The 243793-nt window shown below is 42.2% G+C and overlaps 1 protein-coding gene across 1 annotated transcript; it reads left to right on the plus strand.

Moving 5' to 3' along the window:
* The first annotated feature begins 56786 nt into the window (after positions 1-56786).
* TRIM44 (tripartite motif containing 44) lies at positions 56787-235093 on the plus strand. The gene is made up of 6 exons (XM_020963958.2): positions 56787-57706; positions 83081-83158; positions 120399-120638; positions 139222-139241; positions 222516-222648; positions 233177-235093. Exons 1-5 carry the CDS (start codon positions 57341-57343, stop codon positions 222601-222603), a joined length of 792 nt encoding a protein of 263 aa, XP_020819617.1. The 5' UTR covers positions 56787-57340; the 3' UTR covers positions 222604-222648; positions 233177-235093.
* Positions 235094-243793: the final 8700 nt, after the last annotated feature.

Genomic DNA, 243793 nt, shown 5'->3' on the forward strand with positions numbered 1-243793 from the left:
TTCTATTTTCTAACAAAGAAAACTTCAATAAAAAGGATTTGAGTGGAATATATTTCTCTATTAATCATGTGACAAATGTGACTGAACCAGACATTCAGGTTTAAAATATGATAAACTCCCTTAAAAAAAGCAACAACAAAAAACTGATGGTCATGTGTTCAAATATTGCATTCTGTTTTGGTATTCTCTCCCCACTGATACTGTAAATGTGAGGAGGGAAGAAAGTAATAGGAACTATAAATTAATCCTCTGTAATCTGGTGGCATGAATTCTGATTCATCAAGCCAGATCACAATTTCCCCATCATCTGGCCAAATCCACTTATGTTGATGGGACAGAGAGTGCTGTTATTAAACGTAGTAATCTTGTCTTCTCAGAAAAGCAGTGCTGACTTTTGAGCTTGAGAAGCTAGAAATCAGCAACAGAAAGCAATATAGCAATATTTTCCTCAGATCTTCAAGCTTGCAAAGCCATTTTTAGGGTTTGGGATTTAGATTTTTTTTTAATCAAAGACAGGCAGTTATAATCATTTTATTCATTATATTTTAGGCTGGAGAGGCACCTAGGAGTAGTGATAGAGGTCTTTCATCTAAGACCTCTGACTCAAACTGGCTGGGTGATGCTGGACAAGTCACTTAACCCCTCAGTGCTCTAGACTACTCTCTGAGACTTCAAGATGCAGAGAAGGTACCCATCTGCCACACTCTCTCCATGGGGATTTCTTTGTATCAGTGAAACTATGGCTCTAGTCTATCTCCAATTTTGAGTATGCAGCCAACTACTTTTTATAGAAGAACCTTTTGCTCAAGAGATAATTTTCAGTAGATGAATTGTTAAAAGTCTTATATTTGGCTCCTATTTCGAACCCAGAGACTTTATCAGAGTCTTGGTGGGATTGAATCCCCTCGTGGTTGTCTCACCCTGGGACTCATGTACAGGGGGTATACATCCTGGGTTGCACTGTTTTTTGTGGGGCTTCTTAAAACTGTAGGTTGTGACCACCATGAGGAGGGGCGGGGCTGAGACAATTTAAGAAGTGCTAACAGGTTTTGAGTGGAAAAAGATGATTAGTGGAACTGAGGGTATTTAACTCGGAAAAGAGGAGATTCAGGATGGACAAGTATCGTATGGCTCATTGTGGGTAGGACCATTTCATTTTGGGCTGTCCTATCCCTATTGCCCAAGATAGAGTCAAGTTGATAACCACTGGCCACTAGAAAATTAAGAGTCATGTTCAATTAACAATAAGCACTTAATAAGTGTTTGTTGATTGACTGATTTATTAGTTTTGCTTGACTGTGAAGTTTATCTGGGTAAAAGTTACAGGGAAGCAGATTTGGAGGATGCAATTCAGATTTGGCCAGCTATTGTGCCTGAATCAGGGTCAAATCCCAGCTCTGCTACTGAAAGAAAACATGAGTGACCTCGGACAAATCACTTCCTCTCCCTAAGTTTCTGTTTTTCTCTGTAAAATGTGGAGGATGGATTGGTTAATTTCTAAGCCACCCCCTCCAGATCTAAGATAGGTAGCTAAGTGGTACGGGGGGAAAGCACTGGACTTAGAATCAGGGAGACCTGAGTTCAAATTTGACTCCAGATCCTGGGCAAGTCACTTAATCTCTGCTTTAGCTTCTTCATCTGTAAAATGGTGTTGATAATAGTTCTTACCTCCCAAGGTTGTTTTGAGAATAAAATGAGATGTTTGTAAAGCTTAAAGCACTATATGAGTGCTAGCTATTAGTCCGTGAACTATTTCTGATGTTACCTAATGAAATGCAGCTAACCATCAAGCCCACTGGCACAAGTGTTAAATCCACTCATGTTGAAAGAATGAGTCACCACAAATAACTGGGGTTTTCCTCTTCAGTAAATACCTCCACATCAACCCAACCACAGCAGCCTCTGCAAATGGCCAATATGTCTTCTTCAAGACCTATTTAGAGTTAAACCTCAGATAATGTGTGTGTGTGTGTGTGTATGTGTGTGTATACATGTATTTTTAAATTTACCCACCACCAGACATTTTTAAAAACTTCTCCCTAGACCTCCTCTTCAGAGAGGCAGTACCAGGGAGAGATGTCTTCTCTAAGAGGATGAAGTCCACCCAACCCTACTAGATTTACTTGTGTAATTGGTGTTGTATATTGTACTGGATGCCTTTCACAAGACAAACACTGTAAAATCTCCACATGGATTCTTCTCCCTCTACCTAGGAAACCCTCAATCCAGGACAGAGTGGAGCCTGGTGAATTCTTGGCCGGCAACATTCTTGGCATTCCTTCCAAACTTCCGACCCAAGCTCAGACTTGAGTCTCTCAAAAGATTCTGTTCAGTTTTTAGCTCTGAGATCTCTTGCTTCGACTTTTTAAATTCAGCAAACGTGTTGAGCTACAGTTATTATGTGTCCTTACACATAGATCTTGGGAATACAAAGAAAAAAAAACAATTTTTGCCTTAGATCCATCCATCAAAGACCATTTATTAATTACCTATTATGGACATAGTACTGGGTGGGGAGGGAATACAGCATGTACAACAGAGCTAGAAAGGACCTTAGAAATCATTTAGTCCAACCCCTTTATTTTGCAGATTGAAGAAACAGACTTAGGGAGGAAAGTGACTTGCCCAAGGTCTCAAAAGGTAAAGTAGCAAAAGTGAGATAGCAAACCAAGTCTTCTAAGTACAAATCCAGTACTCTTTCCCCTGAAGCACACTGTGGTTAAGCTAAATTTGGACCCACTGACCTGAACAAGATTAATAGGCATGGTTAATCAATTGATTGATCAGAAACTCCTGAACCACATCCCAGGGAGATGATCAGGCTGATTCTTCTCACAATTAAAACCCTTTTTCCACATAGAAAACATGTTATTCAATATTTGGCAGTCAAACCCTGGCTCTGCCACTTACTTCTTATGTGACCTTGGATGAGCCTCAGTTTCCTCATCTTTAAATGGAAGAGTTTGGACTACATTGCTTTGGAGGTCCCTTCCTGCTCTAAAGCCTTGATTCTGTAATCCTCAAAAGCAGAGTTCCCCAAGTAAATGCTCTACCTCTTGACCTTGTTAGAATGAATTAATCAAGAGGTAAATCCGACCTTCGCAGCTCACAGGTGAAACTAAATGCTGTGAAATAATAATAACCAAGCCTGGCTGAGGGATCTGAAAATGCACCATCTCCCAGTAGCAGAAATGGGAGACTTTGGGTTTGGAACACTACAAGTGAGGTCTGACTTGGCTGATACCTAAATTACTTTTGCTAAATTATCTTCCCCGTATTTTTTTTTTTATTCCTTATCAGAGGAGATGATTCTTTGGAGAAAAAAAAAAGGAAGTGTGTTAGGAAATGAAGGTGATGTAAAAACAACATACCGAATAAGAAGAAAAAAAGCCTCAAGTTAAAGGAGAAAATGGTATACTTTAAAGAGAACTCTAATTTGGAGTTTAAAAAAGTCTAGATTTGAACACCCAGTCTGCTAAGTGATGTTTAAAAGTTGGAGAGACATAGTTTCTGGGCAATTAATCATTTTATTAATAATGCTAGCATATTATTAATAAAAGGATGGTCATTGACACTCTTGAATGCCAAAGACAATCATGGTGGTGGGCTCACAGTTTATATGCCCTTGGAAGAGTGGGTATTCCTGAGGGTGGCAATCAACTCTGATTGGTTAACAATTAATGAGAGAATGAATATTACAATGATAGGTGAGTTCATTCTAATGAGGGTCTTGGGGGCAGGTGACTTAGATCACCCAAGTCTTGGTCAAAGAGACTTATCAATATGCATATCAAAGAGGTAATCCACTTCTACCCCAGACCTAACACAATGAACAGGAATTCAATTCTCTCAACCTAGTTGGGTTTCTCCCAAGATTTCCTACAATGGTTAATTTCTGGATAAGGAAGTGGAAAAAAGCCTTTAATCCTAATTCAGTAATTGCCTATTAATACAAGAAAAGTTTAATCATTTCTCTCACTACCTCTGTGAACTTGAGTGGGTCAAATTCTCTTTGTATCCACTTCCTTAGAAACTTCTCTGGGCTGAGGTTTCCTCTCTTTAAACAAGGAAGTTGGAAGGGCTGCAACCCAGGTGGCTTCTAGGGCTTCTCCCAGCCCTAATTCTATGACTCTATCATCACTAAGTAAACCCAAAGGCATTTATTAAGTACCATGTGTGAGACACTGTGTTAAGCAATGAAGATACAAAGGCAAAAGTAAAATAAATAGTCCCTTCCCTCAAGTTGCTTACATGAGGGGTTGTAAAATGAGGGGTTTGGACAAGACAATCTCTAAAGTCCCTTCCAGATTGAAATTCTGTGACTTTATGATCAGAGCCGAATCAGTTAGCTTTGCTCTGTTTCATCTCCCGGGCCCTAGATAGCTGTCTCTGTCTCACAAATGTATACTGCCATAAGGGGGTACCAAGCAAGACTCACTGACCTCACCCTTATCAAGGTTCGATATATCTCTGGTCGGCATAAGAAATAAAATGGGAATTTTTCTGGAGTTTTCTGGAAGCTGCAGCCAACACACAAAGACCAGCAGAGGACACAGAAAAAGTTTGGAAACTCGGAAATGCATAAATATATGCATAGTATTATATAATATCAACATATTTTATCTTTTAATACCATAATAATTCAGCCTTCTCCTCTGGAACAAAGGGAGGGCCAAAAGTTTTTACACAGATTTTCTAGTCACGGGACACCATCCATAACCCACGAGATGTGGAAGGAATAACTGGAATCATGACGAGTGGATTGTGAATCATCAGAATCTTAGCACTCAAGTACAATGTCCCTTCTTCTAACCCTTACTATTCAGGAAATTGTAATTGTAGTAGCTGACACACATAGAGTTCTTTAATGTTTGCAAAGCACTTTGCAATGATCCCTAGTACACATTACATGACAGCCCTTTAAATACTCTAAGACAATCACTTAGTATCTCACTCCTGTTCTCTATTTTGAGGTACAAAAATACTATGAAACTGGGTTATTTCTCTTGCATTAGGAGCAAATATGATACAACACCCAGGTGAAGTCAGTGTTATTACTATACCCATTTTATAGGTGAGGAAATTGAGACTTCAAAAACTGAAATGACTTACCCAGGGTCCCACAGCTAATGTCTGCTATGAGGTTGACTCTAAAGCCAGCACTCTTTCCCAGTCTATCTAGATTTAAGCATTTATCAAATTCAGTTCATCTCCCTCACATCACCCCCTGACTGTTTTTCATTTAGTGATCTCAAACTAGGAAGGAAAACAAAATGACTTTAGCGCTGGGTGGGCACCCAGGTCTTCCTGACCCAGTACAGGGGTTCACCTTCTTTTGTGTGTCATGGACCCCTACAGCAGTCTGGTAAAGGCTATGAACTTCTTTTCAGAAAAAAAAAAATTTACACATACACACACACACACACACGTGTGTGTGTGTGTGTGTGTATGTTTATGAAGGAAATGCTCACTTTCAATTAGAGGTTAGTGATAATAAAGATGTATTTTTCCCGTCAAAGATCACAGTCCCCCTATGGACCCCAAGTTAAGAACCCCTTAGTGAATGGAAAGAGCTTTGGATTCAGAGCCAGGCACCTTTACCTCCAGGCAGTTGGGGTCACAACCAGTAAAAATAGAGCCTAACTTAAAAGCTGATCATCATGAGGATGACATTCCTTCTTGACAGCTATCTCACAGCTTTATTGTGAAGATCAAAAGAGATCTTGAAGTGAAAGAGCTTGGAATATGCATCTAAGGGGCTTCATGACAGCAGCTATATATACATATGCAGGAAAATACTCTTACACTTTTTTTTTCTCCTCGTCAAGATTCTGTGTAGGTGCCTCTTTTCCTCGGAGAGCTCTGGGATGGAAACGACCCAATGCTTCACAAAACCGAAGAGGAAGAGTATCTCAAGCAGAGCCTTGGTCCAGTCTCGTTTTAGGCTGCTTTTCTTCATTGCATGCACTGGCACCTCCTGCCTCGGGTTCTTAAATGCCTGCTGTGAAGACCAAAAAACAGCAGCAGAGACTATGCATGAGGCAGTCCCTGCCCAGGCTCAGCAGGAGCTTGCTGTCTCCATCGGTTTAATTGCTTTTGAATGAGCAGATAAGAATCACAGAATCTCAGAGTCCAAAGAGACCTCAAACCAACCCGTACCTGAACAAGATTTTCCCCAACAAGTGGCCATCTGAACTTTGTAAGAAGACCTCAGGCAGGACGTGCCCTCTTTATTTCTATCCACCAAAATCTGCCTTCCTAGAGTTCCATAACGACTGTTGCTAGGAGTGATACTACTGGAGTCAAACATAATAAAACTCTTTCCTACATGACAGGCTTCCCAATGCCCACCATCTTGGATCTTTGGTAGGTTAAACATCCCCAGTTCCTTCCCTCCAAATATTCTCCATCCTGTATCTTCCAGCTCCTTCACCTGACCTGAGGGTCACAGCACACTTGGTTTCTTGCCTGTGCCTACCCTGTTTTTGTTCATCCTTCATTCTCAAAGAGGACCAATAGCATCACAGGGTGATGTCTTGACTTGCAAGTGGATTGGATTTAAGTGAGGCAGAGCTGTGCAGTCATCAGCCTCACTGTCTCCAGTCATTGGAGTTCAGTAGTGAGACATAGGACAGGACACTTACTATGCCTTCACTTCCTGGTTAAAGAATCACCTGAGCTGAGGGACTCCAAGAGGCAGGCGGGGATGAGGAAGGGGCTTACTCTAGAATACTCTAGAATAAAGGACAACTGTGAAAAGACAAGGAGATTGGACATGGAATGGCACATTCAATAAGCAAGTGGATCGGCTTGGCTCCAGTGTAGACCATGTTAGGGAAGTCATGCGAAACCAAGCTGGAAAGATAGGCTGGATGCAGATGGCAAAGGGCTTTAAGTACCAAATAGAAGTGTTTGGAATGGTATCTTAGTGGCAATAGGGAGCCTCTGAAGCTTATTGAGTGATGAAGTTACTTGCCTCTTGGTCTACCAATTTGGCTTGTAACCTGGTGCCTGACCGGCAGCTGGGTGGCACCATAGTGCATAGAGCACCAGGCCTGGAGTCAAGAAGACTCATCTTCCTAAGTTCAAATCCAGTCTCAGACATTTACTAGCTCTGTGACCCTGGACAAGTCATTTCACCCTGCTTGCCTCAGTTTCCTCACCTGTAAAAATGAACTGGAGGAAGGAAATGGCAAACCACTCCAGCATCTTTGCTAAGAAAACTCCAAATGGAGTCATCAAGAGTCAAGCACAATTGAAATGATGAAACAACAATGGTGTCTAGTACACAGTAGGTGTTTAATAAATGCTTGTTGATTGATTGGTAACTTTGTATAACAGTGATATCAAACTCAAATGGAAGTAGGGGCCACTAAACCCTACAGAAGGATCCCTGAATGCTACAAAATAACTTTTAAAACCACATATTAACATTATGTTCTCTTCTATTGTATTGGTACTTATTTTGTGAAATATTTCCCAATTACATTTTAATCTGGTTCAGCCAAACTCTTGAGTGTTGTGGGCCACAGGATACCTCTTTTGCATGAGATGTTGGAAGTAATTTAGTTCAGCCTCTAATAAAAGGGTACTTCGCTGCTTTTTCTGTGATGGGCCCTTTGGCAGCAGTCTGGAGAAGCTTATGGACCTCTTCTCAGAGGCATGTTTTTAAATGCCTAAAATAAGATACATAGGATTGCAAAGGAAACCAATTCTAGTGAAATAGAGTTACCAGATAGCATATTAAAAATTTGAATTCAACAATATGTTGCTTTCAGGAAACACTATAAAAAACGAGAGATACACACAAAGATAAAGGGCAGAAGTAAAAAAAAAAGCAGGGGTAATAATCATGATCTCAAAGTCAAAGTTAAAATAGATTTAATCAAAAGAGAAAAATAGGGAAACTACACTATATGTCAGCAATATTATTCAATATTGCTTTAGACCATTTAAAATAACTAGATAGTATAAAATACCTGAGTGTTTCCTGCCAAAATAGACACAGAAACTATATGAACATAAACATAAAACACTTTTTATACAAATAAAGCCAGACCTAAATAATTGAAGTAATATTTATTGTTCATGGGTAGGTAAAGCCAATATAATAAAAAAGGAGAATTTTGTCTAACCAATCTATTTATTCAGTGTCATCCCAATTAAATTACTAAAAAAAATTATCTTTCTGGGTTAGAAAAATAATAGCAAAGTTCATTAGGATGACCAAAAGGTCATGAACTTCAAAGAAATGGGGGTGGGGGGGTGAAGATGTAAAGGAAGCAGATTCAGTGGTATCAGACCTTAAACTGTATTATAAGATGAGAACAGGTGGAAATAAGCATAGTATGACCTTACATATATGTATATGAGTGTATATGTGTATGTTTATAGATATCTATGTATATCTCTCTGTCTCTCTATCTGTATCTAGATAGAGATAGATAGATAGATAGATAGATAGATAGATAGATAGATAGATAGATAGATAGATAGATAGATGTGAACTTAATTGTAGCCTCCTTTAGGGCAGAGGAGGGAGGAGACGGAAAAAAAAGTAAAATGTGCACAGAAGAGAACAAAAGAAAACCTACAAGGAGGTAAAGAAAAGCTGGGTAACTTTGAAAACAATGTGTAGTATTTATTATATAGGTTTTCTTGAAATGGAAATTTAGTGTATTATATTGAATCCTCTCTTATGTTCTGCTGTGTATATAACAATGATTTTTTCTTCTCGTTTTCTATTTCAGTTTAAAATTTAAAAATTTACAAAAAAGAGAGTTATCAAAATATTTTCAAAGCAAGTTTGTTGACCCTACGTTAAGAACTCTGAGGTTAGAAGTCTATCTAGAGCATGAATCCCCTCCTTAACAACCCCCCTAAAATGGCATAAACCTCTATGCATGCACATATGTCAGAGCAAGCTCACATGCACACGTACGCACATGCATGCACACACACGCACACACCTTCTACTCACAACTGAGGCATTCCTTTCTTTGCAAATAGTTATGCAGGCTCTGCTTGAATACCTCCAATGAGATAAAACTCACTTCCTGGTAATTAATTGCCCACTCTATTGCTCCTAATTCTTCTCTCAGAGACTCAGAGAACAAACTCCTTCACTTCCTCCAAGGCTCAGCCCAGTCTCTATCTTCTACTTATGTCCTCCAAACCCCCGCCCCACCCCCACACACATACACACTTGCTGGTCACCTCCTGCCACCTGAAAAAATCCTTTTTCTTTACTTCGTCTATTTATTTTAATATTGACTTATCTGTTTCTTTCCAACCCCACCCCCACATCCCATAATTGAACCCCAGTTCCTTAAGGACAGGGATTGCTTTCTTTTTGTTGCCAAAGTAGCATGATGTCTAGCACGAAGTAATTGCCGTTTACTACTGCTGTTTACACTAGAAGAAGGAGAATTTAAGAATAACCTCGGACGACTAAATTGTGTCAATTCACACAAGACATTTTTTTTAACCCACAAGGCAAAGAAAATAAAGATATGATGAAAATTTTTATTTCAAAGTAAAATTGTAATTAAATTTTTATACCAATTGAAGGGACTGATCCTTCAAGTTTAATTAAAAATGCTTGGATTCAGCATCAGAATTCAAATCCCTAATGAATAAATGAATGAATGGCTAATCCTTATCCCAAATAGCAGCCTTTTAAATACTTCAGGAGATGTCATTATCTCACTCTTGCTCTTGCTTGAACAAAAACTTTTGGAAATTGGTCTTTTTCTCTTGCATCATGTTCAAGGTTTCCAGAGGGAATCTTACCAAAGTGCTTTATTTTGAAATGAAGGTAGTGGGGTTAGTGGGGAAATAGGGGGAGAGGCCATTTAATATCCCCAAGTCAGATCCTACAGAATCACCACAAAAATCCCGTGGTCTTTTTCAGGCATTTAGCACCATTAACATGATTCCCGATTTAGTTAATACAAGGAAAGCTTTCAGAGGATACAACTAAAAATGACTTTATGTTCCTACTGCAGACCGAGGACCACTTTTAGGAAGGCCATTTATCTTCAGGTGAACTCAGGAAGATCAGAGAGAACAGTCATAATTTTTTAATGAGGCTGTTTTTACTGGTTTCTCTTCTTTCTGTCCTGCTGTGGGGAGAAGTGCACTAATAAACTGTCTCCACGGTGCCTAGGTGGAATTTTCTTCTCTGTGTGACTCCTACCAAGACAAGCTGAATGCCTACTCATTTTATTTATCTCTTAAGATTTCCCTCCAAATTTTTTTCTCTGTCTTCTTGACATTTCTCAAAATTATTATTAGCACCTTAATTTTTTGCAAAAGAATGGGGAACTAATTGCCCCTTGGAGTAAAAATGCCTTCCCTCCTTCTTCAATGCGACGCGGACTTTTTTTTTATTGTATTAGAAGTTATCTTACTTCCCAATCCAATTGTCTGTGCATCTGGCATCTATCCAACGGAAACTCAGACATTTGCTGAACTGTGGAGATCAATGAAGGTTGAGAATGGGGAAATATTTGGGAAAGAATTGGGCTCTACATTAGGTCTCAACCCTCTTGAATACAGTGCACCGCGAGGACTACTTTCTGTTGTTGTTAGTTTAAGCTGCCCTGGCCGTGCTCAAAACTTCCTGCCTGGAGGCTGGGAAAAAGTGAAGAAAAAGGTCACTTAAGGGACTACTTATGGAAAGGACTTCAGAGGTGGAATGCCATGTACAAATAAAAATTACAAGCCAAGAGAAGTGGCATTTGTAGGCAAGTAATCAGAATTTGAACCCAGTTCCTGGGACTTTAGATCCAGTGTTCTCTCCACTATACCTGCTGATAAAGCATTGTGCAGTAGAAAGAACCTGGGAACAGCAGGAAGTCTTTGACCTGGCCAAGGCATCTAATCTCTGTTAGCCTCAATTTCCTCTACTGTAAAATAGGGATAATAATAGCACCTACCACATACTTAGCACAGTGCCTGACACAAGTAGGTACTATATAAATGCTTATTCTCTCTCTGTCTCTGTCTCTCTCTCTCTGTCTTTCTCTCTGTCTCTGTCTCTGTCTCTCTCTCCCTCTCCCTCTGTCTCTCTCCACATACGCATGTGTATATGTATATATTGTATGTATATGGATATATTGTATGTATATGGATATATTGAATCCAACTTCCAATTGTCTGGCTTCCTTAAATACTCTGTTGGGAATGTTGTTGCCATCTCAGAGAATCTGGATCCAAACCTTTATGTTATTACTGATTCCCTGAGTGATCTTGCACTTAGCCTTTCTGAGTTTCAGCTTCTGGCTCTGAAACATGAGGGGAAGGGGTTGGCCTAGGTGATTCCTAAGGCCACTTCTAGTTCAAAAGCCTATGGTGCTATTTCTTGTAGCCCCGGGTCTCTGGGGAGCATCTCCTGTCCCCGGCACAGTTTGAGACTCCCCTTTGCCATCTCCTGGCCCCAACCTTCTGTGCCACAGTACTGTCTAGTCTCCCTTAATGCTACCTACAAGCCAGAGTACTTGGACAGAGTCCAGATGTTACTTCAGAATCCATGTTTTGTATTCTCTGCAAAGAAAACAAAACCTCAACCTTCACACCTCAACCTCACTTTGCAAATTCCCTGGGACTTCATCAGTCAGAGATTATGTCCCTGGTGACTTATTACCCAAATCAAAAAATGATACTGGAAAGGGAAGATTGAGCATCTAGAACTTCTCCAGAAATCAAACAAATAAATGATGTCACTCTAAGCCCTAAATTATAGCTCAAAGATGTAGAGCTATGACCTTCCTTTGAACCTGATGGTATCAGCAACCTGTCCAAAGTTACCTATGTTATAGCATCCAAGTACCAGGACTTCACAGGAAATCTGCATCCTCTTCTGTGGTTTAAATCTCAGATAGCATTAGTTGGTTGGGTCTGAGGATTTCATTAATGTGGGGAAAATCCTGGTGTGGAAGTTTTCTCCACCAATGCCCATAGAGCACACTGGTCCTAGAATCAGGAAGACCTGAGTTCAAAGCCTTCCTTAGACACTTACTAGCTTCGTGACCCTGGGCAAGTCACTTAACTTTTGTCTGCCTCAGTTTCCTCATCTGTAAGACAGGAATAATAAAAGCACATGCCTTCTAGGGTTATTATGAGGATCAAATGAGATAATATTTGTAAAAAGCTTTGTAAACTTTAAAGTAATTTATGACTGCTCACTCTTATCATTAGCTATTATATTAAAAAATATTGGAGAGTTTCCTGGGACACTAAGAGGTTAAGCAACTTGCAAAGATATATGTGTTAGAAGAGGATTGGACACCAGGTCTTCCTGACTCCATTGCTTTGGATTCAGACTCAACTATACAATGCTTCCCTTCACAGTTTGCCCTCACACATCCTTCTATCCTCATTATGCCTTGCTCTCCTTCCCATACCCTATAGTCTATCTAAAACAGCCTTGTCTTTTCCTTCTGTATACGTGGCATTCTACCTGGTGCCTTTGAATTTGGATATGCCCCTGCCTGGAATGTTCTCTCACCTTTGCTCTATAGATACTCTCTTTTCCTTCAATGCTCAGGTAAGTCCCAGCTTCTACAAACACCTTTCCTGATCCTCTTAACTGCCCTCTCTCCTGAAGTATTTTGTATTTATTTTGTATATTTTTAGGATTCACTGGAGCCATCAGAGAGATAGCCCTCTGGCACCTGGATCCAGCTGCAGATGGCAGTGTTTGAAGAAGGGGCTAAGAGACACACCAAAAGAAAGGCAGCTTCAGGATTCTAAAAGGGCACTGACCCTCAGAGCCGGGAAGTAAGCTATATTCCCTAAAGGGAATTTCCCAAGATCTCTACAAAGGGAGAAAAGAACTTCCAATAAATAGGAGCTATGCATTTACCCTTTGACCACAAATGTTCTATAAATTTAAGCCCACTTTCCCAGGGATGTTGCATGTATGAAAAACAAAGTATATCCTTAGTTTGGAGAGATTTTTTTTTCCTGTAACAATTGTCCTTGCTATATCAGCTTAATAAATGCCCTTTGTAAAAGCTAATTAACTCTGGCTGATAATCAATGGGGAGTATGCTAGATGGGGGCTCATGAGCTATAAACAGCCCTTTGAAGTTAGTCCTAGAACCCTGAGGGGAGAAGTAATTTTTCTGTGAACCCAGCACATAGATGCAAGTTGGACTTGAAGACCTCCAGAGTGGGTGTTACATTTATATGGGTATACATATTTTCTCACCCAATTGAAAGCTTGAGGGCAGAGATTATTTCATTTTTATTTTTGTATTCTCAACATAGAGCACAGTTCCTATAACATGGTCTGGATTTAATGTGCATTGACTGAGTATTCCAAGGAATTTCTATCTATGAGCCTAAATTTTTTGCACTGTTTCTGACAATACTACAGTCAAATCCCAACAGCCGATTAGCTATAATGCTGTGAAAGTGCTTGCTGCCCGGGGTGGGGGGGGTCTCCTCTAAGCCATACCTGTATTTGATCTTACATTAGCCACTTATGCTATCTTCCATTTATACTTCCGTTAATGACCTTGTTTCCACCTAATTTGTAAAAAAAAAAAGTCTTATTGATGTCTTTTGTATATCACTTTCATTGTTGCATATAGTTCCTCTCCCCTTCCCCCCAACTAGACAATGGCCAAGCAGTCAACGAGCATTCATCAAGCACTTACTGTGCCAGGCATCGAACTGTGTGGTGGGAATACAAGACCAGACAAAAAAATACAGTCCTTGCCTTCAAGGAGTTCCCGTACGAACCCTCCCTCGTTACCAAAACAAGAACAGCAATGAAGCAAAGCAACCAATATAATAATCATGTCTGATGTTCAGTAACCTCTTCCTAGTCGCCCTCCTCTCTACCGAAAGGAGGCAGGTGTTTCCTAATCTCTTTTCCTAACTGAGATTGGTCATGATATTTATTTAGCATTCAGCATTGCTTTAGGGTCCTCCTTTCTGAAAGGTATTAGAGCCAAGTCATTCAAGAATCAGATAAAAACAGGTTCAGTCATGTCTGCCCTTAGCACCACAAGTGACAAAAAGATCACTATCAGACCATTATGGAATCTCCTGTCAGGAGCCAGAACTATTGTCCTGTAGTACCATCCCCCTTCTAAACTTCATGTTGGAAACTTCCCTCCTCTTTGCAGTGACAAGTATCTGTTCTCCCCCTCCCGCCCCAAAGAAAAGTCATTAAGAGCTCCTGTATTCAGGGAGATGGTCCCGATGACGCCAGGGAAATGAGGTAATCACGCACAGGACTGTGAAAAAAAAATCACCTTGGCTGAAATCTATCAAAACTAGAGGCAGAGGGAGGAAAATGCCTGTTCTTGTCTCATTTTCTAAAGCCCCCACAATATTTTTGGCAGGTTCATAAAAGACTTTACTGAGTGCTTAGCTGATGTCCTTTAGAAAGTGCAAGGCCTAAGAGGAAGAGTGGATGAGTCTCTAGACTGATACAAATCAACTTATGATGCTGTCCCAAGATTATAGAGCCCTGGGGATATGCTAGATCTGTCATTCCATTAATCAGCCTGCCCAGGAGCCACAGAAATTTGAGATGAAAAGGGCCTATTAAGTTATTAAAATCCTTCCCCAGAGATCACCCAAGTACAGATAACTCCCTGCAGTCAATCCTTATGGATTCGATACACTTTGAATCAGTCAAGCCAAGAGATACAGAGCACTTCCCTTGAGGAAATTCTTCACTGAGGGTGGTGGGCTGGGTAACCTCCTCAGATATAGAGGTCAAGTCCCCTCCCCCAATCTTGAAAAATACCAGGGACAGCTCTCCAATATATGAAGGACCTAGGTCCCGAGTGCATGAGGTACTTAGCTAATCAACCACACTTATTAAGTATTTACTATGTCCCAGGCACTCTGCTAGGTACTGGGGACGCAAGTGCAAAAAATGAAACAATTTCTACTTGGAATGAGTTTACATTCTAATGGGACAGGCAACGAGTATTTACAAAAATATAGATAGCATGAATGTGAAGTTAAATACATACATGGAGATATATATATATATACATATATGTATATGTATATATATATATACTCACATATGTACAAAGTAATTGTTAAGGTAAGTAGTTTAGGTAATTTAGTGAGGTCATTTAGGAAGAACACTTGGAGGGATCAGGAAAGGCTTCCTGCAGAAGATAATGTTTAAGCTGCCTCTTGAAGGAACAGAGAGCTTCAATGAGGAGTAAGGAGGGAGCACATTCCAGGTATAGGGGGTTGCCAGAGCAAAGGCACAGACAAGGGGGGTTGGAGTATAGGGAGTGGGAAAGAGAGATAAGGCCAGTTTGGCTGAATCAGAGTGAGGGAGAAGTAATATCCAATGAGGCTGGAAAGATAGGGTGGGGTCAGACAGTGTAGGGCTTTAAAAGCTAAACAGAGGAGTTTATTTATTTTTTTTTCAAGAGGCCATAGGAAGCTACTGGATTTTGTCGAGTTGGAGAATCACATGTACTTAAGAAAAATTACTTTGGCCAAACTGTGTAGGATGGACTGGAATGGGGGGGAGACTGGAGGCAGGGAACCCATCGAGGAAGCTGTTATTATAATCAAAGCAAGAGGTGATCATGATCACCTAAACTAAGTGGGTACCTCAAAGAGTAGAAAGAAAGGTCGAGGCAGCTAGGTGGCACAGTGGATAGAGCACTGGTCTTGGAGTCAGGAGGACCTGAGTTCAAATTCAGCCTTAGACACTTACTAGCTGTGTGATCCTGGGCAAGTCACTTAACCTCCATTTGCCTAAGTTTCCTCAACTGTAAAATGGGGATAATAATAGCACCTACCTCCCAGGGTAGTTATGAGGATCAAGAAGTGCCTGGCACATAGTAAGTAATTAATGCTTGCTTTCTACCTATCCTTCCTTATGTTGATCATATAATTAAAATGTGAGTTTCTTGAAGATAGAGACTTAAAAATAAAACCCTTTCTTCACAACCTCAATGCTTAGCATAATGTCCAGCACAAAGTGCTTAATAAAAGCTTGTTGACTGATTTGACTATGCAAAACTTAAAATGCAATATAAATTTTATCTAGTATTATTCCTTTTGAAACCATTTTGCATTGTGGTGCAAATATTTACTATTTCCACCTTCTCCTGGAGCCTTTCTTGGCCTCCCTCATTGAACCAGCTTTACCTTGTGTTCCTTTGTATTTGACACATAGTGACTTATGCACTTCTTGTACACCCAATAGCATTTAAACGCCCCAAGGGCAGGATTCCTTTTGGGTTTTTTTTTTCACCTTTAGATCCACAAGGCTTCATGAAGTTCAGAGCACATGGTAGGATTAATAAGTGTTTGTTGTTTGACTGATTGATTTACATATTTGTGGGCCTTCTTTATGACTCCAGATAAATATAAAATGCCTTGGAGGCAGGGCCTTGTCTTTTTGTAGCTTTGTATACATAGCCCAGTTTTGTGCCTAACAGGTTAAAAGCTTATCCAATATTTGTTGAATGGAATTAAATAAAATGGAATGTTAACAGAATGGATTGAACAGGATAGGCTGGTCTGGGCTGGGCTGGGATAGGATAGGATGAGATAAAATAGGCAAGATAGGATGGGAGGGGAGGGGAGGGGAGAGGAGGGGATGGGATGGGATGGGATAGGGTAGGATGGGATGGGATGGGATGGGATGGGATGGGATGGGGATGGGATGGGATGGGATGGGAAGGGATAGGATAGGATGGAATTGTATGGGATGGGATGGGATGGGATAGGATAGGATAGGATAGGATAGGATGGGATGGGATGGGAAGGGAAGGTATGGGATGGGATGGGATGGGATGGAATAGCACAGACCTTCCCCCTATTTTAAATAGCATTCATAAAGCATGAAGATTTTGGATGACGTCTGGGGAGGATTACCCTGGGGCAAGAGGTGACCCCTCTAGATTCATTATCTGGGGGTGATAAGTACCTTGAGGCAGGAGTCCTGCCTTATGCAAACAGTGAACAGAGCAATATGCTTGGTGGTAGTGAACACAAAGGAGGTACTTAATAAATGTTCCTTGACTTGTCAAATTAGATGAGGCAGAGACCATGCTGTCCTGGTGGGTTAACAGTATGGTAAGAGTGTCTTTCCCCATCTGCCCTAGTAAGGGTGTGCCATGTTCAACATCGCACTGGATCCACACTTGAACTTGGCCTTGGAGCTGTGAAGCCAGGGGGAACAGCACCTGAAGCTGTTCTCTAACTGGAATATCTGTTTCTCCTGCAGCCCTGGCGGTAACTGCTTTTCTACAACCCTTTTGAAGTATCCCTTCCAAGGGATATATCTCATTGTCACGACTTCTACAACCCCTAGCCAAGTGAACCAATCAGACCATAACGGCTCGTTGCTTTTGCCCTCCAGTGTGTCAAGAGGGAAATAGAAACCCATCAGAGGCGAGATTTCCTGAGAAGTTATCATTGTTTCTGTCTCTAACATCAACTTTATCTGGACAGAGCAGTATATATCCTGAGACCAGTTTTAGCCCCTTTGCCTGCTCCTTGCAAAAGATAAATCCTAATCTTTCTGCTCATTCTGTAGGCCCTGTGGTGTAATGGAAAATGGACTGGGCTAGGAATCAGGAGGCTTGAGTAGGCATCCCATCTTTGCCATAAGAGTAATAGTGACAATTACTCCAAGTAAAATGCTATGCATGTGTTGTATTCATAATAACCCTGTGAAGTTAGATGGGTAGCCTGGTATAGAGGTAACAGTGCTGGCTTAGAAATCAGAAGTCCCGGGTACAAATTCTGACTCTGCCATTTGCTAGTTGTATGACCTTGAGGAGTTTATTACACTGAATTGAAGGTAACCTCACAGGCTTCCCAATTCCACCTGGACATGAGTAAAGATACGTCTGCAACCCACCTGACCGGTACTCGTCCAGCCTTTGTTTGAAAACCTCAAGGAAGGGGGGAGCCGCTAGCTCCCAAAGCAGCCCATTCCAGTTTGGGGTACCTCTCATTATCAGAACATTCCTCAAGCCTAAATCTGCCTTTTTGCATCTTTTACCAGGTGGCCTTAGTTCTGCCCCCTGAGGCCAAGCAAGATAAGTGTCTTTCTTCTGCTGGACCTCTCTTCAAATACCTAGGACACTAAGAGGTTAAATGACTTGCAAAGATCTGTGTCACGAGCACTGTGACTATTCTAAGTCTTCTTTTTGTATGAGTCTTCAATTCCCACCTGGCTATGCTTCTCTCCTTTATGCCCCACGAGCCTCTTCATCCTTCCCTTCAGCTCTGGAACTCACACGTCATCACTGTCATCATAGTTATTGTCATTGTTGTCATCAGGCCCTATGGCCCCTGGGGATAGAAGGATGGAGATCAGAGAGCTTCCAGAACCTCCATTTAAGGAAGGAACACAGGTAATCAATCTCTTAACTTCCCATCCTGATGCACTCCTATGGACTTTTCCATCCTGTTGCTCACCAGACATCTTTCCTCCCATACCCCCTCCCTCTTTTCTGTTTCCTGTTGTTCTTTGTCTTTCCCAATTAGACTGTAAGCTCCTTGAGGGCAAGGACTATCTTTTTCCTTTCTTTGTATCCCCAAGGCTTAGTACAAGGCACATAGTAGGTGCATTATAAATGTTGACTGACTGACTGACTCTTCTCCAGGATAAACATCCCAAATTCCTTTCAGTTAATTCGTTTATGGAATGAACTTAAGGACCGTCACCATTCTGGTCACCCTTCTCTGGGCACTTTTCAGCTTGTCAATGCTATTTCCTAAGAGTTGTTGCCCAGAAATGGGCACAATTCTCCAGTTGTGGTCTAACTAAGGAAGTGCACAGTGGCACTATCACCCCCATAGCATTAGACACTGTGCTCATCTTTATGCAGAGAAAGATTAGATTTCATTAGATTTCTTGGCTACCATGTCAAGCTGAAATTATAGTGCACTAAATCTTCCATATCTTTCCATTTGAACTACTCCCTAACCTTAGCTTCCTTATCATGTATTTGTTAAATTGAATTTTTTCAACCCAAGTATAGGAATTTACATTTATCTAATTTACATTTATCTAATTTACTTTCCTCTGTATTAAGTTTCATCTTACATTTAGCCCGGTGTTTTAACATGTCAATCAATGGATAAACATTTATTAGGTGCCTACTATGCACAGGGCACTGTCCTATGCTAAGTGCTGGAGACACAAAAAGAGGCAAAAGACAGTCAAGCAAGTTTTTTGGGGGAAGTAATCATAGCTTTCTCATCCATTATCTTAGCTATCCCTTCAAACTTTGTGTGAAGTGCACATCTGATAAGTATATCTCATTATCCAAGTCATTGATGAAAGTGTTCAATGGCACAGAACGAAGTACAGACTCCTGAAGCACTCCACTGGAGACCTCTTGCCAAACTAACATAAAATCATTAATGACTGATTACTCTTGGAGTCCAGCCATTCAACCAGCTCTAAATCTCCCTGATTTGTATTATTGTCTAGTGCACACCTCTCTTGTCTTTTTCCCAGGGACAGAGTTAGAGACTTCGTCAAATGTTCTGCTAGAATCTAGGTCAACTATGGCAAGTAGCGGAAAGATCCCTGCATCTGGAGTCAGAGGACCTGGGTTCAAATCCCAAGTCTCTTGTTTACTAGCTACATGAACTTGGGCCAGTGCCTTCACCTCTCTGTGCCTCAAGTCTCCTTGTCTGTAAAGTCAGGGTGGGAGAGGTGGGGTTGGACTGGATGATCGCTGAGGTCCCTTTGGAGTCTAAATCCTATAACGATCCTATCCAGTGATTCTGCCCATCAATATCAACTAAGGGAATTAACCTCTGCTTTTCAGGAATGCTCTCCCTCTCTCTTCTAAGGACTCCAATCCATTAGCAGCACCAGCACTCGCTGTCATGTGCACTCTGAAGTTTGTCCCTCATCCCTGACCTCCTGCCTTGAGGAATAGGTTACCCAGACGCACAGATAACAGTATAGCTGGTTTCTGGATTGGGCTCCGCCTCTGTCCTTTCTCCTGATGCAGCTCTGGGGGCATGAGACTGCCCAGGCAAGCTCCATTATGGCCCTGGAGGTTTCTTGTTGTGTCTGATGCCTGCTCATCACAGAGTTGCTTTACAACCAATAAACCCAGATTGCTTGACAGGCAAGATATGGAAAAGGCATCCTTGTCACTGGTGATAATAAGGCTCATCACTGTCTGTCAGCTTCAGAACAATTGATGTCAAAGGATGACTGGCAGCTTTCACGCTAGCTCAGAACTCAGAGCAGGCTGCTGAGATAGCGAACCCTCCTTGGGAAAGCAATTTCTGGTTGATTCACTAAGGGTTAACACTCAAAATCCACACTCCTTAGCGATCTCTGGGCTTCATATGGAGAGGAGGGGGGTGGGCTGGGGGTGGAAGATGTGTCACATTCAGACACATATCTATAGCAAGATGGTAGAGAAACAATTTTAAACCTTATTGTTCTCCTTTCTGGTTTGCATACTAATATTCTCGGGGATTACTTATCCTGACTCTGGCACCTATCAAATGTAACAGAGGATGGGAGAGAGAAATCTGAGAGGCTGGTAGCAAATACATGCTGGCTGGCATGGGACTGTTTTTCTCAGCCTCAGCTTCCTCATCTATAAAATGGGGATAATAATAGCACCTACCTTTTAGGGTTGTTGTGATGTAACTTATAAAGTTCTTTGCAAACCATAAAACATTATGTAGATGTTAGCTATTATTAGCCTTCCTAGAAAACAGGAGAGAGAATGGGATTGCTGATTTCTCAACATTGTTCCTACCCTAACAATGACATCATTTTCCCACCATTGATAGGCATTTGTTACTCACTCTTCAAACTGGGGAATGACTGGATAAATTGTGATCTGTGATGGTAATGATCTCATAGCATCATAAGAAATAATGAATTTAAGGAATACGGAGAAACTAAGAAAGATATGTAAGACAATCCAACCCAACAAACAATTAAAGCCTATTGTTGGAGATACACAAATAAAAATGAAAGCATCCTCTGTCCTCAAGGGACATAGATTCTAACTGGGAGCAGGGGTGGTAGCGTACAGAAACAGAGATGCATACATATGATAATTTGAGAAAGAGTAGGGGGAGAGAACATTCCCAACTAAGAATGTCAAGAAAGATTCCTATAAGAGACAGCACTGAGCTGAGCCTTGAAGGAAGCTGGGGGTTAGAAGAGGTAAAGAGAAGAAGGGGAGGACATGCCAGGTGGAATTCAGAAATGTTATGCTGTGCACTGGAAATAGCCAAGTGGGACCAGTATGGCTGGAACCTAGAGTGTGTGAAGGAAAGAACATGCAATATGCCAAGGAGATGGTGAAGCAAAAGGGAACCCAGTGAAGAATCTTAAACCAGAAGATGACATTGCTAGACTTGTGCTTTGGGAGGATGAGTTGGACAGCTGTTGGAGAAGGGAGGCTAGAGGAGAAGGGGAAGTGGAGGCCAGGAAGCTGTTGGAATAGTCCAGGGGAAAGATGATGAGGACCTCAACCACTGTGGTAGTTTTGTGAGTATGAAGAAGGGGATGGATGTGAAATATGGTTTGGCATGAAAATCAAGCAGGTTTGACCACTAAGAGGATGGGGAGAGATGGAATATACAGGGTAACTACAAAAATGTAAATGAGACATACCTAAAAAGCAATAAAATGGAGGGTCAGTGCAGGTTCCCATTGACTGATCATGGGCTCATAGATCTAGAAGTCAGAGCCATTTAGTCCAACACCCTCATTTTACAGATGAGAAAACTGAGGTTCAGTGAGTTAAATGATTTTGCCTCAAGTACTACAGGGAGATTTGAACCCTAGTGATCTGACTCCAAATCCATTATTCCTTCCCCAATACCACTCTTTCTCCCCCCCCTTTTCTTTTCCAGAGAAAGAACTGATAAGTAGAAGTATGTTTAGAATGATTTTACATATGGATGGATGTGTGTGTGTGTGTGTGTGTACATATACATTTGTGTCTAGTGGTAGCCATCTTTGGTGGGGGGGGAGGGAAGAAAAAAGGGAAAAAAAGAAAGTTACGTGATAACTCTCATATATTTAAGAATAGCAAGTTGTACATAATAGATTTGCAGTTTCATGTGCAATCATCTTTTTTCTATTCTACTATGTTATGGAAATGTTTGTTTTATTTCTTACATTCAGAATAAAATAAATATGTGTATGTAAAAATGGAAGTGGTAAACTATAAGAGTAGAAAGTTACACGTGTGGTCAGCAGTGATTGCTACATTAGACTGGTTTTTAATGCAAAGGTTACAAGGGAAAGGTTGTTTAGTAGAAAGTGACTGACAAATCAAATCAACTGGAAAACAAAACAGTACCCCAAAAAATTCTTTTAAAGGTTAGTAAAAGGTAGTCCAGATTTAGGTTCATAACAAGTTGCCCTTTAAGTATAAGGAGGCATGTGGCCAGTCATTGAAAGAAAGCTGATTATGGATGATAGACAGCACTCTGTCATTTCTTGTGTTATCCCGACCTTTGGCATGTGAATTATTCCTCTGACAGTTTTTACCTCAGCTCAATTTTGGTTTGTTATATCCTATGAATTCCTCTTCTCACTACCTACTCCATTATCCATGCTTTTAGACAGCTCTAATGGTGAGAAAGTCTTTCCTTAAATCGAGATGAACCCTTCTTCTCTGCAAGTTCTGGGACCATACCATGCTTCTGGGACCACACCAAGGCAAATCTTCTATCTTTTCCACATGACAGCCCTTCAAATACTCTGAGACCTCCCTCTTCCCCCCCCCCCCAAAGAGTACAAATCACCACTTTGTTGCCGTTCAGTCATGTCTGACTCTCCATGACGCCATCTGGTGTTTTCTTGGCAAAGATACTGGTGTGGTTTGCCATTTCCTCTCCAGCTCATTTTGCAAATAAGGAAACAGGGTGAAGTGACTTGCCCAAGGTCAGACAGTTAATAGATTTGAGCTCAAGTCTTCCAGATTCCAGGTCCAGTGCTCTATCCACAGCTCAACCTTGCTGCCTAAAATCACCTCTTTATTAGTATGCTTTTGCCTCAGGCTGATGAGTCTCAACCTATTTAGAGTTATAGAGCTAGAAGGGACCTCAGAGATTGCTAGGTCTAATACCTCATTTTGCAGAGGACATACTGAGGCTCAGAGAAGTTAAAGTACCGGAGAACCTTAGTGAGCACTGAGGAGACAGTTGGTGCCTCAAAATCCTCATTTGATAGACTCTGGAGCCAGTACTGTTTTTACTACTCCATGCACAAATGCTACATCCTTTCCAATATGCCCTTCCGAACATGAGAGAACCAAACTTTACAATGCTAGTGAGATCTTTCAATGGGAGAAGTTAAATTCCTACAGGGAGCTAGAATGTTCAGATCTCTCTGATCGTGGTCAAGTGGAGTCAACATTAAATACATCTCCTAGTTGAAATGTTGTTATTCGTTTCATTTCTCCCTCCTCTTGCTTCTCCATAGCCCTTTGGACAGATTTCTTTGGACTTAATGACACAAGAAATTAGAAAATACTTTGCCCTCTCTTACTTCTCCTACTAGATCAAGCCTAATTTCATCTTTAAATCCTACTCTTGCTGCCAGTATCTGGGATATAAAATTGATACCTTTTAAATGCTTGTTCAGTTGAATCAAATGTAACATTTGGTTTATGGGATTTGAATAATAGAATCTGAATCATTCTGTCATGATAAAGGGCTCCTGTGAGGCATGAATTGTTCAGGTAATCCCACAAACCATAGGTTATTTTTCCCACTGTCATTGAAATCACATGTTGTTGATATCGGTTTTCTCTCTCTATATATATATGTTTATATATTTACATATGTTTGTATGTTCGTATATATATATATATACACACATATGTATATATACACATATATATATATATATGTTTATATATTTACATATGTTTGTATGTTCGTATATATATATATAATATATATATATATATATATATATATATATATATACACATAAATGTTGGTCAGCTGTTTTTCAGTCACATCTGACTCTTCATGATCCCATTTGGGGTTTTCTTGACAGAGATACTGGAGAGGTTTGCCATTTTTTTCTCCAGCTCATTTGACAGATGAGGAAACTGAGACAGAGTTAAGTGACTTGCCCAGGGTCACACAGCTAGTAAGTGTCTGAGGCCAGATTTGAACTCAAGGAGAGGAGGTTTCCTGACTCCAGACCTGGCATTCTATTCACTGTGCCACCTAGCTGCCCCACATACACACATATGTATATATGTTATTTATAAATTATAATACATATTATATAATATATACTTTGGCAAAGTGGAAATCCAGAGTCATGTATATGTGTGTATATAATATTATATAAACACAGGTAATGTTAGACACACACACACACACACACACACACACACATTTCTGGACTTCCCCTTTGCAAAAGTAACATCTTATGGACCCCACTATGTTTTCCTTCATAGGTCTGACAAGCTAAGACTTGGACATGTTCCAGTCCGTGCACTAGCTCTATAAGTGTGATGTCAGCATGTAGATGGGACAGAAAGCACCACATACCTTTAAGATATACATCATGGCATCTGATTTTCCAAACTCATTGAGATGTGGAACAATGCCCAGGTTGCACCTCCCTCTGTGCAGACCTGTTCTCCTTGAGGAGAGAGGAGGGCTGGAGGGAAGGCGGGAAGTGGGAGGTGAACAAAGGTGGCTTGGCTCCGCGTGTAAGCATCAAGCGTCCTCCTCTGGTACCAATTACTGTGATAAATTGAAGGTGACAAGTTATTTTATGACATAAATGCAAATCAGTGTTCACTTCACTGTTATTTTCCAATGCACTGGCATTTTAATGGTCCCCATAAGTTTGCTTCACTTGCAGCAAGTGTGGGTCTGGTTGGAGTCAGCCAGCGAATTTATTTTTAGGTGGGGAGTGCAATGAACTGAGCCCACAGGCTGACTTAGAAAAATGGTCACATCCCCCTCCGCTAATTATTCACGAGGCTAGTTAGCATTTTAACCTTTGTTGGTGAAATAACACAATAAATATAGATTTGTCAGAAAGAAGCATTTCTGCTCCTAAACCTGGGACCTCTAAATATTTAGCATTTATACAGTATTCTTGGTACTCCATAAGAAGACAAACACCTGTCGAACAATATAATGTGCAAATGATAAAGGGTGGAGCCCTTGACCAACATCCCATAGGGTGGTGTGGAGAGAGCCTCGCCTCCTCTATCTTGAGCTGTGAACACTTCCCAGCAGGCTGAAATTTAGTCTCTGTGAGACCAGAGATTGCAACATGACAAGACTTAAAAGGAGAGGAGTGAACTTCAATCCTTACTTGTTATTCGCTTAAAATTCAGTCAACTTCTTTCGAGCACCCGCCATGTACGAGGCACTGTACAGGCCAATGCTCTGTTACTCTGATAGGTCTGTTGTTTCACTGGCACAGATCTTATCAAACAGTGTATTTATTCCATTCGGCAGCCAACAAGCGCTTGCTGAATACCAACAAAGTGCCAGGCACTGGGCTAGGTGATAGAAATACAAAAACGAAATAACCCCTGCCTTCAAGGAGTTTACATTCGATTTGGGAAACAACACGTGTGTACAGACATATTACATATATAAATGTGAAATATATTAAAAATAAATCTAAGGTAATTCACGGGAGGGTAGAAGGACAGGTAGCTGTTGATGGGGGGGATTAGGAAAGGTCGCATGTAAAAGGGTGTGCTTGAACTGAGCTTTGAAGGGGGCTAGGGATTCTAAGGGGTAAGGAGGGAGTAAATTCTAGGTGTGGAGGACAGCCTGTTTAAAGACATGGAGATGGGGGTGCAATGTATGAGGATTAATAAATATGTCAGTTTGGCTGGAACTCAGCATGAAGCTGAGTAATGTCTAATAAACCTAGAAAGATAGGCTGGCACCAGGTAATGAAGGGCTGTGAATGACATCACACAAGATAAGCAAGTCAAATATGATGCTAAGATTTCTAATTTGGAAGAATGGTAACAGCACTAGTCAGAGCTAGGGAATTTGTGAAGGGGTACCATTTCTGTGATAACTAATTTTAGGATTATTCCTACCCTTCCTCAGCTCTGTGTCGCTTTTGAAGAACATAAGCCCCTTGAGAACAGGGACTGTCTGGTTTCATTTTGTTTTTAATTAGTGTAACAACAGACTGTCACTGACATATGGGAGCTGAGGACACCCTCTCCTACTAAGATGCTCTGGCTCTGGGCTCATGCAGACCTGCTTCAAACCCAGGGGACCCTGGCTTCTGAAAAGAGGAATCAGTCTCCTCATTGTCTTTGGCTCTTTAAGACCTGATCATGAAGTTCTGGGGTGCAATCACTTAAAGCTTAGATTTGTCTCATATCTAATCAAAGAGGATCAGAATAGTACTCATTGTGTGATGTAGGCTAGGCACAGTAGTCATTTATTTTGTCCACTACAAAATAAATTCTCAACATACACACATACGCACACTCATAAGAGTATATTGACGGATACTCCAAAAGTGAAACAGTAACTTCTAAGTCCTGTAACCTTCTCCCAGAAGATTAATAAATAGAACATAACAGCAGGAGTCATTTTGTGGTGTTTTCAAACAGCCATTTAATTTTTACCTTGACTCTGGACTTTGCAACAACTCTTTCAATGTGTACATCTTCTAGGAAGTCAGGGCTTGCCTTGAGACACTTCCTGGAAGTGGTTATCTTTTCCAAGAAAGGTCTAGTTACAGAAAGTTCTTGCTGCCAAGCAGGTCTGACTGAAGAAGCCAAGAACTCCTCAACTCCAGAACTCATGGTGTTGTCTCCAAAGCCAGAAATGTTCATCTCAAAATCATTGTTCAGTCACCTATGCTCAGGCAAAGAAACAAAATAGATGAGGCAGCCAGGGTCCTGAAGTTCAGGCTTGAGCATTCCTAGGGGGTACATGTACCCTCTGCCACGTGTGAGCTGTCGACATAACAATTCCTCACTCTCCCCACGGGAAGTCCAAGACAGAGTCCTCATACCCTTTGCAGATGGGAAGAGAGAAACAGAAGGCAGAGTCATTAGTTTCAAGGTCATCTGAGTGGGTGGCTCTTCCTGGTTAAGGATCCAAACCTCTCTGAATAGTGTTTTGTCAAGGATGGGTCAGTGATGCACCTGAGCTTGTGTTTTAACAAGGAGCTGAAAGCCCTTTCTCATTCCTCACAAGACTAAAGCACATGATCCAATGGGATTGCCTCTCTCATCTGTAAAATGGAATGATAACAGCATTTAACTCAAGTCAAATAAGCATTTCCTAAGCACCTACTATATTCCAGGCACCGTGATAAGTTCAGGTTGTTGTTACATGTGTATTCCTAGGGCTTAGAACAGCACATAGTCAGCGCTTGATGGATTACCTTTGACTTATGTAGGTACAGAAAAATTAACTTTTAAAAAAACAAGGCATGAATGAAGAAAAAGAAGGAAGGGAAAAGAAGAAGGAAAGAAGGGAGGGAGGGAGGGAAGGAAGAAGGATCATAAAAATGAAAATAGTTACTCAGGATAACAATTCCACACCAAGATGCCAACTTGACCTCAGAGAATCAAAAGTGGATTTAACAATCATCTGGTCTAATTCTCTCATTTTACAGAGGCAAAAAGTGAGGGTGAGGGGGCTGAAGTGGCTTCTCCAACTTCATATAGGTATCAAGTGGCAAAGTCAAGATTTGGACCTAGGTTTCCCATTTGCAGATCTCACACTGTTTCCACTGCAGCATGGTACCTCCCAGACCTGGAAGCAGCCTTAAAGATCATCTGCTCTAACCACCTCATTTTGGGGGGGGGGGAGGAACCGGAGGCAAAGAAGGGCAGAGCCTTGTCCAGATTTACACCACTAGTCAGCAGTAGAGCTGGTACTGGAACCCAGTTCTCCTGACTTCCACTTCAGGGCTCCCAAAGTCATCACATAGTTCTACTCCCTCCATCAGCTGAGTGAGCATCTTCTGCTCTGCTCGGGCTGCTCCAATCAAAAAGGGGTCAGCCTAGAGTACCACTGCAGAGGGCACCTCCCCCCACCCACCCCACATAAATGTTAACATTAATAGGCAGCTGATGCTATTAAATACATGACCGAATTAATTGAAAATACAGCTTCAGAGAGACAACTCCTAATTGTTTAAAAGGGCTTTTATTAGGGCATAAAGATAATCACAAAATTAAGTCATTACAAGTAATAATGAAGCAGGTGAGGCTGGGAAGGGGAAGGGGGGGAGTGGGGGAGATCTCCAGACTAACAAATGGAGTTCATTCTTAAGTGTCGCCTTTCCAAGATGGATCGTTTCATCTCCCAAATAAAGCCACATTAAATGCCTTCCCTTTTTGAGGACAAGTAACATTTGTTTTTCCAATTTTGCTTTGTTTTCCTGTCTCTTCCCTGGGATTGCTTCCTGGGAACACTTGAGGTTTTGTTATTGTTGCTGTGTGCTTGTTTGTTTGTGTTATATTTGGGATGCAGGCAGGAATCAAGGGTGGGAAAGGTGGCCTGGGCAGCAGCTGACCAAGCCCTACCCCGACTCCCCAGAGTTCTCTGTCCTTTGGCCAGAACAAGACGTTCTCTTTTACAGGCTTCAACTTGAAGGCAAATTCTTTCCCCAGCTCCCAGCTAGGAACCTGACATCTCTTCACATCAAGTATTTAATTTTCTTTGTTGGAAATAAATTGGTATGTAAAATATGTGTTACCATGGATGCAAAACCCATGGAGCATATGGGGGGCTCATGCAGTGATACATTTGAAAGAGCCCAGCTGACATGTTAGAGGTTCAGGTGGAGGAGGGGCTGGAAGCCTCCTGAATAGCATCTTCTCCCAAGGGAAATGTTTTCTTCCAGTGGAGAAGAGGAAGTCTGGCATCATGGATAGAGATCCTGCCTTTGAATGAGGAAGACCTCCCTTTGATATATCCAGGCTGTGTGACCCTGGTCAAGCCAGTCACCCAGGAATCACTCTAAAACTATCTGTTGTAGAATAGTTCCCAGTCTACATGGGGAGATGGAATTCCCTCACTGAAAGTGCCCTAAGCATGGTTCAATGAGTGGTGAGTTTGGAGTTAAGGGCCCTGAGCTGCAATCCCAGCTGTGGTACTTATGAAATATGTGACTGTGAGTAAGTCACTTAACTCATGGTTTTTCACCTATAAAATAAGAGAGTTGGACCAGAAGCCTCTTCTATCCAGAATGCTGCTTGTATATGTTTAACAACTGGCTCTTGGGGGGCGGGGAGAAAAGGGTGGCAGGCACACTTATAAGATTAATATGTACTATTAACACTTTCTTAACTCTAGACAATTGAGAAAACAATAAATCAAGCCCTGATTGGTAGCATTTGCCAATTTCTGAGATACAAATCATTGCATTGGAAATTTAACAATCAACTCTCACCAAATTCAAGCTGGCTCCAGCACACCCCTATTTATATATCTGTCCTTGTGATCCTCAATCCACAGTCAGGTCAAATATATAAATAAAGGGAACAGGCACCATTAATATGGCATTGCCAGAATTCAACCCAAACTAGGCATCTTTGGGCTCTAAGTAAGGTCCAACTAAGCTCTCTGTGCTTTGACTCACCCATTTGTGAAATGCGGGATTGGAGTAAATGAGGTTGAAAATCTTTTCCAAAAGAAACAGGATGGTATAGTAGACAAAGGGTCAATCTTGATGTCAGCAAGATTTGAGTTTAAATCTTACCTCTGTGAGTACCTTACTTAATCTTTCAGCAGCTTACTTAACCTCTATCTAAAACTGTTATATAGCAAGTTACTATACCTCTCTGGCCCTCAATTTCCTTATCTGTAAAATGGAGCTGGGCTTGATGTTTTCACAGTTCTCCTCCACCTCTAGATCTGGGAGCATCAGATTTTTAGGGAGTAGGCCCCAATAAATATTTGTAGATTCACAGACTGAATCTGAAAAGATGGAACAGCCTGGCTATCTAAAACTAGCAGTTAAAGAGGAGTTGCCATTCTGCCTTGCTGGAGAGAATTTCTGTATCAAGAGTTCCCTGCACTGACAAAACGGTAGGTCGAGACCAAAGACCTCCTTCAGTACCAATATTTCTAGAATTATTCCTCGGGAGTGGGTTGGGCCACATGATGTCTGAAGCCCCTCCCAGCTCTGAGATTCTATGGTTCTATCCTGCCAGGGGCCAATTTGCCCTGTGGACTATGGCATAATCTACTTGCTTTTGACTTTTCTGCAGAGAAGGTTGGAAGCAACAATAAGTCAACCAACAAGGATTTATTAAACACCTGTTATGTGTTAGGTGCTGGGAATGCAAGCGCGAAGAATGAAAAAAGCCCTCCTCATACTGAGTTTATAGTTTAACATAATGAGCTACTAGAAACCAGGGCTAAGGCATCAGGACAAGCCTGCTATGGTGAACTAGTCTGAACCTGCCAACGAGACAGCTGGGGCATGGGTCCAGGTGTCTTCTTTGCAAAAACTGGGGTAGAAAGTCAACAGAGATAACAGCAAAGAGCCAATCAGGGAAGAGCTGGTATTAACTGAGTGTCTACACTAACCGTTCCTATTGTCATTGCCTTTGGGGAAAGATTTCTGTAGGGTAAAACTACAGCAAAGGTGACCCAGAAGAAGCCAGAGTAACTTAGCAACCTTCTTAGCCTCGGGAGGCCTTCTCATTATTCCTAGAATACAGCATTTGATATCCACAAGGTGAAAAAAAGGCCCATTTTCCCCACTGAGACCCTGCCTGGTGTTGAGGAAATGCCTTGACCTTCTTTGAAAAGTTAATTTTCTCCGGTTAATCAGTCATTTGTGTCTTGCCATGAGTGGTCAGAAAAGGGGCACATGAGTTTCATTGTGAGTGAGGGTATTATGATGCAGTGAGGGGGGAATAACCCAATGCCTACTCCTGAGAGGATGCTTGGCCAGGCTATTCCATCTTTCCAGGTTCAGTCTATAAATCCATAAATATTTATTGGGACCTAAAGATCTGAGAGTCACAGATTTAGAGGTGGAGGAGAACTCTGAAAACATCAAGCCCAGCTCCATTTTACAGGTGAGAAAATTGAGGGCCAGAGAGGTGTAGTAACTTGCCCAAAGTCACACAGCTAAGAAATAATAGAGTCATAGGCATAGTGTAAGAGTGCTGCCCAAAACTCCAACAAGTTGCTTCCTCTGACTCATGCTCAAGCTTCCTGGGAATCCTTTGTGGCTACAGAGGATATGAGTGGAATTTCATGACCCAGCCCATTGTGTGGCAGTAACCTTGAGTCAGGCAGCAACGGCCATTGGCTCTCCACCAGACTTAGCCAACTCCACACCGAGCCTTTCATTTATTTTCTCAAGTTCTTTGGGGATCTGAGATGTTCAACACACACACACATACACATAGCATTTTGACTGTTGTGGCTATTCTACCTACCATCCAAATATTTTTTTAAAAGAAGAACCTCCAAATATAAGTCAATTACAGTCCTGCCTCAGACATTTACTAGCTGTGTGATCCTGGGCAATTCACTTAACCTCTTTCAGCCTCAGTTTCTTCATCTGTAAAATGGAAATAAATAATAGCAACTTTTATTGTTGTTGAGTCATGACCAAACCCTTAGTGACCTCATTTGGGCCTTTCTTGGCAAAGACACTGGAGTAGTTTGTCATTTCCTTTTCTTCTCCAGCTCATTTTCCAGATGAGGAAGCAAACAAGGCTAAGTGACTTGCCTAGGGTCACACAGCTAGTAAGAGTCTAAGGCTGGATTTGACCTCAGGAAGATGAGTCTTTCTGACTTGAGGCCCAGCAATCTATCTACTGTACCACCTCGATGCCCATAAATAATAAATAATTATTGTGAAGTTCAAATGTGCTAACATATATAAAGATGTTTGCAACCCTTAAAGCCTTATATAAACAGGAGCTATTATTAATTCAGTTCAAAGAGCATTTATTAAACACCTACTAGATGCCAAGCACTTTGCTGAATATAAAATGAAACCATCTATACTTTCAAGGAGCTTATACTCCAATGGTTAAGTCAATATGTTCATATATAAGTAGATTGAAAGTAATTTTTTAAAATTAAAAAAGTAGTTAGGAAGGATGAGCATGAACCATTGGAAGAATAAGGAAAGTTTTAGTGTAGAAGGTGGTACTTAAGGCTCAAATTCTTAAAATCTAGCCACTGCTCAGATTCTTGCAATCTGGCCAATAGCTCACTAATGTTCGGACTCCTTAAGAGTCTGCCCAATATGGTGGGTCTTTAAAAAACCTTGGAAAAAAAAGGGGGTACTTAAGCTGTCTTGAAGGAATCGAAGGATTCAATGAAGAAGGCACATTCACTCCAGGCTTGGTGGGATGGCTAGTGTAGGGCAAAGGTAGAAGGATAGGAAAATGGGTACTGTGTATTATTAGTTATCCTTCCCTAGAACTTTGAAGATGGCCACACGTCTTAAAGAGAGAGAAAAGGAGTATGACGCACTGGAAAGCTCCCTGGACCTCCATTCTGGTGTGCCTTGACAACTAACCATGATCTTGGGAAGGATCCTTCCTCTCCCCGAGTCACGGGATTCACTAAATATCCCATGATTCATTCGTTCTCCTTAGTTACCCATCATCCTCCCAGCCACCCAAGTTAAAATCTAGGTGCCTTCCTACATCCCTCCCTCTCAGCCCTCCATATCTAGTCAGTTGTCAAGCCCTGATGACATCTCTTGTATACACTTCCTTTCTCTCCTCTGACACTGCCATCCCTCCAGTGTAGACTCCTCACTCCTGGACTATCACAATAGCTACTGGGGGTCTACCTGCCTCAAGTCTTTCCCCACTCCAGTCCATCTGCCATTACACTGTCAAAATACGCTGCCTAAAGCAAAGACCTGACCACATCTTCCCCCTGTTGCATACACACCCCATTTAATAAATGCCAATGGCTTTCTATTTACCTCCAGGATCAAATATAAAATCCTCTATTTGACCTCTAAAGTCCTTCTTAAGCCAATCCCTACCTACCTCTTTAGTCTTCTTATACCTGGCCTCCTTTCAGTTCCTTAAACTAGACAGTTCACCTCTCAGCTCCAAGTTCTTTCTACGGCCAACCTCCATGCCTGGAAAGCTCTTCTCCTCATCTCTGCCTCCTAGCTTTTCTGGCTTCCTTCAAGATTCAGATAGAGTCCAACCTTCTGCAAGAAGCCTTTCCCAGTCTTCCTTAATCTTAGTACCTTTCCTCTGGGACTATCCCAATTTATCCTGTCTATATCATCTCTGTACCTAGTTTGTCCATGTTCTCCCCAATCAGACAATGAGCTCCTCAAGAGCTCATTGTTACATTTCTTTGTATTCCTAGCACTAGCACAATGCTTGGCACATAGTAGGGGCTTAAAAAATGCTAGTTAACTGACTGATTGACGGTGTAAGGAACAGAGAGAAGGCCAGTTTCTCTGGACCACAGAATGCACAAAGTAGTCTAACACATAATAATCCGAAAAGATCAGTTTCGACTAGGTAGTGAAGCCTTTAATGGCCAAACAGAAGAATTTGATCCGAGAGGTAATTGGGACCCACTGGAGGAATGATATAGTCACATCTATACCAGAAATGAAAATTCAAGCAATAATGAAGTTCTGCCTTACACCTATCAGATTGGCAAATATGACAAAAGAGGAAAATGACAAATGTTGGAAGGGATTTGGGAAAATAGTCACATTAGTGCACTGTTGGTGCAGCTGTGAATTAGTCCAGCCATTCTGGAAAGCAATTTGGAATGATGCCCCAAAAGCTATTAAACTGCGAATACTCTTTGACCTTGCTATACCATTACTAGACATATACATGCACACACACATCCTCACAGAAATCAAAGAAAGAGGAAAAGGATTTACACATACTAAAATGTTTATAGTTTTTTTTTTTCATAGCCAGAAAATAGAAACAAAGGGATTGTCTTATTGGGGAATGGCTAAATAAATTATGACATACAAATAGAATGTAGATGTTATTGCAGCATAAGAAATGATGGAATTGAACAGTTTCAGAAGAAAACTGAGAAGACCGCTATGAATTGCTGAAAAGCAGAATGAGCAGGATAAGGAAATACAGTTTATATAATGACAATTATAGAGAAAAGACAACTTTGAAAGACTTTAGAACTCTGATCAATACTATGATAAATTATGAGTTTAGAGGACTGATGATCAAACACACCATCCATCTCCTACCAGAAAAGTGAAAGGCTTGAAATACAGAATGAAATATCTGGTTTTGGACATGGCTAATGAGAAGTTTTAGACTGTGCATGTTTTTAATGAGGATTTGTTAAGTGTTCAGTTGAGCAGAGAATAGTGGGAAGGAGAGAGAATAAATGCTTGTATAAATAAAATGTTACTTAATTTTTATAAAAGAATGGTAATACTCTTGAGGCAAAGAGGGAAATTCAGTAGAAGGGTGAGTTTGGGAGGAAAGATCATGAATTCTGTTTTGGATATGCTGAGTATGAATTCTCCATGACATAGGGCTGAATATATACGACTGGTTGTCATCCTCTCCAGACAGCCAGCTGTCCACATAGGCCATCTCACTGTCTATCTGCTCTACCCTGCACACTCCCACCACCTGTTCTGCTCCATCTGCACCAGCACCTTCCACATCTGACCCAAGAACTGGACCTGAATTCATGTCCCAGTCCTGTGGAAGCCAACCCATTAATTTTTGAAACTGCCACCCTAGGGTCTAACTCAGTCAATTGAGTGTTTGACAACTAAGGCACTTATGCTTCCTTTATCTACTGGCTGTCTCCACACACAAAATCGTGCTTCAGTTTCCAATCCATCTAGCATCCCATTCATAACTGGGGGTAGAGGGCAGTGTTCTGCCCTCCCAAGAACAAAATTCTGGTCCCTGGTCACCCCTTACCTATATCTATTGTCTTGCTTTTTTAGAAGCTAAATTCCTGGAGAGTAAGGAGTGTCTTTAAAAAAAATTCATTCTAGTGCTTAGCATTCTGCCTGATACATTACCATGCCCACTCAAATTCTTTTCGTTTATTTATCTGCATAGAGATAATTAAACACCCTTGAGAGCCGATTTAAACACTAAGAGTGTGGAAGACCAGTTGTTGTTTGTCCTTCGTTCTGGAAGAATACCATGACATCAGAAAGGGGACATCATGACTTGCAAGTGAAATGGATTTAAGTGAGGGAGGGCTGTGCAAAGTCATCAGCCTCACATTCTCCTCTGGAGCCATCTGGGTCCAGTGGCCAGATATGGATCAGGAAGTCTGGAGATGACCCCAGGAAGACCAGCAGAAGTCATCCAACCCCATCCTTCTTCATTTCACAAAGGAGGGAACTGAGGCACAGGAGAGGAATTATCCTTCCCAAGATTATGGTTAGTTGTCAAGGCAAAACTAGAATCCAGGTCTCCTGACACCCAGTCTGAGGCACTTTCCAGTGCATCATACTTCTCTTCTCTCTCTTTAAGAGGTGTGGCAGCCATCAAAATTCTAGAGAAGGGTGACTAAGTTTATCAAGGGAATGGAGAGATGTCATCATAAGCATAGGACTATTTTTAAAAATCTGCCTCCCTGGGCTGAATAGACCCAAGAAAGACATCTGTTTGGAATGTGTAATACACCAAATGCCAATTACTGTGTGACCCAGTGTGGGGCCCATGATGAAACATAAATACCTTCTGATTTGAATCAGGAAGAGTTAGGCCTGTATGCAATATACTTGCCTCCCAACTAGATGAATCCTCACCCTTGAATACCCTCTGTAACAGCACTTGTACAGTTTGAGGCCCAGAGATTGAAAAAAAAAAAACAGGAAAATAGTTCCTGCCCTCAAGGGGCTTATATTCTATTGGAGAGGGGGAAAAAAACATTTATACAGATAAATAAATGTGCAAGATAGTTTGAGAAGGGAAAGACCATAGTAACCAGAGTAGGAATTCTTGGGGTTAATCAAGGAATCTGTGGATAGATTTTAGGGGGTCTATGAAATTGGGGAGGAAAAAAATATATTTCTTTATTTTCACTAGCCTTTAACTGAAATTTAGCAGGTCCTTCCATTTTGAATGTAAGCAACCAATATTATTCTGAGAAGGGGTCCCTTTGTTTCCCCAGTTTGCCAAAGGGGTCCATGACTAAAAAAAAAATTAAGAAGCCCCAAGCTAGAGGGATCAGCAAAGACTTTCCTTTAGAAAAAAGTTGGACCTTAAGTGAAGCTTAGGTTTCTAAGAGGTGGTGGAGGAGGGAGTGTCTTCTAGTCATAGGAAACAGCCTGTGTCCAGGCATAGCAACAGAAGACAGAATGAAGAATTTGGGGAATGGCAAGCAGTTTGGCTAGAGCCCAGAGCCCATGAAAGAGAGAAATGTGCAATAAGGGTGGAAAGGGAGGCTAGAGCTAGACCAGGAAGGGCTTTAGGGGGGAATCTGTATTTTATCACAGAGGCACTAGGGAGCCACCAAAGATTATTGAGCAGGCAAATGAAGCAGTCAGATTTGTGTTTTAGTAAGATGGTTTTGGCAGCTGTGTGAAAGATGATTGAAGAGGGGAGAAACCTTCCAGTCCTTTACTTCTTCTCAAAGCCCCAGAGTGACCTTCACCTGGCAGGCACTCAATAAATATCCCGTGATTAGTTCATGCTCCTTTCAGAAAAATACAGCATAGAAGAGGATGTGAACCGCATGGTGCTTCTTAACATCCAAGGTGCTTGGTTAGTGGAACTTCTTGTATAGTGCAGGGTGTGGGAAGCCTCCTGGCCATGAAGTCAGGAAGCCTGGGTTCAAGTCCCAGTTTTGATATTTCATACTAGTAACTGGTCAAGTCACCCGAACTTTTAGAGCCTCAGTTCTCTTACCTTTAAAACAGGTATAATACATATACAAATTTGTTACATGAAGTTGTACACATACACACATACATATATCAACATACACAGATCTCTCTCTCTCTTTCTCTCTCTCTCTCTCTCTCTCCCTCTCCTCTCTCTTTCTCCCTCTCTCTTTCTCTGTCTTTCCACATGCACACACATACACACACACACACTCACACACAATCACACATGCATGCAAACACAGTATCCCAAAAGTTTTAGTGTGGTTTTAAACTATTAATGCTTCAAACTACACTAAGACTTTTGGGACATCCTGTATATATGTGAGCTATTAGTAAGAAAGAATAATGCAGTGGAAATAGCATTGGGTTTACAGTGGAGGACCTAGTTTCCAATTCCAGTGTTACCACACACTGCCTGTGTGACCCTGCACTTCAGTTTCCTCTTCTGTGAATTGAGAGACCTGTATTAAACTATGTCTAAGGTGCCCTCTACCTCTAAATCTATGGTCCTGCCATTATAAAAATTATATCTTGAGTTTTTAACTATACCAAGTCTGAAGATATCTTAGCATAGAGAAAACACTCCTGACAGTCAGGAGGCCTGAGTAACAGTTTTGCCTCAGCTACTAATTGACTCTGTCACCTTCAGCAAAGTCACATGTCTCTGGACCTCAGTTTCCTCATTTATTAAAAAGGGACCTCAGTGGTCTCTTCAAGCCCTAAATGTACTCTCCTGTGCAGAGCTTTAACTAGTAAGTTTTGTATATAGGGTGAGCAGAATGAAACACACTAGGGGGAAGCCAATGGTATAGGAGAACTATGGGCCAGGCTAGGGAGAATCTCACCCAGAGTGGGATAGGAGAATGGGGAAGAGAGAGGAGAAGGAAACATGAGCCATCTTCCATTGTTAATTTATTCTTATTAACAAGGTGCTGAGAAGAAGCTCTGGAGCCATGGAGGGTCAGTAGGACTTGTGTTCAAGTCACGTACTAGATAGACACATTCCTTAGGCAAATCACTTAATCACTTATTCTCTCAGTGCTCCTAGGTAACTCTTTAAGACTGTAAATTATGACCTAAGTGTGATGGCACAGACCTCTAATCCTAGCCATTGGAAGAGGATGAAAATGGCAGATCTCAAGTTCTGGAGCTCAATTGGCTTTACTAATTGGGTGACGCCACCAAGTTTGTCACTCAGGTGAACACAAGAAGGTGGGATGGGTCACCGAAGAAGGGCTAACCTAGCTCAGGTTGGACACAGAGCAATCAAATGTCCCAGCAGATCAGTAGAGGGATTGGGTCCATGGGAAACCTCTGCATTTCCAGTCTGGGCAAGATGGGGAGACACAGTCTAGACAGATAGATCAGAGACAGAGAGAGAGAGAGAGAAGGTAAATAGATAACCAGACAGATAAGATAGGTAGGTAGTAGATAGATAGATAGATAGATAGATAGATAGATAGATAGATAGATAGATAGATGATAGAAAACTAGAGCTAGTAAGTAAATAGATAATTAGACAGATAAGATAGGTAGAAGATAAATAAGATAGGTAGTAGACAGACAGATAGATAATAAATGGATGGATAGATGGATGGATGGATGGATGGGTGGGTGGATGGATACAGACTAAAAGTTGCAGAATGGTCATGAATCTGCATTGGTAGAGTAAGATACCTCATAAGGAACTCCTTCTACCAATGAATTGCAGATCTTTAACCCTCCTCTAAAACAATAACCCCAAAACAAAAAATTAGGACCTAAGTTCTGTTGTTTCGATCATACTTGAAGACTACAGCCTGTATCCTCTGGGACAAAGTCCAGATTCCCCACCTTTCTTATGGCTTTGATCCTGGCATCTTTATAGTTCGTTCCTACTCTAGAGTATGGAGATGCTCAGGGACTCTTTTACTCAGTAGTAGCTACTCTTCCTATTTAATGCTGCTCATATGATGAATAAAAGCTAATTTCCCTGTGAGTCATGTGGAGGCCCCTTGTAAGGGTATAATGTTCTGCGTTGGCCTCTTGGCAAGGCCAGGCCTGTCTGTTGGCCTCAATGAGCCATGGTGACAGCCCTGATCTCCATCCTCCACTGATCCCCCCCTTGAACGTGTATCCTTTCCCTCCCCCTGAAGAAAGGAGGCTATGGCTCTCTCAGACCCACATGAAAGCCATTTCAGTCCCCTGCAAATTATCTCTTCCACCAAAACGGTGTGATTGTTGTGAGCCCTGTGTTCTTTCTCACAAAATCCTCCCCGCCCCTTCCTCCACCCAGCAAGCTTTAATTCAGTGTCTATCTCCTTGTGAATGGATTGGGGGGATTTCGGATCAGTGCCTCCCTAAAAGACTTGTGAGGAGCAGGAAGGGTGGGGGACACATCAAGGGCTTTGTCCATGATTCTTTTGGATGAACAGAGAGGAGGGTCATTATCTGTTTCCAATGACTGGGGAACTAAGTAGCTCCTGGGATTGAATTAGCAGAGTATTGAAGCAGACTTGATTCCTGGGGTGAGCTGACAACAGTCCAGGGGTGGGGTGGGGGTACAAGGGAAACCTGTCACCCTCTTTTCTTTGTGAAGGAGTCTTTCTTTCCAGTGGGGCCCCTTAGCCTCTCATCTCCCCCTCCCCCCTTCCCCTCCCAGCTCTGGTGGCAGCTGAATTCATCTTTCCCTCTAAGTGAATCACAGTTTCTAATAAAGCTATTGTATTTGACCACAGGCTTAGCAAATGGTAATAGACCATCATAAAGGAAGATCATTAAGGTTCTCCAAAGCCAGCATTCAGCTCCTTCATCTCCAGGGTTCCCAGGTCTTTGATAAGAAGTAAACTCTCTCTTTTTTTAAATTAAAATCTAAATAACAGTAAAGCTCACTTTTCATTTGGTTTCCATGTTCCCTGAGAAGCAGGCAGGCCGGGCTTTCTAATTTCCTGTCTCCAGTAGAGGGGACTAGGGCAAATGGATTTTTATGCTTGTAGGGAGCTATCCCAGCTGCAGTCCCAGGATGGGTTTGCAGGGTTTGTTGGTTAGAAGGAGGGGGCTGGGTGAGGGTGGGGGTCAGAGAAGAGTAACAGAAATGATTACAGCTCTGGAGATGGATTCATAAAAGACCAGAACAAAATGAGTTCCGAGAAGGGAAAAGCACTGACCAGAGAAAATGACCTTAAATATACAGTACAGTGGAGGGAGGATAGATTTTGGAGTAATGACTCATGGGTTGAAAGCCCATGACTAATACTTTCTACCTGCATGACTTTGGACAAGTCACTATATCTCCATGGCCTCAGTTTCCCTAGATGTAAATTGAAAAGGTTGAAGTGGATGCCTTCTGAAATCCCTCCAAGTTCTGGGTCTATGATGCTATGTCTTACTTTGTACAACTCAGAAGCAAATCACTTCCCCTCGTTGGGTGGGTCTCAGTGTCTTCATTTGTAAGGTATGGGGACTGAACAAGAGATAGCATCGTAGGTCCCATAGACCTAAATCTATGATCGGATGACTTGTTATTTGCGTGATCCAGAAGCAAACCACCTCCTCTCTGTGCTCTCATATGTAAGATGAAGCCATGGAATTAGATGGCCTCTGAAGAACTTCCAGCTTTAGACCTCTGCTAGTATTACTTACTAGTTGTATGACTCAGAGGCAAGTGACTTCCCTTTTCTGGAACTCAGCTTCCTCCTCTGTAAAATGAGGGAGTTGGACCAATTGTCCTCTGAGGTCCCTCCCTGCTCTAGACCTATGATTGTATGTGTTATTAGTTGTATGACCAGAGAGAAAACATTTCTTTTTCCAGCCTCAGTTTCTTTGCTTGTAAGATGAGAATGTTGGGCAAGATGGCCTCTGAGGTGCCTTCCATTCTGGATCTGTTAAGTCTCCAATCTCGAACACAGAGGAAAAACAGAAAGGAAATAATTAGTATGAGGCACTGGACTAGGAAATCCTCTTTGGAGGACATGGATAGAAGAGACATCTCCAAAGCTGATGTCAAGGCAAAACAAAACAAAAAACCCTGTCTCTTCACCACCAACATTTTCCCATTAATGCCAGATGGGTGGAAATCATGGAACACCAAGACCCCCAGGGACTATCAGAACAGTAGCATTTACATAGCTTTAAAGTTGGCAATGACCTTTTTTACATTACCTAAGGAGAGCCATCATGATGCCATGGAAAGAGCCTTGGCTCTGGGGTCAAAGGAGCTGGGTTCAAATCCTGCCTGCATCACTTGCTATCTGCATGATCCTGGATGAAGGACTTCATCTCACCGGGTTTCCTCATCTGTTAGATGATCCCTGAGGACCTCTTTGGCTCTCAGTCTGTGATCTCATGTGATCCTCACTACAACTCAGTAAAGTGTCATATACACCTCATGCATAAGGAAATAGAAGTCAGATAGGTCAAGTTTCTTGTCCTGGTTCACGTCATATTGAAAGCAAATTCTAACCAAGGTCTTCAAAATGACAACTAACCTGGAGCATGCAGGGTTGGGTGGGAGTGATAAGAAGGTGATGAAGCAGATCTTGGTTGATTTAAACAAATAAAATATTTAGAAAAAAAGGGAAAAAAGCATGACAAGCAGCCCAAAGGAAAATAGAAAGATTAATGGCGGGTGAATCATGCTATCAAAAGATGGCTTGTATAAATGGCTTGGTTATGGGTCTGCAAAGGAAGGGGGCCAGGAAGGTAGTGAGGATAAGATACGACAGATTCCCATCCTGAATGACACTTCCAAAATATTACAAGAACTAGTGGGTGGCAACCGTCATACCCTTCATGCTTCTATTTTTAGATGGATCATCAATCTCATCAATGTGGGTGTTCCCATCAACAATGCAGCCACAATATTGTTTCTATTGAAGAAATGATGAACTTTGATAACATACGTGTACTGAAAAATAGAATTAAAATTACAGAACATCTCATATGATATACTACAACATGACCTACGTATATACTACAACAATGCCAAATGTCATGAAAAGTTAAGAAAATCTATTCAGGAGATGAAGATAAACATGTTTTATGAGCAAGAAGCTCATTTGGTTCAAACACCATTGAAAACCAATGGACTACAATCAAGGCAATTCTTGGGGAAATCTACTATTCCTCAAAGATACTTAATATCTTTAATATCCAATGTGATAAAAGTACGGTTTCACAGTGAAGAATTAAAGAATACGTGTAATATGTAATTAAAGTATTAATGTTATTACAGAAGGCCAACATTTCAACTGAATCAATCAATCAACAGACTACTAGGTCTTAAGGAATTTTTCTTAAAATGTGGGAACAAATCTTCAATCAATTGGAAAGGATTATGGTGTTTTATCCATATGATTAAGAAAGATGACACAACACAGGAAACATCTTGCAATTGACTAAAAGAATTGGATGCATTTCTGGGTCCATGTATAAAAATAGCAGTCAGTTCAATGATGAGCCAAGCCATTGAAGACCAAATTTGGGAGCTGAGGATTCCAGCTTGAGAATTGGAGCCAAGACCTCAAGAGGAAGTCATTCTTGAGAGAAGAAAAGAGTTTCTCTCTCATTTTTCTCCCCTCTTCTCCTTCTATTGATCATAGAGACTATACTAACAGAAAACAACACATCCAGCCAGGAGCAGAGTGATATATGAGGATAAAAGATGCAGAAACACAGTTATTCAAGGAGGGAGATCTTTTCAAGAAAAGGCTTACACACCATAAAATATGAGGAGTTGTTAAGTTATCACTTTGCTACATGTGTATCATATACATATGCTTCATACCACTGTACTCGAAATTTGAGGCCATTCTTATCACAGACCTGTGTTCTGGGGAGAGTGTGCCTCAGGCTTTTGTGGCAATCCGCTGTTCTATCCATTCTTATTACATGACCTTAATGTAAAGCCTTTGCTAAAAAATCAAAAACCCAACGGAGGCTACTGGGTTATTGTCAAGGGGAAGCACACTAGTGGGGGCTCATGAATGATAGTACTAAAACTATAGACCCCCAGGGTTGTCCCTAGAATCCTGAGAGTAGTAGTCATTGCCCCTTGGGAGCACTGAATCTTGAGTACCAGTACATGCTGGGGGAGAGGCTTTTTAGAAGGTGCTACATGAGTCAAAATCTTGTGAATTCCATGTTAAATTATGGGATATAAATGACTATAGCAAAAAGAGGACATATTGCATATTCGAAGTTTTTAAATTACATAACTTTGTTCCAAGTAATTTGCATACCAACGTGTTCTCTGTATACCTACACACATAAATGTTTGTCTTCCTTGACAGAATGTAAGCTCCTTAAGAGGAGAAACTATTTAATTTAACTGTTTTTGTCTTTGTATCCCCAGTACCTAACAATATCTGGCACTCAGTAAACATTTAGTAAATGCAGGTTGATTGATAAATTTGTGTCTATAAAATACATTATACATATGACCTGATTTAATCCCCACAATAATCCTGGGAGGAAGATAGTACAAGTATTATTATACTCATTTTATATTTGCCAGTTGTGTGATCTTTGGTAAAAAGCTTTGTCTATCTGGGGCTCAATTTCCACATTCTGATGATTCCGTGATATATAAAGAACATAATTACTGAAACTGTAGTTTGGAAGACTTGAATTCGAATTTGGCCTCAGACCCTTAGGAAATCACTTAACTTCTGTTTTCCTCAGTTTCCTCATCTGGAAAATAGAGATAATAGCACCATTTCCCAGGGTAAGATGAGATAGGATTTATAAATCATTTTGCAAACCTTAAGCTGCTATATAAATCCCAGCTATCATTATCTTTGCTATTATTATGTTGTTGTTACCACTGTTACTACTACTGCTGCTGCTGCTGCTCCTGCTGCTAATACTACTACTATGACTACTATCACACCCCTAATATGAGCTCAGAAGAAATACTTAAAATAGAACATTCGCTCTATATATGTGGTATAAAAGTATTGATTCTCTGCTTTATCCTCCATTCACTTTCAATGACATCACCCAAGATAAAAATCTATCCTGCCCTACAGGAAAATAGAAGGTGAATGGGGATAAGAAAAGAGGGGGTGATAGAAGGGAGAGCAGATTAGGGGAAGGGATATTCAGAATGCACACTGTCTCAGGGTAGGGGTTGGGGTGAGATGGGGAGAAAATTTGGAACTCAAAATCTTGTGGAAGTGAATGTTGAAAACTAAACATAAATCAACGAATGATATCACCCAAGGGATGAAAAGAGTTTTCCTATCTTTTTAGAGCTGAACTATAGATTTACTGCCCTATGTCTCCCTCCTGGCCAGTATCATTTCTCATCATCCAAATCATCACACATCTCCTCAGCAGCCTGGCAGAAACTACTTCACTCTAGGGTGAGGAATCTCAGGGCATAATAGGCAGGGAAGCAGATTAAAGATTTCCAGCACAAACACCAATACCACGTTCAGCTTTGCACACAGTTTCACATCATAGTCTGACTTTTTCCTTGAGAGCCACCCTGCCTCGTACCTAGGTTCTATCCTGCAGTTTTCAGTCCCTGAGGAAGCAAAGTCTTTCCTGGTTCTCCATGGACAACCTCCAGTTCCAAGCTGGTTTTCCTGTCCTTGCAGCCCCTCTAGACTCTGGTTTGGTTGTCCTTTCCTCTCTAGTCTCTAGGCTTGACACTGATGACCAAAGAGAAAGAAAGACTTACTTGAGTTTACAGTTCTTGCTCTTGTGACTTGATTTCTCCTTTCTTACAAAGACTTCACAACAATCATCAAATGACAGAACCCTGTGTACAGAATTCCCAAAACGTGGACATCCAGCCCCATGCTTGGAGACCTCCAAAAAGGGGAACCAACTCCCATCTAAAGTAGCCCACTCTACTTGGGGACAGGTCTCAAGGTTAGCAAGTTTCTCCACAAATCAGGCCTAAATCTGCCTCTCTGAAATGTTCACTCATTGGTTCTAATTCTGCTCTCTGTGTAGAAATTGAGGGAAATTATATCTAGAGCAGTCCTGTGATCTGTGAGGCTAGTAACCTTGTAAACCTCCCTGGTCCTGCTGATTGCAAAGTCCCTAGGCCTAACCACCATTATTTTAATTATTTTTTTCAGTTATTAAATATTTCTTTTTCTACCTCTTGTATTTCCCACCACTCTCCATAATAACAATAAGCATAGTTAAATTGTCAATTTATGAAATTGTGAAATGGGGGAAGGTGAACCCAGTTCTTTGGGTACTCTCCAGGAAAGACCACCACTGGCATCAGGAAACAAGGTGGCAATCACGTTTTAATTAAGCACAGAGGGCATAAAGGCAAAAAGAATATGAAAGCAGAGACAAGCAGTGAAAAGGATACGGAGGCAGATAGGGGATGGGAATAGGGGGTGGGATGGTAAAGGGAGGCAAGCAGTGTGAAGTAAAAGGAGAGATACAGAAAATATCACTCATATAACCACGGATTCCAGTTGGGAGCAGTAGGCAGCATGGACCCAACAGAGAAAAAAGAGTACTGGGGGGAGGGGCAGGAGTTTGAGGTCTCGTTTTTATAATGTTTTGGAGGGAATGGAATAACTGTGATCTGTCCCATGTTGGGGTTAGTTCAATAACATATTGAAATTGAGAAGCAGAGCCAAGATGTCAGAGAAAAGGCAGTGGCTCACCTAAAGTGTCCCTAAAACCCTTCTGAACACTTTTGAATACTACCATAAAACAATTCCTAGAGTGCAAACCCCAAGAACGGATGGGATGAAATAATCTTCCAGCCAAAGACAACTTAGAAGGTTGGCAGGAAAGGTCTGTCACATTAGGGTGAGTATGGAGTACAATCCACCACAGGCCTAGCCCCAAGCAAGCCAGGAGCAGGCTTTGGGAGCCACTGAATCTGCAGTGACTATGGCTGTTTCCAGAGCTCTCAGCCCCCAGATGTTAAGGGGGTTGAACAAGGGATCAGAAGGAGGTTACGTGGTCTCTTAGCTGGCGTTGGGGGCAGGACTCTGTTACTTTGCCCATGCTTGGATTCGGGTCACAGTTCTAAGTGTCAATCCCAGGTCGAGGAGAAGTGCTAGCACACCAGTGCTTGTGGCCACAGTAAAGCAGATATCTTTGTCACAATTCCAGGGCGAATAAAGAGTGCTTATGGTTACTCACAGAACAGAGCACAGGCCAGGAAAGTAGTAAACACCTCTCATTAGATCATACCACCTTGAAAGAACTGAAAACTTACAAGTTCTTAGAAGTATCTCTGGGGAAAAAATGCTGCACAAAACTCTGAAGCTCAGGACAGTGCACCCTCCACCCTGGAAGCAAAGCCCCACTTTAACAAAGAAGTAAAAGTCAAGAAATGAACTGGGAAAATGAGCAAACAACAGAAAAAATTCTGACCATGGAAAATTACTATGATGACAAGGAAGATAAAAACATATACTCAGAAGAAGTTAACAAAGTCAAAGCTCTTAATCCAAAACTTTCAAGAAAAATTTGAATTTGTCTCAGGTCATGGAAGGACTCAAAAAGAATTTTGAAAATCAAGGAAGAGAGGTAGAGTGAAAATTGGGAAGAGAAATGAAAGTGATGCAAGAAAATCATGAAAAATGAGTCAATAGCTTGGTAAAGGACGCGCGCACACACACACACACACACACACACACACAAAATGGTTAGGTCTTGCTATTTGGACCTATGTAATAGCTTTTCCTTCTTTCCATTCTTCACTGTAGCCACCCTAAAGGAGGTCATTATCTCCTTAAAAAATTAGAATTGAGCAAATGGAAGCTAATGACTTTATGAGAAATCAAAAAACATTAAAACAAAACCAAAAGAATGAAAAAAAGAAGATAATGTGAAATATCTCATTGGAAAAATAACTGACCTGTAAAATAGATTCAAGAGAGATAAAATGGAATTATTGGACTACCTGAAAGCCATGATCAAAAAAAGAGCCTAGACTTCATCTTTCAAGAAATTATCAATGGAAACTGTCCTGATATTCTAAAATCAGAGAAACTGAAAGAATCCACTGATCACTTCCCAACAGAGATTCCAAAATGAAAACTCCCAGGAATACTATAGCCAAATCCAAAGTTCCAGTCAAGGAGAAAATATTGCAAACATCCAGAAAAAAAAAAATTCAAGTATCATGGAGCTACAGTAAGGATAACACAAGATTTAGCAGCTTCTACATTAAAAGATCAGAGGGCTTGGAATATGATACTCCAGAGCGCAAAGGAGCTAGGATTACAACCAAGAGTCATCTATCGAGCAAAACTGAATATAATCCTCCAGGGAGAAAATGGGTATTCAATGAAATAGAGGAGTTTCAAGCATTCTTGAGGAAAAGACCAGAACTAAACAGAAAATTTGACTTTCAAATACAAGACTCAAGAGAAGCATAAAAAGGTAAACAGGAAAGGGAAATCATGAGGATCTTAAGATTAAATTGCTTGCATTCCTATATGGGAAGATGATACTTGTAACTCATAAGAACTTTATTAGGGCAGTTAGGAATATATATATATATATATATATATATATATATATATATATATATATATAGACACAGGGCATAGGTGAGAGTTGAATATGATATCTAAAAAAATAAAATTAAGGGGTGAGAGAGGAATGCAGTAGGAGAAAGGGAAAAGGAAAGGTAGAATGGGGTAAATCATATCAGATAAAAGAGGTAAGGAAAAGCTTTCACAGTGGAGGGGGAAAGTGGAGAGATGAGGGGGAGTGAATGAATCTTACTCTCATCAGAATTGGCTCAAAGAGGGAATAACACACACATGCAGTTAGGTATAGAAATCTATCTTATCCTACAGGAGAGAAGAAGGGGAAGGAGATAAGAGAATGGTGCAGGGGACACTGATAAAAGGGAGGGAAGATTGGGTGAGGGAGTAGTCAGAAGCAAAATACTTTTCAGGAGGGACAGTAGGGATGGAGAGAACATAGAATAAACAGAGGGGGAAATAGGAATCAAGGAAATAAAGTTATCAATCATAACCGAAAAAAATTTTGAAGCAAATTTCTCTGATAAAGGCCTCATTTCTCAAACATATACAGAACTGAGTCAATTTTATAAAAATAAAAGTAATTCCCAAATTGATGAATGATCAAAAGATATGAATAGTTTTCAGATGAAGTAATCAAAGCTATCTATAGCCATACGAAAAAATGGTCTAAATCACTATTGGTTAGAGAAATTCAAATTAAAACAGTTCTGAGGTACTACCTCATACCCGTTAGATCGACTAATAGGATAGAAAGGGAAAATGAGAGATGTTGGAGGGGATGTGTGAAAATTGAGACATCAATGCATTGTTGGTGGAGTTGTGGACCTGATTCAATCATTGTGTAGCAATTTGGAACTATGCCCCAAAGGCATACCTTTTGACCTAGCAATAGCACTACTAGGTCTGTATCCAAAAAGAGATTTGAAAAAGCACGAAAAGGAAAATGATTTATATGTACAAAAATATAGGATCTATATGTACAAAAAAAGGAGTTCTTTTCTGGTGGCAAAGAATTGGAAATTGAGGGGATAGCCATCAGTTGGGGAATGGTTGAACAAATTATGGTATGTGATTATGATGAAATATTATTGTGCTGTAAGAAATGGTGAGCAGGATGCTCTCAGAAAAACCTGGAAAAACTTACAGAAGCTGATGTAAAGTGACATGTACTGTGTACAAAGTAACAGCAATATTGTAAGATGATCAGTTATGAATGACCTGGCTATTCTCAACAATCTATAGATCCAAGACAACTCTGAAGGACTTATGATGAAGAATGCTATCCATCCTCAGAGAAAGAACTGATGGTGTCTGAATACAGAATGAAGAATACTTTTTTGCTTTATTTTTCTTGAGCTTTTTTGTCCAAGTTTTCTTTCACAACATGACTGATGTGGAAATATTTGCATGACCACACACGTATAACCTACACTGCATTGCTTATTTTCTGAATGATGGGGGTGGGGAGGAAGGAAGGGAGAGGATTTAGAGCTCAAAGTTTTAAAAACAAGTGCTAAAAATTGTTTTTACATGTAATTGGGGAAAAATAAAATACTAAATAAAAAATAAAATCATGCAGCCAAAAAAAAATATCAAAATCATTTCAGAGTTGTCAGTGAAACTTTAAAGTTTACATAACCATTCATCTCAAAATTATCCCACACCATTTGCTGTTCTACTGGTCTTACTGCAAATGTCTGGAACATGCCAGAGATTTACATATCATAGGACCAAAGGCCCTGACAGCACATATTACCAGGATGTGAATTTCGGTTAATATATGATAGAATTTGTAAATTATGCTTCTTTGCTCTTTGGGACTGTTTATACATGACTTCTAGGTTTCCCTTCACCATCTTATTTCCTGCTATTACCCCCTTTATATTGGCTACTTGTAGACTTACTTATTACACTAACTTGAAGGGGAATGGGGTAGTCAGAACAAGATATAATTTTCACACAATAGTCAAGCAAAACAAATTTCCATCTAGGCCATGTCCAGAAATGCATCTCACAGTCCATCACTTCTCTGTCAAGAGATGGGTAACATTCTTCATAACGGGTCTTCTGAAATCATAAGCGTGTGTAGCATTGGTCCAAGTTCTTACTTTTTCAGACTCATTTCTTTTTACGATGTTGGCATCACAGTATAAACTGTTTTGGTTCTGCTCACTCTGCTTTGCCTTAGTCTATATATGTCTGCACAAGTTTCTCAAAAGCCTTATTTTCTATAATTTCTTACAGCATGATAGGACTCCATTTTATTAATAAACCATATGTTCCTTCTTTCCCAAATTGATGGGCATCCCATTAATAATAATAGCTAACATTTTGTAGCTACTGCTATGGGCCAGGCACTGAACAAAGTATTTTATAAATATGAGCTCATTGGGTCTTCACAGCAACCCTGGGAAGTAGGTGCTGCTATGTCGTCCCCCTTTTAGAGATAAGGAAAGTGAAACAAACAAAGATTAAGGCACTTGTTCCAGGATCACATAGCTAGTAAGTCTCTGAGTCTGGATTTGAACACAGTTCTCCCTGACTCTAGGTCCGGCGCACTTATCCTTAGCTGTTCCATTAGCTTAGCGCTCTTTGAGACAACAAAAAGAGTTGTGAGATATATGTGTGTGTGTATGTATGTATATGTGTGTGCATGTGTGTGTGTGTGTGCATGCGTGTGTGTGTGTGTGTGTGTGTGTGGTGTGTTTAAGTCTGTCAAAGTTAGTCGTTGCACAATGTGGCTTGTACTGTCATTCTTGAAAACAGTTCAGAACTATGTCGCAAAAGTTACTAGACTGTGAATGCATATTGACCCAGCAACAGGCCTATGCCTCAAAAAGAAAGGAAAAGGTCTTATGTGTTTTTTTTTCCTCTGAGCTTCAGTTTTCTCATCTTAAAGGGAGGTTTGGACTTGATGGCCTCCACAATCCCCCTGGCTCTAAATCTAGATCCTTTTGTGAAAACCAGGATGATGTCTGCTCTTTTCCAGGCCTGTGACATCCCTTTCTTCCATTCTCCATGATCTTTCAAAGCTCAGTAAATAAATTGAACAATTCTTTCAGGCACCTAGGTCACCATCTGAGCCAGCTGGTCTGAGCTCATAAGATCCTAGCTTTAGCTCTAAAAGGAACCTCAAAGTTCATCAAGGTCAATCTCCTCCTTGTACAGCTGAGGCAATTGAGGTCAAGGGGGAGTGGGTGATTGGCCACCTCATTAGCAAGTGATTAAGATAGGATTTGAATCCAGGTCTTCCTGAATTTCAGTCCAGAGCTCTATCCAACATACCACAGACTGCCAGGTCCTCTTTCATTATCTCCTCACTTCTCATGGGTTTCCACTCCTCTACTGGTCTTTCTCGTTCTATTTTCTCCAGTCCCCCTTTGCGGGGAGAGAATACAAATCAAGAACCGAATTGTTCAACCTTCTATCATTACTCCTAGCAGTTCTTTATTCTTTGGCTGTACCTCCTGTATATCCGCATCGATCTCTTTGGACAAATCCTCCTTGTTCTGCTCATCAGAATTCCCTGGCTCTTTAATACACCCCAGCCCAGCATTTACCAAGTGCCACTAAATCTTAGGGGCCCTCTGGTTGAATTCATACATGAACAAAAGTTCTCCTTTGAGAGCAGGGACTGCTTGGGTTTTGCTGGTGGTAGTGGTTTGTTTTGACTTTCTTTGTATCCTGAGCACTTAGTATAGTGCTTGTAACATTTCAGTTACTTTTCAGGTATGTTTGACTTTTTGTCACTCCATTTGGGGTTTTCTTGGCAAAGACACTGGAGTGGTTTGCTATTTCCTTCTCCAGTTTTGGTTTGGGTTTTTTTGGAAATGTAGGCAAACAGGGTTAAGTGACTTGCCCAGGGTCACACAGCTAGTAAGTGTTTGAGGCCAGATTTGAATTCAGGAAGACAAGTCTTCCAGACTCCAGGGCCACCTGGCTACCTAACTTGTCAGGTAGTAAGCACCTAATTAGTGTTTGTTGATGAACTTGTTGAGGGGCAAGCATCCCCTCTACAGCAAAGACAGCCAACTAGTCACCCCTCCTTTCCTGGAAGATAGCTATCAAAGGGGAACCATCTACTTTCTTAGACAGCCCATGCCATTTTCCAATAGCTCTGATTGTTAGAAAGTTGTTTTGGGTTCACCCCCACCCCACCCCCACCCCATCCACAAAGTTGACTCTGTGACTTCCACTCATAGATCCTATTTCTTCCTCCTGGAGCCAAGTCAAGTAGAACAAGTCCATTCAACCTCAACCCTGTCCCACTGCCACTTCCACATGATGGCCCTTTAAATTCTTGGAGACAATTCCTACGCCCCACCTCCGAGCCTTCTTTTTGTCTATTCCTGACATATAAGCTTTATATTTTATCCCAATTAAATTCCTAGCTCATTAGGTTACCTTATATAAATATGTTGTGATATAACTGTGGTGTTTTTGTGGAATCCATTTCTTATCAAGATCATAAGGGAGTGATAAAAAAAATTATTTTATTATTCAAAATGATAAGCATTTCCAGTGCTTTATCAGTTAAAAGAATCATATGTTTTAGAAAGGGATCATTGATTTGTAGTAAAAGATCTAGGGGTCTTAGTGGACCCCAAGTTCAGTATAGACCTCAAACTCAGCAGTGTAAGATGGCAGCCTTACAAGCTAATTGTATCTACACCAAGAAAGGCAGAATATCCATAATATTAAAAATGACAATCAGTCCATATCTGGAGTCTTGCACTTTCTTCTGGGTGCCACATTTTGGGAGGAATATTGACAAACCTGGGAGTGTCCAGAGGAAGGTAACCAGGCTGATGAAGGGCCTTGAGACTATAACCTATGAGGATGGATTGAATGAACTGGACATATTTAGCCTGAGGGGAAAAAAGGATTGGGGGAACATGACGGCTGCCTAAACATTTGAAGGACTATCACCTGGATGAGGGATTAGGATTGTGGACTCAGCTCCTTGAGCACACGTGCTATGTTTTACCTTTGTCTTTCTATCTCCAGTACATATAGCACAGTTTCTTGTACATAGTAATTGTCTTGCATAAGGTAAATAATTTCCACTGTAATATAGACTCCTTGACTATAGGGTTGTTTCATTCTGTGTAACTCCAGTCCAGCTTAGTGCCTGGCACGTAGTAGGTGCTTAATAAATGCTTGTTGACTGATGAATCATTTGTGAATTGACTTGATTGAATTCTGCTTGGTCCAATAGAGCAGAACCAGGGACAAGGGATGGAAGCTGTAATGAGATAGATTTAGATCTGATGTCAGGGAAAGCACTGAGACAGGTCCAAGAATGGAATGGAATAGGTTAGGAGGTAATGAGTTTCCACCCCCTAAAAGTCTTTGAGGATGATTTTTCTTCGGGGATGTTTTAGAGAAGATTTTTGCATGTGTAAGAGTTAAACCAGATGGCCTCTGATGTCCCTTCCTACTTGGAAATTCTGTGGTTTTATGAAATACCACATCCTCTCTGAAGCCTTCTTTGACACTCCAGCTGAAAGTGATCTCTACCTCATCTGAAAACTTTTTTTTAAAGAAACTACCTTATAGTGTTTATCATATTCTAACTTGTGCTACAGTTATTTGTGTTTATCTCCTCTTCCCTAGAAGATTAAATACTCCTTGAAAGCAAAGGGCTTTCAATCTCCCCCCAGTGCTGAACACAAGACTTAGCAAATATTGTGTTTGAATGAATGTCAGAGCAATGGATGGATGGATGGATGGATGGATGATGATATTGCTAGCTTCTTCTGGGGAGCTCAGGCAAAGGAAGGGTAAAAAGATGAGGAGATAGCCATCAATTGGGTAATGGTTGAATAAATTGTGGTATATGGATATAATGAAATTGTGCTGTGAGAAATGAGGAAAAAAGATGGCTTTAAAGAGACATGGAAAGATGTCTTTGAACCGATGAAGATTAAAGTGGGCAGAACCAGGAGAACAATTTATACTATGACAGTAATATTATAAAAATGAGCAATTTACAAACCGGCAAGGGTGACTTTGTCAGAATTATGTTTTTGGAAGGGAGATGAATTTGGCCATGTAGAAGGAATTGGAAGAATGAGAAAGGAAATTAAGAAGAAGACAGATGATATAACCTAGGCTAGAGGTAATAAGGGATTATACTAGGGCAGTGACAGAAATTGAAAGGGAAGGGACAGGAGGGACATTTTGAAGGTAAAATCAGTAGTATCTGGTGACTGATTAATCATATGGATATGGAGAAAGGGAAGATATAAACATGGCTCTAGGGTTTTGAACTTGAATGACTGGGACATGGTGGTACCATTGAAAGGAACTGAAAAGTCTGGAGCTGGCTTGGAGGAAGAAGCTGCTGTGTTTTTGGTTATGGACGATTTTGAGTTGGGTATAGAGTCAGGGGACAAGGGCTCAAATTTTGACTCTTCCACTTTGTGGTCTCAAGTCAAATTCAATTGAGTCAACAAACATTTGTTATGCTCTTACTATATGCCAGGCACTGTGCTAAGCGCTCAGGATACAAATAAAAACCAACATATATTTATTTGTTTATTTATTTGTTTGTTTGTATATTATTATCTTTCATTATCTACTCCTTAAAACAGGAACCAGACTTGTTATTTTATTGATATAGGGAACCAACTCCTTTTGCCTTCTCTGCTGCTTAGCGGGTTGGCTAGAGTACTAAGAGATCAAATGACTGGCCCAGGGTTATACAACCAATATGGAACTTAAACCCAGGTCTTGCTGGCTCTGAAGCCAGCTATCTTGCCACTACATCATGACTAAATATCTCCCAGCTGGGGGACCAAGAAGTATTCAATCAATTTAATTTAAGAATCATTTATTCACGAATCATTTGGCTTCTCCTAGCCTTAATCTCTTTATCTATAAAAATAGGTGTTCCACCAGAGGACCTCAGGGGTCCCCCTCGGTCTCTAAATCCCTTTCTTTGTTCCTGTGCGTAGGAGGCTGAATATCTGAAATGTGGAGGAATGAGAATCATGTTCTCTACTCCAGCTTTACTCTTCCCTCAGGAATGCTGATCCCAGGATGGATCGTAAATAACTTGTCTTTCATTCCCTGCATCCCTTCCCCACTGACTGTCCGAGCCTTGCCTAATAAAAGCATTTCCAAATATAGAAACTTCAGAAATATGGCTTTGCCAAGAGGCGGCATTCTTCAGCTCATCCAAAGATATGGGATCGCTAGCCTCGTTTAGGTGGCCTGTTCATTTTACTCTGCTCTCTGACTCTAATGACCTCCCCTCTCCCCAGCTATGCATGATATAGGCCAGGGCTCCCAGGGACTTAGCAGGAATTTTATGAAGACAAATTGAACAAAACCGTGGATGGCACTTGGGGGTGAGGGAAGTGGTAGATACGTGAACACAAGGTACAGTGATTGCAGCTATAAGTCAACATCCATGACAAATTCAGAAATCTTTTAGGGAGAGGAGAATGAAATGAATGTAATTCACAAAATCCTGAGAGATGGCTTATTTGGAGCTGTTGTATAAATTCCGGCTTGGAGACTGTTAGTTTCTTTTTGTTTTTGTTTTTAAGGAACATTAAAAATTTACCAACAATCAAAGCTCTGAGTTGATATGAATAAACAGCTACCCTCTAAACGTTGTTTATTATTAAGGGCCTTAGGAAAAGTCACTGGAGAGTCGAGAAGGGTCCGATAACAGGGAGCACAGCTGAGTACCAACCCTCCCTTTTTTCTGGGGGCCTTTGAGAGCTACTGAGAGACTGGAGGGTACCAGAGAGGTCATATTTCACTATATTGATTCTAATTGGATAAGATGTTGGCTAATAAAGGAACATCTCATGGGCCTGTGGAAGGGAGAATGAAATCAGTCACAAAAGAGAAAGTGTGATTATTGGGGAATGCATCCCTCTGGCAATTGAGTTCAATTCCAGAGGCATTTATAATGCCTTGTAATTAGCTGAGTTTGCATCCTATCTTCACGACTTGCTACTTTGTGCAGGCTGCGTAAACATTCTCCGGGCCTCAGTTTCCTTATCTGTAAAATGAGCAGGTTGGAGTAGATGACCTCTAAGATCTCTTCAAGCTTTATATTCATGATCTCAAGACCTCGAAAGGCTGATGTCAGCAGCAAAGGTCTTGAGCGGAGTGAGGAGGAGGAGAGAGAAGGGGGTGTTCAGAAGTAAGAAGGAAAGCGGCTGAAATCAACTTCCCAGGTAGAAGGAAGGTACAGGTCAAACATAGAGGCAAGTGGGTCAGGTGGACAGCTGGCTTCTCACCTCAGCACCGAGAACAAAATTAATTCCCCTGGAAATCCTATTTGTATTCCTGAGCAGTCTGTTGCTAGAGAAGGAAAATGATTTGCATGCTGGTGCTACTGGGAATCCCTGGGGCTAAGAGGTCTCTCTCTTCTTAATTCCTCCGGTTTCCTTCTCGCTGGCCCAACCACTGTCATGGTGCCTGAGGGCAGGTGAGGACACAGGTAAAGTCAGGGGCCTCTGGGAGCAAAAGATGCAAATAGGATGTATATATTTTTTATTAAGTAGTTGTTGAAAAGTCTCAGTATGGGGCTTCAGGAGCAAATACCAGTGTTATTTTGGAGGCCTCAATCAATTCTGGGCTTGAGGGGTTTTTTTCTTTTTTTTCTCTTGTCTGGTAAACAGCCCACTTGTCCCGGCTCCCACGTAGAGCCCCAAATAGCAGACAATGCAACTAGGGAGATTAAGACACACAAAGACAACAGGCTTAGGGGCTTTCAGGAAAAGAGTGTCCTCAAAACCTCCTGCAAAAAACAAACAATCAGCCCCCAGAAATCCCTTGGTGTGAATTGTAGAGTGTTGATCCACTTTCCTCCTTCCCAGGAACAAAAATCTGGGGCTGGGTGGTGGGGGGGGAAGGTGTTGACCTGGAGCCACTCAGTCTCAGCCTTCTTGAGTTCTTGGGTGGAGAGGGGAGAGAGGGGGAGAGCAGCAACAGAGGGAGGGAAAGGGAGAGAGGAAGGCCATTGCCTCTTTGAACAACTCAGGAAGTGAAAGGAGTCCAGTCTGTCTTGAAGAGTGAAAGTAGGCCCTTTCCCTAGCTCTGGGGATCTTGGGGCAGCCTGACCCAACACCCCAGACCTGACAGCTGGGGGTATTTGGGGCTTGCAAAGAAAAATAGGTAGAGGGACTTAGAGAGAACGGTGGAGAGAGAGGTAGACAGAGACAGACACACAGAGAGACACACAGAGAAAGAGAGGGAGGAGAGAGAGAGAAAAGAGAGGGAGAGGAGAGAGGAGGGAGAGAGTCGGGGAAGCGACAGAAAGAGAAGGAAAGAGAGAAAGAGAGAGGAAGAGAGAGAAGGGGAGGGGGAAAGACAGAAAGGGGGGAGAGGAGAGAGGGAGAGAGAGAGAGAGAGAGAGAGAGAGAGAGAGAGAGAGAGAGAGAGAGAGAGAGAGAGAGGGAGGGAGGGAGGGAGGGAGGGAGGGAGGGAGGGAGGGAGAGAGAGAGAGAGAGAGGGAGGGAGAGAGATCCGGGCTCGAAATAAAGCCGGACCAGCAGAGTCAGGGACAAAGGCAGGAGCTGCAACGCAGGAAAGAGGAGAGGAGGGAGGGAGACACCCCGATAGAGGGAGGGGTGCAGGGCCTGCGGCAGACCCAGGAGGCTACGGCTACGGGCCCCGGCGAGGGGGGGGGCGGCACGGAGGGCAGGAGCGAGGCGCTGCTGGGCTGCGGGCGCTGCGGGTCAGGGGCGGCCGCTCAGCTAGGAGCGGGAGCAGCAGCAGCAGCAATTGCAGCAGCTGCAGCAGCGCCTGCTGGAGACCGTGCTGCATGGGAGCCCAAGGGGAAGGCTTCCCCCCGCAGGAAGTCGCCCAGAGGAGAAGGAGGGAGTGCCAGGAGGAAGTGAAGCCTCAGTAGACGCTCTCATCCCTGGGCAAGGAAAGGAGACGCTCCGTGGGGCCTGCAGGCTTCCCTGCCCAGCCCCAGTGCCCCCGCGGCTGGGGATGGCCGTGGACAAAGCCCCCGCGGCCTGGCCCTAGTGCCGCGGCCAGGTGCCCTTCTAGGGTCAGCCCAGGCCACTGACCCTCCGCCCCGCCTGAGGTCAAGAGCAGCATGGCCTCGGGAGCGGGCCCGGCCTTCGAAGAGCTCCCCCATGACGGCACGTGCGACGCCTGCGAGCCGGACGAGGCCGAGCGGGCGGTGCAGCTCTGTGACAGCTGCGGCTTCTGCTACTGCCAGCCCCATGCCCGCGAGCACCGCCAGAGGTACCGCAGCCACCGGCTCTGGGACTACGGGGGCCCCGGCGGGGACCCCGGGGAGCCGGAGAAGCTGGAGAGGAAAAAGTGCTCCGAGCACGACCAGGAGCTGAGCCTCTACTGCAAGCAGGACGAGCAGCTCATCTGCACGCTGTGCGCCGTGGCGGGCTCCCACCAGCACCACCCCCTCAGCACCTTAGACGAAGCCTACGAGACCATGAGGGTGAGGACGGGGTGCTGGGGAAGCAGCCGGGGCGGGCAGGACTGGGGGCCCAACCTCACCCTTTGCATCCCCCAATCTGAAGAGGCTAGGCCTGATGGGGACCCCTCCCAAAGCTTAGGAGACCATGAGGGTGAAGATAAGACCCTGGGGGAGGCGGAGTAGCTCTGGGGCCAACCTCATCTTTTTCATCTCTCAACCCCCCAATCTGAAGAGGTTAGCATCGGTGACAAAAGCTTACTGAGGTCTGTCATCCTCTTTGAAGACTATTGAGATCATGAGGGTGAAGACAGGGCCCTGGGCAGGGGGTGTCAGGGCACCCAGGGGCCTGTGTTCAGTTCTGGTGCCAATCAGGGGTTTGGGTACCAACCTCATCCCTTCCCCCTCACCCTATTTTTCATATCCAAAAAAGTTATGGCCTTCTAGGGGGTCTAGGGACTCCCTCCCCAAGTTTAGAGAGATCCTCAGGGGCCCATTTACCTCAAGAGTAGTAGGAGCATGGATTCTACATAGAGGCAGAGGAGAACTCAGAAATTACCTAATCAACCTTATTTTAAGGATAAACCCAAGCCAAGAGAGACCTAAGTGCCCCAGGATCTTAGATTCAGAGCTGTTGAGGACCTTAGAGGCTTTCTAGCCCAGACCCCTCATTTTCCCCCTGAAGTCAGAATAAATGGTTCTTGGGTCACATTCCACAGATGCCTACCCCACAATCGATACACCTGAGGCAGAAAAGGGTGGAATTATTCCTCACCTCTAGGACCTCTCCCCTAAAGCCCTACACGGATGATTTATCATGACGGAAGCTCTTTTAGAAAAGAGACCATCGAAGTTACGACTTTGAGTCCCCATCACCTAGTACAGTGCCTGGCACATAGTAGGGGCCTGATCAACACTTGCTGAATGCTGATTGATTCCTTCATTACGGAGATGAATCCTCCCTCTGTGAGTACAGGGAGAAGACCTTCCGTGCTTTTAGTGGGTGCTTTATTGAGCCAGACCTTTAAAAGTTTATGGGCAGTACCTTAGAGATCAACCAGTCCATCCTCACTTTTGCACATGAAGAAATTGAGGCTCAGAGAGGGATGGTGAATTGCCCAAAGTCATGCTATGGCAAACAATGATAATAATAATTAATAATAGTAATAGTAATAATAGCAATAATCCCTCAAGGTCTAATTTTGATGATGAACATTTGTCACTGAAGGGGGAATTTGTGACTCTACCCATATTTGAGGCCTTTTCTGCTTATTAGGGACTTTTAGGGTTTTTGTTCCCATGGTATTGGCCTGTGAGAACCCAGCATCACCTCCTAGGTATGATAAATCACTGGTGTAGGGCTGTAGGGGGAGGGTGACTAGAATCCGGGAAGTTAAACACAAGAACAATTCAACCCCTTTTTGCATCAGGTATATTGTGGGCACAGCTTATTTGTGATTTGACTCAAGAATCAAATAATTCTAGCTGTGTGGCTTAACTTCTGCCTGCCTCAGGTTTTTGATCTGTAAAATGGGGATAATAATAGCACTTAATTCACAGGGCTGTTGTGGTGATCATATTTGTAAAGCTCTTTGTAAACCTTAAAGCTCCATTTAGATCCTAGCTATTATTATTATTATTATTATTATTATTATTTATTATTATTAATCCTAAGGAAATATAAATTAGTAAGGAAACAGGTTTTACCTTCATGTCACTTATATTCTCCTGAGGGGGGAATAATACATATACACAGGCAAATTTAATTTGAAGTGTAATGTGATGTAGATAAAGGCACAGATATGGCAAGAAGTTTGAGAAGGGAGAGGTCATCTAGTTGAAATTTCACTTTTTATAGAGTCAGAAACTGAGGCTCACAGTGATTGGTAAAAGCAAAGACCAGGTAGCCAGAGAGGTCCAATGAATGCCAAAGGCAATTGATAAAGTAGAAGTGAAGCCCAAAGGGCAAAAAAAGATTCCCAGGGTCCCAGGGGTCTAGAAGTCTGCCACTGAGCAAATAGGGAGGGGAAGAAGTCACATGGATCCTTCATCACCCAAAACAAGTGGTCATGAGTCCAAAGGTTGGGAGGAACTCAGGGTCGTGGGCCAACGTCCAAGACACATACTCTCTGAAGGAGGTTCCTAACCCTGTTTCTGGGCTTTTCTGTGTTTCCTGGATGGCAGAAGCTGATCCCAATGGCACTGATTTGGGCCCCTTGGAATCCAAAGTCATGGCATCTCATCCCCTTTTCCATGTCTTCTAATAAATGGACCACGGCTATCTCAAGCCCCTGAAACATAGAATCGGTCAAAGCTTCTAAGATGGAAGGGACCATCTAATCCAACCCCCTCATTTTACAGAGGAGGAAACTGAGGCCCAAGAATAGCATGCAACACACTCAAGGTCACAGACATAATGACCATCAGAGGTAGGATTTGAACCCAGCTTCTCAGACTCAAGGGCCAGTATTTCCAACATGTCTCACTACTGCTGCTGCTGCTGCCACCCATTTGTTCATGCCATATTTCTGATTGGTATTGGGTATGGAAGCTGTATGTTTTTCTTGAAATCAAGATCGTGTCTCCTACTTTAACCCAGTGCCTCCCCTCCCTCTCTGTCTCTACTCCCCCACCCCCAAAATGAAAAGTAATACACTGAAAAAAATAAGAACTAGAGGGAAAACCTAGGTAATTGGGAAAATCATTAACTTAGTCAACAAATATTTAATGAACACATCTACCAAATACCCAGCACTGTGCTGGGCATGGGGAGAAGAAGGAGGAAGAAACAAAGATGCATCAGACAAAACACCATAGACTTGTTTTCATTTTCTTCTCAAGGGCAACTTTAAAGCAGGAGCTAAGAGTGGGAGGGAAGAGCTGCCTGGTGGAGACAGGTTGGAGGTGGAGGACATCTCGAAAGTGGGTGGCAAATATGCTGAGAACATCTGTAATTTGGGAGGGAGTGGAGGAATTTTAAATTTTCCAGAAGAAATCCCTACTTCAGGTCCCACTTTGATGCCTCCTGGAGGTGCAGGAAGGGTACTCTGGGTTCTCAAAGGTCTTGCCAACAGAGACCATGAGCTCTGGTGATGGTCTGATGGTCCTACCAAACTGGAAAGACTTCCAGAAGGGGCCTGGTGATATCTGATGTCTGTTCTCCAAATTCCAATAAAACCTAAGCTTCGTGAGGGCAGGACTTCCTCCACTTTTTCTTTGTATCTTCAGTGCCTAGCATAGTGCCTTTCATATAGAGGGCTCTTAATAAATGCTTGTGGATTAATTGATTGACCAGCCTGACTTAAAGTAGACAATGGACCTTTCCAGATTAGCTTTAGGACAATGAATTTTTTGGTTGGGCAATTGCTAAAGATCTAAATCACTCAGGAGTTGTACTTTTACAACTGTGGCCTACTCCTCCGAAATCACCTTGACCAATGATCATTGATTAAGAGCCACCCTCCAATATTCTTCCAGAAAAGGAGTCAGTTTCTCAGCGTCCCTCTTTACTACCATGAACCATCTTTGCTCATCGGCCATCAAACATTGACCAAGCACCTACTATGAGCCAGCAGTTTTCTGGACACTGGGAATGCAAAGATGAAGAATTAAGCTATCCCTCCCCTCATGGAGCTTGCATTCTAATTCAGGAGGACTCTTAATGTACAGTTTAGGAAACTGAACTGGCCTTTGTGGACGTGCCCCAAAACTTGGCTCATTGTGGAAGGTCAAGGTTGGCTCAAAGTAGTTGGGACTTTTGTATTTTTTTTTTCTGCTGGGAAGCCTGCAGGCCAGTTCTGTAATAACACTAAAACCTCAGTGTTATTTTCTTGATGTTTCTAAATTTTCTTCTTTTTCTCTTGAAGCCTGAGTCTCAACCTGATAATTTGTGGAATGTTGTGGCCCTTTAAAAAATGCTGCACGATTCGTTCGTTCATTTGTTCAGCACCTAAGAGGGTTGAACATGGAGCCATGAGAGATTTGGGTTCAAATCCCAACTCAATATGTACTAGCTGTGTGATGCTTGGCTTAACCTTGCTGTGCCTCAGTTTCCCCATCTGCAAAATGCGGATACTGAAATAAAGTGCTTGCAGATCTTAAAATAATATAGAAATGGAATTCACAACTGCTGAGTACTTGGAGGGATGCAAGAGATGTCCTGGGGCCTGGGGTTAGGAGTCAGGTGCCCCTCCCCTGGGGCTGGATGGCCTCTGAGGTCCAAGCCAACTGTGGACCTGTCTTTCTACCTCTGGACCAGCTCTCTGTCTGTTCTCCTTGATGGGCAAACAGTATGAACATCTGAGAAGCTTTGGAGAGGAAGGCTTGGGTACCAGAGCCCCCAGACACATCCTGTCATCAGGACAGTATCACCTGCCTCTTGGGGCCCCAGGTACTCTGCTAAAACTCATCCTGGAATAGTCATCAAGTTTCATATACACCGATGAAATTACAGCTCAACACCAAAAAGCACTCAACCTCCTTACATAACACTGAAGATTTACAACTCTCTCTCTCTCTCTCTCTCTCTCTCTCTCTCTCTCTCTCTCTCTCTCTCTCTCTCTCTCTCTCTCTCTCTCTGTCTCTCTCTCCCCCCCTCTTTTTGTCTCTCTCCCATCCTATTCCAGTACAATTACTCCTAAGATCAGAATGTCCAGGGGTATGCATTAACCCCTCCCTCCCAATTTTTTTTTTGCCCCAAGTGAATACAAATTCTCAGTCATGCCTCTGCATTTGCCTCAAATTATTTTGGATTTCCTAGGAAGCTGTGTGATACAGTGGATAGAGTAGTAAACCTGACCTCAGAAAGACCTGAATTAAAATCTGACCTCAGACACTTACTAGCTGTGTGACCTTAGACTTAACCTCTGCCTGCCTTAGTTTCCTTATCTGTAAAAATGGGCATAATAACAGCACCTACCTCCCAGAGTTGTTGTGAGGATAAGATAAGATCAAATAAGATATTAGTAAAGCACTTTGTAGACTTCAGTGTTATAGAGTTGCTATCATCGTTATTATTATTAATATTAATAATCTGTGTATATGCTATCTCTTCCAAAAAAAATATAAAATGCTCCTTTATGGCAGGGACCATTTGGTGTCTGTCCTTGTATCCCCAGTGCCTAATATTTTGCCTGGAACATCATAGTTGTTTAATAAATGTTGAATTAAAGGTCAGAGAGTCCAAGATACAGAATTGGGACTCAATGGCTTCTTAGGCCCTTTCTAGCTCTGGATGGATGATCCTGTAACCTGGATGACCTTAGGCAAGTCCTTTCCCCTTCCTGGGCCTCACTTTCCCCATCTGTGAAATGAAGGAGTTGGCCTCTAAGGCTGTGGTCTTAGGAGCCAAGGCTTCCAAAGGGAGTAAGTAACAGAAGCCTTGAGGGCCCCTAGAACACCGTGTGCCTGGGAGCAGTCCAAGTGTGGATTCGACCACTTTCCGCCCAACTTGTGTGTTTGGGGGTGGCCTCTGCTGGCAGCAGAGGAGGCCAGGCTGGAGTCCCAGCTCCTGCATTTCGGTGAGTAGGAGTGTTGGGATCAGAGTGCCTGTGTGGGTGTCTCCTCCCTCCTTACCCCCCAACATTCTCCCAAAAATGGAGGTAGTGTCTCAGCATCTCTCTTTACTACTATAAACCATCTTTGCTCACAGTGTCAAAGGTATGATATCAATTGGAAACCACTTCAATTTTCAGAAAAGATAGGCTTTTTGAAACAAATTTAGCTTCTGTCTGTGGGTACGTCTCCTTGGGGGTTGGGGGATTTCATTGCCATTATGGCAATTCAGAAACTATCCTGACCAGGTAGTGACAGCTGGGAGAAAATAGCTCTCCCTGGAGAGTGATGGAAGCTTGACTCTTCCCACCAGGGGTCTCCATCAGAACTAATAAGTATGCATGGTGTAGTGAATAAGGCATTGGACATGGAGTCCAAAAGACTTGGGTTCAAATGGCTTTGTGACCCTGGACAAGTCACTTACCTTCTGTCTGCCTCAGTTTCCTAACTGTAAAATAGGGTTAGTAATAACATCTACTTGCTATTATTTGTTACGATATACTGAGATACTTGTAAAGTGCCTGGCACATAGTAGGGCTCTCTAAATGCTTATTCTTTTATTCCCCCTTATCTAGACCTTTATCTCTATGCTACCACTTCCTCATCTTCTCCCCTCTTTCACCTTTTTAGAATTTTTAAATTGAATTTGGAGGAGTCCTGGAGATTATCTCATCAAACCCCTTCATTTTGCATAGAAGGAAACCATTTTGATAATTCTGAAGAAACCAGTAAGTCCCTTTCCTACCCCAAACCTGTGATCCTTTGAGGCCAAGAGGATTGAAGGAGTGAAGGAGTGAAGCCCTGACACAAACTTGCAGTGTGTTCTTGGGCAAATTGCCTCATTTACAAAAGGAGGGTACTTCACCTGCCCATTTAGGAGGCTTCAATCTCTCCATCGAGTCACACCTACCAAACCTCCAAGAGACTGATTTATAAACAAGAATGACAACTTGAAATTCACTATATTCCCGAGAAAGGTAATGGATAAATGGACCACAGTCCCCATCAGCTAGTCAATACAAATTTGATCCTCAGTGAGAGAGAGTAGGGACTGGATATGGGATTTCAGTGATGTGGGGAATTCTCAAATGAGGAAATTCCCTCTGCAGGTAGAGTTTGGCACCTTCTTTACATCTTGGATTTTTAGAGTTGCCTAGAGTACTATGGGGTTAATTGATTTCTGCAGGCCACTCAGCCAGGATGTGTCCCAGCTCTCCCTGGCTCCTAGGCCAGCTCTTTATCCACTATGTTAACCCAGATACTCCAATGGATATGTGATCTCATCTATTTGAGAGTTTCCTGCCGACAGGCAAGGTTTGATTCATCCCTGCCTACCATCCTGTGATATTCTTGTCCATACCATCCCGTTAGTTCGCCATAATGGATCTACCAACATATTGGAGGCCTTTCTTGCTTTCTTTCTAAAATCTTTTAAAATTTTTTATTGTTTAAAATTCTGAACTTAACAAATACTGAATAAAATGAGGATTTTGTATATAGAATAGAAGAGAAAAAGGGATGTTATATTAAACTATGAATCTCTAATGTACAATTTATTTTTATTTTTAAGGGTATAATAAATGCAACATGTATCTTCAAAGCTGTCCTGTTTGTCTGTGATTACTTCTGTTCTCTTTTGTGCATTTAAAAAATTGTTTTAATGATCATGTCTTTTTTTAGGAAGGGTTACCTAATTCTACTTCTCATCTCTCCCCCATAAACCCCAATGGAGAAAAAAAATGAAAAACAAAACTTTATGGCAAATATACATAGTGAAGCAAAACAGATTTCTATATTGGCTCTATCTAAAAAGGTATGCCTTGTTCTGCATCTTGAGTCCATCCCCTCTGTCAGGAAGTGGGTAGCATGCTTTATCACTGATCATCTGGAATAGTGGTTGATTATTGCCTTGATCAGAGATCTTCAATCTTTCAGAGTTTGTTTTTTCAAATGGTGTCATTATTGTATAAATCCATCTTCTGGTTCTGCTCGCTTCTGTATGCATCAGTTCATACAAGTCTTCTCAGATTTCTCTGAAAGATTCTCTTTGTGCCACCGACTTCCTGTGTGACCTTGGGTACACTTTCATAAAATGAAGGTGCTCCAATATCTCTTCCCTCACTGAAGTGGGATTTGTTCATCAGTCCACTTAGTGGGGCTTCAGTCCCATTTCTTGTGGTGCCATAATATTCCATTACATTCGTATACCATAATTTGTTCAGCCATTCCCCAGGCGAGGGACACTCCCTTTGTTTCCACATATTTGCCCCCACAAAAAGAGATGCTTGTAAATGATTTTGTATACATGGGGGGTGTCCTTTTCCTCTTTCTTTGATTTCTGTGGAATACTGGCCTAATAGTAGTATTAGTTTAGTGACTTTCAGGGCATCATTCCAAATTGCTTTCCAGAATGACTGGGCCGATTCATAGCTCCATCAGCAGTGCGTTAGTGTGTGTGTTTTCCCTCAGCCCCTCTAGCAACTATCGTTATCCTTTTTGTCATCTTTGCTAATCTGATGACTGTGAGGTAGAGCCTCAGAATTGCTCGTTCCACTTTCTCTAATTTAATTATTAGTGACTTGGATGAAAGTTTCCATATGATCATTGGTAGCTTGGATTTCTTTCTTTGACAGCTTCTTGTTCATAGCCTCCAACCATTTTATCTTTTGGGGAATGACCCTGGTTCTTACAAATTTGAACTAGTTCCTTGTTTATCTTGGATATGAAACCTTGACCAAAGAAACTTGAGCTTCAATGATTTTTTCTTCCTAGTTTCTTATTGACCTTCCTGGATTTCTCCCCACATTTCCTGAGGGTACCGCTGGACTCCAGCTGTCTCTCTGTTGTCTTTCAATTTGGACCCGTGACTAGATTCCCTTCCCATGTGACCATTCCTTGATGACTTCCTTTACTCTTTTCCTTCTTTGAAGGTGTTCTTTGTTTTTATCTCATGGTCTGCTCATACACACCATGTGTCTTTCCATTGCCTTTGAGATATTTTTATTTCTTTCGAGACGGTTGTATGGCATGTCTAGATACTGTAGAGCAAAATTCTTCTTGGACACCAAATTAAGATGGGAAGGTGCCAGGAGAACTGGGTGTGGAATTGGGGAATTTGGACCTGGATCCTGTCCATGGCCTTTGCTGGCTAGCTACGCAGCTGTAACTGAGCAAATTAACCGTTCTAGTTCTTTTTGGAGTTTCTTCATCTGTAAAATGCAGATGATGATAAAACCCCTTTGGGGTCTACCAATCCCAAAGTCTTGGTAGGGAAGGTGCATGAGAAATCTTAAAGCTATGTATTATTGCAAGCCCTTATTAACCTGAGAGGCAGCTCATCTTGGCAGAATGAGAAGAATGTTAGGCTTAGGGTCAAGAAGGTTTAGGCTTCAGTATTCCCTCTGATACTAGCCATTTTGAGGAATCATGGGACAATGATTTGAAATGGTTTGATGCTGGTGTGGAAGTCTTAGAAATACAGATCTGGACCTGGAAGGGACCTCAGAGACCATCTAATCCAAACATCTCATTTTCACAGATAGAGAAACTGAGGCCCAAGGCTTTGAAATGATTTGCCCAAAGTCAGACAGATAGTAAGCAACAGAGTGGAAATTGAATACAGGTTCCCTGACTCCATAGTCATGTAAAATATATTTCCATATTAACCATTACATTCTATTTGGAGGGGAAAATATATACAAAAAATCAAATATAAAATGTGTACAAAGTAATTTATAGGGAAGGCCACAATCATCTGCAGAGATCAAGGCAGGCTTCCTATAGGAGGAGGCACTGCAGCTGAGTCTTGCAGGAAGCTAAGGATTCTACAAGCTAGAAGGAAGAAGGGATGGCATTCCCTGAAAGAGGGACAGCCCATGAAAAGGCCTGGCAGCAGGAAATGGAATGTTTCTTTTTTTTTTTTTTGCCTAGGCAATGGGGTTAAGTGACTTACCCAGGGTCAAACAGCTAGGGCATGAAATGTTCTGTGTGAGGGATATCAAACAGGCCAAATAATTAGAGGTTCCCTTGCAGAGTCATTGTACAGAAAGCTTTAGTCTTAAAACCCTCTAGAAAGGACATAGTTGTCTTTGGGTGTTTATTAATAGAGAATTGTATCAGAAATCAGGGCTGAAAGGGACCTCAGAGACTAGGTCATTTAACCCCTTCCTTTTACATTGTGAGGAAACGGAGGGGTAGTGACTTGTCCAAGGTCACACAGGTGGCAAGCATCCAAGACAGGATCTGAACTCAGGTCTCCTGACTCCAAAGCCGGTGCTCTTTCCACTGGACCATGTGACTGTCTGATTGATTTCAGTTAGGTCCAGCATCAGAAGAAAGAGAGTGACAGATATCTGCCTCACTAGGATTTTCTGATCTACCCTTCTCCAAGGAACTCAAAAAAAAGCGGGCCTGGAATTGTCTATCAGCCTCCTGTCACTGGCCTCATAATTTATGACAAGTAACAATTTCCAAGATTACAGTTTATGCTACATTTAGTTAAATGTGATAGCGGATGCTTCCTGGCCCCCTTAATCTCCCACAGAAGCCAAGTCCAAATCATAGTGTAGGACGGGTAAGAGCTAGTGTTCCTGCCAGGCTGAGTGTTCTTAGCCACAGGGGACAAAAATACCTCTGCCCACCGCTGGTATTTGTTCTTAAACAGCGACAAGTAAACAGACAAGTAAACTGGGCACGACTGTAAAGTAGTAGGTGAAATTTGTCTTGGCTCCCTTCTCTTCCTGTCTCTGCACCTTCTCCTTCCCTTGGGTACTGGGTGGAGTGAGCTATCTTGGAGGCCAAGAACACCCTGACACAGACTCTAGGGAACCTTTGGCTTGTCTTTGTAGCCCTAGAATTTGTCACAGTGCCTGGCACACAGTAAGTGCTTAATAAATGTTTTACCTCCTGATCTCTAAGACTATGAGATGCAGAGGTGTTGATCTGCGTGGATAGTTAGCCAGTCAACAAACATTTATTAAGTGCTTGCTGTGTGCTAAGCCCTGGAGATACAAGGTCCCTTCCCTCGAGGAACTCTCTAATGGGGGGGACAATACGTGAAAATCATTCATAAGAGGCATCCAGTGTAAATAGCAGAGGGACTTTCCTCACCTGGGAGCTATACAACAATGAAACCAAAGGTCTGGTCCCTTCCCCTTCCTCTCCTGATTCCCCCATATCAACTTTTGTTGTGGCCCAATTTAAGGGTTTTCTTGGCAAAGACACTGGAGTGATTTGCCATTTCCTTCTCCAGCTCATTTTTACAGATGAGGAAACTGAGGCAAACAGGGTTAAGTGACTGTGACACCATTTTGGGGTTTCCTTGGCAAAGAGGCTGGAGTGGTTTGTCATTTCCTTTTCCAGTTCACTTTATAGATGGGGAAACTGAGGCAAATGGGGTAAAGTGACTTGCCCAGGGTTACACAGCTAGGAAATATCCAAGGCTGGATTTGAACTCATGAAGACGAGTCTTCCAGATTCCAAGCCCAGTGCTCTATCTACTCTGCCACCTAGCTGCCCCTTATATCAATTCTCTCTAGCTCAATTCACTTCCAAAGTTTGTCTTCATATTTCCTGCATGTACGTGCACAGTGCCTGGCACATAGTAAGTGTCTGATAAATTCTCTTCCAATTCCAGTGAGTCCCAGCCACCTCCTCCCCACTCTCTCTCTCTCTCCATCCTCCCCACCCAGACGTGTCCTCCAGAAGGTAGAATTTGATCTGCCTATAGAGCCCATCCGTTCCAGACTTGGGACAAGCCTGAAGAAGGTCGGTCTCTGGAGTACCATCAGCCCCATCTGCTTCTGAGGTCGGTCTGCCTCCTCAGCCCCAGGGAAAGCCAGAGACTAGCCCAAATGGGAGAATTGGGGCATTCGTATTCCTTCGGCAGGGGGATCACCTGAGTCAGCACCTAGTTAGCAAGAATAATTAGTTAAAATAAGAAGCTACCGGAGGGACCACTTCTTCCTCTCCCACTCCCACATGAGGTGATTCTCCATCTTCCACTTTTGAGCATCTTCCCCAGCTGTCCCCTCTGCCTGCAACCTTTTGCCTCCTCACCTTCACCTCCTGGCTTCCTTCAAGACTCAGATAAAGTCCCACCTTATTCAAGATACCATTCCCAGGCCTTCTTAATCTTGGGGCCTTCCCTCTGCTGGTTTCTCGCATCAGGAGTTCTTAAGGTTTTTTTGTTTTGGGTTTTTTGTCTCACAGGCACAGTACAAAAGCAGGCAGATTATACTATAACCCACCAAGCACATTTTCCTCTGCAGGTACCAAATGGTAGATTCTCTGAATTGAGAGGGGGCCTCAGTCTTCCTGTGGTCCAAACCACACTCCAGCAGTAATCAGAAATTATTAATACTCAGTAAAACCTTTGGTCCAGATTTGTGATTTCATCAGTGCTGAGAACTTCTGGTGTGTGAAGTCCCTCCACTGAAGCAAACTGGCAACTTGTCTTTTTTTTTCATTTAATGGTATTTTATTTTTTTCAATTACATGCAAAGATAATTTTCAATATTCACTTTTACAAGATTTTGAGCTCCAATTTCTTTTCTCCCTCCCTCCTTCCCCTCCCCTCTCCCCAAGACGGCATGCAATCTGATATAGGCTATACATGTACAATCATATTAAACATATTTCCTCATTAGTCATGTTGTGAAAGAAGAATCAGAACAAAAGGGAAAAACCACAAGAAAGAAAAAACAAAAAACAAAAAGGAAAGAGAAAATAGTATGCTTCGGTATGCATTTAGACTCCCTAGCTCTTTCTCTGGATGTGGACAGTATTTTCCATCGTGAGTGGCAACTTCTACTTAACTCAGTTTTGAATCAGAAGCTCTTAATTTTTTGTTTCTTAACAAAAAAATTTCTTGTCATGGATGCCCTTTGGCAGTCTGATGAAGCCTGTGGACCCCACCTCAGAATAATATTTTTAAGTAATTGAAGAAAATACTAAATGTCTTCTATTATTGTAGATTAGTTGTTAGTTGGAGATTAGTAATAATAAATGATGCAGTGCCCCCCCCAAATTCATGGACCTCCAGAATCTATTTATCTATCCTTGGGAGTCTGTAGACCCTAGGTTAAGGACCTCTGCTTTCCAGGCCTTCTCCTGGGTTCAATTTCAGAAAAGTCTGTGGATACTGGCTTTCTTGGGGGTAAGATTTTATCAGCCCACTCCCCCCCTGCTCCTTCTCCTGGCTGACTTCTGGTGAGTAGGCAGACAAGTGAAATATTAAGCACACCCAAGAACTGACTCTCCCAAGGATGTGACTGCTTCACATTTCAGTGTCCTGCTGGTGCAATATAGGCTAGCTAACCAAAACACAGCTGGTGGGGCTAATTTTAGGCCCACCAGCTTTGCTGGTTGTCCTCCCGATGCTATTCTGTTTCTCAGCAGCAGGGAGAGGAGGAGGGGGCTAAGGGAGAAGGGGAGCGGAGGCTCCTGCCCTTCCTTTTTCAGTTAGGATTTTATTGGCATGCTTTTAAAGCAGGTACTCCCAGGTAAGGTTAGACACCCTCAGCCCATGTCTCTCTTGCTCCTCCTGCCTGAAGCACGTAGTAGGGTTCACACTTTTGGAAGAAGTCAGGTAGCCCAGTGGTGATGGATTAGGAGGGAGCCTGCAAATGTAGGAGTTAGTCTAGCTCTTCTAAAAACTATAGAGTATGACCTTGGGTAAAATGGCTTCTTCTTCCCAGGCCCCAGTTTCCTAATCTGTAAAATGAGGATTTATGAGAAAATTTGGGCTACTATGTGCCACTGGGAAAGTCACTTCCTTCTCTGGGCCTCAGTTTCCCCAACTGTAAATTAAGATAAACTTCAAGAGCTTTTATAGCTCCAAACCTATGCTTCCATGACCAGGTGGGCCTTTTTTCAGTTCTTTGAATACCACATGTCATCTTCCATTTCTGTCCTTTCATATATCCCATATTTGGGATGCTCTACCCCCTCATTTCTGCCTCTTGTTTCCCTTGGCTTCCTTAAAAACAGTTCAGATCCCATCTCCTCAAAGAGGCTTTTCCCCATCTTCCTTGTAGCCTGAGGCCTCCCACTATGAGACTGCTGCCCCACTACCTAGTCTGTACCTAGTACTTTACATGTGGTCTCCCCCATTAGAATTTGAGCTCCTTGGGAGTAGGGACTGTTCTTCCTTTTCTGGGTAACATCATCTCCTAGCACTGTGCCTCATGCATAGTAGGTGCTTAATTGTTGATTTAATTTGAATCTACTGATTTAATGTTATTATATGAAAGGCAAGGTCACGTCTCTTGATAAAGATACCAGAGATCCTAGGGGCCTTTACCACCAACTCCAATTGAATAGCCAATTATTTTTTGGAAGGCAGGGTGGTGTGTTGGAAAGAACCTGGAGTCAAGGGAGCTGAGTTTTTAATCCCAGGTCTGCTACTTATTCCCTGTGTGACTCTGGACAAGTCATTTCCACCTCTCTGGGCCTCAGTCTCCTCTTTCATAAAATGAAGAGATCTGACTTCTAAAGGTCTCTTCCACCTCTATGTCTATGATCCTTATGACCAGGCTGGGAGAATCTGTGAGAAAAGCAGATTTTCTGACCCTTGGCTACTTTCTGTGAGTGTGGAATAAAGGGAGTTGGTTTTTGCTGTTTGGGATGCTGCCTGCTTTCTAGCACTCGGCTGAGATGGGAGAAAACATCTTTCTTATTCCAGTTTCACTACTAGGTCTTTCTGACTTTTAAGCATGTACCTGCAGGTATTTAATAAATGCTGTTTCAGGCAGAAACATAGCATAAGACTGGTTTCACCCTACTCAGTACAGTCTTCCCCCTCATAAAAAAGTATGCAAAATATTTTGATTACTGTTTCTTAGGATATATAGATCAACACCGGCAGATTGGCCACTTGGCAATGGATTTATTTTCCAGATACAGCAACTCAACAAGCCTTCTATTTAGGGCAGGAATTTTTAACCTAGAGACCCCCAGTGGGTCCATGGATGGATTTCAGAGGGGGCTGTGAACTTGGATGGGGGAAAAAACCCTCACTTTTTTTCACTGACCTTTGGTTTCCTTCGTAATCTTTTATGTTATGGGGAGAGCAGGAAAGGAGGAGAGGAGAGAGCTATTCCAACTATAAGATATACTGATAAATATGAATTGACATGGTGGATAAAGGATGCTGGTAATCAGTACATGCCCTGGCCGTCTCCCTGCTTCTCTGTCCCAGTTCCTTGGTTCAAGCTGTGCATTGGGAAGGTGGGAGGTGGGGAGAGAGGGGACAGAGAAGCCCTGCCCAGAGGTAGGGGCTGTCAATGTGACCTAGTACAGTGAAAATGTACTACTATTTTTTTTTTGTCCAGATCTTTAATGTCAGTTTTATCTAAGGTTTCCTCCAGGGGAAAGGGCCCAGTTTCACCAGAGAGTATCATTTGGCCACTGGCCAGTTGTATTATCATACACAAGTGTATTTTTCCAAGACTTGAGTTTCCTCTTCTATAAAATGGGAATAGTAGAATTTGCCTTGCCTAGCTCATTATATTGTTTAATGAAGATTCAATTCAGTATAGATTTCTTGAGCACAGACTCTATCCCTAGGGAAAGAGCAGAAGAGCCCTTTACAGCCTCTGTCTTTAGTGGGGCTTTTGATCTAATTGTTAATCCAGTGAGACAGATCCGAAAGCCCTTTGAAGATCATGGACTACCCTCCCAATGAATCATAGGCAAGAGTGCTGTTTAGGGGAGCACCCACAGCCTTAGGGCTGAGTCACACACAGAGGGATGTCTGTCAATTCAACAGGAGCCCCTCTTTACACCACATTCCATGGGGGAGGACAAGGAGAATAAACAAAATCTGTCCCGAGTTCTTGGAATGCTCCCCACATCTACGTTTCTCAACTAATTTGTTGTATTTGTCCCAAGCACCAGCAGAGTCTCTGTTAGGCCACCTTCAGGAACCAAGTTATGGGGACCATGTCTTTTCTCTGTGTGTATGTATTCTCCATGGAACTCAACTATGGGACTCAGTTACCTCCTATGTAAAATGAGGGGTTGGATTACATGACATCTGAGGTCCCTACTCAGCTCTAGGCTAATGATTCTCTGATCCAATGAACACTAACATCTTCACAGGATCAAAATGGCAGATGGCCTAAGGGGCATTGAGGAAGTCCATGGTTGGTGTGGTGACTTGAACGCAAAAGGGGGCATTGAAGAATTCCTCCAGCATATGATAGGGTCAGAAATGGAGGTGGGTCCAGAGAGAGATCGGATGAAATCTGGTTGCATATTGAAGCATATTCGTTCATGTTCTTTATGTTTCTTGCTTTTTATTTTTATTATTTTGTAACACGCCTAATACGGAGATGTGTTTTGCATGATTTCACATGTATAATCAGCATCTTGCTTGCCTTCTCAAGTGGTGGGGAAGGAGCAGGGGGAAGAGAATTTAAAATAGAATTAAAAATGAATGTTCAAAATAAACACATTTTTAAAAAGAAAAGACATAAGACAGAGGTGGGCTGGTCTACTGGCAAGAATGAGAGGCGATATTAACATATTTCTATAGCTTTTAAGGTTTGAAAAGCGTCTTCATCTCAAAAATCCTGTGAGATGAGGAGCTGAAATAGTGTTATCCCTATTTTAAAGGTGAAGGAACTGAGACCCCAAAGTCATACATCAGGGCCAGGGCCTGAACCCACCATGTCCTCTGACCCGGAGGCCAACGCTCATTCTACTACAGCATGAATTCTATATGGGATGGACCTGTGACACACTGTCTTAACCAGTACAGGTCAGCACCTTCTCTGCAATCTGTATTCTTAGAGGGTTGCCTAAAGCATACTTGTCTATGATCATGCAACCAATATGTGTCAGAGGGAGGACTTGAACCCAGACCTTCTTGGCTTCAGGTACAGTATTTTATGCCATTCCCTCCCACTTCCCTGCAGGACTGAGTTTTGATCTGTAGGAAGAGTCTAGATCCCTAGCACTTTGCTTTTCTCTTGTGAGACTTATAGTCTTTCTTAAACTCTGTATACTAGAGTAATTTGGTCTTTTCTTCCTCAGATAAATCCCCTGATCAGGCCAGGAGAACTTTTTGTTAAAGGGATTTGTTCTGTGAAGTTTGGATTTGGTCAAAGGGCCACACTTGAGGACCTAGAGGGCCACATGTGGCCTCGAGGCCTCAGCTCCCCCACCTCTGCCTAAGTGTACTCCCGTAATTAGTTGGGCTTCTGATTGTAAACCCCAATACTACACTTGAATGCATGATTGTTTGAGAAAAAAAAATACCACCTACTGCTGTCCTTTAAAAAGCATCTCATTTCTGGAAGGAGAAAAGAGGAATTAAAAAAAAACCCTCCCCTTTTAGATTTAATCCTCTCTTAAATAAAAAAATTAAGCTTTTATTTCATCTGACCAGGTCTACAGCACTCTGTCCTGGTGCAATTCTGTCATGAACAAAAAGGTCTGTTTCATTTTTAGCTGAGTTCCTAAAGCTTTAGACTTAACTTATATTTTCATTTTGTTCTGCATCAGTTCCTGTGAATCTTCCCAGGTTTCTCTGAATCCCTCATTTCTTACTGTGTAACAATAATACTACTTTGTGAAGTTTTTTGTTTTGTTTTGTTTTTTAGCCATTCCCCAATTGATGGGTGCCCATTGCTTTCCAGTTCTTTGCTATAGATCGGCCCTCTATCTGTGAAATATTAAAAAGATTCATTAAAGACAGAGGATATGTCAGAGGTGGAGTAAGGAAGACCTGAGTTCAAATCCCACCTCAGACACTGTGTGATATGGGCAAGTCACTTTGCCTCTGCCTCAGTTTCCTTCTTTGTAAAATGGGGATAATAATAGCACCTACCTCCTGAAGTTGTGAGGATCAAGTGAGGTCATGCCTCTACACAGTGAATTTTTCAATCCTTGATGCCAGCTCCTTCAGGGCAAAATCTGTTTCATTTGTGCCTCGGTATCCCCAGCACCTACCGCAATGTCTTGCACACAGTAGGTGTTTAATAAGTGCTTGTTGTATTTTAAGTAGATAGACAAAATGATGCTACAAAACTATAACAACCAAACTTGACCCTAAAGAAGAGATGTGAGAAAACACCTCTCCATTCTCACCCCCTCCTTTGTAGAGATGGAAGAGCAGGGGTGTGCAACATAACATATAACCTCAGAGTTTTTTGAAATCTTGGTTAGTTTTGAGGATTTTTCCATCTGCCTTTCTTGTTATTATTATTTGTATTATGAGGGAGAGTTCTCCAAGAGGCAGAGGAGGGGAAAGACACATCAGGAGATGTAATTGATATAAAACCAAAAGGGAGTCAAATTAAATTTGTTACTAATATTCCAAGATCGATGAATGGAAGCCCTAGTTCCTTGTTTTGTGAGGATTGCAAACCCTGTTATCCTGGGAGTATATTTCCCCAGGAGTGATGGATGCTGATTGTGTGTGTGTGTGTGTGTGTGTGTGTGTGTGTGTGTGTGTGTGTGTGTGTGTGTGTTTTAATGCATGCCAGTTTCCTGGGAAGAGCAAAAAAGGCTAAGGGTCCCATTATCTCTCAGTAGGAGCAGCATTTGGCAGGGACCTCCACCTCCTTGTTGACACTCCCTCTGATTTTCATTCTCCTTTCTGGGGCTGGCAATGTACAGCCTAGCACATTTTCACTCCAGAGCAAGGAGGGTGGGAATAATAATAGTAATGATAATAATAATAATAGAGTGGCCTTCTGCTGTAGGATTGAAACCGTGCCCTAGCAGCCGGAATGTTGGGGGGTGGGGAGAGTGGAAAGAGCTTTCTAGGGACAAGTGACCTGGTTGCTCAGCCAATGGAAGGAGGACCGGAGGGATGACATCATCAGCCGAGCTCATTGTCTGCTCCTCTCTGGGAATCGAGACCCTGTGTCTAGCGGCTTAACCCTTTCCTCATTGCCTACAGGCTTAGATCTTGCAAGGGGCCTTCCAGTCTCGGCTTCTACAAACAAGGCACCTGACCCCCACAGGGTGAACTGGCTTATCTAAAGCTGACATTACAGTCCAGCCAGTATCTGTCTCCAGCTAACTGGAATAAGACAATAAATAATTATTATAATATATATTTATATAAAATACGCATGAAATAGAATTTAAAAGAATGCAAGCTCAAGTATCCCTAGCACTTAGCACCGTGCCTGGCACACAGTAAGCACTTAATATATGCTTGGTACCCATATTTCTTAGACTACATCTTACTCACCAACTAGCATTTATTATGTGCCTACTGTATTCCTGGAACCAAGCATTCACAGACAGAAGGCATGGGAGTACGGTGAAAAGAGCACTGGCCTGGAGTCAGGCGACCTGGGTTCAAATTTTAGCCTCTGACGCTTATCACTTGTGTGACGTTGGTCAGGCTCCTTAGCCTCCCTTGGCCTCTGTTTCCTCATCTGTAAAATGGGAGGGGGGGTCGGACTAGGTGGCTTCTGAGGGTCTTTCTACCTCTAGTGCTATGATCCTGTCATGAAATCAAACAGTTCCTGCCCTCAAGGAGCTTACATTCATGTCATGTACATGTACAAGAATAAAAAGGTAATTTTTAAGGCAAAGGCAATAACAGTTGGGGCAATCAGTCAGTAAATCAATACGTATTTATGAAGTTCCAGACACTGTCCATGAGCATTTATTTTTTTTAAATTTTTAAAAATTGTATTAATTTATTTTGATTTATCAACAATCACTTCCATAGGCTTTTGAGTTGAAAATTTTTCTCCCCCTTTCTCCCCTCCACCCTCCCCAGGATAGCGCACAATCTGATATAGGGTTTTACATTTACATTCCCATTAAACATATTTTCACATTAGTGAAGTTGTAAGTAAAAATTAAAACCAATAGGAGGAACCATCAGAAAGATGAAACAAAACTCAACAGAAGGTAAAAATAAGTGATAGCGATTCGACTTCCATAGTTCTTTCTTTGGATGTGGACAGCATTTTCCACCCCAAGGCCTCTGGAGATGTCTTAGATCCTTGTATTGCTGAGAAGGGTTCATTTTAACAATCTTAGTCATTGCATAACGTGGCTGTTATTGTGTACAAAGTCCTCTTGGTTCTGCTCACTTCACTCAGCATCAGACCATATAAGTCTTTCCAGGTTTTTCTGAAGTCAGCCTGCTCATCATTTCTTATAGCACAATGGTATTCCATTACATTCATATACCACAACTTGCTCAGCCATTCCCCAATTGATGGGCATCCTCTCAATTTCCAATTCTTTGCCACCACAAAAAGAGCTGCTATGAATATTTTTGTACATGTGGGTCCTTTTCCCATTTGTTTGATCTCTTTGGGATATAGCCCTAGAAGTGCTATTGCTGGATCAAAGGGTATGCACATTTTTGTAGCCCTTTGGGCATAGTTCCAAATTGTTCTCCAAAATGGTTGGATCATTTCACAACTCCACCAACAATGTATTAGTGTTCCAATTTTCCCACATCTTCTCCAACATTTATCATTTTCCTGTTTTGTCATGTTGGCCAATCTGATAGGTGTGATGTGGTACCTCAGAGTTGTTTTGATTTGCATTTCTCTAATCAATAATGATTTAGAGCATTTTTTCATATGACTATAGATGGCTTTAATTTCTTCATCTGAGAACTGTCTGTTCATATCCTTTGACCATTTATCAATTGGGGAATGGCTTGTGTTCTTATAAATTTGTCTTAATTCTCTATATATTTTAGAAATGAGGCCTTTATCAGAGAGACTGGTTGTAAAAATTCTTTCCCAATTTTCTACCTTCCTTCTAATCTTAGTTGCATTGGCTTTGTTTGTGCAAAAACTTTTCAATTTAATGTAATCAAAATTATCCATTTTGCTTTTCATAATGTTCTCTATCTCCTGTTTGGTCATGAATTCTTCTGTTCTCCATAGATCTGATAGGTAAACTATTCCTTGTTCTCCCAGTTTACTTATGGTATCAGCCTTTATATCTAAGTCATGAACCCATTTTGACTTTATTTTGGTATATGGTGTGAGATTTGGGTCTATGCCTAGTTTCTGCCATACTCTTTTCCAGTTTTCCCAGCAGTTTTTTTCAAAGAGTGGGTTCTTATCCCAGAAGCTGGGGTTTTGGGTTTATCAAATAATAGATTACTATAGTCATTGACTCTTGCATATTTAACCTATTCCACTGATCCATCTCCCTATTTCTTAGCCAGTACCAAGCAGTTTTGATGATTGCTGCTTTATAATACAATTTAAGATCTGGAATTGCTAGGCCACCTTCCCCTGCATTTCTTTTCATTAGTTCCTTTGATATTCTGGACCTTTTGTTTTTCCAAATGAATCTTGTTATTATTTTTTCTAACTCTATAAAATAATTTTTGGTAGTTTGATTGGTATGGCACTGAATAAGTAAATTAGCTTAGGTAGGATTGTCATTTTTATTATATTAGCTCGGCCTACCCATGAGCAACTGATGTTTTTCCAATTATTTAGATCTGATTTTATTTGTGTGAAAAGTGTTTTGTAATTGTGTTCATAGAGTTCCTGGGTTTGTTTCGGGAGGTAGACTCCTAAATATTTTATAATGTCTACAGTAAGTTTAAATGGGATTTCTCTTTCTATCTCTTGCTGTTGGGCTTTGTTGGTAATATATAGAAATGCTGATGATTTGTGTGGGTTTCTTTTATAGCCTGCAACTTTGCTAAAGTTGTTTCTTATTTCAAGTAGTTTTTTACTTGATTCTCTAGGATTCTCTAAGTATATCATCATGTCATCTGCAAAGAGTGATAGCCTTGTTTCTTCTTTGCCTATTCTAATGCCTTCAATTTCTTTTTCTTCTCTTATTGCTAAAGCTAACGTTTCCAGTACAATATTGAATAACAGTGGTGATAACGGACATCCTTGTTTCACCCCCGATCTTACTGGAAATGCTTCTAGCCTGTCCCCATTACAAATAATGCTTGCTGAAGGTTTTAGATAGATGCTATTTATTATTTTAAGGAAGACCATGAGCATTTATTAAGTGCCAACTCTTTGCCAACCACTGTCCATGAGCATTTATTAAATGCCCACTATGTACCAGCCACTATTCATGAGTATTTATTGTGCCTACTCTATGTCAGAATCAAAAGGCAGCCTGCTGAAGAGGTGATGTTGCTGTAGTATCCCTGGGTTAATAGGATCATATGGAGCTCAGAGGTCATTTAGTATGAGGAATTAACTTTATAGACAAAGAAACTGAAGCCTCACATACCCACATGTGGAGAGAGATCAATACATCACTTTTATTTTTAAATTTACGCGTCCCTCTTGTGACAAATCTCACCGGGTGGGAAGATCTCTCTAGCAAGGCAGAGAGTTGCCTGGAGCATTCAGAGTTAAGGGGTTTGTCCAGGGTCACACAGGACTTGAACGTAGGTCACATTGGCTCTTTGCCATTTGGCCTCCCCTCCCCCCCCCAAAAAAAAGGAAGGAAGGAAGGAAAGAAGGAAGGAAAGAGAAAAGGAGGGAGGGAGGAAAGAAGGAAGGAAGGAAAGAGAGAGAGAGACAGAGAGAGAGAGAGAGAGAGAGAGAGAGAGAGAGAGAGAGAGAGAGAGAGAGGGAGGGAGGGAGGGAGGGAAAGAGAGAGAGAGAAAAGAGAGAGAAAGAAAGAAAGAAAGAAAGAAAGAAAGAAAGAAAGAAAGAAAGAAAGAAAGAGAGAGAGAAAGAGAGAGAAAGAGAGAGAGAAAGAAAGAAAGAAAGAAAGAAAGAAAGAAAGAAAGAAAGAAAGAAAGAAAGAAAGAAAGGAAGGAAGGAAGGAAAGAAAGAAAGAAAGAAAGAAAGAAAGAAAGAAAGAAAGAAAGAAAGAAAGAAAGAGAAGGAAGGAAGAAAAAAGTAAGAAAGAAAGGAGAAAGGGAGGGAGGGAGGAAGGAAGGAAGGAAGGAAGGAAGGAAGGAAGGAAGGAAGGAAGGAAGGAAGGAAGGAAGGAAGGAAGGAAGGAAGGAAGGAAGGAAGGAAAAAGAGAGAGAGGAAAGCAATAAAACTAGCCAATGTATCTGTGGAATTTGACTGTGTATATAATGTCCCACACCCATAGTCCCCCATCTCTGCAGAAAAAGATGTTAGGCACGTTTTCTCAAGGGGATAAAGACATTTAGGTTCTTCATTAAGCTGGCAAACCACTGTCTTCCTGTAAATGCTTTTTGTTATGTAGGAAGGGCAAAAATCGTGATCCAGGGTCCCAGTGGGCCCTTTTTCTGACCCTGGGGTTAAGAGATGGTCTTTAAGCCAGTTATCAGTCCTAATTATGCCACAGCAGGCTTAAGAGGCGTCTGAGCTATTTGGTGGGAGCATCATTTGGCCTGTGGCATAACGCAGCCGCTGTTTCTGTTTGGACATGGAGAGGTTGCACAGGTTTCCAATTCAGAAATCAAGATAATGTATTTACTGGTTTCTACATCAAAGATTTCACCTATAAATATGTCCGGATGCAGAGCTGTGTTTAGAGCTGGCTTAGTAACCCAGCACTTTCAAGTTTACTGTCTTGGGGAGCCACAGAAGGTCTTTTGGGGGGAGGGGGTGACATGATGACACCTGGCCTCTAGGAGGCTGATTTTGGCAGCTCCATGAAGGACATTAGAGATGGGACATGACAGGAGCTGAGGGAACATTTAGAAGGCTATTGCAAAGGGTCCAGGTGAGAGGCGATGAAAGCAGAGGTAGATTGGTGGATGGGTAAGCTGGATGGAAATGGGACCAATCTGAGAAATGTGGAGGTAGAACCTAGAAGACCTGAAAGCTGATTGGATGAGGGAGAGGGGAGGAAGAGAGACATAGGTCACCATTGACAGAAACAGAAGGACCAATTTTAGAGGGAGGCAGAGAAGGTGATGAGTTCACTTTTCATGTATGTAATAGATAGACATGGGAGGTATAATTTCAGTGATCTGGGAAACTCCCTCCACCAATCTGGGTTGTCTTAGAGAGTTTTGGAAAGCACTGGCAAGTTATGTGACTTGCCTAGGGTCACAAGCCAGTATGTGTTAGGGTGGGGAATTGAACCCAGGTTTTCCTGGATCTGGGACTGGCTCTTTATCCATTAGGCTGGACTGGCTCTTTATCCATTAGGCTACACTGTCTCTAAGGAGAGCTGAATCTGTCTAGATATACTAGCTAGGAATAATGTGTGTAAAATGGTTCCCCAGCCTTGAAGAGCTTTATAAGTGGGAATCATCATCTTTCTAAAATTTCATACAAGTAATTTTTAAATGTTGGTGGGATAGATGAAAGTCATTATTATTTTTATTTTGCACAAGTAATTTTTAAACCCTGGTGGGATATCCAGGTGTAGCTATATAACGGAAGTTGGATTTCAGTGACTGGAGCTTGAGGAAGAGATTAGGACTAGAAATATAAATTTGAGTGATCTGTAATAATAATAATGATGATGATAAAAATAACTAGCATTTATATAAGAGCTTTAAGATTTGCAAAATACTGTATGATACCTACCATACTGTGTCATACATGTAGGATCTCATTTGGTCTAAATAATGACCTTGTGAAGGAGGTGCTATTATTTTTCCCATTTTACAGATGGTGAAACTGAGGCACAGAGCAGTTAGGTGAATTCCCCAGAGTCGCACACCTAGTGGGTGTCTATAGTGGTGGTCACCAAAGTCTCAAGAGGGAAGGGAATCATCAAAGGGGAACATTTTGAAGGGAAGAGGAGACAAGGAAGGTAGAGGCTTAGGGAACACCTGCCCTTAGGGGACAATGGTGAACCAACAAAGGAGGCTGAGAAGGAACCGGCAGATAGGCAGGGAGAAAGGGGCCAGAAGGATGGAGTTTCAGATATTTCATAAAAGTCAAGGAAGATGAAGACTGAGAAAAGGTCATTCTTTGGATTTTGCAGTTTAATAGACACATGTGGCCTTGGGAGAGAGAAGTTCCAATAGAGCCCTGGGGTCAGAAACCAGAGCACAGTCATCCTTCTCAGACAGAGTGGACCATGGTGGGGTTTCCCATAGCATGATTTGGGGTGACAGCACAAGAGAGTGGGGGTGGGGAGGAAAGGAGAAATGAGCATGCTAGAAGGGTTTTGGAAAGGGCCTGGCAACAGATCATGCATTTGGGTCTGAAGAGCAGTCTGCCTGAGCCTGCAGGGCTCCTCCCCAGGCTGGAGACAGGGAAGGAGTGATCCACAAACACCCCAGAAAGCACTAGTCAGGAGGCTCTGCCACCAAATGAGCTCCATGACCTCACTTTGCACGTCTGTATGGGGTAAACCAAGGGCTTCTGTGGTCAGAGGAGCTGGGTTCAAATCTTGTCTCTGATGCTTACTACCTTTGTGACAGGCCTTCACCTCCCTGGCCTCAGTTTCCTCAACTGTACAAAAGTGGGAGGGGGAAAGGATGACTAGATGACCTGGGAGGGAGTGTCCCCTTCATTCTAAACCTCTGACCCTTTGAGGCTCCTCGTGACCCACCTCCTGGTCCCCACTGCCCCAAACCATGGCACCCTGAAGTCACATCTCCTCAGAGATAAAGTCTTGGCATGAGAGTGGTGCAGGATGCTCACGATGAGCAAGTCAGAGCAGCGGCCCTCCTGCCTCCCAATTCCTGCCTCAGGCCTCTTGCCTGGGCCTCCACTCTTCAGCCCAGAGACGCCGGCAGCCCATGAGCCTGCCTGTCTGAGCGCATCCACTTTCATTCCAGCAGATATCCCAGGTCACTGGGCAATTTCTGTTCTGGGGGAGGGGAGGGAAGAGGGCAGAGCTGCCAGCCTGGCCACGCGGGGCTCCCGGCTATCTGAGAAGAAGAGAAACATTCTTCTCTTTCCTTGTTGGCCCTCGCTCGACAGAGCAGCCGGGGGGGCTGCCCAGTGACCCCTCCCACCTTCTTTTCTCTTCTAGAACAGAGAACCAGTGGATCTGAAGGTGGCCATGCTGGAGATGGTGGAGAGGCTAAAATTCAAGTGTGGGGACCCAAGAGTGAGTATTGTCCGGGGCATCGATTGGGGGCTGGAACACTGGGAAGCCTTCCATTGTCCTTCAGCCAAGTACGGGCTATTGCTAATGACATCCATCTGAACGTTGCATTAAGATCTAATTAAGCCTGCCTGTCAGAACCAGAGCAGGGCTTCTAACAGGCCTAGAGATAAAGTCATTTATATTCTCCCTGTTTTCCATTTATGACTTCCAATACATAATCATTCATTGTTGTCCCTAAACTGTAGACAGCAATATTTTAATCCTTTCTGCTGTGTCTTTGATGTCTTCAATGACCATTCAATTCAGCAAAAAAAAAATATATATATATACATATATATACATGCACAGATACATATGTATACACATGTGCATACACATAAATATTGTGTACCCATACATGTGCATATCTGCACTGCTCACAAACATATATGCACACATATATACAATGCAAATATGCCTGTGTATGTGTGTGCATACATGTATATGCACATATAGACAAATGTGTGTATATATGCATATACACATGTGTAGGCATGTTTTCCTGAATTTAATAGTTGTTGAAGATAAAAGTATGTACATATAAAATATAACATATGCATGCACACACAAATATACAGACACCGTATTTTATGTGTATACATAGATGTATATACACATGTGAGTCTATAGTTATATGTGCACATATATATATAAACACACATGTGTGTTTGTTTATGTAGACTGTGTGCATGTATGCACACACAAATCTATGTGTACACATGTGTGTATGTACATATGTGTGTATTTTGCTGGATTTAATGGCCATTGAAGATATAATATATGTATATATAACTATAAACACAAATAGATCTACACGTGTATATGTAAACATATGTGTGTGCACATATAGCTACATGTATAGCATATACAAAATGAGTTTGTGTATATGCATATTGTATTGTTTACATATATTAGAGATTAAATTAGAGATTAAACACACACACACACACACACACACACATACACACACGAGACATGAATCAGCCTAATGTCTCAGGCTAGCTAGGAATCCAGTCTCATCCAGTCGGTGCCCACCGGGAGAAGCTTTCTCTATTTACAAGGAACCAGCTGCCTCCAGGAATGCTTTTGTCCTCATGACCCAGAGTCTGGCGAGGGGGATACGTTAAGCTTCCGGGCTGTTTTTCTGCAAGATGTTGGGGGCTGGAGGTTTGATATTCTGGAGCAGCACAGGCTGTGGGGATTATGAGTAACCCACTCTTTTTCTGACCCAGACGTTTAGTAGGGCCCTGGCAGGTGTTGGTGCCAGCTGACTGCGCTGGGGAGCTGGTGTCTCAGAATCACATAGAGAAAGGAACCTGGATTTTGGCGGGGGGTGGGGGGTGTTCAGGTAAGAATGAAGAATTCAGCTCCACTCTGTCAAATGATTGGGTTCAATTAAAATCGACTCAATTCAATTCATTCTGATCCAACAAGTCTTTATTAAGCTTTTTCCACTCAACATAAGCTCATCAAGGGCAGGGACTGTTTTTGTATTTCCTCTGCTTAGCACAGTGCCTGGCACATAGTATGTCCTTAATAAATGCATTGATTGCTACTATGGTAGGCATACAAAGACAAGGTGAAAAAAAATATCCCCTGCCTACGAGCAGCTTATGTCTTACTGAGGGTCCACAGCATTTGGATGGATAAATAAATACATGCACTATGATTTGAGAGGAGAGAGAGAGCACTGTCAAAGAAGGGGATGGGGGTAGAGAGTCCTTCTTCTTTCTGTGTACAGCGAGCTGGCTGCCTCCAAGAATGCTTTCGTCTACATGACCCAGAGAGCGATAAGGGAGACAGGTTGGGTGATGAGTCTGAAAGTCTTCTCATCTCACTATTTATTTATTTATTTATTTGTTTATTTATTTATTTATTTATTTATTCATTTATTTATTTATTTATTTATTCATTCATTCATTCATTTATTCATTTATTCACTCATTCATTTATTTGTGTTTATTTACTTATTCATTCATTCATTCATTCATTTACTTACTTATTCATTCATTCATTCATTCATTTGTATTATGTTTATCTCTACCCAGGTGTCAAAATAGTGCAGTGGATAGAGCACTGGACCTGGAGTCAGGAAGACCTGGGTTCAAATGCAGCCTCAGACACTTATTAGCTGTGTGATCCTGGTCGAGTCACGGAACTGCTGTCTGCCTCAGTTTTCTCATCTGTAAAATGGGAATAATAATAACACCTATCTCCCAGAGTTGTTGTGAGGCTCAAACGAGAGTATTTGTAAACTGCTTTGTGAACCTTAACTCTCCATGTAAGTGTTAACTATCAAGGCAAAGAAGCAGGGGAGAGTGAATCACATAGCATATAAACACATGTATTCTCTTTCCCCCTCCCCTCACTCCCTACTAATTAGGCAAAGGCATGAATATCACCAAGATCCCTACAAAGTGGCCACAGACACTAATGATGATAATAATAACTCCCATCCATTGTGTGATTCAAGGTTAGAAATTATTTTCCTCCGACCAGCCTTTCCAGGTGGGTCTTATTTTCTCTGTGTTTTACACACAAGGAAATGGAAGCTTTCTCCCCTGGGGTTGCACAGTCGGTCAGCAGCAGGACCAGGATCTGAACCAGGGTCTTCTAAGGCTTCCCTTTATACCACTCTACACTGCCTTGAATTAACTGAAGGAGGATTCCCAAGAGTGTTTCAAAGGTCTGTGGGCCAAGCATTGATCGGTGCGATCTCAGCCAGGCTCACACATTCTAATCACCATCACTGGCATCGTCTTTGAAAACAAAACCCAATAATAGTCTTCATAAGTCACATTTCTATTGCTCTTTCTAGTTATGCTTGCTTTCCTTACCATTTTATTTAATCCTCATCACCACCCTCACAGGTCAATGGTAATCATCATAGCTCACATTTATAGACCAGGTTACGGTTTATAAAGAGGGCTCTCCCCGTAACTGCCTTGTTCAGTAGGTAGTATAAGCGTTTATATATCTATTTTCTGGATGAGGAAACCAAGGCCCAGAGAAGTCAAGACACCCAAGATCACACAACTTGTAAGTGGGACTTACCAACTTACCAACACTTAGCACAAGTGCCTGGTACATAGCAGGCACTTAATAAAAGCTTGTTGACTAACTGTGTGAACGCAAGTTTTTCCTGACTTTAAGTCCTATGCTCCTGTTAGCACACTATGATTGTCTCCCCTAAAAACAAGATAGGTACTAGCCAATATAACCCAACCAACATTTGTTAAGCCTACAGACACCTTCTCAAAATCACATGATGAAAAGCATCACATAAAAATGTATCAGATTACCCCAAACCCAATCAGATTGAAATAGAGATGTAATTGTTATGTTTCCCCTTCCAAGTTCATGGACATCTAGGCCTCCAAGTTAGAAATCCCTCCCTGTCCTAGAGACAGGATGCCATCAATGACTAGAGCTCAGCTCTCTGAGTTAAGAAGATCTGAATTCAAATCCCACCTCGGACAACCAACTTTGTGACCTTGGACAAGTCATTCACTGCTTCTTAGCCTCCATTGTCTCATCTGTAAAATCGGGATGTTCATAGCACTTCCCTGCCCAGAATAGTTGTGAGACTCAAAAAGTAAAGTGTAGGCCAACTTTAAATCATTTAAGAATGACCACTTCATCTACATTTACTTTAAAGTTTCTGGAGCTACATACACATTAATCACTCTTGGTCTCGGCTTTACAAGTGTGGACAGTAATAACCCAGATACTCAGGGTATTTTCAGATTGACTAAGGGGTCTCCCTCCTGCAACAATCCTTCATGGCAATTTTTAAGCCCATTTCCCAGATGAGGGAGTTAAGGCTCATAGGGAGGAAGAGGACCTCCAAGGTCCCACAGCTAGTATGTAGTTGATCTGGGGTGGGAGCCCTGTCTCAGGACTTTTAAGTCCAGGGTCTTTCTCCCATCCTGCCTGGTGTCAGGGCTGTTAGGTATAGGAGGTGGGACTCAAGTCCCATGCCTGAGTCACTTCCCTGTCTCCTCTGTTCTCTCACACCCATTTCTGCTGGTGGTGGCTGGGGAACACACACACACTGTCTGCATTTTTATTTTTAAGACCCTTCATTGCAGGTCTTGTGTCCTAGGCCCTGCACACCTGATGCGGCTGGTTGGTGGCATGTTGGGAAGGAGGTGTGAAGTCGGGGTATTTTAAATCTATCCTTCATGCAGCAAAGACACTCAGGGCAGTCTGGTTTCCCTGAGAATGAATCAGCCTTTTTCCCAGGAGTCTGCTGTTTCCTTCCCGCCCTACAGCTTAACAAAGCTCAGCAAGGAATAGAGGAAAGATCCCTGGACCGGCAGGCAGTGAGTGAGGGACTGAGACAGCCCCAGAAGCCAGGCCTCCTGGAGCCCTGGAGCGAGTCACTGACCCCCTCTCTGGGGTTTGCTCCTGTGTCAAGTGCCTTTCTCTAGCATACCAGTCCCCTGAGACTAAGGATTGTTTCATTCCTCGTACCCAGGACCGAACAAAGTGCCTGGCACACAGTAGGTGCTTAATAAATGCTTGAGAGTTGAGCGAGGCAGACAAGACAGTCTCTAACATCTCTGCTACCCTCTATTTCTACATTTCCTTCACCCTTTAAATCCATTTGTCTAAAAGGGCAGAGTCTTCATTTTTCAATTTCTTATCACTTTTTCACTCAGCTGACTAATCCAGAGGCAGCCATCGAGTCACGGAGGGATGAACACTCTGCTGTCCCCCATTGGCTTCTCCCGAAACCCCCTGAAGCATCAGCAGGCTTGATTAGTGCAGACACTTGGGTCCCACTGGGAACACACTTCACTTTTACCTTGGAGCTAAGCAGACAGGAGATGCAAATGGCTCATTTTTGCCTAATGCATTTTTTAGACCCACTTCTCCTTGCCAGTCTGGATAGCTTTGCTTCCCTTATTTGGATTTTTTTTCCTGCAAGAGGTCCAGAGAACCAGTTAGGAGATGCAGCATGTCTCAGCTTTAAGAAAATGGAATTCTTGAAAATGCAGGAAAATAGGGTGGGGGGAGGGAGTGGAGAGGGAAGCTGGCGATTTGGGGTGGGGTGGGCTTTTTTTAGACCAAAGGATCCTTAGCTTTGATTAACAAAAAAAAGAAAAAAGAAGAGCAGAGTCCCTTGGGAATTATAGATTTAGAAGTGGAGGGATTCTTAGAGGTCATGGGATCCAACTCCTTCATTTTACAGGTGAGGAAACTGAGGCCCAGAAAAATGACTCGCCCCAGGTCACACCACTACTGAGTGTCAGAGGCAAGATTTGAACCCAGGCCTTCCCAATTCCTAAGTCCAACACACGTGTGTTCATTTAAATAGTGAACCCCTCTAACCTTTATGTTATAAATGATAAAATTATCTCTGTGTCCCCAGTGCTTTTTCTATGTAAAATTTTCTGTGTAACTTTTTAGGAACATCCTCAGTGTGGTCCTAGTCAGAGGACTAGGGTTTGACCTTGAAAGATTCCTCTTCTGGCCCCAGTTGCCACATCCATAAAGTGGGCAAGAAATCTCCAAAGTCACTTCATGTGCTAATTTTCTATGGAAAGAGACCTTGGTCCTGTAACTTGGGACAGTAGATGCAGATCTAGAAGGGACTTTAGACGTATCTGGAGGGGTTTGGGGAAGGGCTCAAGCAAGTCACTGCTTTCACTCTAGAAGGGACTTTAGAAGTTGTCTATCTGCCACCCCCTCTCAGTGGCACCTGATTTTACAGATGAAGAAATTAGGCCTAGATAAGTTGACTTACCCAAGGTCACACAGGCTCTAAGTGGAAAATTCAGAATTAGAATCCAGGACCTCTAAGTCTAAGCCCACTACTCATATTATGGTGCCGTTCTTGGTGCCTTTGTAAAGTGCTTCACATATGTTCTCATTTCATGTTCTGTGCTAAGCGCTGGGAATACAGAGAAGGGTAGAAGGCTGTCCCTGGTTCTGGATGCAAACACCTCTGTACAAGCCAGCTATCTATGGGATAAGTGGGAGAGAATCCCCAGAGGAAGGATTAGGAAAGGCTTCTGGTAGAAGATGAGGTTTTAGGAGAGAGGTGAAGGAAGCCAGGAGGTGGAGATGAGGAGGGGGAGCATTCCAGGCCTGAGGGCAGCCTAGGAAGAGGCCTGCAGTTGGGAGATGGAGCCTCTTGGAGGCCAGTGTTTCTACATGGTAGTGTGGGTGCAGAGGAGTAAGATATAAAGAAGGCTGGAAAGGTAGCAAGGGGCCAGGTTAGGCAGGGCTGTAGTAAGGAGATTCTATTCTCGTGGAGTCAGTAGGACCTGCAGCTCTTGCCAGTTACTGGCTCTGTGACCTTGGTCACTCATCCTCCCTCAGCCTCAGTTTCCACATCTGTGAAATGGGCTTGCGCTAGGCAGCCTTGGAAGCTCCTTGTAGCTCCAGATCTAGGATTCTTTGATAGACTTGATAGAGAACTAGAATCAGGTCTTTCTCCCTGCTTGCCAAACAAGCTACTGATTTGATTGGACAAGTCAGTCCACAAACATTTAAGTGTACTAAGTGCAAAGGAGGCCAAAAACAGGCCCTGCCCTCAAGAGCTTATGTTGTAAAGGGAGGGACAAGAGCTATGAGTCAAAGACATAGACCGAGTAGATGGAAGGTCATTTGAAGGGAGAAGCTGGGAGGACCAAGAAAGGCTTCCTTGAGTAAAACGGGATTTAAGCCAAATGAGGAAAGAAGCCAAGAAAGCGATGAGGAGGAAGTATAGGTTCCTTCCCCCACAGTGAGCCTCACTTTTCTTTATCTGTATAATGGGAATCATAATTTCTGAATTATCCTAGTGCTGTTGCTACATTATCTCTAAAACCCAATATAAAAAGACCCGACCCGAAGATTATTCAGGGCGATGACAGTAAGAATGATAAATAAAGGCTGAGCTGGGCAACCCAAGCCTGTCTAAAGTCGTGGTTTCTTTCTCTTGATTCCCAACCCCCATGGGGGGAGGGGGAATGAGGGAGGGATGGGAATGGTCGTACCAGAGTGCCAAACAAAAGTACTGCCTGGCAACCTGAAATGAGTTCAATAGAGCTCTGAGTTTCCTCTCATTACTTATTTTATTATTTTTTATTTAGCATTTATATAACATTTTATGATTGCAAAAGAACATTACAATTACTTTTAATAGCTAATCTTTGAGGCATGGAACAGAGCCCGGGTCCCTTCCTCTCACTCAGTGCTAATCAGTCTCTTTTGTCAACTTCTAGATTTTGAATTCACAAATTGGGGGGGGGATGATTATAAGCAAAACCTTTTTTGAATCCCCATTGTCAGCATCCTGCTGTTTATTCAGCGATGAGCTGTAGCCCCCTTGCAGGACCCATGTAACATCGAGCCTGGGCCTCCTGGTAAAAGGAAAGCAGAGACTGAAGACTTTTTTCCATCAGGACCAAGAGAAATTGATCTTACATGCTGCTGATAAGTCAATTCAGCACTGCCTAGAGCTATCAGGAAACCTCGGGTAGGTCAAGGCAATAGTCAGTTTTGGAGCCGTCATCATAGCAGAGAAATATGCTGGTCCTTTGCTTGTATCCCTGGTTCCCTAAGGATTCCAAATCCAAGTATGCCTAGCACTGAATATCTAACCAAGCCTCATGGGAAGAGAGCACCAAGCTGAGAAACTGAGTCAGAACTAGCCATGGGCTGGGTGCTGCCCAGAATCTCCAATATGATTTCTATCTCTTGAGATCATTCTGGTGGGGAATGAGAGAGGAGTGAATATGGTTTCTTCCTTTGCCCTCTCCAGCTCAGAAAATCCATTTCAGATAGCAAGAGCCCCTGAAGGCCTACCACCCACTAAAATGGTCATTGAACCCAATAAGTTGTGCCTGCCTTCCCCTTAACAGCAAAAGCAAATTCTCTCAACAGAAGGTTTGGGGGGTGAGATGGGCGAGTTTGTTTTGTTTTCGAAGTAGGGAGAAAGTGGGTCTGGTCACCCATATTTAGGACCATGGAATCATTGGCAGAGCTAGAAGGGACCTCAGAATCCATCTGCTACAATTTCCTCATGTGGGCAAATCGGCCCAGAAAGGGAAACAAGTTGCATGATATCCCACGGTTACTTCGTGGCAGAGTTGGGATTTGAACCTAGCTCCTTGACTCCAGACTTGGAGACCCTCCCATTTCCCTGCTGCCTTAATACAAAATCAATCAACCATAATGTATTAAGTGCCTAGTATTTGCCAGGCACTCCTGGAGAGACAAGGACCAGAATGGAGCAATTCTATCTTCCTTTACAACATGGAGCCCACTGACAGGACAGGCAATGGATCATTTTCCAAACCTGATAACACACACACACACACACACACACACACACACACACACACACACACACAATGCTCTCATACAACCTTAGTGATTGAATGAATCAGAGAAGGGAAGAGACCTTCCAGAAATTACCTGATGGAATCCCCTCACTCTGTATTTGAATAGAGGCCCAGAGAGCTTAAGTGAATTAGCAATGGCAAAAAGGATGGTTGTTCCAGGAGCTAAAAGCTTGAAGGACCCCAAAGGGACCCCCATTAAGAGGTTGTGTTCCAAGCTGTAACTAGGGCAACACAGGACAATTAGGGCTCTGTCCCAGGTGCCAACATTTAGGGGGTACACTTCCCCCTGTGTCCCAAATCTGTTTTTTGGAACTTCAAGATCCTTCACTGGTCATCATAGGGGTTAGGTGAGCCCTAAGAAAAGGCAAGGGAGGAAGCTTTCTATTTGGTCAGGAAGGGAATGGCAACCCTCATTGGATTATGTCTCCTGGGTTGGTCTGCCTTTTCATCTATACCCCACAACGGCCCCAGCCCATACTTTCTGGGAGATGCCAAAGTCAGTTAAAATTTTCTTAATCTTGGTATTCCTAGGCCTGCAACTTGTCTATATTGCCCTTAGGGGAATAATGCCCCATTTCTACTCCCTTCTTGCACCCCCATTTACTATGTTGTAGTAGGTATCCCTGGTAGTGGTTATCCTCATTTGTTCTTTATCTTCCCTGCCAGGGAAATTAAGTCACACAGAGAATTAAGAGTTAAAAGGGGCCCTCGGGTCATAGCAGGGATGGGACAGAATGACAGCTCCCAGGTTCCAATCATGAGTTTTCTCAGTGAGGCTTCTGCCTGGGGAATCATTTTTTGACACTTCCCCTAGAGTGTCAGTGGTGACTAGACCTCTCCCCGATTTCCTTCGGCACCCACAGATTAACTGTCATGAATCACATCTTACTCTTTGACAGGTCACAGCTTCCTCATCTCTGGTGTGGGAGTTTTTCCGTAGAGCTCCCAGGGACTATAGCCTAAGGGGAAGATTTGGGGGCTAGCTTTCCCTGACGCTCCCCTCATCCCCAGGCTTTTTGGGAAAATAAACTGATGGTTATAAATAACTTTCTTCTGTATCTTGATCAATTAACATTTCCCAAGATTAGGGACGCTTCTAAGACTGCAGGTTTTAAGGGGGCATTGGAGTCCTCTGTGAGTGCTAATGACGCGCAGATGGCTTGGGCTGAGCCTGACCCGCCTGGATGCCAGGCAGCCGTCGCCAGCCCCGCTGGAGCAGGGATGTCTTCCTTGCCCTGGAGCTGCTGTTTAGTTAAGCAGTGTGGGGTCTGTATATCTGCCTCGGGAGTCTGTAGCCTTGTGTTCATATATCCCCAATATAAACAGGAAATCAATGGGGGCAAAGCAATTATAGCTACTGTCAAGAAGCAAACAAACTCTCAAGCTAAGAAACCTGCCTGGAGCTATATCAGATCCGTGGGGCAGAGGCCTAGAGTCTGAGTCAGGAGCTGGGTTCAAATCCTACTTTTGATCTATGCTACCTCGGGCCTCAGTTTCTTCACCTATAAAGTGAGGGGCTTGGAGAAGGTGACCTTCAAGGTTCCTTCCAACTCTTAACCTGTGTTCCTATGATCACCAGGGTCTTCTACTCTCCTGGCTAGTCTGAAGATTCCCCGTCGGTCTCTGTCAATTGAATAATGGTGGATGGATGGTGGCCAGCTGATTCTGCTACTGAATTTTAAAGGGGTTGATGAAATCAATGCCTAGGGATGCCCGTCTCCTCCCCTCCTGGACAGAGGAGCACCTCAGAACACCTCTGCTGGAGCTGATGATGAGGCTGCTTCCAGGAGCCCAGTGAAGCTGCCCATCTCCCCCATGGGCAGCCTCACTTCATCATCTTTGGGGTGAGAGGATACTTGACATTTTATTTACAGAGCTTCCATACCAACTGTAGATAGAAATCGTTACTGCAATCATAGTCATCGAATGACCTCCCCATTCTTCCTTTCCTTCTTGAAAGGGACCAGCCTTTGATTCAGTTAGGTAATTGAATTCAGGGTTGCTTCTGCTGGAGGGGCAGCCTAGATCAGTGGTTAGAGCAATGGATGGGGAGTCAGGAAGAAGTGACGCCTGTCTAGCCCTGGGCAAGTCACAGCAGAATTACAACACTTACGCAGTGGTTTAAAAGTGATGTTATCTCAGGGCAGTTAGGTAGTGCAGTGGATAGAGCTCTGGCCTTGGAGTCAGGAGGACCTGAGTTCAAATTTGACCTTAGACATATGACGCTTGCCAGCTGTATGACCCTGGGCAAGTCACTTGACCCCAATTGCCTCACCCCCCAAAAAATTGTGTTATCTTATTAGTGCCTCACAACAACCCTGGGAGTAGGGGCTATTATTATCCCATTTTACAGATGAGGAAACCGAGACAGATAGAAGTTAAGTGACTTGCCCAGGGTTAAAATGCTAGTAAGGATAGATTTGAACTCGGGTCTCCCTGACTCCAGGTCTAGTGCTTTATCCACTGTTCTCGCCTAACTGGCTCTTCATGTTCATCAGGACACCAAGGCGTAGCCAATGTCACCCATGTATCCCCCACTCCCTTTTCACCCCCTTCTTCTTACCTTTAGGATAATATTAAGATCAATTCTACCATTGCTCCTGGAAAAGGAACATCTACTGCCCTATCACCCTAATTATAATCCCTGAGACAATCTAGAACATAACTCCTTTCCCTACATTTGCTAAATCTCCCTATTAGAATGCAGCCCCTAGAGGGCAGGAACTGTCTCATCCCCTACACCTTACAGAGAACCTGCGAAATGATAGGCTCTTAATATATGTAGTCCAACCAACAGCAGAAAGGCATGGGGTCGTAGATTTAGAGTGAGAAGGAACCTTGGAAGACGGTCCATCCAACCCCCTCATTTTTCAGATGAGAGACTAAGGGCCAGAGAGGTTGTCACCTGCCCAGGGTCACGCTGCTAGTAAGCATCTGAGGAAGGATTTGAACCCAGATCTCTAGTCTCAGAATTTAGTGCAACAGTCATAGCATGGGTCCAGAAAGAGCATTTGAATCATTTGACAAGAATCTTCTTAGGCTTTGGGGCCCATAACAGCTCTGTAGAATCATCAATAACAGTTTCCATTTTTAGATTTGAAGATGTTCTGAGGAGAGAGAATCTGCTATTTGCTTAAACTCCTAGGAGGAGAAAAATATTCCTACAGGACTTTTCTTTCTTTCTTTTTTTTTTCCTCAGAGCAAAGCAGAGCCAGTGTTCTGGTGTGCCCGTGTTTACCTTGTTCTTGGAAAGATTGTTTGCCATTCCTTCCCCACAAGGAAAGTAAAAAGGAGGGTGGATCTTGTTGAAAAGAAAATTGGTTTAGGAATTAGGAGTTCCTATGGTTCCAGTCCCTATTAGATCAATCATGAGCTGGGTAACCTTGGCAAACTTGATTATCCAGCAGGGACCTTCCAGCTTTAAACCTTGAGTTGTATTGGTTATTCACACATTAAAATAAAACTCTGAATCAAAACTGAACACTGGGTAACTATAATAGCCAATCTTGGCCTCAAAGAAGAGATAAACGAATGTACCTACCTCTTTTGCAGAGGTGGGGGACGATGGGTGTGGAATGCCACATATACTGTCAGACAGGGAGGGTGTCTTGGTTGGTTTTGCTTTTTATCAATTTCTTTGTTCCTTTCTGTTATATGGGATAGGTGCCTGGGTTGGGGAGGAAGGTGGATTATATTGGGGAACGAAGGCAATGTCAAAATAAAGATGTATAATTGAAAGAAAAACAAAAACCTTTCAAACAGTGAAGGTACCTAGGAGAAGAGACATGTTTGGAGAACAGCAGTGTCTTTGGCTTAGAAATTCTGAGATCTGAGTTTCCAGGGCAATGAATGCTGTCACCACAACTCTGAGAACATTTGCAAATTTCCCCAAACAGTCCAGCTGGAAACAAACAAGACCCTAGCCTTGTCCATTTGTTCCGGTGATTTAGGGGAGGGCTGGAGGGAAAGTACAGACATTAACAAGAGAGAAAAAAAGGGGGAGGGGGAAATTCTGAGGCTTAGCAGCTGCCTAGGAAGGGGGCTGGGGGGGGGGAAGGAGGGATGAAAACAGAGAGGCAGAGACAAATGGAGAGGGGGGAAAGAGAGAGAGGCAGAGAGAGGAAAGAGAGAGAGAGGAGAGGAGCAAGAGAAGAGAGGGGAAGAAGGAGAGAGAGAAGAGAGAGGGAGAAAAGGAGAAAGAGAGAAGAGAGAGGGAAAGAGAAAGGGAAAAGAAGAAGAGAGAGAGGAGAGAGAGGGGAGAAGGAGAAAGAAGAGAGGGACAGAAGGAGAAAGAGAGGGAGAGAGAAGAAAGAAGCAAGGGAAGAAAGGGAGAGAAGGAAAGGGGGAGAAAGAAGAGTGACAGAAAATAAAAGGGGAGAGGGGGAAGGAGAGGGAGAGGGAGAAGAGAAGAGGGGGAGGGAGATGAGGGGAGAGAGAGAGAGAGAGAGAGAGAGAGAGAGAGAGAGAGAGAGAAAGAAAAGAGGAGAAGAGAAGAGAAGAGAAGAGAAGAGAAGAGAAGAGAAGAGAAGAGAAGAGAAGAGAAGAGAAGAGAAGAGAAGAGAAGAGAAGAGAAGAGAAGAGAAAGAAAAGAGGAGAAGAGAAGAGAAGAGAAGAGAAGAGAAGAGAAGAGAAGAGAAGAGAAGAGAAGAGAAGAGAAGAGAAGAGAAGAGAAGAGAAGAGAAGAGAGAGGGAGAAGAGAAAAAGAAGAGAGAAAAGAGGAGAGAGGAGAAAGGGAGAGAAGGAAAAAAGGGGAGAAAGAAGAGAGAAAAGAAATGGGGAGAGGGGGAAGGAGAGGGAGAAGAGGAGAAGGGGACAAGGAGAGAGGGAGAGGGAGGGAGAGAGAGAGAGAGAGAGAGAGAGAGAGAGAGAGAGAGAGAGAGAGAGAAAGAGAGAGAGAGAGAGAGAGAGAGAGAGAGAGAGAGAGAGAGAGAGAGAGAGAGAGAGAGAGAGAGAGAAGGGAGGGAGGGAGGGAGGGAGGGAGGGAGAGGAAGAGGGAGAGGGAGGGAGAATATGAGAATAAGGAGCAGACTTCAGTCTGTTTCTCTGGAGTTCCTGGTATTTTGTTTTCATTTTTTGCTCTTCTCTCACTGAATTGTTTTAAGATGTGACTCTTGCTGAAGACAGATGTCATCAGACAGGAAAGGAAAACACCTACTCCTTGACAGCACATGTCCATTTATTTGCAACCAAGGAGAGACATCCCTGGCCATCATTTGGCACCCGTAACCCTAGGACGAGGCCATTAGGTAGAGATCTCTATTGGGGGACATTCATAGGAGACAGTGTTCTAGACTCTCCAGGGTTCCAGCTCTGCGTTCTCCCTTGAAGAGTTCTCAGTGTCACTCAGGAGCCTTGTCAGCATCTCTTAATTTCCTTTGAAGAGTAGAGACCTGTGGTTCGTGACTGGTCTGGCTGTGGGGCATGTAGATGTTGTCATTCACTCAGGATGGAGTTCCTAGTCTGGAAGGAGCCTAGGTGGTCATGATTTCCAGAATGGTGTCAAAGAGTACTTGGTCATTCTGCATGCATTTATTAAGCACATAAAGGGGAGGCTAAGGCTGGCTGATGGATTGATTGAGATTGGGAGTTCTGAGCTGTAGTGGGCTAAGCCAATCAGGCATCTACACTAAATTTGACACCAATATGGAGCCCAAGAGCCACCTAAGGAGAGACAAACCAGCTCAAGTCAGAAATGGAGCAGGTCAGAGCTCCGTGGCCGATCAGCAGTGAGGTGGAGCTATGAGTGACTGCTGCCCTTTCAGCCTAGGCAAGATAGGGAGACCTAGTCTGAATGAAGAAAGCCGAAAAGAACTCCAGAATTAGTGGATCTTTAAGGTCCTTTTGGCTCCTAACTCATATGAGATTCTATGAACTTGCCTAGTCCAACCACCCTCACCTTTATGGGGAAGGGAAAGCATTTACTAAGTGCCTACTCTGTGCCAGGCACTGTGGTAAACACTTTACAAATATTATCCAACAACAGCAATAATATTAATAATAGCTAACATTAATATAGTGCCTACTATGTGCCGGGTCCTGTGCTTAGCATTCCACCATTATTGTCTCATTTGATCCTCACAACAACCCTGGGAGGTAGGTACTATTATTATTCCCATTTTACAGATGAGGAAACTGAGTCAGAGGGAGGTTAAGTGACTTGCGTAGGGTCACACAGCTAGTGAATGGTTGAAGTCAGATATGAACTTAGATCTTGATTCCAAGCCTGGCACTCTATCCACTATGCCGCTGAGCTGTCTGTGGGTGAGGAAATGAAAGCCCAGAGAAGTTACATATACTGAACTACCTAGAACTCAGGTCTCCAGAATCTTCTTCTGGAAACTTGAGATTTCCCAAGGCTATTTGTTCACTTAGTAGGAGCTGAATAGGGACAGAGATGGGACTTGTTTTTAAAATAATTTCACCTTAAATGGAGGAAAAAACAGGATTTCTCTCTGTATACCAGTCTAAAAGAGTTAAAAATAGTGTGTTTCTGAGCTTAGGGCTCACTTTCAAACTTTCAGTGTCACTTTCAACCACCCACTTCCTAACTGATTAATTCTAGAGCAGAAGCAAAGTGTTTCATATGCAGGTTGGGGCTGGAGAAAAGGAAAGCTGAAAATCAAGATGCCAGCTTCTCCTCTTCAGTAATGCCTGGGGAAAAACAAACAAACACACCAAATACACACCAGGCTGGGAGGCAAAGTGGTTCAGTATTCAGCTAGCATTTCTAAAGCCCCTACTAAGTGCCAGGCACTAGCGTAGGCTTATAGGAGTAGAAAACAAAAGTGAAATGATCCCAGCTCTTAAAAAAGCCGGGACCTGACACACAACAGGAGGTCAATATATAATAAGAACAATGGTTCCCATTTATGGAGGTCTTTATCATTTGCAAGTGCTCGACTTGCAATAACCTTGAGTGATAGGGAGTACAAATAACAGCATCCTCATTTTTACAGACGAGGAAATGGAGAGCAGCATGCCTTAATGAATGCTGATGAGAGAGAGGGAGGGAGGGAGGGAGAGAGAGAGGAGAAGAAGCAGAAGAAGAAGAGGAGGAGAAGGGGAAAGAGAGAGACAGAGAAAGAGAGAAAGAAGAAGGGGGAGGAGGAGGAGGAAGAGGAAAGAGAGAGAAGAGAGAGAGAGAGAGGGAGAGAGAAGTGGGGGGGGGAGGGCTGCCCCTTTCTTCAGGTGTTGTTAAAAGAACTGCCCAGTTTTCCAAAGGCCGTTCTCATCTTGCTCAGGTCTGTGCCCAGTTCATTGCCAAATCACAGTGCCAATCCTTAATTCACAGGTTGTCCTAAAAATAAGCTATTTAAACTTAAAAGTGCATTAAGATTTTTGTATAGTATATTTTGGCAATAGTTATTATTCATTGAGATAGAGAATAAACTTGTGATTTCATTGCTATAGGGAACTCCCAAATGAGAATATTCCTTCTACCACCCCAAGTCAGCCCCTTCTCTGGAATTCATAGTTTTAATTTCCTAGAGGACCAAAAGATCAAATGACTGCCCCAGGGCCACACAGCCAGTATGAACCAGAGAGAGGACTTGAACCCAGGTCTTTTTGACTCTGAGCCTACCTCTCTAACTACTTCATCCACTTGGTTTTTCCTACATCAATAGTTAATGCTGAGCTTTTTGCAGTGATTGAGAATCTCATTTAAAAGATTCTATAGTATTCCAGGGCTGGATATATTCATTTCAGTGTCATCTTCAACCAGTATCTGGAAGTATTCACCATCTATAGGGAGTCCCTCTTCATTTAGACTCAGTACTGGGTTTTCTACCTACCAGCAGTAACCTTATATCTCTCTGTTTTATACCTTTCTTCACATTAGCTGCCTAAAAGCTAGGTGGCACAGTGGATCCAGAGTCAGAAAAACCTGAATTTAAGTTCAACCATGGACACTTACTAGCCAGCCATGTGACCCTGGTTAATCTCTTCCTGCTTCAATTTCCTCATCTGTAAAAATGGAGATGGCAGTTAGGTGGTACAGTGGATAGAGTGCCAGGCCCAGAGTCAGGAAAACTCATCTTCCTGAGTTCAAATCTGGCCTCAGACACTTACTAGCTGTGTGACCTTGGACAAATCACTTAACCTGTTTGCCTCAGTTTGCTCATCTGTAAAATGAGCTGGAGAAGGAAATGGCAAATCACTCCAATATCTTTGCCAAGAAAACCCCAAAATGGGGTCACAAAGAGTTGGACTAGACTGAAAATGACTGAACAACAAAAAAAAGGCAAAAAATGGAAATAATAATAGCATCTTCCTCTTAGAGTTGTTGTGAAAATCAAATCACACGTGTAAAGTGCTTTGCTAAGCTTAAAGTGCTATATAAATCCTAGCTGTTATTATATTGATATTAATGAGAGACACTCTCATATGGAGAGCTGGCTTCAGACACTGAAAGACCTGTATTCATGTCCCACCTTTGACACAAATAGTTTGTCTGACCCTGGACAAGTCTTTTAAATACTCAGCATTCTAGGCGACTCTTCAAGACTGTAAATTGTAGAGAAGGCATCAGTCTGCATTAGCAGAAGGAGTTTCCTCTGGGATTTCTCTCTGTCAATGGAATCTCAGGTCCAGTTCTTTTTCCTGTCCTTGGTATTTATAATTGAATGCCCAGTTATCTCTATTGTTATATCTTCCAAGCATTCTCCAACGATTACTTAATGCCTCTTGTTTACATAGTATATTAAGGATTATGCTTGTAACAGCCTTGTGAAGTGAGAAGTGAAGATGTTATTATCCCCATTTTATAGATGAAAAAACTGAAGCTCAAGGGTGTTAAAGTGACTTGCCCAAGGTCGCAGAACAGATAAGTGGCAGAGATGAGATTTGAACCCAGGTTTCCTGACCCCAAGTCCACAGCTCTTTCTGCTCTTCTCCACTTTCTCTCTAAAAGGAACACATTTCATTCATTTCAGGCAACACAGAGAGGCTACTCAGAAATAGTGATGCTTATAAGTTTGCAGTGGTGTTTCCTTATTGTCGCCCTAGGGGATGGAAACCACAGAGGCGTCTCTAGCCTGACTGTCAAATCAATAGAAAGTTAGCCCACTGTATCCAGTAAATTACTGGTCTGGTAAATTCAGTTCAGTGGCATGTGTTAGCTAGTTACCTATTAAGTTGTCATGGCAATAATGTCGTAGCTGCTAAGAGCGTGAACAAGTGGTCTCCAGAGGGATGTGGCACTGTGGAAAGAGAGCCTGAATTGGATTCAGAAACCATGAGTTCAAATCTCAACTCTGCCAGTTACCATACGTGTGACTTTGGCCAAGATGATTGACCTCTCTAGACCTCAGTTTCAGTTTCCTTATGTATAAAATGAGAGAATTAGATTAGATGATATCAAAGGTCCATTCCAGCTTGAATCTCTGGGCTTCTGATGTTTTCCAGCCAGTCAGTTAAAAAACACATATTAATTGTTTACTGTGTGCTAGGCTCTATGCTAAGCTCTGAGGAGACAAAGAAAGTGTTGATCAGAAGGCGTTCAGCTACCATTATTCACCAGCTAGGCCTATGGGAGACAATAAAAAGATCTGGTTATGGAAGTCTCTCCATTGATACAAATGGATGGTTTTGTCAGCTATAAAGTAATAGATACATAGATCCAGACCTGAGATTTCATCAATGTAGGATCACTCCCAGTAAGGAAACTCTCTCTACTTACGCAGATGAGTCATGTACAGCTTTAAGAAGTGTCTGGGGGCACTGAGAGGCAGCTAGCTAATTTGTGCTGGACTTGGAGACAGAAGGCCAGAGTTCAAATTCAACCTCAGATATTTCATAGCTTTGTGACCCTGAACAAGTTACTTAATCACTACCTACCTCAGTTTCCTTACCTGTAAAATGGCATTAATAGCAGTATCTACTTTCCAGGGTTGGCGTGAGGAACAAGTGAGATATAATTTGTAAAGTGCTTTGCAAACCTTAAAACCCTGGGTGATAAGTTTTTGTTGTTGTTATTATATGACTCACCATTTTAGCCACCAAGACAGTGTATGTCAGAGACAACAGGATCCTCACATCAGAAATGCAATGTATTTCGGAGGTCATCTAGCCCAACCCCACAGATGAGGAAACCCCATAGATTAAGAAACTGGGGATTCACCCAAGGTCTTAAAGGTAATAAGAGAGTCGGGATTTGAACTCAGGTCCTCTGACTCCAGAGCCAGTCCATGGTACCACTCTGAGGCAAGATTTGAACCTCCTATTTCCTGACTCCAAGGCTGGCTCCATTGATTGTCCAATTCCTCTTTCTTTATGTAGATGATCTATTTTCCTTACAGCTGACTAGTGAATCCATATGGTCAAAGGTTTAGAGTTGATAGGGACTTCAGATATCATTTAATCTGATCCTTTCATTTTACAGATGAGGAAACTGAGGCCCAGACAAGCTAAATAACTTATAGAATCCTTGACTTAGAGATGAAGGGAATTTAAAGGCCTAGTCCAACTCCTTCACTTTATGGAAGCCCAAAGAGATTTAGTGGTTTGCCTAGGGTCACACAACCATTAAGTGTCAGAGAGAGGATCTGAACTCAGATCTTCTTAACTACAAGTCCAGTGTGCGTGCCCTTACACCGTGCTAACTTACGCCAGGTCTTAGGGCTAGGGAGTACTGAGGGAATGTGTTATAGGAAGGCAGGCAGGTAACAAGCATTTATTAAGTGCCAGGAATACAAATATAAGCAAAAAAGAAAGACCATCCTTAGCCTCAAGGAGCTTACATTCTAATGGGGGAAACAACACATGAAGGGAAAGTGAGACCAGAGGCTAGGGAGGAACAGCTGGGAAGGACAAAGGGATTCATACCGGGGCATAAAAGCAAAGTCCTGAGAGTCAGAAGCCCACAGCACTAGATTTAGAGTCAGGGGACCTAGGTTCAGATTCAGATTGAAGGAACGTGCCCAGGGAATAAACAACAGAGGGAGGGTTTCTGATCTAGGTCCTCTGATGCCAAATCCAGTACTCTTTTTCATTCACCACATGGACCCTATACGAGGCCCTAGGGAGGATATAAAAGATATCAAAGACAGAGGCATGAGTGTGGAAACAGTTAAGAACAGTATGAGATAATTTGATCTAGTGCTAAAGCAGAGGTTTTGGACAGTTAGTGCCAGAAGGAGAGATTGCTTAGGTCTGGAGTAGTCTGGCTTCCAGGGGAAGAGGAAACTAGATTGCGGCAAATGCACTGTATTTCATACCCCCTGTATTTTATTTTGTGCATTTAAAACTGTGATTCTGAGAAGGGGGTCCATAGGCTCCAGCAGGCAGCACAAGGAGGTCCATGATGAAGTGAAAAGAGACATTCCACCAGAATCTGGAAGACCTCAACTCAGTCACCTTGGTCATGTTTCATGTTTCTCTGTCTGGGCTTCAGTTCCATCTTCTGGAAAACTGATGGTTTTTAAGGTCCCTTTTCCAGCTCTACATACTGTGGTTATCCTTGGAAGGCCAAGGCTTGGTGACACTGCTTGTGCAGATACTAATACTCACCAGGATTCTTCCCCTTACATGTAGAATGTGTTACCACAACAATTGCTAAATTGGGTTCCATTAGGTTACCTGAGGCTTCTCCTGTGACTTTGTACATCTGATGTTTGATATATTTCATATGGTCTCTAGAACATGGGCTTTAGAGAACTGGGATCTTGGAATTTTGAACTGCAAGGAGCTGTAGAGATCATCTAATCCTCTTCCTTTTAGACAGGCCCAGAGAGGTTCACCTATTCTCCCAGTATTACACAGCATCAAGGCCAGCACTAGAATCCATGCCACCTGGCTCTAGAGCTCTTTGCACTGCCTCTCAATGCCGTATTTCTAGCTCTCCTTCTAATTCAGGGCCTCAATTTCCGCAGATTTCAGGTTCAGCCAGGTGGGATGTTGGAGTGCTAAATGTAAGTCAGGAAGACCTGAGTTCAAGGTCAACTTCAGACACTTAACAGCTATATGACCTTGGGCAAGTCACTTATCCTCTTTCTACCTCAATTTCTTCATCTGTAAAATGGAAATTATAATAGCACCGATCTGCCAGGGTGGTAGTGAAGATAAAATGAGATAAAATGCTAACTAATATTGTGATGATGGTGGTGGTGGTGGTGATGGTGGTAATGGTGATGGTGGTGATGGTGATGATAAGATGAAATGAAATGAAAATCTAGAAAAATGCAACTCAGAGAGGGGTAAGGAAGACAGAGGACTAACTTTATCAGCATCAGGAACACAACTGATTTTGGCTTTCTTCATTGCTACATCTCTCTACCTTTAGCAAGACCATAAAGGGAATAGTTTAGTGTGGGCTGCTTATTGTAGGATCACAGGAGTCAGTCAGAAGGGCCCTTAGAAATCATTTGATCCAACCACCTGGATTTACAGATGAGGAAGCTAAGGTACAGGAAAATGAAATGAATTTGCCCCAAATCATCCAGGTGTAAATCACAGAGCCAGGATTTGAACCTGAGCTCTCTGACTGTATCCAGTAGGCAGAGTAATGATGCTCTGTCCTAGTGCTGATCTCCTTGGCACAGTGATAGCTTGCAATAGAGCCTCATATTTCTAAGCAGTGACACATTTGAGTCATTCATTGAAACAGCCCCATGAGGCTGCTTCATGATTCTCCTGGACACTAATGGATCATAGCTCTAGAGCTAGGGATCTCAAGGTCATCTAGGCCAACCCTGATCCTTTTGCAGATGAGGAAACTGGGACCTAGAGAGGTTAAGTGACTTGACCAAAATCATACAAGTAGAAAACATCAAAGGAATGATGTCTTCCAACTCCCAAGCCAATACTCTTTCCATTGCATGATGGGGGTCCAGCAGTTTAGCCAGGGTATCTGCCTTTGGTCCCTAGGAGAGAGCATCAGTGGTGGGATCCCTGGGCAGCTCTGAAACTCCTAGTTCTAAAGACTAACCTTCAAAAGGCAATGGCAGAGAGGATCAAATGACCCGCTTCACCAATGGAAGTGCCATTACTTTTAATGAGATGACTTGGCAATGTGCTTTCCCCGGATCTTTGAGTTATCACAGAAAAGGGGAATCAGATTGGGCAGGGGAACTCTGGTGTGGTTGGGAAGGATGTGAACTGAAAAGTCCACCACACGTCCACTCGTAAATTTTCACAGGTTCACAGGATTGCCAAATAGGAAGAACCTCAGTGGCCGTCTCATTGTAGGATTATGGCTTTAGAGCTAGAAAGGACTTCAGAGATGATCTAGTCCAATCCTCTCATTTTACAGATGAGGAAACTGAGGCCCAAGGAGATTTAATGAATTTCCCAAGGTCACACCAGCCTTAAATAGCAGACATGGGATTCAAACCCACGTCTTCTGACTTCATATCCATTTCTCCGTCATATCGTATTCCCTCTCCAATGTAGCCAGCTAATGGTCCTCCAGCCTTTTTTGGAAGACCTCCAATGTTACAGTAGGGCTGAAGTAATCAGGGGTCCTCACTAAATCTGGCACCAATGTGATAAGACCCCACAAACTCAGGGCTTCCAGGTTGCCTAAAAAGAGGTGAACTGGCCTATGCCAGAAACAGAGCAGATCTAAGCCTCCGTACTGGTTAGCTCTGTGTCTGCTCCCTTATTAGCCTGGTCAAGATAGGGACCCCAGGTCCAAAATATATATATATATGGATGTTTGCTTTCGTGGGGAGCTCGAGGTCATCAGTAAAAGAGCTTTTCATTTTATGGTTTTTAAAGAGCTCTGCCTGTATTATCTCATTTGATCCCCAGAACAACTCATCATTTTATAGAGGCCCTGAGAGATTAAATAGATGACTTGCCCATAGCCACACAGGTAGTAAGTATCAAAGTGTGATTCCAAATGAGGTCTTCTAGACTCCCAGTGTCAGACAGCTAGGAAGTAGATTTCTTGATTTTCAAAGGAATGTTTCATCTCCACTTTTTCTCATTTTCCCTCATGAATTCCCAGAGGACATTCTTTCCTTCCACCTCTCCACCCTCTGCTCCTGACTCTCTGGACTTTTTTCTTCTTTCTCAGAAGGCTAGGAAGTAGATTTCTTGATTTTCAAAGGAATACTTCATCTCCACTTTTTCTCATTTTCCCTCGTGAATTCCCAGAGGACATTTTTTCTTTCAACCTCTCCACCATCTGCTCCTGACTTTCTAGATGACTTTCTCTGCCTTTCCCCAGCAGCCTCATCCCCTTGCCCCTCCTGCTCCTTCCTCCAAATGGTCAGTTCCTCCTGGAACCTCCATTTTAAAGAAGGAGCCCAGGCCAGTCTTGTCTATGTCTTCATTCCACTCCTGTCTCTCTGGACTTCTTTCTCCACCATGCTACCTTCATTTGTTGCATCTCTCTCTCTCTCTCTCTCTCTCTCTCTCTCTCTCTCTCTCTCTCTCTCTCTGTCTCTGTCTCTCTTTCTCTCTCTCTCTTTGCCAGTTTCTTTCCCCATTAGAATGTAAGTTCCTTGAGGGAGAACACTGACTTTCTGGTTTTTTCACTTAAGTTTCTGGCACTTAGCATAGTGCCATAGAAAGTATGTAACAAATGATTATGGATTTGACTTGACAAGTCTCTGCATATGGGTAGAATCCAGGACACTGTGAATGAATTAAAAAGCATGTGTTAAATGCTTATTATGTGCCAAGCCCTGTGATAAGTGGTAGAAATACAAATAAATAAAGCAAACCATTCTTGCTCACAAGGATCTAATCGGGAAAGACAACACATGTAGGCACATAATAAAAACAACATATGTAGGCACTTAATAAAGTAAAAGACAGGTCTCCACAGCCCAGGCTAAGTAATTGGTGGTCTCTGTCATCTGTTTCAGCTGAGATAAAAATGCTTTGGTGCTCTGATTCAAATACAAGCTGGTGAATAGATAGCTGGTGAAAAGTGAGGAAACTTGGCTGGGACCCATGAAGGAAGATGAGGGAGACTCACTTTTAATCACAAATAGCTGATGGGTCCTCCTCCCATGTCTCCATTCTGCAGTTGAGGCTAACACCCCTATTCATTCGGATGCCCAGGGATCTTTCCAACACTTCCCAGAAAGTAGGTGACAGGGTCAAAGTTAGCATTCACACCTGCTCAGCTTCCAGACAGCTGTTTCCTGAGATTGGTTGTGTTGTTTGGTGTTTTTTTTTAACCAGGTGAGTACAAAGCCAGATTGTCTGATCCCTCAATGAACCAGGACACTCCTGGTTCAGCCATCAAGGAAATTCCTCTCCTCTCCAGGAGACCCTCCCCATCTGACTGGGCTGAGTAGGAGAACTTTAGAAAGGATTCTAGAGACTGAGCCATTGCAACCCCTAGAGAAAGGTCTGGGCCGGGGGCCCTTGCTTGTGGGAGTGAAGACATCTTGAACCATCTTGAAAGAAAAATTCTCTTTATGGCTTTTCTTTCTCTGAACAGTGACCTGCTCATCTAAGCCAAGAATGAGACGGTTGGCCTGGGCTCTCCTTTGTAACTGGATTCTTTCAGTCCCCCTCCCCACCCATCCTTTGGCTCTGAGCTCATCTTGGAGGGAGGCTGCTTGTGTCCAAAGCGATGTCTGACTAATGGGATTGGCCTTTCTGAAGTGAAGAGTTTAGTTGCACTGCTGATGTGCTTTCCTCCCGCCTCCTATCCTCTGATTCACCCCAATAGCCCATCGTGGATGTGATCCTTCCTGAGACCCCCGAGTTTCCAGGCCTTTGTACTCCTGTTAGCTATTGTAGCCTCGACCTAATCTGGAACAGCAATGAAGCCGGGGTTAATGGCACCTAGCCCAGGGAGACGAAGCACAGTGTGAGTGAGGTGCTCTGTTCTGGAGTGCATGCTCTTAATTCAGGGTTTTATGTGCTTAATTATGTATGTCTAAAGTGCTCATTGGAGAGCCCCTCGAGTTTGGCTAGGCTTGGAACTGTTAAATACTAGAAGGGAAGGAAAACAAGGGAATGAGACTCAACTCTTCAAATGCAAATCCATCCTTCCAGGGTCTGAGGGTGGTGAAGAAATAATGGTGGGTGGTATATTGGCTAACAGGATTGTGAGATTGAGATCTATTGAATTGGAGGACTCCGGACTAGGTTGAAAGGAAGGGGGTGGATTGTAAGAGGTCCAGATACACCAGAGGTCAAGTTTTTTGGTGTCCCAGTTATCCCACTGCCTCTTAACTGGCTGAGTGACCTTGGCCAAGCCCCTTCATGTTTCTGAGGCTCATATGGAAAATAAAAAGGTGGGTTAGGCTGGTGGATAAGGCATTTGATTTGAAGGCATGCAGATCTGGGTTCAAATCCTGCCTCAGACACTTACTATCTTGATGACCAGGGAAGTCATTTGGTTTCTCTGTGCCTCAGTTTCCTCATCTGTAAAATGAAGAAGTTGGATTCAACAGACTCTAACTCCTGCATCTCCTGTGGTGGTGCCGGTTCTGCCAGGGAACTTGTTTAACCTTGGAACCATCACTCATCTCCCCTTCCTTGTCTGTAAAGGCTTGGAAGGTCCCTTCAAGCTCTGAATCTTTGATCCTCTCTCTCATTCAACTCTCATGCGGTACATTTTGGTAATGTCTCTATCTTGGAACTTGGAACTCTATCTTGCCTTTTGCACATTCCCTCTTTCCTTTCACCCCCATTTAATTCAACAGGTATTTATTAAGTGTTTTCTGTGTGCCAGTCACTGCTTTAGGTGCTGGGGATGTAAGGACAAGAATGAAACAGCCCTGGCCTTCAAAGAGCTTACGTTTGATCCAGAGGATGATAATATGGACCCAGATGAGTGATCTTTTTTACCTTCCAGACCTCAGTTTCCCTCATTTGGGAAATGATGGGACTAGACTAGATTATCTCTGAGATTTATTTCAAGTCTAAATCTATGATCCAAACTTAGTGGATTTGGGGGGGAGGCTGGAGGAAGGGGAGCACACAGTCCTACTACACAATCACCCTCAAAAGTCTTGGAGATCCTAGAGCAGAACAAATCCCAAGGGAGCCCAAAATGGCCCCCCAAAAGTCATAGTGGCTTTCAGGATAGTAAACTAAAGTAAGGGGGAAAGGGGTCCACTTATCTTCAAAAGAGCAGCTGTCGATTTGGATCAATTCCGTTTCGGTAGCATTATGGTAGTGGTTGACCACCTGTTTAACTGTGGGCAAATCACTTCAATTCTCTCATCTGTAAAATGGGATGTTTGGACTAGATTGCCTCCAAGGTCCTTTATAGCTGTAGAACTACAATGGAAACCAGGAAGGAGCTAGGTAGCCATTGTGATCCTTACTGTCCCTTGCACAGACCCAACTTGACCTCACCTCATCTTTCAATCCCCCTTGGAACCTCCCAGGCTTTCTACTCCTAACGTGATGAAAGTGGGTTTCAGAAACACATTTATGGGACTGCTTCATTTCATTTTGACCCCTTCCTATTAGAACACATGAGACTATTTTCACTAATTCATACTAACAAGGAATAGATGGAAATTGGAAAGAGCCAAAAGTAGGTCTGATGAATTTCCCTTTGTTCTAATTCTCCAAAAGTGAAATTGGCTTCCTTGTGAGATAGTGGGTTGCTTCTTAGTCTTTGAGCAAATTCTGGATGGCCAGTTGTCAGACATGTTGTAGAGAAGATTCTTTCTCATTTATGTCCTTTAGAATGTAAGGTCTTTGAGAGCAGGAACTGTTTTTGCCTTTAAAAAAAATTGTATATATATATATATATATATATATGTGTGTGTGTGTGTGTGTGTGTGTGTGTGTGTATGTATATATATATTTTTTTACAGTGCCCTGGCACATAGTCCTTAATAAATGCTTGTTGACTAACTGGGTTGAATTAAATGGCTAGCTAGTCCCCTCTAACTCAGAGACTCTGTGAATTGGTGATGTTTAACCTGGACAAGGAAGACTTAGTGGACATGTGGTAACTGTCATCAAGCATGTGAAGTGTTGTGACATGGAAGAGAGACTGGACCCAATGGGGCAGAAAAAGGAACAATGATGTTTCAGAGAGGTATAGATTGGCTTCTCCAAAATAAGAGCTATCCTAAAGTGAAACGTGCTGCTTTAGGGAGCAGTAAACATCATTGGAGGTCTTCATAAACAGATTGGATGACTCCTTGTTGGGTATATTGTAGAAGGACTTGTTCAGGAATGGACTGGAGTGGATGAAGGCCAAGGACACTTCTAGCTTTGAGATCCCTTTACCCTCAAAAAAGAACAGGGCCAGGAGGAAAGTACATGAGTATAATGGCACCAACTTCTCTCCCCTCAATTCTCTTTCCTCCTTCTCTTGACATTCTTAAAAGTTTCCTATTGAAATACTCATTTAGTCTTAGTCGGTACAAAATAGAGGATTAAAATAAAAGCATACAAAACATCTTTCTTCACAGGCTCTGGCCTGACTGGTCTACACCTTTCTAAACTGTGATGTTGGCTTAACTACATTCACATTCGTGTGTGTGTGTGTGTGTGTGTGTGTGTGTGTGTGTGTGTGTGTGTATGGTCTAGTTAAATAGGCTATCCTTTATTTTCTCATTTTCATCTCCAATTTTAGTCCTTTGGAACAGTGAAGATTTTTTAAAGATGTTTTATTAATGTTCTTATCTCTTTCCTCCACCACTCTTATTTTTCAATATATGCCTTCTTCTGCCCCTGTAGTCTACCACCTCTGTGACAAGGAGGAGGCTGGCTTCACCATCAGTCCTCTGAAGTTATGATTAGTCTCTATATTGATCAGAATTCTGAAGTCTTTCAGTTTTTTCCTTTATATTATTGTAAATTGTTTATATATTATTATATCGTGTTGTTATATTATGTTTTTTCATTGTTAAGTTGCTTCAGTCATGTCCAACTTTTATATTACATTATATATCGTATCATGTCATGTCATGTCATACCATACCATGCCTTACCATACCGTGTCATATTTTCCCATCATATTACAGCAGGAACACCATCATATAAATTGATCTCCCAGTTGTACTTCCACTCAGTGTCAGTTCACGGGAGCTAGAAGGCTTTTGGAGACATTCTGAAAAGTTCTTCCATAAGCTAAAATTCTCTCTGTTGAGACATTTCTCTACTGAGAAACGATGTTTAATTTATTTCAAGGGTATATAGCCTCTGATAAATCATCACTATAAAACATACAGCCCTGAAATTGTCACACTAAAAATAAAAAGGCCTTTTAAAAATAAACACAAATCACAGTTCTCAATCTGATACAGAATTTGCAGGGACATTAATAACACCACTTTCTCGCCCCTCATTTCTTCACTATGGAGGTCACCTGCCCTGGGTGGATGGATTTCTGAGGGTCAGGCCTGGGGTGGTCATGCATGGCATGAGCTGGGAACGTGCATTAAGGGGTCTTATTTCATGGCAAGTTTTTTTTTTGCCTTGTTATTACCCAAACCCCACGATGTGACAGGCCTCCATTTTTTAAACAAACATTAAACATTGTTTGCTAAATTTACCTCCTTGCTCCACCTTAGTTTTCTTAGGACACAGATTTAGAAGTGCGAGAGATGTTGGGGATCATCTAGTCCAATGCCCTCATTTTATAGATGATTTTCCTTTTTCTCTTCCTTTTTTCCCAATTTCTCTACCTTCTTTGCTTCTATCCTATAATAATAGTTAATAATAATAGCTAACATTTATGTAGAGAACACTTTACAAATACTATCTTGGTTGATCTTCAAACAGCCCTGTGTAGATGCTGTTATTATCCCTACTTTACAGATGAGGAAACTGAGGCAGAGTGATTAAGTCACCTTCTTAGGATCACAGAACTAATAAGTAGTGAGTGAAGCAATGGGCAGAGTGCTAGAATTGGAGTCAGGAAGACCTGAGGTCAAATGTGGCCTCATACACTTACTAGTTGTACGACCCTGGGCAAGTCACTTAGTCTCTGTCTACCTCAGTTTCTTCAACTGTAAAATGGGGTAGTAATAGCACCCACCTCAGAGGTTATTGTGAGAACCAAATGAAAGAATATTTGTAAAGCACCTAGCATGGTACTTGGCACATAGTAGGTCTTATGTAAATGCTTGTTCTTTGCTCCCCGACAAGTAGAAATTGAACTCAGGTCTCCCTGACTCTAAGTCCAGTGTTCTGTTCACTAAATTATCTATCTGCTTTTAGAAGCTCGGAGATTAGAAAGCAGATTGTGTGACTAGACTGGGAGTCAGAGAACCTTATACTCTCTAGAGTTGGGATAGGCTGATTGATTAATCTGTACCCACAGAGGATTTCCTTACCAGTGGTCGTTTACCCACCATATGAAGACGTCTAGTAATGGGGACCTCACTACCTTTTAAAAAAAAACTCCTGCTTTTGCACAGTTGTTTTTATTTTTAATATATTTTTATTTCATTAAATATTTCCTAATTACACATAAAAACATTTTAACATTCAATTTTTAACATTTTGATCTCTAAATTCTCTCCCTCCCTCCCACCCTTTCCCCTTCCTCGAGAAGACAAGCAATTTGTTATTGATTATACATATGAGGTCATGCAACATATATTTCCATATTAGCCATGTTGCAAAAGAAAACACAAACAAAAAAAAAGAAAAATAGAGAAAGTGAAAAAAAAATATGCTTCAACCTGCATTCATCAATTCTCTCCATGGAGGTGAATAGATCATTTTTCAACATGGAATTTTTTTGGATCATTGTCTTGATCAAAGTAGCTAGTCTTTCACAGTTGATCATCCTTACAATAATGCTATTACTGTGTACAATGATCTCCTGGTTCTGCACACTTCACTTTGCATCAGTTCATATAAGTCTTCCCAGATTTTTCTGAAACCATCCTGCTCATTACTTCTTATAGCACAATAATATTCCATCACATTTCTATGCCACAACTCATTCAGCCATTCCCCAATTAATGGGCATCCCCTTGATTTTCAATTCTTTGACACCCAAAGAAGAGCTGCTATAACTGTTTTTGTGCAAATAGTTCTTTTCCCCCTTTCTTTGATCTCTTTGGGCGACAGACCTTGTAGCGGTATTGCTGGGTCAAAGGGTATGGACAGTTTCACAACTTTTTGGGTGTGGTTCTGAATTGTTCTCCAGAATGGTTGGATTAATCACAACTCTACCAACAAAGCATTAGTGTTCCAATATTTCCACATCTCTTCCATTTTCCATTTCTATCACGTTAGCCAATCTGATAGGTGTGAAATGGTACTTCAGAGTTTGAATTTTCATTTTTTCTAGCCAGTAGTGATTTAGAATATTTTTTTCATGTGACTAATAAAAACTTTTGATTTCTTCTTCTTCTGAAAACTGCCTTTGACCATGTATTAACTGCGTAATGGTTCTTAGCTTTCTAAATTTGACTCAGTTCCTTATATATCTGAGAAATGAGGCCTCTATTAGAGAAACTTCCTGTAAACTGCCCCCCCCAGTTTCCTGTTTTCATTCTAACTTTGGCTGCATTAGTTTTGTTTGTACGAAACCTTTTTAATTTCATGTAATCAAAATTATTTTCCATGCTCCCTTAATTTACTTATGATATCACCTTTTGTGTCTAAATCACATTTAGACCTTATCTTGGCATATGGTGTGAGATATTGGTCTACACCTAGTTTTTACCAAACTGCTTTTTAATTTTTCCAACAATTGTCAAATGGTGAGTTTTTACTCCCAAATCTTAGATCTTTGTGTTTGTCAAATGCTAGATTACTATGGTCACAAGGGTTCAGGGACCCTGAAGAATAATAGTATCACTTGCAACCCCAAGGGAAAAAGGGGCCTGAGGAACAGTATCGTATCCGGTCCCAAGGAGCAGGGGCCCTTAGGAGCAGTATCAATTGCAATTCTAAGGGATCAAGGACCTTTTCTGGGTAAGAAACAGAGTTCAGACCAAGAGAGCAGCAACCACACCTCCCCCCAGATCACAACACCTTGGAAGCACTGAAAACTTCCAAACCACTGGAACCAGTTGAAAACAGCAGTTTGGAAAAAGCCTGAAGATTTAGAGAGTGCCCCTTCCCCACAAAGCCAGAAACAGGGCCCAACTTTATTATAAAGTCAAAAATCTGATAGAGGGTGGAAAAATGAGCAAACAACAACAAAAAGAACCTGACCATAAAAGCTGCTATGATGATAGGGAAGAGCAAGATACACACTTAGGAGACACAGAACTCAAAACAGCTACAAGCAAAACCTCAAAGGAAAATGTGGATTGGATACTAGCAAAAAAAAAAATTCCTGGAAGAACTAAAAAATTATTTTCAAAATGAAATAAGGGTGATAGATGAAAATTAGGTTAAAAATGAGAGCAAAGGAAGAAAATAAACAAGATAATAAGCTCTCCCTCTTGACAGAAAGTGCTCCTCTCCATTTTTGAACTTTGACCCAGAAGTGAGTATAGATAATGGATTTGCCAAATAGCATCTGGTCCCGCATTTGGTGCTAGCACAGGGGTACTCTTTCTGTTCCCCTCCATCTCTGGCTTGACAGCTTCCAAAGCTGCTGCTGCTTCTGTTGCTCCCACCAAGTCCCACCATGGGTGTTCCATCCATATGGCTTCCAGGCCAGCCTCCCAGTCACAGATCTTTCTTTCCAACCTCCTATGTTCTCCTGGGATGGAAAGATGTCTTACTCTGATGTTTTGTTGGCTCTGACACTCCAGGAATTGATTTTGTTTTAAAATTGTTTGGAGGGGAATGTTGAGAGAGCTCAGCCGAGCGCTTCTCTACTCTGCCATTTTCAGTTATTTTATTTCAAAACAAGTTTTGTTGACATCTTTTGTTTTTACCTTCCCCAAATTTCCTCCTTTACCTCTTCCTCTCTCCCTTCCCAAAGAACCATTTGAATATAGCAAAGGTGTTTTTAAAAAAAGGAAAGGAGGAAGAGAAAAATCAGTAAGAACAACCAAAACATGAAATAAATCTCTCAGCCAGGGACTCCTCATCTCTGCAAAGCAGGGGAAGGAGATGTCTTCTCATCTCTCTTCCTTGGGGCCAAGCTTTGTAATTTTGCAGCATTAATTTTCAATACGTTTCTGACAGTTGCTCTTTGCATTTATATCACCTTAGTCACTGTGCATGCTGTTTTTCTTGGTTTCTCTCACTTCTATCTACATGCAAGTCTTTCCTGTGCTTCCCAATATCCATCATATTTGCTGTTTCTTATAGTACAGTAATATCCCACTCCATTCATAACTCAATTTGTTTTGCTGTTTCCCCAATCAATGGAAATCTACTTTGTTTCCACAAAAAAGTTCCACCATAAATATTTTAATGTCTATGGGGACCTTCCTTTTTGTCAGTGACCTTCTTCGGAGTATATGCCTGGCAGTAGAATCTCTGGATCAAAGGGTATGGACAGATTAGCCACTATATTTACATAATTCAAAATTGTTTTCCAAAATGGCTGCACTAATCTGCAGCCCCAGCAACAGTGCTTTAGCGTGCCTTTCTCCAGTTCTTCCAACATTGACTATCCCCATCTTTTGTCATTTTTGCCAATTTGAAGAAGGAGGAGGGAGGGAGATGAGGAGAAAGAAAGAGAGAAAAAGAAACATCTTTCGACTTTAGCCATCACCCAGTCCAACCCTTCATTTCTCAGATGAGGAAACTGAGGTCCAGGTCACACAACTAACAAGGGGCAGAGCTGGCATCTGAACTCAGGTCTTCTGGCACCAGGGCAAGAACTCTTTCACATTGTACTAAATAGCACAATTGAAAGACAAAATGCAAAGAATATTTGCTTCATTTTACAAATGGAGAAATTAAGGGCCAGAGGTTAATTGACTTGCCCACAGTCACCTTGCTGGTAAGTGTCAGAACTGCCAGGATTTCAACCCAGGTTTCTGATTACAGATCTGTTGCTTATTCCAAGACACCAGGCCTTGGTTCTATCTATACCCCATCAATACCTCTTCTCTACTTTTTCCCTCCATGCCCTTGTAAATAACCCTAAATGGTCTGAAATAAGGATGGAGACAGATACAACTTAGACTCTCCAAAGCTCTCATTTCTCTGATTTCTCACTTCACTGTCCTTTAGTGCCCTTCTTGCAGTCACATTCTGTGCTCTCAATATCATGCCTAGACCCTCTCCGCCTCTTGCTAGCACTCCAGGAAATTCATCTCACAGCCCTGTCCTCTCCCTAGCTCTCCCCCGTACTGTGTAGCCCGAGGCCAAGTGGACTTAATGAACGCACACTCCACTTTCCCGATCCCCAGACTCTTCTAGGCCGGTCTCTGTGTATTACCTAACCCATTTTCCCACATCTGACAGGGGTAGTAAGGATGACTTGCCCAGGGATAAAGGCTCCTGGGGAAGGCTGTTGCTGCTGTTGCCCCTTCCCATAAAGAAACGTTACCCCAGGAGACATAGAACAGGGCTGGTAAACAAACAGGGAGAAATAATTCAGAAGTGACCAGATATACAGTCGTGAGAGTGAATTTAATTTTAAATTTGGTCTTGGGATAGACGAATGGTAGGCACCCAGGAATGATAGCTAACACTTATATAGTCCTATGTCCCAGGCAGTGTGCTAAGCGCTCTCTAATTATTATCTCATTTGCTCCTCAAGACAACTCTGAGAAGTAGGTGCTCTTATTATCCCCATTTCACAGATGAGGAAACTGAGGCAGACAGAACTTAAATGACTTCTCTAGGATCACGCAGCTAGTAATCGTCTAAGGCTGGATTTGAATTCAGGTCTTCCTGACTCTATATGCAGTGCTCTAAGAGGCAGTTAGGTGGAGCAGAGGATAAAACCCTAGACCTAGGTTCAGGAAGACTGAGATCAAATCCAGCCTCAGATGTTTACTAGCTGTATGACCAGACTCGGATTCAGAAAGACCTAATTTCAAATTCGCCCTGAGACATTAGTAGGAGTGAGACTCTGGGAAAGTCATTTCACCTCTATCTACTTCGATTTTCTCCACTGCAAAATGGAAATAATAAAAAATAATATCTGCTATTCAAGGTTATTATGAGGATAAAATGAGATAATATTTGTAAAGTACTTTGCTCTGTATGTTGGCATAGGCTGGCCCTTTGCTTGGAATGCATTCCCTGGACACTTTGATCTTTACTAGAATTCTTAGCCTTCATTCAAGGCTCAGCCTAGGTGTTCACCTGCTATGTGAACATGTCCTCTGTTAGCACCCTGACTCTCTTCAGGTCACCTTGCACCTACTTACTTGGACATATTTGTGTCACCTTAATAGAAAGTAAACTCCTTAAAGGAGGTTGGGAATCAGGTTCCAGAGGTCTGTTTCGTTGATACAGAAAAAGTGTGAAGAGAATTACAGTACAGAAGTTTGGAGAGGTAAGTAGGGTCTACAGACTTCTGGCCCCTCCAAGAATGAGGAAGAACTCAGAATAGTATGCTTCGCATTTAGCCCTTGCTTGCTTGATGACCTAGAATCAATATTGTCCAGCCTTGGGGAGGGGGCAGAATTGCTATGCCCTGAGACCTCTAGAACCTTGTAGCAGGCACAGCTGTCCCCCAGGGACACATAGAAAGGAGGGGCTGTTTTGTTTGTGTCTTTGTGAGCATCCCCAGAACCCAGCACGGTGCCTGGCACATGGTAGGTGCTTAATCAATGTTGATTGATTGATTGATTGATTAGATTAGGTTGAATCCTGAGAGCTACAGAGATGATCTACTGTTACTATTAGTTGTTCAGGTGATGTGCTTATTGGTCTGGGAGCCCCTGAAAATAACCCTCTGTTAATGAAATAACTTTGTCGATTTATAGATGAGCCACAGTCTTAAAGGGATGCCACAGACCCTTAGAGAAGAGAGATAATGGGGCATCTTTTTTTAAGTGTTAATTTCTGTCAGGTCACCTTACTCTTATACTTACTAAGATCTTTAATTTAAAGCCAGAAGGGATCTTAGAGGTAATCTAGTCTAACCCCCTTATTTTACAGATGAGGAAACTGAGGCCCAGAGGTGAAGTGATTTGCCCCGGATCACACAAATTGTAAGTTGCAGATCTGGGAATCAAACCCATTGGCTTTGACTCCAAATCCAGCATTCTATGCATAGTTTTTAAATTTCCAAAACATGGCACAGTTGTCTTATTGGGTTCATTTTGCTAGGTGACTTTTTTTTTTTTGGTAATCTCTGCAGCACATGCTTTGTAACTAAATGGAGTCCCTCACTGGGGCCTTTCTGTTTCTTTACCTACCCATTTTCAGCCTCAGAGGCTGAATGAGGCAAAGTAGATTAAAATGCAAACAAGGTTAAAATGCAAATGAATGGCCAACCCGCAGAAGCACACGGAATTACATGACCTAATCACAAACCCGCTATTTAAAAGAATTTCTCTTTTTGTTCTCCTTAAAACTGAATGAAAAAGCACCTGGAGAAACTGGGTGGTTCGTCCTATTTAGGAAGTGTGAATTTATGCAATAGCTATTCAGTTCTTGCTCAGAGGAAGCTGAGTATTCTTCTGGCTTAATAAGATTTTCAGCAAGGTAGGTTTAAAATAGCTGGAAAGGTCTTGCCCCTTCCAAGGGGGTCAGTGGAAGCCTGGTGTGGTAGGTCCTAAAGGGAGATGGAACCTATTTCTTGCATGTAAAACCGGTGGATGTCTGACTGACCACCTGCAGTTGAGGGTTTCTGTGCTGTCCACAGTCCATGGTCCTGAGTCTCTAGGGTCAGAAGTAGCAAGAAGTAAGTGATAGGCAAACTTTAGCTGGGGGAGTATTGGATGTGGAGGCAGGAAGACCTGGGTTCAAATCTCTGTTGATGACCGTGGGCAAGTTGGCTAAACTCTCTAAGCCCCAGGTTTCTCCTCTGTAAAGTGGGAATGGGGTTAATGATCCCTGCAGAACCTACTTCATGGGATTGTTGTGAAACTCAGAAGAGACACTGTGTATATATAAAATGCTTTGTAAATCTTAAGGAGCTTTCTTCCTCTCCCTCCCTCTACCTCTCTCTGTCTCTGTCTGCCTCTGTCTCTCTCTCCCTTTCTCTCCCCCTCTGTCTCCCTCTTTCTTTCTCCATTTCCCTTTTTCTGTCTTTCTCCCTCCCTCTCCCCCTTCCTTTGTCTCTCTCTTCTTTTCCTTATCTCTTTCCCTTCTCCTTTTCTCTCTCTCTCTCTCTCTCTCTCTCTCTCTCTCTCTCTCTCTCTCTCTCTCTCTCTCTCTCTCCCTTCCCTTTCCCTTTCTTTCTTTTCCCCCTCTCTCTATATAGATATCTCTATATAGATAGATATGTATACACACATGTATGTATATATGTACATATACACACACATATGTATGTATAATAATTGTGTGGGGTTTTTTTTTGGAGGGGGTGGTGAGGACAGAATCCAGACTCTATTTTCATCAGTTTAGGGAACACTCAGTGTGGAAACTTCCTGCACTAATGCACATAGGCAACTTCTCTATAATCTGTAGCTTTAGGAAGTTGTCCAGGATACTGAGCTCTCATACAAGAATGGACTTGAAATGTCATCTTGTCCAGTTCATGTATTTAGTGAAGTAATGTGGTCACAAAGCTCGTCAGGATCTGAGCCGGGTCTTCCAAATGCCAAGTCCAGCCCTCTCTCTACTGGCCCATACTACCTCTCTATGTTATTTCTAAAGCCTCTTTCAACATCCAGTCCTTTGATGGTTACTGATCTTGGAACAGGTCCGAGCTGGAGCCATATTGGGAAATCCTGTTCTATGGCACCTAAGCTAGGCTGGCCTTCTTATCTACTGTTCTTCACATGTATCTCTCAATCTTCCATCCATCTCTTCACATTTTCACAGGCTGTCTGCCTCCCATGCCTGGAATACACTCCCCTCTCACTTCCACCTATTATAATCCTTAATTTAAGCTTCACCTTCTATTTGAGACCTGTTTGGTGCCCCAGCTGCTAGCATCTGTCCCCCCAAATTATCTTCTATTTATGTATGTATTTTGCATAATATGCATATATATGCATGTGTTGTCTTCTCTGATACTATGTAAGCTCCTAGAGGACAGGCGTCATTTCCTTTTGATTTGTGTACCCCCAGAGCCCAGCCCAGTGTCTAGGATACTCCCTCCTCATGTCCACCTCATGGCTTTTCTGGCTTCTTTTAAGACACAGCTAAAACACCGTCTTCTGGAAGAAGCCTGTCCTGATCCCCCTTCATACTGCTCGTTGTTGAGTCATTTCAGTTGTGTCTGACTTTTTGTGATCACATTTGGGGTTTTCTTCGCAAAGATACTGGAGTAGTTTGCCATTTATTTCTCCAGCTCATTTGACAGTTGAGGAAACGGAGGCAAACAGGGATTACATGACTTGCTGAGAGTCACATGGCTAGTAAAGGTCTGAGGCCAGATTTGAACACAGGAAGATGAGACTTCTTGATTCCATGCCTGATGTTCTATCCACGGTGCCACCTAACTGCCCCTTCATGCTAGGGCCTTCTCTCTAGTCATTGTCTTCATTGTATCCCCTAAGTAGCTTGTTTGTATGTAGCTGTTTTTGTGATTTCTCTCTCATTAGATTGTGATTTCCTGGAGAACAGAGACAATCTTTTGCCTTTCTTCATATCACAGTACTGTTGCCCAGTGCCTAGTATCTAGTAGGCACTTAATAAATGCTTAATGTCTGATCAGGGGACTAATTTTTGGTTGATTGCAGGCTTCATGGTGGTGACATTACATTATGATTCTTTAGTCTCGTGTTTTTCTCTGGAAGCAGAACATTGTTATGACTCTGAGATGTCTGAAGAAGACTAATGGGAACTTGTAGGAGATGCTAATGGATTGTTATTGATGATTTTTTTAAACCTATCTACCCAGCCTTATTTGGGTGAGGAGGTGGGGGATTCCTTGTGATTTTTAGTGTGACTAAGGAGGCAAGGTTAGTGTTCTGCCGAGCACCCCTTCTCCTGCGTTCACACACCTCCTTGTTTCCTCTTGCCCATGTAATGTGCAGGTCAGCCGGAGCGAGATGAAGGTCTGTATCCAGCAGGAATTTGACAAGGTTCGGCAGCAGGTCTGTGAGGAGGAGCGGAAGGCCCTTCACCTGGTAGACCTCCAGGAAGCCGTGGCCACAGCCCACATGACGGAGGTCCTGGCTGAAATCCACGTCCACATGGAAAAGTTGATGGCAGAGATGGCTGAGATCAGACACCAGCTCGATGCCTTCAATGAGCTGGCTTCGATGAAACCAGAGGTAATGGGAAGGAGAGTGTCCAGATGGCGAGTAGCATGGGGCCTGAGGGAGAAAACTTGGCTTATGACACCTACTTAGGGACCCTGAGAGGATAATTCTTTTGTCAGGATTGAAACACATCTCCATAGCAGAAAGCTAAAAGGCCTCTTAAGCATACTCTGCCCACATAAGCATGTAGAAATTATATGATCCCAGAATCACAAATCATAGAAATTCAGGCGGAGGAAGGGACCTTGGAGGCCATCTAAGACATTTGTATCTGGGCAAGAGATCCATCTACTATATCCCCAGTCTTTACTCTACTCTCATACTACTATATCATCCAGTCTTTGCTTGAAGGCTTCCATGGATGAAGCCACTACCTCCTGGGTATGTTTTTGGATATTTTTCCAACCAGGAAACCCAAATCCTTAGCATGTTTCAGCCTCCCCCTCCCCCTTCTTGTGATGGATGGATCTTAGAAATGATGGGAGAAGCTGCATCTTGTGAAATTTCACGGCCGCAAGGTGAAAGTCTGTGCCAGCTGAGGCCAGGAGGGCATCTTGGGTTCTTCTGGTGGCACCTACAAAGGCACCGTGGAGATATTAGTGCTGAGGACGGATCAGCACATAACTATCACGTCTTTCAGGGCAACTAGCTGTAGAGTAATGCAGTAGTGGGAAGTCAGAGCGAGAGGATGAAACTGGTACCTAGGAGTCAGATGTCCTCTAAATGATCCTGACAGAAAGGATGGCTCGGTTGATTGACGAGTAATCCGCCTAGAGCTATAGTCATTCTTAATGACATGAGGTGGTATGAGGACAATGGGAAGGGTCCTTGATTTGGAATCCGAGAGCCTGGTGCTCCCACCACACAAGGTCACTGTGTCATCTTGGGCAAGTCACTGTATTTCTCTATGCCTCAGTTTCCTCATCTATAAAATGGGGATGATAATAATAGCCCTTATTTCGAAGAGTTGTGAGGATCAAGTGAGCTGGTGTTTATAAAGAGCTTAGTGCAGTAAGGAGCACATAGTAGACTCTATATAAATGCTAGTTATGATGATGAAGATGAAGGTGTCGCTGAGAGAGTGCTTTTCCTAAAGCCTCATTGATGTAAAGTGGCCTTTAAGAGTCACATAATTAGTATCTGAGGCTGGACTTGAACTCAGGTCTGACTGCTCTATGACAGAGACTTCCAGCATGCACCTGAGAGGGGGAGCCAGAATCAGCTTAAAATGTAATTGGGAAATATTTAGAAAATAGATAAAAATGCAACACAACATAGATAACGTTCGTATGTGGTTTTCTATGTCACTGTGCCTTGGGCAGGGCTCCTTACGCGTGGTTTAGTGGCCTGCTTTCCCTGAGTTTGACTCCCCTGCTCTAGGCCTTTGCCTCACAGTAGAGTGATGGTGAAGTTGATTTTTTTTTAATCTTTTTTTTTTTTGGCTAGGCAATGGGGTAAAATAACTTGCCCAGGGTCACACAGCTACCAAGCATTATGTGTCTGAGGCCAGATTTGAACTCAGGTCCTCCTGATTCCAGGGCCAGTGGTCTATCCACCCAGCTGCACCACCTAGCTGCCCCTGAATTTGTTTTAAAAATGAAGCTTCAAGTTATAGCTTAGGGATCGGGAACCCCGGGTTCTAGTTCTAGTTGTAGCTCTCTCTCTCAGTGTCTTCTTTTTTATTTTTTATTTTTAGGCTAGGCAATGGGGCTAAGTGACTTGCCCAGGGTCACACAGCTAGTAAGTGTTATGTGTCTGAGGCCGGATTTGAACTCAAGACCTCCTGAATCCAGGGCCAGGGCTCTATCCACTACACCACCTAGCTGCCCCCTTTCACTGTCTTCTTCAAGCTAGCAAGTCATCACCACCACCCCCTCCGGCCCTTCTCTATACCTGTTTCCACATCTAAAAAAAGAGGGGGTTTGCATGAAGTGACTTTATTTTCTCATAGATTTAGAGCTGGAAAGGGTCTTTAAGAATGTCATTTAATTTTACCTTCTCCTTACATGTAAGAAGAAACTGAGGGCCAGAGGGGCCCAGGGCTCTGCCCAAGGTTGCCCCTTCTGCCCTCTAAGATTCTGTGATTCCCGTAGATATTCAGTTTTTTTCTTTAGTCACCCTCCCTAACATTAGCCAGCCATTTAGGGTCTCCCCATTGCTTGTTAACCCAGTTTGAATTGCTCTTAGCCAGGGAGGGGTAAGACAGTCCTCAGGAGCCTGCTATGCATAAAATAAGCTATTAACAACAATAAGTAGCTCAGCTGGCAAAAGCCACCTCGATAAACTGTTGTCTAATGGCTTCCCGTTCCAGCTAATCTGGCAACTCATTGGTCAGAGCACATTTCCTCCGTGTCTCGTGTACTCAACGCAGAAATCCAACAAAGACTCAAAATGGGCTGGTTAATTCCATTCTTCCAGGGAATCTTCGTCCTCGTTTTCCTATAGCATCATATAGGATTTAAAAATTATTGCCAGTATTGTGAATTCCATTAAAAGGGTGTGTGTGTGTGTGTGTGTGTGTGTGTGTAAGTGTATGTGTATAAGTGTATATGTGTGTGTTTATGTGTGAATGCGTGTATATATGTATGTGTATGTGTGCACATGCATGTGTGTATTGTGTGATTGTATGTATAAGTGTATGTGTATGTGTAAGTGTATGTGTATGTATATGTGTAAGTATATGTATGTATATGTATGTGTGTATGTGTAAGTGTATGTGTGTATATGTGTGTATATGTGTATGTCCATGATTGTATGTATGTGTATATATGTGTATGTGTATGTGTATATATGCAAGCATATGTGTGTTTATGTGTGAATGTGTCTATATATGTGTATATGTGTATATGTGTGTATATGTATGTGTGTATTGTGTGAGTGTATGTATGTGTGTTTATGTATGTGTATATGTGTGAATGTGTGTGTATGTGTAAGTATATGTGTGTGATTGTATGTATATGTATGTGTATGTGTAAGTGTATGCGTATGTGTTAGTATATGCGTGTGTGTGTATATGGGTGCATGGCTGTAAAGGACAAATATGCATATATACTTAAGTATATGTTATGCATAACTTATAAGTATTAGAGTATCACAAGACACATTAGTATAATTATAATATGTGCAAGGATTCATAACCTTGGATCCATGAACTTGTTATTTTAAATATCTTGATAACGGTATTCAAGTGTAATTTATAGTTTCCTTTGTAATCTTATGTATGTTATTTTATTCATTTAAAAATCTTCTGAGAAGGGGTCCATAGGCTTCCCCAGCCTGCCAAAGGTGTCCAGGATGCACAGAAAAATTAAGAAACCCTGTATTATATGCTGGGGAAGCTAGGTGGCACAGCAGAGAGATCATCACGCTTGGAGTTAGGAAGACCTAAGTTCAAATTTGACCTCAGACACTTACTTGCTGTGTGACCCTGGGCAAGTTCGCCTCAGTTTCCTCATCTGTCAAATGAGCCGGAGAAGGAAATGGCAAACCACTCCAGTAGCTCTGCCAAGAAAACCCCGAACAGGGTCTGAGAGAGTAGGACACAGTTGAAAACAACTGAACAGTAACAACATTATATGCTGTTATTACGTTGTTACAAGAGGGCAGGGCTGCGCAGGAGCTAGAAAGCTGTCTGTGCCATTACTAAGACCTGGATTCTGCTGACATGCATCCTGGCTGTGTGAGCCTGGACAAATCACTTAACTTGCTAGTGCCCCAGGGTACTGTCTACACCTATAAATTGTAGAGCAGATGTTAACCTGCCCTGGGTTCCTCACCTAGAGGTTAAAGCCCAGTGAAATTAGAGGCCCTATTCAAACATACACACACACATGCACGCACGCACGCACACGCACTCATGCATGCACGCGCATGTGTGTGTGTATGCGTGTGTGTGTATTTATTCCCCTTCATACTCTCTCTTTAGAGAGGCATTGGAGCCAGGCAGACCTGTTTTGGAGTCCTGCCTCTGACACTTTGGGCTGATCCTGAGGAAGTCATTTACCATCTCCATGGCCCAAACAATTTCCAGTGACTCTAAGTGGCAGAGAAGTTGCTGAGGCCTGACCAGGGCAGGGCACGGTGGGATCATCACCTCTCTGTTCCTGAAGCTGCACCTTCTCATGCAGCCCGAAATTGCATTAATTTTTCTGGCTGCTAAGCTGCTGACTCGTGTTGAACTTGTAGAACACTACAACCCTGAGATCTTTTTCAGACGACAACAAAAACCACTGTCTATATGTGCGTCTTCTACCTTATATTTGTCCCTATTGAATGTGAGCTCATTAGACTTGGCCCAATGCTAACTTGTCAAGATCCTTCTGGATCTTGACTGTCATCCAGTGTGTCATCTGTAGATTTGACAAGCACACCGTCCACACCCTTATCTCAGACAGCCCAGAGCCAAGCACAGATCCCCTAGCTCTGAACCATTAATAACTGCTCTTTGGGTAGGGCTAAATTCTGGACTTATCTGACTCTAGCATCATGGGATCCATATTTCTGCATCATCTGTGCAAGAATAGTGCTAAAGATACAAAGACAAAAGAGCAACAGATCCTGCCCCCAAAGAGCTTAGATTCAGAGCAATCAATACTAAAATACACTTGTATGGGAAGAAAGGAACACGCATTTATTAGGCACTTATTATTTACCAGTATTATCTCCTTTGATCTTCACAACAATCCTGGGAGGTACGTGCTATGCTATTATTATCTCCATTTCATAACTAGAGAAACAGACAGAGGTGAAATGACTTTTCCAAGGTCACACAGCTAGTAAGTATCTGAGTCCAGATTTGAACTCAGGTCTTGCTGACTCTAGGCCCAGTACTCTATGTCCTATGCTACCTAGTGATAGCTGCCTAGTAGAAGGACTGACCTGTGATTTCAGTTGTTTAGGAAAAGACTGGGTAAAGAAATTCTCTCTACTAACACAGGTCAACACCTTCTCTGCAACTTATAATCTTAGAGAGTCAACTAGAGAACCAAGAGGTTAAGTGATTTAGCACAGTTCCTGGAACATAGTAAAGGGCTTAGCAATTACTTCCTCCATCCTTCCCTTCCTTCCCAGGGACTCAGAGCCAGTGTGTGTCAGAGGTGAGGCTGGAACTGGGGCTTCCTGGCTTCAAGCCAGTTCTCTCCCCACTATGGCATCCTGCCTCTCACATACTCACATAGACATGGCATGGAAGGATAGATCGATGGATAGATAGATAGATAGATAGATAGATAGATGGATGGATGGATGGATAGACGGATGAACAGATGGATGGATGGATGGATAGCCAGATGGATAGATGGATGGGTGGACGGATGGATGGATGGATGGTGGATAGATAGACAGACAGATAGATGGATGGGTGGATAGACAGATAGATGAATGGATATGGATGGGTGGATGGGTGGATAGATAGACAGACAGACAGATGGATAGATGGATGGATGGATAGACAGACAGATGGATGAGTGGGTGGATAGATGGATGGATAGATAGATAGATAGATAGATAGATAGATAGATAGATAGATAGATAGATAGATGGATGGATGGATGGATGGATGGATGGATGGATGGACGAACGGATGGATGGATGGATGGATGGATAGCCAGATGGATAGATGGATGGGTGGACAGATGGATGGATGGATGGTGGATAGACAGGCAGACAGATAGATGGATGGGTGGATAGACAGATGAATGGATATGGATGGGTGGATGGGTGGATAGATAGACAGACAGACAGACAGATGGATAGATGGATAGATGGGTAGACAGACAGATGGATGGGTGGGTGGATAGATGGATGGATAGATAGATAGATAGATAGATAGATAGATAGATAGATAGATAGATAGATAGATAGAATTAAGAGGAAAATTCTTGGGCAGCTAGGTGGAGCAGTGGATTGAGCATCGGCCCTGGAGTCAGGAGGATCTGAGTTCAAATCAAATCAGATGCTTAACACTTACTAGCTATGTGATCCTGGGCAAGTCACTTAACCCTGATTGCCTCAAAAAAAGAAAATTCTTTGTTTAGGTTTTTGCCCCAGTTAAGGAGATAAAACTTAGGACAAAGAGAAATAAAAGTTTATTAAAAGTATGTCAAGCTAGCAGCATGCTAATGGGCTAATTAGTGGGGATAATCAATGTCTTCAAGATGGAGCCAGGTTTTATTGATAACTTTTGTAATGAGATAAAGACAATTCAGATAGGTTCGAGTCAGCAAAAGGGGACGGACTATTGTTCCTTCCCACCGTAGCAAGTATGTGACAGTTTCCAGGAACAAAAAGGTTAAGAGAATGATTTTCTATGTGATGAGTATCAGGTAATAGAAATCTTCAGACTGGATGACTCCTCCCCCCCAACACTGACTGACAAGCAGGTCTGGGAATATTGGGTTACTGAGTCAGTCTAACTTTCAATAATAAACAGATAAATATATTTAAATGCATATATGTATATACATGAATAAAATATATATTCCCCTCCCTTCGATAAATCTAGGTACTTGTCCCAAGGAGCTGTCAGCTTTTAATTTTAAAAGATTATGCTAAATTATCTTCTAAAATAGTGCAATGGTTTAAAGAAAGTAGCAGGCTTCAGAGAAGAGGGCTACGTCCATCCATTTATTTCTATAAACAGGAGAACTTTATGAATAGTTATTTCCCCATGGGGCTAGGGAAAGTGTAGAAGCTCCAAAACTGGGGGAGGGGCTTATCCCATCCCCAGAGCACTTAGCATGTTCAGTCCCAGATGCCACGATTTAGGAAAGACATTAATAAACTGTAGAGTGTCTCAAAAGGGTGACCTCTGATAGTGAAGGATTTTTAGTTCACGTGAAGAGCCTTGAAATAACTTGGAATGTTTAATCTGAAGGAGAGAAAGCATGTGTGTGTGTGTGTGAGTGTGTGTGTACGAGGGTGTGTGTGTGAGGGTGTGTGTCTGTGTAAGTATTTATTAAGCACCTACTGTGTGCCAGGCATTGTGCTGGGGATACAAAAACAGTCCATCCCCTCAAAAGACTCACAATCTAATGGGAGATAACATACAGACAACTATTTATGTATCATAACTGTTATATATTTTTATATTATATAAGTATATTTATGTTATATAAGCATAATAGAGCATATTTATATTATATAAATATAATATATTTTACAAGTATAGTATAATGTATTTTATGTTATATAAGTATAATACTTCATTATATTACTTAAGTATATAATCTTTGATATTATACAACAAGTATATATAACATTAAATACAGTTTTATATTACCAACTCAGTGAAAATTTTATTTTTACATATATATATGATAAATAGGGAATAATCGAGTGCTAGAATTCGGAGGGATTGGGAAAGGCGGGTGGTGATAGAAGGAATTCTCATTCAAGTGCAGGTCGGACTCATCACATCTGTTGCTTCTGGTCTCCATTGTAGTAGATCCCTGATCTCTCCTGGGTACAGAGCCCTCAGATAGGCTCCTCCTGTGGTTTTCAGGGCCCTGGGCATTTTCAAAGGGATGTTTTGTAATTTCTTATGAAGGTACTTGGGAAGGATTTTAGCCTCCATGCCACAGGGCTGGCAAAGAGAGGGGGCATTTTCATCTTGATTGGCTCAGTAAGAAAGCAACACCAAGCTGAGGTTAGGCTAAGTAGCAAGATATTTCTACAAGGCTGTTAATTGGCCTCATCTTTCGTCTACGTGGCTGGTATGGGCCTTCTTGAAGAAAGCAGCCAGGCCATTTGTAGCTTATTAAGCGGTTCTGGCTACACCTGTCAGATTCCTGTGTCTGACAAAGGCAGGTCCATGTGTGTGTGTGTGTGTGTGTGTGTGTGTGTGTGTGTGTGTGTGTGTGTGTGTGAGAGAGAGAGAGAGAGAGAGAGAGAGAGAGACAGAGACAGAGAGAGACAGAGAGAGAGAGACAGAGAGAGACAGAGACAGAGAGAGAGAGAGACAGAGAGAGAGAGGGAGAAAAAGAGAGCAAGAAAGAGAGAGAGAGAAACAGAGAGACAGAGGAGAGGGAGAGAAAGAAATCACCTCATCCCTGGGTGATGGAGAGTGTGGAGAATCATTCAGAAATCAATGACATTCAAGGATGTGACTAAGGAAATTGAATATGAAGAAAGGAGACAGTTAGACTTCACTCAAGGGAGCTTGTTTTGATGTAGGATGCTGGTAGGAGCCTGCTGGAAAATGTTTAACAACCAGCTTTCAAAAAACAACAACACACCAACAACAAACTTTTTATTTTACATTTAATTTCTATTTTATTTTTTCTCAGTTACATGTAAACAAATATTTTTAAGACTCATTTTTTAAAACTTTGAGGTCCAAATTCTCTTCCTCTTTTCCCATCCTCCCATACCCTGAGAAGACAAGCAATTTGATATAGATTATACAGGTGCAGTCATGCCAAATATTTCCATATTAGCCATCCACAACACACTTTCAAGCTTCATCTGTCTTATAAACATTTTTTCAGTCTAGACAATCAATAAAAATAAATCAAGCTCTGGTTTGTAGCATTTTGCTGATTTCCAAGGTGAAATTGCACACACTGAAAATTTAACAATTGGCTTGAGCCAGACCCAGCTCCAGCACACCACTGGATGCTAGAGAACTAGAGGGACTTTGTCTCCCTTGGGCTGCCAGTTCCTGATTCGAATGTTATCTGCTTCTTTGTAGAGAGGGAAAGCACCATGGATGCTAGGCAGAATTATAATAATAGATCTGCAAAGAATTTTACATAATGTTGTCTCATTTTGTCCTCACAACAACCCTGTAAGGTGGATGCTACTATTATCTCCATTTTACAGATGAGAAAACTGAGGCTCGTAGTCATACATTGAGTTGTACAGAAGCAGGATTCTAACCCAGGCCCCTCCAAACTCCAAGCCCAGTACTCTTCTCATTATACCACGCTGCCTTTCTTAGACTCTCTAGGTCTCAGTTTTCTCATCTGCAAAATGTAGGATTGGCCTTATTATTATTCAGTTGTGACCTCATTGGGGGTTTTATTGTCAAAAATACTGAAGTGGTTTACCATTTCCTTCTCCAGTTCATTTTACAGATGAGGAAGCTGAGCCAATCAGGGTAAAGTGACTTGCCCAGGGTCACACAGCTAGTAAGTGTCTGAGGCAGGATTTGAACTCAGGAAGATGAGTCTTTCTGATTCCAAGCCTGGCGATTCACTATGGCACCATCTAGTGACCCAGGATTGGCCTAGACCAATGTAATGTGCTTTCTAGCTCTAAAATTCTGCGAAACCTAAAGGAAAAGAATAGTGGAGATTCATCCTCCTTAAAATCCATTTTGGTTAGGTCTGTCCAGCTCAGAATAAATAAATGAGAGAATGAATGAATGAATGAATGAATGAATGAATGAATGAATGAATGAATGAAAAGCATTAAATGTTTACTGCCTTCCAAGTACCATACTAAACTTTCAAGATACATCTGGAAAAAAAAAACAAAATCTGTTTTCTCAAGGATACTCTAATTGAGTGAGGGTAGCAAGGTGGCACCACAGTGAGTAAACGTGCTGGGCCTGGGGTCAGGAAAACTCCTCTTTGTGAGTTCAAATCTAGCTGCAGATACTTATTAACTGTGTGAGACCCTGGGCAAGTCACTTAACCCTATTTGCCTCAGTTTCCTCATTTGTAAAAGTGAGCTGGAGAAGGCAATGGCAAACCACTCCAGTGTCTTTGCCAAGAAAACCCCAAATGGGGTCATGAAGAGTCAGACATGAGTGAAATGACTGAACAACAGCATTAAATATAGAAAGAAAATTTCAATGTAAGGTGTACAGGAATGACCAGGAGTCCTAAAGATGAGGCAGCAGGGAAGACGGGAAGGCCCAGGAGTCTTTAGTTTACTTCAGGAAGTCAAATGGCAGTGCCAAGTGTCAGCAGGGCATACAGGCAGGGCAGAAACCTTCAATGGTTCACTATTGCCTGTCATATCTTAGGACCTACCTAATTTGACTCTACTGTCCCTAAACAAACAGGTTCCCTAGTGCTCTCTGAGCCACACTTTCTGCTGCCAACAGGCTGGTCCTCTCTCAATGCCCAGTACATGTATGGTGACTTATAATTATCCCCCTATCAATGAAGGTGGTGCAGGGTTGTAGAAAGGATACCGGCCTTGAATTTGAATCTTGCTTCTAACAAGCTGTATGCCGATGGGGAAGTTCATTCAAGCAGGGATATTGGAACCAGATTATGGAAGCCTATGATGGTCAGGATCAAGTTAGGTTTAAACTTTATCATGGTGACAAAGAGGAGACATGAATGTTTTTCAGGAGGGCAGTGGGGATGACTTGATTATAGCAAATTTGAAAGCTAGTCTGCGCGACAGTAGAGAGTGCAGATTGTAGAGGGGACAGACTGGAGGCTGTTCTAAGTGTCTAGACAAGATGTTCAAAAGGAAGTAAGAAACAGGACTGGAATTTGGGCCAGAGGTTGGAAAAGCAAGATATAGATTTGAGTGTCATCTACGTAGGAGTGATAATTGAAACCATGGGAGTGGATGAGATCACCAAAGGAGACAGTTGTAAAGAAAGAAAAGAAAAGGGTCTGGAATAGAATATTGGGGGGAGCCCACTTTTAAAGCAGCAGGAGAGAAGTATCAAAAGAGACAGAGAAGGTGATAGTAAAGAAATAGGAGGAAAATGATGAGTAACATGGAAACCAAAGTAGAGGATATTATAGGTACTGAATAAATGGTAGTCATCAAGTGAAAGAGGGATGAAATCTGTGGGTCCCCGATTGTAGTTCATCTGACAAATTAGTGGAACAAATCTACTAGGTCTCTGAAAAAAATTGGAGGGAAAATGTTTGTTGATAATGGTTTCTGAGGACTTGGAGGATTAATAAATGGGAAATGTTAACATCTGCTTTCCCTGTCTATAGAAAATTTGACTCGGGGACGTGGCCTGAAAGTACAGCAGAAAGGATTTAAATTACATAGAAAAAAATTTCAATTCAACAAAATTTTTTCCTTACTTCCTTTTGTTTACTTATTTATTTTCTAATATATTTTATTTAATTAATTAAATATTTCCCAATTACATGAAAAAAATTTAACATTCATTTAAAATATTTAGTTGCAAATTCTTTCCCTCCCTCCCTTACTTCCTCCACCCCTTGAAAAGGCAAACAATATATCGATTAGACATGTGCATTCCTGCAAAACATAGTTCCACATTAACTAGGATGCAAAAGAAAATATGCATACATATAAAACAAGAAAAATAAAGGAAGTGAAAAAAGTATGCTTCAACCTGCACTCAAACTCCATCAGTTTTCTCCCTGGAGGCAGATTGCATTTTTCATTGTGGGTCCTTTGGAATTGTCATGGATCGTTGTCTTAATCAGAATGCCTAAAACCCTAAGTTATTCGCAATTCTTCACTGTACAGTATTGCTGTTACTATGTACAATGTTCTGCTCACTTCGCTTTGTATCAGTTCATATAAGACTTCTAGGTTTTTCTGAAAATGTCTTGCTCATCGTTTCTTATAGCACAATAAATAGTATTCCATCACAATCTCAGCAAGAAGTTTTAAAGCACCTGCTACGTACAAGACGCTACAGCTACACAGACAGAATGAAAAACAGTTCCTCCCTTCAAGGAGTTTATACTCTAGTGGAGGAGTACGACATGAGAACAAATGAGTAAAGGCAATATAATTTGAAAGGAATTAGGGAAGGTGTCTTGGAAGAGGTGGTACCTGACCGTAAAGCTTTAAACAATTCTTAGAAGTAGAGGTACATTCCAGAGTAGCAAGAAGCAATGTGGCCTAATGGATAGAGTACTGGACCTAGAAAGTCAGAAAGACCTGGGTTCAAATATTACCCCTGACTCTTTCTGGTTTTGCAATGGTGAACAAATCATTAGGCCTCAGTTTCCTCATCTGTAAAAATGAAGGGATTGAATTGGATGGCCTCTATGATTGGTCCAATCCAGCTCTGTGATCCTCTAAGAAGTCCTGTGCCAAGCTGAGTGATGGAGGTAGAAAGGCCAAGTTTAGGGGGTAATAGGAATGGAGAGTCAGTGAAGGGGAGTTATGTGAAATAATTCCCAAGGGGGAATTCTCTGGGTTCTGGGTTTATAGATTTGGCCTTGACTGAGACAGATGGCTAGATTTGATTGATCTTTTGGGATTCCCTCAAACCTAGAGATGAAGTTTAGCAATTGAGTTAATGACTGCTTTTAGTTTTTATTTGAGACCCCTCATTTCATGAGTGTAACTCCTAGCAAAGAAATTCCCTCTACCAATGCAGATCTGCTCCTTCTCTGCTACTTAGCTTCTTAGAGAATTGGCACTGCAAAGTTAAGTGACTTGGCAATGGCCACACAGTCAGTATGTGTCGGAGGAAGGACTTCCTGATTCTGAAGCCAATTTTCTATCCATTTTCCCATTCTTTCACATCATTCTTTCACATATTACCCAGTGTAGCCAAATGTAGCTGTGCAGCCCTCCACGTTTACTAGGATGGTGGTGGTCCTAGAAAGTGTGGTAGTACTTAGAGGTCCATAGGCCTTAGAGCTGGTAGGTCTTGGATTTCTGTCATCCGCCATTTTCCCTCCTATGCCCTGGTAGCTGCTCTCTGTCTCTTTTCATGGCTGCTCATTCTTCTCCTGTCCCTTAAATATAGGTTATTGAAATAAAGTATGGGTTTTTCTAATCTCCCTTCTTTTTTTCCCTTTGTGCTTCCTCCCTTGGTGAAGGAAGGCTTAGAGCCAGAAGGGACTTTACAGGTGACCTAATTCAACTCTTTGGTCTTACAAATAAGGAAGCCAAAGCCCAGAGAGGCACAGTGACTTGTTTTAAAACCATGCCAGAAGGAGTTCTAGCAAACAAACAACAGAAACCCATAGAAGTCATGTAAACCTTTGTGCCCCCTCCCTGACCCTTTCTGCAGAAGTCATTATTGATAAATCCCCAAGGAAGTGGAGAAGCCTGTCCGCAAATAGGACATGTTCTGGTCTAAACAGGGAAACTTCTATAAGGTATCAGCTGTTCTCCATGGCAACTGTATGTTTAAACTCAGATGATTGAAAACTTGTGTTGAGTTTTAACGACATCATCGATAATGCATAGTCATGGTATTTGTAGGTGATGTAATGTCCTCTTGCTCAATTAGTTTTTCATAAGACGTTCCCATTAAAATTCGAAGGATACTTCTAAGTAATCAATGAACTAGCAATCAAACACCTACTATGTGCTGAGATGCAATAGGGTTTATTTGGACTTGGAATCAGAAAGACCAGTCATGCTTCTGATACACCAGCTATTGGACACTGGGCAGATCAATGATCTGGACTACTCGACTCGAAGTCAAATAGGAACAGGGCCACCAAGCCATAGGTAAAGGTCCCTGTGGGCCATGTATTGACTTAGAAGCCCACAAATTAACATTTCCTATGTTCTTTGTTCCAAATCACAGTTTAATCTGGTTGCGGCTGCACTCAGGAGTGTTGCAGGCCAATGTGGTCCCTGGGCAATGTGTTTGGTACCTTTCCTCTGGAAGACTCTCTAAGATTCTTAAGCTGAAGAGAAGGTGCCAGCCTGCATTACTATAAAGTGTTTCTGTATCTGAGAGTTCCCTATGCCAGAGAAGTCATAGGTATAGTCTCTATTCCTACCAGGCACCACACTATGTCTTTGAAGTACATAGATAAAAGTAAAACCCTTCCTGCCCTCAGGGAGCTTCTATATTCCTGCCTCCAGCTCTCTACTTTCTCTCTTATAAGAGCTGGGTCAATTCCGTCTTTCTCCCCTGTTGGAGATTATCAGTCTGTTGAGATTGTCCCTGGTTAACTACCTTCCTAGTGGCCTCTTTCCACTCTAATTTCCAGCTTGCCAACTATTTATAGTGCTAACCAGAAGAGTTTGGGAGTTGTTTATTTTCTGAGTGAGCTATTCTTTTGGTCTTAGACCTGAATGCTAGGAAAAAGCCCAGCCTTTCTTTATTGTCCTTGGTGAACTACCCATATTCGGGGAAGGAGGGGGAGGGTGGGGGGGGGGACATGCTGTCTTCAGACCCGCTCATCTTGTGTAGCCCAGATGGAAGAAATGAAGGACACTTGGTCACCCACCCAAGCAGCTGGGTGAGCTCCTCCAGGGTAAGACTACATGAAAAATCTCTCTCAGGAAAGGATCCCAAGAGAGAAGCTCATGTAATCACTTCGGAGCCCCAGGAGAATCTGATGTGATAATTGAAAGTACTGAGAGTGGACTGCTGGAAGAAATAATAACCACAGTTCGGGATGGATTCTTTTCAAGTGATAGAGAAAGAGAAAACCCACTATTTTGTAGAAATGTTGCCTTCTTCCTTAAAGCATAATCTGTCAGAGTTGCAAAGGACTAGAGGTTATCTAGTTCATCTTACCCCTGAAATAGCATTCCTTATTTTTATTTAAAAATTTACTTTTTTTTCCGGTTAGCAAAAATCTGTATTTTTTTTTATCCATCTTCTTCCCCACCTAGCATTGAAAAAGAAAAAGTAAACCCTTGTAACAAATATGCAGAGTCAAACAAAACAAATCCCCACATTACTCATGTTTTAAAAATATATGCCATTCTGTACCAAATTCATCACTTCACTGTCAGGAGGTGGGACCTCCTGAGCAACCTGTCTAAAATGAACCTAACAAGAGGCACCAGCCTTGGCTTGAAAACCTTTGGTAGAGAAGACCCACTGCTAGTTCACTTTGGGACAGGGTTCTAATTGTTAGGAAAGCTGAAGTCAGCCTTTTGCCAGCTTATACCCAGTGCTGTTCATTCCTTTCTCTGGGGCCAAAAAGTCTGATCTCCCTGCAGATAATTGAAGTCCCCACCAAATCTTGCCTTACCTTGCTTTGCTTTCCCTTCCCTTCCTTCCCTTCCCTTCCCCTTCCCTTCCCTTTCCTTTCCTTCCCTTCCCAAACCTTCCTTTCCCTCCCTTCCCTTTCTCTTTCCCTTCCCTTTCCTTTCCTTCCATCCCTTCCCCTTTCCTTTCCCTTCCCTTTCCCTTTCTCTTTTCCTTCCCTTCTCTTGCCTGCCCTTCCCCTCCCTTTACTTTCCCTTCCTGTCCCTTCCCTTCTTTGCCTGGTCTCCATTTTTTTCAGCATCCTAGTCATCCACCTCTGGACATGTTCCACCTTGTTAATATCCTTCTTCAAATACAGTACTTGTACTCCAGATGTGACATGATCAGAGCAGAGAATCTCACAGAAGCACAGTGTCAGGAATTGTAAGGGGTCTCAAGAAGCCATCTTGTACAACTTCTCTAATAATAAGGAGTCATCTACCCATCACATGAAAACCTCTTCCAGGAAGATCCTTTCTTATTGATCCTGCCAGATTATGGTGAACTTATCCCCATCCTCATACTGGACACTATGACTCTTTTAAAGAGGGAGCGTAACATAGTGTACCAAATGCTACCATTGGAACATCAATAACTCTGGGCAAGTCACTTACACCTTCTTCATCTGTAAAATGGGGTTGATATGAGCCATACCTACTGGAGGATGCTAAGGGGTGCAGTAGATAGGGAATTGGACCTAGATTTAGTGAGACCAGAGTTCAAATGTAGCCTCAGACACTTATCAGTTGTGTGACTCTGGGCAAGTCATTTAAAGTCTGTCTCAATTTCCTGAACTGTAAAATGGGAGTAATAGTAGCACCTACCTCCCAGGATTGTTGTAAGGCTCAAATGAGATAATCTTTAAAGTGCTTAGCAGAATGCCTGGTACATAGAAGGCACTAAATAAATGCTAACCACTATTACAGGGCCTTTGAGACACTCAAATATGAGGATGAATGTCAAGTGCTTTGTACACTTTTTAGCACTGTACAAATGTCAGTTATTATTTTAATGAATGCAGGCCAAGATGATGTTAGCATTTACAGAGTTGAATCCCTAGCTCTTGCTAGGGCCTCTCCCAAACACTGATTATATTTTAACTTACAGTTCTTTCTGTGCATGCCTTCTCTCCCACATCAAAGACAGTGTTTGATTTCATCTTTGCACCCCCAGTGCCTACTACATACTTTGTATACAGTAGGTGCTTTTTTATTATTTTTTCCCATTTTTATTAATTTATTGATTTATCAACAATCACTTCCATATACTTTTGAGTTGAAAATTTTTCTCCTTCTTCCTCCCCCCCCACCCTCCCCAAGACAGTGCACAATCTGATATAGGTTTTACATTTACATTCCTATTAAACATATTTTCACATTAGTGAAGTTGTAATTACAAGTAAAAATTAAAACCAGTAGGAGGAACCATCAGAAAGATGAAACAAAACTCAACAGAAGGTAAAAATAAGTGATAGCGATTTGACTTCCATAGTTCTTTCTTTGGATGTGGACAGCATTTTCCACCCCAAGGCCTCTGGAGATGTCTTAGATCCTCGTAATGCTGAGAAGGGGTCAGTTTAACAATATTAGTCATCGCATAATGTGGCTGTTATTGTGTACAAAGTCCTCTTGGTTCTGCTCACTTCACTCTGCATCAGACCATATGAGTCTTTCCAGGTTTTTCTGAAGTCAGCCTGTTCATCATTTCTTATAGCACAATAGTATTCCATTACATTCATATACCATAACTTGCTCAGCCATTCCCCAATTGATGGGCATCCTCTCAATTTCCAATTCTTTGCCACCACAAAGAGCTGCTATGAATATTTTTGTACATGTGGGTCCTTTTCCCATTTGTTTGATCTCTTTGGGATATAGCCCTAGAAGTGCTATAGGCACGTATTTTTTTTAACTGAATTGAATTTTAAAAATCGTTTTCTCCTCTGATAGAATATAAACTTTTAGATCAATAACAGCAGGGTCAATGTTTGATTCCATCTTTGTATTTCTAGTGCCTACTACATTTTTTATATACAGTAGGCACTTAATCTTTTTAAAACTAAATTGAATTTTTTAAATTGTTTTTTTTCCCTCCTGGTAGAATATTAGCTCTTTCAGGGTAGAGACTACTTCAATTCTAGTTTTTATCCTTGGCACCTAACGCAGTGCCTGGGACATAGTAGGTGTTTAATAAATGCTTACTAATTGAATTGAATTGGACTGGATTGACTTGGATGGAATTGAATTCTGATTTTGGAAAAATAGAATGCTAAGGCTGGAAGGGCCCTTTGCAATCATCTAATCCTGCTACCCTTACTCTACAATCAAGGAGCAGGGAGGGAGGTGGCACAGTGAACAGAGCCCTGGCTTGAAGTCAAGAAGACCTGAGTTCAAGTCCACCTTGAGACATTTGCTAGCGGCAACCCTGGGGAAGTCACTAAACCTCAGTTTCTTTGTCTGCAAAATGAGAATGATAATAATAGCACCTACCTCCCAGGGTTGTTGTGAGGATGAAATGAGAAAATATTTATCAAATGCTTGGCAAACCCTAAGCCCTATAAATAGTAGCTGCTATTACTATTATTTTTTGCTCATCTATAAACTGAGGGGGGTTGGACCCTAAGGTCTCTTCGGCTCTAATCTATGATTCTGTCATCCCCCTTGTGACATCAGTGGTCCTCTTGGAGAACAAAGGACAAACAGCAACAGGGCTTGTAGGATCCTAGGGCTCATTCCATGTCACCCAATGACCCACGTGGTTTAGAACCCAGATTGCTCTATGCCTGTTCCAATGCTTATGCCTAGGCTTCAAGAGCTGATTCGTTGGAGTTTGGGGAGAAAATGCTAGACAGGGAAGGGAATGAATCTTCGAGGAGAATAGCTGACCGCTCTTTGAATTGGGCAACTCCTAAGCACTACTAGCCGCTGAAATGGTAAGGCAAGAACTGGTGTTTAGTACCATCTCCTCCCTGTCTATTTGCTAGGTCTGGCCATTTGGTCAGTCAGTCAGTAAACATGGATTAAGTGCCTACTATGAGCCAGGCACTGTACTAAGTGATGGGGATACAAAGAAAGGTAGAAGACAGCCCCTGTTCTCCAGGAACTCCCAGTCTGGTGGGGGAGATAGCATAAAACATCTATGAACAAACAAGGTGTTTCCAGGATAAATTGGAATTGTCAACGGAGAGAAGGCACCAACACTAAGGGGGATGAGGAAAGGCTTCCTGGAGAAGGAGGGATTTGAGCTGGGACTTGAGGGAAGCCAAGAGGCGGAAGGGAGAGCATTCCATGCGTGGAGGATGGCCAGAGAAAATGCCTGCAATCAGGAGATGGCGTTTCTCACTCTAGGAATAGCCAGGAGGCCACTGTCATTAGATGGAAGAGTAAATTGAGAATGCAGTGGCTGTTTAAGGAGTAAGCTGACTGGAAAGGTGGGAAGGGGCCAGGCTATGAAGGAGAAGTCTCGCCATCGATGAGCAGCTCAGACATGGTGATTAGCCCATCCCTCAGCCCCCTGAACGCTGCAGCGGATATCGTTGATGTATCAAGTGTCCTCTCATTCTCTTGTCTTAAGGGAAGCCCTTAACAGAGTGCTTGGCACATAATAGGTATTTAATAAACTTTGATTGATTGATAGTGGGGAGGGGGGAAGGCAATAGAGGGAGAGAAGAATAAAATAGGACTATATCTCCTGATGCAATCCTAACCCTGCTGGTATTTCTTTCTGTTTCTCTTTCAGATCAGAGATGAAGAATTCAGGTAGGAACATATATATTTTTTTCTTTTTATCATCTCTTTCTTCTGGAGAGCTAAGGTGCAGTGACATCTGAGGCTTCTTAATGCCCCATGAAATGTGGACAGCCTAGAAAAGGCACAGAAATGGAATCACCAACCTAAGCCCTGGGCTTTAAAAATCTTATTTCCTAAGAATTCATCTCCCTTCCCACTCACATCAGTCCACTCCTCATGCCCTTCAAGTAAAGACAGATTTAAAAGCAGGCAAGGAGGGTAACTCGGTTCTATTTTTCCACACATTGTCTGTGCCTTGTGAAGTATGGCCGACACCAAATTTAAATTATAATTAACTTATCTGATGGCCTGAACGGAATTAATCTCTGCATTGTTATATCGGGTATGGGAGTAGAATGTTTCTCTAATGAGCTGCTGAGCCTATATTTTTTATTTTGGACCTGATACATGTTTGAGTCTGACTCATGACACCTATGAAATAATATGTTGAGTAAGTATGAAAAAGGACATTTGTTCAGGGGAGAAGATGCTTACCCAAGCCTGGATCCTGCCTCGGTAGGGCTGGATCAAAAAGGAGGCAATTAATTAGTGGGAAGCAATATGTCTTACTGGGAAGAATGTTTATGTGCTCCAGTGTCTTGACATTGTGAGGCTGGGTTAAAAAAAAAAAGGCAGTGAGAGCTTGAGGTGGACTCGTAGTGCTGTGCATCGGGCACTGGGTCTGAAGTCAGAAAACCTGGGTTCAATATATTACATATGTGACATTGAGCAAATTACTTAATCTCTGTGGGTTTTTGACGTCCTCTACCAAATAAGGAGTTTAGATAAAATTACTTGTAGAGCCCTGTCTGTCACTAGAACTTACTGTTTCGGCTTTGCAGGCATGGGGGTCTCTAGTTTCCTTAGGACTCATTTGACTTAAGGTCAGGGAGTAAACGTAAGACCTGAGACACTATAGCAGTAGTGTTAACAAAGCAAAGCATGCTTGTTCGGGCCAAATGCAATGTGCTTTCCAGTAGCCCCAACCAGCTCCAGGGCTCACAAACTGTCAGAGCTGTAAGGGACCGTAATTTCTTCCAGCATTCAAAGACTAGAATAGTCATAGAATAGTCACAGGACCAGAGAAGGGATTCTTACCTTGGGGTCTGGGAACTGTTTTTTTATTTAAAAAATTCTAATATTTATTTCAATAATTGGTTTCCTTTGTAATCCTAATTATTTGATGCACTTAAAAACATGATTTTAAGAAGGGTCCAGAACTTCATCAGACTGCCAAAGGGGTCCATAATAAAAAAAAGAAAGAAAGAAAGAAAGAAAGAAAGAAAGAAAGAAAGAAAGAAAGAAAGAAAGAAAGAAAGAAAGAAAGAAAAATAAAACAACAACAACAACAGATCAAGAACCCCTGGTTCTTTGAGACCAAGAGAGGGGACATCATTTACTCATGGTTAATGGCAAAGCCTGAAGTTAAAGGAGAAGATGAGGATGTAAAAACAATAACATAGTTGAGTATCTTTGAATAGCTTTCAAATCACTTTGAACCTCACAAGCCTGTGACGTAGGCAGGGCATCACATTTCAGGAGGGTCGTCATAAGCTGGTGAGTAACCAGGGGAGGACAAGTCAGAATAGTGAAGGGCCTCTCTAGTCCACATCTTAGGAGGAATAGTTGAAAAGCCTGGAAATGTTTAGCCTGAAGAAGGGAAGTCTTAGGTTCAATTCTTGACTGTGATACTTCCTACAATATCACCTTGGACAAGTTACTTCCCCAACCTCTCTGGGCCTCAGTTTACATATCTGTAAAAGGAAGGGGTTGTCTTGGTCTAAATGGCCTCTAAGGACCCTTCCTGCCCTAGATCTATGATCCTGGAATTCTTCCTTCTATCCTGTCTCTAATCTTTGATCTGACAATCTGTAGGAGATTTTGTCCTCATGCTCTCTCACCTCTCTTTCGAGAGGGAGGAGGCATGCTTCCTTATCTCTTCTCTGGGACCTTCATTGGTTTTTCCATTAATAAGAATTCAATTTCCTTTTTTGCAACCTCTTCATTTACATTGTTGTGGTCATTATAAATGTTGTTCTCTTCATTCTGCTTAGGGCAGTCTTCCTCAGTTTGCACAAATCTTCTTTCCCTTGTTATTTCTTAAGGCTAGATGACATGCCACTAACTTGACATGCCAAATTTTTTTTTCCAGCCATTACCTAATCAATGGATACCCTCTTTTGGTTCAAGTTTTTCAGCACCACAAAGAATGCTGCTTTGATTTTTTTTTGGGGGGGGTGCATATTGAATATTTTTTTTTGTCTTTGAGTTTCTTGGGTACATATATATATATTTCAGCAAAAGAGATCACAAGGTCAAAGGGTATGAACAATTTAGTTCATATAGTTCATTTAATTCAAATAATGGTTGGACTAAATCACTGATAGCATCATATAGTTGAGTGCCTGTCTTCCTGAGCCCCTCTGACATGGACTCTTCCCACCTTCTGCAATCTTCACCTATTTGCAACTATTAGTGATTTGGAGCATGTTTTCCCAAAAGGTCGTTTGTAGTTTGAAATCCTTTCATTCATATTCTTTGACCATTTATCATCTCTTGGGAAAATAGCTCTTGGGGCTGTGCATTTGTGTTCATTCCCTATATATTTTGGATATTAGATACTTATTGGTGATATTTGGTGTAAGTATTTCCCTACTTTATTGTTTTCCTTTTATTTTTGCCTTTATTTTATTTAATGAAAACCATGTCCATATCCATATATCTCCCTTTCTTGGTTACGAATTTTCTTCTTAGTTATAGCTGTGAAATGAAACTGACTATCTTTCCATCTATTTTTTTCCAATGGTGTGACCTTTGAATACAGTTGCATATCCATTTTGAGTTCATCGTTGTATCGGGCTAAGATGGCGGTCCTTTCAGTTTTCCTAATTGTTCTCATTAGAGAAAGAGTTCCTTTCCTTTTATTCTCTGATTTATCAAACACCAGACCACTGTTGTTGATTGCTTATGTTTTTTGCCTTTAAGCACAGGTACATAGTGGGTACTAATAATTTTTATTGATTGACTGATTGATTGATTTCTTCTCTATTGGTAGTGATATCTACTGATATCTACTGATCTACTTTTCTGCTTTTTTAGCTAGTATCAAAGAGTTTTGATAACTGCTACTGTATAATATATAGTCTGAGTCCTTAGAGTGCTATCCCTCCCCTAAGCTCTTCATTTTGCAGATATGGAAACTAAGATCCAGAGAATTTCAGAGAATGTACCTTAAGCTGAGATTCAAAAATCCATTGCACACACACACACACACACACACACACACACACACACACACACACATATATATATATATATATATATATATATATATATTATATTATATATAATATATAAAATGTCAGGGAAGGTAGGCACAAAGTTTGAGAGTAAGGAGAGGATTATTATCCAGTTGTTTTTCAGTCATGTCTGACTCTTTGTGACCCCATTTGGAGTTTTCTTGACAGAGTTACTAGAGTGGTTTGCTATTTCTTTCTCCAGCTCATTTGATAGATGAAACTGAGGCCGACAAGGTTAAGTGACTTGCCCAGAGTCACACAGCTAGTAAGTGTCTGATGTTAAATTTGAATTTGGGTCTCCTGACTCTAGGCCCAGAGCTCTATATACTATGGTGCCATCTAGCTGCCAGGGAGGTGTTCTGCCCTGGAACATTTCATTCAGTTCTGTACAGCATATTTTAGAAAAGACATTGGTAAGGTAGAGGCTGTCCAATATGGTAGAAGACCACTGCAGGAGGATCGGTGGATATGTAGCCTGGGGAGGAGAAGAGTTAGGAGGGACTCAATGACTCTCTTCTAGCATTCAGATGGTTTTCCTGTAGATGAGCAATTAGAGCCACGCTGTTTGTCCCCATGGTTAAAAAAAAAATGAAAAACTAAAGCAATGAGTAGAAATTTCATAAAGTAATTTTTGCATGATGTTAGAAAAAACTCCCTGGCAATCAGATAGGGGTAGGGACAAGACCTGTGATTTAATTGGAGAGGGGAACTCCCAGGGAGGACTCCCCTTCTGCCAATGCAGGTCAGTAACAACTCTGCATCTTACAGTCTTAGGGCTCTGAAAGGGTAAGTAACCTGTTCAAGGTCACAAAGCCAGTATGTGTTAGGGGTAGAACTTGAACCCAGCTCATTCTGACTCCAGAACCAGCTCTCTATCCTCAACAATTAAAGCTTTCCCAAACCAGGGCGGGTTGTCTTGGAAGTCATAGAATCATCTACTTAGTGCTTACAGGGCCCTTAGAGATCATCTAGTCTACCCTTCCCCACCCCAACCCCTTATTTTACAGAATAAGTAAACTGAGTCCAGAAAGGAGACGTGATTTGTCCAAGGTTATATAAGGTAGTAAATGAAAGGGCCTAAGTGTTTATGTGACCCGTACGGTGATTTGCTATATATGATATGGAGATTTTATATGTATATATATATATACACACATATATATATATACACATATACATACACATACACACATATGATATTATACATGGTAATTTGATATGTATGATATGAAGATATGATATATGATCATATATGGTGATTTGACATCTATGACATGGATATTTGATATATATATATAATATGTATGGCAATTTGATATATACTGTATGGAGATTTGATATATATATCATATGTGGTGATTTGATATATATTATATGGAGATTTGATTTTTTATATATATAATATACATGGTGATTTGACATATGATATGGAGATTTGATATATGATATCATATATGGTGATTTGATATATATTATATGGAGATTTGATATATATGATATCATAAATGATTTGATATATAGTATATGGATATTTGATTATATATAATACACATGGTGATTTGATATCTGTGATATGGATATTTGATATATATATAATATGTATGGTGATTTGATATATACTATATGGAGATTTGATATATGATATCATATGTGGTGATTTGATATATATTATATGGAGATTTGACTTTTTATATATATATATAATATACATGGTGATTTGACATATATGATATGGAGATTTGATATATGATATCATATATGGTGATTTGATATATATGATATCACAAATGATTTGATATATATTATATGGATATTTGATTATATATAATACACATGGTGATTTGATATATATGATATGGATTTTGATATATGATATCACATATCATGATTTCATGTATATCATACATGGTGATTTGATGTCTACGATATGGTGATGCAATATATATGATATCATATATGTGTGACCTCTGGCTGGAGATATTGTGGAGGGTATCCTTTTCTGCAGGTGTGGGTTAAGCCAGCTATCCACCGAGGTCCCTTCTAATGGAGATGCTCTGATTCTATGACTTCCTAGTCTACTGGAACATAACTTCATGTTATTTGGACACACGCACATTTGACAGGTGACCAAGAGGCCAAGCTGTCACCTCAGAACAAACCATCCACAGTGGCTGGCAGGGCTTGTGCTGGGTCAGAGTGGAGGCAGTAGTGTGGGCACCTGAGGAGGATGCTCCTGCTGAGAATATAGGAAGAGTCATCAGGCTTTTCTCTCAACCTCTGAATTTCTATGCGTTGAATTGAATTTGCTAACGTCGAGCCGCCGTTTGGCTTGTCTCTCCTGATGAGCACTTCGGGCAGACTGTCATCACTCCCTCATTGTTCTCCATCCCAACAAGCCAACAGGAGTCTCATTCCAAAGTCTTTTGGACGGTTGGCAATTCTGGATTGCAGTTTGTGGTGGGAAGAGCCAGAGAGGATGAACAGGTCTCTCTCTTCATGAGGGAGAGGTTAGAAATGGAATTGTTCTCCCTTTCTAATTCTGCTTGGGTAATTAATACTAGCCCAACTCATATCCATTCTGTTCTGGCCAGGCAGTATGGGAGCAACCCATTGAACAGAAAAAGCAAGGGCTGGGAGTTTCAGCCCTGAAAATAGCAGAGACACAGGAAAATTCCTCTTGAGTCTAAGCCATCTGGCCAATAATCCACCATTTTTCCTCCCCCCCTCCTGCTTCATAGATAACACAGCTTAACAGCTGCAGTCTCCTTGCTGAACCCCGGGCTACATGAGCCGTTTGAACCAAGGTGCCCAGACATTGTCCCCTTTATTCCAGGATCTTAAGATCATAGCTTTAGAGCTGGAAGGGACCTTCGAGGTCATTGAATCCAGCCTCTTCATTTTACAGAGGAGACAGACGCTGAAGCCCAGGGCTGGTAAATGATTTGGCCAAGGTTACACGGATAGGATTGTAGACTGTGGATTTCTCGGTAGGAGAGCTATAACTAGGGTAGGTCAATCAGGGAGTGCTGACTGTCCTTGAGCAGCACAGAAACAGCAGAATTTAGTATCTGGTTAGCCAGAATAGTTAGTTAACTCAGGAAGCTGCCTAGTATTGGGCTGAAGTAGACTTCCTTCCCTGACCTGTTTCCCCCTTCCTCCCTTATGACAGTCTCACACCCTTGTCTCAGGGTGTTTGTCTCCTTACCATGGGACAAGGCTGAACATTCCCCAACTGAGAACTCACTTTTCACCCCTCGTCCTGAATGAAATCACTAGCATTTGCCTAGGGGCAAAAAGTCTTCATTATGGCTCTGTTACCCCATAGATATTTTAAGCAAGGTCATCTGCAGTCCTTGAACGGAAACTCTGGCCCCATTCCTCTACCCTGGAGTCAGGAGAGCTGTATTTGCTTCCCTGTATGACCAAATTCCCTTAGGCAAGTCACTTCTTCCCTCTTGTCTGTCATCAAAGCAGGAATATTTCTCCCATCTGCTCACCTCGCCGGGGTGCCAAGAGGATAAGCCCCAGTGACACATGTAAAGCCCCACTTGTGCAAAAGCGTCACAGTGAGACTGCCAGGCAATTATCCCGACTAGCTCTGCCCCGTAAAAGAGCTGTCTGTTGTCTCCCCATCTCACTGCCCCCTCTCCCCAACCTCCTCACCACACGCACAATATCTCATTCCCTGAAAGGACTCTCAGAGGGGAGGCATGGCACCCCAAATGGCCAGAGGATGGCTATTACCCAGCACCTACTCATCTATTTCAGGGGATGGGGGATAGATATTTTTAAAACACAGGGTAGGGTTTTTTTTCTCTTAAGAACATTAAAAGGGGGAAGAAAAGCAATTTGCACTTTGGGGAACAATTTTCTGTCTTCGCTCTTCTATTATGGGAGATCCTGTGTTCACTCTCTGGGAGATCTGCGTCCTCCTTCTTCCTGCTGAAGCCTGCTGAGAAATAATATAAATTGGAGGGGAGGGAGTAGCAGCTCTGATGTACATCATCAGCTGCTTCAAAAAGTCCTGTGAAGTGGGAGGAGGTGCCAGGAAAGGGACAGATTCTCCTAAAAACTCCTTTGCTCCAAAGGGCCAGATGAATTGTAGAGTCAGGTTTGGAAGGTGGGCATATTACAGTGCATTGGGTGTGGTTTCTCCCCCCAGCTTTATTGCAAGGTAAATGCACAAGGTGGCTTTTAAAATCATCCTGTGTGTATTTTTAAAATAGTAACAGCCATACATTGGGCTTCTGTAGCATTTTTGTCTTCTTCAAAGCGCTCTCCTATTTAGAAAAAAGAGAACATCACTACCATCTGTGTGAGTCTGACCCATGATGCTTCTGTGATCAAAAAGGAAGCTTGTTCTAAAGGTGGAGAAGCTTCAGGGGAGTCGGGAAACTTCGATTCTGTTATGGACGGTCATTGACCTGCTCTGTGACCTTGAGCAAATCACTTGACTCTTTCTACTTCTATGACAAAATGTGCCATTTACCTGTCTCATAGGAATACTGTTATCCAGCAATGGATCAACAGGCATTTATTTAAACTCTGTTCCAGGTAAGGATGAAAGAAAAAAAGAGAGAGAGGGAGAGAGGGAGAGGGAGAGAGAGAGAGAGAGAGAAGAGAAGAGAAGAGAAGAGAAGAGAAGAGAAGAGAAGAGAAGAGAAGAAGAAAGAGAGAAGAAAGAGAAGAGAAGAGAAGAGAGAGAAGAGAAGAGAAGGAAAGAGAGGGAGGGAGAGGGAGAGAGAAGAAAAGAAAGAAGGAAGAAAGAAAGAAGAAAGAAAGAAGAAAGAAAGAAAGAAAGAAAGAAAGAAAAAAGAAGAAAGGAAGAAGGAAAGGAAGGAAGGAAGAAGGAAGGAAGGAAGAAAGAAAGAAAGAAAGAAAGAAAGAAAGAAAGAAAGAAAGAAAGAAAGAAAGAAAGAAAGAAAAAAGAAGGAGAGAGGGAGGGAAGGAAAACTCCTTACTTCCTTTGTTACCTTGGGCAAATCACTATATGTACTTCTCTTCACCTCAGTTTCCTCATCTGTAAAATGGGAGATGAATTAGATCAGAGGTATCAAATATGTAGCCTATGTCATTCAGCCCTCAACACTCCCCAGTGTGACCAAAACCAGATTAAAATATAATCAGGAAATATTTAACAAAATAAATAAAAATATAATAAAACATAGATAACATTTTAACCCTGAGTTACTATGTGGCCCGCAGGGATCCTCCTGTGCAGTTTCAAGGCTTCCATGTCTAGTCGGGTTTCACCCCACTGATCCAGATTATCTAAAACCCTAGTGCAAGTCACTTAATTTCTGCAGGCCACCATTTTCTCATCTATAAAATGAGGGGTTTAGACTCAGCAGCCTCTGAGGTCACTCCCAGATGGAAATCCCGTAATCTTATGAGCCTTCATTGGACAGATGGGGAAATTCTTTGAATGTTTTAAACAAAACAGCAAGTAGAGATGGGGATGGGCTTCAGCAAGATGGGTCTGCCCATGAGTATAATTTCTGCAAACCTTAGCTTTTTATTTTTTTTTAACCTTGTGGCTTATAATTCATTTAAAAACAATTTGGGACCATGTGCCATGACCTGTTTATTTTCTCTGAAACCATAAAAAATGTGTGCTTAGTTTTGAATTTATCTTCTATTTGTGCCTCTGCCTTAGATTGCAGGGACTGGGGACGACTGAGTCAGCAGGATGGCTGGGCTTCCTTTGTCTTTCGGCGATTTCACATTCATTGTTCAGTTGTTGGATTATCCTCGTTTCACTGGGCTTAGCTGGAAGCCATGCCCAAGCGACTCGATGGGATGCTGTGAAACAGGCAAGATGAGATCAGGGCTGTTTGTCATTCTCTCTCCAAGATCTGTATTGGCCTCTTGCATAAAGACATCCTCAAGTGCCCCATCTTCCAAGTACCGCGCATGGGCTATATTTGGCTTTTACTGGCTGTTGGGTTTTTTCCCCCCATCCTCCCCTGGGCCAGATGAAAAGTAGAGGCGGATGGTGCTTCCTCCCCGATGCCTGTCTGCGACAAAATCTAGCAGCCTTCCTGATGTAATTGATTTTCAGTTATTTGCCGTGCATCAGTCACAACTTAATTGTGTTCCGTGAGCTTGTTTGTGCATCCAAAAGAATCCGTTCGAAGCGGGAGAATTCAGGAATGGTCTCTCCAGCTTCCTGCATCTTCCTACTGCTGTAAACATAGGTTAGGCATAGTTTGTATTCAAACACATCTGCCTGCAGGTTCTTGATTGTTAATCCCAGGTGAGAGACCCCACAGTTTCCATTGTGGGGCATTGTGTATGATTGGTTTTTTTTTAAATTATTGATATTTTGTTTTTATGCAACAGATAGCCCCCTACAAAGTACAATCCCATCATCTCCAACAGTTTATCCACAGTGAATGAGAGGCGACTTGGGGAAGCCATTCTGGATTCAGATAGAGGGTTCAAATCTCAGCTGTGATGCCCACTTATATGACTCCTTGACTCACCAGTGAGGGGGAATGAGATAAAGTGAATTTTCACATCATTTAATCTCTCTAGGCCTCAGTTTCCTTATCTGTAAAAATGAGGGTGTTGGACTCCATGGCCTGTGAGACCCCTTCCATCTCTAAATTTATGATCTTATGCTTCTGTGAACAGAAAGGAGGGCTGTGACCACCTGCATAAAATCAGGCGAGTCACTGGACCTCTCTAACGCCTCAGTTTCCCCATCTGCAAAAATTGAATTCAATAACCTCTTCAGTGCCTTCTAGCTAAATCAATGACCCCATGTTCTTTAGCATGGTGTGGATATTGTTCATCATGTTGGATAGTTTTGTTACCTCTCCCTGTTGACTTAACTTACATTACAATCATTGGGTCTATTATTCTCTTCGTTCTGCTCTCCAACTCTGAGTCACTTAAAAGAAGCCCTCCCTATGTTTCTCTGAATTCTCCATAATCATCATTCCTTATGGCACAACGATATGACATCCCATTGCATGCATCTCCATTGGGAAGGCACAAAGTTTGTCTTCCAGTCTTTTTTTACCACAAATAATGCTGCAAGGAGCATTTTGATACATCCAGGTCTTTCTATTCTGGCCATCACTGGCCTCATTGAGATAGCCCCCAGAGCAAAGTCACCAAGTCAAAGGACGTAAGCATCTGAGCAACTTTCCTTGGGTGATTCCAAATTGTTTTCCTGAATGGAAGAGCCAAGTCACAGCTCCACCATTGGTCAATCTGGATGCTTCCAATTTAAGTGGCTTCAACAAGTCAACTACAGCATTGAGGATTTGTCTAGAAAGTTGAAGATGCTGATCTGTCTCACAGCCAGGTCAGTCTTCTGGCTAGAGGGCAAGTGGTCCCAAAAGGTATGGTCTGATTAAAGGTCAGCTAAAAACAGAAGGATCAAAAATGATTTCCTCAACACCCGCCCAGCCTTCCCCAAAGCCTTAAGGTTTCTAGGAAAGAGAAGCCCAGATGTTGTTTGTCAGCTAGGATGGAGCAACAAGTATTTGTTATGAGAGGCAGGGTGTCTTGGTGGATAGAGTGCTGGATTTGGAAGCCAGCTCTAAGTTCAAATCTCCTCTCGGACATTTTACTAGCTCTGTAACCCAGGGCAAGTCTTTGAACCTCTCTGAGCCTCAGTTTCCCTATCTGTAAAGTGAGGTGGGTGGACTAAATGACTGAATAGTCTCTAAAGTTTTTTTCCAGCTCTAAATTTGGAATCTTCTGACCCTGTAGAACATAGATAAGGTATTTATCAAGCCCTTGCTATTTGCCAGGCATTGTGCTAAGCACTGGGGATAAAATTCCCGTAAAAAGACAGCCCCTGCCTCAAGGAGCTTACATTCTAACGGGTGTTGACAAAACATAAAAGGAAGCTGAATGGCAGGGGATGGGGGACAGGCTCCAATACCTTTTGTAAGTACAGAGAGTCATGAGTTGAACTCGGTTAGAAGTGAGCATGGCTGGTCGTGGCACCCTTCTACCTTGCAGGCTTGTAATAAGGCTCAAATGAGGTATCTTCAATGTGGACCCTCCCAAGTCTAAACCTATAATTAAGCGTCCTATGTGCTCGAAGCTAGGGAAACAAAAACAAGCCTCTGACCTCAAGGACCCTTTATTGGGGGATGAGATCATAGGACTGAAAGGGGCCTTAAGGACCATTTAGTCCAGGCATCCTCAGAGTGTGGTTTGGGGGTCCCTGGGCATCCTGAAACCTTTTCAGTCAAGACAATTTTGTAATAATTCAGATGTTTTAATCTCTCATATAGTAAATATTATCAGTTTATAACCCATATAAACAAAAGCTTTTAGGGGAGTGTCCTTAACAGTTTTCAAGAATGTAAGGGAGTCCTGAAATCAAAAAGTTTGGTCCAATTTTAGTCCATTTTAACAGATGAGGAAACAAGAGAGATTAAAGAGTTAAGTTCAAGGTCAACCAAATAGCATGCAGCAAAGCTAGGGCTCAAATCAAGGTCTTCTGATTTTAAGTAGCACTACTAGTAGCAGCACTAGTAGTAGTAGTAGTAGAAGTAGTAGCAGCAGCATAACAGCTCTCATTTTTGTAGCACTCTGAGATTTACAAAGTGCTTTACAAATATTATTTCCTTTTCTTCTTACAAAAACGTTAAGTTATTTAGTCATGTCCAACTCTTTGTGTGACCCCATTTGGGTCATTTTTTGGCAAATTTCTGGCAAATTGGTCATTTCTGGAGTGGTTTGCCATTTCCTTCTCCAACTCATTTTACAGATGAGGAAACTGAGGCAAAGAGGAATAAGGGGCTTGCCCTAGGTCACACAACTAGGAAGTGTCTGAGACTGGATTTGAACTCAGGGAGATGAGTTTTCCTGACTCCATGCCTGGCACTCTATTCACTGCACCATCTAGCTGTCCTTCCCCACCACACACACTGGAAAAAAGAGCCCTGGGAGGTTGGTACTATTATTATCCCCATTTTACAGATGAGGAAACTGAGGCAAATGGTGGTTAAGGGTTACACAGGTAGTAACATCTGAAATAGGATTTGAATTCAGCTCATCTTGATTCTTAAGTCCAGTGCTTTATTCATGGCACTACTGCACTAGACCATAGGATTGGTACAACCCACCCAAGCTGGGATCTAGAAAGGGAGGTGAAAGTCAGGGGCATGGAGAATAAGGGGTAAGAAGAAGGCCTGAGTGAAGACTCTGAGGACTGTCTTGGTGCTGTGGGTTTCAGCTTTTCTAGACTCCCATCCAGGCAGGGCTTTGTTCTTTGAGGTGCCATGCCCCCTGAGAATGCATGGGTGAGGGCAGCGGTCCTTTTTCACTATAGAGATAGTCCAGCTTGTCACCAATGGATGGAATCCCATTTCTTTGCTCCCACTCTAAGGGGGATGGTGTTGGGAGCCCCAAGAAAGGGCTTACCCCTGCGTTATTATGCCCACGTTGGTATAAAGTGCCCCACTGATAGAGAAGGGGGCCGAAGCCAGCCACTCCTCTTCTCCAGCCCTCCCTGCTTATATAACAGAGGACACATCCTTCTCCTTCACACTTTCCCTAGCTTTACACACTTGAAGACGAACAGATTCCCCCGAGATTTAAATATGCAAGGAACATGAGCTGCAATGGAAGTAGTTTCTTCCTGGGTTTCGTCTTCTAATGGAAAAACTAGCATCTCTTCTGGGGAGCAAAATGCCTTTTTTAAAACCATCTTTCCCCCAGGTGGGCTCTGTACTGATTTTTGTTGTCATTTTAAAATTTTCATCTTGGGCAGCTAGGTGACACACGGGCAGAGCCCTAGACCTGATCTCAAATCCTGCCTCAGCCATGCGACCCTGAGCAAGGCACTTCAACTCTACTTGTCTCAGTTTCCTCATCTGTAAAATGGGGATTAATAATAGCACATATCTTCCAGGGTTGTTGTGCAGATCAAATGAGTTAATGTATATAAAGTGCTTTGCAAAACTTAGAGCTATATAAATGTTAGCTATTGTTATCATCATCATCATCACCACTACTACTACTAACTGCTGCTACTACTAATACTATCGTTACTACTACTACTATCACTACTATTACTACTATCATTACTACTACTATTATTGCTACTACTACTACCACCACTATCACTACTACTACCATTACTACTACTACTATCACTACTACGACTACTATCACTGCTATTACTACTATCACTACTACTACTATTATTACTATTACTACTACTGCTGCTGCTGCTACACTGTTTAGCACCCTACCTGTCAAATGTTAGCTACTGTTACTGTTATTACTATAGCGGTTAGCATACACATAGCACTTTGTTGGCTAGCTAACTGCACTAATCCCCTCCCCCAATTGGAACCCTTCCTGGCAATGAAGAAAAGCATTGAAGCAAAGCCAAAGAGAAGGGGACTGATCTCGTATCTCGCATTCCGTACCTGTGGTCCCCACCTCTCTACTGAGAGGAGGGAGGGAAGTCTCTTTGTCAGGTCTCCAGGTCCAAGACTGCTCATTAGAATTCATAAAAATTCAACTGCTTCTCAGTGTTATCTTTTACCTGATTATAATCACTGCCTCTCATTCTCCTGGCATGGCTTTCTTTGCTCTAAATCAGTTTGTATCTCTTCATTATTTGTTTTTTGGATGCAATCACATTCTATTACCCTTGTATACAAATCAAACAGCATGAATTTATTGAGTACCTATTATGTGCCAGCATTTGTGGGGATACAGAGAGAAAGCTGAAACAGACCTTGCTGAAGGAGTTTACATCCTAACTGCGGAGGCCATCACCAGTCAAAGGGAAGTTTTTATCTTCTTTGATTCATACTTTAATAATAATGAAATTTATCATCTTTATAGACCTGAAGGTTTGCAAAACACTCCTCAAATGCCATTTCCCTAGATCCTCCCTCATAATCACCCTGAGTATTATTATCCCCATTCTACAGATGAGAAAACCGAGAGATGTCCAGTGACTTATCTAGTAGTATCTGAGATGAGATTCACACTCAGGCCTTGTGGATTCCAAGTCCACTGCTCTCTCCACTGTATCACCTAATTGTTTCCAAATATGACAGCTTAGACCTGAAAAAACAATATAGAAACAGTTTCCGTGTTTCAAAAGGAAGAAATGCCTAAATATCAGCCTTGGTGATAAGGTTCCTAACCCGCAGGTGTTTTCTTTCTTTACAGCTGGTGGCAATTTTGTGCTTTCAGTGTTTAAGACCAAGAAAATCAGGGAGGAGGGTATGCAAGGCAAACTCCATCCGGAGACCAGGAAGTGGTCCCAGAATGGGAGGTGGACCTGGGGAGGCAGAGGCTGAATTCTCTTCTTTCTGTTCCTCTTCCCAGATGGGAGGGTGGTGGAGTGTGGTGAGCCCTCCCCTCTTCACTTTCACTTCTGAACTGTCATCTTTTATAAAATAACCTACGTCTGATGTCCTTGGCTGTATGTCCACTGTTTGAACCACAAAGCCCCGTTATTGGTTGTGTAGAAATGCGCTGCTCATCTGTTTTTTATTCTTAGAGGAACTTGTTGGCATTTCCAGCACCGGCTCCCTTCCCATCATTGAGTGATAGCCCAAAGGTCAATGATTCCATTTCCCCAGCAAGCCTTCAAGGGTCTTTCCTCTCTCTTGCAAGCCCCAGCTGCCAGGAAAGTATTCACCTCCTATTCTGAGACCAGTGGCAGGGAGAGGTTACAGGTGCCAAAGAGCACCTACTCTTTTGTTTTCCTTCAAGAGGCTAGGGACAAAGCGGAGCTGATAACTTCTGGTGGCCTTAAAACAGCACCAGGGCGCTAATAACACACCCTTTTAAAAGGAGAATGGAAAATTGGAGGAAGGATGTTCATGCTTTGAATTAGCACAAGAGCACTGCAATGGAGATCTTTGAAGGTCATAGGCCTGTCCAATCTTACTTAAAATTTGAACCCAAGGGGTTGCAGTTTTGCAGAAGAGACGATCTCCTGCCCACAGGCGGGGCTCTCAATGGAAAAATGAAACGTTTCACTTGTAACAGTCCCCACGTCCCTCCCCCATCTCTCCGTTTAAAAGGATGTGAGATTAAGCATTGAGGAAAAGCAGACTATGTAGAAACAGCAGAAAACATCGCAGCAATTGTATTTGTTTCTCAGGTGGTGCGAGCAACTGTCCTAAGCCTACATCCTTTGGGGTCATTTTCACTGAGACTGTTTCAGATTGGGCTTGGACATCACCCACCTCCCAAATGAGGCCAGACAAGTTTGGCTAAGAGGAGAGTCTGGGTCTTGTCAGCTCTGTGGTGTTCTTTCCCAACCCTGGTCCAGAGAGGCCTGCTTCAAGAGAACCTTCTAGAGTTCTGTTGGGTCTGGACTCTGAGGACTGGTCTTAGGATGAAAACTCTAGAGTGAGAAGGAAACTCAGAGGTGTCTAGTCCAACACCCTTATTTTCCAGGTGAAGAAACTGGGGAATTACGTGCCCTGCTCCAGGTCACACGGGGAGTAGGCCTGGATTTAAATTCCAGGTTTTGCTTCTTACAGACTGCATGACTTTGGGTCAGTCACTCTGGGCCTCAGTTTTATTGATTTGGAAAATGAGTCAGCCCCACATCAATGATCCTATGATCCTTTTATTCCTCTTTCTATTTATTCCTCTAGTCTATCCTTATATCAATTGTGGAGCATTTATGAAGCACCTCCTATGTGCAGGACCTGGGAATACAACCTAGAATTCAGTACTACCCGCTCAGAGGAGCTTACCACAATGGGGAATGGCCAGAACGCTCTACCTCCTCATCTCTGTCTCTTAGACATACTAGCTTTATTCAAGGCTCGATATAGGTGCTCCCTCCAGCCCAAGGCTCTTCCTGAATCTTCCTCTTCCTCCCCTGCTCCTGCCTCTGGCCAGCAAGGTACTTTGTATTTCCCTTTGATGGACAGCCAGGAGAATGGAGGGGCCTTGAGCTCGCACATAGGAGTAAAGGGGCATTGTTTAGCCTGTAGAAGACTCGGAAGGAACCAAGCATCTAAAAAGCTTTTGTGTCTGTGTGTGTGTTGAGGGGGTGGTGGTTAGACCTGTTCTGTTCCACATTAGAAGGGACAACCAGAAAGCAGGGCATGGGTAGAAGTTGCAAAATTTCTCCTAATTAGAGTTGTCTCAAGTCCAATGGGCTGCTTCAAGAGGGAGTGGGGTCCCTGTTCTTTGAAGGTATTTAAGAAGAGGCGGGCTGCCCACTTGCCAAGAATGTGCAATGAGGATTCCTTCTATGTGTAGGTTGGACTACAAGGTCACTGTGGTCCCTCCCAACTCTCAAATTCTGTGGATTGTGGATTCCACGTGCTTTCCCTCCCAATAGAAAGCAAGTTTATTGAGGGAAGGACTTGTGTCGTAGATGGCTTAACAATTCAATGCTTGTTGAATGGATGGGAGGAGAAGCCTCTGCTGCTGGAGAAGTGACTGAAAATCCATAGTTACCTGGCACAGCCCTGAGCAGGTGGTGAATGGGGCTTCTGGGCATGACAAGCAGCCCTGATCCGACAGCCACCAGAATTTTTACGGAGAAACAAACAGGAGAATTTTCTGGCTGATTTCTTTCTGGTTTTTTTCCCCCAAGTGATTTGTTATTGGAAACAAAGGCTCTAATGTCAAATCCATCCCGAGGTGTGCTTGGCAGGTAAACTAGGGAGGCCTTGGGAGGGGGAATTCTCCTCCCCAGACACACAAACGTGGCCCCTGCCCCACCACAGAGCCTCCATCAGAAAGTGCCGCCGTTCATCCAGTGGCAGGTGCAGGCCAGTGGTTGCCATGACAACGACAGGAGAGGCAAGTCGCTTAATTCCAGAACTGATAATTAACTGGAGGGTGGGGGATAATTGGAGCAGGAGGAGAAACTCGGCAATTACAGGCGAACAGGGTAGATGAAGACACGGGGCCCAGATGCTGCCGCCCAGTGGTGGTCCCTCATCAGCTCTGGCTGGGGAGTTCGGATCATTGAAAACAAAGGAGTGATCCCAGCTAACTTTGGCCCTTTTCAGGAAGCACACCTGGTCTGGTTCGAGAGCGGACTTTGGGCAAGAAGGGAAAGGAGGGGGCGGGGCAGGATGAGTCAGCCTACTTAGCCAGCACCCTTTGGATGAGCCATGAACTCTGCAGGCAGCTGGATTCACTCTTGAGGTCCAACATGACACCCCCCCCCAAAGCTGTCAGAGGAGAGGAAAGGAGAGGGAGGGAAGGGAGGAGAAAGGAAGTGAGGGCAACAGAGCACAGGAGGGGAAGGAAGGAGAGAAGAGAAGGGGAGAAAAAGAGGGAAGAAGAGGAGAAGGAAGGAGAGGAGAGGAGGGGAGAGGAGGAAAGAAGAGAAAAGGAAAGGAGAGAGGGAGGGGGAGAAGGAAAGGGAGAAGGGGTAGAAAAGAGGAAGGGAAGAGAGAGGAAGGGAGGGGAAAGAAGAGGGAAAAGGGGATGAAAGAGGAAGGGAATGCAGGGGATATAGTGTCTAGTGGGGTGCTAAGCACAAAGTAAATAGTAAATATTTATTTGTTCCTATGCAAAATATATGGATTTCTGACTTGTGGGAATGAATATCAGATGTAGAATATTATTTTCCCATGGATTTTCTTTATAAATTTGTATATAAATACTTTGAGAAGTGGAAATAAACCAACAGCATAATAAACTCATGCCTAAAAATACAGGAAACCTTTAAAAATCACATTGAAAACATTAACGATAGTTTTCTGGTTAAACAGTAATGTGTGCAAAGTTAGTCACAGAATACAGTCCTCTCATATTCTGTCACAGCAGGGAAGAAGCCCTGGTTCCTAAGGACTGTAACACTGGGGGGACAACATCCCCAAAGTGGTCAAAGGCTCTAAGCGCAAACCTCGTGATGGCCCATGAGTTTGGTGTCCAAGGACGGGTAAGTTGGATGGGCTCATCTCTGGGTTGGTGACAGAGAAACGGATTTTTCTTTGTCCAAATCCACTCTGTAAGACCAATTATTTAATCGTAGAGAATTTGCACTAGTAAAGGAAGTATCCACACTGAGAAACACTGCTCCATCCTTGAACCATTGAACAGTTAGATCAATTACAGAATCAAGATGTGGATAGTATTGGAAACCATGCCATGCTAATGAATCAGGCTTACCATAGGCGCCCAAACAGGTTAGACTTGGAGAAGAAATTTTAGGATTCTGGGTTTTTGACATGCCACACTTAGGGATCATCCCAGATAAATTCCCAGGTAAGCCCAAGCCTTTTAGCCCCACAGACTGCAGAGCAGAAGCTTCTAAGGAGCAGTGCCTGGTGCAGGCTAGGACAAACCCAACGGAGACTCAGACCTCCCAGGCTCAAGACATCTACCAGCCTCAGCCTCCCCAGATAATCATAGCACCTGCCTCCAAGGTTTGTCCTGAGGATCAAATGAGATACTAGGTGTAAAACACTTGGAAAACCTTAAAGTGCTCTACAAATGCTAGCTGTCATCATTGAGGCTGTCAAAATTGTTTGTTTTTACAATGTTGTTATCCTAGGAATTGTTCTCTGCATCAGCAAGCGTGCTGCAGGTGAGAGGCAGGGCACAGCTGGCTTTAGAGCTGGGAAGAGCAGGCTTTGTGACCCTGGGCAGGTCACTTACCCCTCTGTGCTATGGACAACTCTAGAATGTAAGGTGTAGAGAAAGTGCTGACCTGCATCGGTAGGGGGAGTTTCCTCACCTGGAAGTTCGTTCTCTATCCCAGTGAAGTCACAGATCCAGTCCTTATTGCTAAGGGGTCGGCTGTGGATACAGATAACAGAGTCTCTCTCCTCCATGAGCTAGCTATGAGAAGCACTGAGTCTGCCAGCCCTTTGGCAGAGAAAGTGGTAGACTCGGTGCCAAATACATTTTCAAACATGGCCACATTTGATTCCGTTTATTTGTAACAAAGCAGGGTCATGGGGGAGAGGTTGGGAAGGGAGTCACTGGAAATGAGAGTACTGTAAATTTATACAAGAGAGAAAATACAAGATTTTTTAAAGAAGCCCTCTAGCCTGTTATCTTCCTAGGCAGTCTATTCCCTCTACGACCGACCGCCTCTAAAATCTAGGCACATTTACTTTCACATGGGAGCTTTCCCTCAGTCTTCCAGAGGTCTGACAAACCAGCAAGTTGCCAATGCCTTTCCAAACGAAGCAATTAATATTGAAGTTTGAGCACTCGACTGCCACAACAATTATACTGGAAAATGTAATTTTGTCTGCACATTAGAGATGGGATTATTTCAGGGAGATCTCATTACTGTGCTGTTCAATAACAAAGAGCAGGGTAACCTCTCTCTTAATAAGATTAACTCAGGGTCGAGATGCAAAAGACTGTTGAGATAATTTGGAGACTTTTGTTCTAAGGGAATGAATTGCCTGCTGCCTGGAAGGACCAGCACTGCATCCATCACTTAGAAAAGTGGGCCCACTGGTTTGTGTCTAGCTGATTCACCATTCCTTTCCTGGGCTGTCATGGAGAGGTGGCCACCCACCCATTCTGAGACCTCCTCGGTAACCCTCTTGGCATTTCTCTGGGATGCCTGGGACAGGGACCCTTTAAGCTTGGCATTTTGCCCAGGGGTGGGGGGAACCACCAGAATTCTACCATCAGCAGGGCATGGGATTGGATTGAGAAGTGAGAATTCACCATCTGCGTGGTGGTGTCTACGCCTCAGTCATCCCACACTCATTAGATGTCTCCCCAGATTTGTTTCTTTGGCTTCACTGCTACCTCCCAATAACTCCCCCATGTTCAGAAGCTTGAAATTATCTTTCATTTCCCCCTCTTGATTTTGCCTCTCATATCCAACTGGTTACTCACTGCTCTCTGGGATTTCGCCTCCATCTCATCTCTCACTCTGTCTTCTCTCTACTGATGGTGGCCCTGTCACTGCCCCAATCCAAGCCCCCATTAGTTTCCTATCTGGAGTACTGACACAGCCTCCAAGCAGATCTTTCCTGCTTCTACTTTCTCCCCTCTCCAACTGGCCCCATGTAACAAATATAACAATAATTGGCACGTAGAGATCTCTTTAAGGTTTACAAAGTACTTTACAAATATATCAGTTTATCGTTGCAACAACCTTGGGGGGTAGGTGCTATTCTTATCATCTTCATTTTTGCAGATTAGAAAACTGAAGCAGAAATGAAGGGACTTGCCCAGGGTCACAGAGCCAGGAAGTGACTAAGGCTGGGTTTGAACTCAGGCCATCTCGACTCCAGGCCCAGTACTCTTTCCACTGCTCCACCTCTCCACCAGATTTCTAAAAGACATTTCTTTGAGAATGCACATTAGGTTGAAGTACAATTTGCCTTCTTTCTCATTCCCTTTCTTGTGCCTTGAGATCTGTTTGACAGTGGGTAATAGGATGCTTAGATGCTTGGCTGACTAAACCCAACTGAAGAAATTGTAATTTTTTGAAAGAGAGAGAGAGATTTAATGGGTTCTTTCAAGCCCATGGATTGTCAAGAAAATTTCCAGTTCAAGAATTCACATGCAAATCCATAAAATATCCTGATAAATATAGGCTATAACTCTTCATAACAACCCTAAAGGCATTTCTGCAAAGGATAGAACTGGGTTCCCAAGAAGTACCTGTCCTAACTTGTACTTATCCTAGGGATAGCCGAGTCTTCCACATAACCGTCAGAGAAGCATTGAAGAGAGGAAGAGATGTAGGGATGGGGAGGGAGAAGAGAGGAGACAGAGAAGGAGACAGAGAAAGGGAGACAATGGAGGCAGAGTGGCGGTGGAGGAGAGAGAGAGAGAGGAAATGAAAGAAAAGAAAGGAAGAGAAAGCAGGAAGTGAGAAACATGAGGGAGAAAAGAGGGAGCAGTGAAGGGAGATGGGGGAGGGAGATAGGGAGAAAGGGAGAAAGAGAAAAAAAGGAAAAAAGGAAAGAAGAAGAGAAAGGGAGAAGAGGAGAAGAAAGAAAAGAGAAGGGGAAGAAGAGAAAAGGAGAGAAGAAAGAGGAAAAAGTTGGAAGGAAAGGCAGAGGGGAAGAGAGAAAGAGAAAAGACTTACTTTGTATAGCTCTATCTGCTGCTCTTTTCACCAGGAAAGGGCCACAAAGGACAGAGCAATAAGAGAGACAGACAGTGTGCAGTACCTTTGGGAGAGACTCTGGAAATGTGAAAATGAAGAACAGCTAATTCTGTGCCATCGAAGTGGTTACTGTCTAACAGAAGGATGATCTGTATGTGTAAATAAGTATGATAGATGATGGAATAGCAATGGGGAAAACCAGACAACATGTTTTAACAAAATTTAAATAAACAATTCAAAACAATGGAAAAAATTACAGACAATAATTTTAACAAACAAAAACATCAGCAGAGATGTCCTATGTGCCTATTTTCTCATTTCTTCAAAATTTTTTTATGAAAATGGTCTATGAATGCATGGGAGAGGGTATCCTTGATGAAAACATGAACAGGGAAAAGACAGAATTTTGTAGGTGATTTTCTATAGATTGTATCTTCACAATTCTGTGATTGAGAGTTATTTCTTAAAAATACAATCTCTCTCTGTGTTTGTTGTTGTTCCACTGAGTTATTTTTTTAAAAAAATCAACAAACAAGTCTTCTCCCATGCATATGCTAAAATTATACAATTCCTTAACAGATTGGATCTGTCTCCTTCTCTCTTCTCCATCCCCATTCCATATGGTGCAGTAGAAAGAGCGAGAAGACCTAGATTAAAATCTCAACTCTTCCATTTAGTACCCGTAAGACCTTGAGTAATTCATTCCACCTATGTGGGCGTCAGTGTCCTCATGAATGAGAAGATCCTCTTGAATGACCCTAAGACTGCTTCCAGCTCTGAATCTCTGAGATAACCCCATTTGGGGTTTTCTTGGCAGAGATACTGGAGTGGTATGTCGTTTCCTTCTTCAGCACATTTTACAAATAAGGAAACTAAGGCAAACGGGGTTAAGTGATTTGCTCAGGGTCATACAGCTAGTAAGTTTTTGAGACTAGATTTGAACTCAGGCCTTCCTGACTTTAGGCCCAGTACTCTATCCACTGTGCTACCTAGCTGCCCTTCAGAGATCTACTGGTTAGCAAAATCAAGGGAGGCATACCTCCTTGGGCAGATAAGACTTTTTTCATAAGGCCAAAAACCATACCTGTGATTTCACTGATACAGGAAATTTCCAGATGAGGAAACTTCCTCTACCAATGCAGGTTGGCACCTTTTTTGAAAGGTATAGTCTTAAAAGTGCCTAGGACACTGAGACACTAAATGATATAGTCTTAAACTGAAGCCATAATAAAGATTTCTCAGCTTAGCAGGAGTTCCTGAGCTTATATCCTGCTCAAGAAGGTAGCGTCATGGTGAGGAAGTATGCTAGTACCTCCTGACAGAGAGGTGATAGATTTAAGGTGCAGAAGAAGAAATCTATTTTCAGACACGGCCAATGAAGGGATGTGTTCTGCTTGATTCTGCATATTTGTTACGAGGCCTTTGTTGTCAAAATAATTTAATTTCGAAGAAAGAATGGTCACCTTCATGCCACAGTGAGGCATTAGAAGGTGACTTAGCATAGAAATGGAATTGTGCATCCAAAATGAAAAACCCAACCACCTTAAAATTGTTCAGTCAACAAATATGACACCAGTTGCCAGGCACTGTGCTAAGCACTGAGGATACAAAGAAAAGCCAAAGGGGCAGGTAGGTGGTGCAGTGGATAGAGCACTGGCCCTGAAGTCAGGAGGACCTGAGTTCAAATCCAGCCTCAGACCAAACACCTGACACTTACTTGCTATGTGACCCTGGGCAAGTCACTTAACCCCAATTGCCAAAAAAAAAAAAAAAAAGAAAAGAAAAAGAAAAAAAAAAAAAAGCCAAAAACAAAAACCAAGAAACAAACAAAAAACCTGGTCCTTGAAGGGGCAGACAAGATCTGGAACACCTCAGTGGGCAGCTGGGAGGATCACATGAGTTAATGGTAATAAGTACTCAGCAAACTGTGTGAATGTCAGTCATGATTGCTATTATCTCCCAAAGCAGTCCAGTTCGTGTTTATGCAGCTCCGAGTGTTAGGAAGTTTTTCCTTACAGCTATTTGCTTGTCCCTGGGCAAGTGGCTGTCTGCAAGCCTTCTTTAATTAAACTGCCTGGCCTCTTTGGCTCTCAGAGTTGCTGGCTTGTACATGATGAGATTGGGGAATAGCTGTCTGTCTGAACCAGCTGTGGTTCAGGCTGATGTCTGGAAGAGGCAAGGTGTGTGAATTCACGATTTATTTTCCTGAGACTGGGCCCAAAATAAACAGAATTTTCCTTTTACCTTTTTTTTTTGCTGACTCCCACCTTCTGGGTTTATGGTTAGCCATTTCCTCTCTGTGTTTTTAAAACAGTCTCTCTGGACTGCTATTTCTCCCTTTTCCCCCAGCTTGAATGATAGGGCTGACATCTGGGAAGGAGAAAATGATTTCTCCCCTTCACAGGTTATGTCTCTCTCAGACCTGGGAGCTGTTTAAAATTCAGGCTTTTCCTCTAAAGCTCTTAGACAAGCAAGAGAGAAGGGAGAGTCAAAATCAGAGTTTTAACACATCAGAAACTGAAAGCAGGATGGGAGGCTTGCATTAGGCATCAGCTGTGGCCCATCAGTTTATTGAACACCCACTGTGCATTCGGTTCTTCACTAGGGGTTTCCTCATTAAGTGGGGGGTCATCAAGCAGTAGGCAGCTGGCTTCAAGCCCTGGTCTATTACTTACTACCTGTATGGACTCAGAAAAGTCAATGGACCTCCCTGGGCCTCAGTTTCATCATCTGTAAAACAAGGAAATGGATTAGATTACCTCTGTGCTGCCTTTCAGCCCTAGATCTTCCAAATCTTACAGTATCCAATCTTATAAATCACTTAATCTCTCCACCTGAATTAGCGCCTGGGTTGTACTGGACAGCCTGAGAAGTCCCTTCTGGCTCTAGACCTGTGATCCATCCTGTGATCAATCTAGGGGTCATGGATCCCTTTGGAGGTCTGATAAAGCCCATGGACCCATTGTTAGAATAAAGTTTTAAAAATAATTGAAAGAAATGCCAAATTTCAGTTACAGATGAGTGAAAATAAAGATGTAATCATTTCCCATTCAAGTTGACTAATTTATCTGCAGACCCTCTGGAGGAGGGGAAATGGTCCATGTATCCCAAGCTGAGAATCCTTAATCCAACCCTCTCATTTCACAAAGGAAGAAACTGAGGCAGAGAGGGCCTTTGGATTGCCCATGTGGCAAGTGCCAAGCCAGGAGCTGAGCCTGAATCCAGTGGCCTTCCGTCACCCCACACCAGCCTCACGATTCCAAGGCTGAATGAAATCATAATTCCTGTGTGGGATTTGATTCCTTCACCCTTCCTAGCCCCCTGCCTCAGACTGACCAGCACATGTACATGTTCCCTAAACTCTGTGTGGTTTCATAAAGGAGTCGGAATATATCCTTAATCACTAGCTGGCAGGTGAGGCAGGCAGCGGCACATCTGGGCATAGAGGAAACAGGCTTTAAGCTTGTCCACTGGGATGCTTTTATTATGCTGTATTTCTCAGGCATCCTCTCTGGTGCCTTCCTGGTGTATTTCAGGTGATGACATACTCTGGGTGCCAAACAATGCTGCAGGTGGAAGGCCCTGAGAGAGAGGAACACTGTGCCAACCCCTTACAAGTAGTAGTGACTTTTTACTCTCCTTACTGGGTTTTGCAGATAAGGAAATGGAGTTTTTCTTGGGTCGTAGATGGAGACCTGGAAGGAGTCTTAAAGGCCATCATGTCCAGCCGTCTCATTCTGCAGATGAGGAAACTGGGGCCCAAAGAAATTGAGTGACTTGGGGTTACATAGCTAGTTAAGTTTTTGAAGGTGGATTTGAACGCAGGGCTTCCTGACTCTACATCCAGCAGTCTATCCACTATGCCACCCAGCTGCCTGGCAAGGGAGGACAGTTGGTTTTCAGATGCTGAGTGGATAACAGAACTGAATTGCCAACCCCTCTTGATTACCTGACTTGCTTCCTAGACCAGCGGTTCCCCTCTTCTTCCCATCTCAGAGGTGTGGAGTTATTGCAAGTTGTCATTTCATTAAATGAGTTGGTACAATAAATAAGCCAATGTACCTTCTGTAGAATGAATAAATCATATGTTGCACATATAAATGTATTTACTCAAAGGCTCCAATGGATCCAGCATCTCATTAATGTGGGTATGCCTTCCCAAGTTATAGCTGACAAGTGCCCATCTACACCTGCCCATTCTGGGCACTTCTTGACTGTGTTCTCCCAGCCATTGGCCATGATTGGGACATTGACACCCAATGTACTAGCAGCCTTCCTTAGCTTCTTTTGATATTGAGAAGATAGCATAGGGCCATAAATATAGAAATGGAAGGGCTCTTTAAAGCCATCTAGTCTAACCCTCTTGTTTTACACACAGGGAAACTGAGGCTCAGGTAAAAGGAGTGACTTGCCAGGAGATCTCATTATGTATGGCTTTAGATATTTTGACTTATTTAATGCAGTAATTAAGTCACTTAATTTCTTTGGGTCTCAGTTTCCTCATCTGCAAAATGAGAAGGCTGGACATGATGGTCAGTCCATTTTTTTCCTTTTTTTCTTTTTTACCATCCCGCTGCTCTCTTGTCCCCTTCCTCTCCTATTTTCCTGTAGGGTAAGACAGATTTCCATACCCAATTGAGTGTGTATGTTATTCCCTCCTTAAGCCAAATCCTATGAGAATAAGATTCCCTCATTTCCTCTCACCTTCCCCTATTTCCCCTCCACTGTAAGAACCTTTTCTTGTCTGTTTTGTGTGAGATAATGTACCCCATTCTACCTCTCCCTTTCTCCTTCTCCTAGTCTCTCATCCCTTAATTTTATTCTCCAGATATCACCCCTTCATCTTCAACTCACCCTGTGCCCTCTATCTATCTATCTATCTATCTATCTATCTATCTATCTATCTATCTATCCATCTATCAATACATATAATTTTTCCCCTCCCACTACCCTAATACTGACAAAGGTCTCATGAGTTATAAATATCATCTTTCCATGCAGGAATGTAAACAGTTCAGCCTTAATAAGTCTCTTATGATTTCTCTTTCCTGTTTACCTCTTCATGTTCCACTTGAGTCTTGTATTTGAAAGTCAAATTTTCTATTCAGCTCTGGTCTTTTCATCAAGAATGCTTGAAAGTCCTCTATTTCACTGAATAACCATGTTTTTCCCTTGAAGGATTATACTCAGTTTTGCTGGGTAGGTGATTCTTGGTTGTAATCCTATCTCCTTTGCCCTCCGGAATATTATATTCCATGCCCTGCGGTCCCTTAATGTAGAAGCTGCTAAATCTTGTGTTATCCTGATTGTGTTTCCACAGTACTTGAATTGTTTCTTTCTGGCTGCTTGTAATATTTTCTCCTTGACCTGGGAACTCTGGAATTTGGCTACAATATTCCTAGGAGTTTTCCTTTGGGATCTCTTTCAGGGGGAGATCGGTGGATTCTTTCAATTTCTATTTTGCCCTCTGGTTCTAAAATATCAGGGCATTTTCCTTGATAATTTCTTGAAAGATGATGTCTAGGCTCTTTTTTTGATCATGGCTTTCAGATAGTCCAATAATTTTTAAATTCTCTCTCCTGGATCTATTTTCCAGGTCAGTTGTTTTTCCAATGAGATATTTCACATTGTTTTCTAATTTTTCATTCTTTTGGATTTGTTCTACTGTGTCGTGATTTCTCATAAAGTCACTATCTTCCAATTGCTCTATTCTAATTTTTAAGGAAGTATTTTCTTCAGTAAGCTTTTGGACTTCCTTTTCCATTTGGCCAATTTTTCTTTTTAGGGCATTCTTCTCCTCATTGGCTTTTTGGACCTCTTTTGCCATTTGGGTTAGGCTATTTTTTAAGGTGTTATTTTCTTCAGTATTTTTTGGGTCTCCTTTAGCAAGCTGTTGACTTGTTTTTTCATGATTTTCTTGCATCACTTTCATTTCTCTTCCCGGTTTTTCCTATACTTCCCTTACTTGCTTCTCAAAATCCCTTTTGAGCTCTTCCAAGGCCTGGGATGGATTCATATTTTTCTTGGAGGCTTTGGATGTGGGAGCTTTGACTTTGTTCTATTCTTCTGGTTGTATGTTTTGATCTTCCTTGTCACCAAAGTAAGATAATATAGTCTGACTCTTTTTGCGAGGTTTGCTCATGATCCCAGCCAACTACTTAAGTTTTAAACTCTTTGTTAAGGTAAAAGTCTGCTTCCAATGTGGAGAATGTACTGTCCCAAGCTTTGGGGGTTTGTATAGCTGTTTTCACAGATACTTCTAGGGACCTGTAAATTTTCGGTTCTTCCAATGTGGTATGATAAGGGTGGAGGTGTTTACTCTTTTCCCGGCCTGAGCTCTGGTCTTTGAGTAGCTGGCCACAAGCAGTCTTTTCTCTCTTGGAACTGTGAGGAAGGTTTCCTCTCCACAGCCACTATAAGCTCCACCGCGCCAGCACTCCTCCTCACCCCAGGACTACCACCCAGAACTGTGACCCAGATCCAAGCACCGGCAAAGCAAGAGATGCCTGCCTCAGCACCAGCAAAGAGATCCCTGCCGTCTCCCTCTGATCAGCCACTGGATTCCCCCTCAGTCTGTGGGCTGGAAGCTCGGGACACAGCCATTGCTCCAGCACTTTGCACTCTGTGCTCTGGAACTGGCTCTGACCTAGCTCTTCTCTCACCACAGAAACAGACTTTTCCCACTGACCTTCTAAGTTGTCTTTGGCATTCGTGGATTGAGGAGTCTGGAAGCCACCACAGCTGCCCGTGATTCAGTTCTCTGAGGCCTGCACCAGGTTCACCGTGGCTTGTGCGCCCACGCCGAACTGCACTCCTCTTCCACCTGGCGCAATATGCCTTTCCGATCAACCATCCAGCTGTCTTGGGCTGAAAATTTGTTTTACTCTGTCTTTTTGTGGGTTCTGCTGCTTTAGAATTTGTTTAGAGCCATTTTTATGGGTATTTGGAGGGGTTTGGGGGAGAGCTCAAGCAAGTCACCACTTTCACTCTGCCATCTTGGCTCCGCCCGCCTGGTCAGTCCATTTTTAAATGGTCATTGCAGTCACACAACTAGTTTGGATTTTTTCTTGGTGCAGTGGGAAATGTACTTTCCATGGAGTCCAAAGGTCTAGATTTGAGTCTCCTATCTAGTCAGGTAACTGTAAACAAGTCACTTCAACTCTCTTGGCATCTGTTTGCTCATCTGTAAAGATGGTAAAATCATGCTTGTATCACCCACATCCCAGAACTTTTGTGAGGGAAATGCCTTGTAAACCAGGGCTTTCCTTCCACTCCCATGGAGTTACAGTCTAAGTCAAACTTGACTCTCTCTGCACATTTACGCCACCTCCATCCAATCAATGATCAAATCCTGTCAATATCAGCTCCACATTTTTCATATCTGTCTCTGTCCCTTCTCTAACATAGCCTCCATCGCAGATCAGTCCCTCAACACCTTCACCTGAACTATTATAATAGGCTCCCTTCCTAAGTCTCCTCCTGCTTCTCCACTCCACCCTCCACCCAATTATCAGATAGATCAGCCTAAAATAGAGATCTGACCTTTGGAGTCAGTCCCCACTCAGAAATCTTCAATGGTTCCCAATTGCCTGTAGGATAGACTATTAGCTACTCTGACATAGAAACATTTCCGTTTATTTCATCTTACCACCCTTGGAGCACTCTCCAATCTAGGTTAACTGGAGGAGTCACTCCTATCTGTAATGCACTCTTTCCTGGATGCCACCTCTAAAATACCTAGGGGGCTTGAATGAACAGGTCATGTGTATCACCTCCCCCACGGGGTCTTTCCAGATTTCTCAACCCCCCACTCAGTTATTTGTGCTCTTTTATATTGACTGTTTACATGTTATTTACCCACCCCCAATAAAATAAAATAAAATGTAATTTCCTTGATAGCCTAGCTCAATGCTTTGACCATAATAGACTTAATAAATATTTGTTGTTTAATTCAATTTAGTGAAATACAATAGAAACATGAGCTACAATAGTATTATTATGTAACCTAATAATTACTTCTACATTGTTTTGTAGGAACTTTCCATTTCAAAATAACAAATCATGTTCTCCTCTTCAACAATGTCCTAAAAAGTAAGGGTCATCTGATAGAAGGTTGTCATGATGTTTTCATTTTCCAGAGATGAACTAGGATGGGGAAACTAGGGCCTTGTCCCAGGGCAACAATATGTTCAGGTCATAAATATGTATACAAGGTGCACCTTTGGGCAGTGGTTTACTAATAATCAAGAATTCCTCCACCCACCATAGAGCTAGTTTTTGGATTCTCTTCTCTTAAAATGTATTGGGGTCTCCTCATCACTGCCCCCCATGATTGGAGGACATATTTAATGCTTCTTGACACTGACACCAAAATTGCCAGTTATAGCTCTTATCATTTTCCCATACCAGGAAATTGCTACCTTGTTAATGTTGAAGATGCTTTTTGTCCATCTGGGAGAAAGGGCTATTTCATTTATGTGTAGAACTCTCTCTTGCCTTGTGTATTGTTTTCTGTTGATGCTGGGTCATCATTCTGCTTCTAGCTGAGCAGGATTCCAGCCGGCAGTTGAGATTCTCTCAGCAGATACTTCCTATAATTAAAGACCAAAGGGCCGCTCACTGCTTGCTCATTCCTGCTGGCCCATCCTTGGGCTCTCTCAGTTCTAGCTCGTCTTCTTACCTCTCAGTTTTGCCAGCTCAGCAGGTATGGGCACCTGTAATCACTCAACACATGGAGCATTACCTAGCTGAATTAGGCAATCATAGTCTGTGCTCATTTCTTGCCATGGCCTTATACTGTCATTTTGTTATATTCATAACATTAACCCCTGAAAGATCAAAGAGGAGCAAAACACAACCTATAGTAATAAAGAAGGGAACTTGTTTCTAGAATTCTAGAACCATCACTTAGTGTCTCTATGACTTTGAATGAGTCTGTTTCCCAATCCATGAGATAGGTATGATAATCCTTATACTACATGCTCATTTTGAAAGGTGGGAAGGATCAGATGGGACCATTTGATAACCCAGGAGTAATAATTCAAATGTCTTTTACTTCATTCATGTTATTAAATCTGGACTCTTAAAATATACCCTTAAGGTAAGGAGCTGTCCTCAGGACAAGAACCACATCAAAACTGAAGCCAAAACTGCCTCTGAGAGGCCTTCTCCTCAAAGATAGAACCCTTAACAGAACACCAACCTCTTACTACATACCACCTATGCCTTAAAACAGACACCAGGGACAAGGTCACATCCATTCATCTTCCAACTACCTAGTACTAAAGAGAAAGAATTGGACTTGGGGTTAAAGGATCTGGGTTCAAATCCTGGTTAAGTCATAACTTCACTGGGCCTCAGTTTCTTCACCTGTAAAATGAGGGGATGGTGGTGGATGAGATGGCATCTAAAGTCCCTTTCAGCTCAAATTCCATGGTCCTACAGTCCTATGAATATGAAAGAAAAGATACTCTCATCAGGAAAAATGTAGTGGTGACCTTCCAATGCCCAGAATCTCACCTGAGTATTATTCTGTGAGCAGTATAGACCACCATAAGGCATAAAAATTGGGCCAACCTAATTAAACATACTGACTCCAGTTGCAAAGTTTTCTCCTCATTAAATATCCCTCCTACAGTTGCTCCAGGACAGTGCCACAATATTGGCTCAGTCTTCCCTTTCTAGGCTGACTCACCTAGCTACTCTTAGCTTCATCACAACTGCTGGCCATGGTACTGACACATAAACATAAGTCTAACCCACCCCCACCTATGCAGATGGCAGCTGCCTCTGTGCATTAGTGGACAGTTTCACAAATTGCCCTGTCCAGTAGAATTTATCATGCTCTAGTGATAAGAATCTCCATACTCATCTGGGCTCATCCTTGTAAAACAGACATATTGTCTGTCACTATGCCCACACTCAAATCATTTCCAGACAAATAAGACCTGAGAGAGTTCCTCTAACCCAGCCCTTGAGAACCCCCAGTCATTTCTATGACATGCTGAGGAATTGGAGGTAGACTTTAGTGGAGGATGAGTATAATGTAAAGGCCTTCGTCACCATAAAACTCCATATAAATGTGAGATGGTATTGTTTTCATTTCTCAACTCACTCTACATACATTTATTGGGCACCTGCTATGTAATCAGTACCTGGTGTTTTTAATATTAATATTCTTGCAGTGATGCTATATGGCCAAAAGCCAAGAAATTTCATAGTTTTGGAGAATTTAAGTGGCTAATCACACAAAAGGCAATGGAGAAACACAATGGGAACATGAATAGACTTCATTGTACCACCAGGAGAAAAACTGTATTGGAGAAGTAGCATAAAGGATGTCATAAGATATGTGTAATCAGTCAATCAACATTTGCTAAGTGCCTACTATGTTCCAGGTACTGTGCTAAGTGCTAGGGACAAGAAAGGTAAAAGACAGTCCCTGCCCTCAAGGAGCTCCCAACTGGAAAAGGAGGTGACTGTTCATGTAGCAGGAGTGCGGCTTGACCAACAGACAGCCCAAATATCCCATTGGTATCCATACAATGTTAAGAACTCTGAAGAAAGAAACTCTAGACATCTTGGATTTATGGGAGGACCTGGACAAGTATTGAATAGGATGAGAAGGCAGGGATGATGTGCAATTAGTGTTATCTGTGAGAAAACCCACATTGATGAGAAGCGGGTATTCCCTTTCCTGTTAATGAGCTCCTTGAGGGCAGGAACTGTCTTTGTCTCATTTTGTATCGCGAACACTTAATACATTGCCTGGCACATAGTAGGTGGTTAATAAATGTTGACTGATTGAAATGTCAGAGTACAATGGGACATTTTCATGGAATCATAGAAATTCAGAGTTGGAAGACCATACCTGTAAAGGGACCCATATACCAGCCACCTCCTTTTCTAGTCGTGAGCTCCTTGGGGGGCAGAGACTGTCTTTTGCCCCTTTTTTGCATTCCTAGCACTTACCATAGTACCTGGCACATGGTAGGCACTTAATAAATGTTGATTAATTATACATATCTTATGACACCCTTTATGCTACTTCTCCAATACAGCTTTTCACTGGTGGTCTTTGGTTAAAGAACTCAAGTGAGATATTGGCCATTTTGTGATTGTCCATTGGGCATGAGGCAGTGATGAATTGTCCCATTGATTCATGTCCTTGGTAGTCTTCCTCCTTAGCTGTTGAGGCAGGGTGTGATTCATGCTAAGACTCCTAAGCTTATTGTGTCTCAATTTCTCCATCCATGAAAGTGGAGCAGACGTAATTAAAATTTGGAGTTACTTGGATGAAAAATATCATGTCAGTTAATTTGTACACATGCCTGTGTATAATGTAGCACCTTTACTTTTTGTTAATAATTGCATTGAAGGTGGGATGATCACTGTAATGATGTTAAATGAAATATTACCTGGGATGTCTCCTTGAGTTAGATGTTAATGAAGAGAAGAAATGATGTCACATGCAGTGTTTAGTTGAGGATCAGTCTGGCGGGGATAAGTGCTGGACATAGCATCAGGGAGTCTGGGGTTGGAATACTTTCTCTGACACATTTTAGCTACGTGACCTGGGCAACTCATTTAACTTGCCTGAGGCTCAGTTTACTCATCTGCAAATTAAGCATAAGAAGACCTGTAGTGACTACCTCACTGGGTTGTTTTGAGGCTCAAGTCAGATAACAGATGCAAAGTGACGTGACAACTTTAAAGCACTTTTATAGATGCTAGCCATTATTAGTCGTGTTTGGAAATGAGAGAAGTAAATGAGAAGGCAATGAAGTATTTGTAAAGCACTTAGCACATTGTCAGTGCTTTAATAAATGCTTGTTTCCTTCCTTCTATCTTCCTCCTTCCCTCCACCCATTTCTACTTTCCTTCCTTCTTTTCCTTTCCTCCTTCCCTCCTTTCCTCCTTTCTTCCCTCTTTTCTTTCCTCTTTCCTCTTTCTCTCCTTCCCTTTCTCCTTTCCTCCTCCCTTCCATTCTTCCCTTCCTCCCTCCTTCCTTCTTTCCTTCTCTCCCTCCTTCCTTCCCTCCTTCTTTTCCTCCCTCTTTTCCTTCTTCCTTCCCTCCTTGATGGATGGACTGTCAGGTGGAAGAGGAATAATTTGTTGGCTGCAGAGGCAAGACTAGAAACAATGGATAGGAGTTGTAATAAGCACTTTCTTTGTTTCCTATTTTCTACCATTGCCAAAAAATGCTGCAAGTGTTTTAGTATATAGGGGTCCTGTTTCTCTTTTTTACTTCCTTGGAGTATAGGCTTAATAATGGTATATCTGGGTCAAAGAGTTGCATAATTTAGTGACTTTGGGGATACAGCTTCACATTGCTTTCCAGAACATCTGGACCAATTTGCAGCTCCACCAATAATGCATAAGTATACCTTTTCCCTATAGCCCTCCAACATTTCTCATTTTCTTCTTTTATCTGTTTTGCCAATTTGATGGGACTGATATAGAACCTGAGTAAAGCCTCTTTAATTTGCATAGATTCTGGCTTCACATAAGGGAAGACTTCCTAAGAATGAAAGTTGACTTTGTTAGGGAATGAGTTCCCCTTCAATAGAAGTCTTCAGGAAAAGACTGGATGACCCATTATCAAGAGATGCCTTGGGAAGAAGCTACTTACTTAGGTCTGGGTTGGACTAGTTGGCTTCTCAGTTCCATTCAAACTGAGCATCTGTGATTCTAATATAGTTGACTGACTCACCCATCTCAGAGATAAGAATACTGAAGCCTAGAAACATTAAATAATTTGCCCAAAGTCACACAGAGAGTACATAAAAGAGCTGAGGTACAAACAAATAGAGCTTTCTCATCACTATACCACAGCTGCCCAGACCTGCTTATTCCAATGGGCCCTTGGGATTTTGGAGGTGTGATATAAAGAGCAGGTCCTAGCAGATGGGAACCATGCAGCCATTCTCTCTGCAGAGTCTGGTATGAAAGGCTGTTGGGACTTCTAGGTTCTCTTCATCCATCAGCCCACGTGGCCAAGGAAAATGAAAACAGGAAGATGATAGGGGCTGGGCCATAGTTGGAGATGATGTGGTAGAAAGGGATGGAAAAATCTTAAATTGTATTATAAAGCAGCAATCATCAAAACTGCTTGGTACTGGGTAAGAAATAGAGTGGTGGATCAGTGGAATAGGTTAAATATGCAAGATACAGTAGTCAATGACTATAGTAATCTATTATTTGAGAAACCCAAGACCCCAGCTTTTGGGATAAGAACCCACCCTTTGAAAAAAAACTGCTGGGAAAACTGGAAAAGAGTATGGCAGAAACTAGGCATAGACCCAAATCTCACACCATATACCAAAATAAAGTCAAAATGGGTTCATGATTTAGAAATAAAGGCTGATACTGTAAGCAAAGTGGGAGAGCAAAGAATAGTTTACCAATCAGATCTATGGAGAACAGAAGAATTCATGACCAAACAGGAGACAGAGGACATTACGAAAAGCAAAATGGATAATTTTGATTACATTAAATTGAAAAGGTTTTGCACAAATAAAGCCAATGCAACTAAGATTAGAATGAAGGTAGAAAATTGGGAAAGAATTTTTACAACCAGTCTCTCTGATAAGGGCCTCATTTCTAAAATATAGAGCTAATTAAATCAAATTTATAAGAATACAAGCCATTCCCCAATTTGATAAATGGTCAAAGGATTTGAACAGACAGTTCTCAGATGAAGAAATTAAAGCCATCTGTAGTCATATGAAAAAAATGCTCTAAATTACTATTGATTAGAGAAATGCAAATCAAAACAACTCTGAGGTACCACATCACACCTATCAGATTGGCCAACATGACAAAACAGGAAAATGATAAATGTTGGAGAAGATGTGGGAAAATTGGAACACTAATGCATTGTTGGTGGAGTTGTGAAATGATCCAATCATTTTGGAGAGCAATTTGGAACTATGCTCAAACAGCTATAAAATGTGCATACCCTTTGACTCAGCAATAGCACTTCTAGGGCTATATCCCAAAGAGATCATACAAATGGGAAAAGGACCCACATGTACAAAAATATTCATAGCAGCTCTTTGTCTGGTGGCCAAGAATTGGAAATTGAGAGGATGCCCATCCATTGGGGAATGGCAGAGCAAGTTGTGGTATATGAATGTAATGGAATACTATTGTGCTATAAGAAATGATGAACAGGATGACTTCAGAAAAATCTGGGAAGACTTGTATGGTCTGAGTGAAGTGAGCAGAACCAAGAGAACATTATACACAATAACAGCCATGTTGTTCGATGACTAATATTGATAAACTTAACCCTTCCCAGCAATACAAGGATCTAAGCCATCTCCAGAGGCCTCATGATAGAAAATGCTATCCACATCCAAAGAAAGAACTATGGAAGTTGAATGGCTATTTTTTCTCTTCTGTTGAGTTTTGTTTCCTCACTAATGTGAAAATATGTTTAATAGGAATGTATATATATATATATATATATATATATATATATATATATGTAAACTCAAAAGAATATGGAAGTGATTATTGATAAATCAAAATAAATTAATAAAATTTTTTTAAAAAGAAAAGGATGGAAAGATTGAAAAAAAAGGGGAAAAGGCACAACTAGGGGGATCTGTTGTAGTCTCCTGGTGTCATGGAAAGAGCATTGAATTTGAAGGCAAAAGACCCTAGGTTCAAATCCCAGTGCTTCTACTACCTGTGTAACCTGAGGCCTGACTTTCTCTGCTTGTCTGACAAGTCATCTTATCATCTGTAAAAGGAAGGGCTTGGTCTGGAACATCCAAGATCTCTTCCAGATCTGACTTTCTGTGGGGTTCCTAACTTGTGGCTTGTGAACTTATTTTAAAATATGCTTTGGGGGGCAGCAAGGTGACACAATGGATAGAACACAAGCCCTGGAGTCAGGAGAGCCTGAGTTCAAATCCAGACTCAGACACTTACTAGCTGTGTGACCCTGTGCAAGTCACTTAACCCCAATTGCCTATATCTATCTATCTATCTATCTATCTATCTATCTATCTATCTATCTATCTATCTATCCATCCATCCATCTATCTATCCATCTATCTATCTATCTATCTATCTATCTATCTATCTATCTATCTATCTATCCATCCCATCCATCCATCCATCTATCCATCTATCTATCTATCTATCTATCTATCTATCTATCTATCTATCTATCTGTCCATCTATCTATCCATCTATCTATCTATCTATCTATCTATCTATCTATCTGTATGTATGTACATACATATACATATATACACATATATATGTATGCATGGAGAGAGAGAGAGAGAGAGAGAGAGAGAGAGAGAGAGAGAGAGAGAGAGAGAGAGAGAGTATTGGATGTAATGTGCCAAAAATCTAAATACAGTTTTAAGCTAATTAATAAGCTATTAAAGCTTCAAACTTCACTAAGACTTTTGGGACACTCTGTATTTCGATATAATTGGTTTCCTTTGTAATGCTAAGTATTTTATTTTATGCTTTTTAAAACATTATTAAGAAGAGGTCCCTAGGCTTCAGCAGACTGGCCAAAGGATTCTAAGAAATACAAAAGATTAAGAAGGCCTGCTTTAGAGCATGGCTGCTGATAACTGCACAGCATCCTTAAGTCAAAGGGACCTTAAGAGGCACCCCCATGCCCCTGACTCCAAATAGAAGTGTATGTTCCATTTAAAATAACTCTAGAAAACAGACAATCTAACTCCCTCCAGTATCACATCCAGGCATTCAGCATCCTGAGATATTAGGGAATTTTTCCTAAATCCTTTCTCTTTTTGTTTTAGTCTTTCCCCTCAGGTTCTGCTCTCAGGGATCGTAGGTATGTACCTGTGTATATAACACCTGTTTTAGAGGCTTTCTTATGACATGAATGGCTGAGGTACCCTAACGGGAATTTCTTTACTCTTTGAGCTCATAATCCCCACCAAGGAAACCTAGGAGAATTTATGCATCATACCCTTCCAGAAAACTGATACTGACTTCCCACTCACAGTTACACAATTCATGGCATTACAGAAGGTTTACTAAAAGAAGGAGAAAAAAAATAAAAATCGTTGAACAAGGATTTAGTCCCTTAGTCCCAGAGATGCAGGTAAATCTCCAAAGTCAAGTATAGTCCCCAATATTAGAGTTGCTCTGGCTGCAACTCCCTCCCCCACATACCCTATCTGGGAGTACACCTCCTGACTGATCAAAGTTGGAGGAGGCATTTTATTCTCTCTCTCCTCTGACTCTCTCTGTCTGTCTGTCTCTCTCTCTTCTCTCTCTTTCCCTCTCTCACTCTCTCTTTCTCCTCCATTTCTGTCTCTCCCTCTCCATCTCACTTTTTCTCTTCCCCCTCCTCCTTCATTCTTTGTCTTCCTTCCTTCTTTTGTTTCTCTATTTCTTTTTCTCCCTTTCTCTCTCTTCTCCTTGTTTTTCTGTCTATCCCTCTCCATCATTTTTTCTCTTTTCCCCCCTCTCTCTCCTCCCTCAATCTTTGTCTTCCTTCCTTCCTTCCTTCCTTCCTTCCTTCCTTCTTCTTCCTTCCTTCCTTCCTTCCTTCCTTCCTTCCTTCCTTCCTTCCTTCCTTCCTTCCTTCCTTCCTTCCTTCCTTCCTTCCTTCCTTCCTTCCTTCTTTCCTTCCTTCCTTCCTTCCTTCTTTCCTTCCTTCCTTCTTTCCTTCTTTCCTTCTTTCCTTCCTCTCTTTCTCCTCTCTCCTCTCTCTCTTTTTCCCTCTCTCCCTCCTCACTGTGTCTCTCCCTCACCATCTCTTTTTTTTCTTTTCCCCCTCCTCTCTCATTCTTTGTCTTCCTTCCTTTCTTTCTTTTTATCCCTCTCTCTCCATTCTCCATTTCTCTCTCTTTCCCTCTCCATCTCTTTTCTCTTCCCCCTCCTCCTGTATTCTTTGTCTTCCTTCCTTCTTTTCTTTCTTTCTTTCTTTCTTTCTTTCTTTCTTTCTTTCTTTCTTTCTTTCTTTCTTTCTTTCTTTCTTTTTCTCCCTCTCTCTCTCCCTCTTCCCTGTTTTTCTCTCTCTTTCTCTCTCTCTCTCTCATTTTTTTCTCTTTCCCCCCCTCCTCCCTCATTCTTTGTCTTCCTTCCTTCCTTCCTTCCTTCCTTCCTTCCTTTCTTTCTTTCTTTCTTTCTTTCTTTCTTTCTTTCTTTCTTTCTTTCTTTCTTTCTTTCTTCTTTCTTTCTTTCTCTCCCCCTCTCTCTCTCCTCCCTGTTTCTCTGTCTCTCCCTCTCCATCTCTTTTTTTCTCTTTTCCCCCCTTCCCCTCTCTCCTCCCTCATTCTTTGTCTTCCTTCTTTCCTCTCTCTCTCTCTCTCTCTCTCTCTCTCTCTCTCTCTCTCTCTCTCTCTCTCTCTCTCTCTCTCTCTCTCTCTCCTTCCCTGTCTCCCTGTTGCCTCCCCACCGTGTGTCTGTGTGTGTGTGTGTGTGTGTGTGTGTGTGTGTGTGTGTGTGTGTATGTGTGTGTCCCTGAACTGTCTCTGTTCCTCCCTCCCTCGTTCTTTCTCACACGGTCTCCAATTTGTGGCTCTTTCCCCTGGCACTGCCAGCCAGTCTAAGACAAGGCAAGGCTGAGCCTCCTATGCCGTCTCCTCCTCTAGACTCAGGGGATTGTAGATTACAGTCAGAGGATTCTAGATTCTGAGTTGTAAAGCGATTTGCAGGCCACTAGTCACTGGATCATAGGTTCAGACTGAGAAGGAATCTCAGAAATCATTTAGTACAACCCTTTCTTTTTACAGATGGGGAAACCAAGTCAAAGATAAGGAACTTGGCAAGAGTCACACAGGTAATGTCACTCAGGATTCGAATTCCCACCCTTTGATTCTTGAGCTTGCAATTTTCCCCCTGTATCATGCTGCCTCAAATTACTCATTTAACAGATGAGTCGGAAGCAGCCCAGAGAGGTTAAGTTACTTCCCAGATACTAAGTGTACTAAGTACACAGCTACTAGTACAGGTTGAGAGCCAAACCCTCCAGATTCCTTTTCTTCTCCCAGGGTTACCACTCTGGGCCTTTCTCTCTTCACCCTTCTTCAGTCTCCTGCAGGTCCCAAACCTAACTCTCCCCGTCCACACCGTAGTATGGATATACATTTTTCTTCCTCCCCACCTGCCTCTGCTCAAAAAGACTGTAGAGGGAGAAATATTGGGGAAGATAATTCTAGCACTGGCCATATGTTTAAATAAAGACATTTCTTTGTGTGAATATTTTAAAACGTAAATTAAGCCTTCATACCACAGTGTGTAAGTTGTTTGGGCTCCTTAAAAATTGGAGATTTCTGGCCCACAAAAATATACTTCTGCCTTAGTTTTTGTTTACCAAACAGCTTGGGCAAAAATGCAAGGAAACGCTGATGAACTGCTGACTGTCCACAAGCCAGCTGTTGTGCTGGACAGATGACAGCACCCCCCCCCTTCTGCCAGAAGCTGCAGGTGTGCCTAGCCTAGAGTAGAATCTTGTAAAAGCACATGAGAAGGTGCTGACTAGGGTACTCCAGGCTATGGCTGATCTTCCCTGGGGTAAGGATACATCATCTGCACCAAAAGTCACAAACATAAGGTGCCCCAGAGCAGGAAAGCGGAGATCAGCTCCTTCTCAAGCTAGCCACCTACTTATGGATGCTCTGACCATGACAACCCATGGAACAAAGGAAAACACAAAACAGTTCTCAGTTGTAAGCAATACCCTGCTACTTCTTTTTTTTATTTTTTAAATTACATTTTATTTTATTTCACAGCATATGTAACTTAGTAATATGATGATTTAAAAATGTTTTCTCCTTTAAATCCTGTACACTTAACTCATTATTTTTTACTCCCCATTCATTACCAATAACAGTCATATCAATAGCAGTCCTATCCAATCAAGTCAATGAATTGAAAAAATTTTTAATTTTTTTTTAGCAGTAAGATGATGCATTGTATTTTCACTATTGCTCTCTGGCAATGTGGTTCAGTGACTGAGTTTAATTCAGAGTGACGCCAATCTGTGGCAGGCATGGCAAATGCAGCTGGAACCAGATTAATATGTAATTGGGAAATATTTACCAAAAGAAATAAAAAGGCAATATAATATGGATAATGCTAATATGTGGTTTTTCAGGGATCCTTATGTATGGCTTGGTGGCCTCATTTCTATTTGAATTTGATACCATAGCTCCACAGCAATAAATGATATTGAAATAAATGTGGCACATTGTAAATATCCCGTGTTGTTAATTGCTTTTAAGCTAATCCCTCCCTCCCTACCTCTACCTCCCTCCCTCCCTCCCTCCCTCCCTACCACTACCTCTTCCATTGAGCAAATTTTCAAAATAAAGCAAGAATTAAAAACAAAACATTTAATGCTGCATTTTGTTAGGCCATATCAGTCATGTCCAGCTCTCCATGACCCCGTTTGGGGTTTTCTTGGCAGGGATACTGGAGTGGTTTGGCATTTCTTCTCTGTCTCATTTTACAGATGAGAAAACTGACTTGCCCCAGGGTCACAGAATTAATGAGTATCGGAGGCCAGATTTGAACTCAGGTCTTTCTGACCCCCATCCCAGTGCTCTACCCACTGCACCACCTAGCTGCCCACCTAGCTGCATAGTCCCCCGTTAGTTTCCCATTACATGTATCTTTCTGCATTTTAAGGTTATCACTTCTCTGACAGTCCCTCATGTATCCCTGGAGGTGAGTGGTCTGCTTTATCTTCATTCTTTTGGATTCATGGTTTCTCACTGTGTGGGATCAGAATTCAAAAGCCTTTCAAAGTTTTTGTTTTGTTTTTTCTCTATAGTCTCATTGTATAAATTGTTCTCCTCGTTCTGCCCGTTCATTCTGCATCACTTCATAGAAGTCTTTTTCGGTTCCTCTGTAACTGTCCATTTTGAGATTTCTTATATCCCAGCAATATTTCATTAGAGTCATGTAACACAATTGATTTATCCATTCCAGAAGGAGGATACCTATTTAGTTTCCAATTTTCTGCCACCACAAAAAGCTGTTATAAATGTTTTTGTACATATAGCTCCTTCATCTCCTTCTTTGATTTTTTTTGTCCATTGGATTGTAAGCTCCTTGAGGGCAGGGATGGTCTTTTGCTTCTTTTTGTATCCCCACCACTTAGCATAGTTTCTGGCACATAGTAGGTGCTTAACAAATGTTTATTGATTGACAAATAGATCAATTACAATGACATAACTGGGTAACCCTAAAAATTTGTACCTTGTTGCCTCTGCAAGAACAGTGACAAATGGTAGAAAAGGAGTCAGAGGGCTCTTAGAATCAAGTCGTTTTTAACTTTTAGCCTGGACAAATCATTTTATCCTGAAGTCAGAGCTCCAGGCAGCTCTCAAAGACTGTTAGTTTGTAAAGAAGTCACTCACCTACACTGGCAAAAGGAATTCCCTCCTCTGGGAAATCCCAGTATCAGTGAAATCACAAATCCAATTTCTATCCTTATGCCTGTCAGTCTTAACAGCCCATGGTGCTCCAGATGAGAGATTCCTGTCCAGTAACCAGTGAATTGATATATTGACTTTATTTGGTTAACGTTCCTCAAAAATACAAAATGTTTTCAATGCTACAATGATGCTGGTCAGGTATTGAGTTAGTATGTACAACTCACTTCTAACTATCTGCCTTAGAGGTGACATGGCCCAGCAGAGAAAGGGCTGACTTTGGAGGAAAGAAGATCTGGGTTCAAATCCTACCTGTTATACTTCCTAGCTGTATGACTCTGGGTAGTTTAACCCTCTGAACTTCAGTTCTCTAGTCTGTAAAATTGGAAGTGGGGTAGGTGGATGAGTGAACTTATCTAAGTTCTAAGGTGGCTATCAGCTCTAAATGTATGATCCCAAATGGTGTCCCTTTAATTAGATTTTCAGCCCCTTGAGGGCAGAGGGTGGATTTTCTAATTTTCCTGTATCCCATGTAGCCCCTAATATAGTGCCCTATGAACAGCAGACTCCATAAATGTCAGAGAGAGAGAGACAGAAAGAGAGAGAGAGAGAGAGAGAGAGGGAGGGAGAGAGAGAGAGAGAGAGAGAGAGAGAGAGAGAGAAGAGAGAGAGAGAGGGAGAGGGAAGGAGGGAGAGAGAAGAGAGAGAGAGGAGAGAGAAGAGAGAGAGAGAAGAGAGAGAAGGAGGGAGAGAGAGAAGAGAGAGAGAGAGAGAGGAGAGAGAGAGAGAGAGAGAAGGAGGGAGAGAGAGAGAGAGAGAGAGGGAGAGAGAGAGGGAGGGAGGGAGGGAGAGAGAGGGAGGGAGAGATGGAAGTGAGAAAAAGAGGGAGAGAGAGAGAGACGGGCGGGGAACTCTGCTACTGTCTTCCCGTGGATAGTTCCTGCCTCTTACCTTGTATGTATCCTGTGTGTTCAGTGTTCTTTTTGTTTCCCCCTTTAGACTATAAGCTCCTTGAGGTCAGGGACCTTGTTCCTGCCCATCTTGTTCTCTTCATCCCTTGGCACACTGCTTAGTACACAGTAAGTGCTTATTGACTGGCCAACTTGCCAGTGGCATTTTCTTGGTCTCAGAGGCCACCAGTGGATCAGTCAAGTTGACTGAGCACTTTGTTCATGTTGCATTCTTCCTCCTGTTCTGGGGGTGGGGGAGGAGGGAAGTGAGGGGAGGGTGTTTCAGAATCTCAGAGACAAACCCATAACTGAAAATGGGGTCACTGTACAATGTGGAGCCTTGGGAACCTCTAAAGAAGGGGAGCTTATTACCCTTCTAGGCTGCCCATTACTCCCTTGTCTACCTTTGATTACCAGGAAATTATTCCTTCCAGAGATCCTAAAAAATGAAAATAAGGAGGCAATCTGTGTCAAAGTACCCCCTTGAATGTCTATCACAGACCAGCCTTGAGCCTAAGGATAAATTTAATAAATTCAGTGTGAGGGAGGAAAGTGATGGGGAGGAGGTTGTCTCAGTCAAAGGTCCATCAAGTCTCCAAACTCCAGATTAATTGGTTTCCGTCCAAATGATCTTCTAAATTTCATTTCAGTGTGTTGTTGTCATAATCATTATTTTATTTTGACCTTTACACTGACACTCTCCTCTGATGCCTCACTGGAGGTAGAGGTGACCCTGGAATCTCAAAGTTGTTCCATTGGGAGCACAAGGTATGGCAGGGAACTATGCCTTATTCCTCTTTGTATCTCCCACAAGGCCATGCTAGGTACCTCATAAATATGTGCTGAATGATGGAATAAATGCCCTTAGAACAAGGGTCGTGTTAGTGGGAACTGAAATAGCATCTGTGAAATGATGGAGTTGGGCTCTGGGATCTCTAAGGTCCCTTCCAGCCTGGAATCCTATGATTCAAGATGACGGCACAGTTCCTTAAGGAGTAGCCAGGTGAATACATAGTATACTCGCTTCCTAAAAAGAATTCTATTCCTAACTCCTCCTGAATAGTAGTATACATTTGGTATTTTGCTTTACAGTTGCAAAATGGCTTATGCTTATTTTTACTTCTTTTGTTTTTAGTTATTTCTCAAAATACTTAAAATTTTACAGAGACATGGATGACTGAATGGGTTTCATAACGGGAGAGTATCTATTCATGAAGGTATTTATGGTCTTGGAACCATACTTTTCAAGGGAGATGAGTCTCATGGGACTCTGTTTTATTTTGCTTGTTGAAAGAGATAATACCTTACACTTGTATGTAGACATGTTAGATTATTAGCTTCATGAGGGCAGAAGCTGATTCCCCTTTGTTGATGCCTTACTCCCAGAAAGTCCTTAATAAATGCTTACTGACTGATTGAAAACACTTTCCCTTCTAATTTATCTCATCAGATCAAGGCAGCATCTTAATGTTCCCATATTACAGATGAAGAAACATCAGGCAAGTCAGAGCCTTTCTGTACTTCACCTGTGGTATAAGAATATTAGAGACATAAGGGACCTTGGAGATCAGCTCTCTAGGGAGGAGAAGCAGCTGGCCTGTGGTCAGCCTCCTAATTTCCAGCCTAGTGTCCTTGTCCCTTGTAAAGTTGGTAGCTATAATCCTACTGAAAAGATCTCCAATCCTATTTTGGAAATTATGATGGCACTTTGAACAAGATGATAACAAAAACTTCATTCACAACTGCCATCTTCCTGTGTCCATTAAAGGTACGGAGGTCACTGATCCCCAGGACCCATGGCCAGGCGTTGATGTGGCCCAGAACCACTGCTAACTACAGTGGAGCCTCCTTCTTCATGTGATCCATTCCTGTCCCCTCGTTACGGTTTTTATAGACACGAAATCCAGCAGCACATTATTTTTAAATGTCCTTCCATTACAGATGCATTTGCCTTCGTTGTAATTGCGCCGAGGATAATGAATACATTTTGTGTTCCCGCAGATGTCACCACCATTGCCGATGCTCCCTTCTCATTTATGTGGGTAAATGGACACTTAAAGTGTTTCCCGGGCACCCATTACTCTGGCGGGAGTGAAGGATGGCAGTGCCATGTGGATGTACGCACACGTATGCCCACAGATGTTTAGTTTGTGCTGAGCCCAGAAACTATGGTGGTCCCAAACTGGAAGTGTGTGTGTGTGTGTGCATGTGTGTGTGTGTGTGTGTGTGTCTGAAATAAGCATCTAGCCTCACTGACAATTCCTAGCTGGGAGGGCACGGGCAGAGCTAATTTGCTCCACATATGAAAGGTACGTTGGTTTTAATACTCTAGGTGTTCCACTGTGATTTAGCACTGGGCCCTAGTTCAATGGGGCAATTACAGTACTCCAGCACACTGGCCTCATTAGACAGGGCCCCCTTTGGAATCACTTTCACCACTGCCCTCCCTATGGCATGGGGTGGTCCTTGCCTCACTGATGGGCCAGGCTACAGAGGTTACCAGGAAATATTCACTAGATGCTAGCAGGGATGCTAACATTCATCTGTGGGGGGGGAGGGGGTGCAACCTTTCCTGAACTGTGAGGGTGATTAATCAAGAGACAGATGCCTGCAAGAGAGCAAAACGGACACAGCTTGAGAAAGATCATCTGAGTCAATGTATGCAGCAGGATGGCATGCAGGAGGATAGGGGCAGAATGGTGATGGAGATCGAAGCATCAGAAATTTCAGGCCTGGGATGTTGAATTTCATAGAATCTCAGAGTTGGGAGGAGGAAGCCTATACTCTGGGACCCTCCTTTCCTGACTGAGGACTCCCTCTCCAGGACCATTATTTTAGAAGAGACCCTAACCATGCTTCATTTCACTTCTACCTGGACTCCTTTTCTGGTTGCCAGCTTGACCTCACTTTCTCTGAGGGCCTGAACCTCCCCAATTCCCACGACCTCGTTCTCCATTCTATATAATACCAATTCAGGTGTGGTCACCCTAAGGTGACCATGGTGATTTTGCCCCAAATATCAGAATTCCTAGTTACCACACTGCTCCCAAAATATCCTTTTCAAGGCATAGGATCCCAGAGGCAGAAAAGAATTTGTAGCAATTCCATGGCAGTTCCAGTATCAGGAATCTCTACACAAAGGTTTTACTCATTCCTTCCAAGAGGGCAGCCAAACAGCCTTCAGTGTAATTAGCTAGAATGCCTACTTCACCTGCAGGGATGGGGAATCTGCCACCTTGAGGCCACATGTGGCCTTCTAGGTCCTCAAGTGCAATCCTTTGACTGAATCCAAACTTCACAGAACAAATCCCCTTAATAAAATGATTTAGGATTCCTAAACCACCTAAATATGCAGGAGCTGCCTATTTGCTTTAAGTTACTTGCTGTGGGTTACAGATACATACAGCTGTAGGTCACATTGGAGAAACTGAAAAGGCAAGGGCAAGCCAGAGACAGATCAAGCCTCCATCTTTCTCTCTCCTTTCTATATATGCCACACAATAATCCTGCCCATTGCAGGGGACCTAGAGTTAGAATGGTTTTGCATTTATCTCGGAGTCATCCTCTTTTAGTTTTCTATATTAGATCTCTCCCACCCCATCTAGGAGGTGATTAAGAAGGTAAAATGAAGAATAAATGACTTCTAAAGTCTCTTATAGTTTAAAATCCTATGGGCCAACAAAGGTAAATATATAATCTTATAATATATATATATATATATATATATATATCTTATAAATATATAATCTGCTTTTCTGTCTTGTAGGACTGCTTGATTTTCCCCTAATCTAGTGTCTAATTTCCTACCTCAGTGCTTTTGCACAGGCTAGCCTTCATATCTAGGATACACATTCTTGAAACTTCCATTTTTTAGAAGATCTAGAATCCCCTAGAATCTAGAATCTAGAAGAATCTCCACTTTCACCTATGGGGAAGGAGTAGTGATCAAGAAAGGCTTCCTGGAAGAGGTGACACCTCACCTTGACTTTGAAAAAAGGAAGACCCTTAAGAGATGAAGAAATGGGAGGAGAGTCATTTCTAAGCATGGAGGCTGATATGAATAAAGACATGGAGGCAAGAAAGAATGGAAAATAGTTGAATTTGGCTGGAATACAGTGTCCCCAGCATTTAATACAGTTTCTGGCATCATAGTAGGCACTTAAAATGGTGGTTGATTGATTGATTGAATGAATGAGGAAGTTTTTTGAAAAGTGACATGATCATGGCTAGATATCAGAAAGATTATTCAGGCAGCAGGATATCAAGAATCATTAGAGAGTAGATAGACTAGAAACCCAAAGACCAGTTAAGATAATACTCTAATTGTGTAAGTAAGAAAAACTGAAGACTTGAACTTGAGTGGTTGGACTGGGAATAAAGAAGCCCAATATATTGCATGGATAGAAATGGCAGACCTCAGCAACTGATCTAGTGTGTGAGATAAAAGAGAGAGGAAAATGCCTCTTGCTACTCTGGAAAGATCATCTGAGTTTCTGTCTTGAATGGGAATCATTGGCTGACTTGATTAAAGGAAGGAGAAGCAATCGAGTCCCTGGCATCTTCAAGCTGGCCCTATCATTCTGGTGTCCCAGGACATACCAGCAAGAGAAAGCATGAGAAGAGAGGGAGCCAATGAGACCATAGTGAACCAGGGTTTCTTGACTCTTTTGATTCCCTGCTATGGCTTGTTAACAAGATTTTACTAAGCCAGCCTCTAACCTGAGAATGACGAAACAGCAGGCCAGAGACAAAGTGTCAGTAATCAGATAGCGTTTAATTAATTAGTTTCATTATGAGCAACAGATTTGCAAATCGGGAATTCTCTAGATCAGAATTTCTCCTTGCTGAAGTGAAGTCAAAGGTTATATACACAAATCACAATGGGAAGGGAGGGGGGGAAGGTGGATTACAAACAATTGTTCCCAGGACCAGAGAGATTTCCCATGGCAAGCCCACAAGTGGAAGACCATGCACAAATTCTGGAGTACTGTGGGAGCAATACTGGGGGTCGTTACTTGGTGGGTCACAGGACCAGAGTTCTGTGACGGGAACAGGTTCTACAATCTTCGATTCGCCTCATTTAAGGTATACAGACACAAGAATGTAATGATTTGTGAAAGCATTGTCAAGGGTTTGATCGATCATTTCAAGCTGCATTGTAAGTCTGACTCCTGAGCTAGAAAAGGCAGTTGTGAAAAATCTGATCTATTAGTATATTCATTACACATATATCGATTAATATGAAAAATCATAATTCCCTTCACAGGCTGTTGAAGGAGGCAGCCAGCTCATTATCTTGTGTGTGCTCTATCAAATCTTACTTATCCATATCTCCATTCATAAGCCATTTAGGGGAGCCAAGATGGCAGAGTAAGAAGTAAGTCACTTTTATCCTCCCTTATTAGCCTCTGGAAACCCAGAAAATATCACCCCAGGAAAAACCCTGGAACAGCTGGACCAGAAGAAAGATAGGGTAGCCCTGGCAGCTTGAGGGATTAACAAGAAAAGACCCCTGTTGCCCTGGGGGAAGGGGAACAGTACAGACAGGAGGCGTCCCATAAGCCATTGAGGGATTCAGGCACGTAGTCACCAATAAGACCAGATTGATGCCTGCAAGTCGTGTTTAATGACTATTTTCTGGATATTTCCTCCTGCCCCCATTGTCTTTTTCTCTATGGGTGAACCTGTGGTAGACATCATAGCTTCTTATCCTCAGGATTGTGGCTGGCCTCAGTTTTTATTGGCATTTCCATTTTACAGAAGGGGAGACTGAGTCATCGCAACTAATCGCTGCCATCTCTCTGGAAAATGGCGGCCAAACTGATAGCAAAACTTGGCTTTATGTTTCTAATAGAGGTTTCCAATGCCCTAACTAATTTATAATCATTTCCTGTTGGAAAATCGTAGACTATTCAAATCAATTCGGCAAGCATTTACTTATCAACATCCACTCTGTACCAGCTGCCATGCTAGGCACTAGGGATATAAAGACAAAAGCAAGACATTTCCTACCCTCCAAGAGCTTATGTTCTACTGAGGTGATGGGGGTGGGGGAAGGGGGTGGTGCAGAGTAATAGGATAAGACAAATGCACAGATAAATAAATACAAGGTATAAATTAAGTAACCCATCTAGCTCCAGCCATTTTCTCTGGCTGTTCCTTTATGCCTGGAATGTTCTCCCTCCAACTCTGGTTATTGACCTTTCTCTCTTCTTTTAAGTCCCGACTAAAATCCCACTTTCTACAGGAAGGTTTCTTCAACCCTTCCTAATTCCAGTGCCTCCCCTCTGGTAATTATCTCCTGTTTATCCTGTATATGGCTTGCTTTGTATGTATTTGTTTGCTCATTGTCTCCCTCATTAGATTGTAAGCTCCTTGAAGGCTGAGACTGGTCTATGCCTCTTTTTGTATCCTCAGTGCTTAGCACAGCACCTGGTGCATAGTCCGTGTTTAATAAATGTCTTTTGATTGATGGATTTCAGGGGGGGAAAGAGCACGAATGACTAGGGGGATCAGGAGAGGCCTCATATAGAAAGTGGCATCTGAATTGTACCCTGTAGGAAGCTGAAGATTCTGAGAGGTTAGGCTGAGGAGGGTGAACATTTCAGGCATGGGGGACACTGACACATAGTTGGAGGGCAAAATCTCAACCAGTCCTCTTGGGAAGGAAAAAAGGGTAAAGTCTTCCTCTAATCATTGCAGGCTCTACAGTATTACATGTGCTAGAGAGAGGGAGAGAGCACAATGAAAAGTCATCTTTGAATCCCGTCTCTGACACTTACTGCTTGTGTGACCTTGAAATAAATCAAATTTCCTCTCTTACAAGGGATAAGACCCACAGTCACGGCCGGGGACCCTTTCATCTGTCACAGAGCGCAGTCTGAACGCAGGTGCAGCAGTGATGAGAGAGGAGACACCCATTCCTCATGCCCAGATCCCTTTCAGTCTGGCCAGGAGTGGTCCTCCAGAGAGCCCTGCTCTGATGCCAGTTACTTGTGTGGTCCTTGACAAATCACTTAACCTCTCCAGGTCTCACTTTTTTTCATCTCTGAAATGGGGGGTTTGAGGCTGAGCTCCCTTTCAGCTCAAGGCTTGTGATTCTATGCCAATGGGACACTTGGTTGAGGCCAGGCAAGGGAGCAGGGCCATGACATGTGACAAGTTTCTAGAAGACCATAAGGCACAGGGATGACTCGGAAGAACCACAAGGAGAAAATGCATGCCCCACCCTTGACCATGTCATCATCCTAGAGCAAAGTCCTGCTCACCCAACCCAAGGTATAGCTCTGATGAGATATTCTCTTAGTGGGACCCTCATTTCTCCTCTCTGTAATCTCTTGCTTATATCTATGTTGCATACATAAGTACATTTTGTCTCACTTGGATAGATTATAAACACCCTGAAAACAAGGACTGTTTCTGTATTTTTCATTGTATTGCTACTGCCTGGCATATAGTAGGTGCTCAAGAAATACTAATTGGTAGGCATGGAAATCATAACATCTTTGCTTAGGAAAAACAATTTCTGTCTGAAAATCCTCTTAAACTCTTTCATGCAATTAAAAATGGAGGGCAGAAGAATCAATAAACTGTGCCCACACTCACAGCACAAGTTTAGTCAAGGCAACATCACAGGGAGGAAAGGTGTGGACCAGTCAGACTGAAGCTGGTGAAAAAAGTTGGCTCTGGTGGGTTTGTTTGTTGTTGTTTTTTAAATGTTCCATGATGTTCCTGTTAACCTCAAAAAGTGTTTCAGTATGAAATGTGTTTGGGCATCAAGGCAGGAGGAAAGGGAATTCAGGGTGGAGGAAGTTGCAGTATTATAACCAGAGCTGTAAGTAGGGCAGGATAAGGAGAAAATGAAATGTTAAGGGTGCTGACAATACCTGGAATCACTGAGCTCTGCAGCTATTGACCACGAATAACTAGTTAAATGAGAAAGTTGCTGTCCAGGTCTCTTCCTCCCCAGATGGCCCCAGGTAAGCATCTCCCCAGCCCTGCCCTCCAGCAGCAGCCTTTCCAGCACTAAGGACAGGTCTCTCACCACTTCTACCCAGGGCTTTGAGTGCTTCTCCTGTGCTTACCCCCAAGCACAATTAGCACTGCCTACCCCCATTCAGATACAAAAAAAAAAAAAATGGATAGATGGGGCTCTAGTTTGTCTATCACTCACTCAATCAACCAGTAAGCATTTATTACACACCACACACTAAATACAAATACAAAAGCAAAAACAATCCTTCAGCACAACTTGTTTCCTCTGATAGAATGTGTGCCCCTTGATGGCAGAAGTGGGGCAAGAGCTAGGTTGGAGGTTGTTGTTATTTTAGGGGTTCCTTGGGGTTTTTTTCCTCAGAAGCAAAAGTACTCAAGTAGATAAAGAACTGGCCTCAGAATCGATAAGACCTGCATTCAGATCCCACAAATCTAGCTTAGACTTTCTGTCAGGTAGAGAAAGAGTCCTTTTTGGGAGTTTCTCACATCAATAGAGTCACATATCTGGTCTTTCCATCCACCACCTTCCGGGAAAAAAAAAACCAACACATAGAATAATGCTTGATTTATAGTAGGTGCTTAATAAATGTTTGCTTATTGATTGATTGGTTACACTCCCATATTTTCCTGTTATCCCTGTTCTCCACCAAAAGTTGTGTTTGTCTTTCATTCTCAAAGAGGACCATGACACCAGGGAGATGATGGCATGACTTGAAAATGACTTTGATTTGAGGGAGGGAGGGCTGTGCAAGTTCACCAGCCTCCCTTTCTCCTCCACAGCCATCTGGCTCTGCGGCCAGATATTCATCAGGATGACTGGAGATAGCCCAGCTCTACCAAAAGTAGAAAATAACAAATGGGCATTGTTGAAATTAAACTCATAAGAAATACTGAAAATGAATTCTAAGACAGTTGTATAAATTTATAATTCCCACTCCAGCTGCTAGTGACCTCCCCCTCCCCCCAAAATTAATTTTGTATCAATAATATATATATATATATATGTATATATATATATATGTATATATATATATATATTTATTTATTTATTTACTAGAGAAGGACATGACAAACCATTCCAGTATCTTTGCCAAGACAGTGTGGTCCATGGGGGTCACAAAGAGTCAGACACAGCTGAACAACCAAACAACAATAACAAATTATTTATCTATCAATTTGTCTATTAATCACTATATTTATTTGTCTACTTATTTATTTATTTTTGAATTTATTTAGTATTTTATTTTCCCCAGTTACACGTGAAAACAATTTTTAACATTTGTTTTTAAAAGTTTGAGTTCCAAATTCCCTTCCTCTCTCCCCACCCTACCTCATTGAAAAGGCAACTATTTCTATGTAGGTTATACGTGTGTAGTCATGCAAAACATTTCCCCATTAGTCATGTTGTGAAAAAAAACATAGACAAAAAAACACCTCAAGAAAAATAAAGAAAGTTTTAAAAAGTATGCTTAAATCTGTACTCAGACATTATCACTTCCCTCTCTGGGGATGGATAGCATTTTTCATCATAAATCCTTCAGAGTTGTCTTGGATCATTGCACTGCTGAAAATAGCCAAGTCATTCACAGCTGATCATCTTACAATATTGCTGTTATGTTGTACACAATATAGTCTGCTTTGCATCAGCCCGTGTAATTCTTTCCAAATTTTTCTGAGTATCCTGCTTATCATTTCTCAGAGCAAAATAGTATTCCTTCATAATCACATACCACAATTTGTTCAGCCGTTCCCCATTTGATGGCCATCCCCTCAATTTTCAATTCTTTGCCACCAGAATAGAGCTGCTATAAATATTTTCGTACCTACAGGTCCATTTTTTTTTATCTTTTTGGGATACAGACCTAGTAGTGATATTGCTAGGTCAAAGGGTACGCATGGTTTTATAGCCCTTTGGGGCATACTTCCAAATTGCTCTATCATAATGGTTGAATCAGATCACAACTCCACCAACAATGCATTAATGTCTCATTTTTCCCACATCCCCTCCAATGTTGGTCATTTTCCCTTTCTATACTATTAGCCAATCTAAGAGGGATGAGGTAATGCCTCAGAATTGATTTAATTTGAATTTCTCCAATTAATAGTGATTTAGAACATTTTTTCATATGGCTATATATAGCTTTGATTACTTTGTTTGATAACTGCTCATATCTTTTGATCATTTATCAATTGAGGAATGGCTCTTATTTTTATGAATTTGACTCAGTTCTCCATACGTTTGAGAAATGAGATCTTTATCAGAGAAACTTACTTCTAAATTTTTTTCATAATTACTATTGCTAATTGTTATTTCCTTCCACCCTACTTTTCTCTCATTTATTCTATTCTCTCTCTTCTTTCACCCTGTCCCTCCTCAAAAGGGTTTTGCTTCTGACTACCTCCTCCCTCAATCTACCTTCCCTTCTATCACACAGCCCTTTCTTTTATCCCCTTCCCCTCCTACTTTCCTGTAGGTTAAGATAGATTTCTATACCCAATTGAGTGTGTATGTTATTCCCTCTTTGAGTCAATTCTGATGTGAGTAAAGTTCACTCACTTGCCCTCACCAATCACTTCTTCCCCTCCATTGTAAAAGTTTTACTTGCCTCTTTTATGTGAGATAATTTATCCTATTTTACCTCTCTCTTTCCCTTTCTCCCAATACATTCTTCTCTCACCCCTTAATTTTATTTTTTAGATATCAACCCTTCATATTAAAATCACACCTGTGCCCTCTGTCTATATATACTCCTAACTGCCCTAATAATGACAAAGTTCTTATAAGTTACAAGTATCATCTTCCCATGTAGGAATGTGAACAGTTTAACCTTATTAAGTCCCTTATGATTTCCCTTTCCTGTTTATTTTCTTATGCTTCTCTTGAGGCTTATATTTGGAAGTCAAATTTTCTATTCAGCTCTTGTCTTTTTATCAAGAATGCTTGAAAGTCCTCTGTTTCATTGAATATCTATTTTTCCCCTGGAGGATTATACCCACTTTTTTCTGGGTAAGTGATTCTTGGTTGTAATCCTAGCTCCTTCACCCTCCAGAATATAATATTCCAAGTCCTCCAATCCTTTAATTACCCAGAAAAACTGACTGTGGCTCCATGATACTTGAATTGTTTCTTTCTAGCTGTTTGCAATATTTTCTCCTTGACTTAGGAGCTCTGGAATTTGGCTATAATACTCCTGGGAGTTTTCATTTTGAGATATCTTTCAGGAAGTGATCAGTGGATTCTTTCTATCTCTGTTTTACCCTCTGTTTCTAGAATATCAGGACAGTTTTCCTCGATATTTTTTTGAAATATGTCTAGGTTCTTTTTTTGATCATGGCTTTCAGGTAGTTCAATAATTTTTAAATTCTCTCTCCTGTATCTATTTTCCAGGTCAGTTGTTTTTCCAATGAGATAGTTTACATTGTCTTTTTTTTTTATTCTTTTGGTTTTGTTTTATTATTTCTTGATTTCTCATTAAGTTATTAGCTTCTATTTACTTGATTCTAATTTTTAAGGAATTATTTTCTTCAGTGAACTTTTGTACCTCCTTTTCCATTTGGCCAATTCTACTTTTTAAGGGTTTATTTTTTCTTCAGTGAATTTTTGTGCCTCTTTTTCCATTTGGCCAATTCTTCTTTTTAAGACATTCTTGTCCTCATTGGCTTTCTGGGCCTCTTTTACCATTTGGCCTAGTCAGTTTTTAAAGGTGCTATTTTCTTCAGTATTTGTGTGTGTGTGTGTGTGTGTGTGTGTGTGTGTGTGTGTGTATCTCTTTACCAAGCTGTTGACTCTTTTTTCATGATTTTCTTGCATCACTCTCATTTCTCTTCTCAATTTTTCCTCTACTTCTCTTATTTTGTTTTCAAAGTCCTTTATGAGTTCTTCCATGGCCTGAGACCAATTCATATTTTTCTTGGAGGCTTTGGATATTGGAGCTTTGACTTTTTACCTTCTTCTGAGTGTGTGTTTTGATCTTCATTATCACCACACTAACTTGCTATAGTCAGAATTTGTTTCTGTTGTTTGCTCATTTCCCCAGTCTATTTCTTGACTTAACTTTTTTTTTTTTAAATGGGGCTCTGCTTCCATGGTGGAGAGTGCAGTGTCACCAAGCTTCAGGTTTTTGTGCGACTGTTTTCAGAAGTAATTCTGGGGACCAGTAAGTTTTCAGTTCTTCCAAGGTGGTATGATCTGAGGAGAGGTGTGTCACCCTCCTGGCCTATGCTCTAGTCTGTGAGCAAGCACTCTTTTCTGCCCTGGAACTGTAACAGGATCCTTGCTACGCTGCAGCTGCAAGCTCTGATATACTACCTTGCCCTGGGACTGCCACCCAGATCTGAGTATGGGCAAAGCAACACAGTCCTTCCCCAGTGCTAGTAAAAAGTACCCCTGTAATCTCTTCTGACCAGTTGTTTGACCTCCTTACCATCTGTGGGCTGAGAGTTCTGGAAACAGCTGTTGCCACTGAAGATTCCGTGGCTCCCAAGGCCTGCTTCTGGTCTGCTGGATCTGGGTCTATGCAGGTACCGTCTGCTCTGGACTCTGCTCCACTCTCACCCAGGTGTGACAGACCTTTTTTGTGGACCTTCTAAGTAGTCTTTGGCTGGAAAATTATTTCACCCCATTGTCTTGCTGTTTCTGCTGCTCCAGAAATTATTTTATGGAATTATTTAAAGGTGTTCAGAAGGGTTTGGGGGAGAGCTCAGGCAAGTCGCTGCCTTGTCTCTGCCATCTTGGGTCCACCACCACCACCATTTATTTATTTTTTTACTTATGTTTATTTACTTGTTTCTTGGTGTGCATATTGTCTTCCTTGATAGACTGTAAGTCCCTAAAGGGCAGGACCTGCTTCATTTCTGTCTTCCCATCCCCAGCACCCAGCACAGGGCCTGGCTCATAGTGAGTGCTTAATAAATGATTGATTTCTGACATTCTACTTATTTTCTCCTACAAGGTGAGGGGAAAATGTCCTGGAACACTAGGAGTTAGGTAGAGAGGACTAGCCCAGGCCATCTTTCTGAAAAGACAGTACAGAACAGGGTCAGTCATTTGGTCAACAAATATTTATTAAGTGCTTATTATATGCCAGGCACTGTGCTAAGTGCTAGGGATACAAAGAAATACAACAATATGGTCCCTACCCTCCAGGAGATTATATTCTAATGGGGTAGATAGCATGTAAATAAACATACAGACATATACAGGGTCCTGTTGGAACACAGTGGCTGCCATGTTCCTTTCTATTTCTCTCTATAAGACTCAGTTTCCTCATTTGTAAAATGAAGGACTTGAGCCGTCCCTCCAAAGTGTATGATTTTATTTGATATCTACTAAATTCCTCGTAGCAATAATATATGTGGAAGGAGCCATAACTGGAAGTTTGTACACTTGGGCTAAGTTCCAAGAGCACATGCAATGGGTGGCTGATATAAATACGGCCCTTGGATAAGGAGGGGAGGGAAGTTGCTCACCTGAACCGCCTGCGTATAATTCACTAGTGTGGCTAAGTATTCTTACTATCTAAGTGCTAAGCTCTGTTGTTTCTACACACACAAAAGATTGCAAGTGCTATCAGAGTCCTCTAAATTTAGCACCCTGAGACACAGCCCTAGTCACTTAGCCTGCGTTAAGGCCCTGGATAAGGGCATTTGTGTCTAAATTGTATTGAACTGGTTTGGGCTCTAAAGGGAGGCTGTGGGCAAGTTACAAAAGTTAGAAAATTATTTCTCAGCTCATGAGCAATCAGTCAGATGAAACATGTGCCTTCGTCTCAAAGGCATGCCTACTCTTTGGAAACAACATTGCTTTTTATATGGCGGCTTTTTCTCCCCTCTTCCCTTCTCCAAAGGGCAAGAGGCAGGCACATGAAGCATCCACTGGTGTGTCTCCTTCTGTCTTCCATATCCTGTAGCTCCTCCCTGAAGTCTTCTCTCTGTTCCCCTCTGTGATTTCCTTAAGTGCTTTTAATGGCTGCTTGACACCAGGACATTAGTAGCCATGCACTCCATTTGTAATCTGCATTTGTGGCTCGAGCTGAACTTGTAGGGTGACCTCTGCAAAAGAAGTGCTGATGGGGAGGGGCTTGGGGAAGAAGGAACAAGACTCTGGCTGTTGGAGGGAACCAAGATGGCAAATTGGGCAAGAGCTGGGGGAGTGTTCTCACCTCCAGCCTCTTTGGCCCACTGTGTCTGCACATGCAATTTGTAGTTAGTTCATTATGATATAAGGGAACTCCCATGCTGCAGGGAAAGAAGAAACAAAACGGAGATAATGAGCCCAGAGTAGCTAGATCTCTCCCCAGGACTGGGCTTACTTTTCAGTGCTGGCTGTGTGCCTTGTCACCTTGGGAATGAGCAAGCAGCTGCCTTTGAGGTAAAAAACGGAGTGCTTAGAGCAATTTTTAATTATTTAGGCATTTATATCCCTGGGCTCCAGGACAGCCCTCTCTCTTTTTAACTATTTATTTAGAAACATCACCAAAGGAAACCTGGGTAGGAACCAAAAACAGAGATAAAACTCAGATCATCCATTTATTTATTTGGCAAATATTTGCTCATTTCAATTCCACAAAATACAAGTGCCTTCTGTTGGACGGGGCACCACTCTAGGCATTGGGGATAAAACAACAAAAATGAAGCAGTATCTGCCCTCAGGGAGATTGCACTCTATTGGAGGGATACAATATGTACACAGGCAAATTAATTGTTGAGAGAGAGGATATGCCTAGTAGGTGAAGAGCTGTCTTATTAGGAGTTAGGAAGACCTGGGTTCAGATCCTACCTCTGACATATGCTGGCTGTGTGACCCTGGGCAAGTCATTTAACTTCTCAGCATCTTAGGGTAATGGTATCAAGTTCAGATAGAAATAGGGGCCGCTAAACCACACGTGAGGATCCCTGCAGGCTTCATATGAACATATAAACCACATGTTAACATTATCTATGTTCAACTGTATTTTTATCTATCTTGTTAAATGTTTCCCAATTGCATTTTAATCTGGAATTTTAATTTAATCTGGAAGTGTTGACCCACCATCATGTTTCACTCTGTTCTATTCTAGGCAGCTCTCTATAATTTCATTACTAGAAGGAATTTCCTCATCTGGGAGTTCTCTATACCAATGAAATCCCAATTGAAGTCCTTATCTCCATCCCTATCTCTTTATCCCTATTCCTATTCTATCTCTAACTCTATTTCTATCATAAAATGCTTAAAGCTTGGCACTAGGTACTAGAGATGAAATGACAAAATGAAAAAAAAATCATCCCTGTCCTCAAAGAGCTTACATTCTACTAAGTATTCTACAGCAGAGGTGTCAAACTCATGGCCAGCAAAGCCTCAGGTGTGCCTCCAGAACTGGATTAAAATGTAATTGGGAAATGTTTAACAAAATAATTTAAATATATACAACATAGATAATGTTACTTTGTGCTTTTCTAAGTCAATTTGCAGCCTGCAGAGATCTATTTCTATTTGAATTTGACATCACTGATCTATCTGAATCACACCCAAGCTGTACCAAGTCCAATCTTTCCAAAGAAATAGTTTTCAAGGACAATTCTATTTTTCTTCTAGATGAGTAATTCACACACACACACACACCCCAAACCTAAAATGTTTAGTATCTGCTGGAGTCTGGAATGATTTAAAGGTACCCCTGGGATTTATACACCAGTTAACAGGCCACCCACCTTTGGAAAAACTGTACATGCCTTCATGAGGCAGAAGAGCATTGCCCAACGTAGATATCTAAACTCAGTCTGTCATTAACAAAGCAGCTTTTTGAGTGCTTACAATGTGCTTACCAAGTAGAATATAAGCATTAGAGGGCAGGAGCTGTTTGATTTTTGTCTTTGTTTCCTCAGCAAGTACTTAATAAATGCTTGTAGAAATCAATTGTCAAATCGAATTACTAGGATTGTACCCTCCCTATCCTCAAGAAATTTATTATCTAGTTAGAAAGCCTTATCCTCAGATGATGGTGACCTGGATTTTCAAAGGCTAAGCTCCGTCCTAAAATGTTGAAAGTCTTCATTCAAGTAATAGCTTTTCTGCTCTCCAAGTACCAGGTTGGCTTAACATGGAAAGACTTGTCACTAGTAGATTGCCCACTTTGTGATGACATCTTTATAAAGAGTCTTTATAAATAAGACATGAATAAGATATCTGTACATAACAAATGTGTTTACTTCTTACTTGGATGGGTCTGTGATCTCATCAAGCTGGGCGCTCTCCTTACTCCATATTATAATCTATCCACATCTGCCAATCCAGGAGTCAACAATTAAAAATACAAGAGATACCCCAAAGCAATGTATAATTAAATGCCAGATAAATGGTACAAACATTAAGTGTGATGAATTTGTCAGCAGGAGAGATCACTGTGGTCTGGAATGATCAGGAAAGATTTCAGGGATAAGTCAGCATTGGAGCTCAGCTAGAAGGATGGGTAGAATTTGAATGGACAGGAAGGACATCCTAAGAGGACACCCAAGGGAATATTCAAGGGAAAACAACTGAGGCTCCTAAGTCCACATTGTAACGTGTTAAGCACTCCATAGAAGGTTTGGCTCATGGTAGATGCTGAAACTGAGGCTGTAAATGAGGTTTAGAGAATGTGTAGACGTAAGTCCAATTCAATAAGCGTTTATTAAACACCTCGGGGAGCTCACGTTCAATTTAAGCTATTTGAAAACAGATTCTTCTTCATTTTTATCTCTATATTGCTAGCACTTAGCACAATGCCTGGCGCAGAGTAGGTGCTTAGCGCTTCGTTGGTGACATTTCCATTTTCCATTACTATAGAGTACTAACCATATTAACGCTTGATGGAAAGCCATTGCAAAGTCTGTTCAAGAGAGGAAAATGGAATTTATTCCTTTATTCAAAATTCAATTCGAATCAGCCAATATTTATTAAACACCTACTATGTGCAGCTCACTATGCCAATCACTGTAGGAGATAGAAAAATTAGACAGTACATGATCCTGCCCTCATGGAGCTTATAGTCTAACATAGATAGCTTCAATATATACCATTACATGGATAAGTAAAATAGAGAGATGCAGATCAAAGAACTACTTAAGGCTGAAGGGAAAGGTCTTTACTGACAGAGATTAAGGAAGACTTCATGGAGAAGGTGTCATTTGACTTGGGTTTTAAAGAGTAGGCATCACTTCAGGAGGTGAGACAGGAAAGGAAAGCATTCCAGGTACTCAGAGAAGTGTAAATAAAAGTCCCAGGAGGACCAGAAGTAAATGATGTTGCATTCAAGGGACAGAGAATAGATCAATTTGGGTAGACCGTGGAGTGTATGGAGAGAAGCGGTTGGGTGGTACAATGCTGAGCCTGGAGTCAGCCTCAGACACTCACCAGCTGTGTGGCTTTGGGCAACTCACTTAACCTCTGTCTGTCTCAGTTTCCTCGTCTGTAAAATGGGGAAGGTAATAATAGCTATTACCTCCCGGCTCAAATGAGATCATTTTTGTAAAGTGCTTAGCATAGCACCTGGCACGTAGCAAACTCTATACAAATATTAGCTGTTATTATTAGCTATTAAAATTAGTCTGGGGAATCAAGATGACTTCTTCTCACCTCTGTCTCTTAGAATTCTAGCTGCTTTCAAAGCTTAGCTCAAGACCCACTCTCTGCATGAAGCCTTTCCTGATCCCTCAAGCCCATCCCCCTAGTATTTTGTATATACTTATATCTACTTATACCAATATATATGTTTTTATATACATATATATATATGGAAGTATATGTACTGTGTATACATGTTGTTTTCCCTAACAGAATATAAGCTCCTTGAGGGTGGAGGCTTAGGTTTTTGTCTTTCCATCCCCAGAGCCATCACAGTGCCTAGCTACAGGGGTGGGGGACCTACGGCCTCGAGGCCACATGTGGCCCTCTAGGTCCTCAAGTGTGGCCCTCTGACTGAATCCAAACTTCACAGAACAAATTCCCTTAATAAAAGGCTTTGTTCTGTAAAACTTGGACTCAGTCAAAAGGCTGCACCCAAGGACCTAGAAGGCCACATGTGGCCTCGAGGCTACAGGTTCCCCACCCCTGGCCCTAGCACATAGTGGGCTCTTAATAAATGCTTATTGATTTATTGATTATCAGATCATGGAGGACCTTCTTAAAAATCTAGACAGTCAACAAAATAATAAATCAAGCTCTGACGTATAATTTTTGCAGATATCCAAAGTGTAAATACTCACACTGAGTATTTAACAATCTACTCTGAGTGGGAGCTGTCTGCAATAAACCCCTGTGTTGGGCTTCTGGGGCTGATTTGGACAATCAGCCTTAGAAGTCAATAGGGGCACTTCATCTTCTGTGTCCATAGGGAAGGAGAGAGTTCTTTACTAATTACCTAAAGGAATTGGGGATATTCACCCTGGTGAAGAGAGAAATTTGGGGGTGGGGTGAGGGAGGGCTGAGAGGATACAACTGCTACCTCTCCCACGGAAGAGATATTAGAGATGTACTGCTTGGCCCCAGAAAGCAGAACTGAGATCAAGAGGTGGAAAATTTAGGCTCAACATGAATAAGCAAGGACAAATTTACTAAAAATTAGAACTGTCTTGGTGTAGTATAGACTGATTCTGGAAGCAGTGAGTTCACCATCATTAGAGGGCTTCAAAGGTTGGGTCATGATCTGAGTATGTTGTAGAGAAGATTCTCTATTCTCTTCCCAGGTGTGTTGAACTAGACTGTCACTAGGTCTCTTCTGAATCTGAAGTTTTGGGGGTTTTTTAACACTCAAATATACATGTGTGCTTGTTATTACAGGCTAAATTCCAAGATACTGTCCTCTGGACTTACATGGTTGCCTTGGGATTTTGTTGTAATGGATATGCTGAGATTCTATGATAATGTCAAGATATTTTGAAGGATGAAGGAAACAGGCTGAAGATGGCCTGGGTCTTCTCAGTTCAGTGCCTGGGGGCCAAGGCACTTTGTTTAAATTAGCATGCTCCACTTAATCAGAAAGGTGAGATCAGATCAGGGAGCTTAATTCTTTTCTCTCTATGCATAAGAGTCAGAAGCCATCCATGAGTAGGGGTAAAACTTCATATAGAAAGAGGACTGAAAGGGGGCCAACTATGGTCCAACTGCATAAATTTATGGTCCTGCCTTTCTTCTAAGAACAGTTCAGGTACCACTTCCTCCATAAAGCCTTTCCTGAACCTCCAGTCATTAATGCTTCTCACATTCTTGGAAACATTTTGTAAAACTTTGTATGTAGGGGTAGGGACCAGACCTTTGATTTCATCACTATAGGGACCTTTGCCAATACAGATCAGCACCCTTTCTGCAATTTAGAGTTAGTCAATAAACATTTATTATGTGCCTACTGTATGCCAAGCACTGTGTTAAGTGATGGGGATACAAAAGAAGGTGAAAGGTAGTCTCTGCTCTCACAGAGCTTCCAGTCCAATGGGGGAGACAACAGGCAAATAAGCTATAGACAGGATAAATCGGAGATAATCAACAAAGGCGATAAGGCACTAGCATTAAGGGGGATGAGGAAAGGCTTCCTAGGGAAGGAAGGATTTTATCTGGGACTTGAAGGTCGCCAGAGAAGTCAAGAGGTGGAGATGAGAGAGAGTTCCAGGCGTGGGGGCGTGCTACTAGAATTAAGGGTGATTGGGAGGCTAGCCAAGAAAAATGGAAAAGTTAAGTGTCTCGCCCAGGCACAGAGTCAGTATGTGTCAGAGGGAGGAACTGACTAATCCTCTAGGGCCATGCTGCTTCTGGACTTTGGATTATTTACCCGAGTACATGTCTAAACCTCCTTGAGGAAGGAAATGCTTCATTTCTGTCCTTGAATCCCTAGTGCCTAGCACAATTGTCTTCTTCCATAGTAAGAGCTTAATAAATGTTAATTGAATTGAATGCTTGGAGGTGCCTACACATTCCCCTTTGCCTTTATTCCATTCCAATCTTTCATCTCTTTCTTCCACATCAATTCTCCTCCTCTTGTTTTCCATCACTCAGCTCTGGCTGGGGAGTTGACTCATTCAGACTGGAGAGCATCCAGGCATGAGGGCAGAAATCTCTCCAGAAACTGTCAGGTGACAGGCCATCAGCAGTCTCTTAGAGGTCACATCCCTGGGGAAGAAATTCTTCTATTAAGATCAAGAGAGCCCAGCCTCTTTAGCCCACTGGCAGGAAGCAAGAGTTAGTGTCTCTGAGGCAAGAGACAAAAGGTGAGAGGTAAGGAGGTTTCTGATTCTGGCTGCCTACTGAGCTAAGCTCTATGAAGGAAATAGAGATTGTACTTCTAGGATCAACCCCCATTTCCCTCATTTTAATATGTGTGTGGAGATTGTGCTGGTCAGTTGTAGGATTGAAAGGATTGAAAAGGATCCTAGAGATCATCTAATCTAGCATCTGCGTTTTACAGGTAAGGAAATTCGTACCCAGAGAGGAGATGTCAGAAAATTGTAGAATATCAGAGATAGCAGGGACCTAAGAGATAGCCAGTCCAATCAATCCCTCATTTTACAGATGAAAAAACGAAGACTCTGAGAGAAAATGTTAGAGAATCTTAGAATGACATAGAGATACAGGTGAGGAAATTGTGTCCCAAAAAGAGATGTTGGTAAATCATAAACTATCTAAGATAGCAGGGACTTTCAAGATAATTTAGTCCAATCTCTCATTTTACAGGTGAGGAAACTGAGACCCAGAGGGGAGAAGCAAGAGAATCATAAAATCATAGGATGCCAGAGCTGGGATGCACCTTACAATACAGAATATCAAAGCCTCCAGGGACTTAGAAATCAGAGTCAAACCCCTCTGTTTTACACATGAGGAGGCTGAGATGAAGTCACTTGCCCAAGGTCACATAAATAGTAATGGAACTAGGAATTTAAACCCAGGACCTCTGACTTCAAATCCAGCAATCACTCTTTCCAACACATCTTGCTACCTCTTATCATCTAGTTCTACTCTCATTTTACAGATGAACAAACTGAGACCCAGAAACAAGCAGTCCAAGGTCATATAGATACCATTCTTTATTATGATATCTTTAAAAGGAGAAGGGGGGAGAAGAAGAAGAAGAAGAAGAAGAAGAAGAAGAAGAAGAAGAAGAAGAAGAGAAGAAGAAGAAGAAGAAGAAGAAGAAAAGGAGGAGGAGGAAGGACATAAGACAGAGAAAGAGAGAGAGAGAGAGAGAGAGAGAGAGAGAGAGAAGGAGGGAGGGAGGGAGGAAGAAGAAAAACAACCCCACTCTATTTCTAAAATAACTCCAAAATATCCTAGACAGAGGAACATGAAGGTGAACAAGTTGAGACAAGCTGGCTAAACCTGGCCGGTCCCCATCCTCTGTGGTGGGAAAGAAAAGGCATTTGATCAGCAGCCAAGCCCTATCAGTCTTACCAGACCCAGGAGCAATATCCCAGGCTCAGGGAAGGGGAGGGCCGGAGAAGCAGTATGTGGAAGAAACTAGCCTTCTCTTTCCAGTTGAGTATGAAATAAGTCATTCTGCAAGCTTGAGCAAAAAAAAAATAAATAACTAAATATAAAAGGAGTGTTAATTCTGCGTTCTGGAGCTTTCCTGCATTTACAATCAAAGGGCACTAAAAATAGTTTGGTAGAAGCCTGCCTTATTTTTTGCACTTCTGTAATGTTTTTATATTGGGGGGGAAAAGCCCCCAAAGCATGCTCTGGTCCTTTCTTCTGAGTAGTTTATCATATTTATTTTGCTAACATCCCACCCCACCACTCCCCCCAAGCAGAGCCTTGCTAACACCCATGAGAAGGGTAGCAGTTTTGAGTACCAACTGGGTGGATGGGCGGAAAATGAAATCTCCATGCTTTATTAACCTTTCTTCTAGGAGGTGGGAGAGCTACCTCGAAGAGATGGGTGGGAGTGAGCTCTCTTTGTCTCCTTAGTTTAACTTTTTCTATACAAAAACACTTGTTACTCTCCCTTACTGATATTGGGATCAGTAAGAAAATCAATATAGGCACATAAATTGTCAGAACTGGAAGAACACAGAATATCGGATCTGAAACGTCCAGTGTTAGAAATGGAAGTGCCCTTGGAATCTTGAGTGTCCAAGATGGAAGAGGGCTTAGCATACAGAATGTCAGAGTTGATAAGACTCTTTAAACATATTCTCTTTCCATTTACTTATTATATTCTTGTGATATTTATTATATTTTTCTTACATTTATATATTTCATTTCATATATTATTATCATTTTCAGATAAGCTCATCACTGATAGGTTGAATATGAGGCAATGAATATTTTGATGATCAGGACAACTCAGCCTTGTGTAGTTAGAAGAGGTGTCCACATCAATCCTGACCCTTCCTACCTTTGCAGTCTTCTTACAACTTCCTCCATTCCATGTACTCCATGACCCAATGACATTGGCCACTTTGCTGGTCCTCAAACAAGACCCTCCATCTTCCAATTCTGTGAATTACTCACTTGTGTCCCCATGCCTGGCACTCTCTCCCTCCTCTTCTCCATCTCCTGGCTTCCTTCTAAAATTTATCCTTCTTCAAGAAGATTTTCCCAGTCCTTAATGTTAGTGCCTTCCCTCTGGGATAATTTCCTTCCAATTTATCCTATATTTATCTTACTTGTAGTTGTTTGCATGTTACTTCTCCATTAGGTTGTGAGCTCCTTGAGCACAGGGACCATGGTTTTGCCCTTCTTTATATCCTCAGAGCTTAGCACAGTGCCTGGAACAAAATAGGAGCTTAATAAATGCTTGAAAATTCAACTTACTTGACTTGTCTTAAATGCAAGCTGACCTCCCTGCTTGAGAAGTTAAAAGGGTTTCATGATTGGCTTCCTGTGCTTTAGAGGAGATGCAATGTTCCTGTATGGATTATTTCATCCACCCTGTCTAGGGAACCAGAAGGAAAAAGGGTTCTAATGAAAGTAACCAAAACCACTATCAGGAGGCTGTTAGAGGAAGGATATGATACAGAAGGAAAAAAGAGTATCCAGCAGCCCCAGAACTATTCAAGAGGTTTGCAGTTCTTCCCTTGAAGGTGAATCCAGAGCTTTTAAAGGAATCTCCCATGCTTCTTGGGGGCAATCAGAAAGATGTGGATATGGAAGGAAACCTGTTACTATCCTGTGATAGAATGTATAGGATCTGAGTACCAAGACATTCGGAGCTGAAAGAAGCAGTAGCCCTTTCTTTTCACAAGTAAGGAAAATGAAGCCTAGAGGAAGTTAAATGACTTACCCAAGGTCATATAGGCAAGTCTGTGGCAGAACCGAGGTATAAACACAAGATATGATGCCAATCCAATGCTCTTACCTCTACATTTATCCTCCTTTCATTTTGATGAAAGTTATGAAGGTGACCATAAGTAGATTGTATAGAGTCAACTGGAAGACATTCTGTCTTTAGGACAGGGGTCCTTAATCTTTTTCCTTTTTTTGTGCCGTGGACCTCTTTGGCAGTCTGATAAGGCCTATAAAATAATTTTCAGAATAATGTACTTAAATGTATGGAGTAACACACACAGGATCACAAAGGAAACCAATTATATTGAAATACATGTGTCAATTTAAACAAAAACTATTTAAATTTATTTTATTAAATTTTATTTAAATTAATCAATTTAAGCAAAAAGAAAAAAACAAATTCCTGAATTCCAGGTCAAGAATTTAGAGGGCATATGACTGAGAACTTGCCAAGAACTTGATAACTGACACATCTAGTGATTGATATGGGAACAGATGGTACCACAAGAAGAAATTTGGGATTTATCATAAGATCATAGATTTTAGAACTAAGAGACACCTTAGGGGCCATCATGTATAGCCTTTTTATATTATAGATGAGTAAATTTTAAGTGACTAGGTCAGGTTAATTTCTGAGGCAGGATTTTAGCTCACATATTCCTGACTCAGGGTACAACTCTTCATCCATTATGCCACCCAGCTCTGATGACCCTGAAATTCTGTGTAGGTATGGAAAGATCCAGAATAAAGGGTGATGTTTCTGTCTCTTCACTTCTGTATTAACCTTCCAGCAGATAAAGAGGAGTCATTTAGCTTGTTTCTGGGAGCTGTAATGGGAGAGTATCTATTCATCTCAATCCAACGAACATTTGTCACTCTATATAAAGCTGATCACAGCATAATTCTCACCCATGAAGGTCCCCTCTTGCTATGAGGAATACAACAAATAAACAAATTATAATACAGCATAGAACACAGTGTCTCCAAATAGCTGAAAATTAGCCCCCCCCACCTACTCATCATCCTCATGTCTCTAGTTCTATGGAGGGTACCATCATCTTTCCAGTCACCTGTGTTTACAAACTTGGAGTCACCTGTAGCTCTTGATTTCCCCTAAAGCTGATATTGAATGAGTTGCCAAGTCTTGTAAGTTTTGCCTCTACATCCCTTGATCCTGTCCCCTTTTCTCCACTCCCAGAGACATATCACTCATCATCACCTCTTCACCTGGACTTATGTGGATACAAACAGTACCCTAAGTTTAACCCTTAGGGTTAATTATTAATTAATTGATTAATAATTAATAATAAGCTGTCGGGGCTGCTTAATTAATATTAAAGGTTGCTTTTCCAGTACTTTGTGAGGCATCTCCTGAGCTTGAGGGCATCCTAAAATCCTTTTTCCCTTGTCTTGAAATACCATAAAACTTCTTCTTAACTTGTACCAAAAGAATTGCGTTTTTCCCCTTATCCTATGTCCCCCCCATCCTTATCTTTAAATCCCATAAAACCTCTATAACTACATCATCATTCTGAAACCTCTATATAAGCATAACTCTCCCAAATATCCAGGTTCAATTAGCTTTCTTGCTACAAGCCCCGTATTGCTTACATGTTAAATAAAACTCCCAATGAATAACTAAGAGAAGTCTAAGTGAATTCATTCACACCTGAACCGCTCTCCCAACTGTGACCTCAATAGGACTATTGCAATAACCTCTTAATTGTCTGCCTTCTACTTAGGCTCTTCCCTTTTCCTATCCACCCTCCATGAGGCTGCCAAAATAATCTTCCTAAAGTGAAAATCTGGCCATGATCAAGAATCGTCATTGGCTCCCTATTACCTCTAGGACACCGTTTACAGCCCTTCACAGTCTAGCTCCAACCCATTTTTCCAGTCTTATTTCATATTATTCCCCTCATACACTCTATGACCCTCCCATCCAAACTGACCAACTTGCTGTTCCCTGAACTCAACATTTCATCTCTCCACTTCCCCCACCCCCATCCATCCACACTGACTGTTCTCCATGCTTGAAATACCTTCTCTCCTCACTCCATCTCTTAGAATCCTTGGCTTGCTTTCAGGCTCAGCCAAGAATTCACCTCCTCCAGGAAGCCTTTCCTGGTCACCCCTCAACATTTATTCTCTCTTCCAATTCTAATTATTTTGTATTTTCTTATCTGTTTATTCATCATATCCTCTAGTAGAATGTATGCTCCCTGAGGACAGAGACTTCCTTCTTTTTTCTTCATATCCCCCGGCCTAGCTCAGAGTCTTAAACATGGTAAGCATAAATGCATTTGCCCTTTAAAAATCTATGTAAGTTTAGCTATAGTTATTATTTAGCAAATGATTATCAAATTAAATTGCATAGGATAGAACAGAACTAGACAGAATGGAGTGAAACTGAACTGAATTGAATTCAGTTCAGCTGAATTCAGTGTAATAGAATTTAATTTAGTTTAATTGAATTGAACTGAATTTAAATTTGATTGAATTGAATTGAAAAGCTGTTGTATGAATGAGGGAAAAGAGCTATTCCAAGTTGCTCATAAGGTTAGAACTAGAATCCATGGGAGGAAATTATCTGAAAGGCAGATTTCAGCCCATAGAGCCCTTCCTCAGAGTGACCGACCAGTAGAGCTGTCTGACCATGGAAGGAGATATCTGCATCATGAATGGTGAGCAACCTATCAGCGGAAGTGTTCAAGCTGACATTAGAAGACTTCACCTATCCCATGGTCTTATAGAAAGGATTACTGCTCTGGGAATGAGATTGGACCTGACAATGTCTAAGCATTGAGCTTCCATAATGTAAGAGTCTAGTGTTCAGTCTCTCTCTCTTTTGGTCTTCCCAGGTCTTAGGAAGGTGGAATGGAGAGAGCAGGATTTAGACTCAGGAAGATGGAAGTTTGAATCTTTCTCTGTGACCTGGTCCAGTCTCTCATTAACCTATCTCCTCAGATATAAAATGTGGAAATAATAGCACCTACCTGCTAGGGTTGTTGTGAGGCTGGAATGAGATAATATATGTAAAGTGCTTTGCAAACCCTAACATGCCACGTGAATGCTAAATGCTGTTATTATTGGTATTTGCTTAGCTGTGTATTTGTTGTATCCTCAATTAGAACATAAGCTCCTTGAGGGCAGACAGAGGCTGTTCTTCATTTTGTCATGTTTTTATTTTTCACTGCCCCGTCAAGGCAGTGATTTTCCACCTGAAAATGACAAGGCAGGAGTGAGAGGAATGATGGGTTTATGGACCAACCCCTTCTCGCCTGGCATGTCAAGGTCTCCTCCAAATAGATGCTCTCCAAAGGGGCAGCTTCTCCCCCCTTTCTGTATGCCCTGTGTGCTTCACTCTGCACCAAACACTTGAGGAAATGCTGTGCCCTTTCCCTGCCTTGCTATCATCTTCATCTCTTGCTGCTGGAGCTAGTGTTTTCTATGCAGGCAGCACCTTTTGGGAATTCAGACAAACCCTCCAGTGTGGTTTGATGAAGTCAAATTAGATGTGGCACTTGTCTCTTCAGCTGTCGGGGCTGCACAGCCTTTCTGGTCACAGGGGCAGGTTCACATTAACCAAATCTGACACATCATCGTCAGCATTAGTGCCCCGGATTGGGCTTGTGGTTTCAATGGTTTTTCAGCCTTTTCTCAAGTTAACAGGCAGTCAATGGTGTGACCAGAGCTTACTCTGCCTCCAGGACAAGGTGACTGAGAAGCAGACACACAGGTAAACCCAGGAAGAAGGAGGATACACGTAGCCAAATGCTTCACATTTGCAAACATTTCTACCTCCTCTATGGGTTTGCTTATATTATGATGATCCTGCTAGAATTGAGACATGAGTTCAAATCATGCCTCTACTACTTATTCCCTGTGTGACACAGGACAACAATAATAGTAGGTAACATTTATGTAGTGTTTATGTGCCAAAGATCATGCTAAGTGGTTTGTCATGACTATCTCATCTGATCCTCACAATAATCCTGGGAGGTAGGTGCTATTGTTATCCCCATTTTACATATGAGGAAACTGAGGCAAACAGGAATTAATTAAATACTTGCTCAGGGTTACACAACTATTAAGTGTCTGAGGTCAGATTTGAACCCCGGTCTTCCTGAGTCTGAGCCTGTTCCTCTATGGACAACACTATCTAGTCAAGTCTCTGAGCCCTTTTTCTTTTCTATAAAGTAGATGTGATAATAGCACCTAGCTTATAAGGAAGAGTGTGGTGAGGATGATGGTGATGACGATGATGATGAGATGATGTTGGGAGGCAGTGTCCAGGTTCAGAGGAAAGAGAGCTGTATTGGAATAGAAGAAGCATGGCCGGTAAGACCTAAGTCTAAGCATAAATCCTACTTCATACACTAAATAGCTAGACAAGTCCCTCAAACCTTTTTTGCCTCAGTTTCCCCACCTGGAAAATGAAGGGATTGAACTCCTCCAAGAGGCCTCCAAACCTCCTTCAAGCTCAATCTATGATTCCATGACACGAGTTAAAATATGGTCTCTGCCATTGCTTACCATGGCTCTGAGGCCCTGATTTGCATTTAGGGCCACATTTAGGACCCCAAGAGACCTCAGATGCCTTCTAGTCTAAGCCACTGATTTTACAGATGGAGAAAACATGGACAAGTGACTTGCCCAAGGTCACACGGGCCAGAAGTAGCAGAAATGAGATTTGAACTCAGGTCCTGTGACTCCTGATCCAGTCATCCTTCCCCCCCACCCAGGACTTTGCTTTAACTAGATTCCCTTTGCTGCCTCGGGAGCACAGAAAGCAAGCCCACGCATGAGCCAGAGACAGATTCTGTTCTTGGCACTGCCTGGAGGCAAACAGGCACTTTGCAGACTTCTTGCTTGGACTGGCACCTGTATTCTCTCTCATTCCAATCCTTCTCCCAGTTGTGAGTGGATGACATAATCACGTCTGAGCCTCCCTCCTGATGTCTGAGTATCCCCCACGCAGGCTCTATATTCAGCTCCCGTTGGCTTGGTTTTTTTCCCCCTAAACATCTGTGTTTGCTGCCTGGGGGAGCATCGTACTAAACACGGCCCTAATATTTTAAACTGAACCTTTTTCACTTGTGTTGAGTGTTGGCTGTGTGCTAGACATCCTAGTGAGTGGGGAGGTCCACATGAGTGCTTTCCTCTTCTCTCTTCTTTTAAGTAAGGAAAAACCTCATCTCTGACCCAGGATGATAGACAGGTTCCTACATTTAAAGCTGGAAGATGTCATGGGGTCCAACCCTTTCATTTTACAAAGGAAGAAGCAGACGCCCAGAGATGTGACTTACTCAAGGTCACAAGGTAGTCAATATGGCTGGGATTGGAACCCCCTCTTGAAGAAGGTGAGCCACATAGGGCTGATGAGAATGAGCCAGTTTCTCCCTGTGATATGAGAGAAAAGAGGGATTGTATTCTGGTCTTGGCCACCAGAATCCAGCCAGCTATTTCATTAGGTTCAGCCCTGCCAGAGTTACCAGATCACATTCACTAAGCAATAATGGACAGATAGAAGAGGGGCATGAAGAGAGTCATGGAACCAAAGGGTTTTGACAGATTTTGACTCCAAAGGATAAATGTGGAAACATACCTCCCTTTCTCTTGGCAGAGAGATTATAAATAACGGAAACAGAATGAAGAATACATCCTCATTTAGTCAATGAGCATTTATTTAGTGCCTTCACAGCCAGGAGGCATTATGCTAGGTGTTGTGTGTGAAAACAGAAATGATGTAGTCCCTGCCTTCAGGGCACTTACCTACTACTCTTCCCCCTTCCCATGCAGGTAGGATAGCACTGGGAAATTTTCTTTATTTCTTTCCACTCCTATCCTGTAGCTGGGCATAGCCTAATTAAAAAGTAGCAGTTGCCTTGAAAAGTGTTTAATACATAGCCTAATTAAAAAGGAGAAACCAAAGATGCCTGACCCAGAAACGCTGCTATGGCCCCATTGTATGTCCCTGGGGATACACCAGCTCTCCTGGTGGCTGGCACATGTGCACTTGCATAGAGCACCCATAGGAGCAGTTCTGGGCCAAGGGGGTAGGTGATAAGCCCAGAGATCAGAGTCCTAACAGAGAAAACCAGGGCCAATCCCATGGACTCAAATAATTGTTGCACAAAAAAAGAAAAGAAAAAGAAATCTGATTTTTCCATTTAAAAAAAAGGTAGTTTGCATGAGACTCATCCCTCTGCAGCAGCAAGAGAGGTTTAAAGTAATTGAGGCACATACGAATCCTACAGTGGTTCTCATTATCTGCCACATGGAGCAGGTGCCTTGACCCTGGGGTCAACCCTGGCCTCAGCCTTATAAAGCAGGGCAGCTTCCTTTGGTTTTTAATAATAATAACAGCGCACATCTCTATGGGGCTTTATGGCTTACAAAATACCTTGATTATAACAACTCTGAGAGGAAGGTTGTAATAGTAATGTTAGTAGTAATCATTATTAATGTTAATATAAGTGAAATAATAATGACAGGTGGCATATAAGATTTAGAGTCGGGGTTGTCCTGGTGTGTATCTGGCCACTGGAGCCTGGTGGTGCCAAGGAGAAAGTGAGGCTGGTAACTTTGCACAGCCCTCCCTCCCTTAAATCCAATTCACTTACACGTCATGGAATCACCTTCATGATGATGGTCCTCCTTGAGAATGAAGGACAAACAACAACAATAGAGTCAGACTTTGGAGATGGGATAAGCCAAGGTCAAGCCTGCCTCTGACATACACTGGCTATGTGACTACCAATTAAGAAATCAAAAAGTGTTTATTAAATACTTACTATGTGCCAGGCACTGGTCTTCTAAGGGTGGGAGAAACAAAGCAAGACAAAATGATTTCTCCTTCTCTCAAGGAGCTCACATTACATTTGGATAGAGAGGGACTAGGTTAATAACAAATTATTTGGTTGGATGGTTGGCTGTCGTCCTTCATTCTTGAAGAAGACCAAGACAGTGTCGCCATGTTGGGTCAAGGTACAGCATGTCCGACTATGGCTGATCAGACCAGCACAAGCTCAGAACACTCTACTATAGGTCAGGCACGACTATGAACAACTCATTTACCAGGTAATGGGGGAAAGCCACTAGTAGTTGGGAAGGTCAAAGGCAGATGGGGAGGCCTCCCTGAGAAGGTGGGATTGGAGCTGACTCTTAAGGAAGCCAGGAGGCTGAGATGAGGAGGGACACCATTCTAGGCACTTGGGATAACCAGAGCAGAAGCAGAGAGAGGGAGGATGGAGCATCAGGGCTGAAGAACAGCAAGTAAAACTGGAGCTGGATCATAGAGTATGTGGAGGGTGGGTCAGGTATAAGAAGATGGGAAAGATAGGAATGGTCTAGAGTATGAAGAGATTTTAATGGCAGATGAGCACTTCAGAGGTGATCCTGGAGGCCATGGGCACCCACTGGAGTTTATTGATTAGGACAGTGATATGGTCGGATGTGACCTTTAAGGAAGATAACTTTGGCAGCTGCATGGAGAAGGGATTGGAGTGGGGAGGGACTTGAGGTGGGGAGACCCACCAGCAAACTACTGCAATACTACAGTCGTGAGATGATGCATATATTTAGAGTTATAGCTCTATTTGTGAGTGGAGAGAAGGGGACATTTATAAGAGATGTGAAGATAGAAACAACAAGATTTGGCAATGTATCATTTATGTGGGTAGGAGCACAAGTGAAGAGTTGAGGATAATGCAGAGATTTCAATACTGGGTGACTAGGAAGATTGTAGTGCCAATGATAATAATAATAATAGAGAAATTTAGAAAAGGGAGGGTTTTTGGGGGGGAATGAGTCCTGTTTTGGACATGTTGGATTTGAGATACCTACGTGATATCCGGTTTGAGATGTCTAAATGAGAAACTCGATCTCAGGAGAGAAACTAAGGCTGAAGATATGGATCTGGGAGTAATAATGTTCATAGAGATGAAAATTGAACCATGGGAGTTGGTGAGATTCCCCAAGCAGGATAGTGTAGAGGAAGAAGGGAAAAGGTCCTTGGTCAGAGACAGGGGAGCCACCCATGCTTAATGGGAATAACATGGAAGAAGACTTAGCAAAGAGGAGGAGAAAGAAAACCAAAAAGGAGTGGTCAGACCAGGAAGAGAATCAGTCAGTCAGTCAATAAACACTTATTAAGTGCCTACTATGTTTCAGGCACTGGTCTGGGTGCTATACTAACCATGATAGTGCAATATCATAGAAACCTAGAGAAGATAGATATTCAGGGAGAAAGAGTGAGTTACACTATCAAAGGCTGCAGAGATTAAGAAAGACAGGGACTGAGAAAAGGCCATTAGGTTTGCCAATAAGAAAGAGCTTTGTTGATTGGAAATAGCCATTTCAACCAAAGGATGAGATTGGAAGCCAGATTACAGAGGTTTAGAAAAAAGAGAGAGCTGAGGAAGTAGAGGCATCCAATATAGTTAGCTTTCTCAAGGATTTTGATTGAGAAGGGAGGGAGAGATATTGGGATTGTAACTAGTGAGGCTAGTAGGATCAGCTAAATTTTTTTTAAAGAATGGGGGAGACAGGGGCATGCTTATAGACAGCAGGGAAGGAGCCAGTAGGTAGAATATTGAAAATTAGAGTGGGTATGATAGTAGGAAGCTCTAGAGGATACAGGATATGAGAGCAAGGATACATGTAGAGGAGTCATGCTTTGCAAAGAGAAGGACCATGTGAGAAAGAGGTGGAGAAGACATTTTTGTGATGTGAGATGTTGGAGAAGAGAGCACAGGGGCTTTTGGTTAAGGGCTTTGATTTTGGAGAGTAAAGTATGAGGTGAGGCCTCATAAAGAGGAGAGGAGGTGGTGCCATGAGAGGTTTAAGAAGACGTGGGAAGTTTTGGAATACTTGGGAGAGTTTGACTAGGACATGATTGCTTTGTGGCTATGAAGGCCCAATTGAGATTAGATAATGTAAGTATATAGTGGACCCAGTCAGCTTGGCTTGAGGATTTCTGCTCAGTGGGTTTGTGAATAGGAGTGAAGATGGAAAATGGTGAGAGTGATCCAGGACTGAGGTTTGGCTAGGCATGATAGAACAAGGAAGCAAGAGATTTAAGAGCAGATGATATTGAGAGTGTAAGTGACCCACTAAGTGATGGAGATAAGGAAGCAGAGACAGACATAGCCAGGCCAGGGGTGAAAGCCAGGGAAAGAGCTGAGGGGGGATGGAGGAAATAGAGAGAATGGAAAGGAAGGTTTAGGGGTCATAAAGCATAGGGAAAATGTATAGAAGATTTTGATCAGATGAAGGAATTTTGGACTTCACAAAAATGGAAGTGGACCACTTTTGGGTGATGGTAAGATCAAGGATTTGACATCGGGTAGTAGTAGGAGTGGCAGTAATTAATATTGAGAATAATGAGAGGCAGAATGGAGAGCCGGTCTCTGCTTGGAGTCAGGGTGACTTGGGTTCAAGACCTGCCCTGCCAGTAACTGGTAGTATGACCCTTGGCAAGTTAACCTCCCACGGGCCCAGACAATTCCCTAAGGCTTGAAGTTGGAGGACAGGTGTCAATCTAAATGGAGAGAGTTACCTCTTGAGGACTGTCCTAAACTGATTACCTATCAGGTCCAGACCCGATGAAAGAAATAATAATAATATTGATAATAATAATAATAATAATAATAATAATAGAAAGGCAGTGTTGCATAATGACTAGAGGATTGACCTTAGAGCCTGGAAGACTTGATTTCAAGTCTTTTCTGTGTTGTGTGCCATGCATGTGGCCATGGCAGGTCCGTTAACCCTCTCAGTGCCTTGGCAAATTCCTTAATATTAGAGGTAATGGAGGAGGACTCACCAATCTGCAACCATGAAGGGAATTTCACCAGGGGCATTCCCCTATACCAGTGAAATCACAAGTTTAGACAATAATAATTATAATACTGACAACTGGTCTTTGTGTAGAACTCCCAAGTTTACGAATGTACTTTATACACTTGATTCTGTTTGAGTTTCATACCAACTTTGGAAGGCAAGCATTGAAGGATTTATTTTTCCCATTTTGTAGATGAGGTTAAATGACTTTCTTAATGTCACAAGAACCAGAGCAGGGTCTGAAGCATGGACCTCCTATTTGGGTCCCCCCAAAAGCACCCCAATTCTAGCCTTATGCTTGGCATTAGTCCCAATTCCTAGCCACCTCATTAACCACTCCCCAGACCTCTGTAAGGAAACCTCATTTTAAGGGAAGACAGGCCTAGTGACAGCTCCCCTCCCTAAACACAGGAAAGGTGAGGACAGAAATGCTTTCTCTTGTCTTCAGAATCCAGGAAGCCGGTTTGTCTGAAATGCTGGCTCACCCCTCGCTTTCTTCCCTGGAGTGTATTTGCAGGCCAGTGGATGGGGGTGGCTTGTTGGTTAGGGTCTGGAAAAACCTCTAATCGGAGCATCTCACAGCTGGATATGCAGCTCAGCAGGCTGCCGTGTGAGCAGCTGTTTTATAGGGAAACCAGACGAGAAAATCCACTCATAGAGATGAATGGATTCAGCAAGGGTCCTATTTGGGGGAAACAAGGGGAGGGAGAATGAGGTTGCCACTGCTTTTCTGTGGCTGATTTGTTGAGAAAATATGTCACGGCTTCAGCAACAGGTACGTTTTTCTTGCTGGTTGGTATCATCTGTGGCTTGATCTAATCTCATTACCAAAAGGTGTCCTCATTTAGAAGAACAATAGCTTCTCTCAGGTGTCTCATCTCCATCAACACCCAGGGCCGGTGACAGTGATGTGGGTGGGTATCTGAATGGTCATTCTCAGGCGGAGAAGGTTTGGAAATAAATGGATTGTACTCTCCTGCAGTGTCAGCATGGTACAAGGGGAAGAGTATTAGTCATGGAGTTGGAGGACCGGAGTTCAAATCCCAGCACTTGAAGCAACCCCAGGGAAGGGGGATCTAGTCCAACTCCTTTCTTGATGAGTTTCAATGACCTGCCTTCCAAAGCCTTACAAGCATTAAGTGGGAGAGCTAGAATGGGAAGCATAACTCCAAATTCAATTTTCTTACAGCTAGCTACACCACACCATTGCCTTACTTACTAACCAAGTGACAAGTCATTGCACCTCAGTTTCCATAAAAGGAGTAGATAACCTCTGGAGGTCCTTTACAGCTCTAAAATCCTATCATATGAAGATTATCAAAGTTCTCAAGCACCAAGAATATGTCTCATGGGTACACGACAGACCCAACTTTCTCACACATCATTCACTGTTGTAGTGGGCACAGATCATAGACACAGATATATTGATCTATGTCTGTGATATATGTATCACACTTGTCATGCTGGTGGAGATTCCTTTTACATATGTGTTGGACCAGATGGCTTCTGGGGTCATTTCCAACTCTTAATTCTGTGGTTCTGCCCAGAAGGATGCCTCAAATCATACAGAGCCAGGATCGGAACTTAGGTCCTCTGACCCCACATCTAGCTCTCTTTCTACTGCACCATGCTGGAGAGGGAATGTTGGAGTGCATTCCACCAAAGGGTGATAGGCAGTGAGGGGACCCTCTGTGGGAAAGCTTCTTCCATATGGGCAGTGCAGCCTACTTGATGGTGTTTGTGCTGGTGAATCCCATTCTTTTCAGAAGATGGGGAGGCATGTCAGTGAGTAGGACCTTCATTCAAGGTCACAGTGGGACTTGAAGCTCCTGGAACTGGTTATATGGTGCTGAATAAGGCCACCATTCTTGTTGAGATTAGAGATTAGTGTCTAAGGCTGGGTTATTTATTGTCTGCTCCCCTCCCTCCCTGCCCCTCTGCTAACTACCAAGATAGAACAGCAGAGGCAACAGGAAATTTGAAGTCCAGAATTTTATTAAATCTTCTCTGTGTGATTTCTGTGGAAGGGAAATGGCTTCAGAGAGATTGAGTTTCCATTATTCACATGCCAAGACAAGATGAGGAAACTGGGTCGAGGAAGATTTTCTAAACTTGCTGAAAAAGGGGAAAGTAAAAGGCAAGAGAGATTCCCTCCCCACCTCCTTCTAAAAGCCCCGAGGGTGTCGGTGCCCAGATATGCCCAGAGGCTTTGGGAAGGACTCCTGGGCTCCCTTTCAGCCCTGGCCCCGGGGGGGGGGGGGGACCAAGTCTCGGGGAGGGTTTTCGCTCCAAATGCTGCTGCTTTGGGGAGGCCAAAAGTAAAGAGAGAAAGGCAAAGTTTACTTCCAGCAGGAAACCTAGCTTCGTTTTCACATTCATTTTCTCTTTTCCTTTTTTTTTTTTTTGCTTTGCACATTCAATTTATTTCATTTAAAAATTTTTCATTTACATCTTTTGTTTTTGTCACCTTCATTCCCCGATATATCCTTCCTCTACCATTACCCAAAGAACCATCCCGCATAACAAAGAATCTCTTAAAAGACAGAAAAAAGCAGTTTAGCTAAACTAATCAACACACATTAATCAAGTCTAACAATATATACAGCATTCCACATCCATAATCCCCTCTCCCCTTCAAAAAAGGGAAGGAGATACATTCTCACATCTCTACTTTGTGACCAAGCGTGGTCATATAAATCAATAATTCATTTGGAAATAAAAGCAGTACACCTACCCACACCCCCACCCACACATACACATACCCCTTAAGAGTCTTGAAAAATTGCAATATTCTGTGTCTAGTTGGGTAGGACTGAATTCTGGTAAAAGGACATCAGGGACCAGGTGGGACCTTCGTATATGATCCATCTGGCCTATTACTTCCACTCAAATAAGGTTGCTTTGCCAGTCACTGCCAGGGCATGCTTGCAAGCCATCCAGTCTTCTGTTGAAGCAAGCAACTATCACCACCCTGGGGGAGGGAAACAAAAAGGACAGATGTCCAGTGAGCCGTACTTTGCATGGGGGATGATCATGGCATGGGGGAGGGATGAAGCACCATGTTGGAGATGGACTCATTGAATGGTCCGGGGCTAGCTTGAATTCCAAATGAACCAGTTGTGAGGCATGAAGTACACAGCCAGGTGCAGACCTAGGTCACGAGATTTCAAGTTAGAAGGACCATAGAGGTCATCCCAGCTCTGCTGCGTGACCTACTGCCCGGGTGACCTTGGGCAGGCTGTATTGTCTGTCAGAGCCTCATTTTCCTCATCATGAAGATGTCAGATGAGATGTCTTCTCAAGTCCCTTTGAGCTCCAAATCAACGATTTTAGAATCCAACCCATTCATTTTAAAAATGAGCAAACTGAGGCTTGAAGAAAAGAAATAACATACCCAAGGTTATGGTCAAAAAGAGAGGATTTGAACCCTGCCCTTCTGACTCCAAATCCAGTGTTTGTTGCCTTTACAGAAGTGTAGCCCAAGGGAAAGAGATGCTACCAGGTGAAGTAAATCTAGATCAGCAATAGAGGGACATCTCCTGGTTGTCGTTTTCCTCTTGATTTGGGAGAAGGGGTGAACTGAGGCTAGGGACAGACCTTTTTTTTTGGAACAATCAGTCAATAAACCTTTATTAAGCTCCCACTATGTTCCAGGCACTGTGCAAAGAGCTAGGGAGACAGAGAGGCAAAAGACTGTTTCTGCCCTTGAGGAGCTCACAGTCTAATGGAAGGATACAACATGCAAACAAGACATATACAGGAAAAATGGAAATAACGAACAGAGAGGACTAAGAGGAACTGGCAGAGCCTTCCTGTAGAAGGTGGGATTTTGGCTGTAACTTTAAGGAAGCCAGGAGGTAGAGATGAGAAGAGAGAGCATCCTAGGCATGGCGGACAGCCAGGGGAGAAGCCAGGAGCCAAGAGCTAGTGTCTTGTTCGAGAAATAGCAAGGAAGTCAGCGTCACTGGATCAAAGTGGACATGGAGGAGGGTAGGAAGAGGAGGGGAAACATAAACTATAAAAAGACTGGAAAATTTGAAGGGTCATATGAAGGGTAAACAGTGGCAATAATCCTGGATTGAATGAGTGCAGAGACAGTCACCAAAGTCTTGAAACTCTATGGTTTGGACAGAGATGTTACAATCGATGGGTCACTCAGTTAGCAAGCATTTATTAAGCTCCTATGTGCTAAGTACTGTGCTGGATGCTGGGGCTGCAAACACAAATAATGAAATAATTCTTTATCTCAAAGAGCATGTATTATAATGAAGACAGTAAGAGGTACATAGATAAGTAAATACAGAATACAGGAAGAGGGAACAAACCCAAGGTTGTGCAGAGAGAGGTTGTGGGGCGGGAATCAGGAAAGGCTTCATGGAGGACAGCAGCTCTTTTTTGCAGCAGGCACTTCTCGGAGAGTCTAGTGAAGCCTGTAAAACCCCTCTTTAGTTTTTAAACAAATAACTACATCAGATTACAAAGGAAACCAATTAGATCGAAATACACTTATCAAAATCTTTTAAAAAACGAATTCCCAGGCTCCCCAGTTAAGGAGCCAGGCCTGATGCAGAAGGTGGTGCCTTGAGAGGTCACGTGCTCCTCCTCTTCCTCCAACCTCTCTGAACATTCCTCTGCCTCCTCCACTGACTCCTCATCCCCATCCTGACACCCATAATGAGAGGATTCCTCTTGGCTCCTCTTTCCATACATTCCCCTTTGGCAGTCTTATTTGTTTCCATGCTTTCACTATCGCCTTTGGGCCGTGGGCTCCCAAATTTATGTCTCCATTATAAACTCTCTTTTAAACTCCACACCAACATCTGAGGCCTTCAGGACATCTCCACCTCAAACTCATCGTGCCTAAAATCAAGCGAATCATCTTTCCCCCCTAAACCTACTTCTTTGTTCATTTTCGCTGTGTTTGTCTGTGGCACCACTATTCACCCTAGATAGCATACTGGAGGATTTGTTGTTGTGGTTGTTGTTTTGGAGGCAATGGGGTTAAGTGACTTGCTCAGAGTCACACAGCTAGTGTCTGAGGCCAAATTTGAATTCAGGTCCTCCTGACTGCAGGGCGTATCTTCAAGGTGCTCTATTCACTGTGCTACCTAGCTGCCCCTGGTGTTGTTTTTTACCTCTTTCCTTATCCTAGATGTATTATCTAATCAGTCTCCAAATCCTGTTTGATACTATCTCTTCTGACCTACCATCTCAATTCTAGCCACCACTCACCTCTAGGTACTTATTTCTTTTATTAAGAAAGCAAGCTCCCTGAGGGCAGGTGCTCTTTTTGCTTTTATATTTGTATCTGCTTAGCACAGGGCTTAGCAAACATTAAGTCCTTAAAACATGCTTTTTCATTCATTTGTTCAGTTATTCAGTCCTCACTGCTATAGCTCAATTCCCTCAATTGAACTAGACTCCTAATAGGTCCTCTCACTTTCATCCTTTCCCTTTCACCCCTCCAATACATCCCTTATCCTGCTTTCAGAATCTTTTTCCTTAGGTCACTCCTCCACTCAGAATCTCCCATGATTCCCTATTGTTTCCTATGTGCAAGTTAAAAGGATTTCCTTGGAGTCCAAGGACCTCTGCAATTCAGGACTGCCCTACTCTCCATCCTCATCTCATATCATTCCCCAAATGCCCTCTGAGCATTGGTCAATCAAACATTACTCTGTCCTTTGAATATGTCCATAGGGTTGTGTTCCCTATGCCAAGAATACCCTCCCTTGTTCACCTGATGGATTTCTAGCCACTCTTCCAAAGCCCAACTCAATGCCACTTTCCTCATGAAGCCCTCTCATCTACCTCCACCCATGATCTCACCTGATTCTTCATTTCCAACTTCTCTAACATTCCTTGACAAACATTTATTTAGCATCTGCTGTGTACAGAACTCTGTGTTTGGGGAAAGGGGTGGAGATAGGGGAATTAGAGAATTGTATCTTACACTTACCTCTTTGTGTCCCATTTCCCTCTTCTAGACATGTAGGGCAGAAACTGTGTCATAGCTGAACTTCATATCTCTTTGTAGTACCTATGTTGCAGGTTTGTTGTGAGGATCTAATGAGTGTCTGTAAAGTGCTTAACGAATGCCTGGCACATATTAAGCACTATATAAATGCTTATTCCCTCCTCCCTTCACTTCTCTCCCCCAATTCCTAACAAAGTACTATATAAAGAGTAAGCACTTTGTTTAAGAGATATGTTGTATCTCTCTCTCTCTCCATATGTGCGTGTGTGTGTGTGTGTGTGTGTATGTGTGTATGTATACACACACACATACACACGCACATATGGAGAGAGATACAACATATACATATATATATATATACATATACATGTATATGTGTGTAAATAAAATCTCATTTGAACTTCATACCAACCCTGTACTAGGTATCATTATCCCTATTTTACAGATGAGAAAACAGATTCAGAATGGTGAAGTGACGTGCTTTTGGACATAGGCAATGAAGAGTCAGAGATGAGATAAGAGCCCAGATCTTTTGCCCACTCAACTCCACTGCCACTAATTGGTTAATAGGACATAAATGAAGCTCATAAACGCTTAAATGTCTGCCCCCATAAAACATTTAAGGGTTCCAAACCTATCATTTAAAGCTTTTTATTTGAAATGCTGACCCAGCACCAACTAACTGAGCTGCCTGGAATAACTCTGCTGTGGAATGTTCTTTCCTATGTCCCGTCCAGGACCATTCTGAAGTCATCCTAACTGAAACCTATCCAGTTCTGATGCCAAGAGAATTCCATCCTGGTTCCTGTCTCATAGGAGGAGGGGAGGAGATAAGGGTGATCCTTGGACCTTAATTTAAAGAATATTAAATCTTTTTTTCAGCCTTATCAGGATGCTGATTCTCCTTGACTTCTCTGTCCCTCTGTGTTGAATAATCATTTTACAGCATTAATGATTGAATTAATTAATAGCCAAGGACTTGGGGGGGCAGGAAAGACACCTTTGTCCAATTAAGATGTGTCATACTCTTTTTCAAAAATCTATTGAACTGATGGAGGTCAGAGGGTGGGCCACCTTTTTCATTAACTGGTCCTTGGCAACACTTGGGTGGGGGTGAGGGGGGAGCAAGGGGACAAAATACTGGGGCAGACACTTTGCTGTGAGAGGTAGAAAAGCATGGTGGACAAAGAGGTCAACCTTGAGTCAAGAAGACCTGGGTTCAAATCCTGCCTTTGATATTGGCTGTATGGCCACAAATAATTGATTAATCCTTAGTTTTCTCATCTGTGAAATGGAATTGGCCACCCCCTCATGTGACCTCACATGGTTATTTTGAGGAAGAAACATGCTAACATTGTAAACATGACTATTGTTATCATCATTATTGTTTATTGCCCTCGTTATTGAGATGATTAACTCCTGTAATGCAAAGCTCCCATGGAGGCAGAGTGTTCTTCAGTCACAACCACTTCCCTAGGATATGTTCTAGGTTCTGGGTTCTGGGTCTTATGATGGATGACCATTTCTTTTGTTTTCTGCCAGACTCAATCCTTTCCCGGCCATCCCTCCAAACCGAGGGTCTCATAGATACGATGATGGTGACCCTTCATCTGCCAATGGGCCCTTCTGAGAGGCAGAAGCCATCGATTTGCTGGATGGAGGAGAGCCTTGTCAGGTATTCACACCAACACACATACCCAGATATACTCAGATGTACCCTTTCCCAATGTTCTGATTCTAAAAAAGTGGTGTAGTGGATAGAGCACTAGGCTTAGAGTCAGGAAGACCTGAGTTCCAATGCAGCCTCAGATATTGACCCTGGGCAAGTCACTTCATGTCAGTTTGCCTGAGTTTCCTCATTTGTAGAATGGGGAAGATAATAACATCGACCTCCCAGGATCAAACAAGATAATAATTATAAAGCTCATAGCACAGTGCCTGGCACATGGCAAGTGCTATATAAATGTTAGCTATTCTCATTACTATCACAGTGGTGCCTGGCCTACAGTAGGCGCTATATAAATTTTCATTATTATCATTATTGTTACTATTTAAATAGTCTATGCTGAAATCGAAGCTAGATTTGCCTCTTCATACTTTCCACTCGTGTTTAATTCTGTCCCCTGCTCCCAAGTAGAACCAGTTTTTGACGAAACTTTAATTCTTTTTTTAATTAACAAGCATTTTTCTCCTTCCCATCACCTCCTGCCATTGAAAAGAAAAAGAAAGATGAGGCCCTTGTAGCAAATCTGCATAGGAATGAGGCCTCAGTTAATTAAGCCTCTGTTGGCTCTAGGACCCTAAGATTAAGAGCTGGAAGAGATGGTTGAGCTCATTTAAACCAACCTGTCACAGCAGTCAACCATTATTAAGTATTAAGCATGCAGAAATAAGTATCTACTATGCGCTAAAAGCATGGGAATAGAACAACAAAAATGAAACTGTCCCTGCCCTCGAGGAGCTTACATTCTATCAGGTGGAACAACAGTCCATCTATAAGTATATCTAAAAACATACAGAAAATAAATGGAAACAGAGGCACAGAGAAGACATATAACTTGTCTTTATTATTATTTTTATTATGATTTGTTTTTTGACCCACTCATTATTTAGGATTAGATTATTTGGTTTCCAATTAATTTTGGGTTTATTTGTTTGTTTTGGGGGCAATTGGGGTTAAGTGACTTCCCCAGGGTCACACAGCTAGTGAGTGTTATGTGTCTGAGGCCAGATTTGAACTCAGGTCCTCCTGACTCTAGGGCAGGTGCTCCTGAGCCACCTAGCTGCCCCAAGACATATAACTCTTCCACAGACAAGCGTAAACACTTGTTCCGCATGGTGCCAGAGCACGAGAGCATTGGCTAGGCAACGTTTAGGAGTAAATGCTTCTCAATTTGAAGTGGCAAATTTAGCTGTGATTTTAGGTAAACTTTGTCATAACTAGAACAACCCTAAGAAGAAATGGACTGGCAGCTGTAGGTCCCCCCTCTTCTGGAGCCTTTAAGCAAGAGATGGATGACTACTTTTCAGGTATGCCATATTGAAACTATCGAATCATTACAAAGTCCCACTGGGATTGGCTGGTTAGGATTTGAACCGAGGTGCTCTGACTCCAAACCTTGCCTTCTGTCCACTCCTCCCACCTCCCTGCCCTGGCCCATTCACATTCGGAGTTAAGGGAATCACCATACAATTAAGTGAAATCTGTTTTCTCAGGCTACCAAAAGTCATTGGTTAATCTCAGAGTAATCTTCAGACATCATAACGCTCTGTCTCATCAATTCATAAGCATTTATTAAATGCCTTTTGTGTACAGTTCATTGTACTTATTGGGAAAAGCAACGTAAGATTTACATAAGGCACATTCCCTTCCCTTGCAAGTGAGCCCAGCATTGCCTCCTCTAGTTAATGACCTGGAGAGGACTGGAGATCAGTGGAGTGAGCTACTTAAGCACTGCACCTTGATTGAACAACAATAATATAAAACATTTTAAGATGTGCAAAACATTTTACATCTGTTATCTCATTTGATTCTTGAAACAACCTTGGGAGGTAGGCGCTATTATTGTAATTTGCCCAGAGCCACACAGGTAGTAAGTGTCTGACATACAGTTTGAACTCAGATCTTCCCGACTCCAAATCCAGCACCCTATCCCCTAGGCCATCTCAGTTGAATGAAGGACTTCACAGATTTCTTTGTTTATTCAACAGCTATTTTATAAGTTCTTAGGCGTAAGAGATACAAGATAAATGAAACGAAAATTTTCTGGTCTCATAGAGCTCAATGTAGGAAGTACATCTTACTCGATGTAGTAAGAATGAATTACTGGGGGGGAGGAAGCAGCTAGGTGGCACAGTGGATAGAGCACTGGCCCTGGAGTCAGGGGGACCTGAGTTCAAATCCAGCCTCAGACACATAACACTCACTAGCTGTGTGACCCTAGGCAAGTCACTTAACCCCCAATTGCCTCACCAAAAAAAAAAAAAAAAGAATGAATGACTGGACATATAATCAGATGGTTAGAATACAAATTAGAGTTGGATAAGTGCTTTGAAATACAATAAGGGAAAAAAATCACTTCTTGGGGTGGAGGATCCAGGAAGGGAGGTAGCTTGGTGTAGACAAGATGAATGGCAAAGTCTCAGGATTTCAGAATTAGAAGGAATGTCAGAGGTCATGTGATCCAATCCACACCTGAAAAAGGACCTAGCTTTTACCTAAAGACCTCAGGTGAGGGGGAATCTGCTGCCTCCCAAGTCAAGTCAACCAGCATTTATTAAGCACCTACTAGATACCAAATATTGTGCTTTTAAACTCTGGAGATACAACAAAAGGCAAAAAAGGAAAACGACAATAACAACAAAACCCTCACAATCCCAACACTCAAGGATCTCATAGTCCAATAGCAAAGCAGCCCATTTTGCTTTAAGATTGTTCTAATTGTAAGAAAGTTTATCCTAAATTCAAAGCTACATTTGCTCCTTCACACCTTCCACTCTTTGCTCTCAGTTCTGTCCCCTGGGACCAGATGGAAGAAGTGTAACCATTTTTTTTATGAAACTTTAATTGTGTTTTTCAATTAACGAATATTCGCTTTATCTCCCTCTGCCACCGAAAAGAAGAAGAACACAACTCTTGTAACAAATATGTACGGTCAAGCAAAACAAACTGACAGCTCTGCAAGCGTTTGAGGACCCCTGACATGGCCCCTCACACAGCCTGAGTCTTCTCCATACCCCCAGTCCCTTCAAAGACTTCCTTGTACGGCATGAACTTGACACTCTTCACCATTCAGGTTGCCTTCCTCTGCATCCTTTTCAGCTTATCGATGTCTTTTATGAAAATGAGCACAAAGAGCAGCTAGTTGTTACAATGGATAGAGCACCAGCCCTGTAGTCCGAAGGACCTGAGTTCAAATCTAGCCTCTGACATTTACTAGATGTGTGACCCTGGGCAAGTCACTAAACCCTGACTGCCTCAAAAAAAATAAATAAATAAACACAAGATTCTAGCTATTTTACGACTAAGGCAGAGAACAAGGAACTAGATCGCCTCCTTATTCTTTCACGCCGTGACTCCCTTAATGCAGCCCAAGATCTCCTTAGAGTACTTGACTAGAGTACTACCCAGTTGATTTCGTGTTGGAGCTTGTGGTCCTCTAAAACCCCCAGGTCTTTTTTCAGATGAATGGTTGCTCACTAAGGTTCCTTCCACCTCCAGATCTCATAATTATAAGCAGCATTTGACTCAGGGTCTAATGATTTCCAAAGACATGTTATGGAAACAAGATTTTTCTAGGTTTCAATCCTCCAATAAGTATTTACTGTGTCCCAGGCTGTGTTGGTGTTGGGAATATGAGTAAAAAAGAATGAAATGATCCCTACTTGCATTTCATTCATTCAAAGGAATATTTATTGTGTACCTTCTGTGTGCAAAACACAGTTCTGGATACTAGGTAAGATAACAGTGATTTCCAAGATCCAGTCTCTGACCTCCAGCCCATGTTTGTCTAGATCAGATGGGGTGGGACATAACTTACACAGGAGGCCTTTTGTGGTCCCCCCAGCTGCTAGCACCTTCCCTTCTTAGGGTGCCTTCCATCTACTCTGTATGTATATTGTATGTACCTGTTTTTGTAGGTACATGTTGTCTCCCCCATTAGACTGTGAGCTCCTTGAGGGTACGTGCTGTCTTTGCCTTTCTTTGTATACCCAGACCTCAGCACTATGTCTGGCACATAGTGGAGTCTGATAAATGCTTGTGGACTGATGGGCTGCTTGTCCCCCTCCACCGTTTTTATTCACACACTTTTCCCCAAAGAGACCTTTGAATTCCAGTTAAGCTCATCCCCATGGCAGATGCTGCTATGATGTCTCTATCCAAATCACTCATTACTAGACTCTGTCAGAATTTCTGCCTCTTCATTGGGCATATTGTGACTAAAAATCAGGGGTAGTTGGAAAGGGTCTTGAGAAGAGGAACAAAATGGGGAAAGGAATGAAAACCATTGATAAAAATCACGGAATTTGAGAGTTAGAAGAGACCTCAAGGGCCACTGAGTCCAGCCCATACATGAAATGAAGCTCCCAGAAACATATCTGACAAATGGTTATGTATTCCTTAGGACATGATCAGGGGAGTGTGAGAGGGGAGAATAAGGCTGAGTGAGTTCAAATATCTGCTGGCCTAGAAGAGCAGGGGAAATATTTAGTTCAGTCTGGGAGCTGAAATGAGAGAAGTCCCCAGACCAAGATAAGGGGGGTTGTGATTGCTGTCTTCCATTATTTGCACTGCTTTCATGTACATGAGAGCTGAAATTAATTATTTGTAGCCCCAAAGGGAGATGGATTTTGGCTCACTATGATGCAGGCTGGGTTACAATTAGGACTTTCTTATTATATAAGAGGCTGCCCATGAGGTAGCCTACTCCCTGACCCTGGGGCAAGATTGAATTAAATGGTCTCTAAAGGTTCTTTCCAACTTAAGTCTGATTCTGTGCATCAAAATAAGCTGAACCTCTGGGGAATGGTCTGGACCACGAGACCAGCCAGAGTCTCTTAAGGGGCATAGAAACAAGAAACCTCATTGGAGCGTCTGCATCCTAGTTTCTTTCCTTCATACGATGTTCTGGTCTTCTTTGTTCTAAGAGTTTTTCTAGCTCTAACATCTCATGTTCTATCTTCTGATGTCCCTTCCACCTCTGACATTGTGTTCTAAGGTCCCTTCCAGCTCTGACATTCTATCTTCTGCATTCTAAGGTCCCTTCCAGTTCTCATGTTCTATGCTCCATAGTCCAAGGTCCCTTCAGTGATGATGCTTATGTTCTAAGGTCCCTTCCAGCTCTGACATTCTATCTTCTGCATTCTAAGGTCCCTTCCAGTTCTCATGTTCTATGCTCTGTAGTCCAAGGTCCCTTCAGTGATGACGCTTATGTTCTAAGGTCCCTTCCAGCTCTGACATTTCATGGTACTATGAGTGAGTTGACTAACCTAAAGAAATGAACCCAAAGCTTGGCCAGCGGGCCCCATGGGGCTCCATGGGCCATGTATTTTCACTGCCATTTGAATCACCTCCCCCACTTGGTACAGTACAAATGAGACAAGAACAATAGTGTCTTGATGAGGGTTTAATACCAAGTGGGAGGATAGGGCCCCAGTTAAAGCTTAGCCAAGCTCCTGGTGGGAAACTTTCACAAAAGACACTCTGTTCCCTTCGGGACAGATGCCACCAAAGAGTCTGGTTCATTTCTTAGTGATTTTTTTTTCTAGGATCCAGGCCTTCCCAACATGCTTTGGAATGCTACATTGCAGTTAGCTTGGGCAGACCCTTTGGGGGATGGGCATGAGAAGGGGAGTTCAGGGGTAAAGACTGGCTTTCTCTGCATGGTGTGATGAACACCGTGGCATTAGCTCTCTCTGATGCCTAGGATACATTTGTCTTAATTTATGGACCTCATTTCGAGCCTTTCTTCCCTTTGGCCAAAGAGCTAGAAATCTGCTCCCTGTGACATTTTCCCTAAACTCTTTCCCAATTGGGTGCAAAAGAGCACAGATTTTTCTATAGAGATAGATAGTTCTTCATGAAATGAAAATTTCTGGTTCACAGCCAGGGTCAGGACAGTACCCCAGACATTCTTATTTCTTCTATCCCTCCCCCCTCTTCCAAGGGAGGAGATTTTTGACCTCACAGCCAACTAGCCCAGCCAGGCTACTTCCAAAGCTGAGAAAGGTCTTTCTAAGCTCCAAGGACAATGACCCTCAGGGTAAAGAAAAAGGAAGCTTTTCTGCTCGATTTACTATTGGCCTAGCTGAGTGCTGAGTGACCTATAATGTTGTCCAAGTTCTTAATCAAGTTCTTAGGGAAGAGATGCCCACAAGCAGTGTCAGCAAACATACAGAATCGAGGGATTTTAGAGCTGAGAGGGAGCTTCCTCATCATCTAATCTAATTCTCATTCAAATTTGCCATGGAGCAAAAGTGCTGGACAGGGAGTTCAGTGAAACTCATCTTCAAAGCTTAGTTCTGGCCCTTATTAGCTGGACAAAATACTTCACCTCTCTGAAGTTTCCTCATCTGTAGATGTGTACCTCTTTAAGTCTTTTCATCTGTAAAATAATGATAAAATATTTCCTTTCTTCTCTGAGCCTCATTTTCTTCTTCTATAAAATAAGTTTCGATATAGCAACTGGAGGTAACCCCATTACACTTGGGTTCTACAAGAAACTATCCCAAATGCAAGTTACTCTTTGGGTCTACATCCACTGAAAACCATAGTTCATGAGCCCCCATTAGTGTGTTTACCTTTTATAGTCAGCCAGAAGGAGTAATTACTTTAAAGCAAATGCATTAAATAAAACAGCATAATATAAAAAGTAGCCTTAGAACATTTCCCTACAAACCTGGGGCACACTGTCCCATAATACTATTAGTTGGAAGAGTGGATATGCCTAGCATGTATGGAAAGACATTCATATAGGAGTCGCATGTGGTCAAGGCATGTGTATAGAGAGCATGTTCCCTTCTATGACCTCTCTCTCTCTCTCTCTCTCTCTCTGTCTCTCTCTCTCTCTCTCTCTCTGTCTCTCTCTTTCTCTGTCCCCCTCTATCTCTTTCTCTCTTTTGCTAGCTCTGTCTCTGTCTTTCTCCTCCCTAGTTTTTATCTGTTTCCTCAAAATCCCTTAGATCTCGCACGCAAATGAAGCTGAGACAGGGAAGGAGGGTGGGAAGGAATCCAAAAACTAAAACTAAAACCAAGTGGAGCCTCCATCTCAATCCTTTGTTCCAGCTAGGCCTAGAATCAGGAAGACCTGAGTTCAAATCTTACCTCAGACACTTACTATCTGTGTGACCCCTGGCAAGTAACTTACCATCTCTCAGCCTCAGTTTCTTCATTTGTAAAATGAGGAGTTTGGGCCTGACCTCTATGGTTCCCTCCTTCTTTACGTCTAAGATCTAAATATCTTCTGGAACTCTCTGACAAAAGAAGAGTGACTAATCATTGCATAGCATTATAGATTTTAGACCCGGAAAGAACCATCGTTTGACAGCTGAGTGGACAGAGATGTGAGCAGGCCAGGGCCACACAGGAAGTAAGTAGCAGAGTTAATTTCCACATCTTCTGACTCTAAGTACAATAGTATTTCTATTTGCCTTAATGATAATTTCATGCTTCAAAAAGTAGGAGGGAACAAAGAGAAATTTTATTCTGTATCTGGTTCTCCGGAAGGCAGAGGAACCGGTTGTTGGGGGTGGCAATGATGGGAACATTGTGGGGAAGTGACCATTGCATATCAGAATTTTTGACAGAGGAGAGGAAAACAGAGACTATGGTTTGATGTGCATGCACCCAGGATTTGGGGAGAACTTGTTTCAGAGGGTTCAGGGGAAGGATAGCCAGGCTCCTATGAGCAAAAATTCTGTAGGAAAAGTTAGCCCAGAAGGGATGGGGAGATATCAAGAACAGAATTCTAAACATGCAAAGAAACAAATCAGATGAGGAGGAAGAGGGGAAGTTGTCTAAAGAGATTGACAGGTTGACATGGGGAACTCACCAGATCAACTTAGATTTAAGTGACATGTACAGAAGATGAAAGCAAGGGTGGGTAATGGAGGTTACGTACAAAACTGAGGCATTGCCATGTATAAGATTAGCTTTGTGAGTGCTGCAGTGCAGAAGTGACCCAAGGGGTCAAAGAATGGGGTCAGAAGTCTACATTCAGGGCCCAGAACACAGGTAAATGAAGAAAGCCAAGGTCAACAAATACCAAGTGATGGTGTAGACAGAGCACTGGAACTGGAGTCAGGAAAACCTGAGTTCAGATCCAGTCTCAGACTTTTGCTGGCTCTGTGATGCTGGGTGTGTCACTTAAATCACTGTCTTCCTCAGTTTCCTCATCTGTAAAATGGGGGTAATAGTAGCGCTTACCTCACAGGGTTGTTATGAGGCTATACCCTAAAGCTTGATAAAAATACTAGTTATTATTTTTATCATTATTATTGCTACTATAACCCATTTTGTTTTTTGACTCCCCAGTACCTAGCACATTACCAGGAACATAGCAGGCATTGATAGATGCATGTAGATTGATTGCTTCTTTATTAAAGAAGTTAGGCAGTGGTATATAAAAAAAAAATTAATTCACCTGTAAAACTACATTTCTCTTGTAAGGAAAATTCTAACGATTTTGCAGCATTTTATACTACTCAGTATTTGCCTAAGGATTTACTGGCAATGTGGTATTGCTAGTAATGAAGAATGAGTGCAAGGAATCTCCTTCTGCCCCTGATTCTACTCAAATCCCTATCTCTGTTCAAGGAAGAAAAATTAGATTGGGGAATAACAGGGTAGGAGTGGCCAGTCTGATTCATTTCAGCCTTCTCATTTAGAGGGCTGGTCTCGGGCACCAATGAAAGTCTCAGAATCCCTAGGCTTAACAGGATTCAGGTTCATTACTTAAAGCTTTCCCTTTGCACCCATTGCTAGAGATAACAAGCATACCACCAATTTAAAGGGACGGCTCCCACCTCAGCTGTGGTCTGGAGAGGCTAAGAGAGAAAAAGAAAGCGTTTTCGTCACAGGGGGGGAGTGGGGACAGAAAATAGAGGCGAACAACTGAGCCAGTGCTGGCTGATACTGTTTTGCTTTTTATCTTTTCTTCTGCTATAGAAATAGTGAGCTCTCCATCACCCAAGTCTTTGTTTGAAGACCTCAAGTAAGGAGGGAAACCATTATCAACTGAGACAATCCATTTGTCATATGGACCAAATTCTATTCAGAAAGCAGTAACTGAGCACCTGCTATGCACCAAATACCTCGAATACACAGACAAATAGCTCTGGTTGTTAAAAGTTTGAATTTTTGGGGGGAATTCCCTGATATCAAGCCTCTTCACAACTGCCCCACACTATTCATGGTTCTACCCTTTGCAACAAATGGTACTTATGGATGCATGAAGTTGCCTTCTAATATTCAAACAACAATCACATTGAATAGAATTTAGACTTATTCTGCTCCATGCTAGGGGTAGAATTATGGGCAAAAGTTGAAAAGGTTAAAAAAGGCTTTTCTAGGCTTGATGTTGAGAAAAACTTCCTAACCATTAGAATTGTCCAAGAATAAAATGGCTGCCTTGGGGGGTGGTTGGTAAGGAGGCAGGGAGCCCATTGGTGACCCAATGACCACTTGTTGGGTATGTGATATTAGGGATTCTTTTTCAGGAGTGGATTGGACTAGGTATCCCCTGAAGCTCCTTCCAGTTCAGATAGTCTGTCACCTCTAAAATCCCTTTGGGCTCCCAAATCCTACAATCCCAGAACTTCTCTGTCACCCAGCATTCCACTGACCAAACCAGTAATGATTTGAAATTCTTCTCCAATGACTACTCAGGGGCCCAGGTGAAATGAGCTGGAATTTTGACTCAGTTTCAAATGGAAAACATCCATGTAACACTAAAGAGGCTATTGGTCCCTTGCTTGCCATTAGTACCAGAGAACAGAATGACTCCAAACTCCACTGAGGCCAGACTGCTCCAGGATAGCAAGGAGGGGTTAGGAGAGGGGGTTCTTTGTCTTTGCCTTTGCCTTTCTGCACTCCTTGAAAGGAGGAGAAAAGAGTAGAAGCTTACCCTATTATTATCATTTTGTCATTCTTGTACTATGCTGGGAATGGATGATTTTAGCCTAGAGGGAAGGTCATGCCTCCTAATGTTAACTAGTAATTCATTTTGCAAAACTTTAAGAAAAAAGAGACAGAGAGGCAGATTTAGACAGACAGTCCAAGAAAGAAAAAAAAGAGAAAGGAAGGAAGGAACAGGGAAAGAAAAGAAAGAAGGAAAGAGAGAAAGAAAAAACAAAAGAAAAAAGAAAGAAGGAAGAAGGGAAGGATGAAGACAGAAAGAGGAAGGAAAGAAAGGAGAAAGAAAGAAAGAAAGAAACAGTGGAAGGAAAGAGGGAGGGAAGGAAAGTAGAAAGAAAGAGGAAGGAAGAGAGAAAGAAAGAAAAGGAGGAAGGAAGGAGAGAGGGAAAGAGAAAGAAAGAGGAAGGAAAGGAAGGAAGGAAGGAAGGAAGGGAAGGAAGGAAGGAAAAGGAAGGAAGGAAGGAAGGAAGGAAGGAAGGAAGGAAGGAAAGGAACGGAAAGGAAAAGAAGAGACTATCATTACAAGCTCTCCACACTGACAAATAAATCCTTTTTTTTTTCTTCCTAGGAAAATCCCTCATCAACCAGCCCCCTAAGCAGGAAAACATACAGGAGAAGAGGAAAAACCAATGAATGCTTGTTTGTGACAACAGCAACACAAAGCCTCCATTATTCATACGTGTGTGAATGCGTGTGTGTTTTCACCCTCCTACTTCTCCATGACCTTCCCAACGAGAGCTGTGTCCTCAGCCCCTAGATCTGTGACCCAGACCCAGATGTGCGTCTCTCCCAGGGCTTGTGGTCTGCTATGTGTCCTCCAGTTCTGCCGTGGTGGGTGTCAGGAGCAGTTCTATGCCAGGGCTAGGGTAGAAGGGTCCTTTGTGAAATCTCCCAGAAGCAAGTTCGCACTGACTCCAGGAAGGCTGTTCTCTTGATGTGAGAAGAAACCAGTAGAATCCAGAGGTATCAGGGTTGGGCGGGGTGGGCTCTTTTGTCCCTACCCACCACTACCAACACCACCACCAATAACAACAACGAGAAAAAAGTCACTTTGGTTCCATTCCATCGTGACAAAGTTGGAGCCAGTAGTGGAGCTCTTGTGTTAATGTTCTCCAAAAGTCTGACCCTGGTGTTTTGAAAAGATGTGGCCATTAATTAAGATGGATGCCTTTGCAATGAAGGAAAGACATAGCCATGTGAGACTGAAAGATACCCAGCTATTTTTTCAATGGTGGGATTTCCCAGGACTTCTGTTTCTTAATTCAGTGAGGAGAGATTAACCCTTGACTTTGGTGAAAGTTTGCTTCTGTTAATTGGCACACTAATTGCCTGAGTCTTCAAGGTTACCTCTCAAAGTTTCCTAAAACCATGTTTGTCGCCCGCAACCAGATTGTACACCGAACGGGGAGGCGTGAAATAACTTATGACATGGGCCAGGCGGAGTAGAATTACTGACTCAGTTTATTCACCTGAGGGCACAGAATATATAGGGAAGATCTAGCCTAACTTCAAAGAGTCCTCCCCATGAGATACTCCCCAGAACATCTGCTGAGGATGTGACAATCATGAATTTCCTCCTTATCAGGGTTCCTAGATTGGGCTGTAGATTCCAAGGTTTTCCCAGGCGCCTTGGCGCCACCTGCATAGAGGAGTAAATACGTAAATCTAAGGTTCAAAGAGAGAGAAGGGCTGTCTCAGAGACCTCTTTATCAGGAAGGAATTGGGGAGCCATACCACTTAATCCATGAGCCCTTTTGGGTAAAAGCCTGAGCAGAGGTCAAACTCTGCCTTGGATCTTAAACCCTTATCAGACTCATAAGATCGGCCCTCAACACATGTTGTCAGAGCCCGGTTTCTCTTTGGGAATTCTGTAGGTTCCCACGTTAGTCACGACACATTAAAAGGCCAGGATACTCATGAAAATGAAGTGGTAGCTTTGGCATGGGTTTCTGCTCCCCTTGGTCTTGTTTCAAAATGGATCCTTGTATCCAAGTGATGTGTTGAGTTGATCTTCAACACGTGTTTATGGTTTTCTGATGTTTGCTAACTCCTAGAAGATAACCATCCTTTATAGCCCTCTATACCTAGAAACCTCTAAGTTATTTCCAGCACCCTAGCTTTTTTCAACTAATGGAGAATCACAAATAACCAGAGAAGGATTAGAGGCGGATTTCTTTGTCTAACCTTGTCTGCAAGCTCACCTTGCTTTGCAAGCTCTGGTCTTTGGGATATAGCGCCACCAAGTTTCCTTCTGACTCCTCTAAGTCAGAACCAAAGAAAAAAGCCTGATCCTTGAGGATGGAAGCCCATCAAGGCCTGCTTGACCGCTGCCCACATCATGACACCTACAGCTCAGTGATTTTCTGATCTGGAGGGGTGGGTTGGGAGGCTTCAGTGAGTGGGTGGGCAATGGTTTGCTGCAACTGGTCCCCAGAGATGAAAATAGAACTGGTTTTCTCTTGGAATTCCAATTTTTGCTGTTGAATCTTGTGTGTGGTGTGAAATTATTTCTACATGGAAGGGTCAAGATCAATGTCTCCAAAGTCTCCCCTAGCCCAGGATAATAACTAGGGCAGAGCAAAAGGGTCTTTGCCTCAAGGCAGCAAATTTAAAGGGCACCCTGTATTTGGATGCCTGATGATGGTACTTAGATTGCTTCAGCATTATAGAAACAGTAATAATACTAGCTAGCATTTATTAAGCACCTACTACATGTCAGGCACTAAGCTAAGCACTTTACAATTGTGTCTCATTGGATAGGTAGGTGCTATTATTCCTATTTTACAGATGAAGAAACTGAGGCAGATAGAGATTAAATGACTATGTGACTAGGAAATGTCTGAGGTTGGATTTGAACTCAGGTCTTCCTGATGCCAGGCCCAGTGCTTTATCCACTGAGCCACCTAGCTCCTACAACAGAATTTACTTAGTAAGAAAGAATAATAGGAGGTTATCAGATGGTACTCATTATGTGTCTACTATGTGCCAGGCATTGGGAATACAATGGCAGAAATGAAGAAACATTCCCAGCCCTAAAGGAGCATCAGTCTCTTCAATCTAGAAGCCTCACCTCAGTGTCTGGGGGTCTCTGGCTCACGAAACAGAAGAGTGCTGCTAATCCAGAGGACCCAGATTCCTGGTTACAGTTTTGTCCGTGCCCCCCCCCCCCGTCCCCACTCCCCTCCACCACCTCCATCTCACCAATTCCCCAGTAAGAGCCCTGGCACAGGAAAAGGCAAACAGGCTTTGGATGCCTCAGCAAGACCTCATTCCTCATCCACAATCTGTCTACAAGCAGCTAAGCCCACTTGAACTGTCAACTGCCCATCAGCTGATCAAGGGGTGATGCTGGAATTATATTGACGAAGCCCTACCCTACCACTTGTACCAACAGCAGCTACCCTAACAGAAAGTGGTTTCAAAGGCCATTCCTTAAAAGCAGACTAGATGCTTCTGAGGAGTCATTAGGTTTACAGTGTACAGACTGATTCTGCCTTTTTTTTCCCCATCAGTGATTTCCACCATGCCCCCTGAAATAGTAACTCTGTCCTTGTGATGGGCAAATTTTAGAGGCCTGGAAAAGGCCACAAGAACTGATTAAAAAAAGTTTGTGACCTGAATCATGATTTTGGAAATCCGGGAGTTTATGAGATGGTTATAACCAAGAAGATAAAAATATTACTGCAACTTGTCCAAATAAATTATCCTATCTCAATAATGCACAAGGGAAAGCACTTTAGCTTTTTCTTAGGAAGGGTTTAAAATTTGTTTTATGGCCTCTTGCTGTCCACAGTGCCTGATAAAACTTTAACTGGGGAATCTTTAAACCCACAGCAATGGTTTTTGCCCAGGCCTCATCCGTGCCTGTCTAACGGCGTCATCAGCCTGGAGCCAGGTCCATTTCCCCAAAAAACCTGATACAAAGTTCTGCCAAACTAGAGGGTGACCTCCTAGCCCTTGAACAGAAGAGTAGCATTGCTCCCATCCTCCTCTGGGACCACTCTGGTTCTCAATGATGTCCTGATTGGTTACAGGACCCCTGGGTCTGCGAGAGAGCCCCCTAGGAGGATTCATCAGGGGAAGTGGGTAATGTCTCCATGATGAATTGGGTGCTGATTGCAGTGCCTGACTGCCATTGAAATGGTTTGTTTCGGAAGGAAAGCAAGGTTCATTGTGTGATTGATTTCATTAATTCAGACTCAAGCCCAAGGAGTTCTGGGAGATAGACTTGTTATCTACAAAACTCAAGAATTCTCTCCCAGGGGCTCATTAGAAAATAGGGGGGAAATACTGAAGGTGGAATGGGAAGGATAGAATGACACTTGGAGATTTCAGTTTGGGTTGAAAAGTCCACAATTAGCAGAACAGCAAGCCACCCCCCTACCCCGAAATTTGAGGGAGACTGATGCATCAAAGCATTAGTCTCTTACTGTTTGCCCCCCTCCCGACCATCACCCTCACAATGAAACATTACAACTGTCCCCACAGCGATTGATGAATTATAGAAATAATGGTTATTTTTTATTCTTCTGGACAACATGAATTAGTCTCCAATTATATGCAGAGCCTTGTAAACAGAACCAGAGAAGATGGAAGAGAGGGGAAGAAGCATTTATTCAGCACCTGCTGTGTGCCAAGAACTGTGCTAAGTGTTTTACGAATATCTAATTTGACACAAAGTTTAGCTAAGACAGGCCCCTGCCCTCCAGGAATTCACGGTCTGGGTTGGGCTATTGGAGAACCCAAGAGAAGCTGTAATTTCAGCTGAAAACGATTACCAGGATGGAAAAGAAGATTCGATTGTCACCTGGGCAACCCTAGCCCATTCCACTTGCAATGAGGATGATTTCAGATCTAAGTTCAAATCCCAAATCTCATACTTTCTTCATTAGTTTTTGTACTTCCTTCAATTGCAAATCTTATACTTTCTACCATTGTATCCTTGGACAAATCACATGATCTCTCTGGGCCTCAGTTTCCTCTTCTGTAAAATAAGGGGGATTAGACCAGAGAGTTTAAAGGTCCCTTCCAGTGTCAAAGCTATGAGTTTCCATTTAGGTCTTCTTCTTAAATGCAAATACATATACACCTCAACCTTTTAACAAGTAGGCAAAGCACAGGACACAGCACAGATGACTTCTGAACCCTTTTCAGGGGTCTGTCCAACCCTAATTGCAAGTTCTAGGTTAATTGGCACTCAGGCTTTTGCTCTCACAGGCTCAAAGGAGTCCTGGCAAAAATTCATCAGCCCATGAAGTATTGCTTCAAGGTGACTCAGTGGGGGGGGGGGGTTCTCATTACTTGCTAAGTAGCAAGCATACAAAGAAATCTTATTCCATTGGTTCTAATTACTGAAAAGCTTAAAGTCCCAGATTAGGCTTTATGACACAGCCCCAGAACCCTTTCTGTTACAGAGGGCTTTATGAGGAAACAAATGTCTGCATGTTTTCACAGGAAGACTTCCCCCCACTCTTGCCCAGAAGAATTCTACTGCTACCCTGTTCCACCAAATTCCACAGTTCCACATTCATTCTTTTGATTTAGACTAAATAGTGGCTTCATCCATTTTTTATTGTTGTTGTTATCTCTAGACCAGGGCTGGGGAACCTTCAGTTTTGAGGCCATATGTAGCCTTCTAGGTCCTCAAGTGCAGCCCTTTGACTGAATCCAAACTTCACAGAACAAATCCCCTTAATAAAAGGATTTGTTCTATAAAACTTGGACTCAGTCAGGCCACATGCGCCTAAAGGCTGCAGGTTCCCCGCCCCTGCTCTAGATCCTTGATTCTATCAGTGTTGGGAATTCCTTATACTGATCCTTTATAATTTAGAGTCTTAGAAAGTTGCTTGGAAGAATTCAGAGTTTAGGGATTTACCTGTATGCGTCAGAGACGGGACTGGAACCCATGTCTTGCTGAGGTTTATCCACTGTGTTGTGCTGCCTTTCATTTATCCATATTAAAGCAAAAATAACCCTTAGTGACACATTCCACTGTCAGGTAGCTGCCAATGAAAGGGTGCCAGAACCTAGGTCCAAGGTCAAGAAACTGAGATTTCTCATCCTGACTCTGCAATGAACCAGCTAGGTGACTATGGACAAGTCACAATTTCTCTGAGCCTCAGTTTCCTCATCTGTAAAAAAAGAGTAGAATAACATCACCCTATTTGCCTCTCTGGGTCCTAGGACCTAAGTGAAAAAATACATACATATATATGTTTGAAATCCCTTGGAGAACTACAATGTGCCATACACGCACAAGGTATTTTCACTTTTAAAAGCTGCCACAATGATGGATCACTGCCGTACTAGTGCAAAATGAGAGATGTCCTGGAACCTCATGCTATACAGGATTTATCTACAAAATAAGGGGGCTGGATTAATATCCTCTTCGTTCCCTCCCAGCTCTAAATCCTTTATCCTCTAACCAAATAGCATTTATGAAGCAGCCCATGTATGTACGAACATATCAGCCATTAAAGGAAATAAAGCACCAATACCTCCCCCCAACCCTGGCCAGTGTCAATAGGTTCCATTTTGAATCTGATCCATCAAATGTGTGCAAGAGCTAAGCAAAGCGCAGAAAACAAAGAAAATTATGACAGACTCAAGAAGCTCAAATCTGGAGCAAAAGGCAAGGCTTTAATACAAGGATGGGTCTGATCTTATCCATGTGAGGACTAGAAGCCTTCTCAACGTGTGCATTTCCATAGACCACCCATAGATGATCTACCCAATGTGTCCAATGTCATCTTCTGATGGTTCTCCCCCACTTTATTTACGGACAATTACGTGAATCACTCATGTAACATCTATGCTGCCTTTCTATTTTTCACTCCATTAGATGATCCACACACCTCCTTTCCATTCACACATGCCTAATGATGTCTTCTTTTGGCCAATTTTTGTGCACATGTTATCATCAGTAACTTGCCTTCGCCTGCGAGGGCATTTCTACCTCTGTAACTCTTTCCATGGCTTTTGGATTTCCAGTAATTCAGAGCCTTCAGAGATCATAGTGTCTCATGATAATACCCAGAAACATACCATAACTAGAACAATCTTAGTAGGAAAAATAGAGACAACAGAATAATTTGGGATCATTGACAACACCGCCATTTTCCAAATGTGATCAAGTTCCTTCTCTTCCTCCTGGTCAACTCAGCTCAGTTCATTTTCCACAGTCAGTGACTACAACCAGAACAAAGATGGGGCCACCAGGGGTTTGCTTCAAGGTGGTATATTTAGAAGTCACTAGCAACATCATCTTAAGTCACAGCTCCTTCTCTACCAAACCATACCTCCCTGACAGTAGCAAATGCAGGCTCCGCTTCTTCCCAGTAGTACCTTCCTCTCCCTTCATCAGCTTAAAAAACTCCAAGTGTCCTGGGATGCTGACTCCACACACTGGCTACATCATGAGTAATAGACCACTCTCCCTACCTGCCCCTAACTGCAAAAATTGCTAGTTGGAGCTTTGACAACAGCCATCCAAGACAGATGTACTATTGGACCAATTCAAAAGGCTTCTCCTTTCAACTACATACTCCCATCTGGGCAAGACAAAAGCAATCAGCAAGCATTCATTAAATACCAGCTATGTTCCAGGCATTGTGCTCTGGGGATCAAAATAATTTACAAATAAAATCATTCCTTTATTTCACCAGTGGCCAAAAAATAAAAAATGAAAAAGGCCATAGAGCCCATGTTACAACTGCTCTAACATGGTGACAGGAGATTCCAAACATTCCCACCAGCCAAAAGAAAAATGGCCAGCACCGTTCCAGGTCTTCTGGGGTAAGGTTTGCCAAGAACTGTGTAGTCACTGCTCTTTCCTTATCCATCTGCTGTCTTTCTTCAGCTCTCTCTAGATGAAACAAGGGAAACCTCCATCTTTCCAGGAAGTTTAATATTTGAGTTAATGTTTCCCGATGTCACTTTCATCCTTTAAATTATTTGATAATGATAAATTAAGCACTTTCCCTATGACATTTGAGTTGGGCCTTCTTGCACATTTGGAAATCAATAAACTATTACTGAAAAGATCATTTATCTTTCAGAATTGCACACAGAGGAAGCAACTAGGTGTAAATATTCATAATTATCTGCATATGTCACTGGAAATGGTTTGAGTTGATGCTTTTAACAGCTGCTGGATATAGGATTCTCTACTCTTCTCTACTCTGAGTTCCCTGGAATACCTTTGCTCAGGGAGATATTGAAAAAAAAAACTTTAAAAAAGTAAACTTTTTACTCTTGGATCAAGTTTTCATCCTTCAATAAAGACTTTTTCTGAAGCTTCACCAGAAAGTGGGGTTGACATTGGGCTCTTGAGGATTCCAAAAGCACTAGCAGTCCCCATCCCAGATGGATGGGCTTTGAGCATTGGGCTGGTGATGGGATTCATGTCTGTCTTCTGAGAATGAACCTAGCTGTGTTGGAGACACTCACCACTAGGATGGCCAGACAGTGATAGATTCTATTTGTTCATTTTCATTAGAAACTATAATAACAATACACATTGCAGACCATGTGCTGAGTTGCAAAGGGAGTATGATCTGTGTCAGTGAAGGGAATATCCACAGTATTAGATATCATTGTGAAGCCTAAGTATCAAACTTTCATAGCAAAGACAAACATGGTCCCTACCCATACAGAGCAAAGGGGAATGGTCCAGTGTAAAGAGCGTTGGATATAAAGTCTGAGGACTGGGAAGCTCTGTGTATTACTCCCAGCATACTGTAGGTCAGTCATTTGCCTTCTCTGGGCCTCATTTTCCTCACTTGTAAAATGAGGAGTTTGGACAAGATGTCCAAGGTCTCATCCAATTCAAAATCTAAGAGTTGGTGACTGCCCAAAACGCGCATATACTGAATCACAGAAAAGCCTTACTTAAGAAGTTTTGTTTTAAAAGTATTTTATGATGGATGTCCTTTATTACTTTTGAAGAGATAATAATTTCTAACTAGGTTAGCAAAACTCTCTTTTGTAAACATGTATCATCAATGAGATGATATGAAAGGCTGTGTGAGGTAGTGATGGAGAGCCAGCCTTGAACTGAAATGGGATGTGATGGAATAAAGTAGGGGGAGAATAGATAGACAGAGATAGAGATATAAAAAGAAATACAAAGAAACATGTTTCTTTGTATTTCATATGCCTGTATCTATATCTATCTATATCTAAATAGAGACGGATAGATAGATAGATAGATAGATAGATAGATAGATAGATAGATAGATAGATAGAAGACTTGGGTTCAGGTCCTGCCTCTGACAGATACTGGCTTCATTACTTTTTGTTTTTGTTTTGTTTTAGGCAATTGGGGTTAAGTGACTTGCCCAGGGTCACGCAGCTAGTAAGTGTCAAATGTTTGGTCTGAGGCCAGATTTGAACTCAGGTCCTCCTGACTTCAGGGCTGGGGCTGTATCCACTGCGCCGCCTGGCTGCCCCCATTACTTTTGATACATGGTCATTTTCAACATCTCAGGCAGCTCCTTAAATCTAAATTACAACACAGGTGCTAACCTGAATTGGTAGAAGGAGTTTCCACACTAGAAGTTCTCAATCAACATTATTAGACATCCAGTCCCAAGAAAAAACACTATGTGCCAGGAGCCATGCTAATATTCGGACTACTAAAGCAAAAATGAAACAACCCCTGCCCTCCAGGAGCTTACATTCTAAAGAGCAGAGTTCTTTACCTGGGATCTGTGAACTTGTTGGGCTAGAGAGATAGATAGATAGATAGATACATACATACATACATACATGCATACATACATACATGACTACATTTTAATTCAATTAGATTCCTTTGTAATCCTATGTATTTTATTTGATGAATTTAAAACCATCATTCTGAAAAGGGTCCATCACCTTCATCAGACTACTAAAGGGGACTGTAACATATACAGAAAAGGGTAACATCTCTGCTCTCACGGATGACAACACACATATTGTGTACAAGTATAATTTTGTACAATGTGGAGATAACTGAATCCAGGGAAGCCTGTCTTGAGGCATACGTGCTTCTGAAGGATGGTAGGAGGATTCCTGCCTCAGCTTGCACATTGGAGGAGATGACCTGTAAGGGGCCCTGCAACTCTTAGGAGTCTGTGGCTGAAACCTGATAAATTAGTAGGTTAGGCATTCCAGCCTGCTTACTGCTTCAACTTGCTTAGTGTATTAGCTTACTCACAAACTCTAATTCGATCATGTATACAAGGTGCTTTTCGAACCTTAAAGGGTTAGATACATGTGACTTATTATTATTATTCTTATTAACCCATCCCCAAATTAACAGAGTCCAAATGAAACATTTTCCCAGATTGGTTTATGGTTCTCAGTTCTTCATTAACGCATCTTCCAGTAGGTTGGGAGTAGCATTTAGCCTCCACTTTTTTCACTGTAGAGAAACAAGGTACCATCCCCACCCACCCACCCAGTCAGAGAGTGAAATACCTGCAGAAGCCAGGAAGCCAGACTTTCCATCTCCTGGAGAAATCAATAGACCTCTCCCCCCACCCCACCCCATATCCATTTCCTACCTCATTAGAAGCAGTAGACAGTAGACTGCATTCCAAGTGAGAGGGCCACCATTGAGCCCAGCACTTGGAAGCCTTGCAGCCATGAATCTGGTTTTGTTGATCAGGCAGGTAATAATAAGTGAGTCTGGGGTTCTAAGGGGCTCATTTTAAAAAAATCACTTCTTGATACTACTAGCTCCCCCACTGCCCCACCCCCATCCTCCACTACCAACTGTCTCTCATTTTTTATCTTTCCAGATGAAAGCTAAAAACCTTTGATTGTATTGATCTCCACTAGGGCAAACTCCACTGGTGCTTTTGTTTCCACCATCCAAACAAGGGGAATAAAAATCACAAGGCAGTAGGAGTATCTGCAAGTTTTAACAAGACACTAGAGCTGAACAGAGATGTGCAGGCAGGCAGACAATCAAGGGATAAGTCTTAATTAGTAGGAGAAAATGGAGTTGAAAGAAAAGGCTATGGGAAGTCAATTGTCTGGAGCTTTCGCCCAATTCTTCTTATATGCTGCTCTCCCTGGGATGAAATTACTCCAGCTCAGACTTTTGGTGATTGCAACTACCTGTCACAAGTGGAGAGTGTTTAAGAACCATCCCTAGCAATGGCTTTTCCAGGCTTGCATGCATAGCAGCCCTACAAAT

The sequence above is a fragment of the Phascolarctos cinereus genome, unplaced genomic scaffold (genome assembly GCF_003287225.1).
Source record: "Phascolarctos cinereus isolate Bilbo 61053 unplaced genomic scaffold, phaCin_HiC Scaffold_9;HRSCAF=440, whole genome shotgun sequence".
NCBI lineage: Eukaryota > Metazoa > Chordata > Mammalia > Diprotodontia > Phascolarctidae > Phascolarctos > Phascolarctos cinereus.

Excerpts from the sequence above, each read along its gene's own strand:
- TRIM44 (XM_020963958.2), top strand. The coding sequence starts at position 57,341 with ATGGCCTCGGGAGCGGGCCCGGCCTTCGAAGAGCTCCCCCATGACGGC. Across the intron at positions 57,707-83,080 it reads AAGCCTACGAGACCATGAGG|AACAGAGAACCAGTGGATCT; the intron begins GTGAGGACGGGG and ends TTTCTCTTCTAG. Across the intron at positions 120,639-139,221 it reads TGGCTTCGATGAAACCAGAG|ATCAGAGATGAAGAATTCAG; the intron begins GTAATGGGAAGG and ends TTTCTCTTTCAG.